The sequence below is a fragment of the Falco rusticolus genome, chromosome 7 (genome assembly GCF_015220075.1).
Source record: "Falco rusticolus isolate bFalRus1 chromosome 7, bFalRus1.pri, whole genome shotgun sequence".
In the NCBI taxonomy this organism is placed as follows: domain Eukaryota; kingdom Metazoa; phylum Chordata; class Aves; order Falconiformes; family Falconidae; genus Falco; species Falco rusticolus.
Genome location: NC_051193.1, coordinates 40,129,560 through 40,399,676, shown reverse-complemented (window position 1 = coordinate 40,399,676; position 270,117 = coordinate 40,129,560). Strand labels below are relative to the sequence as shown.

At 38.4% G+C, this 270,117-nt stretch overlaps 6 protein-coding genes across 9 annotated transcripts; 5 read left to right on the top strand and 1 right to left on the bottom strand.

Moving 5' to 3' along the window:
• Positions 1-30,501: 30,501 nt before the first annotated feature.
• BDKRB2 (bradykinin receptor B2) lies at positions 30,502-56,464 on the top strand. Its single transcript, XM_037393297.1, has 2 exons — positions 30,502-30,593; positions 53,899-56,464. Exon 2 carries the CDS (start codon positions 53,901-53,903, stop codon positions 55,044-55,046), a length of 1,146 nt encoding a protein of 381 aa, XP_037249194.1. The 5' UTR covers positions 30,502-30,593; positions 53,899-53,900; the 3' UTR covers positions 55,047-56,464.
• A 7,152-nt stretch (positions 56,465-63,616) lies between these two features.
• Positions 63,617-65,109, top strand: BDKRB1 (bradykinin receptor B1). Its single transcript, XM_037395927.1, has one exon. The coding sequence runs from the start codon at positions 63,617-63,619 to the stop codon at positions 64,700-64,702; it is 1,086 nt and encodes a 361-aa protein (XP_037251824.1). The 3' UTR covers positions 64,703-65,109.
• Positions 65,110-93,469: 28,360 nt separating this feature from the next.
• Positions 93,470-141,636, bottom strand: ATG2B (autophagy related 2B). Its single transcript, XM_037395966.1, has 42 exons — positions 141,322-141,636; positions 137,552-137,714; positions 135,576-135,728; positions 134,489-134,591; positions 133,286-133,448; positions 132,629-132,808; positions 130,117-130,213; positions 128,864-129,046; positions 128,034-128,188; positions 127,181-127,292; positions 126,765-127,026; positions 125,740-125,890; positions 125,149-125,241; positions 124,793-124,981; positions 123,221-123,494; positions 122,520-122,622; positions 121,291-121,483; positions 120,995-121,137; positions 119,683-119,840; positions 119,266-119,438; positions 118,819-118,969; positions 117,756-117,955; positions 116,781-116,861; positions 114,968-115,074; positions 114,602-114,705; positions 113,742-113,801; positions 112,685-112,761; positions 112,275-112,445; positions 111,659-111,800; positions 110,483-110,685; positions 109,280-109,506; positions 108,464-108,572; positions 106,504-106,689; positions 105,815-105,916; positions 104,047-104,125; positions 102,964-103,168; positions 101,926-101,995; positions 100,857-100,939; positions 100,254-100,375; positions 99,907-100,061; positions 98,724-98,873; positions 93,470-97,913 (listed from the first exon to the last, which is right to left on the bottom strand). The coding sequence occupies exons 1-42, from the start codon at positions 141,481-141,483 to the stop codon at positions 97,683-97,685; spliced, it is 6,225 nt and encodes a 2,074-aa protein (XP_037251863.1). The 5' UTR covers positions 141,484-141,636; the 3' UTR covers positions 93,470-97,682.
• A 17-nt stretch (positions 141,637-141,653) lies between these two features.
• On the top strand, positions 141,654-146,105 carry LOC119151724 (GSK3B interacting protein). 4 transcript variants are annotated; one of them, XM_037395964.1, is made up of 3 exons: positions 141,654-142,023; positions 143,305-143,563; positions 144,201-146,105. In XM_037395964.1, the coding sequence occupies exons 2-3, from the start codon at positions 143,306-143,308 to the stop codon at positions 144,360-144,362; spliced, it is 420 nt and encodes a 139-aa protein (XP_037251861.1). In that variant the 5' UTR covers positions 141,654-142,023; position 143,305; the 3' UTR covers positions 144,363-146,105. The 4 variants fall into 4 exon arrangements, with proteins under 4 accessions (XP_037251861.1, XP_037251858.1, XP_037251860.1 ...); XM_037395961.1 differs by lacking the exon at positions 141,654-142,023 and adding an exon at positions 142,042-142,267; XM_037395963.1 differs by lacking the exon at positions 141,654-142,023 and adding an exon at positions 142,299-142,383.
• Positions 146,106-147,004: 899 nt separating this feature from the next.
• AK7 (adenylate kinase 7) lies at positions 147,005-175,148 on the top strand. The gene is given in 26 exon segments (XM_037393256.1): positions 147,005-147,082; positions 147,673-147,855; positions 148,969-149,077; positions 150,065-150,159; positions 150,902-151,012; positions 154,775-154,858; positions 155,419-155,507; positions 156,043-156,133; positions 158,825-158,867; positions 158,870-158,901; positions 159,622-159,639; positions 159,641-159,692; positions 159,695-159,771; positions 161,265-161,395; positions 161,697-161,732; positions 161,734-161,834; positions 163,338-163,367; positions 163,370-163,403; positions 163,405-163,466; positions 164,484-164,510; positions 164,513-164,539; positions 166,418-166,615; positions 169,917-170,137; positions 172,303-172,461; positions 173,628-173,639; positions 173,641-175,148. Coding segments are annotated over 26 exon segments (2,127 nt in total). The 3' UTR covers positions 173,668-175,148.
• A 536-nt stretch (positions 175,149-175,684) lies between these two features.
• PAPOLA (poly(A) polymerase alpha) lies at positions 175,685-220,300 on the top strand. The gene is given in 24 exon segments (XM_037393365.1): positions 175,685-176,023; positions 184,617-184,787; positions 185,383-185,449; positions 186,848-186,929; positions 187,486-187,595; positions 189,577-189,630; positions 192,654-192,765; positions 193,984-194,073; positions 194,164-194,302; positions 195,956-196,004; positions 196,006-196,029; positions 197,458-197,578; positions 198,475-198,559; positions 203,204-203,257; positions 204,025-204,144; positions 205,857-205,966; positions 208,628-208,749; positions 210,385-210,527; positions 211,906-212,006; positions 213,588-213,808; positions 214,220-214,282; positions 215,924-215,998; positions 216,192-216,260; positions 218,118-220,300. Coding segments are annotated over 24 exon segments (2,286 nt in total). The 5' UTR covers positions 175,685-176,015; the 3' UTR covers positions 218,214-220,300.
• Positions 220,301-270,117: the final 49,817 nt, after the last annotated feature.

Below are 270,117 nucleotides of genomic sequence, written 5' to 3'. Positions count from 1 at the left end.
GTCAGAGAAGGCTCATTTCCATCTAGCAACATATAGGCACTGTATAACATCTAGAAGATTGAATGACTTACCCATATTTTCATATTTACATATAGTAATGAGAACAGAGATGCAATGACGGTGTCAGGTAACCTCAGAATTGCACAGCATAGGAAAAGGAGATGTCTGCACTGGTTTGGAAATTACTGTCACTGATTTAGGTGCAGAAGTAACTGTCTTGACTCTGATGTAACCGTTTGTGTGTGAAAAGCAAGACAGGGCTCAGGAACAAAGAACAGGTGACTATCCAGATGCTTCCTGAAACAAGTTTTATTTTTATTACTGCTATTAATTTCCTGAGTTTCATTAAGTGGCACTTAGAAAAATAACACAGTTTTAATATATTAAAATAAAGTATATTCAGCTGCTATTATTTATGCACTTTCTTTAGATAGTACTAAAATAGCTAAGAAATTAGTACAGTAACTTATCACTTGTTCTGAAATCTCATTTACTACATTCAGGGCATTTATTTATCTTGGTCACTTAGCAGCAAGTGTTTCTAGGTCTCATGGTTGTCTAAATGGAAGCAAGAAGCTTCTAGGAACTTATAGAACTGTGAGGCAGAGCTGCCTGTTAACCCAGTCTCACGAAAATAAAATCAATCCTTTAAAAGCAGTGATTAAGAGGCTGCTAAAAATTAGCATAACTCACAAGTTGCTTTACCCCAAATGGAACGTACCCTTGTACACTCAGAGACAGCACATGGACAGAACTCTTGCCCAGCCTTCTTGTTTGCAGTGACTGCAGGAACGTGTTTCCCTAGCCAGGGCTAGGGAAAAAAAGCGTTTAAGTTTTCACAGTGAGCAGAGAAATTGACTGGGATTAACACCCCAAGTGCCAATTCAGGAGACAGGCTAAGTGTTAACTGCACGACTGTTCCAAAGCATGGGGACTTTGGCACGATTGTTATGGTCTTCAAGAGAGAAGATAATTCCTTAGCCAAATGCTTTCCATGGGTAAGTATACAGCATGCAACTATTTGCCTAAGAAATATTTATTTCTTTTTCTGTGTAAGAAGTCAAGGAAAAAAAGGCTGCATCCTTTAAACCTACACTTCTCTCCATAATCAAAGGTCAGAGCTGATGTCCTTCTAACAACTCAGGAACTTTTGAATCATACCTTAGGGATCCGTTTGCCATCATTCCTGTGATATACCTCAAATTCAATGCTCTCTGCTAATATACTAACACTTCCATTATAGTGGTTTATATAAATAAGTCAAGTAATTAACTGTAAAAAACCCAAGAAGATCCATTAATACCAATTTCTTGTTTGCTGTTCTCTAGAGCATTTTCAAACCAGTTTGCCTTTTTGCTGTATTTCCCCCTTGGCCAAGGCCCATGTGCGAAAGCATTGGGACAATGTGTTCTCTTTCATGTTGGCAAATTTAAAAGCTTGTGATGTTTTCACATATTTATATGGCAAATGGATTTCCATTTTGCTTTCAGCAAACAACTTGCTTCTCTAATAGAAATAAGCAAACATTTGTTTAGATTTTGAATAGATTTGAAAAGAGTTCATTATAAGCATGTTTTTAGTGGAAAGTTAATGGAAGTAAAATATATTTGCTATTCAAAGCTGTAGCAGGTTTCATGTTTCAGAGCTTAAGGCGAACAGTCTGAAATCCTTTCCAGCTGACCTCAACAACCTAAACCTTCATACACCTCAAAGCCTTGTGCTCTATGAACAAAGTGAAATTTTGCAGTAGATCTTCATATCTGATTAAAAAAAATTCCTGATAGTTTAGATGCAAACAGTGAGAGACTGAATTGCAAATCAGCTTTCCAAGCCTCAAAACACATCAGTGGATACTTATACAAGGAAAGAGTTAAGTGAACTCTCCCACCTACCTTCTACGTAAGCCCATGTGAGCTATCTGACGGTGCATACTAGACGGTGCTGTTAGCTACTAGTATCACTTAAATTAACAATTACTTAAAACCTTCCAGGAGATAAACCAGAAGAATAACCCCTTATTTTAATCAGCTCCTGCATCTTTCCACAATGTGTTTGTAAAGGTGATGGTTTTCCAGGAAAATTATGAAGAGCCTGTGACAATATTTCATGTTGTTAGTAATGTGAGTAGTCTATATACCACCTACTCTCACCAAGTCAGCAACAATAAGGCCCATTTCCTAGTTATGCTTGGATGGGTCAAGTATTCCCAGTGCATCCAGAGAGACCATCCTCAGATACTGGTTCAAATTAATGCTTCACAGAGAACTTTCCACATTTGATGTGTAAACTGAGCTTGTTTTGCCCATAACATTGGTCATAAACTGCAAAAGCAGCCCTAATCTCAGAGGATCTATAGGCTGTTCTCCTGCCCTTGTCCTTCCTCCAGCCTTTCAGAGTTTATTGCATGGAGCAGCCTACACATGTGACAGTTATCTGATAGCAAGAAAGAGTTAATATCATAAATCCAACCAAACAACCAGAACTCTCCTACTCTGTATTCCTGCTACAATGTAGGGGAAATCAAGGCAAGAAGGGTCCATCAGCAGCTGTGGAATGGCGATGCACAGTAACCCTTGGTAAACAAAATCCTGCACTTTATGCCTGACTTGTGAGAACTCCAGAACCTGCTGATATTACCAAAAAGCCTGCTTACCACCACATAAATATATGACACGCTTCCACTTCTATCCAATTTGCTTTTTTATTAAAAAAAACCACAACAAAAAACCAAAACCCAACAAACAACAAACCAACAACACAAACCCAACCAATATGTTGAAAGCATTTACACTGTAATCCTGGGATATATACACTTTACTCACAGTTTATACCCAATAATAATAATAATAATAAAAAAATAGTCCTTTAGCCTTTAGTTGGAGAGTATGAGCTATTTGGATGTCAGTTCATCCTACCTACTTAAAGTAAGTTTATCTTCTGCATTGCTATAGCTATGTGTTCTGCACAGCATTGAACACTATTACTTCCACCATTTCCCTCAAAGGCAGAGCCAAGCGCAGTGATGGCAATTATCCAAACTTCAGCTTTAAGCAGCCAAGGTAGCCTTGCATTCTGGTTATAATCTAGCACATGCAGTTGTCACATTTTTGCTTCCACTGTTCTACAGGCAGCATCTTATCTGAAGGTTTGATTGCAGCCCTGATGAAACTTTAATTTACAAGCTCTTCTGCTGTAGATCATTCCATCTCAATTAGTTACCATCCAGTTATTTACTCTACTAAATTCATTGGTATGAAACATGGAAGATAAACTTAAGCAACCATATATTCACTGTTTAAATTTCAGATCAGGACTTTACCTTATAAATACACAGTAGTATAAAAGTATTTTACTGAGTATCATGTACCACCAGAGTAGTGCTAAAAGCCAGTTCTTTAAGGTCATTTTAATGATTTGCCTCATTGTCATATAAATTAATCGGGTCAAATCACATTTTCAAACACAAGCCACAAAAATAAAGATCATATGTTGAAAGGAGGTGGCTAAAAGACTCACTCACACTGTCTAGTGGTCAATCTGGTACACAGGCTACTTTAAGCAGTATGTCACATGGATTTTTATTTTAGATATGAAAATAAGGCAGGGCTAAACTGTGTCCCATCAGGTTACATTGGCTTAAATCCAGGGTTGCCTGCAGGGGGATGTAAACAAAGAAAAAGGGGTTTTGTAAGAGCCTATTTCCTCTGTCTGCCCAAGTGAGACACTTGCTTAGACATCAGTGATTCATCATGGTTTCTTCATATTTATGTAAAGTACTACCCCATTCACATCTAATATGTTATTTGCTTAAATGAAAGTTGTACTTAATGGATTTTGGATTACTTGACAAAAGAATCTCAATGCGAAGCCCTCTTTCACGTGGAGAGAATCATCCTCTCACAAGTAGCTTCACTGACTTTAATTGTGACTGCCATCACAAAAAAGTTTCCACCACTTGGCCTTGGTCTACAATCACCCATAGACCATCACTTCAGCAGCATCTTCCTAGGTTGTGTGACCAAATGGACCAGCAGCTCTAGCCCAGCTTCCTGTGTACTAGTTGCTGTAGAGTTACACCCTTCTTAGTCCATATTTCTACCCTCCCTGGATGAACATAAGTGACTGAGTTTACTAGCACAACTAATCCGAATGGATCAGTGCAGTAAATGATGCCTTTCTTCCTGTTCCTCAGAGGAGGAAATTTGTGTAGAAAAGCAGAGAAGTGACAGATTTATTGTTTTAAGAGATGGAGATGCCACATGCTAAGGGTCCCAATAGTAATGTCAGAGTCCAGTGGATTTTTTTAGAGAAATGCTCTCATCATTGCACTTTCCTTTGTCCCCTAAAAGCTGTATGAACAGTATGAAGGAGGGAGGTGGATACAGCGTCCCTCGGAACCTGAGCTCACACAAGCTTGGGACAATCCATTCAGGGCAGGTGGACCGTGACCAGCATCAGCATTTCCCTCGCCTCTCCAGCAGCAGTGTCATGTGCGAGCTCTCTCACCCCTCATGGCACACAACACAAGAGCAATTGTTGTGACAGTGCATGTAAATGCTTTGGCTGTTGCTATAGGAACAAGTACTCTGATGAACAACTCAAGGTGTACGTTCCTCAGTGGCCAAACTGACAAGCAAACTGCTGTAACAGAACATAAATAGGTCTTACTTTATGTTTTCAGCAGAAAATCCTGCCTTTTTGTAATGTATCAGAGAACAGCTAAACAGCAACACTAATTGAAGTATTAGCAAACCATATTTATCTGACCCATCTGCAAATCGATCGTTACTACTTTGCATTACAGTCACACTGTACTTAGCTGCTAAAGAAGAAACTAGTCTGTCATGACAGCCCCCTGTCATGTGTACAGGTTTTGTCAACTAATGAGCCCCTGTTCAAAGAGCCTATAGGCTGAGAGAATATAAGTGTTGCGTAAGGAAGGAGTGGAATAAAAGAATCCAGACTTTCAAATGCATCAATTGATCAGTATTTACAATGCCTGCAAAGCCAGACAAGTACCTTTCTTTCCGGTAAACTATGGTCTTAATTTGTTTCCCCTCCTTCCCAATGAATTCAGCATCACTAAATTAATCTAATCCCATCTTTCTAGAAAGAAACTTTCTATGTTTCCTGTCTGAACAGAGAATTAACACCAGACTTGTGCTTTTTAACCAAGAACTTTAGAACATATTTTGTTCAGAGTCTGAAATCTGTTTCCCTGATGTGTTTCTCTTTCCTCTCACTCTTCACAAGAAGAGAGAAATAGCCCTGTAGTAAATCTTAACACACACACACACTCACACAGAGGCTAGCTCAGTATGTAAACAAACATGCTTTTCTAGTATATGGCCATGTGAGTTCAACTTTATTTACTGCAACTTTAAACACAAGTCCAGAAAAAGAGAGAGAGACACACACACACAAGAGCAGGTTTTACATTATTCACTGAAAGAAAATCCCGAGTCAAAAAACCATAAGCCTTAGTCAGAACTCCCACATGCAGACTCTTTAAACTGTAGTTACAAATATTGAGTAACAAACATCCTTGAGCAGTCCTGGGTAGGAGGAAATTTTGGATTCAGTTGGTAAGTCTGTATGAACCGGTTCCACCTTATGCTTCAAACAAGCAATCTGGTATAAAATAAAAAAGAAATCCAAACCAAAAAATCCCAATCGGGGAAAAATTCACCCACCCTCCAACACACATACACACACACTTCCCAGTCTCCTCTCATAGTCTGCCTTCTAAAACCAGTTTTAAGACAGCCCTCTTACCTTCCCACCTCGCATTCATAACCTCCCAAATTAGTTAAGTGGGGTATAGTCTAGCTCCACTCCCCATCCCAAGATTACATAGAACAAAAGTAGAATGTACTGCTACTCCAGCCTGCAGGTCCTGCCTCTTCTTATACAATACTTCACTCATCAATAGCCCTTGAGCTATTTGGGGTGGGAACCGTGCTGGTCCCCATTTCTTCCAAACCCCCACCTTTCTGTGGACAAATATTTTCCCAATATTATTTCCCCTTAAATATAACACTGTGAAAGGTGATGGCTACTACGTACTGCAAGTGGCAACAGTTGTCCTGTGAATGAAAGACCACAACCATTTCTCTTGGCACAGAACAATATGTGAAGTAGGGCTGGTATAGGCTTGAAGATCCATTTACCTGTAGACCCTGACAGATTGTGGTACGGTTATGACAGCAGTTTCCTGCTGTGTATGTTGAGTATAGCTTGCTTGCTTCCTTCATTTATTTATTTCAAGCCACTCATGTTTGCGAGTACTGGATAAAACAGTATGTTTCTCAGCAAACCCTAATTAAAGCTCTAGCTCGGAAACAGTGGCAATTTGGATGAAGTTCAAGCACGTAGAAGCAACTGATGAGATACTTATTCACTGATCACCAAAGAGATATGTGTTTGGGACTTCTGTTCTCTTTTCCAGTTCATTCTACAGTTAGCTACATCTTTGCAACGAATTGCCTGTCTTGATCCTCCATGCCACTACACCAAGCATGGATGCTACTCCACAGAACTTAGCAGCTCTAACACATACTGTTTGGAAACACTGGAGAAAGATAATTACCTTTTATTAAATATATATGTATATATTTAGATAGCCCTCACTTCCACTTACTTTTAGGAAAGTCAGTAGAAACCTCAGCAATCCCAGAACAGCACCACGAACTCCAGTATTCAGAACTGCTTCTTCTAGTGACCCACCAAGGACTATCATTACAAGTCAAGGCTTGGGAGGTCTAAGTTGTTATGATTCCATCAAGACATTAGATGCCAGGCTCTGAAAGCCTTTCTGAAATTCCAACCACCATGCTGGGTGTGAAGCAGACACCCAATTCATAGGTGTGATGAAACTCTTCTTTTGTATCCCACCATACCAGTGAAGCAAATACAACAGACATATTCACTATACAAGTGACTTTCAAATCACTAAAAGTCCAAAGACAACTATTATTTTACTACTATGATGCTATGTGATCTTGCTCTATAATCTAAAACATCTCCCCTCCACCCCTTAATCAGATGTCAGTACATTGCCTCCTTACAAAACTGTTTTTAGTCTGTAAAGTTCTACTCACCTGCCTTTCTCCGCCCGGTTATTCTCAATGACTGTCAGCTTAACTGCTGTGCCTTCACCCCATTTTCAGAGAGGCATTCAACTTTCCTCTCCCTCCTCCCCGTAACAAAACAATAACAAAAGCCCAAGATGCAATGTAAAATTTTAGTCACTTAATTTCCAGTACTAGGTCTTATGTTCAAAGGAACACCAAGGAAAACTGAGTAGTTAGCTAGTCTAATTAAACACACTTTGCTCCGATTAACTGCAATTGTATTTCACAGTTGCTTTGTGCTCTCTGTTAACCTCCATTTTCAGTTCCATATCCCTGCTCAGTGTGATGAGAATTTCACTCCACTGACCCATTAGGAGCAGCTCTCTTTTACCCTCTAGGCTTAATACTATTCATTGCCTTTTCAAATTTGACTAGTTCAACTGCAATCATCTTTCTTGCTTATGCCCAAGTAGCACTAACTCTCATCTTTTGCCCATCACAGCATTTTCAACCATAGCACTTGTAACGTGATAGGACATCTGAAGCTTCCCTTATTTAACTAGTTACCACACATGGGGTGAAGCAGGCAAATGGAGAGGCAGGATTTTACCTTCACACTTCAGCTGGCTTTCCCTGGGCACAAAGCTACTCGGTGACTTTGGTCTTCAGAGAGAATTAAGCACATAAATCAGCACAGTACAGCAAACAGCCACCCTTACAGCCTTTCTGGTTAAACTAATCGTACGATGTTACCATTTATGACTGCTAAGGGTCCACCCAGGAGCCCTGTTAAAGACTGTCATTTTGGCAGTTGCTATTAAGAACTATTAGGTAGCTACAGTATCTTAATGCAGCAATGTAGTTATGTATTAATGAGCATTTAAGAGCCGTAGTTACAAGATCTTAAAAGGTTAATACTGAGTTTGGCTGGACACCTATTCTTCTCGGTCACCCTAGTCTTGATAAAATTTATAAATTCATGGCCAAAGCCACTGTTCCCAGCTGACACAAAACCAGATCTCCATTTTTGCCTTCACAGAAACACTGTCAACTTAAATAGAAATAACTCAGTCCCTTTGTCCACTGGAAAACCAGCAAACCCATCTGAAAGTAATTCAATTACAGGCTGCAAGAGGGACTCTAGGTCAACTGTGGATGGTCAGCACAAGTCCCACAGGCTGCAGCTGGCACAAAAGGCAGTTCAGGTAGCCTCCAGGGGCATACAACAGACTGTTTACTGCTTAATCTGCTCTGTGTAGATGGAAGAGAATTTTGCCAGCTCTTTAATTCAAGTAAACATGATGTCAAAGAGCTTGCTAGCAAGTCTCAGACATCTTCCAGATCCAGCATCATATCAGCTGAGGGGTTTGTGATTTGTTTCTTGCTTTGGGTAGGCATGTCTAGTTAATTAATGTTGTGTCCGCTGTTTATAGCCATAGCATTATTTAAAGCTCCAAGATTTATGGAGGGATCAGAAGTCTTTGTAGTGGGAAGATTTAACATAAATTCTTAATTCTATTCCTACTCACATTCTTCCTGATTTCTTAATTTCTCACTTAACTTTTCAATTGGTGAATAAGATAGGTATTCACACTAACTTGCTAAATAGCCTCCCCTTTTTTCTACAGTGAGTAACAGATGTGCAATCCTACAGATAGAACAATATTATTACAGCAAGATAAAGCAGTTTATTTGAATATGTAAATTTATTGCCTTCCCATCAGATGTTCAAAGGAAAAAGGATGCATTTAAACTGTTTTCCTGGTGGCACCATAAAAGCTCTGAGGCAAGAGAGGCATTTGAGGGGCAAAGGTTACTTACAGCTGTATTTTCAACATACATGAGCCATTGTGCCCAATCTGAGCAGAGGTTTGGGAGCCTGAGCATTACACTCAGTCGTTCCCAGTGATTTCTGCTGTGATCTCATGCTAATCTGGACCTTTGTTTTCACAGCTAATCTGCTAACACCAAAACAGTCACCCTACACCCACTGATGCTGAGGGTGCAGCTGAAGTTCCAGGCAGGTGCCATCCACCCCACATCACAAGCAGCCAGAGCTAAAAGAAAGCTTCTATGTTTGTGAGAAAGAAAATAATTCAGCTCAGCTTAATTCTTTTTTCTATACCTGGATGATGATTTCTTGCTTGCAGCACTAGAACATTTTATATATTTTACATTGAGGTTATGATTAAGCTAAAAAATAGTATTGACTTTATCAAAGTCAGTGCTGTAGACATTAACAGGAGTGCATGGTCACATTCCGTCTTGGTTTCACGGATCTTGTATTTGTGAAAACTTCTTTCACAGGAAGGACTATAAGTGCATCCAAATACTGATGTTCAGGGAACACTACCAGGAAGGGGCAGATACAGCTTTTAGTTTCTGAGTGGGAGAACTACACTTTGGAAACCTGCTCGTTTCCTAGGGCAATATGTTAGAGGCAAGTCCTTCTTAAAAATTCCCTTGTATCCTTCTGGTAGTATAATTCTAAGAGTAAAATTAACTTAGTTTATTTTACCAGGAGTCTCTAGGATGGGAGGATGTGAAAACACCCAGAGGAAGCCTACCAGGTCAGGCTCTACAATGATCTCCCTTAGACAGTTTTAAAATTTTAGTTGGGCTTTGATGGAAGAAAGGCATTCAGCTGTTCAGGCTGGGCCACAGCTGCTCCTGCAAACAGCTGATGGGTGTTTGGTGTCAACCACTGACAACCTCTGCAAACTCTCAGATGCCTTCTGTGAAAAAGCGTGGGATGAGGAGCTACAGTGTGCAGGTTTTGCTCATGTCATGATCTCAGCCTCTGTGTTGTCTCTCCGTAAGTGTATTCTGGTAATATTATCTTCCCCTACTTCAGAATAGTTCCAGATCAAATATTTGACTGCTTACCGACACAATAAATCTCAGTTTTGGTACTTCTGTATATCCAAAATACCTGTGTGACTCCCTTACTTCACCTTTTTTTTTAGATCATCCTAAATTGTCTTTTCTTCTCTGTGTTTATGCTTTTTGAATAAATTGCCTAGAACTATATTTGGCTGCTGTATAGCCAAACTATCCACTGTTAGTTTTTCTTTTAGATTAGCGAGGCCTTCCAGACCCTGCATCTCTCTTCCAGGAATGCCTATAACTTTATTCACAGACAAAAATCACACTAGACTAAGACTTGCAGTAACATATGGTATAGAGAGGCATCATTTCTTTCTGATCTGGCATACTGGTATGTAAGGGGGGAGAAGTCAAGTGAAAACTCATATGAAGGAGCTGCACAGCAGATGTTCTAGTTGTATGTAAGGCCAATTAGCTATAACAACAGATCATCAGCTTTCCCTTTTCATTTCCATTTTATTTCTAGTCACTATTACTGGTATGGACAACCCAAATCCTAAGGTGTGTCTTTGCCCCGCGTCTCCTTTCACTGCCCTCATTCCTGTGCAGTCTCAAAAGGTAAGTCAGTAGCACAAAAACAGAGCATGAGACATTTAAAGGTAATAAGAACTGCAGTTCTGACTGCATCAGCTAGTGAGCAATTCTGCACCTTCATTTCATTAAACGCTTTCCACAAGTTTCCAGGAGCTGAGATCCTACTTTCCAGTGTGTAATCAGAGATGTCTTGGCCTGAAAACCAGCAAATTTCTTTAAAGAGTGTTTAGAAGAGAGATTCAGATCAGAATTGAAATGGAAGCAAAAAATGCCGCTTCTCAGCTCTGATTTCAGAAGGCAGAGAGTGCATTCACCTCCCATGTTTCCTGGCTCCTGCCCAGCACCAGTTAGCTCAGACTTTTTTAAGTAAAAAATTGTGCCACTGGAAAAGAATGGGGTCTATCCTTTTGGTCTGCAGGAGTTCAGAATTTCATCTACTTCTTTTGCGGAGATACAGTGGATTAGTTCCGTGGGTAAAGGCCCTTGCTTGAAAAAAGAAAACATACTTCTACAAAGCCTGAAACTACGGCACTAACAGTAGAAAAGAGAGTTTTCCCCCCACTGCTGTTGCTAGTAAACTGTGTCTTTGAAATTCTGGTTGAAACTTAGGGTACCCCCTTCCCAGCTTGCTGCATCTAGCCTGAAGCTTGTGCAGCCACTGAAATAAGAAATAACAGACTACACTGGTAAACAGCTTTAGGCTGATGGAAGTATTTTGACCTCTCTATGAGCAATTTGCTCATTTCTTAGGTTTACTTCTCCCAGGTGCACCTAAGAAATATTAAGATGGCATTAGGGATCCGGTTTATATGCTGTCTCTTAGCCATTCCATCACTATAGTTGCACCGCCCATGAAACAACACACAGATTCAAGAAATCCCAGCCTCACTCTTACTCATTTAAACTAGGGGGGGTTTGTTATTGTTTTCCTTTTTTTTGCCCCTTTTTTATCTTTCTGTGGGTTGGGGTGGTTTTATTTTTTTTAAATTTGACAGATTGTTGTCTCAACTACAAACATCTTAGGCTCCAGGCAACTTTAAGAACAGACAGCAAACTAATGAACAAGTCTAAATAAGGAAACCCGTGTGGTTCTCCAATATGACTACAAACAAATCCAACATGAGAGGGGAAAAAAAAAAAAAATAAAAAATCAACCAGCCTGTTTATGCACCATAAACTGAATAGGGGATTCCACTTTCCCCCTCCCTAAGGGCTCTAAATGAGTCATGTTAAGCAACTTACCGTAAAGTAGGCTGACATTTTATATCATTCTAGGTTATTTTTTCCCCAGTTCAAAGCTTTATCTGTTGATCTGAATGAATATAAGGCTAAGCTAACTTTGTATTTCCTTGGCATGCTGAGCTCTTTCTGCTTTGGTATCCTGATCCTCAAATCAGCTATGGTACTTTCTTGCTTTACTAAGATTTATTTGAAAGAGCTGCTGCATTAATCCATAATACTGATGAACTAATTCATTTGACTTAGAACTTATCAGCACGATCTCCTTATGGTAGCATTGTTCTGACTGCTGTTTAAGGCAGCAAGAAGAATGAAGACATCCAAAATGGAAGCAGAGTCAATATTAATATAAAATGGTCATGCTGATGATGTGTCCTGTTCCCTATGGCACAGAGGCCATGTGTCTGTGATGGCTTATCCCCACACAAAAATGGTGCTATTAAATGTGTGTCACACATCTGGCTTAAATAGCTACTCCTTTTCTGTTTGTCACCAGGTTTTTCACTTTTGAAGTTAAAATCTTAAAATACAGCCTAGATATAATCTGTCTCCATGGGAGCTAGAAACCTTTTTTCCTTATGAAATTTAAGGTTTGCATATATTTTTGTTTTATTTCCAGGACGTGAGGTTTTCAGGAAAACACTAGTAATTAGGAAACTAAGGAAAGAGTTGTCAACACAACAACAATTATAATGTTTCACATTTCTCCCTCTCTCCCAGCTCAGGTCCATCCATATGCCACCTTGGACAGCTGCTTTACATGCTTGCACTCTCTACATTTGCAGGAGAACAGAAAAAGCTAATTCACCTTACACTAAACTCTGTTATTTGCTGTTCTTTGTGTACATATCTGCTTTTATACACGTGTGTTTGTACTAAGTGCATAAGCAATAGGTGTTTTGTGAAAGTGAAAGAAAGAACTGCCTTCGGTTCTTTGGGCAGGAGGCACCAAGTGCTGTGGTACTTCCCCAGCCCTTCAGAAACAAGACATTGCCACAGATACATTACAAGGATAACTGTGAAGCGACTGCAGTTTTTTTGTTCTCCATGCCAAGGGGGCCACTGGAGAGAGTTTGCTAGCAAGTAGACAGCACTGGACACAAAGCCTGCAATCAGCTGCAAAGAGACTTCAGAGTGCCTGCCTTATTTCTAAAGAGATGACAAAAATCTTGTCAAAAAAACCTTGATGGCTGGGATAACGTTGACCCAAGACTGAAAATAACAAAGTCTAGGTTATACCCTAACTTAAGAAAAAAAGTCTTCTTTTTAAATCTACCATAAGTTGTTTTTTTTAAAAAAAAAAATATAAAATCAATACATTTTTAGCTTATGCAAGACATTTGTCCCCAGATGGAGTTGTAAAATAAAATTAATCTGGAAGCGTCACTAAAAATGTTGCTTTCATCTCTAATATTTTTTGGGAAGTTTAAAGCGGGTTTGTTTTCCTTTCCTCTGTCAAACAGAACTTGTAGAAGGCAGTGCATATCCACTGGAAGAACAGAGAATAAAAATACAAAGTACGCATTTATAAAAAGCGATTATCTTTCCACGTTTCATTATCACTTTTTTTATACAGGTCTCACTGTGCACTCCTTCCCTCCCTTCTCTCGGAAGCTAAACCAGACAAAAGAGGGACCTCAGCACCTGGCTTGCATTTACAAGCCATGCAATCCCACCTCCTCTAGCAACAACACTTATAGCAAGGATATATACATTGACAGTGGGCGCAGTGTTCAAGTACGGCAGGGAAAGCCCTCCGGGGGAAGGCAAAACAAAAAACCCAAACAGTAGTTGTATTAATTAGTTTAAGAAGTTGCAGAACAGAGACTCCTGATCTGCTCTGTACAACTACATGCGAGTTAAGGACTACCTGCCATTCAAAGTACTAAAAACTAACTGCAAACAGGGCGAGCAATGAAGCAGCTAAAACTCTGCCAACGGAGCGCTCATGAATTTAAATGCCGTTCTCGCCTCTCCCCTTCTCCTTGGCTTACTAAGCAGTTCCTCAAGGCCTTGCCACAGGGGAGACATCTAGCAGTCAGGGACAGAGCCGTACAGGTACGGCAGCCATTCGCAGCCCCAGGCGTCACTGTAAGCTGGCACTGGCATTACCTTGGCACTGCCCCACAACAGTCACAACTGCCCCAGGAAGGCAATCACGTCTAAATGCTGCTACTTTGATTTGTTGAACGGGAAGGTAGTTCCTGTTGCTTTGCTTTAAGTCTTCACATCCTCTTAATTTAAGTTAGATAATTTCTACTTTTACTTGTATCAGTTATCCGACTGGCATGTCACATAAATCACATTCAGCTCTAAGCCATGTTACAGATGTCTTTTATAGACTTGGACAAATTGCCTAATTGGAATTCTGTTTCACTTACTTGTAAAATGCAGACAGTAAGATTTTTTTTTTTTACAAATTTTTGGCTACACTGTTTATGTGTATTATAAATCCTCTGAACATGGATCATAAAAATTGCACATACTTATAATAAAAGTCTCTTAAATTCTACTGTCCCTAAATGCTACCAGTGTGAAATAGGAATATTACTACAAGTAATATTATTACTACAAGTCTCATTTCTGATGAGTGAACATTAGTGTGAGAGAAAGGATGTCTTAAACTCATGTGTTTTCTATAGCAACCACTATACTTTGCATTATTTAGTGCCTGCCAATGGACTAGTACATTCCATTACTAGACATTGTCATTATGTCTCTGAAGACAGAAGTTTATACAATACTGTTTAATGATATCCAGGTGTATGACTAATACACACTTCCATCTGTGACTTAGCATTAAGCACGCAAACACTGCTTCAGCAACGAAGGAGCTAATTACGTCCCCTTATAAAATCTACTTTGTGTTTATTCTGTAATACACAAGTAATAATTTCTGGGATAGATAAATGTTTTGCTATATCTGAGTGCCTCAGAGTTTTAGCCTGAAAAACAACAGTGGTGGGACAGAATTTATTGCTTTGGCTTGTTTCAGATTGTAACTACTTGCAGGGAGGTCAGATGGAAAAGGACAGATGATGAAAGGCAAGTCCTCGACATGTTTGAAGAGTGCAGAACACAAGCAATTAACATGGGCACTATCACAGATTTCATTTGGGATTAGATTTTAATTAAGAGCATGTTACTGGTTCACATTCCAGCCTGCATTACCTATGCCTGTGTTGGACATGTAACTCATTCTACAGGGGGGCAACCTCCCTTTGGCTTCTCTTAAGCCCTTGCATTTTCTTCAGTGCAGCCCCTCCATACCACCTCAGTTTTTCCTCACATGAGAAACAGTCAGGTACACTTAGCTCCTTAGCTGAAGAAGTATATGACGTAAAATTTAAGTGAGGCCCAGGTGTTATTTAAAAAAATTCTTCTCCAAAATAAAAGGGCATATAATAATTTAATGGACTTCTGATAATCATGTTTTATTCCTTGAGACCCTAAGCTGTCTTTTGTGATGGGAAAGATGCAAGAGAACCTTAAAAGGCCCTTTTCCCACCAGCATTGTTCAGACATCTGGTGAACATAAAAATTACTTTAGCAGAGCTCTCTCAACAGAGCCATCATTGGTTTACTAAAATCCAATTCCTCAACTGGAACTGAGAAAAACTGTGGAACTTCTGCCAAGAACATACAACAGATAACTGGGGTAAAATTGTCCAAATGTCCATCCACCTGGTGGATGTTGCTTACTCCTTTCAACACATGAAAGATGGTCCTATGAGTATTAACATTATTACAAGTGGCACATCTAGCATCTGAGACCGCACCAACAGTAGAATCGTGTAAGAAGTCACCCCCCAATTTCCTTTTGGAGTGCTCATCAGTGGGTGATGAATTATTGTTGTCTGCCTCTACCTTCTTTAACACTGGAGGAGCAAAGGTTAAATTAACATCTGACCACAATGAATTATGCAGTAGTCAGTACATTATTAGTGCAATTTCTTTACTGTCAGCTTTAAGAGGGTTACCAAGAACTAACAGAACTTTTCTCTTTCCAGCTACTGATGCAAAGGGTTTGAGAGAGAGAACTACAGAAAATCATATCATCTGGGTATTATAAGCAGTGTATCCTTAAAATAATGCCTGCGGAGATAGATAATGTGAGGGACTAGCACATCAACCTATCTTGCAAAATTTTAGGCAGAAAGTCAGAAAGCAGACAGGAGTAGCTCATTCTAACTCACCCCATATTTCTACAATATATCCTCCAGCCCAAAGATTTGGGTTTTTACACAGAAGATTGATGGATAACAAAATAACTTTAACAGAACTCTTAATGACATATTTAATTCCTTTCAATTAATGATTATACTTTTAAAAAAAAAAGTTAATTTTCATATCCCTAAGATGATCTGACCTCCTTTCTTGGACACAGATCACAACAGCTCAGCCATGAGCCGGAGCTATCTTGCAGCTTTGATATTATAATTCACTCACCCGTAAAAACCCTTACTTAGGAGCAATTAGTTGTGTTTATTACATCTGTATTACAGAATAATTTCAATAATCTTTTCTCTTGCAACTGCTTAATTTATTTTTTTTTTGATAAATTAGTCTTTTCCATCTAGTTTCACAGTGAATATTTACTAATATAAATTAGAGAAGTAATATACTGACATGACACAACCTAGGCTTAAAATGGCCAGTATATCAAAATATTATTACCTTAGCATTTCTTTATCTAATTCAAAGGATCCACAATCACTTATTCCAAAGCAGAACTTGCCGTTGTTTTGCCACAAATACATTCAAAATTCTAAATCAAAAATAAACTTAATAATTAGATTTGAGGTGAAATATTCTACTCAGTATTTTCCACATTAATTTTGATTCAAAGCAAATTAGAGCTGTCTCAAGAGCTTGTTTAAAAGACAGATTCAAGTCACTTTGAATATGCCCACCCTGATGCTTCTCTGATATTAGAGCTTTGCCCATTCATACTCATTATCATCTTTTCCCAAAAATGTTTTGCAATAGCAATTCACATCACAAAACTTTTCCTTAGGTAGAATATATGCACAACTTCTTTTTATGCTTCAGGCTACAACCAACGTGGAAGGCAACAGTCTGGGAAAATTAACAAGGTTGCCACATCAGCTCTGCCCATGGTGCACAGATGTACGAGCTGCTCAGGCACGAGCCACACAGCCTTTGCAGCTCTATCCTGCCAGACAAAGCCATCACTGATTTTATTTTGCTTAAACTCTGGAGCTGTGAGCTGCAGCACTTCCAGCTGTGAATGACAAGCAGCTCAAATATTCCTGCGGGATGGGCAGGACAGAACCAGTACACAGCAACCTGTTCCTGACTCAAACTAATCCAATTCTCAATCGGAGACTTAGGATGAAAAATACCAGATATTCTTTTTCATTAACCCCATCTCTTGGTAAAGAAGAGGTATTTTGATTCACTGTTGAATTTGTTCTCTTTACCCATTGTATAATTTTCAAATGGAAGCCAGAAAGAACAATTATCTAGTTGTCTATACGTGAAACAAATGTATTCCCAGCAGGAGCAGATCTCGTGAATTTAAAAAAAAAAAAAAAGTGATAGCATTATAAATAACACTTGCTTTCACTTTGAGACTTGTGAACTCATTCCAAGGAAAGTGTGAGTTAACTGCCTCTGCCAAAGGGCAAGGGGAAGCTCTAATTGTAATTCACTGTCTGAGAGAGATGAAAATGGTTGCATCCATTCTAACCATGCAAAAGCCAGTTAGAAATCCACCCTGTGCATTCAGGACTCTGACTTGAACCTCTGATGGTCAGCTACTGCTCTGTAGAGCAAGGATACCAGCTCCTACTGCTTCCAAGCCTCATTCTCATTATCCCAGAACAGCAGTACTGGATTAATGTTTGGAGAGAGATTAAAACCTTTATACACATACATAAGCTACATTAATGCTCTCTTTAGATTTCAGGAGAAGGTTACGTCATCTGTATAAATATGATCAACATAAACGAAAACAAAAGAAATCCTTCTCAGTCCTTTTCACTCAAACATTCATCTTCATCCACCTCTGACCCCCTTCTCAAGAAAATTACAAGGAAGCCAACAGAACTCTCTACTCTCAAAGAAAGCCAAGGCAAACACTCCCTGCCCACTCAGCTTAATGAAGACACACGCAGGCAAACTAGTAACTCAGATGCAGTTACCATCATAGCAGGACTCAGCAGTCTGAAGGTAGCACTTCTTGAACCAGTTTAAGCATCTCTGTTGGGCTGAGAGCTGGGTTAGGAAGTACAGATTCAACTGCAGACTCAGCTATACTCTAGACTTGCCGCCAAACCAAAGATCTCCAAATTGAGAGCAGAAATATTACTTTTCATGTAAACTCAGAGGCTGAAGTCTGATCTGGTTCTTAAAGATGTTCAGCACTGCTATTCCAGTAGCAGGTCCGCCTCCCAGTGTTGACTTTTATTTGATTTCATAGTTTATTCCTTTGCAGGAATTCCCACATCCTCAGCGAATACCAAGGATCACTGGAAAAATGTCAGATCTCCAGTTTTAGCAGAAAGAATTCCTTATTTCATACATAAGTGACAAAGATACACCTGGACAAATTACAACAGTGTTCTAGGAAAGAACAGCAAAACATTATTCCTAAAGGCTTTCCTTACCCCTACTAAAATGCTGACAGTCTGGTTAACATGTACCACCCATATTCAGGTCCTTTTCACAGCTTACAAAAAAGTTTCCGGGTGTCCCCTGTGTACACTTTTATCTAAGTGCTTGTGCTTCCCTCCAAAGCTGGTACAACAGGCTAGATTCTATTTTTGCCTTACAGGGAAGTTACTGTGCAAGATGACAAAATTAGTCTAGTTGGAGGAGATGCTCGTATTTTAACAATGCTGAAAGATGCTTGAGAATGAGTGTATTGCAGCCCTAGCAATTGTCAGGCCACATCTCTCAGTCATAGCTCCAGCCCTGCTAGAACAGACAGGAGCTAAAGTGGGAAATGCAGTCTCAGAATAAAATTGTTTTCTACTTGAAAGAGAATGCTGAAGAATTCACTTACAATATATAGATTAAAAGATATTGTAACAGAAATACTGATTTTCTTTTCCTTTGAGCAAAGGCTGAAAATTAGCTAGTGAATTCTCCACACGTTCCTCCTGTCACCTCAAACAATGAAACACATGCTTTATTACCACTGCCCTTAATTCCAGCATTATAAAGTAATGGAGGCATAGCACTCTAGGATCAGCTCAAAGTGTTTAGAGGATGGTTCTGATTTTAGGTCAAGTAGCCCACATCCTCTTCATTGTTATAAAGCCAAAAAAACCCAAAATGTCTTTGAAGAGCCATGTCCACAGGACTGGAGGGAACCTCCAGAGACCATCTAGACAATCCTTTCCTTTCAACCAGACACAGCTGGTCCTAAATGACAAAGACTTCCTATGAAAAACATGCCAGCCTTTCACTCTTTTTAGTATTAGAAGGATTTTTCTAACATTCAGCCTGGATCTTCCTAGCCACAATTTAAATCCATGACTTCTTGATAGCCTAAAATTGGAAGAATCTCCTCTGCCTTTTTGCAACACCGTTTACTTATTGGAGAGCTCCAGCTTCTCTTCCTAAAACTGAAGAACACACATTCCTTCAGTTTTCCTGTATAGGCCACTTTTATTTATTTTTTTTAAGACCTGTGATTCTTGTCACTGTTTTCCTCTTGCTAGTTATTCATTTGATCCACACTTCTCTTGAAACAGAGCACCCAAAACTTGACAATACTCTGCTTCAAGCTTTACCACTGCTTGAATGATGAACAATTCTTTTGTACATGTCTTGCTAGATACATTTCTTTAATATACCCCAGGATTTTCATGTTTTCATACAGTGTGGTTGTCTTATGTTTCTCTTGTAAATCACTATACTCCCTGCCTTCTATTTTTTCACATTGGGCTGCTGGCTAGATGGGAATAATTGGCTGATCAGCTGTAGCTCCCAACTCTTGTCCTTGCTGAAGTGAAAAGCTGAGCTCCAATTCGGTTGTAATAAGCTGCCTTACTTCCAACATACTGAGGGGTCCTCCCCTGTTTTTGGGGTTTTTTTTGTAACATATATGCATATATATATATAGTGCCTTCCAGCACCAATGTTATTACAAAACACAGATCAGAACTGACTGTAGAGCAGAGACCTGGAGAACCCCACTCAGCTCATCCAACCATTCTGAATGTGCTCCGTTGATAACGCTTCAAAGTACATTACAAGAGTTTTATTCAGCCAGATCATACTCTTCTTGCTTGCTTTTGAGCAAACAGGATATAAGACTTTGCCCGACACCCCATAGTTAAAATATAGTACTACATCATTGCTTCTGTCTGCAAGTTGTGCTAGAGGGAAATGAGTTCAGGATAATTTGCTCTTGATAAATTGACATGGACCATTCTTTTCAGTAGATTGTTAAAAAGGCGGTCCTGTTAAGCAAGCAACACACCAATTTACAGGCAAGGGGGATCTCTTGATCTTCCAGAGGGTCTTTACTTGAGCCTGTCTTCCTTGCCCCTAACAAAGAATGCTACTTCTAAACCAGGAATAAATCTAACCTTTAAATTTAGACTTTAACATCAGACTTAAAAACAAACACCAAAAAAAAAGCAAGCTGGGAAACAGAGCATCACTCAGTAAAATGGCATGTCTCTGTGTACTGCACTCAGCTGACACTACTCTTAGACAACTCAGTGGAAATGGATAACAGTGGTATTACCTTGATTTAGACTCAGAGAGAAAAAGATACAACTCAGGCAATACTTCCCTGATCCAGTATAATACATTTTGGTTTCCCCCCCTCCCCTTAGTTCACACACAATTCACTCACAAGAGAAACAATGCAATCTCTGTATCCCATAGTTACCAGCAGACTTTTTACTGGGTCAGAGAAGGCTACTGTGGAAATCTTTAGGAAGTATTGAGGGTTTACTTTTATTCGATAGAACTATCTGAATGCTGAAACAGGGACACAATAAACAGATGGGAGCGGGATACATTCAGGAAGTGCATGGAAATCATTAGGGAAACTAAGTCCTCAGAGCAAAGGCTGAACTGGAGATGCCATCACACAGGGCTGAAGAGAAATCGTATTTCAGAGAGGAGCTTTGAGAAGTGCAACTCTGGTAAAATCAGCGTAATGCCAGAAAAACGGGTAGAGAAACTGCAACATTTAAAGTCATAGAAAGTTGAGAAGATAATGCATGCCAGCATTTTATTTTTACACTTGTGCAGAATCAGCTAAAGATTCTTCAGACATGCACAGATAGAGGCACACTAGATATTCAAGGATTTTGTGCAAGGCATTCAAGTTCCTTGTAAAAAGCAAAAGGCACAAGCAAAACACTGCAGATATTCCCCCATAGGTAAAAGTTTTTTAGAGTCTCTACTGTTGGACAGAGAAGATGCAAGTAATTGTCCTTTATCTTCTATACATTTGTTGAGCAGGTCATTAAGATTCTCAGCTATCACAGAATTAGGGTGATGCTGCTGTCTTTGTCTATGAAGACCACAAAATCTAAAGGGTAAATATGTTATTTTAAGGAAAACCCCATCCTCCCCAGGGATGCAATATAGCATTGCACTCATTGCTTTTGCAGCATGTAGTATTCCTGCATCCACATGTCAGCATGTCTCTTCAGAGCCAAAGTCCCCTTATATCAGAGAAAAGGAAAAGGAATGGACCCTGCGCTCCCTCCATACAGACATAAGGCAAAGCAGCGTAGGTGTATAAATATCAGCATGCAGCAGGACACCAGGGAGAGACTGCAGCCAGCATACTTATTCCTTCTAAGGGTACATCTCATACCATAGTTGAAAGGCCTCAACTTTGAACTCTGTAGAATCCAAGTGTCATTATAACAACTCAAGCAGCTTTTGTTCCAACAACACATATAAAGGGAAAAGATACACAGATATATTAATCTTCAAATCCTTGTCCTTAAGCTATTAGCAAAATTAGTTTTGCAGGCACCTGATCTTTCTACAGTTTGATTGTGATTTTCTTGCACACGTTTAAGTTTTATTTTTCTCATTGTAGCTGATTACCAAGGTAATAAATCTTTCCTATTTCATTAAGTAAGGGAGGAGTGATCAGAAAGAACTGGTGGAAGTGCTGCAAAGCTGATAACCAATTTTTAAAAAGGGAAAAAATAGCCAGATTGATTTTTTAAAATGGCAGTTTTTCACTTTGCTACTTATACAGATTAAATCATGAAGCAAGGAGAGCTTTATTTTTAACACAAGTACGTGTCTTCCAACAATGGGTTTGTATTTCTTCTTCAAATGCATTTCCATTTAAAAACCTCATTTGGCAGAAAGTATGTATCATTTCAGTTTATACTGAATAGATGGTGATGAATACTACATTTATTGCATGTACCAGAATTCTTGCCACGGCCCTCCAAAAATTGTTCCTCAGTTGTGAAGGGTGGCCTAGAGCTAAGCTGGGAAAAGGGAAAATGTTAGGACAGAAAGAGAGCCTGTGGCTACTTTTTCCCGTGAACTTTAGAAACCTCTCCCTCTTCTGACTTGTGCCAGTATCCTCAAAGAAGTGTGGAGTGCTCTATTCCTCTGAAGTTTGCCTCTGAAAGAAAACAACAGCTTATACCAACAGGATCGTCAGCATGGAAAAGCCTGTTTACAAATAATGGAATGGCTCATTTTTACTGATGATCTTTATCAGCAGAGGTTTATGGAAAACTGATCTTTCTAAATGAAGAGGCTTGGAGGGGAGGGTGAAGGAGTTAGTTCAATTTCTGGAGGGAATCCAAAAGCAGAGTTCTACAAGCTATTAAATCTGATCTTGTGCAAGATCATCTTTAACTGACTCAAACAATACCAAAAGGTAGCAATGTGTCACATCTACAGTTGCTTAAAAGCTGGCTGGCAGATCTCCAGGATTGCTGTAAATGAGAAAACTCTACCAGGCATTTATACTTCTACTGAGGTTTCTCACATGCTCTCAGATCACTGACAGAGAAAATAAAGAAAAACTCTTGCTGATAGATTTGTGAAAAGGGATCAAAAGTTATCTAGATATTTTTCCTTTTTTTTTTTTTTTTGTTATAAGCAAGGCAAAAAGAAATTATGAGCTTATATTGGTCACATGTATAACAAAAAAATGGGATGAAAGTTCTGCCCGCATAACGGCTCCTCTCCTGAATAGCCTTAATGATGAAAAAGATTTTGGGGGGAACTGTAAAAGAGGCCTTTTACAGATTCATTTAGTACTCCCTTCACAATGTGATGATCCAACTGTTTAATACAATCTGTATATAGAGTGTTTAATACACTCTGTAGCCTGCTCATCTAGTCTGTATCTCCCCAGCTCAGACATAAGAATTAGGAGTTTGTATCAAATACTCTGCTAAAGTCAAGCTAAGCGACATCCACTACTCTTCCTTGTGCACCCAGCCAGCTGCCATTTCATCAGAGAAGGCAATTCAGATCATCAGACCTTATTTACCCTCGGTATATCTGTGCTGAGTATTCCCAACCACCTTCTTATTCTTCATGTGCTCAGAAACGGCTGGACTTGCTCTGCAGGACTGAAGCGAAGCAGCACGCAATTTCTCAGTCTCTGGCTTTCCTTTTCAGTTCTTCTGCTACAATAAACATAACTGGTGCACCCAACAAGCATTTAGCTAGAAGCATTAAAAAAGTATGTTGAAACAATAAACAGTTTTAATCAGGTTTTGTGGCCTTACATAAGATCCAGATGGGTAAGGAAAAATACTATCCTTGATTTTCCCGATTCTAGTCATGTTGGGTACCAATCAAAAAGGAAACAGACAATACATGATGTATCATTTTACTGTGGGCAAGTTTTATCTTGGCTGCTGTGACATCCAGACCATGGATAGACTGGGGAAAACCAGAAAAATAGTATGAAGGTAAATTTGCTTATTTTCTCTTGTTCCTACAATCCCTTTAACCTCACAACTGGACTGTTTCTTCCAGACTTCTTTGCTGTTCCCTCTGCTATTAGCACCTACTGCTTGGTGGGGGAAAATACACAAATGCAACTGTTTGTGTATCCAGTTAATTCCCTTAAATAAATAAATAAAGAAAAAACAAAAAACGTGGTATTATAGTAATGAGTGGGAACATGTTTGTCTACAACTGTTTACAAAGAATATTTGATAAATCACTTTTTCAAGATCAATTAGAGTACAGATCTTTAGGATAGAGGACTACACCATCTTGTTTTAGTTGTATGTGAAGGGCACAGCTTCAAGGTCCTACTCTACTGGTTCGGTCTTATTCTGAAGGCAGCCTAGCCCTGGAGATATTTGTAACAGCAATATTAAGGCTGGAACAAATGCAGTATAAATGCAAAGGCATGTTTGTAAAAGGAGGACAAGAAACAACAGAGCAGGGATTAAGCATGACATCTAACAATAGACAGGGCAAAATTAATAGTCATAAAACCGGTCAACACTGAAGAATGCGCTGCTCACAGCAAGATCATGGCAGGGATGACTCACTAGCTGAAGACCTGTACCCTGGTAGCAGGGTGGTGACAACAAGTTTATAGCCATTTCTCTTCCTGTTATTCAAACAAGAATACACTCTGTAGCCAGAAGATGCCCAAAACAAGAAAATAAAACAGGCGGAGACCAAGCCTAAGATTTCTGAAAGGTAAAACAAACAGAACTCGGAGATGAAAGAACATTCCACAATAACTGTTGACGATTATGGGTATAAAAATACATGTTCAAAAACCAGATTGTCTTTGTCAGTCAGAAGGAACCTGCATGATGTAGCAGAAGCTCAGTAGCCAGCGCTCATCATCTTCTATGTCACACATAAGTAATCCAAATCAGACTATTCAGACACAGGTATCTAGGAGTTCATGAATATGGAAGGAAAAGCAGACTCCTCTTTCAGTTTTCTGGCTCAAGAAAGTACCCACGCGAATCTCCCATTTTCCACACTTGATTTTAGCACCATTTGGTAAGTAATTTCCAGGACAGCCCCTTTGGATCCATTTTAAAATCCTCTACTAAGCAAACTGCATTGAAAGTGTTATAAAAGTTAAACCCTTCCCTTCCCCTATAATTCATGTGTTGTATTAATACTTGGTAGTTGTGTGGATAAAACCAACACAAACAGTACACATCACCTTGTGGAAAAAAACATAAAGGAGAAGCCCAACAGCACATTTGGTTCTGTAATTTCTCTCCATACAGGAAATAAAAATGTCTCTCCTTTTATGATAGGAAGTTGACAGCATCATGAGTTATCCTTTTCCCAGTAAAAGGTACCATGTTTTTTAAACTAAAATAAAAATGTAAGTAGTTCACACTTATAAAAGCCCAAAGGAACACATTCAGAGGCTAATGCTAACAGCTCCTGTGCATAGACAGTTTGTCTAGAACTGTAGCATATCTTAAAATTTTAACTTTTGACCATGCCACTTAAATGCAGCTCATAAAAAAGAGACAGTAACAAGAGCTGTATCCTTTCATCATCTGATGGATCAGTGCAACCATTAGCTATTGCATTTTGTAGCTGTTACAGTGCTATTTCATTCCACATAGTTGCAAAAATTTGTGTTGATGGAAAATTTGCTGCCAGGAATCTCACAAAACAAGGCTAGAAGAAGGCAACAGCACGTACATACTGATGAGAGCAAAAAAACCCCATCAAAATAAAGACACGTGGAAAGTTTTACAAAAACAAGTTGCCAGCTATCTTACAGCGTTTACCACAAACAACTACAAAACTACATCAACAGCCTTCAAAGCGCAGATAAACTTGTATTACAATATTTGTACCCAAACCTTAATTTCCCTTAAGTTCAGCATGTATGGACCTGAAGGGCTACAAAGACTGCCTTGGGAATCTGCATTATCTTACTAGGCTGTAGTTCACCAAATCTGGGAAGTCAGCAGAGTTTTTATATAAACAATGCAAAACCCAGACATAAACAGAATATACTGTTCCCAGAGGTATATGGTTTTTGACTGAAAACCCATTAAATTTTTAATATAAAAATACTAAATAAAATAAAACAAAACCAGTCTAATCACTACAGCATCCCAATGGGAATCACAGCAGCCTTTGTTTTGGCAGATTTTCACAACAATTTTTTTTTTTTTTTAATTTGTGCAGGACTTGCACGACACTGACATTTAAGTATATGAGAAAAAGACTCTTGTCCATCCATCACCACCTGCAGGGAAGGAAGGCTACAAAGAATCACAGGGGTTATCACTCTCTTCTCATCCTCCCCCTACTAAATTGCCAGATATTATGACACTCCCTCCTGTGCCACATCCCTTCACCTTCCCCTAACAAAGGGCTGATCATACCGCTACCCTCCCTGCCCTCATATTTGGGGCATAAGTAACCCATGCTGTTATCACAGCCATTCTTATCAGCAATCTGAAACAGATATTGATGCACTGAGCAAACCATGGCTCCTGTGTTTACATTACGTCTCTGTTAGTAGAACTTAACAGACAAGCACTAAAGAGTTAAAAAATGAACCAACTGGCAAAATTTCACCTGGGGAGCTCAGGAAGAGAGCAGTGTGCACCGGCAGTTTTCAACAAAGCCCAGTGCAACTGAGGTGGCTCATGGTGATTAAAAGTCTCCTTAATCTCTAGTTGATAAGTGATGTAGTGTTAATTTGCGGGTGTTCAACCCAAAGAATATTAGAAAAAGGATATTTGCTTAGCTTGTACAACATATGTTTTAACTTGTACACTTGCAGTGCTGGATACAGACAGCAGAATGCATCCTTTGCAGTTCTCTCAGGATACAGAGGAACCCCTGTATCTTAGCATTTCCAATAAGAGCAAAAAAAAGAATCTGATTTTAATGAGGAGAAGCAGCAGTTTCCTTCCTGAGTGGAAGAGCTTAATTTGAGGCACATCTGTAGCACTGTTTACAGGAAAATTTCAGTAACTGTGAGGATAGGTACACTACCCGGTACTTAAGTTCAGGGTTATTTTTGTTATGTGGTTTTGGTTTTTCTGATCTTCTTCCCGGTGCTAAGCAGTTATAACCACTCTCACCTAATGTCTACAAAGGAAAGAGAGAAAAACATTTGCCACAAAACAGCAGAAAAGCAATAACCTAAGCCATAACGTCCTGCAGAGCTGTATGTCAGACCTAGTCCCATGCACTAGCATGCAAGTGGCACCGTGGTGAGAAGCTTGGTCAGAGGCAGCCGTTTAGGAAGCAGGAAAGACACACAATCCTAATGCTGTTTGTAAATGAAATGACAAGTTACAGAGTTACCAGGCAGTAGCAGAGATAGGCCAGACATTATCATGGGGATAAACCTATATAACATTAGACTGCCAGCTCCTTGCGAAGGTCATAACCCCTACCTTGGAGCTGTGGCTAAGGCGTGATTAATTTAGAGAAGGAAGAGGGGCAAGAGTTGCAGTCACGATGATAATCCCTCCCATACTTTTGGACACACAGATAAAAAAAAAATAAAAAATCACTGTTTCCACGTCTTGCAGAGGGACATCCTCATGTCAATAGCATTGCCTGCTACAGTATGAACGGACCTATAAAAGGTGAGGAAAAGCAGGGTCCCTTGCCTGCTCTGTTCATTCCAGTGTCATTTCCTTGGTCTCGTTCAGTGCAGATTCAACTTCTGGCTACTCAGCTGAAGATGGTTTTACTGCTAAGAGAGCACCACTGCACTCAGTGCTTTCTGTATATGCTTGCAAAGGGATAACTTGAGATCCACCCTGCTACTTCTGAAGATGAATGATGCCCCTTTCACAGAATTGAAGAAGTTCAATTCCGACCATGTACCCGTATGATACCATGTGCAGAGGATCTGGATTTCAAATAAAAGGGTTTGTTTTGCTCTGGTAAGTAAGCTGCAGATGTTTCCATCAGCATTGTCTTTGCTTCTCTAGTGATACTCTGTGCATCTGTAGTCAACCTTTGTCTCCTTCAAGGGTTTTCAGGACTAAACCCATTGTACAGTCCTCAGTAGCTCACACACCTTCTAAATTCTGATTAATTCCACCCCCCTTACAATGAGAAAAAGAAAGCACTAAAATTCTTTAATTGTAGGAAGGAAATAGCACATCTTTATGAATTGGAGAAATAAGGTTTTGAAATAAATGCAACTCATTTTGTTCTGGATAGCCAGAAACAGGCAGAAGAAGAAAAAAAAAACCAACCAACCAACACAAACCACTATTCTTATTCCAGAAAAATGTAACTGACCAAAATAGATGATTGTTTAAACCACAACACATGTCAAGCAGCTAGGGCTCTGTGATGATACAAAAACCTCACAGATGACAGAAAACTGTCCAGATACAATAGGAGGATCAGACTCAGTCCAGGGCAAGGAAAAGAAAATTAATCAACATCCTATGTAAAGAAAGTACCTAAATCTCTTCAGTCACTGATTTTTGTCAGTGAGTCTTGGGAAAACACAAAGTTTGTAGGGGAAGTACATACACAGACTTAGCTGCAAGAAAAGCTTCTTCTAGGACCTGGCCAGCACGCACATACACAGTCAGACTTTAAGAGCAGGTCTTCATCTGAACACAGCTCCTCTCACTCGCATGGTCCATAGTGCAAGTCACCTGTACACATGGGGACTCCTGCTCAAACACTAACACTCAAAGTTGTAGGTCCCTGTCAGAAAGCCAAGGACTACTGCACTCTTCCAAATCCAGGAACACAAAGTCAGCCATAGCTTTGCAAGTAGGGTGGGAAATAGTAAAACACACTTGACACAGTTCAGCAATTAATCATTAAAGTCACAAGGTAAGGTCTTTCTCCCCCAGAAAGTGCTGACAACAGTCCTGATCAACCACCAAGGCAACCAATACTCCCGTTGCATTTACTTTTTACTCACTGTTTGTTGTCTTGAATTAAGAGAATCCAAAATTCAGGTATGTTCTCCTAGCTTCATAGAGAAATACTAACCGAGCAGGAATGCTCCCAAGTAACCCAGTTCGAAGTGATTAAAGCTTTCACAATTACAGGTTATGACTCTCAGCTGTGGCATCTTGCAGCTGTCCAGACCATTATTTTATCCAAAGCCAGAAGATGATGGGGAGAGAAAAGGGGAAATTTCTCTCACTCACTTCAGCTCAGACTGTTCTAGCTTTATGCAAAGATATTGAAGCTTCCGCATTTTATCTCCTTGATACATTTGAAGTGAATATTAACTGAAGTATTACAAATGGCTAACTGAACAGCACATGAAGCCTGGCTCATGTGTTTGTTACCTCCCCCACACCCCCGAACCACTAATGCTTCCTTCTTTGCTGAGCATTGCCTTTCTGAAACTTTTGAGATGATTACAGGCACTTGTTTCCCCTTTCAGCAAGTCTCCATAGCAGACTGGTTGCTGGAAACACCTGCCTCAGCCTCCTAAAAAGGCGGTAGAACACTCCTCACCTGCTCTTCCAGAAGTTGTCCACATTCCTCAGGTGTAACTGAGTAGATCTGGCTGTAGCTGGGTTTTATTACTACAAATAAGCCAGCAAAGTCGCTCCTATGAACACATGAAAGATATCTCAGAATCAAAGCAGAATTTTGCTGTGCTGTATTTGCAAAATTATGTAAAGTTTTATACTAAATCCCTGTCCAACCAAAATCTAGAGGTAATCCTAAAATGTTTATTCAGGTATAGAAGGACTTAAAAGAACCAAAAGAAAAATGCATAATGATGATCTTTGAGATTTTGAGTCCTGAGATTACACAATGGAACTAGAACTAATGCAGGGGAAGCAGGGACAGACCAGGGGAAGAAACTGCTGATAGGAAAGCATGACTCAACTAGTGGCAATAAAGAAAGAAAATTTACTGAGCAGCTATTATGACAGATTCCAAGAAAGAAAAGGAAAATGATCAGAAAGCAAAGCAGGTATTCCTGGTGGGAAAAGTGCAAGTGAGAGTATTGCCCTAGAACTATGAGGGCCAAATATTTCCCCTGGTGGATACCATGGGTCACAGCATAGACATTTTCCTGAATCCTTATCTTTCAGAATTAGTATTTTGTGGGAATCGGAGAGTGGACTGTTCTTTTCTCTGTTCATTTCTTTGTGTGGAATTCTGCAACTGTGGTTCCTATTTCAGATTTCAATTTAACTGCATAAATATTAGCAGAAAAACAGCTATGCCTTTTACAAACACTCTAAAATTAGTTCTCTGTTAATTATCTCAGTTCCAGAATAAAAGTCAATAAGCTTGAAGCAATTTGGTATAAAGTAGATCTTTAAGTGTTATTTGGAACCTGTATTAATTCTCAGCAGACCAAGTAGCCAGAGACTTACTTCTGCTGAGGAAGAACGGTGTCTTCCAGAAACATAAACAGTGAATTTCTTCCCATGAAAAAAAAAGTATGTTAGATTGTAAATGAGGTATTTGATATTTTCTGGTTTAAAGATCCAAATCCTCCAGAGAGCTGACTTGTTTAGCTCTTGATTGAATCCAACATCAGTAAAAAGAAATGCATTCACCATCCAGCAAAATCAGGATCAGATCTGTGTGTGTGTGTGTGTGTGTGTGTGGTCACACATAATTCTGGCAGCTGCTGTGCAAACAAATGATTGTTTTACATGCATACTGTGGCACATCAGTATTTTACCTGGATTTGTGTTGTTTACCACTCATATTCAAAAATATCAGCTGTCTCATACTGGCTACATTAGACAAATGTTGCTTTTAAAATATAGTATGGGAGAAAATCCAGGAATATGATGTCATCAACAGAGGGATGAGTCTGTTCGGTTCAGGGAGGGGCAGAAAACTAGAAGTTAGACTCATTCAAACAACAGAAGGAGCTTGGCTGTTCCCAGAGACGTGTTGCACTTCACTCGTTTGTACCTGCTCAGTGGTGAATTTGCAGTCAAGGTATGTGTTCCCACTTCAATATAAAATGTTCTCATTAATTACATTCGGTATTGTTTGTTGCTTCTTGGAAACCACTTCTTGAATTCTTAATATATTTCTGGTTCAGTGAAAAAGAGCTGATGTAATTAGTGTTCCAGGAACACAGAGGAGAAAAGTAATTATTCCTAATGTGATTTTGTAACTTGTCAGGTTTTACAGAGCTGTAACGTTTACAGAAAAATGCTTTATTTCAAAGTACCCAGCATATCAAGGGCACAGGGCTTTTCACCTGCCACAGATAATATTCAGTGTATGAGCTACTGGAGGGTAAGGATTTTTTCTCTCCAGAAGACATTCCACGTCTCTAGTCACACCATGGGCACGCGTTCTTTCATCTCACAAAAACAACAACAGAAAGTGCAAGCAGCTAACTTTGTTTTTAGCTGAGAAATTGCCTACAAAATAGTAGGGAGATACTAAAGGCAATTCTTTTCTGTACGTACTGATCGTTTTCTCTGTGTTTATTATTTTGATTGTAAACTTTGTGGGGCAGGAAGTGTGTGCATGCGTGTCCCATACACTGCTAACCTGCCCTGTCTTCACTGATTGAACGGCAAAGACTCAACCTTTAAAGATTTTTCATATCTTACTAAGAAGAAAACAAAGAAAATCTTAGACCTGGGATTCTAACTATGATCATATAATGAAAAGACCGAAGGTTGAAATATATGCTATACTTTCAGCTCTTCATTTTCCATTTACTTGGTATCCTAAGCAGCCATCTTAGCATAATAATAACAAAATAGTCATAAAACCAAAGGAGTTCAAATAGTTTGTCGTTAAAAGCCTTATTTTAATGCACTGTATGTAATCTTTCAGATGCTATCTCCTAAGATAAAAATATACTTTTATCTTGAACAGTTGTGCATATTTCCTTAAAGAAGCTAGAAGACAGTTATCTAGGAAAAAAAAATATCTATTTTTACAGCAGAGTCTCTAAGATTAAAGTATCAGGATATTGGGTAATATCAGTCATATGGTTACTATACTGTTCTCTGAGAATATGCAATTGTTAAGAAAAAAATTAAGAGAAACATCTTCACACTTCAGAATCATTTACAGATTTCCAAATATACTTGTTGTGTTTTCAGTGTGAATACTGAAAACACAGAGAAGAGATAAACATACCCAAGTTAATAAAGAATTTGGAACAGCCAGAGCAGAGCCAGCTCCAGAAAATCTTTGTCATTGGGCCCCATACGTGCTAGAACAAGATTAACTGTGTTACTCAGAGTTACCTGAACGTTTTGTACCAACAATCCAACAAAAAAACCTGCCTTTCCTACTGGGTTAGAGCTTCCTGAAATAAGAATCTCATCACTGCACTGGAACACAGCTGTAAAAAATTCTCACAGGTATGTAATAGTTGAAGTCTTTTCTCAGAGAGAAAATGAGGAATTTGGGAGAATTTTAGCACATTCAGTATGAAGACCCTAAAATTCACTGCTTAAGAATAGTCAGTGTTTGAAAGTCTGTTTTTCATGAAAAGAAGGGGGTAAAAAGCTCTTAGACACCTAAATCCCACTTGTTTTCAAAGCCACAGCAGGAAAAAATGTAATATTGCAAATCCAGGTAAACTCAGCAGAGAATCGTGTTTTGCTTTCAAAACAAATTCCCTCATAGCAATCAAGTCAACAGCAAAAGTACACCAGAACTCATTAGCAATGCTAACCAATATAAAATTAAGACAACCCTGAGAATTAATGTCATTAGCTAAAAACTCGACTTCTCTAAAAGTTACGCACAAGCCAGGCTTCTTCTAATGCCACTGACATTTTCTTAAACTCTCTCCCAGTATTCCGTATGTTTCAGTTGTTCTCCCCCCCCCTTATCTAAAGGTTTATATTTCTTTCTGGTGTTTATGACACTTCATGCATTGAGCTGAGAAGTTGTGCCTCTGCCTGGCTGACACACAGCTGTGGGTACTTTAAAGTGGAGACAGAAGCTCCCCTTAGTCGGAGGACTCCGTGTGGATGGGCAGGGGGAGGGAATGGCACCCTGCAGTGCAGGCTTTGGGTGCTGGCTCACAGACCCAGCAGCTGGCAGGCAGGTGCTGGACCAGCTACACCCCTCAGCCGGGTGTCCCCGCGCAGGGATGGAAGGAGGCGAGAGCGCCTCTGCACCTTGACAGCCCCAAGGCAGGTAGGCTCAGCCACAATGGGAAGGCGCAGAGGATGAGAGCACTACAGCAACACTTTAAACTTGGGCTCTGCAGGCTGCTGTCGTCACGCAGACAAAGTTGCACCTGCTAGTGACCACCACAGCAGTGATGCTTCATTTACTTGGGAGTAATGCTAGTGCATTGGGACGGAGGGACCGTGGTCATGGTTGAGTACCCCACTAAGGAGTTAAATATTGGGGGAGAGGCACAAATGGGACACAGACCAGAAAACGATGAAGAGCAAAGTTACCTGCTGGAAGCATGCTGCCTTCAGTCCAATGATAAGCAAATCCAGCACATTCAGACATGGTGGCTTCAGGACTCTTGATGTTCCCCGAAGGGGTGGACTTGACTTACTTTTGCTGCTTTTCTGTATTTACCTCCCCTACATGTTTAACTCCTCATCTCGATTCAGCAGGGCTGGGCTGGTTTTTGTGATCCCTGCAAACAAATCTGATCACCGGGTCTGCAGATCCACTAGTGCTGAGCTTTGCACACGAAGGTACACCAGAGTGCTGATAGTGCTGCAAAGACAGACTTCAGACTATGGCTGATTTGCAGAGAATGGAGCTGTCAAAATGCAGAAATCCATTTCTCCCACTCACGTTATCTGAGATTACAGGTAAATGACGTAAAAAAAGAATGAGCTATGGATAGGGGTCCAGGTCTTTTTAATATTAACAGGACTTATACATGCATGCCCAGAGGCAGAACTGGCCGTAGATGGTTTTCCTCCTGCAGTGTTGCTGTTGGGACCCACACCCCTGTGCCTCTGGAGGTGCTCTGTCCCTTTGCTGTGGCTGTATGATTTCCTATGCGCTGTCTGACTGACTGAAAGGCTGCTGCTCTCAAGTGTCATGGGGTACGAGGGAAAGGCAGCAGGTTCCCCTCCAGAAGGGCCATGTGAGCCCCTTGCCCACACACACAGAGCAGAGCAATAACCCAAGCCACTTTCCTAATGTGAAGGGTAAACTGCCTGCAGGTAGTGGGCAAGCCAGTAAACTGGAAGTGTTTAATCAGGTCCTCTGAGCATTTTTACAAAAACCAGCTGTGAAGTCTTTATAATTCAAAGGTGGGACCTGATCCTTAAACAAGCAAGTAGGAAGACAGAAATATTGCAGTCTATGTCACTAGGTTTTAGCCCAGGTCTGCATGCATCTCTCATCTCCTTCTCCAGCAGTCTTTTCCCGTAACAAGCTATATTCTACACTCTGTATTATAGCTGGCTTCTGCCTAGATTACAAGCTCCTTAAGGCAAAGCCTGTCCCTGTGCCTGCACCGCGCTTTTGCACATTGATTATCACCAAAGCCTCCGGTCATCAGCAGAACACAGACACTATGGCAATATCTTCAGAGCTGTGCTCCGGGTCTTACCTGCTAGACCGGGGCAAACAGCACGCCGAGCAACCAACCAGATGAAGGGACATAAAATATGGTACAATTAGCCACACAGGATAGGTCCTCAGCTGGATAGAATTCTCCTGGTGCCGTCCACATCAGCAGAGTGAGGACAATTTATAGCAGATGAGGTCTTACAGATCTATGAGAAGAGATGAGTGATATCCTCACCAGTAACCTGCTTACCAAACATGATAGCACAGCCACGTGCTTTTTCTGGCTTTTTTTGCCAGAGGGAAGGTCTGTGAAATGCTTATGTTTCCCGGCTGTGAAGTCAGGAGACAAGAAAGAAACCTGTGCAGTGGGTGTTCCTTTATCTATCACAACAGGTGAACTTTGCTGTGGGACACAAAATACACTCCAAGTCAGATTTCAGCCTTTGTAACTGTACAGCTTGAGCTCGATGCTGAACTTCTGCCAGTGAATCTTACAACCTGTCTAGTGTCATCAGGTTCTTTGTTATGATGGTCTCACTCAGTTTGTGATGTCTGAGCTCAAAGATGGATTTCTTATTTCTTTATTTCCTTAGACCGAGTCATCTAAATCAAACCCTCCACACACGGTGTTTGTACCCTGGAGAGCCCTGCCACATGCTACTCGTACAGAATCCCACTTTACCTGCTCAAGACCAGCTCACAGGTGGCTGTTCTCCTTGGCATCACCCAGAAAGTTCTGCTGTGCCTGGTGCTTCCAGTGCCCAGCATGGGGAACTCACAAACCACTTTCTCCCACAGTAAACAGCAAAACAGCAGGCAAATTAGTTTTGGCAATAAAGGTGATCAGGAAATGTTTGCTTTGCGGAAATTCTCTCTCCTTTCTCTCTGCATACATAGATGTATATATAGACACAGATATATACACCTATATAGACAAACACAGAGATTTATTAGCTTCTTGTCAGAGAAGTAAAATACATGTTCTGCATAACCATGCTATCCATGCAACCCTGTCCTACCCATTACTGGGGGACAATCCTACAAGGAGCCTCCACCACTTTTTTCCTCATTCTCAGATTTTTATTTTGTTCAAAATGCTAAACAAATATTTTCATCAGACATTTCTGATGTGTCCATCTATTAGGATGAAGACCGTTGTGTTTGTTTATTTCTTCTTTGCTTGGGCAAGGCTCTTGCTTTTTTTCTCCTAGTTAATGCCAAAATTTCCAAGTCATAAGAATCTGAGCTTTCTCAATAGTTCTTTTCTTTTTTCCTCTGTGAGTTGCAAGTTAATTTTCAAGTTGTTACTATTCCAACCTGGTTAAAGTAGTCATAATGAATCAGACATCAATGCAATTCAGGAATGGCTGGGGTATTGTTCACAGAAGTTTTAATTTATAACATAGGTATTTTTTTATAAAGAGCATGTACAGGCATGTTGCATAAGACAGCTGTGGGCTCTCACCTTCTGCTTACATCATTCCTCTGAGAAACCTTTTTTTTCCCCATTAAAAGAGTCACATTATAACCAAGAAATTGCAGCCAGACAGCTCAGCAAAAGGGACATTTTCCAGAAGCAGAAGGAAGTAGAAGTAACAAAGTGGAGTCAGTTTTGTGTAGGTGTTTCCTGCGACACTTTGGAACGTTAGGTTTTTTTGGAATGTAAGAAGACAGCAATTTGTTTTCTTCCACAATAGACATAATCTACAAATTGGCACTCAAATCATGATTACAGCTCATATCTTTACAGTATGAGACATCTGGAGTTCCATTCTGCTACACTTTGTGTCATGTACCACTATAGACAGGTTTACTGTAGAAGTAGTTTCCACTGCACATTTGTGTCTGTTTTTAAAAAAGGGTTAAATAGAACACATTTAATAAGGTATGATTTAGGACAAATGGACTCTGGTCAAATAACCTTAAAAAAATCAAAGAAAAGTTTGAGCATAAATACAAGAATCAAATCACTTCAAATTTTGGACTATTTTGAAGACAGGTAAAATAAGGATCCAAACTGTGTAACTATATAGGTTTTATAACATTCTAAATCAAAATTGCAGATAAAACTCTCATAACTTTGGTATATACTTGACTCAGGCAGGAATCCCTATTCATTATTTGTTTCGGAACCCTTTCCCCTTTTGGGAAATTAAACCCTTTTTTCCCCCTTTTTTTCCTTCCTTCCATTTCTTCTTGCTTCCTTCTGAGCAGCAGCATTTCTCCTCTGTTTGTTTTCCTTAGCAGTGTTACGTTTTCTTCCAGAACTCACATCTGCTCATTTCCTCTTCACTTCTTCCTGCCCTGACACCCCGCCACAAGCCTTTGCTGCCTGCTGCAGAAAACTGTCAAGTGCGATTCTACACAGCGCTTTCTGGTCTACAGCAGCTGCAAAAGTGATGGTACAGAAGTTCAAAGGTGACATGATTAACTGAAATCAGAACCTTTTTCAAAATTAACAAAGCTGGTCAGAAGACAAAATATCTGTTTCACTGAAAAATCGGGAAAGGCAGAAGGAAGAAGTGAAATTCCCATCCAGAATTAAAGAATCTTGACATTTTTAACAAAAGCAAGGAACCAAAACACAGAACACATGCACATGCACATGCACAGGAGAAAGCTGCCTGGGAATGGGTAGCGCAGATCAGGGATTTTGAGCAAGGCATCCTCTTTCTTATGCAAGTGCCTGGCAGATAAGCTGGGCAAGTTGGGCTCTTTTATGCTCTTTTTCAAAGCTGCTACACTTTGTAAAAATAATAAACTGGCTGGTTGGCCAGACAGGGCAAGAGTGAATCTGGGGCTCCTGCTAAGCTATTAGCATTCAGGATGTCTCCTTCTTTGTTCAAGATCAGAAATGACAACTTCAAAATATTTTCTGTTAAATTCCCCCAATTTTTTGTGAAAAATCTTCCTTTTAAAATCAGTTTCTCCAGACACTTTCTGGTTTGATAGTCATTTTAATACAAAAAGAAATTTCCCCTCCTCCAACATTTTATAAAATATCTCCTCCAGAGCTGTAATAACATGTGAGTGTGAGGTACCAGAAAGTGTGATCTATCATTTGCTACCGTTGTGCAGACAGGAAAAGGTTTCCGATCTTGTGTCAGCCTGCAGAGCCACCCGATGACAACCCAACACCATGTGACTGCCCAATCTTTGAAGGATCTTTGGGTTTTGTTAGCTTTGGGTGCAATAGTTCTTTGAAGGAGCTGTGGCACATACTAAGGGAATATGTCTATCTAACTAAATTCTCACCATGTTTGTTTTTTTTTTTTTGTTGGCTCTGACATTCTGGAAAGAGCAGATGGGCATATCGTGGTGAACACCGGGGCTCAAAACCCATGTATATAGAGTGAAATACATATTGGCTGCACCAGATTCCAGTAAGGCTCAGATGTCATCCCTTTGTTAGCAACAGGAGACAATAAATTAATACACACGTTAATTTCAGAACACTGGCAAAGCATGAAAAGGCAAAAATAAAATTGTAATCCAAACACTGACTATTGCGAATATGTGCTGTGCATTACCCCACTTCTCAAATGAAGAAGTGTCCTGAACTTCCTAGACCTCTGAGTGTTGAAAGCCACATGCACTTTTGTACAATCACCAAATCCCTATCATCATGTATCTGAATTCTTAATTCTTCCAATAGAAATACGGTGTATTAGGAACTGTTGACATTAGAGTCCCCCTGGGTTTTCAGCAGAAAAAACAGGCTACATTTGGATGTACATCCAATTTTTATCTACTGTGACTGCCAAGGAAATTGCAATACAGTCTGAAGTTCACTATAGTTGCTCACACACACACACACACATACCCTGTTTCCAATTTGTACATCTGGTTTTTGAGCTTTCCTTTGCAAAATACAAACTGTGGTGATTTTTAACCATGATATCTGGAAACTGACCTCTTTCCAATTGCAAATGCTTCGTGCACTGGCTAAGTCAGGAGCAGATACATTAAAATAATATGAAATGACTGTCCCAGCTGCTCAAGCAACAGCATAGCAGGACATGTGTGACCTAGGAAGGGCAAGGCAAGATGGCTCTCTGAAGTTTATCATTTAGGAAGTGAAGCACCTTCCAAACTAGACTTCTCCTTGAGAAGGGAGCTCACCAGTGCTTGCACTGCTGCACTCTGCTTTTACAAGTTCTTAAAAGTATGAAATTAAAAACAAAAACAAAAACAAAATGAACAACAACCAAACAAAAAACTCAAAAAAAATCAAAAACCACACCAATTCTTTTAGCAAAGACAACCTGCCATTTAGGCAATGAGTATCATGTCATGCTTGTATTGCCTTCTTTGACACAAACCAGTGATGCTGGGGATCATTCACTGGGATGGTCCATGAGAAAAGCTTTTCAGAAGATTGAAATCTGAGGTTATAGTTTAATGTAGGTTTGGAGATACACAGCTGTTGTCAGAGGTCCTAAATTAAACTGAGACTGTCTTAAGAAGCCCATGTGACAGAGGTGCTAACTTGAACAACCTGGATAAATATCAACTCCTCTCAGTTCTACCCGCTTGAAATTAAGGCTGTAATTTCACTTGAATGTTATATAGTTAATCACACTTTCTAGCCTGTTCTGTTGTCAGAGCCCAACATGACATTTGAAAACTGCACTATTATTCAGTGAAGCCGTCCGTACATCCCTTTGGTGGAAGGCATTAAGAGAACACAAGGCATTATTACTAATTTATAGAGAGGAGAGATGCTGCCTGCAATGTCCTCTGCACTACAGACTCCTCTGCTTGCACACAGCCATCAGCATGGGGCTCAGCAATAGAAAAAGTCATAGTGACTGAAACATGGCCAGCTGCTGGTGGGGGTGACTTTGTATTTGCAAATTTGTTTTGCAGCCATAATATGACAGTATAGAACATCTTTTATGGTTCCATAAAATGCAACAGAGACTTAATCACCTCCAGAGTAAAATAATCAGTTACCTGTATGATGAGAAATGAGGAAAGCAGTAGCTGTCAAAGAAATAACTACTAGATTTTGGAACAGCAACCATTCAGCCACACATACTATGAACTTCCAATCTTTGCTATCGGAGACAGTCAGGCTTTTCTCTAAGGCCATACTGGTGAAAGCCAGTGGTGAAAATTCACAGGCAATGTTGCATTATTGCAAATACCCTTGACAACAGCAATTGGAGGCACTGGAGATGTCAAATCTCTGCCTTTTTTCTAAATGGCTGCCACAATGTTCTCAAGGTGTTAGAAGCAAAGTGGTTTCAGGGCACAGAGCCAGTCCATCTGAAATTCAGATCTCTCCATTAAGTATTTAATGTGCAAAGGGAGCAATATTGGCAAATAGTTTGGCCATTAGACCCTCACGTTTTGCCTAATCATGAGAACTTAGAGCTGCGACCCAGGGAAAAGAGCAGTATTTCTGTTCCTAAGAGAAAGGAGTGGGTAAACTGAGCTGAAGAGGTCTGCTAGGAGTAACACAGCAAACAAAAAAGCTTTAGAGGACATCCACGTGCATATCAGCGAGAGAGCCTTAAGTGGAGGTTTGTGCACTGTTGAAGAGCTCTTCTGTGCCTCTGCTATAGCAAGGCAAATAAAGGAGCACCAGTTACTACATCTTGGGGAACAGAAGTGCTTTACAGTTTTCTCCTCTTATTATTCCACTTCTGTTGCTCTATTATTGTCCAGTGTTTTCTGCAGAATATTCCCATTGTTGTCTGTAATGAAGATATCAAGCAATTTATGTCACTGGCACACTTCATCACTACTCATCTGTCTTTCATACTGAGAGTAATTTATAACTACCCAATTAGTTGAACCCCAAGACCTGTTCTGAGAACCTATCCTAAGAACAGTTCCTCCAGCCCACATCTCAAAAAATGTCATCACTGGTTTAAAATTCACCTATTTCTTTTCTAACTTAGCTGGTTTCAGCATAGTAGTTGCAGTAGTTTCGATCTATCTGGGTGTCAGGAAAGGTTGTTTTCTAAAGCAGGAAATTCTTTCTTTAACGAAGAAATACAATCTAGCTGCACGAGCCAGTTTTGATAAAATCACTAGCATTTTATTTCTTTATCAGTGGATACAGGTTACCTTAGCTATTCACTGGGCTCAAGGTGTTGTCTGCCACTTGATAGATACATTGTAGTGTTTGATACCATCAGACCTGCTGTTTCACATGACATCAGATTCCTGCAATGGATATTAAACTGGCCTCACATCATTAGTGCTTAAAGATCTTTGAATTTTGCAGCGCTGGTGGGGTACAGCAGTCCCTTGTCTACAACAGAGAATTCCTGTGGTGCCTGCAGTGCTCAAGGGAGGGGACACTACTTCCTTTGACCCTATTCCAACCTAGTAAATCTACGTGTCATATCATAAAAGTCAGGAAGTTTACAGTGTCTCATTTGTCTTTGTACTTCAGTTAAACTGCATGAGTTGTGATCATTCAGCTTTGTAGACAGACACCATGAGCGCAGGAGGGTTAAGGGACAAGCAAAATTTCAGCCCTGGGACAAGGCTTGGTCTTTCCCAGCAGCCGCAGCCACTCGACAGTGAGCCCTGCGTGGTTCCTGGTGCCAAAGCATGTTACTCTCACTCCAAGCAGTGCTTTTGCTGCTTCTCCCTCTACAAATGTGCAGTTAGGCTTGCTCCCATCCATCATTGTTTGCAAAACAGTGCAAAGGGGGAGATATTATCAAGCTAGGCAGCAAGCCAGCTAGGATCAGGAATAAATTATGTTAATAGATGATCACCTTCTCAGCAACAGGTCCAATGTTGAGTGCAAACCCTGCAAAGATGAAAAATGTGAGCAAAACATTATCTGATCACTGCACCTGTTGGGCAGAGGCCTTTTGGCTAATGATAGAAGCTAGTGAGCTAGTGACTCAGCAAGTAAGACCAAACTTTGGGTTTCTTCCACCCATACTACAAAGCAAGTGTATTGTCCCTTACTTATTTCTACCTAGCAATAATCAGGGCCCCAGACAGCACTGTCTTCATCAGGTACATTTCTCTTTGCCTCCACCTGTGAGACCTGCAAATTTGCCAGGGCCCCTCCCCTGATTTACATCTGCCATCTTCATTTCTCCATTTTCCTCAGCACCTCCTCCGTCTGTGCCTTTGAGAAAGGGAGCCACTCAGCCTGAAAGCTGAGCTGAGTGGGAATCTTAAACCAGCGCTTTCAGGGATGTGTCCTACTCTGGCATTATTTAAAATGCCTTCCTAGGGAAGTAGCAGCTACTAGGGAAGTAGCAACATTCCTGCTTATGTTATTGCTGTAAAGTAGTGCTTGCCCTCAAAGGCAGCAAGGAACCTGAGAAAAAGAAGAGAAAAGCTTGATGCTGTTTGCAAAGTTTGACGCACTACCCCTTACCTTACCAAGACTGAAATACAAAACATCATTTTGGGCCAAATATGAAGATCAAGTAGATAAACCCCAAAAGAACAAAGTCGGTTATGGTAGCAGATGGACCCTAAGCTCAGTGATACGCTCACAGCTTTCTGAAAGCAAATGCTGTCAACAAAACCCAAGATACCAGTGTGCAAAAGTAGGCTGCTCCAGTGTCATACACACAGGAAAACACAGAGCACTGATAAGACAGTGCCAAAAGTGTGACAAACACATGTATAGGCATGATAGGGCTCACCCTACCTCTGAAAGAGCAGGCATAGTCTGTGAGTTTCCTAGCCCAAACCTGAACCCTCGGCATGGACTGAGTCTCAGACCATGACAACCAGCCATGGTTCCCATTAAAAAGTTCTCAGGGAAGAACTCATTTGGGCGACTGTTCACTTCTGCAGTGTTTTTGCAGTTCCACTCCTACTGAAGCTCCTAGATTTCTCTCTCTCCTGACCCTAACCCTAACTTAAATGTTGGTTGTTGGCTGAACTTTGGGCAACAAGTGCTCATGGTTAACCTCATCTGTTCTCATATGGGGAAATGCCAAAAAGAACAGAACCAAATATCCTGCCAGCCTTGCAGAGTGAGTTTGTGGTCAGTTTTCTACTGTTTGAATATTACCTTTCTCAACTGCCAAAAAGTTTGGAGCAAACAAACTACAATATACACAGAAAAAGTATAGATTCAGCTGTGACGAGTGCATTGTGTAAGAGTAATTTGCCTTGCTGGGAAAGAATTAGAAACTTACCAGCTTGGTTCAGGGAGACAAAGCTACTGAGGACTCCAGACACCAGGTTCTGGAGCAGAGTCACACTAAATCTAAGGGGTTAGGAGGGGGCAGTCCATGAAGATTAAGCTGCTGGAGAATTAAAGGTTAGAGAGACTTGAGAACAGCAGCAAGTAATTTAATATTCACGAGGAGAGAGAGAAGGAGTTGTGAGATTTATATTATAACGAAATTTATATTATAAATTAGATTTTTCCAAAGATGGAAGAATCACATTCATGTCCCTGCTTCAACAATTATTTAAGTATTTATACTAATTTGAAATATCTTCATGAAGAAAAATAGTCTTAATCAACATTAATCAATAAGCTTGTGGCCTTTTAGCATACAGGCATGTGGATCACCTGAGTTCCAGATTTCGTTCCAAGTTAAAAGAATGGAGACTTGGAAATAGGTCTCTCACCTGCCCAATGACCACAAAAAGAAGAACAAATTGGTTTATGCTTGATTAACACTTAGACTTAAGAGCATCTTATACTTCATTTCTTCACAGACATATACCATGTTGAGAAAGCTGGTAACTCAGTAAATCAAAACAACTTAAATTTTATCAGAGTTGTTTGAACAGCAGAAATTGAAGTGTGTGCTGGGAGCTCAGAGAAAAACAGTGATTTATGTTTTCAGAGTAGTTTAATAGTTTTTTAATTGATCTTCTTTCTCTGCTTGTGAACTGCAATGGTAAAAGTTGCTGAACAAGTACAGAAAGTTCTACTGCATTTACTAATCCATCATGTACAAAATAAAGGGAAAAGCTGCACAGCATTAACATAATAGAAATCTCCAGGAAAACAAAACATTAAACCAGTTATTCAGGTCTAAACTTAACTTAGGGAATTGTTGTTCTGAGTACACCACTACGTGCAGGTCTTGTATGTATCAAATTTTCAGTTCTTGTTGGTCCCACGATTACAGACCTCATTTACTCTTATTGCCAAACCCTTTCAAATATTATCAGAAGGTTTATTGGGGGTGGGGTGAGGGGGTGGGTAAGAAAAGAAAAGTAAAAAAAAAACAGCTGAAGGATTTACCCTCTTATTTCACTCCTTTGTCCAACCTGCACCTTGCTATGATATGTCTCAAAACAACCCTAGAATAGTATTCAAGGTATTTGGCATTTTCTATTATTTACTTGCCTATACCTTTCCCTTTTTAATTTAATGAAGCTTTGATGCAGCCTTTCTCTGCAAAAGGAATGTTCTGTGTATCACCAGTGGCAATTCTTTTTGGGGATACTTTCTGAAACCCAGGATCTATGAAAGGTTTTCATACAAGAGAAATTACACAACTCCAAACAACAGCTAAGTGAGCTAACACATGCAACAGAACTGTAACTAAATCTTCATTGCACTTTGTTTTAAGAAGTGCCTGATAAGTGTGCCCAAGCTCTCCGTCTGGCCCTTGTGCTCACCACTCACTGGGATAAAGTCATGTAGCCTGATAGCAGCTCATCTGAGAAATTTTCACGGGAAAAGGATTTCTGAGTGACTGAATCCACTCACATTTGTAAATTACTCTCAGTAAAATTACTGTTAATAAACAATAAAATAATACATGGTATTTATAGATACCACAATAGGAATGACAGATGATCAGAGCTGTATGGCATTACATTTCTGACTAAACGTGTATTTTCTCTCTTCCATACTTCAGAGAAGGAAGAAGAAATATTTCTCCAAGGAAAGTGGTTAATTCAAAGTTATTTCTTGCTGAACTTTTCTAGCTTATGTTGCCTTTGAGATAGTTAGCAAAGGCTAAATAATGGATAAGCTTTAAATCAACTGAGGAATACAGAGTTCTCAGGAATGAGGAAGGTGTTATGGACATGCAGATTTTTGAAAGGTCAGAAAGTCAGCAAAAATTAGTATATGGAGGAAGGTTTGGTTTTTTCCCCTGCTATTTCACCCATGGATAATACCTTTTTCAGAAGAAACCCAAAGAGTAAAAACAAAAACCTTTGCTTGTATCTCATCTGCTTTAGCTGTTGCCAAGGTACCACCAACTTTACACAGCATTCCTATTCTCCCAAAAGACAAGGAGCAGGAATTTTCCTTAAAAACAGCACTAAGCCAAGGTCCGGTACATTGAGCACTACATCAGACTCCCACTCATTTCAAATATAGACTCAAGCCTCCTTTATTCTATTTTTCAATTACTTAAAAATCAGAAACTTTTATTTTAATGATTTCTTCTGGAAGAAGAGTCTTTTTCTTATCTTCCTTTGTGATAATTCTATGTTTCATTTTAGAACTATAATGCTCTATTTTATAGTCCATGTAATGCTCTGTGAAGCCCAAAGATTTGCTGGCTTCACAGTGGAGTTATGTCTCCCTCCCTCTAATCTTAACGCTAACATCAAGGGGTAAAGGAGCCCCTGCAGGGTCTAGGCGTGCTTCAGAAACTCCAGGGTGTCTTATTTGTCTCCAGAAGACCACTTGGAGGTTCCGTATCACATACCAATCCCATGCAGACATCCCAGACAGCCTGCGCTTTCCAAAATGCCCGTATTCAAGCACCTGATTTGCTTCCCAAACACCTGGCTGCTGCTTTCCCTCAAAATAACATTTTTTTTCATCTCCTCCATACACACTGAATACAGTCCCTCAAGTTTTCTGTAGAAAAGAGGCAAAACTCTCCATTGCTATGCCAGACCAAGTTGCCAATAAAAATGGATTTCTATTTTAATTTCCTGTGCGTCCCTCCTGTTTCACTGACTTAATGCCTCCGGGTAAGTCTTCCAGGTCTCTCACTCACTCTTTTTCTAGGCTTTTCTTTCTTTTCTAGCCACCTAAGGAGATAACTGAAGCAACATAAAGATTAGAAAAGTAAACAGAACGGTACATGTTGAAACATGGCTCCAACAGCCCGGTGCATCACAAGCCAGCCTGATGCAGAAGACTAACTTGGCAGGCTTATCACCAGCGTTGGTCGCTCAGCTCCTGGCTGTGCAGGCTCTGCTTTCTTGGCACTCGGGCTGCTTCCTGCCCCTGGCTGAGAATCTCTACCAACACCAAAAAAAAACTTTCCTCTGGTTCCTTCTGTGACTTGGATGAGCCAATTTTGTGTCCCAATATATATGAAAACAAACAAGCAAACAAAAAAAATAAAAACACCAAAAAACTTTAGCAAAAGCCAGTTCCCACAGTGCTTTCAACAGAACATCCTTAGCCTCCAAAGGACCTGCAGGGAACAAGGGCACCTTGGTGAGCCAGGACACTCCAGTGAGCTCAGGCATGCGCTGCTGAAATTCAGCTGTTGTTTGTCAGCCTGAATACAACTGGAAGTTTCAGGTATTAGAACAAGAAGCGCAAATTAAGTAAATCAGGATAATCCAGATTGGAAGGGACCTTGAAGGTCTCTAGCCCAACCTTGTCAAAGCTGGGTCAGCTATGAAATCAGACCATGCTGCTCTGGCCTTTATCCAGCTGGGTCTTTAAAACTTCTGAGGCTGACAAGGTCGAAATTGAATGATTTAGTGGCTGGAGAAGCTTGAAGATCCTGGTTTTTTGATCCTGGAACAGCCTCTAATGTTAAAAACAATTATTTCTTGGTTCAGTTTAAATAAAATTATTTTACTAAAACTGCTCTTTCAGAATGGCACCAACATCAAGATTTGGTGACATTTGCAATATTCTGGAGGGCATTGTTAGAAAAGTTTCTAAAATATTGAGGGCATCAAGTCACAGGTCAAATATGGACTGGGACTCCAACACCATCACCAAATCTGGACTAAATCAAAACAGTGTTCATAATGAAATTGGCCTTTTTTCCATATACAAATACCCTGTGTTCAGTAATTCTCTCCAAACCAGTTCATATTTTCCTCCTCCTACCAGCTTTCAACTCACAGCAGTCCAGCCATTCTGTCCCTCTCCATCTCATTATAATTATCTTACACATAAATAATACCTTTGTCAGAATCATCACAGTTATTGAATGGGATATATAAACAGCATTGAAAAATAACATCGCAAGTTATTTGGGGCTAAAAATTATGGGATGTTTTAGGAAAAGTATAACACTGGAGAGTCTAAAGTGAGCACATTTAAGATTTCCACATGGAAAAAAAATGTTATGCAAAGTGCTTCACTGCACTTGATTGGGCTTGTGCTCTTGCCACATCTTTCTTTAGTTGATTGCAATAGACAGTATTGGGAGTGGTTTAATCTCTCACCCAGGAGGGAAAATTAATAGTATCTTCTCACCTTAGGCTCATTGGTATCGAAATAGCTACGTTAACAGAACAACTTCTGTTTCCATTTTCCCTGACATAATTGATGTAAACACCCTTAGTGAGAACTGCAGAGCAATGGCTGTCCTTCCACATGTGCTTCAAGGTTACACACCAAAGGGTCTCTAAAAATTCCACTTTTGAGAGGTAGCTCCTCTGTATCTTTTCTTTATTGCCTTAATTTTCAGACAGATTAAGGAGTCTGTTTGCATTAAAAGTAACTTTTTCTTTCGCAAGGTTATTTTTGTCCCAGTCAAATTCCTCAATCTGGTTCAACATGAAGCCTTATGAACTGTGAGGGCAGCCGCAGGGTGGAAAGGGAGAGTGAAGGGTGAACGAAGAACATCAAATGTTTAAGCTAACATTGCCGCAAAAAGCATCCACTAACCTGCAACCTCACATGTGCTAAAGCCCATTAAAGATTCATTATACAAAGACTGGAAATTAAAAATTAGTCACGGGGTCAGTAATAGCAGAACATTTTAGACATGTCTGACACTTCTACCTCTCCAAAATAAAGAATGCTTCCTCAGTAAAACAGAAATAAAAGGACACTGAGTAACTTTCAGAGCACGCTTCAGAGATGCCACAAAAGCCACATAATTACCTTTTGATATTCAGTCAAATGGAGACACAAATGAAACTCCTACTAAGGCCAAAGAGGGCTACAAGCAGTCCCACTGGGTTTGGATTAGATGGAAACAAGAGACAGTGCACTGGGGATAGATAACTTCTTGGGGGATAGATGCTTTTTTGCAGCAGTAAAGGTTGAAAGAGGAGCAGGTTGAAATACCAACTTTGAAAATAAGCCTTACAGAGAAGGTATAGAATTTATAAGGAGGATGTCTTGCCTATATTTTTGTTGATACTAAATTCTGACAATAAAAACCCATCACAGATGACCTCAGTCTTCCAGCATACCTTTGGGCTCTTGCTGAGCCATGCCTCTGCTAACGCTATCCCATCACATGTGCTTCAGGCCTGCTAGACTTGTAGGTGTGGAGCTAAAGGAGAAAATATGCATTGAGATAGTTTTGTTACAACTCTTACTAAATAAAAAAATCTTTTCCTTGCAAACAGACATTGTCCTGGAACCAAATCCTCCAAAGCTGTTCAAATGAAACCTACCCCTCCTTGGCCAGAAAATACCTGTCAGACGGTCACAAATGAGGCAGTTTAGAGGCAGATCTACAGCCTCTTAACAACTTACTGGGTGAATCAGGTTTACACTCCGAGCTCCTGAGAAAGCAGCAGCAGTGCTTACATAGTCAGCAGGACAAGGCTTCCTTGTATGCAGCATGCTGTGGACGACAGCCCTTACCTATGGCAGCTTTTAAACTCCTGCTATTTCTTATTTTAGTCACATCAGATCTGTTGGGCAGATAACTTTTTTCTTCTTAATGGCTCTGACAGCTCCTCTGTTGCATATACTGTAGCTTTTACACTAACGTGAAGAAGCAAGGCTGCCAGACTAATAGGCACCATGGGGGGACACAGCTGCCCAAGCTGGGCTCAGAGATGGTCAGGAGGACAAACCCCCACAAAAAATACATAGCATCACAGCAGGCTTGGCTCTGCATAGAAACAGAGGTTTAGAGGAGAGGCTGTGGCAGTGCTTGGGTGTTTTCTTATTGCTTTCTGTAGCTGACTGGTCTTCTAAAAAAGCACCATGTCAGAAGTGAGCCAGTACCCCTGTCAGTTTGTAGCCACTCACTCAAAATGATGTTTGTCCTCCCAGCTTTTCTACTCCTCAATGCCATCAAAGCCCAGCTGTATATGGAGCTGTACGTATGTATGGCAAGCCAGCTCTATGTATCCAAAAAAAAATTTTGGCCACTGTCGACACTTAAACCAGATAATTATAAAATACTGTTAAGGATGCTACAGACTGGGTGTCATACCTCTCCTTCCAAGGCCCATCCCTCGTTAAGAAATCCCTGAAATAAACGGAAAATTAAGCTGCTCTTGAGACAACCTTCATCGTGAATGGACATATATCACAGAAATCCCTCATTTGGAGTAGAACATTAGCGGGGCCTTGGGCCTGCTCTGTCTTTTGTCCTTGCAGATTAGACTATACAGGTTAATATCATGACTGTGTACTTACACTTTTTAATATTTCACCATTTGCTCCAGCAAACCACATTACAGGGTTTAACATCGTAACAGCCTGAACATTTATCTGTTATATGCTCCATCTCTTGTCCCTGAGGACTAAATTAACAAGTTAATGTTATGGCAATCTCAGTATATGCTAATTACAAATTTCACACCTTGTTTCTTCAAAACAGGTAACCAGAAAAGTCACAACAACTTGAATATGTGCATTAGAAAGTCCCTCCCTTGCTCCCTTAGAGTAGATTACTGGAGATAACACTGCAATAATCTGAATATTTATTACACATTTCAGGCCTTGTCCTTGCAAAACACATAACTGAGGCCATCATAATATTTTATCTGCTATATCTTGTCATACAAGCAAATGTTTAGCATAGTACAAGCAAAGATTAACAGCACTAGTGGAGGTACTAACAGATTCATGAGTCCAGTAGCTGTAGAGCTTCATCCAGATCCAAAATGGGTTACGGAAGAAGTTCAACTGAGGTATCATGGGCATTTCCCCATTTGGAGATTAAAGCAATGCATCACACTGCTTAGCTGTCCTGGAGCTTGCTCGCAGTGTAGCGGCATTAACCGAGCTCTGACCATTTTTTCCCTGCCCTTCCATGCTTAGCTCACAGCTCTTGATCCTTAAAGGGCTTTTTGTCCCACTTCATCATATCCTGCTGCTTTTCTTTCAAGAACGTCCATAGGACCCAGCACGTATGGCTGTAGCATGAAGACTTTCCCTCCACACAGGACACTTACTCCAATATTAACTGCACTCCTGGACTCTACATGCTAACCCTGGCTTGCTGACAATCTCACATCTGTCTTCAGGCATAATGCCCTCAGTACAACACATACAGGTCAGTCCTTGACCAGCAGGACATCCCACTAGGTTACAAGGTGATACCAAGGTGTGCTAGTGACTGTGACCAGCCCTCAGAACTTTCTGGTCATGGCACCAGTGAGCACCACCTTTTTGGGGTCCCTCTCCACTTGCCTGTAAAGACAATACAACAGCCCAGCAACTACAGCTGATTAACCCCTTCTTCCTAGTCCCTCTGCAAGAATTCTCCATTTGCAGCATTGGCAGGATCAAGCTGTTGCTCAATGCATCCCTGCACCAGCAGACCCCAAAGCCCCCCTCCCTCGGTCAAGGCAGTGTCGACAGGGGGCACAGGGCTGGCTGCCACCAGTACTGGGCAGGTCATCACCACCTCCCACACAGGGCACCCTGCAACCCCTCCACTATCGAAACCTTGCTATTTGTGCCCAGTGCTATTGGAAAAAAATATTCTAGAACAACGTGAGACAATAACAATGTTTTTAGTGACTGTCGAGGAGAAGGTGGTAGCTAACAGTAAGAGGTGAACTTCAGCAGGGACAAATTCAGCCCCCACAGAAGTCCCTTATAATCAATAAAGATAGATTGCTTCAGCTGAGCAGTTTCAATCAAAACTGTCAAACAAACTCGTTTTGAGAGTTCCAGCTGAGACATTAGGCCTGTCTTGCATTGCACAGAAAGTATTTGTGTAGAGTGTGTGAAGGGGTCACATTTATTTTCACTGTGATAGCAAATGGCAGATCACTCCTTGTCCTAAATTGTAGCTGTGTTAGTCATAATTTATACAGTAAGTACATACTTTAAATGAGTTTCCTGTCCTATGGAAAATAGCAGGAAGCACATAATTTTAATATGATTTGTGAACTGATCATTAGCACATTTTACCTTGTTCACTCCCGCATTTCCACCAATGCTTTATGGAAGGGCTTGAGCTAAGGACCAAGGAGGCAGGTCTCTAGAAGCCAAATGTCAGGGACTTGGTCACATCCTAACTAGCCCCTGCACACTGTTGCTGCATCACAGTTTTTCTATTAGTCATACAATGAGGGAAAGACACAGAAATTTCCAACATAGCCTTTATGACCACTCTCTGAATTACTAATGAACATCTTATTAAACATGTGTGCACACCCAACCTCAAAGCACAAAATAATGCACTTCCAATTATTTCTGTGGGTTCACAGCCTGCTACCAGCAGAAGAAATAGCTTCTGCTAATTGCATTGCCCAACAGAACTTCTCTTTTCTCAGATGACCTTTTGTGGATCATCCATTAGTGTTTCACTTTCTATGTGTTTTTACAGCGTAAAGTGCCAGCATACACAGAAATGGAGACTTGAAACTGCTCTTTGCAATTTGTTAGTAGCATCTCTCACAGCCACAAAGTTGGGCTTTGAGATATTTAAGTGCTTATGAATATAAACACCTAGATGTCAGGCTTCTCTATAGGGAGATTAATTAGAGAAAAACATGACTATCTACCTGAGGTGTTATTTCAGAACTTAGAACATTGGAGATACCAAAAACATCAGGACAAAAATGAGTTGCAGTTAATAGGGGACACAGGAGGTAACGTAAAATGTTTCTATAAATATATCAAAAGCAAAAGGATAATGGAAGGAAGTCTAGGCTTGTTACCGAAAGGAATCAGTAACTCAGAGAATTATAAGTTCAATATCTCTGTGTTAGTCCTCTCAGAAATGAAGATTGTGATCTGATATGTAAGATCATTGATTTGAACAATTCGATTTATGGGAATTGGGAAAGAACAAATTAAAGAATATATAGTATTACGCAAAATGGCAGAATCTTATATAACACACCCCGACATGGTCCAGGAGTTAGGAGAGGGAATCTTTGCTATCAGCTTTTACGTCTGTGAAACCAAGAGAACAGGAATATTCCAGAAGACAAGAGAGGGCAAAACTAACACCTACCTTTAAAAGGCACAGATGGCAGGACCCAGAGGTTTACAAACCTGTCATTCTCATTTAAATATCCAGAAAACATGACAGCAAAATATTAAATAATCAGTCTATCCACATATGGAAGATAATAAAGAATAACTAAGTGATAAGGAGCTGCCAATATAAACTTGTCAAGAATAAAGTTGTGTTGGACTAATCCAGTCTGGCCTAATGGATAAAGCAGAAGCAACAGATCAAGCATGTATGTGTTTCAATGAGGCTTCTAGTGTTGTCCTTTATTCCATTATGCTGAAATACGAACACATAAAGTTACAGAAAAATGTACTATAGGTGCAGGTGCTTTGCTATGTCTGGAAGGGCTCAAACAAAAATAAGATTTCCAATGAAAGCATTTACAACCTGCAGTAGCTGCTTGCACCTGGAAGACGAAGGGGACATAAATTAGAATATTGGCAATTTTGAATAGTGGGCTTTGCAGATGGTGTTTGCTTTCAGTATGGAACAAATAAATCCATATCCACTAGACCTAAAAGCCCCAGATAACTAGTGTCACCAAAAGCACAGGTCACTGGACAGTTGTCTAAAACATGTAATGCTGTGTAATAAGGAGGGTCCACCAACCCATCCTCCAGACACTAGTCGAAAACATACAGAAATCAAAAGGATATAGGTGTCTCAAGGTTAAGGTGGTTCTCACAGTATCAAGGCTAGTGAACAGGCAGGACAGAGGATGCAGATATGTTCCTGCAGTTAGACATGGGCTTGAAAAGTTGAGGATTTGGAAGGATGAACTTGGAGAATGAGAATATTTATGCTGTTACCCAGTTTATGCAAGTACTGTCCTTTGCTCAAGTTACGAAGGATTGGAAATGTGTGTTGCTGACATTTTGTTTTGTGCTAATTAATCCATTTTAGGTTACCTTGTCTTTCAAGGATCTCAGTCCCACTTGCCTGTTTTATTCAGTTGACCTGTCCTGCCTGACACCCGTACTATAAATTTTATGGTCTAGAAACTCTTCTTTGTTGCTGCCATTACTGTACTTACTAAAATACGGTCTTTGCTTTTGTTTCTCAGGTACTACAGTGCTTAATTAAAACTAAGTACAAAAAAATATGACCACCATTTTTCAGTAATTCTGCATCCAACAGCCAAACATTTATATGCATATTGAGCACTGACACTCATCAACCAAAAATATCTGGTAACCAGAGTACAAATGAACACCCCATCCTTTCAGGAATTACAAATGCATCCCCTTTTTACTGCCAGAGTACTGGCTGAATTAGACAAATACCTTGATTAAAAATACATCTGAAAAGCTTCCAATCAAACCATAATGTAAACAGTGGTATTTTAAAGACCTGGAAAAAGACAAACAGTATTTCTGCCACCCAGTCCGGAGAACTATATGTGCAGATCTGGGAAGGCAATCTTGCATTTGAATGATGTCTCAGCATTCATTATGTGAGAGCACAATAAAACACACAATTAACGTTTTAGCAGTACTGAGTGGATGCTGCACACTCCCATTTGGTTTTAGTAACATTTAAGGGCACATCTGCATTTATGCCCACAAATACCTCCCTATAAGCCCCCAAACTGTTTTGACCCATAGAATATTTACAGTACAGCACCTGGTTTTTCAGACCACGGTCTTGCACCCAAACTGGCTCACTGCAGCCTGATGGCTTACATGATGGCCACCATCTTTGCCAACCTGCCAACCCACCCACTGCAGAACTGTTAAAACCAAGTTCCTCCACAAAGGTTGTACCATTTATCTCTTCTGTGACTTGTTTGCAGAAAGAGAGTGTACCACAGAGACAGAAATAGACAGGTGATCCCAGTGAGAAGCTGAGAAAGGCACACTGCTTGCACCGATTCTTGCTCTTACAGCTTTCTCAGTGCAAACTACATTTCTGCTGTGATAGTCATAACATTTGGGGAAAAAATACAGTGGTGTTTGGGGAGGAAGCACCACTGAATTCCACCCAATTCTTGCTTTACAGGAAAGGATGTAAAATGTTGAGGGACATGCCACAAAACTAGCAGCTTAACAACAAGCAGCACAGGACCCACAAGGTACATCTGTCCTTTAGGAGACTATGGCTATAAATACACAAAGATAAGAAGACAAAGTAATGATGAGCCTCCTCAAAGAATTAAAAAAACTTGCTACAGCTTGGTTCTAGTGCATAAATACTGGTAAGTGTTCTCTTCAGTTAACCTGTTGGTTACAATGTCTGCTATTGCTTTATCCCCTCTGTTTCACCCATTTGAAATTGTTTCACACAGTCCATAGCAGTTTGGTCTGTGAAACTGTGCAGGCATGTGGGGTGTCTATGAGAACACAACCCAGAGAATTGTCAGCCTTTTGGGGCTGACTTTTTGGGACAGTAGGAAAAGCAGAGCCAGCTTTTTTTATTGTGTCTTTTGCAGCAATAAGCTAGATGTAGCAATCTCATGTCACCCTTTTCTTTTCTCTGTACAGAAATGGTTTCCATCACAACTGAAAATGTTACACAAATTTACAACACCGTGGCCACTAAAGAGCTCACAGTCAGTCCGGCAAATTTCTACAATAATTCAGGAGTGCATCAGCTGAATCCATATGCATGTATTAATCCAGATGTGTGGAAGTGGCTACAGGATTTTCAGCCTGGATTCCTCTGGTTCATATTTATTCTGGGAGCAATAGAAAATTCCTTTGTTCTCATCATCCTGTGTTTCCACAAGAGTCGCTGCACAGTGGCTGAAGTTTACCTAGCAAACACGGCACTTGCGGACCTAATGTTAGTCTGTGCTTTACCTTTCTGGGCTATTAATATTTCTAATAACTTTCAATGGCCTTTTGGCCTGTTCCTCTGTAAAGCTGTCAACATAATGAGTTACATGAACCTTTATTCTAGCATTTATTTCCTGACACTAGTGAGCATCGACCGCTATCTGGCCTTGGTGAAAACCATGTCTCTTGGACGGATGCGACGAACTGTCTGTGCCAAATGGAACAGCTTTGTGATCTGGGTGTGTGCATTGCTCATATGTTCACCTACAATGCTGTTCAGAAATTTACAGTATTTCAAAGAATACAACATCACAGCCTGCACTCTTGTTTACCCAGCCAGTTACTGGGAGCCGGCAAACAACTGCTTGCTGAATGTTGTGGGCTTTGTGATCCCACTGTGTGTAATTACCTATTGCACTACGCAAATCATCAAAGCCTTACGAAGTAGTGAGCTACAAAAACTGAAGTTAGTCCAGACAGAGAGGAAAGCCACCATGCTGGTCCTTGCCGTGCTCTTGCTGTTCATTGTTTGCTGGCTTCCGTTCCAGATCAGCACGTTCATCGACACAATCCGTTACCTCACACCCACCTCCAAATGCCTGGGAGAAATCAATGACATAGTGACCCAGGTAGCAGTGTACTGTGCCTTCAGCAACAGCTGCCTGAACCCAGTCCTATATGTAATCGTCGGGAAGCATTTCCAGAAGAAGGCTGTGGAATTCTACAATGACTTATTCCCAAAGAGGTGCAGAAAATCACAGTCTGTGCAGATGGAAAACTCCCTGGACACTTTAAGAACTTCCATTTCAAGTGAATACCCAAGGAAAAAGTCTGTTTTCCCACTACCATCGTAGCACAATTTGTTCATTACAGGAAAAAAAAACCTCTAACATACCAGTCTCCACCAACATCCGTCTGTTACTGGTCCACAGCATAAACATGTGGCAGTATTCATTATTTGTGGGAAAACAACAGTCTGATCTTAGTGGAAACTACAGAGACATGCTTCTAATGTTATCAGACATTTTTCATTATTGAATCCCACTTTGTAGCATACTTACATTTTCATGGCTGAATAATGAATATTGATGCATGTATCATTTGAAATGTTTGCATGTCTAAGCTGTACATACAGTTGTCTGAATAGAGCCCCAGTACAGAAGCTACTGTCAGGATTGTGCAACTACTCATGGTACCCATACAGTTTGTTAGACTAGATTTTTGATAGGAGGGGCTTGTATTTGAGTAAATTCTAGTAAATGAATCCTGTAAGACTATTATTCAAATGGGGGTTTAGGCGTGGCCATCTTCTGGGCTTTTACTTTTTTCTGTTTAGTCATCCAAAATTATTTTTGTTGATTGACAAGCTGTGCCTTTTGGCAACTGCTCTGCCCCTGCTAGTTTATATCAGCTTGTATGTATGGAAAGTAACTCAAAAAAGGTGAAGCAGTAGCAGAAGGAAGGCTGCAGTCAGCTGCATGAAAGCTGAGTTTTCTTTGTAGCAAGAGATTCTTTACTCCTTCTGCATTGGGGTAAAAGCATTCATTCACCCTCTTTGAGTGAATGTTATTTACATTCCTACCTACACTGAAGCTCAGAGACTTAGTTTTTAATATTCACAAAGCATAATTAATAGTTTCCATGTTATTTAATGGAAATATGAAAGATCCGCACAACTGGTATAATCATAGAATAAAATAGAAGTGGAAGAAACTGAGAATATGAAGAAGAGCATCACCTAACTGCCTTAGAAATCTAATTGAAGCCAATAGGAGTCTTGAAAGTTCCAAGTAATTAAGAATGGCCTTTTCAGACTCTAATAATACCTACTTTCTATTTTGTAGATTTTATATGGGCGATTTTAATAAAAGATAGCTTTTCCCTAATTGGACTGGATTTATGATCCGAGTTACACAGATGATAAACTCATAGTGTACTGAATTGTCAGTAGGCACTTTTACCTCTTGGAACCTTGACTGAAAACCGAGTTGGAGATGATCTAAAAATCTTCTGAAAACACCAAATCCTTTGTTCTTTCCAAAGCACTTAAGGTCACAGCCTTAAGATCACCAAGGAAAATGGAGTTTGGTGACGTAAGTGAACGCATACTGCAACTGTGTGGTCTCTATTCATCAGAGCTTGAATGGAGCAATAAAGTTACATTTAAGATGGGAAATTTGTATTAAACCTTCAAATAATTAAATCCAAAAAATGCACTAGAAGTGTGCAGATGAGCTATAAAAACTATGGGATTTAAATCACTGAAGATGATTTGTAGACAGTTTCCATAGGTTTTCTTCAATAACACCATATAATCCTAATGTTATTAAAACTTCTATTGTTCATTCTTTATATTGTCCAAGATACCTATGATGAAACACTGCAAGGCTTTCTGTTATGGCCGGTGTCATCAACACTGTCTTGTTCACAAGCATGCTGTTCAAGTAACTGTTAAAAAAAAGGAAACCCATACAGAGGTTATTGAGGCAATGGAAGAGATTTTTGAGTATTTGGTACTGAGAAGTAAAAAACATTAAAATATTGTTATATTAATATGGCATTAATTTAAATAATGTAAATATATAGACATTATTTTGCTATGCAGTAAGCATGTACAACAGAAAATAAACTACTTTAAGAAGTGAGATTTGGTGGTGTTTTCTTCTCTAGCCTGTAGCCTGTTACTCAGGAATGACTTGTCAGAAGTGCAATTGTTGCAGGTACTTTCTTCCACTTCCCATCAAAGCAAAGGAAAGTGAGCTGAAACCACAGGATTTTAGCCGTTTTCAAAGCTTTGGGTCAGCTTTCTTTTCAGGGCCCATTTTGCTGTGGCATTGACCACCCTTTGGAAATTAAAATCTGAATTAAGGTAGCTGGGGATACTGCAATCTTGTCAGTAGCTTTTCTCTGCCTGCTGGTAGCTCAAGGACCCATGATACAGCAAAAACAACTTTTCTTTGTGAGGACCCAGGTACACAAGAGCTATAGGTGTTTGCAGGACAGACCCTCTGCCTAAAGCCTTTACTCTTCTCCGAAAGCACGCAGACACCAGCAGCAATGGAAAGCCTCAGCAGCCCACAGAACGCACAATGTTGGCTCACAGCCTGTTTAATCCACATTCTTGCCCACTTTCCAGCACAATCACACAGTGTGAAGTATTCACATGTACTGTTTCTGTAGGTAACAAAAAACCCCAGGAAATAAGGTGCCACATCCAAGTTACATCTTCCCTACTGGCAGCTTAGTCACACTCAGATGCTTGGCTCTGTCCTGTTCTCACAGAAACAAGGCAAAACGTGAGAAAGGTTCTTGGTAAAATCAGAGCAGACTTTGTCCTGAGGACCTCAGAGCTGGAGAAGTTAACATGTAATCACATCAGCTTTTTATTCCTCTTTATCCTGCCCCCCTCCCACAGACGGTCCCACCTTCCCTTTTACCTGAGGCTACTGCATCTTTACAGAAGCTTTGGCCGCACAAAGGGCTGACTCCACATCCAGCTAAACAGAGATGACTGGGGAACCATCAGCAGAGAAACAGCAAGTGTATCAACAGTCCGTTGATATCTCTGGCCCACATTAGAAATGGGCAGGAATAATTCTTGTCTTTTCACTGTTTGTTCTTTCAGGTTGATTATTGGCTTCACCTGAAAGGCAAAATTAATGCTCTTAAAAGCTGTTAGCACAAACAGCTGGTGCTTGCTGCAGACAGGACAAGGTAGATTTTTTTTAGGTAGGGTTTCTGTGGAGAAGTCAGGGTCTTGATTCAGGTCTCTCAAATCCCCAAGCAATACTTTAGCCCCTAAATAACCCTGTCATGCTGTTTTTCTATCAGCGCATTGTGGGATTCCAGCCTATATTGGCTCCTTCCCTATTTTGTTGTTTCAGTCTCTGTAAACTGTAGTAAATGGAGCTTGATTATTACTGCACTGTGATGCTACCAGGGTCATTTATTAGGAATTGCAAATCATTGTACCAGAGTTTAAGCTCTCCTTAGAAATACCATCTATAGTGTATGTAAAGAAATCTACCTAAGCTGAATGAACAATTTTGCATCACAAGGCTGCATCAAAAAACTTTTCTCCTCTTCCAGAATAGGTGAACAGTTATAGCCAATAACTGTGTTGATTTGCAAATCATTTCAATAAAGAAAATCAAACTGTTAAATCATACTGTTCCAAAAAGATAATTCATTCACGCTCCACCTATGTTAAGAGGAAGACTTTTAATGGCTGAACTGTTGGACCAAGAGAAAGAACCCTGGATTTGTGCCATTTGTCTACCATGTAATGTGTGTAATAATTGAGCAAAAATACCTCTGCCTTCATCAACATATTTGTTTAATCTTTCTGATCAGAGAGGCCCAGTTAGCATTCCTATGCAGCTCGAGAGAATGCACTTTTTGCAGGGAAATCAACATAGACAGGGTGGCTGAAGATCATCTAAGCTTAAAACATACTAATGCGCTGTGAGTATCCTGAGCTGAAGGCACCAACAGACAGATGTTTCAATTGTGTATACACAGCAAAAACTTTTTAACTGTTGACTCTTACACAGATCTTTTTAAACTAGTCCTTCTTTAATTTGTGGTCCATCACATCTGTGCAATCTGTAAAATGTTACCAAATCATTATATGCTTTCTACAGGTTGAAATGAAGACCCAAGTTACAAAGAAGTAATAAATTAAAACTCCTTTTCATATAAAGTTACAGCTTCTTATGTGGACTTGTTCTCAATTGTTTAAGAGCTGGAGCTACAGCAGTGCCTATTCATTTCACTATTTCCACCAAATGTATACACTCCCAATTCTGCATCTCTCTCCTCTACTGAAAAAAGTTCTAATGATGGAAGTGAAAACCAGCAGAAAATAAGAAACTAGATTTGCAAAGAGGAGTTGGATTTGCAAATCAATATTTTGATCCCATTTTGAAGAGATGAATTTTCTAAGACTATGTTATTTATCATACAAATCTTAGGTACAGCTGCAGTTTTCTGTTCGGAGTCTGTGAGTAAATGTGAATGCTGGCGGCTTCTAGAGGTTCATGTCAAAGCAATGATGAATTCCAAACTTCTGGTTATTGCTCAAATGTTCTTCTTTATGGAAAAAATAACTTAAACACAGAAATTCACTAGCGTAAGCAAAGGGCAAGTTTTAGAAAGCCTGTGACGATCGTCTCTGGTTGTATTGCAATTACCTTAATGAGTCAGTGTGGGATGTGTTGTTCCAAGATTTATCTCCTGTAGGTTACTAGGATTCCTTAGGTAACATATAATTCAAAAAATGTTGTGTAACAGGTCTTCACCAAAATAAAAGTTTTGATCAAGATATTAAATAAAAATCATTTTGACAGAAGTGAAGCATATAGCTTCATTTGAGATGTATTTTTAAATGCTGTTTCATTTATTTAATAAAATAAGTATATGTTTAAATGGGATGCTGTTTAAATAAAAGAAGTATTTATACATTTTAAATCTTCAAATTAAATATTGTGTTCTTTCAAGAATTCTCCAGTGTGATGGTGTTAACTGGAACAATTTTTTTAATTTGTCTATTTTACCAGTGTTTGCATAACTCTAACTTAGTATCTTTTTAATGAATAAAAAGTTGGAATAAAAGTATTTATCATTATGATAGGGAAGTTGATAATAAAATACCACTGTGCAGCCCCACATGGCTTTTCATTAACGCACTTTCCAAACAGCAATGGACATGGTCAAATAAGAATTCAGAGAGATGGTGCATGTGTTCGGTAGGTAGCCAATGGGAAGAATTTTTTCATATACGTAAATAACATTCCAGTCCCTTGACAATTTTTCACTGTGTTTTCAAAAGTTGAAACCCCCTATTGTTTACACAGGTATATTTAAGAGAGATTTGTATTTAAAATCTGAGTTGCATCAGATATGATTTTATTTTTAATATTGCTCTAATCAAAAGACGATTGGAATGAAAAAGAGAAAAATAATTCATAAACAAACAGTCTCGGGCTACAAGGTCCCAGGAGGTAATGAAGTAAAAAGGGGATTATTTATGGATGTAAGCCTGAGAAAGTACAGCAGTCATCATGAGCTACTGAGAAGTAATGTTCACAGAGACTCATGTCCTAGAGCTCTATTGTGGGATGCAAAAGACTGTGCTTTCCACAAACGGTGGAAACGAAGTTTAGTGGGTCCACGCTTCAGCAGCCCTGCCCATGTGTCTATTCTGCTTTAACCCCAGCTCCTTGGCATGGTCCTCCCCCAGGCTGGCAGAGGAAGGAGCTCCCACCACAACAAAAACCTAGTTCAAAGTTTGTCTTTGTGTGCATTGGCACTGAGAGGGCACTTCAGAGCTGTTGTAAAATTGCTATTGTTACAGACCTCGTTAATCATACAAAGGAACTTTTAACTGCACAGGACCTGTACTTGAGAGCTTTATTTAGCTGTCACAGGAGGACAGGAGTCACGCCATATGGCTTGTATGATTTCACAATGAGAACGAAATATTTCACATGCCTTGAAAATTACTACAGCTGACATTTGGAGAGGTTAAAAAAAAAAAAAAAAAAAGTATCCTGGGGCTTTCTTCCAAAATGTAACATCACACACATTGTACATGGCCAGCAAAGCACTCAGACAGCACTCAGTTGCTCAGTCGTGCCTCAAGATGCATCTTTGAATTATCTCAATAACATCTGCACCAACTGTTTTTTAATGTGAAACTTTGCCTAAACTGCCAGGAAAGACAAGGAGTAGGTATGTCTATATGGTTTTAATGTTTTACCTTTATTAAAATTATTTCACATACCTTTTATATTTAAAAAAAAAAATATTTTGTGCTCTCAGTTCTAGTAAGAGTTTCCCTTTCTGTTTTACCATGAAACTAACTTTGAAGGTCGGGTCTAGTTCTCTTTATGTGTAAAAATGTGATTCATTTTATTCGATTTCTTTATAGCTGAAATGCTTAGATGTTTGCAGAATTTTCTCTTTCAAAGTAATCTTTACTTTTAAGATTCTTCCTAAAGCTCAGGTTGTATCTATTTAGTGTTTTCAGAGCACATGATCCTAGCTGGGTAATATGTATTAATAGTAATAATGGTGATAGATTCACTACATGGAAATTAATTTGAAATGAGTTCAAAGTAGGAAAAATATGTCATCATTTGCATAAAAGATGACTGGAATGTGTTACATACATAAATTTAAAAAACCATTCATGTGGCTAATTGTCCATTAGCACTAAATACTTAAAAATACAGTCTTAAAATTTGTCTTTGAAGAAGAAATTAAATTAAGCAACTGAAAATTAATTACATTTTCTGTCAAGACCTCTGGAGCTGTAAGTTATAAAAGGATTCTGGCTTGTGGTAGCGCTCAGGCACTGGCTAGTAGCCTCTGAAGAAATTCTCCCGATGACAAACTCTGCAAAAATTTCACGTACAATTGCTAGCTGAACAAGAAGTAAGATTGAGCTGTGGCTCAAATCTAAGTTGCAATGGAAACTAAATGTTTCTGAAGTTTCTAGTTTAGCCCACCATGAATATAAAATTTGTGTCTCCAGCCCAGAGATCACATCCAAAGTGTGCAAAATGACTCAGAAAATGAGCAAGCAAGGAAAAAAAGAACTTTTTCCTCTATATTTAGTAAAAATAATAATTTTGTTTACAAAAGGAAATGTTTAACAGTTATCTTATTTCTATGTTATTTTTGACATATAATGTTACAGATTTTCTTCCATTACTCTCACATCTTAGCCAACCTCCTGCTATAAAAAGGTTAGATTCCTGCTATCTCACAAAGAGCTTCTTGCTGTCTCAGAAATAGACTCTTTGATGTTAATCAGCCATTTATTTGCTCTATATATCTTCTCTCCAGCTTTAGATCCTCTCAAGTTATCTTAGTTTGCATGAGACTGTCAGTGAAATAGATGACATTCAGACTGTTGTGAGGGAAGATGTTCAAAGCCAGAGAGCCCAGTTCCTGCCAAGACTGCCAGCCTGAGTGAGTTTATGAACTCAAGATTAAACTTTGCTGCTCACTTAATTCTGCAATGATGAAAAATGTTCGGTGCATCAACTACCAAATTGCATGATGTGGAATATTAGTACTTAACTAATTGCTAGAGGCATCACAGAAACAGGTATTGCAAGCTGCTCAGATACAGACATCACTAAAGCTGTACATATATGTAAAAGAGCTAAACGATAGTTCTAAATGCTTTCTTCAGAAACTCCATCCTTAGCTATCCCCTTGGTGTAGAAATACAGAAGCTGAAAGAGCAGAGTAAAACAGCTGTAGAAGAAAGTTAACATTCAGGGTGGCTGACTGCAAAACACTGATTTTTTAAAAAATATTTTCTTTTTTATGATTGACACGCTCCGCTTGGATATGAAATACTGAAATGTTAGATGTCACCACAGGCTCAGTAATGCCTTGCCTACCATAATGATTCTGAGACTGAATACCTGTAAAAAACCAAGATCCAGGCACTATGGTCAAGCATGACAACACGAGAAGAATAAAGTCACCACAGGAGGCAGCTCACAACCCAGTGGATTTTCATGGGAGGATAATGTTTTATCTGTGCTCTCATTCCTGCAGTGTCTCGCACAGAGTTACCAGAGAGAAATAAATGTATTGCCAATGCTATACGTGCCTAAACGTTTTGGACGCTGGGGCTGCCTCTCTGCAGCTGAACTCAGCTGAAATTTTTGAACTGGAGGAGAGTGCTGTGAATTTGCAGCTGCAGAGGCCTTCCCTCCAGGCAAGATCTTGAGCTTAAGACTTTGGATGAGTCAGTGTTTTATTATTACAACCGCTGACATTTAAGGGCAATAAGCTGTCTAATCTAACGGTGATTTTGAACCCTAAGTTCAGGACGGGAGGAACTGAGAGGGAACAAAAGAATGCAAAGTTAAGCAAACAAGTGATGCACACAGAGGGTGAGTAGCATTTCCAGCTCTGGGGAAACGGGCATTACCCTGCTAAAGTTATACATAGCATGGAAAATAAGACCGAGGGCAGGGCAGGGTGCAAAGCTAGCTTTGTGTCACCAGCATGACTCCCGCTACTCTCAGAGAGCTAGAATTCGGCTATATATGTTTCTGTCATTAGTCTGGAGGAGTCATACAGAACTACTTAGACAAAATGGGCACTTCCCTTCCTCTGTGCTACTTCAAACAATGGCAGCAAAGAGAGGAAATTTCATAGAATGTAGAGGAAGTTCCATCCTTGCCAATTCTGGGAACATTTCTCACCATTGCACATATGAAGCATGGATTGATCTGGCCTGTAATAATCAGTGAGCACTAATAAAGGATTTCCACCAGTTAAATGTTTGTTACACCTCTGATGGGAGACAACTGTTGGAATTTTATGCTTCTTTTTCACAGCCCCTTTCTCTCATTTCAAAGACGTCTCCTGTTCACTACTTCAGAATTTTTAAAAAATGACTGAAACTCCTCTACTGAATGTTCTCTCCTCAAACCGGAGTGAAAACAAGAGCAATGAAACTATTTGCCCGGACTTGGAGGAATGGTGGGAAATTGTGTACTATATAGTACCCAATTATATCAACATCATCTGCCTTATTGGAATGCTTGGAAATTTGTTTGTTCTCTTCACATACTTACTGCACAAGGGGTCCCTGAAGACAGCTGAAATCTACCTTACGAACTTAGCTGTTGCTGATCTTATCTTCCTCACATGCCTTCCTTTCTGGGCAGAGAACATCAGGAATGAATTTGACTGGCCATTTGGCAAGTTCCTTTGTCGCAGCACCAGCATGTCCATCACCCTAAACATGTACACCAGCATCTATTTGCTAGTGGCAGTCAGCGTGGATCGCTATTTGAGTTTTGTTCATACCTTGAACCACAGAGGGATACGGAGGAAAGCTATGGCCAAAGGGATCTGCTTGCTCACCTGGTTCTTCAGCATCCTTCTCAGCATCCCAACCTTTATGTTTCGGACTGTGAAATACTTTCCTCTGTGGAATATTTCAGCATGCACTTTAGACTTCCCCACCCCAATGTGGATAACAGCTGAAAACCTGGTATTCAACTTAGTGGGGTTTGGGTTGCCATCTACAGCAATCATCTTCCTTAATTTGTCTACCTTTCGCTCCCTACAAAAAAAAGCAAGAGAAGGAAGAGCACTCAGAACAAAGAGTTGCAAGGAGCACAAAGGCACAAAGGCCACCAGGTTGATCTTCACAGTGGTACTGATGTTTCTCTTGTGTTGGACTCCTTACCATTTTTTTGTATTCCTTGATACATTATACCAGACAGAAGTGATCAAAGGCTGCTTCTGGGGGGAACTAGTCAACTTTGGTGAGCAGTTCAGTTATACTCTGGCTACCACCAGCAGTTGCATTAACCCTGTGATTTATGTCTTTGTTGGGAAATACTTCAGGCAAAAGGCTTTAGAAGTTTTTTCACAGTTTATTCCCTGTGGATTTCCTTTGAGCTGGGTATCGTTCAAAGAAAAGTCTTCATATTTCAACATGTTTCCAATTAGAAGTAGTTTAACCTGATTGTTCTAGGTCCCATCTTCATTTTGATATTACAACTTAATTCAAATGGCATTAAAAATGAATATGAATTGCACTGATCTAGCATTCACAGACTAAGCAAATTATTTATTCAAGTAAATCACTTGACTGCTTATTTGTCCTCAGGTTTGCTTTTCTTTGTGTTATCCATCCAAACACCTAACGTGATATCAGAATTTTATACCAAATTATTTAACCTGTCTTAACAATTGTCAGTGACTTGAAGGAAACCTCTTTGACAAGATACCAGAAGTCTGGTTTCTTTACAGAAAGCCATAAGCTGGAGGAACATTCTACTGCATTATACCTGTGATGACAACTACTATACCACCAATAACACTATACATAAAATTAAAATGTGTATTACAGAGCAAATATGAGTATAATCTTCAGGTGATAGCTGCATTTGAGCAATTATAGAATATCTCCGGTTATTTTTAACAATATTTTAAATGTTTTGCATTTTCACAGTAACATATGGAAACTCTGAATATTTTTTGTGCACTTCAAATATATTCAGGGCATTAATATTGTACAAAACAATGTACCATAAAGAAAGTGTACATAAGTTGTAAAAAAAGTGAAGCAACCTGGCACCCTCCACAAAATCTGACTTTTTTTTTGTCCAGTAAAATGTTACACAATTATTTCTCAAGTACGTAAAGATTCTTTTTATTTTTTTATATATGAAAATATCAGTGATGGCCATTGAGACTCTATTATCTTGGAATGTCTTTCATCTGAAGCTAATCCTTAGATACATATTTATATTTTTATGAATCAAAACTAATAAAGTGCAGAGAGTGTCCCATTTTACACCATAGTCTTGTTCCTTCTTGCATTTATTTTGCATTTTGTCTCTCTCTGTGTTCCTTTGGGGAAAAGCAAATATATAGTTTTGTAATTAAAAATCCTTGCTGTTACCAGAATATAAACTCTAGCGGTAGTAGTGGTAGCAGTAGCAGCAGTAGTAATAATAAAAATAATAATAATAATAATGATGTAACAATAAAATACCAGACAGGAGACAAGAAGAAGGAAACTTCCATCACAGCCATAATTGCACAATAGACTTAAGACAACCTAGATACCTGTTCCCATAGCTCTAACAGCATGTGTATGTATGGGTATGGAAGAAGACAGGAGATAGAGTGCAGCCTGTTCAGCCAGAAGGATACTGAGTGCAGGAAGGGACATACAAGCGCATCGTTTGTTTAATCAGTTATTATACAGCTGTTTGGTCTTGTACTCCCTGTGTTGTATTTTCCACAGTTCTTAGTGTCACCATTTTGAATATGGAATTAATATCTTAATTATAGAAATCTGCCCATTCAACTTCATTGCAATAAGAGTAGTGTTCATTTTTAACGATTTCCCCAAACTTTTTGAATCTTAACAGTAGAAGCCTTTTGAAGAGTTAAAAAACTTGGTACCACGATGCTTTAAGAATTAGGGGTGGATTAAGGGAGCAGGAATCAGTCATAGCTTTATTAGTGACACTCCTTCTGTGACAGGCTTTTTTAAAATAAATGTCAGGGTTCGACATTAGCAGTAACAACAGCATGTGAAACCCACTGAGTCATCTGAGATCAAACACTCAATTCCAGTCTATAGTAACACACACAGCATTTATTTAACACATACTCGGCTGAATCCTTAATTCAAAAAACTTCCAAGCAGAGATATTTCCTGGGGAAAAAAAAAATTGAAATCATGATAAAAAATGTATAAACAGAACCGCCATTTTCCCACTACACATGGGGACCTTAAAAGGGAAAAATATTTTGTCTGACTAATGCTTGTCCATGTTTTGTAGCATACACAAATAAAGGGAAAAACACTTCTTGAGCACTGTGGCATATTTAGGGTATGAGTTAATAGGCTGAAAATCGGTCTGAAATCCAAAATCGATGGAAAGCCTCCTGTTTATCTCAATGGGCAAGTGACCAGGGCTTTCATGAAAGTGCTTCTATTTCACATGTGCACAATTCTCAGGAATCACAGAATGGTCAGGGTTAGAAGAGACCTCTGGAGATCATCTAGACTAACCCCCTGCTAGAGCAGGTTCACCTCAGGCAGGTTGTACAGTCACATCCAGGTGGGTTTTTAATATCTCCGCAGTAACAGGCTCCACAGCCTCTCTGGGCAGCCTGTTCCAGTGCTCTGGCACCCTCAAGGTAATGAAGTTATTCCTGATATTCAGAAGGAACTTCTGTTTCAGATTGTGCCTGTTGCCCCTTGACCTGTCACTGACCACTGAAAAGTGCCCAGCCCCATCCTCTTGACAGTCACCTTTACGGTATTGGTAGACATTCATGAGGCCCCCTCTCAGTCTTCTCTTCTCCAGGCTGGACAGTCCCAGATCTCAGCCTTTCCTCACAAGGGAGATGCTCCAGTCCACTCATAATCTTTGTAGCCCTCCGCTGGACCCTCCCCAGTAGTTCCCTGTCTCTTTGGAACTAAGGACCCCAGAACTGGACACAGTGCTCCAGATGCAGCCTCACCAGGGCAAAGCAGAGGGGGAGGATCACCTCCCTTGACCTGCTGGCCACGCTTCTCCCAGTGCCCCCCAGGATCCCACTGGCCTTCTTGGCCACCAGGGCACACACTGGCTCATGGGCAACTTGCTGGCCACCAGAACCCCTTCCCCGCAGAGCTGCCTCCCAGCAGGCCAGCCTGTGCTGGTGCTGGGGTTGTTCCTCCCCAGGTGCAGGACCTTACACTTCCCTCTGCTGAACTTCATTATGTTCCTCTCCACCCAGCCTCTGGCCTGCCCAGGTCCCGCTGAATGGCAGCCCAGCCTGCTGGTGAATCAGCCACTCCTCCCAATTTTGTGTCATCAGCAAACTGGCTGAGGGTACCCTCAGTCCCTTCATCCAGGTCACCGATGGATAAGTTGAACAGGACTGGACCCAGCACTGAGCCCTGGGGAACACCACAAGCTACAGGCCTCCAGCCGGGCTCTGTGCCACTGACCACAACCCTCTGAGCTCCACCATTCGGCCAGTTCTCAGTCCACCTCACTGTCAACTCATCTAACTCGCTTTCTGAGTTTACTTATGAGGATGTTATTGGGAGACAGTGTCAAAAACCTTGCTGAGGTCAAGGTAGACAACATCCACTGCTCTCCCCTCATCTACCTGGCTAGCTATTCCATCATAGAAGGCTATCAGGTTGGGCAGGAGTGATCTCCCCTTGGTGAATCCATGTTGACAACTCTTGATAGCTGCCTTTTCCTCCACATGCTTAGAGATGACCAGGATGAGCTGTTCCATAACCTTTCCAGGGATGGAGGTGGAGTTGACTGGCCTGCAGTTGCCTGGGTCCTCCTTCTTGCCCTTTCTGAAGACTGGAGTGACATTGTCTTTCCTCCAGTCCTCAGGCACCTCGCCTGTCCTCCATAGTCCTGTTTCAAAGATGACGGAGAGTGGCTTGGCAGTAACATCTGCCAGCTCCCTCAGCACTCAGAGGTGCATCTCATTAGGGCCCATGGATTTGTGGGTGTCAAGTTTGCTTAAGTGATCTCTAACGTGACCCTCCTCAACCAATTGAAAGTCTGCCTTTCTCCAGACTCTCTCTTGCCTCCAGGGTCTGGAAAACCTGAAGGGTGGCCTTGGCAGTAAAGACTGAAGCACAGAAGGCATTCAGTAACTCCACCTTCTCTGTGACCTTCGTCACCAGGGCACCCACCTCATTCAGTAGTGGGTCCACATTTTCCCTAGTCATGCTTTTCCTACTGATGTACTTGAAGAAGCCCTCCTTGTTCTCAATGTCCCTCACCTGATTTAATTCCAAACAGACCTTAGCTTTCCTTATCTCCTCCCTGCATGTTCTGACAACATCCCTATATCACTCCCAAGTGGCCTGTCCCTTTTTCCACACCCCATAAACTACCTTCTTCTGTCTGAGTTTTGTCAGAAGCTCCTTGCTCACCCAGGCAGGTTGCCTGCCTCCTTTTCTTGATTTCTTACTCATCGAGATGAACCTATCTTAAGCTCAGAGAAATTGATGCTTGAATATTAGCCAGCTCTCTTGGACCCACCCTACCTTCCAGAGCCCTAACCCATGGGATTCCTCCAAGTAGAAAATTGAAGAAGCCAAAGTTAGTTCTCCTGAAGTCCAGGGTTGCAGTCCTACTTATTGCTCTGCTCCCTCCATGCAGGGTCCTGAAATCCACTATCCCATGGTCACTGCATTCAAGGTTGCCCCCAGCCTTCACATCTCTAACCAGTCCTTTTTGTGAGTACAAGGTCCAGTACAACTTGCCTTGTTGGCTTCTCCACAACCTGCATCAAAAAGTTACCATCAATGCTCTGCAGGACTCTCCTGGACTGCGTGTGCCTAGCTGTTTTGTCTTTTCCAGCAGATATCAGGGTGGTGAAGTAAAAAAAGGAAAAAGCATCTGTAGGTTAAATACTGCTTTAAACCATTTAACAGGGTCTTGCGAATCAATTGCTTTACTCTCTTATACAAATGTATGTAAATGAAATTATTTTTCATCCATAAAGTAAAAATTGATCAGCTTCTCTCATTACTGATTCTGTGACCAATACTAACGTAGAAAAATATGAAGAGTAAATGCAATTTACTCCACAGCAAATGCAAAATTCTATATTTAATCAGAAATAATCCACTGCATAGATACAGGGTGAAAAGTGAGAGACTAACATCAGTTTAGCAGAAAAGGATCCATAGACTGAAAATCGAACATGATCCAGGAGTGCCATGCTGGTTTTGCCTCAAAGGTGTCTATGACAGCATGTAATGAACTTAAATTGTAGTAAGGGAGGCTCAGGATAAGCATTAATAAAACCTTCTCCTAGTAAAGGTAGTGATAAGCTGCCTTGGAGAGAATCCACCACAGCAGCAAGGGAAGCATCCAAGACCACTTTAGACAGACATTGTTGGGGACAATATGAATTAGTTCTGCCCCAGCACAGGGAGTATTTTTAATGATGTGTATCTCTCCACTGACTCTTTGTCTTGTGCTCAATAAATAAAGTTTCCTTGTTTGCATTTTGAGGGTTCTTCACCTATTACCTTTCAATTAATACTGAAATGTCACGTCTGATAGCCAGTTAAACAATACTGCCAGACTCCACTGCCCATGGGCTGCTCTTTTGAATAAACTCTCTTTTCCCCTTCTCGGATGTTACTTCTCACAGTCCCAATAAATATTGTCAAGCGTTAATAATTAAAAAATTTCTGTGCTGCAATGCTAATCTTTTATAGCCAAGACCCTAAAAGCCTGCAAGTATAATTTAACTTGTTCACCCCATCCATCTACATTGAAATAGTATATTTTATTTTTTAATCATAAGTTCCATAGGGCAAGGACTACCTTTTTGTTATCTGTTTAGGCTAGCATAGTCTGTTTACAATATGGCTCTGCTAGCACTAGTGCAGTGAAGTGACATTTAGGATTCACTGAAACCTATCTGAAGGAATAATACAGCCTGGAGTTGCATTGGCACTATCAAAACATTTTGACAAGCTGTTTCAGTTTTACAAGCTTTAACTGTAGATGTAGACAGTTGTCATATCAGATTCTGCCTGTAACAAGATAACACACACACACACCCCCAAAAAAAAAACCAAACAAAAAAACCCCAACAAACTACCCACACCAAAACTGGCTGATCCATTTCTATAACTGAAGCTAGAAGAGAAGACATTGATCACTAAAAATAAAGACAGATGCATTTTCAGAGCTTTAGAGCCACATGGGCTTCTAGCCTGCCAGGATTCATCTTCCTGGGAAGAGCGCTCTTTGTCATCCCTGTGAAAATCATACCGAACCAAGTGAAAATGTTGACTCTTAGGTGGAAGAAAGCAGTCTGCATACAGTACGGATGTGCTGGAGCTTTCAACAGCTAGATCCCATTCTCACAGAGATGCTTAAACCCTCTGCAGCTGCCTGTGACAGGGTTCCAGAGAGACCTACCAGGTCACAGAGCAACAGGACCCATTTCACTGCCTGCAGGTGCTGTGGGCCAAGGGCAGTGGGTGTTAAGGAAGCTGCTTGCTCATGGTCCTAGCGAGCCTGTTGGTGCACTCCCAGCATCAGGAAAGGAACAAGTGACAAAAGATCTGCTAGACCACAGGACCAGAATTAGACTGGGGAAACAGGGCTGTGGCTGGAGGTTAATGGTGAACAGAGAAAGATCTGGCTGGAGACCACGAGTCGAGAAATGCAGGACAAGAGTGAGGGGAGAGAAGAAAGCAATTGCCAGTGTCTCTGCCAGCCACTTCCCAATGCAGCAGTGTGTGGAGGAGCAGGGAGGTCACACTGACCAAAGGAAAGCACTGAGGGAGGAGAGGAGACAGGCCCTGGCGATATCAGGAGACACAGCAGGAACCAGTGTGCATGTGAAGGGAAAAAGGCTTTGACAAGGAACTGGGAAAGAGCTGGGACCTGCTGTGCAATGAGGTCAGAGCAAAGGATAAAAAAAGGAAGAAGTAGCAGACACCTCAGGATGGGACTTGGAATATTTTGTTCACTTTAGAACTAAAGTTTGCCAAAATTAAAAACATCAAAAGAAATTTGAGTTTACCAAATTAAGCATGCAAGGGCCCGGAAATGTTTGATCTAATACTGTCCCTGGAATCTCAGTGTGTCCTCCTTCAGTGTATGAGTTGTAATGCAGTCTTATCTGACTAAACTTTGAATTTCCAGCACCGCAACCTAACCACTTCTGATTTAGCTTTGTGTCATTCTGCCTTATGTGGGAGATAGACACACATAAACCAAACAGTACCCTCAAGAAACTAAATCATCCATCCTGCATGTCAAATAAAAACAACAGTATAGATAATACACATCCTGCCTTGATTTTTACAAAAAGAAATCTTTGAAACAACGTAGAATTAAACTGAAAAATTTGCTGCAGTGAGATTATATAGACGCAAACGAGTCTAATAATCATATCTGAAAAGATTAGAAGAAATTCTAAAGTAAGAGCGATTATGAAGAACGTTGTCATCAGCACAAATGTAGGAAGGAACATTCCCCTTTCTTTGTAGCTCAGCAGGCTGCCTGACAAACAGCAGACACCACCTTTGGTCACTGGAAAGGAGTCGTCAAAACAACTTCATGGTAGAAGAATAAGGCAGGGCTTTGGGTCTATCAGGAGGGCAGGAGGAGGACAGAACTGGGGATTCAAAAATATACTACTGTGTCAGCTCAGGGCACAGAGAATAGCTGGAAACACAGATCCCCTGGCTGGACCATACAAGAACAGGGTTTTTTTTATTTTTCTAAGGCAAGCTGAAGCTCAAAAGCAAAACAAGCCCAAGTGAAGAGCATGCCAGCTTATCTTAGTTACTCTGGTGTTTTTCTGTTTTCTTCAGGTTTTCAGTAGTTGCTGTTTATTGCCAAGCCTGTTATTTCACACGTGAGTGAAAGTAAAATCCTGAGTATCTTCACCAGCCTACTGAACTAGATGAGAGACCTGCTCCTTCTTTCCCTAGCCCCAAACAATAAAGAGCCCTTGTGACTAGCATGTTCCTCCCTGGCGGAGAATGGTCGTGGACCCATTTAGTCACAGGTATCACGCCCTACTTTAATTCTCCAGCACACACCACATTGCAAATACCCATCCGACTGAGCAAGAGAAAATGTTAGCAAAGCTTTACTCCAAAGGAAGAGTGGACACCCTCTCCTTTCTTTCCTTTTTTGTTGTTGTTGCAAAACAGGCACAGTCTTGCTGGACGAGTTCACTCTGCAGCTGCCCACAAAGAAGCAGGACTTGACCCATTCTTCAGTTCCACCTTGATTATTAAGCATGGCTTGAACAGATCCAGCTGCCTCTCAGGGTCAATCCATGGGCAACAATGCATCATAGGACCTCATCTGAATGGTAAGAGGGGAAAATCCTGCTTTAGCATTCTGCTCCTCAGTTTCTGGCAGGAGAACCTTGTCCACACAACCTACTTAGGTCATGCTGTTGCCACAAATACAGTAAGTCTTTTGTGACATCAACCAGTGATCATGGGGGGGGGTTACTAAATGACATGACACAGTAAAAAGGGATCAATTAACTCAAAACTTCCTACTTCTAAAGCATACATGTGGCTGGCTGCAGTGCATTGTACAGGAAAATGCCTTAGGAAGCAATTGCTCAAGAAAACAGGGCTCTGCCATCTTACTGTTGTGCACCGCAGGTTTGTTTCTGCAAAATCTTTGCTGTCTGCTAGTGATATTTTCTTTCAGGAGCTGAGGCTTATTCTCCATCATCGCTCTAATCTACAGCTACAGCTGGAAGACACGTTCTCCTCTGGGAAGTAATTCACACACAGGAAAGTTCACATTTGGTTTCATGCATTGATATTTATCTAGTTCAAGTCCTGCACGGCAAATCCCCAGCCACACATCAGGAACGAAACTAGCCACCACCATTTCCATCACACAAGACTAACTCAACAGATAAATTACAAGGTCCAAATACTGAAAAAAACTTTTCGAATTTTCCTAGTATTTTTTTGATGTATGGACAAATGCACGTGTCAGGTAGCTACAGAATAAGATAGGCTCATCATTCAACACTGGGAGGCAGGATAAGTAAAAATATTTAATCTGCAGTCTCAAGCACTCATCTGAGTGACAGAACCGTTCTATGAAAACCAGGTTAGAGGCCAAAACCTCACCCCATATACATCACAGTACACTGAAATTAATGGAGCTATACCTATCTGCACCAGCCAAAGGGCTAGTCCTGAACAGAGATAGTGACTCTGAGTGCCTGTCATTACACCATTTTAAAGTTACTACAGTTTTTTCAGAGTCCAAAGTGTATATAACCATCAGTGTATAGCCAGCGTAATAAGCAAGAGCCTTCATCTCTTTAGTTGTTTTTTTTTTCTGCTATGCTTTTCAGGTACAAAGCTTTTGTCACATGACAAAACTGCTGGCGCACACTGTAAAAGTTATTGGGGGGGTGGGGATTTGCTCATTTGCAGGACAAAACAAAGAGACAGAACCTGTCATCAGCCTCTAGTGATAATGTGAGACACTCACTAAGCTCAGTTTCGGATAAAGACTGGTAAATGGCAAAAGTCAGTCAAAACTTGACACTAAATTTAATAAATTTTCAAAAAGGAGAAACCCAAGAAAAATTAAAGATCAGGTTGCCTATTCCGCAAAACTTCAGTCCGTCCTCAAGAACCACGAGAAGCACTAAGCCTCTGAGTGAGGCCTCTTGCCAGCATTGCTTAACTCTTATCTGCTGATTGCGTGCCAGCTTCCCGGCGTGGATGCCAGTAATTCATAAGCCAAATCATACACAGCCAGAACATAAAATCTCTCTGACGTAGCAAGGGGTAGTCAGACAATGGGTGACGATACATCTGGTGGGATTTAACGCCCAACTAATATCCTTATATTCCCTAGTGAAATATTAGCCAAATAAAAGCATTTTTGTTTGTTTTACCATGAAATTAACCATTTATTTAGAAAAGCAGGACAAAAAACTAGCTTCATTCGAATTATTCATATCTCATCTTTTGTGCTATGGCAAAACTCAAATATGCTTCAAGTACACTGCACATTATCCAAACAGTAAGTCTGCGAAAGAATACAAGATGTCCCTGAGAAACTACACAGAAGCACCACTGATTGATCACTTTAAAAGGAGTGCTCCACAGAGAAAGCCTGTAGACCAAGGGCATGGTTTCAGTAGAATAAAATTAGATGTGTGATGTTAGACCTGTATTGTTCTTCCCGCCCTGCTCTGCTTCACTTCCAGGCATTCTACAGGACCCATCCTGTTTATTCAGATGAGCTGTGAAGAGTCTGGAAGAGTTATTTTGGGATACTGTCCCAGACTTTGGGGATACTGATGTGAAACACAACTCCCTTCATGCACTGGATTCTTTGTCTGCTCTTTTTTCAAATTCTCGCTATTCAGACTAATATTAGTGGCCTGATTTTAGGGAAAGGCTTCCTTTTCCAGTTCAGTATATCATTCTCTGATGGGCTGGACAATGCCATATCCAGTCATGCTGTGGGAGACCTATCTGAAGTCCCTGGTCACCGGTGGAGAAAGCCTGCAGTAGCAGATAATGGCAGATGATGCCCTTTAGCAAAGCTCCAGCCCCACAGCCTCTCTTCTACCCCACCATCAGGAGCACCAGGCACAGCCAGCCGTGTTAGCACATGCTGGCCTGAAGCAGGAAAGCCCCTGCAACTCTGCAGTAAGGTACTAGTCTGGTGGCACAGAACCAGGAAGCAGGAGCCCACAGTACAAGACAAAAGTGATGGACTAGTCACGTCATCTTCCATTCAAGGAAACACCAGCAGTATCTTCCTAGATGCCCAAAATATCTTTTTTTTTTGTCACCGAAGCCAATTGGGAAATAGCTTTCTTTGCCCAAGGTTATTGCTATATGAAGTGACAACTGCAGTACACCTTTCAGGAGCAAACAAGACAGCAAGGTGCACTCAGGTCTCTGAACTGAGATGCACCCAGTTCCTTGAACATTCTCCTATGTTATGAGGAGAAAGAACAGCTCTGATGCTATTAGTCCAACTTAGAGTAAGGTTAACAACACTTACTGAGCATTAGCAATGAACTCATCCCACAACACTATTTTACAGGAAAAATACCTTCTATTTTGAGAAATATGAGTGTATGTTATCAGAAGCTGTTGGCAAAAGAACCAGTTTGTCTTAGAAAACCAGCAATAGAAATATAAGAATGTCTTAGTCACTCTAACTGAAAGCAGTTTTTGTACTCATGAAAAAATTCTGGTGTGACAATTTTAAAATATAGACACATAGTTTCACAGAATCATTATTTTTTACTGTCTTCTCCTGTAAGTTTTACTGAGTTACATGCTATACCTTAATAACGCACTCTATAAAGAGTCAAATAATTGTTATCCTTTTCCTAGACATTCTCTTATTTGTACATTTTAAGTATTATTAACATAAAGGTTATTTCTGAGAGATACTTTTTAGTATTCAGCTTATTCAGTACACTTCTATACTTCTTAGGTGATAGAAAAAGTGGTGGCATAAGAAAAACTCTGGCACAGCGTAGAATTTAGACAACCAGCTACATCCAAAAAGCAGCAGTAAAGGTATGGAACACATTAATGAAATTCTCTATCCTATGCTGCTACCACACATGTGATCCAAAAGTGGTGTTTCTTGTAAGTAAAGCACTTGGGAAGGTCATATTTGGCAATGTCATCAAAGGTGAAGGACAACAAAACAGTTCAATGTTTGGGAAATGATGTGTATCATATAAAGGAAGGTTAAAGGAGTCATAGCTTGCCTGTGAGACCAGGGGCTGTTGGTGGTGGGCAAATTACTCCTGTCAGTATGGGCTACTCCGTCTGACGTTGGATCAATGACTGTGTTTCCTTGGTGAAACAAGCTAGGGAAGTAAACAGCAAGAGCCAGAAAATTAGGAGTTCTCCCCTCTTGTCATTCTAAGCACTGAAAGAGGCAGCAGGAAAAAGACTGTGTAGCAATAATTCTATACAGTCATGTAATCAGAAATTATCCTCACAACACAAACCCGTTAAGGGAGGTAAATGGAGGTAGGGCAAACAATAGAGGTTGTTGCATTTGGTTGCTTTCTGCCATCTGATATTTCAGTGTTATTTCCATTATTTTGCTATAAATAGTTTCTGTATACATGTATACATATGGAACTAAGACTAAAATAACTTTTAGTACTTAATAATCCATCTATTTTTCTAAAGGAAAACGGGGAAAAGCTACAGTTCTCTGCAAGGCAAATATTTTCTAATTCATGAGGTCTGAAAAACATTAAACTACCATTTGCAATATTCTAGGACATTAACTCTTCCTCCCTCCACATACACGTTACAATAAATACACTAAATTTCTCTTTCAGCAAATTTATTTGTAGTAACTTCTAACATAACTGACCGCAATTATTGTCTGATCCTGAGTTATAGCAAGATTGATGGGTTTGATTAGAGTTGGTAAACTGTTTCTGGACAGGCATTTTATTTGAAAAATACAGCCTCTGTTTTTCCTTATCAAATATCTACAGAATTAATGTGTTTTATGTGTTTCAAATGCTCATTGTTTGAATTATGCAGCAGATGGTATATATTGCAGCATACTAAAGAATGATTAACCCTTTAATCTTGCTTCCAGCAGTTTCAGTTGCTGATTTTCAGTGTGGTTTGCCATCCAAGGCTCCTGCTTTCATTTGTCGTCCGTCACTCGGGATACTTTCAGACCCACTAAGACCTCACATACTCTTTTGACAAGAGCAGCTTCTCACAGGAGCGAGTAATCAGGTCACTTCTTTCAAACTGGTTTGCGATCAAAGTTTTGCTGCCGGAAGTGTTGGGGAGTTGGGGGGAGGAATATGGGAAAGAAAAGGTGTCTCCTTTGCTTCGCTGATGGATTTTAATTTTAATTGATGGATTAGTAGCAGCCTGAAGCTGCTCTGCCAGCATGGTTCAGCTGGACACTTCTGCTTGACCTCATTCAATGACCTTCTCTATCTCCACTGGGGCTACAGACATGGAAATGAATTCAGAGTCTAAGTCTGGTTTTGCAGCAGCACTTACCAAGCTGGAGACCTTCCCAACAGATTGGTAAAGGAAGTGGCAAGCTGCACACGTGGTGCAGCACTGTATCCCACAGCACCTTCAGCATATTTTCACCAGCAGCTGCTAGCTGAGCTGTTAGAACACCGACATTGATTAGGGGCTCTTGTTGAAATGCATCTCTCTCCAGTCTCAAGGAAAGGTCGTGCCTCATATTCCGCTTGCTGCTATATGCAGCTTACAGTGCTGTTTGCCAAGTGTGTCTCAGAAAGACTAATGATGTTTATAGCGCTTCATACACATTTGGACACAGTATTTTCATGATAATCACGTCAAGAATTCAGACCACCCTGTGAGATGGCCTTCTCTGAGCAGGAAAAGAAATACTTACTAGTGAAAATGATTGGTGAAGCCATATAGAGCTTCATGAACGGCTAATTTCTCTACACCTTTTAAAATTGCAGTTGTAACTTATATGATTACAATTATACAATCACAATTTATAACACATATAACAGCGTTTTAAATATATCACAGCAGGTCTCTTGTGATGGAGCCTAGATCATTGCTGCAGAACTCTGTGCAAGGAGCACTGATTCTTATCAATTTTTGACATGTGTGAACTGACAAGATAGAGACTTACTGTGTGCGTCACCACTGCGTGCATGCTCTTACTGGGAAGTCTATACGAGCTGTATCATGCCTCTCCCTCCTGCCCAGTCCCACACATTAGCACTGCCTAGTGTAGCACGTGTTCACTGAATGAAAGGGTGCAGCAATGCTGACATAACCGGCTTGTCCAATCCCGGTTCTTTTGCACACCTTCATACAAATCACAACACACACAGGCTGTCACCACAGCAGCTCTGCCAGCTTAGATTAGCTGCTACTGATATAACGCATGATAACACCACAGGGCAAGCCAGGTCCCTGGATACATACGCACTGATGAAACCATCACCAGAACTGCCTAACTCAGCAGTGAAACCGCCAACAGATTATATATGGAGCATACCATTAGAGTTAATGCACCTGAAAGAAAAGTGAAGGGAAATTGTACTTGAACAGCAAAATGGAGGGACCAGAAATGGGTTTCAGTAACGGCCAGACAAAGCTGAAACTCCCTGACCCATCTAAACCATTAAACTGCTTTGCTCTCTTTGATGACCTGTATTAGGGAAAAACACTGAAGCATCAGAGAGGTCCCAACGTGACCTGCTTTGTTAGATGGCCCTTGTCTGAGAGATCAACAGACCTGCTTGCTCACCCATCCCTACTTTGGATTAAAGGAGGATTGAAGGGCAAGATAAAGAAGCTTTCCTGAAAGGTAAGAGTTAAAGTACAGAGGCAGCTGTTGGGGATGGGTATAAACATATTGGGAAGTACAAAGTTCATATTTTTCTTTAAAATTAGATGAAAATTTGTACTCCTCCTTTTCTCAGATATTGTAATCCCTTTCCAGTTACAATCTACTTCGGTTGCTTTAATTATTCTGGAGGACTTAACTTAGTAGCCAGGCAGTGAAAACCTGCACTACATCTCTGTCCTCTGAAAATTGCCCCCTATAACTCTCTCTCTACTTCCTGGAAAACTTCTGGCATCATTACTTCGGTCCACAAATGGAGAGCAGAGCCCAGTTAAAACACAGAAATTAAAATTCAAAGCAAGAGCTTGTGATTCAAAGCAAGGTGTGCTATCTCACAGGTACTCATTTACCAGCCCTAGCCCTTTCAAAGGCATGTTAGTGTTTTACCTATCACATACTGTCTAGTAAACACTTACCTAAGACTTGTGGATGTCAAGAGAACCTCAGCATGCCTATTTCCACCGATGAAGTGGAATATCACATTGATCTATGCCAACAAGGTATTGTGCCACATTGTGCTGAAATTCGAACAACTAGTGCAAGATGACTTGAATGAACTCCACGTAACTGAGGATATTATTGCCTTCCCGAGGGTGAAGCGGCAATGTTGTCAGCTCCTCAGAAAAGGAGGAATATGTATCAGTCATCAGCAACATTCGAGCTGCTTCAGGGACATCAGTGTACCACAAACGAACCACAGCAGAAAGCCTGTCTTTTATATGAAGTGTGCACCTGAGGTCTCAAGAGATGGGACAGAGGGGAGTAGAAAGACTGAGTGCATGAGCATACATGAGAGAAGCCAGGGGACTGAGAACTGCTAAGGATATATGCTAGTTTACATGCTAACAGGAAAGGATTAACGTCCATCCTGCAGGAACACATTGAGAAATGCTGTTGCCAGGAGAGAGAGGTAGGAGGATGTGTCAACAGCTGAAGAAACCCTAAGGATACTTACTGCAGAATTTTGCAGTAACCTAAACTGTTTTGCATGACTTCCGCTAAGTGCATAATTTGTATGAAGCAAATACTTCCAATTGTTTAGTTTAAATATTTCAAAGTATTCTCTCCCTGTTCACAGATAAAAGATGAGGAAATTACACTGCCAAATGCAATGTTAGTTATCTTCTGAGATCTCAGCAGCCCGCTTTATAAATATTCTGTAACTGGAGGCAGATTGCTTCCAAGCAGTGTGCACCTAGGACTAAAGTTCACATTACAGAATCACAGAATCATTTATACCAGAAGGAACCTCCTGAAATCACCTAGTCCAACCCCCACAGCTCAGAGTCAGCTACAGCAGTTTTCCCAAGGCCACGTCATCAAGTTTTTAATAGCTCCAGAGATGGAGACCCCAAAACCTTTCTGGGCAACCTATGCCAGTGCTTGACCACCCTCTGTCCTGGTTTCAGCTGAGACAGAGTTAGTTTTCTTTTCAGTAGCTTGCACAATGCTGTGTTTTGGATTTAGTATAAGAACAATATTGATAACATTGATGGGTTTAGTTCTTGTTAAGTAATGTTTATACTAAGTCAAGGACTTTTCAGATCCTAAGACCCTGCCAGCGAGGCTGGAGGGGCATGAGAAATTGGGAGGAGTCACAGCCAAAGGGATATTCCGTAGCATAAAAAAGTCATGGTCAGTACATAAACTGGTGGGAACTGGCCAGGGCCTTGCGATTGCTGCTCAGGGACTGGCTGGGCATCGGGCAGCAGGTGGTGAGCAATTTTACTGTGCATCACTTCGTTTCGGTTTTTTTCCTTTTGGGTCTTATCCCTCTCTCCCTCTCTCATTTTCATTAAAATTATTATTAGTGATGTTATTATTATTATATTTCATTATATTTCAGTTATTAAATTGTTCTTATCTCAACACATGAGTTTTATCTTTTTCCCCGATTCTCTTCCCCGTCCCACCAGGGGAGGGGCAGAGCAAGAGAGCAGCTGTGTGGTGCTTAGTTGCCGCTGGGGTTAAATCCCAACACCCTCACAATTAAAAAAAAAAATGGTTTATTACATTCAGATGGAATTCCCTGTGTTTTAATTTGTGTTCCTTGCTTCTTGTCCTGTCACTGGGCACCACCGAGAAGGGTCTGTCACTCTCTTCTTTATTACCTGCTGTTAGGTGCTTATACACGTAGATAAAATCCCCCTTGCGCCTGCTCTTCTGCAGGCTGAACAGTCTCAGCTCTCTCAGCCTTCCCTCACGGAAGAGATGCTCCAGTCCCTTAATCCTCTTAGAAAACGTGTGCTGGACTCACTCTAGTTCGTCCGTACTTTCTTGTACTAGAGTGAGTCCAGAGCTGGCTGCAGCACTCCAGGTGTGGCCTCATCAGTGCTGAGAAGAAAGGAAGGATCACTTGCCTTAGCCTAAGAATTTAAACCATCTTTATACGTGCACTTGGTCACAAATAGAGAAAAAAAAGGAAAAAAATATAAATCAATAGATATGGCATTGTAACAGGGGAGCAGAGCACCAACAGTCCTCAGAGATTTTAGTTATCATACACGAAACAACAGCTCCAAGGCGGAGAAAGGCACGCCGCCAAACGAGAGCACAGCTTTTCATTAGGGTGCTCTCCTGGAACCTGGAGAAGAGTGTTTAGGTCTCCACTGTATCTCAGGTGAAGGAGAAGACATGTGAACATGTGCCACACCTAACTTGAGAGCCAGCAGGTAGCAGGGCCCTTTTCTTGCACTCTTCCACCCGGGTTTCTCTGTCTCTGGGGAGATCTCTGTGATACGAACACGTTACCCTGGGCGGTCCAGGTGGGGGACTCCGGGCCTGTGACTCCCAGCAGAATTTAGGATTGAGATATCTACCCAAAATTTTGGCTCTGCCAAGGGATGTGTGATGCTGCCAGTTCACTGACAGGGTTGCAGATGTCCATGTGATTTTTAACAACAGAAATTTGAGAACCTTTACAATTAGATAGCAAAGCACTATCAATGACAGTGGTGAATGTACAGTGATGTCATGAACAGAAATGCCAAATTATCCCCATCGTTAGTCTGTTCTCTAGCCAATACAGTTGCTTTAATCTTGTATGTCTTTTCCCTCTCAATGGTAAATGGTGCATTTAAGACAACCAGACCAGACCTCAGGTGATGGCAAACACCTTTGCTTATGTTACTTAACTGGAATGTGGATTGCACCTTTGCAGGAGTTTTTATTCAGTTATAGGAAGACCCTGGGGCTGAATATCATGCCATTTTTAAAGTTCTCTTGGCAGAAGCACAGATCCTTCAAATAGCAGTACAGTATCACAAAAACACTTCTTGGAAAGCACCCTTGTCCATTAACTGTCTTCTCCAAGGGACGATCTCATACAGACTCATCTCTAACTACAGACACTGCAATATGTGACCATGGAGGACTACAAGGCTACAGAGGCAGTCTCCAACACCACAGATCCTCTATCTGCAATGAGGCTAGTTTGGATTTACACTTCTGTGAGGGTGCACAGAATGAATCCTATAACTTGAATACTAGTGGAAGAATTCTTGCTGCCTTGTCTTTTTGTATAACACATTTTTAATACATGTAACCGCTGTCGCACCATCACTCTCAAAACTTCCAACATGGTTTTTAAAGACACATTAACTGCCTTGCCTATGCAGTCTCTACTCAAAAAGAAGCAATCAAGGGAGCACTGCTTGGCAACGCAGAGCTGGATGATGGCTGCTTTAAACACCATGCAGAACTCACTGATCTGCTCATCACTCCCCAAGCCCTTAGCTGCTGTTTCTCCTATGCAAGAACAGTCTCGTGGCAGAGATTACTCTATTGTACCTAAAACTGCCCCAGAATTATTCCAGAGTGTGTCTGATGAGGAAGGACCAGTTATGCCTTCAGAATTGCCTATGTTTACATGAATAGATACATAAAGCATGGATTAAGAGCTCTGGAGTTAAACACCATGAAACAGGGGCTGTACAACACTAACAACTTATTTTCCTTCTATTTCCACTGCATGTTGCTGGCAAAGTCATCCAAATAGAAATACATATGCAAATACATGTCAATGATCGCAAATTAATCATGTATGTAAAGCTCAGAGCTACAAGATAGATGCAAAACATTAATTTACTTGGTGTGAAACTGCTCCCAACAAGCATTTTCACTCTGTCTGCGAGATGGAGGATGCTGGTAGCTATTTAACTGATTTTTGTGTGAATCAAGTGTGCTCAGGAGATTCCCCCAGACCAGCATCCTGGCTAATTTTCACATCCACACAATGTATGGATTGCAAGCCCTGATCTCAACACTGACCTGGTACTCTTGGGTGACCAGAAACTGAGTATTGGACTCACACTTTAAGAAAGTTTGAAGTTCTTACAGGTGACTTAGAGATCAAGGCACCATCTGGAATTGAAGAGCAAAACTGTTGTGTAGACAGAGCCTTCGCCTCATCTTTGCACCTGAAGGGAAATGAGAGGTCTTGGGCTGGTGAAGATGCTCATCTTTAACACACTAACGAAATGTGAGCTCATAAACAAAAGCACTGATTTTCTGTGGAAGATGTTTGAGAGTAAAAATTTGAAGCTTAGACTTCTTTATTATGTGCTTAGCCTTGACTCAAGTGGGGGCAATCAGAGAGCGATAAACAGAACAATATGGCCTGGAAAGAAAAGGTCCGGAGGGGGATGGTGAGGGGGAACCAAAACCCAAAAAGTCGTAACAGAGACCGTAGCTAAAAAAAGAGAATAGGAAAGGATGAAAGCCGCACCATTGCTCTATTGAGCCAGAGTGATGTACATTTTATGCTCAGGAGTTTTGAAACGAGCCAGGCCCAGATCCCTGGTGGCACAAATAGCAGTTTTTTCACTACTGTGTTCTTCTGTCTGGCATTCATTAAAGACAGTGAATGAACAGAACTGTCTCATTTATAACTTGTAGCATGTGGACACCCAGGACTCCTCTACCTTATATGCTTTGTCAGTGTAAATCAAAATCATCTCTTCTCAAGAGCATGTTCATCAGTTTAATACTTTGGGCAGTCAGACTCCTTCCTGCTGCAAACCACTAAACCTGCACATACTCAGTTTGGGGTTGTTACTACTATTTTTTTTTTTCTGATGTTTTAGCACCTCTGACTCCAACAAGCAGGATCCAATTCTCAGTCATAAATCTCATCTGTAGCCTTGACAAGACTATCAGCCTCAAAACGGCTGTCATAATCCCCTCTGGACCAGTCCGCTCACAGCAGGATGCCTCCTCTCCTGCGCTCCAGAGCCTGGGCACAGACACTTCCCATCTCTGCTGCTTGATGAAGGGCCTCCCTTGGTGGGAGCCTAAGGCTCCAGCAGAGATCCACAGACCTGAGAGTCATCCAAGGATGCAAGAGGCAAGAGCGGCTGAGGAGTGATTTGTGCTGGGCACAGCCGCAGCAGAGTAGGACAAACTGGAGAACTATGGCCCTACTCTGAGCTGCAAGTGAAGACACAGGTCACCAAGTGACACAGGCTTTGCTCAGCAGATGCCAAAAATCACTGTTGACATGCATTCCCTCCTCCTAGCTCCCCCACGAAACACCACCACCTCTCTTCCATTCACCTAGTCTTTGAGTATGGATCAGATATGCCCATGGCGTGCCCAGGGACCAGCTTTCCCCATCTCCATTAGCCCCCCAAAAGCTATGTGTCCTTCTCCAGCTGACCAGACACATCAAAGAGAGCCATGGCCAAAGAGTACCTAACAAAGACACCATCCAAGACAATTGTGCAGGAATAGTCAAATTATTCTGCCTTGAAAAGCACAGCTAGAAACTCTTTACCAGAGAAGTTCCTGGATAAAGATGATGCTCAACTCCACCCATGTACTAGGGAATCTGCTTCTCAGTGGCTGAGGAAGGTGCATGCCTCACTTGGAGCTGGCTGTAGGTACCTTCAGCAGCTTTGGAGGGCAAATGCCCATGCAGTGAGCTCAGCTGCTGTGGTCCAGGATCTAGCGTGGCTAGTGGTCGAGGAGGCTCAGGCTGCTTGGGAGCTCAAAAAAAACGTCAGAGCAGAGGCTGTGAGCAAACCTAAGAAAGCCAAGAAGCCCAACAACATTTCAAAGACCACTGTTACGGTTGTCCAAGGCAGTTTTGCCTTCATAGTTTCAATAGTAATGCAAGGTCCGGTGCTTGGGTAGGGAGAAAACAGCACGGGATTTTTCTGAAGGACTACAATCCTTTAGAGTCTCACATTCTCTTATCTGCCAAAACTGGAAGTCACTCAGTGTAGTAAGGAGAGCCTTAATGGTGTGAAAAGTTTTTTTTATTACTGCCATATTAATATTTATTATTATTATAATAATGTAAAATATTACTTTACTATTTAATATTATTATTTAGTTTAAAGGAAGCTGGGGCACAAACACATGAAGAACTAAATCCTTCAAGCTCCTCAGGCCCACTGCCAGTACTGAGTGAAAGACTCTGCCCTGTGACTGACGTTTCAGGGTGTCATAAAAGGCCCAGCGCGGGTGCGCGCACACACACACGGGGAAGGAACCTTTCCAACAAGCTCTCTGAAATTAGGGGGGCACGTGAACATCTGACCTAGGCAGAGCTGCAGCCCAGCTAGGTTTTATTTCTTGGCATGGCTGTTATGGCCAACAAACAGTTGCTGAGCAGCCTCTCCTGGTAGAAACTGATTACTGCTTTTCCTGAAGAATTAGGGTTCGAAGTGTTTCATTTCAGCTACAGTCCCTGCAGCAGTTTTTCTCTATCACTTCACCATGCTGCTGGTGAAAATCTGAATGATTTACAAACAGGCTCTAGCAAATCATCTGGTAAGTTGAATGACAGTTAAGATCCAAGAGTGTTTTTCCCCGAGAAAATGAATTATCCCATAGCTTGAAACAGTTCACGACCTATGTGCCACCACTCCACACACTTCTGTGAATCATTAGCTGTTTGTACAGAATTTAGAATCCCTTTTCAAGCAAACACTTAAGGACGTTTTCCATTCTTAAGAAAAAACACTTAAGCATGTGTATTACTTTGACTTCTGTTTAATTGTTCTACTGGATTTGTCATGCAAGTCAAGCCTAATGGACACTTAAAAGTTTGATTTTTTTTAACCACGCAGAAATAAACATAGCATATAAAATGCACTTTTTAAGTTACCTGCAGTGTAGGTAAAGCAAGTTAAGGCCAGCTCTGTACATATTTTAATGTTATTGAGTCTTTCCCAGGTTCCACACTATCCCCTGAGCTACTGGCAGAATCTGACATTTACACCAATTAAACTAGTATCACAATTGGCATAAAAACTGCACTGGTATTATCTCCCTGAGACAGTACAGTATTATTTATCCCAGCAGAAATGGAGATGTAGGCAGAATAGAAAGCATTATTTCAAGATGCTGACTATCAAGGGTTTTTTTCTTCTAAATTAATGCTGAAAAAAACCTAGAGATCAAGTCTTGCAACATTGTTGTCAAGGCCCGCTCACCTAGTGTAACACACGGTAAGTTAACACATTATGCATATCAGTGTTGACTTAGTAAACCTCACAATTTTTTGTGTTTTATGTTTTTACACAAACATAAAGGAGTTTAAACACAAACTCCTCCCTCCCTGAGTATCCTCTGCAGGGAATTGAATTTCTTAAGGGAAATCATGTCCTGAACTGTCCAAATGGCACACAAACTTTTTAGCAGCATCAGACCATACGAGTGGGAGTCATGCAGCTAAAATGCACCATGTTGATGCCTTCCACTAACAGAAAGAATAAGGTCTCAAAAAGTTAACAGCAAAAAAAAAAGTGAGATAATGAGAGCTCTTCCGTTACTTAAAAAGAGAAGAAGAAAACAAAGAAGAGAGATTTCTTAATTGTGCTTTGGTTAGCAGAGAACACACCTTTGAGAGTGAGTTTGATAAGCAAATATCAAACTATATTTCCAAAAGCAGTAATAGGTCAAATCTTACTATGACAGATAACAACAGTTACAAGTGCTCATAGGCATTATACTTATGAGTTGGTGAATTGTCTTTAATTTCTCCCAGAGAGCAAATGAAGAGGTAAGGGTAACTGATCTTTGCTGAGGCCAGTTTCCCACATATATTTCTTTCAAGGACTATGCTGGTTTGTCCTGCCCCAGCTGGACTTCTCCACTCCTTTGTTCTTTCTCCTTTAGCCAAGTCAGGAAAGCTGGATCTGTAGAGGTGTGATGAACTGAATCAGAAAAGTGATCCAGATTAAAAACCAGTAAACCATTAATTATCCAGATCCTGTTCTAATTGACTATGTAGCTGCTGGAAAGAAGGGCCAAGGACAGTTTAAGCCACTCCCGTGACCAAAATGTAAATGCATACAAAAGCACCAAACCAACCACCAGTATAATTTCATAGAAAATACATAGATTCAAGGATTCTTTTTCCTAGGTAAAACCATGACTCCCGGCTGTTCAGCAGAGATTATATTTTTCTGGAGATAACCACTCTGTCATCAATTCCAAGTATTTTAATACCTCATTGAGATTATTAACAGGGTTTTGCAGGTTATAGACATGGAGAACACCACTTGATTCTAGCAGAACAGCATTCCAACAAAAATATTACATTTGTCAAAAAAATCCCCACCATTTCTTCAGTTGCTGGGTAAAAGTAAATTACAATATTTTCCAAATTAAGAATGGAAAAATGTCCAGAGAAACCACAAACTCGCTGCAATGTTGTCTTTTTAGGGAAAGCATTTCAGTGCTGGACTCAACTTTGACAGCAAGGCCACACCAGACGGTTATTTGGCTAGACTGAAACCTGGTAAGCAGGAGAGATATTTCCTCATCCCATTTCCACCATCCTCCCTCCCTGAGTATCCTCTGCAGGGAATTGAATTTCTTAAGGGAAATCATGTCCTGAACTGTCCAAATGGCACACAAACTTTTTAGCAGCATCAGACCATATGAGTGGGAGTCATGCAGCTAAAATGCACCTTCCACTAACAGAAAGAATAAGGTCTCATAAAGTTAACATGGCTCTACACTGTCATGATTCAAGTTATTTGACTGTAATATGATTTTTTAATTTTCAAATATTCTTAACGCTGTTTTGAGTCTTACCATTCTAAACTATGCATGTAACCATTTTTAACATTGCAATACAAAGCAATTATCACTATTCTTTGAGAGCCCATGTAGATACATATGTATTTTCTCAATAAGCATTTAATCATTTTCTCTGAAATGAGCTAATCCTTAGCTCATTCAGGAGCTAATGTACTGCCAGCAATTAATGTGGCCTTGTTTATATTAAGATGCATCAGTTATGGATGGCTTGGAAAACAGCACTACTAATTTGTTGTGACTTTCCCTGGTCTCTGTGAATGACTATGGCTAATACTGAGACACTTAATTTTCTTCTGTAGCAGCCACTCTGTTGTTAGCATTTCCCATCAGTATGATCAGTTTCTACAGAAGGCTTAACCCCAGCATTTCATTAGGAACAACCAGGAAATTCCTCTCTGAAAATGAGAATGTTTGGGGAAATTATTGGTAAGCCTCATAAAACATTTCCTTTAGACGTTGCAGAAAGTGCAATGTCTAGTGCTCTTTCACACTTGACTTCCTAGAATATAACTATCATAGCCACAATTAGAATCTATATAAGGATGTAAATTTGCCCAGCTAGAAGTATTTACGATAACATTTAAGACTGCCCTCAGCATCAACCATAGATCTCGATGGTGATTGCCCAGCCCCTTCTGTGTCCTGAGCCAGTAGAGCTTACATGCTGTCCTCCAGATCGTTCCTATCCCACAATTAATAAATACATGGGATGAAGCCTGATTTATAGCAGACAGTTGCCAGTTTTTATGTAAACAAGAGCTATCCTGAAAAGACATTTTTGCATTATAGTGACAGCTGATATTTCTGGAAACACCTTGTAAAGAAATTCAAGATTTTGAGATATCTGAGGAATGTAAATTCTTGTTGCTTTGAACCTAACACAGTGGACTTGATCTTAAACAGAAAACTCATCTGAAGAAGGAAACGCTTTCAGCAAAGCGGGCTCAGTCATGTGGAAGTTCCCCTGGCAACAAACAAAATTCTTGTCAAAACACTTTCAGTTCTTTGCCTTACTCTAAGCAGGTCCTTGCATTTTCAAATAGTAAAAAAAATTGAAGGAGCCTTTCAGTTCTCCTCAAACTCTTCACTTTACCTTGCTATAAACAGGCAGGGATAGTTTGATTTTTTCAGTTCTGCTGTAGCTTCTAGAGTTTTTCAGCAGCTGAGAACACAGGAGAAGGTAGGAGCAGCCTGCCACCTGCCTCCCAGGCACAGCTGGGCAAAATCAAGAGTCCCAGCATCACCACATGTTGCAGTAGGCTAAGCCCAGAGAGTTTATTTTCCTATGCAATGCAGCACGCATACAAAATGCAAGAAGATAAAAGAAAATATTATTTTTTAAAAACAATAGGACAAAACCAGGAGAAAACGTTTCTTCAGTTGGGATTTTACAGTAAAAAAAAAAAAAAAAATGTATACTGAGCTGCTGTTCTGCTTAGCTTTCTCTGGGAGTTTAGACCTTCCCTGATGCACATCACAAACTGGCTGAAATAATTTTTCCTTAGAAAAGGAAAGAGGGCAATACTAGTAATGTTACAAGTAGGAAGGAACCTGTGTGCTCATCAGTCCCTGCACCTGATGGCCCTGGCCCAGGACCCGCTGCAGGGAATGGTCAGTGCTGGTTCCCTGAACCACAGGGGAAGCTCAGAAAGGCCCCATTTTCCTACCAACAGAAAAAGACACTGTGTTTTGGAAGCAAACATCTCCATCCTTCCTCAGAAGGGCTGGGTGCTTATACCCCATAGCTTCCTCCTCAGCTCTGCGTCTCTGCTCAGGCAGATGAACTCACTTTACCGTCTTTTCCCTGTATTAACTTCACTGCAGAGAAGAGTATTGCAAAAGCAGCAAGTATTAAGAGCTATTGGTCAGCAACATAAAGAGGGGTCCAGCACACCTGTTTGGATAGCTACTCCTAAAATGTGTAGCGAGTGGAAAAAAACCAAACCCCAAACATTTTTAGAGTCTTTGGTATTAATCTGAAAAATCTACTTTTTCTTTCTTCTGTTTGCATGGCAAGTTTAAATTCAAGCAATTGCCCCCGGGAGAGTGGTATTGATCTAGTAATTCAGACACAAGAACACTTACCAGCAAAGCTCAGGGGTGGCAGAAATAAAAACACTGTTCATCTTTATTCATTGTCCTTACTGGCCTGTTCTGCAACTTTACAAGTATCTGTTCAAAACTATTCTTGGGGCTTCACGCTTAACAGGAAGCAGCATCAATAAAAAAATCAGGCTGAGGATAACGAGGAAAGATGGTTATGATGCAAATTGCATTTGAAAACCTCTCAACATCAGTGCAGCTCTTTGCGTTAGGTTATACGACAGGCTTGGGGCAATGATGTAGAGGCATTAATAGTTAATGTAGTGGGACACTGACAGTCACACTCCTTCGTAATTGCCTTCTGTCATTTCTGCAGTGTCTGTGGGATACTGCGAAGAGACAGGGCCCAGCTACAACACTGTATCGACAGCTCTTCTCAAATCCGGAGGTCATTTTTCTTTTTGAACAAATTGTCAAAGTCCATTGCATTAATAAATTTATCTAGAGGAGCACCACCACTGACAAGGGAAAGGAAAAAGGGGCTACACAGTGTAAAGCTACAGCTCTTAGGAAAAAAAAAATATAATAAAGTAAAACTAAAGACCCATGCTCCAGGACAATACACTTGGCTGGTGTAAATGAGATTCAGCTCTCAAGTAAGAGGGTTTGCCTCCACTGGAACGGGTATAATTGCTCCCCCTCATTTACATCTGCTGAGTTTGCCCTCCTGACTGTTCTGAGGAAAATAGGTACTCAGAGGCAGAAACGACATGGAAAAGAAAAAAAGAAAAAAAAAAAAGATCAAACACCATTACAAGTACTAAAGAGCGCTGAAAGGCCAAGAGAAACTGAACTCAAGAACATCACTGAAAGCCTCATGCTTAAAATAGGTACCTTTAGTGTGCTAAAAGACACTTTCGGCACTGAGTACACAGGGGCAGGCCTGTGATAGTGAAGCATTTTATTTTATTGAATAATTCCAGGAAGCCTTTCAAATCTGCTAAATATTACTAAAGAGATAAATGATACCAGGAGCTGTATTTCCTAAAAACCTGTACCTGCATGAAAAACCTGTTTATACAACTGAGCACTGTTATTTCCATCCTTTCATGTCATACTTCGCTTTTCTATTACCTTTCCATTCACAGTACCAAGTGCCTGCACATACGTCTGCCACGCACATATACCCACGTGTACGTACGTATCTGTCACTGCTAGGCCCATGCACTGTCTGGCATTCCATCAGCTGCAACAGGATCCTGATCTGTAAAATAACGTGGTCATAGCAAAAACCTGGTCATAGCAAAACGCACACGTAGCTACACGACCATGGCACGGCTGTTAACATTCCCACGGCACACCGCGCGCTGTTTCTCCTGCTGTGGTTCGGCACGCCATGCCTGCACCCACCGTTTGGTGAAGCGGCAGCGCAACGATAAATGACGAAGGGCAAAGTGCTGCCACCACCCTCAGCCTCACAACTCCTCGCGCTTACAATTAGCCATAAGCCTCCCGCAGACCGTGTTGTACACACAGTAGGAAGCATTTTCAAACTAAATGGACGGAAGAGTTGAAAGGAAGAAAGGAAAGCAGCGCTGTGAGATTCACGGAGTCGTCAGAGCCACCAGCACATCTGCAGCACCGAACAGCCACTGGGTGTTAAAAAGTTAAAGCTTTCCGAGACAGCTGTTACTTGCTTCACTTTCGTGTTTGTGAGCTACAAGGGACCAAGACCCATTTTACGGAGTTCTGTGCTGAGGCGCAGGTAGTCCATATCCCCAAAACCAAAGTAACTTTCCTCCTGCTTATACAGGTACACATCTCTACTCCTCCCTGCAGGCTCCCATCCATTCTCGGCCTGCAAGAATGAAATTTAACACTCATGCTCCTAGAACAGAATGAAGTCAACCACAAAGCAAATAATTAGATACGCAAATGAGAGCCTGAGAACAGAATCCCACTACATAGAACGGTCTCACAAACCCTCATAACAACCATCTAAGGAGCTCAAACTGTTTCCTTGCCTGTGGGGCCATTAAATACTTCCTTGCCTGCCCTTCAGTAAATCCTGCTTTCATCTGACCACCCTGCTTCAGAACAAAACAGCTTCCAAACCTCAGTTCACCTGCCACAAAAAGGCAGCTTTATGAAGTCTTTCATAATCTCTGATAATACCAGATGGCTTAAAACACCATTTGCTAAAATATGAATGGGCAGGAAAAAAACATCACTATATATAATATTTGAAAGGTTGTTAACAAAAAACACTGACAAGTAAGAAAAAAAAATAATCCTCAATTACGAATGCATTTCAAGGCCACCAGCCAACGTTGCTGCGGGTTGGTAGGTCGTACTGGTGGCTTTCCATAGATTCCCAATTAGTTGGAGTGTCATAGGCCGTGGAATCTTAGTCTCCTCTGCTCTTGGGACTAACCTGGAAACGTCAGGAGTATCCTTGGTACACCTTAGTATCACAAAGGGAAACAGAACTTCTTTCACACTGCTTGGGCTGCGATTCCAGCTTGTGCCATCCTGTATCGTCTCCCTGGGGCTCATCTGAGCAAAACGAAGCCTGGTATTCCAGCCATGCAGATACAAGCTTGAGTTACAAATTTGAGCAGACAAATTCAGAGAACCACAAACACTTATGGTAGCTTTTATGTAACTTTTCTTACAAGTGACAGATGACTCAAAAATCCAGGGAAGCACAGACAGCAAATCAGAGTTTGCAACTTTATCACTTTCGATCCATGAAAGAAAACACATGGAACAAGTGAAATAAACTCCTCTCATTTTTCATACTTTCCTGGGTTGATCAATGACTAATTCCAAGCTATTCCCTATTTATCCTCTGTGATTCACATTTCCCTCAGCACAGCATTTGTTCAAATATCCATGATCACTTTTACAGGTAATGTTTAGAAAACCTGAGAAGAAACTTGTCCACTTTACTTGCAAAGAAAAAAAGTCTCGCTCGTTCTCATTCTGCTTATACAGAACTTTCTTAAATAAAAGAAAAAAAGAGGTTTTCAACAAAAATACTGACACTGGAAGTTAATCTACATGAGGTCTTGCTTACAAAAAGAGGGAGGACGAGTTGCACTGGGTGGAAGTCAGCTTCTTTCTTGAATGAAGGGTTACTGTTTGACAGAAGAGTTACCCAGGCATTATATAGTGACATTTTTGTTTTTCCCTAAGCTATAAGAACATTACAAAATACAGTAAAACATTATTTACACCTGTCACATTGTGTATCATTTTTATCTGGCACTACCGCCACTGTTTAATACTACTCAGTACTCAGCCTTCTAAGATCTCTTTTCAGATGCTTGTAACTAAGTGCCTGTGAAGGTGGACATCATACAAGCATCCTGAAAGGAATTAATCATTTTGCATTCTTCACAGGTTTTGGAAGCTAATAAAGCTTTAAAATCTCCACTGAATGCGGAGGTAAGACATACACACTCAGTAAACGTGGCAATGGGCCTGTGGGAGACAGTACATCATACAGTTAAAACACCACTTTGTGGATGCACAGCAGAGGTGGGTTAAAGTTCTATCAGCCAGGTTAATTTATTTGCTAGCTTTTGACCTTCATGCAATTTTAAAGTGTTCTTTTTCATTACTGTTATTTTTTATTTTTGAGGTACAGCTGTATAGCCAGGTAGGTAAAAATCTTTTAACAGTTAACTCTTATTTTGGGAGACTATTTTCTACGTTAGTTATATCCATAGGTAGAGAAAACCAACTCGAGGAACAAATTAAGATATTTATTTATGTATTGTTACAAATTTATGTTTTTTCCATTAAACATATTTAACAGGACAACCTATTTGCACTCGGGCCTTTCAGCATTTTAATAAGCTAAAATATACACTTTTGGTGCCATATAAATTATGGTCAAAAATAATTCTCAAAGACATACTGAGGGGACAAGAACTTTAAGCAAAATAACTCAAGTTGAAATAGTCAATTCCCTTACAGTGGTTTCTATTTCATGAGATTATATTCTTTACACTAGCAAACTATATACAAACATTACCACAAACCTACTATAAATGCAAAAATGTAAAAAATACACAAACATATACACAAATTGCTGTGTTTCTGTCTGAGCTAACTTACTATTAAGAAATCCAGTACAAATGCATGATTTGTATTTATGTACTTAATTTGTAGTATCTAAATTTTTAACTGTAAACAAGATTCAGCATGTAGAGCAACTTAAAACAGTTGTCAAAAGCTTAAATCATGAGGCCTGGAGACCAAGAGAACTATGCACGCTAGGGAACCAAACTGACAATGCTTATATTGCCATGAGATTTCGAATATTTAAGAGATTTAGAAGTATTTAACTACTCTAAACAAATTCTTTGATTTCACTGTTTTACAAAATGCATACATGTCAATATTTAAAGTAAAATCAGTATCACATTTGCAGGTATATGGATCATGTTCAGTAAGAGTGTCTCGTTCATAACCATTTAACAGCTTTTTGGTTTAGTAGAAACCTTTCTTGGCAACTCAATCAAGCAACTGCAAGTGACAGCAAGCAATGGATATTCATAATCGACCACTTAATGAGAAAACAAAAACAGACCCATCCCTTAAGCACATACGAAATCACTGGTGACTAACCTAATGCTCATCATTAGCCAGTACGCATAGGGTACACTACATTGCTAAAAAGCTGCAGTATTAAGGAACTGTCAACAGATATTGGAAAGAAAACTGAAGCTGCCTTTGCACGGATGTGATGATTTGTTCTTTCAGTCGCTGCCCAGATTCTTACGAAGCATGATTTTTGTTTGTTGTTTTTTTTTAACAGATGGCTGTCTTTTGTCAGGTATTTCCCAGGCACTCATCAAGGTATTATTTGAAGTGCTACGATACTTAAGAACACCCAGGGTGACAGTTCTATCAGGACAGTATCGGACTAGCTAACAGTAGCAGTGTTTGTCAGTTGAACGTTAAAGAATTTGAACATTAAACATGGACCGTGCCAGTTTCAACCCACTACAACTATGGTAAGTGTCAGTGTCCACAGCAACTGATCTCAGTGGAAAATTCAAGCACAACATTTTTTGCAGATCTCCTCGTGCTAACAGAGAATACAGTAATGTATCCATAGGCTTCCATTTCCAGGAAATACATCCAGAGTCAAATCTCATTTCGTATACTTTTCTAAGTGCTTGAAAACGCTTACAGTATTGAGCAGAGCATTTGATGAATTGCTTCTCATAGACAATATATACTTTTTGATTTAAAACACAAGCCACACTATACAAGACATTTTGAAAACAACGTCCTAATGTAAAGACTAGTTTGGCAAGTTTTGTGGTTTGGGGCTTGTTTTGGGTGGGTTTTTTGTGTTTTTCTTTTAACCATTTCAAACACTACAAGATCACATTACAACTAAAAAACAACGCAGAATATACATTCAAAAATTAAGAAACTGCTTGTAAAAATAAAATGTTGGAAAAAAAAATTAAATCAATTTCAATGAAAGGGCTCAGTAAAGTGCAAGCAGTAAACGCAAGGGTTTACATAGTGAAAAGTGAATTTTAATAAATTTGTACAACATGTATAGCTGACAGTGAGAGAGACACTATAAACGTGTTTTACCTTGACAGCATGCCCTCAATATAAAAATATATTCTAATTGCATTGCAATACAACCAGATCACGACAGGACTGAAAGTGAAATGAAAACTGAAATGCCACTCCTCCTTTTCACCAATGTCAAAAAGAAAACATGTAGATTTATACTACTACAGTATACTCCAGTTAAATGAAGGAACTGGACCAGCTGAAATTACATAGCATGGTAATTGCAAATGAAAATAATACATTGCTACTTACTTGCATCGACTCACCACCACTTCTTGAGAAGGCATTCAGGAGGTGCCAAATTACAAATATGGAACTCATTCCTGTGCAAAATGCTCAAGCTTTGAGCTCTCACTAAGGTAGAGCTCCCCAATTACTGGACACAAGTATGAACTGCAGCAAGTATTCATGTCATTAAATCTGCAGGTATTTGTCCTCTCAAAAGCTTCTCTCTTCTGCTTACAGAAAGTCATTTAACTGAAGTAACCAGGTCTTCAAAGCGTACCACAACTTAGAAAATTCCAGCGAATGAAAACAAAACTTTGTCATATCACCTGTCCCCAATGCAAGAATCTGTTTGTAAATGGAGTTTTGTTTTAGGCAAAATAAAGCAGATATGACATAAGTCTTCCCAGCAGAGGGGACATTTTCAAATAATTTACCTTTCAGTCAGATTCTCTGATGTTCAGGAATAGCTAATATATTATCAGGATGAAGACACAGTAACTGTTTTCCTTCATACACTCCTATTTGTCCTGTAAGGCCCATAAGCAAAGTTTTTGCTAGGGGCAGGTATTAAATACAAGAGAGGGAAACTACTTCCTCATCACCCCTTAAAGACTGAAGTCTGACTGATAGCATCTGATGTCCCTTTTTCAGTGGAGATTCTCCACGTTGCATATTTGCAAGATTTCCACTTACAACAAGCATATGACTATAACAAACTTATGCTCGGGCTAGTCATCCAAAGTGTTAAGGTGTTGAAATTCAAAATAAGTGTTTTCCCTATTCAGAGTAGTCTTTTTATCATCCAGCTCTTGCTAATACAAGGGAAAAAAGTTTATTCCTGCACAGTCAGTGCCAAGCCTTTTAACTGCCCAGAAATGGCACAACGCCACAGAGTTTTATTAAGCAACTGGAGACCCTAGTTACCTATTAAACTGTAAATAATGTCAGTACCAACTTTGATTTTTCAGTATTTTTTTTAAATACTCTCACCCATCCCCAGTTCAAATTAAATGACCCCAAATACTCATTGTCAACTAACTGATGTCACACAATTTAAATTAAAAATACCCTGCGAGAGCAGCAAATCTGCAACAATATGAACTTAAAATAAAAGCGGATTATTAAAATAAAGTCTGTATAGAATTTTAACTACAAAATTATGAAGCAATTTGGTTTTACTTAGGATTTATCACTCTTACAAAGAACTGTTGGCCACCATAGTATTTAACTGATGTTTTTCTGAAGAATATTTTTAGCATTGTAATTAGTGTAACAGAAGACAAAAGTGTTTGTACATATGAGTTTAAACAAATTTAAGACACTTTTCTGTAGGATCATCATCAAATGATGCTCTTTTCAATAATTTGTGTAAGCTTCTAAACCACATAAAGGATAATGCACATTACATTTTATTCACACTATAAAAAAAGCACAATATACAGGCCATATCCTTTAAAGTGCAACACAACAGAACATTTCTGCAACATTCAGGTTCTTCAATGACCCACAAAAGTAGGTATTTAATATTTAGGAACAAATCCTGTTCACAGGTGTATCAACACTGAATCAAAATTCTGAATGGTTATCAAGCTTGCCCTTGCTGTAAGTGCCACACTAAAAGCGATGCTTATGACCACTTAAAAGATATTATCTTATGTGTTTCCATATTACATAGCCTTCATGTCTCATGTCCAGAATGAAAGCTTTTATCCTTTAGTCAGTGAAGAGCATCTGCAGAGCCCTTTATTCAAGACAGTTCTTTGACTATGGTCAGGAAACATCTTTAAAGTATACTTAGTTTCACCATACAGGCTACTGCTTCAGGTGTTAAATCTACCAAGAAAAATATGGTAAACTGAACAGAGCAAGCATGTCTCTGAGTTGGCAGCGCATGCTTCGCTATGTTTGGCACTATCTACCAAATATATTGGTAACACACAGTATAAGCAAGTACCAATTTGCTTTTCACTTCATAAATATTTTTGGTTGGATGTTTTGTTAATTATAGTTGCAAATCTCATTTGTTCCTGAGATGAGCATGACAACATAAGTGAGCTCCCCCCAACAGGGGGACAGTCTTCTGCATTTCCAGCCTTGCTACCTGCCTGCTGAGCCAGATTTATAATCTCAATCCTCCCCAAGGCGCCACTTCTGAGACTCTTCTTGACGCACATCTGGCCTGATCTGGTTTCTCATTCCACCTAGAACATTTGAGGTTGCCTCTGTTGCAACAATGAAAGGTTTCACCACAGTTGGTGGAATTTGGCGGAGGACGCCTCCTACTGCTCCCGTTACTCCTCTGTTTTCATGCTCACGAGCAGCAGTCTCATAGATGGTTTGGGCTGTGTCCGTAATCCCCTTTGAGAAATGAACAGAAATTAGTTACACTGAAAAAGAAAAAGCAACCTCTCCTAACTTTAAAGGGAAAATTAAACTGCCCAGCATTTGTCATCTTTGTGACTTGTATTATAGCTGTAGTACAACTATACTGATATAAATACGATTTAGTTCTCCTCGTGAAGATTAAAATAACACTACAATGAACTTAAAGATGAAAAAGTTTCATGTAACTTCCGGTGGCATTTCTTGTGCCTAAAGGAAGAAGCTGTGTGGTACTGTGAGCTATTCAAAACGACAGAATTCACTGAAAGCTTGCCAGCTGAGGCCCAACTTCCTAGACATGGTATCAGGTGCAACTAATGGAAAGTACAAGCAGTACAGTAAAAGCAAGTTAGCACTCTAATTTTTGATACCTTGTCATGGTAAAAAGAGCCTTCACTTCTTGTAAATCCAGTATTATGCTTAAATTCTAACCACCTCAGAACTGACAGTAACAGGGCGTTGGAGGGGACGGGGATGACAACACACAACAGATGATCTGGGGTGGGAAATCAAGTTTACATGTCTCAGAACAACTGTAAACCCTCACAACTGCAGAGCACTGAAGTCCTATTCACACTTATCTGCATAACATCTTCGTTATTTCTGCTTCTTTGATTTTTCCAGGCAACGTTTCTGTCTTCAATGGTGATCTTAAACCCACAGTCACGTTCAAAATTTAAACCCCCTTCTTCATTTGGTCTTCTTAAACTAAACATCTGATATTTTATTTGCTGTCTTAGGAAATAATTCTGAAGTTTGGTTAAGCACGATTACTTTTGCACTCACCTCTTTTACTACACTGTAAGCTTTAGCTACACCTTCCCGTAGGTCTACTGGCTGATGAGCTAAACGATGGCGTGGGAATCGTTTGATCTTTTTTGCTTCAATAAAAGTAGGCCCTGGCGATACCATGTCATATGCAGTTTCTGCAGCTGCCTGAAGATTAGGAGTGAATACAAAAATACTTCAGAAGTCTTACAGTATTCTGATCACAATTAAACTGCTAACAGAGTGACATAACTGAAAGAAAAGAATTCTAATTCCACAAATAATATTCGCTTACATCAGATTAAGATTTTGTACAAGAACTTCTGGAATGGGTGCAGCTATAACTATACATTAAATTCCATAATAAACGCGGTAGGTTTTGGCAGGGTTTTTCCCCCCTCTGATTGCATTGCTTCAAGGGCACCCTCTAATCTGTACAAAATGCTAAATATAGAAACCAAAACATTTGATCAACAGTATGTTTTTCTTGCAAACACACAAGCATACACATAATTCAATTTATGTGGTTAATACCACTGTTTTATTACTATATATGTTCATGTTTAGGCATATATACAGTTCAGGGGCAGAAGTGTATTTTCATTATGTATTTTACATTAAGGAACGTAAATTTATTAATGGTTTAGTCCAAGATTACTTTAGGGTTAAATCCAAAAAAGCTTTAGACTTCATGTACATCAACACAATTAGTATTGTTCTGGATGCATTTTTATTGTTTGGTTTTGTGTTTCTGGGTTTTTTTTCTTAAATCAACGCTGATAAGCTAACATTTGAAAAAAAGAATCTAATACTAGAAAATACGCATGCACAAAACCCACTTCTTTCTTAGTATCAGTGATTTTTTAGTGCAGCTGAATATTTCGGTGTTAAACTAATATATTGACGACATTAAGAAACAGTAACAGCTTGGGTGCTCAGCAGTATTTTAATACAATTTTTAACTATTGTGATTGATGCCATAGCTCTCACCTCACAGACTGCTGCAAGCTTTGCTTAGTCTCCGCTTTCCTATATGAACAGCTGCTTTGTCTTTTTTCTTTTTTTTTTTTCTTTTTTTTTTTTTTTTTTTAAGACATGCTCCCAACCTTAAATATGTAGCATTAAGATATTAGCTTAATATAGAGCACTTACTGGCAACACTTCTCATTATATGTCTGACTCCAGAAGTAATACACTATACCTGTATAGTCTGAACCATTCTGTTAGTTAGCTCCAGTGCTGCCATTGCAGTGGAAGTACCAAAAGAAGCTGCTCCTCTTTGAAAGCCTCTTACAATACGGCCATCCTTTCGGTACTGCTCTATTGGTAACCACACCAAGTCTTTCAGACCTTGGACTGAAAAAGAAGACAGAACACCTTAGTTAGAAAGTTCTCCAAGATAAGCAGAATGCCTTGAGAGGAACTGTAAACAAGTGTCAACATTGCGGGGATTTTCTTGTCGTGGGGGGGTTTCTTGTTGGGTTTTGCTTTAAAAAAGCAAACAAATAAATGCCATATGTGTCTAAATAGAAATAAGAATGAACTTACCTAACTGCACTAGCGAATGCATAGGCCCTACTCCTCCCAAAATTCCTGGTAGCTGGTTTTTCTTTATATCATTAAGCCATTCACTGATGGCATAGGAGAACAATTTATCCACACCTAATAAACTAAAATAAATAAAGTTGTTATTATTATTTTTCTAACATACAATTCCTAATAAGACAAATGCATTATTCACTGAAGTAAACACAGATACCATTTAAACAAAAGTAAAGCTGTTCCCAAGTGTCATCTTTTGTTGCTGTTGGCTAACCCAAGTGTTTCATGCATATGTGCTTAATAAAACAGAAGTTCAAGACTGCATAATTACATCCAGTTCAATAGGGAGTAAACATACAACTAAAACTAAAGGAGTTTAGCACCAAGATTAGCACATATATGAAACACTGTCCTGAAAATAGACGTTTTCTTGAACACTATATATTTGACAAAAACTAAAATAGAGAAATATTTGTAAAGTTAAAGAGTGTCTTCGATTTTAGAAGTGCATCTTATCAGAGAATTTGCTTTTTGCTTGCTATGATCAGTTATTCACCATAAACTTGTTCAAATTGCAGTATCAACATTAATCCAATACAATAAACTCACCCATGTCTGTAACAAAGTCTCTTCAGCTTTAATTCTGAGCAGTTTAACTGAGCAAGCCCAATGAGAATCCCAGCTAGTGTCCCCTGTAAATGAAATATTTTGTTATCACGTGAGTTTAGTCCTTCTGGATAGTATGTAGGTGAGAAAATTTTAACATCTCATCTCATATTGCAGGTATTTCTGTCTAAACTGACACTCCCTCAGTCTCCACAATGCTACTTGTTGCAGTGCTATGAGTTGTCACATGAAAACTTGCAAAAGATGAATCTGGCTTAACTGCCTACTCTAAGAAAAACACGTGGATACAAAAGGGCTTCTTCAGAAGTATTAATACATTAAAAAAATTATGTAAACATAGGTTTGGCATTAGGCATGTTCCAGGCATTCTAAAGCTGCTATTTCATGTCTGCATTTCTTTGGCAGCAGTGCAAATTCAAGAAGTTGCTGCTTCTACTTGTTTGTGTTTTCTTACTGACTTGCCATGACAAGAGTAGAAACCAGATTTTTTGAGGTCTGCTCTGTAAACTCAGTATGATAACCAATACATATTTTTAGAAGAACTATGAACTTTTTTTTTTTTTAATCTGTATTAGATTCTGCCATTGCTACTGACACCCATACCTTATTATTAGACTGCAAGGGAAGTACACAAGGAGAAAAATGACAATACTTTATTCTGGCATTAATGAGGAAGAAAATAAAATGCACAAGTCCGGCATCAGATAGTGGTATCATCCTTTGAGGGGCATCACAACTGTATACAAAGATCTCCAGCCACTCAGCTGATTAATGGGACTTTCAAGTCTCATTCCGAGTTAATCATACCCAGAGGATCCAGCCTCTAGTTTTCAAATTAAGAGTGAAACACTGTGAAGCTTCACTGAAACTAAGGAGAAGAAAAAAAAGAAAAAAAAATTCTACAGTTCTCAAGATCACATCAATAACGAGCAGGGAGCATAAAAATATACCCTGACTCATGGTGGGGCAGGGGGGGGTGGGGAGGAACAACACAATGGACAGACAACACCCTCGATTTTTTTGTTCTGTATCATCAACATTATACACAAACCTGATCCATTGATACATGTTTGCCATGGTAATCAAGCCGTATTGGAACTTCTGATGTAAAACGAAATTCTCTGGGATACATAAAGGAAATTTTATAGTGAGAAATATGAAAAAGGAAAGAAAATTATCTTTCAAAAAAAAACCCCCATGGTTTCCTATCCTCCTGGAATAGGATGCCATACCCTTTTCTATAAACCATAAATCCTCCAGTTACTGTGTTAGTACTTCAAAGTGTACAAAATACAGTGACAAATTTGGCTTTTCTTGGTTTATTAAGATCTAGTTGAGGTTAGCATTTATAGTAAATTTAACAGCCCTGCAAAAGTGCTACTAATCCTGCAGATGACATCTTCCCTCAGTTTTCACAGCATGAATTTCAGTTATTAAAAAAGAAGGGTATGGCTAATGATGGTTCTGTGCACACAATTTAGCCCTGCAGCTGGAACTTATTAAAAAATTCTGTTAGTGATGTATGTGATGAAATAGAACCACAGTCCTTCTCTCATAATTGGGCGCTGTGCTGCTTCCTAAAGCACAAATCTGTTAGAGGCACTTATGATCTGAATACACAAGACAAAACTTCTACATAACAATTTTTATAATCACTTCCCAATCAAGACTACATTAAGAGTTTCTCTTGTGATATTTTAATCTCATACCTCTCCCATGATACCCTTTTCCTTTATATACTCTCACCTCTGGTTATATTAGATCTAATTTACATTGTTAGACATAACAGTACAAACACTGGTGTTTTTATTCATTTGTAAAACATCTAATTACTGGTTCTGTAGAAGGCAGAGCTTTGATTTTTTTTCTTGTGCACAGCAGTGTGTAAAAGTTAATAAAGAAAATCCTGTTACCCTCCAGTGACAGAAAAAAAATCTCATTACCACAATCAGTCAAAAGACAAAAAAAAACCCCCAAACACCAAAAAAATGCACCTTGTCATAAGGTCAGAATGCTTTATCATTACACTTCCTTAAAACATTGAGCAGAACAGCTCTGTGTCACTGGAAATTCTGTAACAGAAGTTTACCTGAAAAATACTGGCTGATCACTGTACGATGTCACTTCTTGTGAGAAATGATGATCATCTCCATTAACCACGTCCATAGAATCAATGCTACCATTTTCATTTGCTTGTTTGTGTGATGAGAAAGAAATGACTGGACTTGGGTCCTTAAGGCTGCTGACATGCCTGGGCAAACTACACGTAACTTCAGCACCAGGAGACTTTTTAACTAAGATAAGAAGTCATACACAGTAAACTGACTCATATTTTCCACAGTGATTACAAAAAGATTGCATTTATACAATTATTGTGTCCTTAGTAAGCAATAATTCTTATTAATAGGAATTACTAGCCAGACAATATTTAGATTCTCTTCTCTTAGTAAGATCGTATCGTAGTTATCAATAGAAATTATTACAAGAAGCCTAAGTTGAGGTTTATGAATAAGCATAAATAATTCATCTAGTTTTACAGGCAGTATTGCAAAGTATTTCATTATCTATGCATTTCAGTGAGACATCTCAACAGAAATAGGGAAAGTGTAACTGCTAACAAACTCACAAATATAGTTAATAGAGGAAATTGCTTTTCAACATATACTGATTTTTTACATCAGATGGTGTAGTTGAAGTGCTGCTTTAACTGTACACATACATTGTACTGCTTATTTACAATCCTGAACTCTGTTCCTTTCTTTAGGGCTTACACAACTTCAAGCTATTAGACAGACATACTCCTTTATGCAGGTATAAAATAGAGGTAAATATTCTAGAGGTATTAAATAATTTGTTTTACCAGTAATAATTCCTAATATTATATACACAGTCCTCAATTTTTTCAGACGTTATAATTAAATATGATCTGATTTTGATGAAACCTTTCATACAGTGGAGATCCCAGGTGTTGAAGCTCTTTGATGGTATTTACAAAATACAATAACAAAATACCTAAAGTTTCCGTGTTCTAACAAATTAGTTACTGATGCTGCGGTTTGGTCACTAACATAAGTTTTTACACACACAGAATTCACATGTGAATTTATAGACACATACACACATTAAAGGAGAAAGAAGCAGCACTTTCATGTAAGATTTTTGAACAGTGTACCTTCAGGATCTGGAGTAACTAAGAGTTCTACTTCTGTAGAAAGGCTAGTGAAAAAATCCTTCAGGAAAAACAAGGCATCCTAATGTCAAAAATAAAATACAGCCAGGTTAAAAAAACAAAAAACAACAACAAAACCCCCACAAAACAAAACCAATTCTCAAAAAAATATTATCTACAATGCCAGCTCTTTATTTCTATACAGATAGGAATCAAAACACACTACTTCTTTTCAGCCTCTAACATGTGCAGAAGCCACACAGAATTCTAGGACAGAAACCAGGAAGATCCCCTTGGTTACTGCCCCCTGCTACATACAATATGATTTCATAATCTATCTAGCTCTGTCTTAAAATTCCAGGGTTGTTTTCATCATCTCTGCTCTCATTTTGGAGACTGTTCCAGAACTCAAGTGTTTTAATGGCTATACATTTTTCTCTGATTTCTAATAAAAAGCTATTCAAGTATAGTTTATATTAGTCTGCCAATGTCAGACAAATTATTCCACATCAGATCTCACCACTGCTTCATTATAAGTCATTAATCTCTCTGCTGCTAATGTCTTGTTAACATCTGAAAAGTTATTACATCCCATTTTCTTCTTTTGACAGATGCATCACACTGGTGTCTTGTTCATCCTTATCATTAATGACATCTGGACTATTTTTTTTTTCCTTTTTTTTTCCAACTGATAAGCAGACAACTTTAGTAGTAATAACAAGAAATTCTAACGTTACTGCATGCAGCCCTGTGCTTCCAAGAAAGCTGTAGTTAACCGTGCAGAAGATGTAAAGGTGAATTTTGTTTATGATACAAAAGAGAAAAGATTTAGGAAAGTAATCAAAAAGGAATGCATTTCCTCACTAGATGGCAGTATTTCTATGCTTTTTTCCTATATGAAATTATTACAACCTTCCTGTATGAAATTATTACAACCTATACAGTGTTCAATTTTTCTAACAGTAAAATGAAAACCTGGTCTCTAACGTGTACTGAGGGAACCAGAAGGTAGGTATGGAACTCCTCATTATGCTCTTGGGGGGAAAAAAAACCCACCATAACCAAAATCCACATCTCTCCGCAGATGACAAATTAAGCAAGAAATGCCTCAACAAAGAATAACTGCACTTTAAATTGGAATGCACAAACACGTGTAGCTTCCTTACTGGTGCAGAAAAAACACCCAACTTTTTCTTGAGTATATGAAAAATACTTCGCACAAAGGCTCGCTAAAGAAAGTAAAACAATTTCTCCCACTTCTGTTCTTCATGCCACTGCAGTTGATAGCAAGACCAAAGCCTTCAGAGTCTAGAGGTAGTCCCAAAGCATCAAGTGCCCTTGACTAAAATGCTGTGTACAGCTTCTAGATTAATGATTAACCTTTTTCAATTAAAAACACCAAAGTCACTTCATGAACAAAGCAAGATCATTCAAGAATATGCTTTTTACAAGCCATAATTCCAAAACATTTGAGATGATCAAAAATCTCAGGAGGTAAGCTGTTACTGAGTAAACAGCCAGGTCTGCAGATATTCTTAGTTTTTAGACTAAAAAAAGGCTAGTCTCTGTAAAGCTGGAGCAGAAGGCAATTTCTAACGTGCATATAAACAGAGTGGCACAGATCCAAAAGGTATGTGTGATTTTTCATAAATAAAAAAAGGTTTCAAACCAAGAAAACATCCCCATAAAATGTCTATAAGTATCTGGTAAAAAAGCCCAGTAGCATTAAATAAACCTAAAATTATTTTGTTTTCGCATTGGCACAACCAACCTGGTCAATATTGAGGCGAAGTGGCATTAGTGAAACACGTAAACAACATTCCTGCGGGGATCTGCCAGACTCTGGGCGGACATGTAATGCTTTAACTGTTAACTGAAAAAAAGCAGGATAAATAGAAGTAATAACATTCACAATTATTGCATCTCAGAACACGAGTTAGCAAAAACCTTTACTGCAAAACCTCTGTACTAATCTGACAATACTAGCTTTATAATTGGTAAGTAGAAAGAAAAAAAAAAGCCTACTACGGATATTATAAAAAAGGAAAGTAAAATAGGAAACCCCCAAATTCGTAAATCCTTTATACAACCAGTAAAACTACAGTATATCATAAAACTACAAGTCTGCATGTGTAGTGAGAAGTGTAATCATACTCACACAAGCAGATGGTTGTTCAAAACAAAATGCAAAAGCTACCAAAGCAGTCCTGCACATCTACTTTTTTTAAAACGGCAGAATCTCAAAACCATTAATACCTGCCATACTAATATTCAAACTGATTTTTTAATTAGTTTTCATATCCACAAGGAGCAAAGCAAGTAGCTACAAACAAGTTATATTACTTCAGTGTTCCATGACCTCATATTCCTCCTTGTGCAAGATTAAAAAATGTATACAATCCCCACAATGACAGTTCAACCACTATAATTATAATGAATTAACATATTTCATAATGATACCATGTTTGAATGTGCTTTTCTGGGCATCTCCTTACTGCAGTAGAGATAGAGAAATTTATTCATCTGTGATGTAGCTAAACGATCTCTGATCTCCAGGTCTTGAACAACAAAAACCTGTCGCGACACTGGCTGCTCCAACAGACTAGATTCACCTCCTGAAGGGTATACCTCATGCTGGAATTTCACCTTGTAAACAGGGAAGAAAACCAGCATAATCAGCTTCAATGAAAAACAGTCTTTAACAATTGAATACTTTAATAAAACCAACCAACCAAAACAAAAAAAACACACCACCATACAAGAACTTTAAAACCTATCTACTACCTTAAAGGAATAATATTAGGATTTCAGAAAACTATTCAGATTTTTGCATATCTACCAGCAGAAATCTTCCAATTCCTAATTGTGTACATGTTCATATTTTAGGACACCAAATTTAAGCCAAAACAGAGCCAGTGTGAAACCAAACAAGGTTTGCTTTTCATTTTAATATCAGCTCTGCTTTTTCCTCTCAATCCTGACATCTCTCTTACATCATGTTGAAGACTGTACTAGGCAATCTTGCAGTTCTTGAATCCTGCACTTTTTATGCTTAGTAAAGTAAGGTTTCTTCCCTACTGACAGGCTTCTCAAGTAGCTTCTTCCAATCTCAGATTCTTTTTTCTTTACTCACTTCAGTCCATATAAATTCTGATCCATTACCTTCCTCAAATTCTAAAGTATTCTGAATTCTCTCCTTTTCCTCATCTCTTGATGGAGTCCTCATTTTCAAAGACTGTGGTTACCTACAAGTCATTCCCTGCCTCGATAACCCCCATAGCATCCGTGCCCGCAACGTAACGCGGCAGAGCACGCACGGCAAGGAGAGCAGTGCCCTCTACTGGCCAGATACTGAGAAACACTAAGTGCCCTGTACTCAAGGTACATGTGGTAACGAACATCTGAAGTGTTGAAAAGAAAAATGGGTGTTTATCATAAACACTGCTCAGAAAATTCACGTTTCCGACATCTTCTCCTTAATTTCTTGTTTAAATATTATTATTAGTCATTCAACCAAGTTACGGGTACAAGTAGGGAAAGACAGGCTTTATGCCTCAGCACTAACACCAACTCTAAATACCTGCAAATTGAGAGAAATCATTATTACACTTCTATAAAGACGTTTTCTACGTGGACTATTAAACGCTTCCTTTTTTCCTCTTTTTTATTGCAATGTTATTGTTTTTCCAGGAAAGGCTAAAATAAGTATCAAACATTTCTGGCAAGCTTGACAGAGCTTCTGAGCTTTAGAAACTATGTGGACTATAAAAGGCATTTGATTTTATGTAGTGCCTTTCATGTTTATGGAAAGGTTTGAAAAAACCTTAAAAGGTTTTGTTATCCATTTAACATGAAATCTGGTTAATTCCTTGCCAACATTCTTCACAGGGCCAGAATCAACCACCTAGTTTCTGTGTACACAGGCTCAAAAACCCAAAACATACTTATGCCTAGAAAGTGCTAAATACGTTGAGAGAAATACATGATATTATATCAGGATGTTATTTAATATCCAGTTATCATCAAGTGATACACTGAGCGTCTCAACTCATCTACATCCCTATTTTGCTAGAAAATTTAATTTCCTAATAGGTGTATCAATTAAGAGAACTGAAAACAGAAAAAAGTAACAGCAGTTGCAAAACATAGTTATAATAAACAAAAACTTAAGGAATATCATAATACACTTTATCTTTAGAAACATCTTTATTCAGCAAGTAAACAATACTATGCTAGAAGAACAAACATATTTTTTGTCAAACAAATTCTAAACTCGTCACCTTCAAAGTGACTGCTTAGATGTAGATACTAATGGAAGAAAACCTGCTGAATTCTAATGGAAAGCTGTTATCAAATACATGCAACATGCAAAGATAGTCACACACAGATAGTCATGGCTGAAGATGTTTCTGTCATTCACCTTGCTTAACTGTATTTCCATCAGAAAGTCTGGGTTTCTTCCTCTTCCCCCACATGCTGTACTCCGTCCATGCCTCGTTGGTGTATGAGAAGGCGAACTATGGGGACTTCTGGAGAAATAAGAAAAATATACTCTCACAGACTAAACTTAAAGCTATCTCATTGTTAATCTAACACTAAAAGCATATATGTTTCACCATATATAAATTATTAGCATTTTAATGTTTACAAAAGAAAAACATACTAGAAAATACAAAAAAAAAAATATACTGGAAGCTGTATTACTGTTAACCAAGTATTTTCTTTTTGTTGTTCAAGGAATGCATACTTAGGCAAAATGCTAGGTGTATGCTTCCCACCAAATTATCGTTCATAAAACATTTCCTTAATTTTGACTCTTTATCTTATATGACATCCTAAAAACCAGACTCCAGCTACCATAAGACAGTCTCTTATACTCCTTTAGCCTTAATCTCTTCAGGAACATTTAACTTATAATACAACCCTTAAAACCAAGCCCATCCCGCCATCCCCAAAAAAACCACCAGAACCAAACACAGCTTGTCTAAATTAAAACACAGGAAAAAACACAATCTGGTGTGCAGAGCTAAACTGAGTAAGAAGGTTCCACACGATCTTTAAAAGTTCCTTCCAACCCGTAACATTCTATGATATATTTCCTGTAACACAGAGCGAAGAAGCAAGTGACAGAGACTTGAGATTGCATAGCAAGATTACTTAATTTTCCTTTGATTTGAGGTTATTTTTAAATGTTCTAATCTACACAGTTACATACAACACTTACACAAACACTTACACAAAACTTTTTGCTGGAGATGGTGGTGGTGCAGTCCCAAAATCCCTTCCACCATAAAGGTGCCAAATAAGAGAAATTTCCTTTACAACGTAGCGTACCAGTGGAACAGGAAAATGAAGGGGAGCTTTGCTTGTATCTGTTTTTTTTATAGGTTGGCTGAAATGATTTTCTTTTATGATAATTGCATCATCAACCATTTTTTTTATTACTGGCTCTTCTTCTTTTTCCTAATTAAAAAAAAAAATATATCCCATTGAGAGGGTGAAATCTGCTTTCTTTCTTTATGGACATTTTTGTTTAATTCTTTCTTATGGAAGGAAAAGAAACTATAAAAAAAGCTTATACAACAAAGGCTTGGTTTAGGAATGATTCTTAATCAAGTAACTTAAAGGCACAAGCATGTAAGAATACACTAGAAGCTGAGAAGTACTTAAAAAAAAAAACACGAACAAAACAAACCTCAAACCGTAAACAAAATAAAGAAGTGAAAACAAACAAAAAGCATTGGAAAAGCCTAAGCTACCATATTAGCCCTTTTGGAAACAAACAAGCTCAAAGATAACTGGAAAAATACAGCTTCTAATCAGGGATTCAGAACTAGTTCTGTTGATTAAGTAGAATACAACCAGAGATACTATGAAAAATATGAACACAAGCTGTCTTCAGCAAGTTCAGCAGTTTCCCAAATCTTTTAATGCAGTAGACAGACAATGATGTAAAGGCACACACACGAGCTTTTTTTTTTTTTGAGGTTTTGCAAGGAATATAGGCCTATAAAAGCATTGAAAGCTTAGACTATGAGAGAAATTAATAAATAATTAGAAGATGTGCAAAGCTGCTATTTTGCTAAATACTGTATTTTCCTTAAAAATTTTTTTTGACTATGCCATTAATGTAAGTCAAAATGGCAATGATAAAACATGACTAAAATGTAGAGAAACTACCAATACAGTTTACTGTAATATTCAGATCCAAAAACATACTGCTGAGATATAGAAAAATCATACATATTTGAAAATATTTGCAATCCTTCCTAACAGTAACTACACGTGCAGTTCAACAGAAAGATTATTTTCCTATTGCTCTGCTCACTGATAAAAATACCACAAAAGCATATGAAGTGTAATTTGTCCAGATTCTACATAGGCTTTCCTCTAATTCAGTTTATATATGGATTTTTTAGTAACACTGAAATCTTCTTACAGCAACAGCAACTTTGGGTGCAAAAAGAATGCAGAAGTCATCACTTTCTGCAGGAACATCTCCCATGGCCTCATTTATCAGGTGATGAGTGAATGAAGCATAAGTGGGACTTGGATCTTGTGAGACGTTTCCACTTTCGTCTGGAAACAGGAAGAGATCTGAGCAAGATGGCTCCTGAGTTTGAGATCTGTCATCCAGAACTCCTGGGAGTTGAAGGAGGGTGGAGAAAAAACACATTTCAGTGGAACAATCTTTACAAAATATGACAATATGAACAAAATGGCCTAACGGTTAACTAAAATTTGTTACTTCAATTACATCAAGGGAATTTGTTTACTACATCTTGAATCAATTCCTCCCACAAATAAATTTTTGAAAAATTTTAACTTGTCTACCGTAAACTGCAAGTGATTACAACAATCACAACTAGTTACTAGTAGACATGAACTGACACAATACAGAAAAGCTATTTGTAAAAAGCCCATGGATTAAAATAAAAAAAAAAAAAAGAAGAAACACTCACCTTTTTGTGTCCAAGTTTCTTATTCTGGTAGTAAGACCACAGAATCAATAGCTTTCAGTACTACACTGACTGCTCACCTTCCAACATCAAAAAGAGGGCCAGATATCATGGAAATAGTGAAATGCTCTACTTGCAGTAAAAAATCCTTAGCCAATTTAAAACCGGGATTTAACTCTAGCCATGATGCAGAAGCCATAGTCCTGTGATAAAAATCAGTTATCTTGCTCTATCTGCTAACTGAAAGATTTCCTCACAGCTGAAGTTCTTTCTGTGACTCAGAACTCTACCATCCTTCTGGACTGCTTTCATACATGGAACAGAGGTGTCCGATTCCTCCATACTGCAGCATGCCATACAAAACTTACACCCATGCTAACTTACACTCCTTGAGAATCTGGGGTTTTGATTAAGTCCCACAAAGATTCCTTCCTTGCCGTTTTCAGTATCTCAGTAATATGTATTTGGCTCAAATGTTAAATTACTTTTACATTACTGTTAATACAAGCAAAATTTGTTTGATACTTTGAAGACTTCAGACAAAGGTACACGCCCGTTCTTGTTGCATCATCTCTACATACACAAAACTTCCAATCCCATTTTCGCTCCAAAAAAGTTGTCCTTTTTGTGTACTTATGCCTCCAGAGGATTCTTACCATTAGACTCTGGCTTCATGGCAGCAGCAGTCTGTTGAGTCTCAATTTCCTCCATTGCATCACTCATCAAATCCCGTAAAATCTGTTGCTCTGATTCTGCAAGGCCTGGTCCGTGGGAAGATGGCTGGCTAAATGTCTCTACCTGTAGGAGAGGAACACACTTACATCGTAGGCAATTGCAATATTGTGCTGAGTAACATTTTGCTAGAACGGCTTGATATGCAGCTCAAATTTTAAGAAGTAACACCTTAACTTTATAAATAACCAAGTGAGCTGGAAGTCCAAGCTCGATGATTCATAAGGTAGGTTAGAACATTATGGTTCAGGGTATTTGGATCCTCAGAGTACCTGGGACAGCTCGTGTATGTCCTGGAATTTCCTTCTTTAGACAAGAATAAAATACAATAGGTAAGCAGCACAAAATATTTTAGAATATTAAGAAGTGACAAAAGCAGAAAAAAAGGCACTGTTTTACTCTTAAAATATATTTAAGTTTAAAGCAATCTATTAATTTCTTTGCAGGAAATCTCACATTCTTTGGAAATAGAATGGGGATACCAAAATTAAAACATACTGCCAGGAAGCATAAAGTATATATTATGTTACCATTTTATACCTTCATTTTTGGCTTGCTAACTCCACGTTTAATCTCTGTTTTAACAGGTGGATGCAAATCACCATAGCTTGCAATATATTGTATGAGATTCATTAGTGCAGCACATGAATCGGAGCAAGTACGAATATGGATTACATCACTGGAACAGTGCAGTTCAAAGCGTGGTTTAGTCTAGATAGCAACAATAGAAAGGTAAGAATACACTTCAAATTAGCCCAAGGTGCATAAAAATAGCATCTATACACAGTTGCTTTTAAATTAATTTACTAATTTAATTAACAGGTCAAAAAGGACGTTAAAAATAGTACACAAATTGAAAAAACTTCCTTGATTCTCAAGTATAATAAAGTACTTTTCCAATCACAATCTGTCATGGACATTTTATATTTTATTTGTGATTAAATACTTACTCTTTCCTCATCAGAATCAGATTTTACTGCTGTAATGGTTAGTTCCAGCAGACCCATATCCATAACACGAACATAATCTGAATGACAATTAATTAAAAAAGAGAGAGAGTAAGAGAGAGAGATAAGATTTCATAACAAACATCATCCTTACTATGCATTTTTGGTTATTACACCATTAGAAATAGCATAAGCAGGGATCTTTTTTATTAAAACGTTTATATCTTGTTTCTCCTTCTTTTATGAGGATTACTCTCAGAGTTCAATTTTCAGCCACTCAAATCAAGAACTCAAATCTTTTCAATCCAATATATCACTCCCACTACCACCATCTGTGTGCAGTGTAATCTTTTAAGATATTTATCTTCATCCCATCTGGCTGAGTTAGAGAAACAGAGGCACAGAGAAGCTGGGTGACTAAGCATCCTAGCAGGTTTTTTAGTTGAAGTGAGAGAGGACATTTTCACATTGTACTAATCTTTCAGTACCATTAATAATTTATTTCTTATATATATGACACGGGTATATCTTTACTCTGCCCTTCAGTAGATATTCTCTTACCTAAACTAAACACACATATTTTTGGGCACTGGGTTTCAGTTTCTCCAGTTCATCTGTTAAATATTGATTCAAGTTCCTCAGTCCTTAAAGGTTGTTGTACTATATGAAAGGGAGAAAACCAGCGAATAACATTCTTTTCAGAACCTAGAACTCTGTGCTGTGTAATGTCTTTCAAGTTCAACTATACCTCTCTCATAAAATGAGATCTCTTTTCTATGAGGATTTATTTCTGTGCCAACTCCAAATTTATAAAAATACTCTTTTTTCAAATACCCATTATGGAAATCTAACACGAAAATTATGAACTTGCAAGTTACTGTTCTCTGACACACAAATCTAGAGCACTCAGATTTTCAGCAACACTGTATTACACATTCATATTCAACCTGCTGCTTTTTATCTCCTCAGACTCATCTTCAATAACCTTTATATATGCTGAATATGCCTGTAGTTTTGTTTCTTTACACTTGTAATTCACTCACTTCTGAAACATCCTTACCTCTATGAAGGTTCACCGTAACAGTGTTGCACTTGTCAGACAAATGCAAGGCAGCTTCATCTAAATTATCCTAAAGATGGGGAAAAAAAAGAAATGAAATAAACATACCAGAGAAGTGCTGTGCAATTCACCAGACAAAAGAAATTCCTACAGAAAAAAATATTTAAAACCATAAATATATCTAGCATATCTTAAATCCAAACACTTCATTCTTTCATCATCTCCAGATCCACTAGTAATTAACCACTGTAAAATATTTTCACCATCACCGATTATTTTATCTGCATTTTAATTTATATATTTGATTCTTCCAAGAATAAAAAGCAATGCTTTTGGCATACAGATTTATCACTTATTTCCTTTTTTGCCTTTTTTCTTTTTAATAATGTAATAAACAGTATTTGAAACAAACTTGTCTATAAGGTTTTATCAATAGAAACAAGTAACTTGGCAGATGTTTTGCATCAGAACAGGTGTAAGAGAATGAATATTCAACTACAATTGCAAGAAAAAAATCATTAAGAAGTTAAGAGAAGTTCAGTAATCACTAAATATTTCCTCAATATACCATCTCCAAATAACACAACTTTAAGAAATCTTAAGGTGCTGCTAATTAACAAAATAGACTCACTTCAGGACATCTTTCAACTGCATTAAAAATTGGAAAGTTTCTAGTTGTTAAAGAAAGCAAACCTAAAAAAATATATTTCACCTAATACAACAGAGGAATTACACATGAGCGAAGTATATTTCAAAAGATGTAAACCAGTGTGATAATTTACACAACATGAATGCTTTGTAGGTCAAAAAGTCAGACTGGCACTACAATTTTTACAGGAGCTTCCATGTTTCACAATTGCTTAAATTATACCTGAGAGTAGAAGAGGATTTATCTACCGCAACACTGCTGGAAATGCTGAAAGTTTCAACAGTAAGTAGCGATCTGACTGGCAAAAACAAGGGCCTAACAAGAAACAGAAGGAAAAAAAAAATTAATACTCTGTACCTATTTAGAAGTCTTATAGGTTACCTAAATAGGTCTCCCCAGGCCTAGGCAAGCGTTTAGCCTACTTCATATTGCTTACGGTTTTAGGGATTTCTGTTAAGTACTTTTTCCAAACAAACCTAAAGAAATAATTCTTAACAATACACAAACTCCAACATTCCTAGAGAATTAATACATAGCTGCAGTGCCACCAAGTGACATACACTTGCATTTTATTTACCTGTAATCAAGAGCACAACTCCACAGATGTACATGAAAAGTTGTAATTGTAGCTGGAGGATTATATCCCAGAACAGGCTCATCAGAAATATTCAGAAAATTTAAAATCTAAAAATCACAAACATATTATAATACTTTTAATATCTGTTAAATTAATAAACCATTATGTATTAGAAAGGAGAAAATCTGTAACAAGTATGACAATAAAATGTTTGATTAGTAGAAGGAAAAGAGTGAACAAATCTCAGATATTTAAAGGTACTTAACCAGTACCTGAATATGGAAAAGCATGGAACATAAACAGGGTAAAATATAAAGCACCCAAACTGCTGCCTTAAAAGGTACAGAAAAGATCAATCCACAGACACCTAAGTGGCTCTGTGCACAATGTCTCACAATCCATTTTTAAAGCATTGCCCAAATACAGTTTCATTCATCTTTCTTTGTAGTTGTTACTGTAGTGCTAGTTAGTATTTTCTTTGTTCTCTATCTGAAAAGTCAACTTTTCTTGCAATACTGTACATTGTTACAGGGATCTTCAAGTTATCTTTCTTCCTCTTGGGGCAAGGAAAGGGGGGGGAAATATGCTCAGAATCAGAAATACGTGCACATGCTCTGTATATGCTGCTTTCTCATGTATCACTGCATAAAATAAACTCCTATCCTCCTCTAAGATCCGTCATAGTTCTATAGTGTAACGGATTTGGGAGAAAAGTTCTTTTCAAATTATTCCAAGCCTGGAGCATATGAACACTGCTAGCCTCCTCTACCTACTTCTTTGGTTGTCTTTTTTTATTTCCCCCTTCCCCCTCCAAAAAAGATTCCTAAGTACATTACAGGCAATATTAATTGAGCAAAAATTCACAGAGCAAAAAAGCAATACGGTGTAAAGCAGACTACATGATCACATGTATCTACAGGAACACCGTGCTGAGAAGAAAGTAATGACAGCAGAGTCCAAAGCACCAAGTTCAGCTCCATGCTGCTATACAATAAAAACACACATAAAAATAAACAATAAATATTTAAATATATAAAAATAAATATAAAAATAAAATACAAAAGAAATAGAAATTAATTAAAAGAAAGTAAAAAAAATTTAAAACCCCATACATACTGGAGGATAAGCAGGATAAACTTCAATGTCAGGCTTTACTATCTGTAATCCAGTATGGTGTCAGTACATGCAACTATACTGCTACATAGCATGTCCTAGCTCATGCGTGTTTACACACAGCTTCTGGATCAAGGGTCTCTAGTCCTGTTTGCTAAGCTATACCTCTGCATGCATGCATATCAGTACAACCCTTCTAATTCAGAAGTTTGAATTCAAAGCATTTATGTAAACTGCTGCTCACTACTTCCCCAAAGTCTCCTTCTTCATTACTGCTATTGAATGTAAAACAGGAAACTGACAAGGGAGAGATGGGACTTGAGGAATGCAGTGAGCAGAAGGGAGAAATACATAAACGCTTTCAGTGCTGCAAGTAGGATGTTGGGGGGTTTTTTTTAGGTTTGTGGGGTTTTTTTTAAGTCAAGGATTATCCAATACTTGAATAGCATTGGACTGCTGAGATTTTCCCTCTGAACTATAGCAAACGAATACACAAGTAAGATTTAAGAGGAAGACTACAGTCTGTCCAAGGTCTCAAAGAGACACAATAAAGAATAACACTTTCAAGAGCAGAGTAAAATATTAAGACACAGCCGAATGCAAAGATTTTCCATTGAGGTTTAGTTTGATATTTAAAGCAGTTGTTAAAGCAATGAGACTCAAAGTGAAGGTGTAATCGAGAAAACTGTAGCAACCTGACCTGTTCATGCCAGCTTAAACCTGAAGGCAGTACTCTGTGTTGAAGGGTGGCTCCTCTTAGTCCAACAGCAACTAGAAATTCCTGCAAAAGAAAGCTGCACAAGTTAGTTTACATGAAATACATGTAACTATTTGGCAACTGGATTATTAAACACAGTCATCCTTCTGCTCCCAGAATCTCCAATTGTCTAGAAATGAAGAAAGGACTGGGCCAGGATTAAACATTCAAAAAACCTTGCTTCCTACTACAGAAACCCTAGATAATACAGTCTTAATACTTTTTGCAAAAGGATAGTATAGAAATTACAATTTTGTGGTGGTGATAGGAAGGCTACCTGTTCATATATTCTGATATTCACCAGAAACTGCCAGAAGCATCAACCACATGTAGTGCTTTCATACAATGTTCAAATTTGAGTCAATTGAGCCCCCATGACATTGCACTGGTCTGCAGAGTCCTTCTTCTCTAGATAATTCTACCAACCTGTTTGTAACAACTATGCCAGCTAAGAGGTCATCTTCTAGCCATGCTAGTAAACGCTACTGTCAAAGCCAAACATACCACTCATTTACCAGAGACACTCCAAAAAGGTAAGCCAAGTCTGCCTATTAGGCGACACTGTTAGTAAGCTGAGCAAAAAGCTTTTAACTCTTTATACTTGTTCTTGCTTGGTTTCACACCAGATTAAAACTCAACCAAAGAAAAAGAAGGAAAAGAGTCAACTGGCCAAGAAATACATTCGGTAAAGAAATACAGTGGGATCAGCAGAGGGGAGCATTACAAGAATTAGTATATTATGCTGATACTAAATTTTACAATCCACCCAAAAGATTCTAACAAAAAAATTATAAATTGAAGATGAACGACTCAAAGTTTTATGTTTTCTTCATCTATAACCCTTGTAACCCCACATCTAAATACTTCCATATAAACAAATAACTCAATTTATAAAAACACAAATATAAAACCGCAAACCTTTGTATTGCTCTCCATTTTATCAGATTGGATTTTGACTGCAACAGTCAGCATACTTGGACAATCCACTCCTACACCATCTGAAGTAGTCCTACTAAGACCATCTTCTTCAGAAAAACAAATAGTAGGTTCCAACCAATGGGGACGTATTGTGCTGGGCAGTCGTACTTCAGAGGAAGGGACAACCCCATCTACCATGCCTGCAAAGAGATTTTAGAATGAGTCACCTCATGCTTCAAAGCTGTTACTAGTGAAGAGTTAAGGAAAAACCTTTTTATGGTAATTAAAATAATTTAAAAGGCATTAACAAAGTTACTCATGCACACTGACAACCAAAAATTGTGAACGAGAGATTACAGGTGACCCAATATTTAAAGCCATGGTTCTAGCTAAAATCTTCAATGTGACTATAGGGTTTGATTGATTATTTGCCCAACAAAATGGCAAAGCTGAAATAAAGGACAGAAATCTATAGGTTATGTGGAAAGACAGGAATAGGTCTCTCCTTTTAATTTTATGAGATGGTGCCACGTTAACCCTTAAACACACTACAATTAAGCCTTGCACTGAAAATCCATTCACTTGACTACCACTGATTCTGAGACATTTGAGGGGAAAACCTTAAAAGGTTTTACTATATGGGGGTTACCACCCATACAAACTACCGTCACCTTAGAATTCTTCACCTGCTGACCCAGGAAAGATACAGCAGCCACTGGTAACCTGTACCTTTTTAAACTAAAAAAAAACAACAATGTGTAGGAAGTGTGCACTGCAGAATAAAAAACACACTGTACAGCTACTTTGCCAGAAGGCCGTAATATCTTTAAAGACCAGCACTTGCCAAGGAAAGTTTGAGCTGAATTGTAACTAAATACAGTCATTATGAAGTTGCATTACTGTAGTACTTAGGAGCATTAGCCACGGCCTAAATCTAATGTGCCAAGTGATACACTATCAGATGATGGGGGGGAGGCAGGAGGAGAACAGCATTTTCTCCTAAAAAGATTCAAGCTTCTCATTTCAAATTGAGTCCCAAAAGCTACCTCAATCCCACTCCTACCTTGATGATATAAATTGAGGCTGCTAGAATGGAGACAAACATAGTGTCTGTCCTCAAAGCCTTCATATTTAGTCACGCTGAAAAGTGAACCACTGTTGAACTCAAACCAGAACTCGCCATATTTTCCTTCCACTGTACTTCCATCATCCTGCTGAAGGGAGAACAGAAATGATAAAATGATTACTTGCCAAGTTTGCTGCAGTTAGTCTGAGCTAACATAACGCTTGCTACCAATACATATTTCCCTGCTTGCATTTAGTTATTCTCATGTAAAGCAAACAGAATCACTATAATACTATGCTGCATTATTGTCTAATTATAGTACAACAGCATGAAGATTACAGAATTACTGTTACAAACACTTGTTCCTTCCAAAACCAGTACACATCACATGAAGGCGACCTCACAGTCAAAACAACAGAACAACTTGCAGCCCCTGTGTCTCACCTTTACATCTGTGAATACTGACACTAATCCATGTGTCACGTTTAGCAGAACAGACAGAAAGCTTTGCGAGTTCTTATTCTGACAGTCAAGCTTCTTCCTTCTGCGTGAACGGTAGTTTGGATCAACAGTGGAATAATACTGTAGTGTTTCTTCCTCAGATCCACTCTCATCATCTAATAGAGAAAATGAAAAATAAATAACTCTCTGGCTAGTACACATATCAATAACTCATTGTTTTTCCATCAGTAATGTGATTCAATTTCACACTTATTTATTTAAACAGTAATCTATGCTTTTCTTCTTGGTTTAAGTAAATCCTTTCTTATAAATTTACAGATTCTCTCCACTACCAGCTTAATGACTTCAGCCAATTATGCTTTTGAATCACTATAGTTCTAGATGTTTTAAGTGTATTACCATAATGAACTGCAGATTTAAATTGACTAAAGCTGTCTTTACTGAAAGTGTTGATGAGCTGGCTGGCCACAGATAATCCAACACCGTAAGAAAGGTTTTCAAATGTTTCTACAGGAGATGGAGCAGTGGGTTCCCACAATAATAAATCATTGCTGATCCTAGGAAGAAATACTTTATCATTATACAAAACATATGACTATATTCCCCTTTAATATAAGGTCAGTCAAGCAATATTTTCTTTGCAGACTTCATATAACAAATTTCAGATTTCATAAACAAAGAAGAGGAAAAAGTTCAAGAACACAAGAAAGAATAACATATTCATGAGTAAAAGCAATGAGTAACAAAAAGTAACTTTCTTCTGTAATTACGGTATGTGCATATCAAAGTCTAACACTTGACAATGACACAAAAGCCTCTTCTTAGTAGGTGTATGTTAGCTCAGTAGGTTGGAAGCAGGGTGACAAAACCCTATTTTGATCACATCAATTTTCAACCACGTTGCAGGAAACATTAGTTCCTTTGATTTCAAGTGAGTCTGTCCGTCAGGGTAAAGACGCATGTGACATTTAGTACAGAAGTACACCAACAAAATATTCAATGAAAGGTACAGCTTTACCACTTTGCAAGTGAAAAAATGCTTTGGAAGTAAAGTAATGCCTATCAGAGGCTAAAACAGATCAGCATCTCTACGTAGGTATTATGCTAAACATTAGCTATTTTTTTAGTTGATTTAATCTAGTTGTATTTCTTGTTTTTCAGACAGAACACTAAGAAATAAATGCTAAAACATATATTTCTAACTTGGGTTCACTTTATTTTTCATAAGCCTTTGTAAGGCTTACAAGACTGGGTGGTTAGGGCTCCTTCCCCTGCTTGCCTTGTGGACTCTTAATTTTTAGATGGAGAACCACTGAATAAATAGGAAAGAATAAAATGGAATTCAATAGGGTTTGAACTACAATGATCTATTATAAAGGAGAATTTAGAAAGATTAGAGCAAAATGAAACATTGAGAATGAATCTGAACAAAGTATTCACTGAAAGCAAAAGACTATTTAACTTTGCCCTTTGTTCACAAAATCTGTCAAACAATTTTTAGCAGATGGCTGCTATAGCACTGATCAGATATACAACATAGTGACAGCTCTGGTGATAACTTGGAAGAATAATTATATAGCATTTTATGTTCTTAGAAAGCTATACAAATGAATTCCTGCTATAGCTGCTCATTCGATTGCTTTTATCAACAATGAATACAGAATTAAAAGTACAGGTCATGATAGCCAAGCAAAACAATTATCATACTTACCTATTGTAAAGTTTTTCATAAAAACTTTTGTTTGGTAATGTTAAGTGAATGTTTGGTAACATGAGTTCCAGTACATAATGAGAATTGCTAATTGTTTTATCCTGAAACTCAGTCATTTCAACTACATCTCCTGGCATCACCATCTGAAAGAAAAAAAAAAAAACAAAACACAAAACCCCACAGTAAACTCTCAAGTAAAAAACCAAAACTGCAAGTCAGAAGATGCATATAAAGTAGTAAGAATATACTAATTCTGTCTACCACAAGCACAAAGCAACAACAAAATTTTATAGTACCTCTTCATTTTCAAACATGACCCTACGAGAAGAAAAAGGAGAAGGCTCTGGTCTTCTAATATCACAGACATCCTTCAAAGAATGAGACCCTCCTTCTTCTTCCTCTTGAAAGTTATTATCACCTTCTTCCTCCTCAGCTGCTATCCTTTCCAGAATAGAGTGCACAGCCAGAGGGTTTATTCTCAATACAATCCTAACATTGGAAAAGTTATGCAGAATAAGCCATTAGAGATGCTTGGAATTTTCATATTGATGCACAGTCACATGTCCCCTAGCTCCACTACCTAGCCATTAAATACACACAGACTAACAGCTCAAAAACCAGGGATGCCTTCATTAAATAACATTTTATTAGACAAAGCAATACCATTATGAAAAACACCAAACTTAGAGGCACAAAGGGACATGGAAAAAGAACCATCAGGCAAATTCTCAACTTCATCAGGTGACCATTAGGTGACTTAAGAAAAAAACTAGTGCTCTCCCAAATTGTATCATTAGACCACCAACAGTTATTAAAAAACACTCTGCTACATAACAAAATGTATTACTTGTACACACTGCTATAGAAAAATTGATTTGTAGCATTATAAAACCTCACAGAAAAAATGTCCATACGAATGTGCCATCAGAAAGCCACAGATTTTGTGGCAAAAAACATGTGGCAAATCCTGCAGCAAATCTAAAATATCCTCTTCAAAACCGTTCAATATCTCTGAAGTATTTTAATGCCTTAGATATGATATAAGCTGCAATAATTCAGTAACAATACAATTATATTTACTATTGTCACTGCTTTATATGAGCTTATGTTAATATTTTGAGGCAAAATTTGATGGAGGTTTTTATTTTTTTGTTTGGTATTCTATCTTCAATGTAGAAGTAGGAGAAAAGGTAAATGGACAAAAAGAGGGGAAGTTACAAGTTTCTAATCATTCACCTAACTTTCACTGAAATTTACTCAAGCCTATGCAGAAACCATTATACATTAAAACAGTCTTGCATTATTATAAATAATACATATAATGCATTATATAAATAATCTAAATAAGAAGTCTGGGTGGGGGGGTTTTATAAATTCTTTGGCTCTTTTCAATAGCTACATGTTCTTTCTTTGCAAATTATTTTCAGGCATTTACTACACAAGCAGCCTGTCTAATTTTAGATTAGAAAGCAGCACTTCATAAAAATCCAAGCCACCCACATTAAAAAATAAAACATTATTTTACCGAGGCCAGTCAAAATTATCTGATGATGTTATATCTCCATCTATGCCACCAGACACTTGAAAAAATTTTATTGGCGCTTCTGCATTATCTTCTTCAAATGAACCTGAATAGAAAAATTAAAATTAATATAGGAATGACAACTCCTAACTTCAGTTTCCTACTCCTCAAGCTGGAGTCCAACAGATTAACTCATTGATGCTATTACTAAGGTATTTTGCAAATTTTTTTGTCTTTTCCTCCAAACATTTTTAGAAACTAAAACTATTTTACATTATATTCTAGCCAGCAGCAGTTAGAAAACCAGATGCTTCTAATGCATAGATAGCCGTATTTCATTTATAGCATCACTACATTATGTCACAGCCTTGAAAAGTACACAGAACAACGAATCAGCAAAGAAGGTTGCAAATATAAACCAGTCTCACAGATGCATTATTCTGAAACATATTAGAGGCATATAAGTATTAAACTTTTCTCAGTGACAGTTATTCAGGACATCATTCACCCCATTTCTAGACTATAGTTGAGATTCTTAATTTGCATAGCTGCAGTATCCCCCTACAAATCTACAAAACTTACCCTAACACCAAGATAAAAATCCCAGACAAAACCTAAATTGAAACAAAGTGGTATAACAATATAACAGAAAGTAACAGAAATACTGGCTCAGATCTCAAAAACAAGAATGTTAACATTCTTACCAGTTAGCTCTTTAAAAGTAAGCTCTAATTTAACTTGTTCTGGAGTTGACCCTCCTATAAACTCAGTTTTAAATTCCATATCTGTAAATTCAAGATGAAGAATCTCCTTCTGAAGTGATTTCTTAAACCATGGTCCTCTTTCCTGATCTGACCGTAGGTCAGGTATTGGGAAGCGAACAGAGAGATTTAATGCTGGGGCAGTGACTTGAACTGAAACTCTACAGTTTGCAGGAGTATGTGAATCATCCAGAAAAACTTCAGTAAATGCTTTATGCTAAAAAACAAAGTAAAGGAAATAAATTATCTAAATTAGAGAAAATAGCACTGAAAATTACTATGGTCATTTTGATGACGTAATACCTAAAAATGAAAAAGGTTAGTTTTTCATAGATTACACATATTAGGACCAATTATTATGCCTCTTAGGATATTATTCTATTATTGGTGGTGTTAAAATTCTACTTAGTTCGGTGTCAAGTATTTTGCAGATGTTTGCAAAAATGGCTAGGTTACAATTATTTTTTTTTAAATTAAGAGTGAGAGTACTGAACAATACTTAGCTGCAGTTAGGAAATATCATGTCTCCGATTTTATTTTTTTAATTTGTTTTTAAATGCTATTGTTGAGAAGCCAAGAACTACCATCATGCATATTTGGCCCTTTCAGTAAGTAATGGCTTCCAGTTCCCATCACTAATGTGTCATTCAAAACCTCCCTGAGCACAGCTTATTGCTGACCATCATTGAAAAGAACCACACTTTCAGAACATGACCACATTGATAGAAATTATTGATGTCTTACTAATTTTAAAAATGAGGATTCTCCATTTTTGAAGACTAATTTTTCAGTAAAGAATCAATGCAGCAATATAATTACATGAAGGTATTCGTTGCTGTGTAGAAAATCAGTTAATTGCATTAATCCTTCCTCATGTTATTTCAAGAAAAGCCTTCAATTTTAATGTTATTGTGCTAAAGGTACCAACACTGAAATCCTACTGACAACCTGAACCAAGACAAACAAGCTCCAATTTCTGTTGGAAATTGTCCTCAGTCACTAGAATGTAATGCATATGATCCCCATCCTTTCTATTACCTACCCCAAAAACAGCTAAGGCACAGCACAGGCAACTAGACTGACTGTGACACCTAAAGATTTCAATACAGAAGTAGAATTGTCAGCAACAGTTTAATCAACTGCTGGAGAACATGGTCGGACAGATTAGGGATTAGAAATCAGTCAAAATTCCTCTTTTTTGCCCAGTTCTGCTTGCTTCAAGCTGGGATCTGACAGTTTGTGAAGCAGCTACCATTGCCTTTAGGTTTGTTATCAAGCGTGCAACCACTGAACCTAAAGTGAGTACCTATGTCAAATGGCTACTGTTTTGTACTCAAAGTAAAAAAAAAAACCAAACCAAAACCACATAAACACACACCAAAACAAAAAAAAACAAAAGCAAAAAAACAAACCACCACAAATCAATCAGAATTAGCTATCTTAGGCTTAGTGCCGTCCTGCCTTCTCCCTGCAAAAAATCAGCAAGTTTATTAATCAATTTCACTTTTAACTTACCAGACTTATGTGCTTGTTGTAAGAAGCATACATGTGAGACGCCATCATCTCCACTGTAGTTAGTTTTTGTGGCTGAAGTAAGGAATTTAATCTGTCTACAATACTAATATCCAGCTCACAAAACACTGGACTTAACTTTATTTGTAACTCTGCCTTCTGTGGAACCGAACTGAGTCTCCCTTGACTAGCCTGAAAACAAAGAGAAAAAGCACTAAAATCCTTAACAATATAGTGAATCAAATTACAGCAACAAACTCATGGACCCTCTGTTTTACAAGATACCTTTCTGTTAAAATGAACAAAATTAGACAAAGGCTATTATATAGAAACTTGGGGGTTTTAATCTCCCACCTTACCTGAGGTCCTCTATTATCTGAATGCTTATAATGAAGCTGAAGGCATGGCATAGCATGAGAATCACTTCCTTCTTCAGAATGAAATGTCAGCAGCTTTAGAATAAAACAAGAATTAAAAATAATTAATAGATAAGGAGGAAAGAGTTGCCATAGGAAAACACGTTTATGACATTTCACCTACAACAAAGCGTAGGTGACCCTACATTTAAGTCAGCAAACAGAGCCTCAACTCAAATGCTTACTCAGTCCATTTATTCAACCACTTTATCGGATGTCTGATCCTTAAAAGAGCTGAAAAAATAATCATCACCCAGAGAAACCTTCTCATTGTTCAACTACAGCAGTTTTTGGAAAACATTTACTCTAATTCCCATATTGTGCTAAGCATATTTAAATATTTAACTCTATTCCTGCCAGGTATGACAGCAGTCTGGTTCCTTGTTTGAGCTTACAATTAAAATAGAAGTTGCATCTTAAAACCATAACATGTTAAAAAAATAATAAAAAAATTACAAGCATTTTAAAATCTAGCATTCTCAGTTATACAATTAACATTTATTTTCTATGGAACTACCTGTATTTTTTACATACCTCTGTATAATGAGGTTGAATGGAATGAGAGTCAGTAGAAAAAAGGCATTCAAGGAACTCCATATCCCCAATACATAAATCAGTACTAAAACTTCGAGAGGCAGTCCTTTGCCTTTGTTCATAGGACACTTTGATGCCAGTACCTATAAATCTGAATTATGAAAATTATTAATTATAATGAGTAACACAGAACAATAAAAATTACAGAAAGTCAAGACTTGATTTAAAAAAGGATCACTACAGTCCTTTTAAAAAAAATTATTAAAACTGCCATAATTTCATCGAAAATAAGAAAAAAATCTAATGTATTATAGCTTTAGCAACAAAGACAATGAAACTCTTTTACATTAAACATTCAACAATGGTCAGTGTAGAGAAATTTGTAAAGCACACTTCTGACATCTAACCCAAGATGCAATTCACAAAGCTGGGAATTAACATCCTTATATAAACAATGAAATAGTCAAATGCCTCAAAAAGTCTAAGTTACATGCATAAGGTAAAAAAAGATATATACACCCCTAAATATTTTACTTCATACACTATACTGGGACATTAAAAACTTCCAAAAAACCCAATTGTTGACTAACTTTACAATTTTGCTCATGCTAACTTTTTATCCCTGTTAATATACTATTTTACACTAAATAAAACCCTAAGCTTCTTCAAGCAGAAATCCTTATACTGGAATAAAGGTGGTCCTGTAAAATACAGCTATTTCTAAAGAAATAATTCACTTAATGATTCTTGACTGTCTAGATTTTTGTGGTAGAAATCGTACCTAGTTTAATTCATCTATTGTTGAAAAGAGTTAGGTCGATTTTAATGTTTATGCACTTTTCTTTTTTTATTTTTAAAAAAACCACAAAAAAGTCTCAGACAACAGATGTCAAAATTTGAGGCCATTTTGAAATCAACAAAGTTGAATACAATTAAGTGAATACAATTCTTATGGAAATAAACTTATTCAAACTTACTTAAAAGATATTTCTGTTATCTATATTTATTAATAAGCAAAGTTATACCTAAGGTGATCATGAGAACAAGCTTCTGCAAACACTTCTCGGAAGGACAGAAAATCTTCTGTTGAAAACTTAACTGGCTCAATCTTTTCTATTCGGGTAAAGAAATCCCGAGCCATTGGTGTCAATGGGTTAAGGTTCAGTGAACTTTCAGGTGGGGGTAAAGGGTCAATATGAAGTACAGACACTGAGAAAGTTCCAACTGCCAGTCTAAAAAGAAGCTCAGGTCTGGATTCATCCACAGAAACAGATCTGGATGGAATAGCTGAAATACAAAATTAAGTTCACGTAATTTTTCAGCAATAACACATTTATAAAATCATCTTACTTTTGATTTTCATTTCTTTTTATCAACTTGCTGCATAACAATTGATTTCCAGAATTATCGAGGGAGCAGAATGCAAAACAATTTTACTTACACGTCCTTCTTAAGGAAGTCTGGTGAACCACATTGGCTGTAAGCGTAGAACTTCTTGGAGGTTGTAGTTCTTGTTTGTTACGATCAAGAAAATCACCCCAAGTTGGTTGAAGCTTAAAAAAACCAAAAACAAAACAAAACAAAAAAAAAATCTTAAATTTGACAATTAGATGGTAAGACATTAGATCAAACAAATAAGGTAAAGGAACAAAAAGAAGATACATGCATAAACAAACAACAGGACGCCATTTCATGGCATATTGGTGCTCAACTGAACAATTTAAATATGCTTTACTTCAGGCTACATTTTCTAAATACTATCATCACATACTCCCACATATATTTTAAAGCTAAAGCTGCTCTATCCATAAGCGTATATTCTCCCGTTTCTCTGTAAAAAGCACAACTGTGCTCCATAGCTTTCACTAAGCAAAACATTAGCCATATAACAGATTCAGGAAAGATGGCGATATCAACACTGCAATTTTTATGTTGCTTGAGTAATAACGTAACACAACAATTTTGTACTTTTTACTGTCATTGCCTGTGTAGTTCTTTCTAAAAGAAAACCCAGATGGCAAACATGCAGTTATTGAAAAAGAAAATAAATCATAAAACATCCTGTATAAGCTACACAGCATTTGAAAAAAATATATTAAATTTCCTGTTTTGGTACCCAAACAGATGAGAAACTTTCCAATACCAGTTCCATAGCAGAAAAGGAATACTATCAGCTCTAAACATTTTCAGTTGTCCTAGAATCTTGCAATAGTTCTTGATATTATAAAGAATATATATGCAAGTTTTAGACAGAAGTGTTAATTTCAAAAAGATTTTAGATTTAGATACTATACCACTGTTGTGCTCAGTGGAGATCCTGCTGGTGTAGTTGTATATGTACTAGTTAAAGACAAGTCTAGATCCATGGTTGGAGGGTCTCCAAGAGGTGGAAGGGAGGAAAGGCTGTGAGACATGTCCATTTCAGCCATTGAAAAGAAAACTTCTTCTTCTAATAAGAAACACAGATAGCAAAGAGTTATTTTCTAATTGGGAAAAAAAAAAAACCAACCCAAACTTAAAGTGGAAATGTATTCTTAAGTTTAGAAATCTAACTGCTAGACAGAATAACCAGCTAAATATATTATTTACAAAAGTTCCAAGTTCTCTTGAGACTAGTATCATCTATGGACAGGGATTACTAAAAAAAAGACAAAACCCCGAATACATACAAAAACAGTTCAACGTTGAATTTTCATATTCTAGTTGGCATAATATCTAAAAATTCATACACTCTCCTTCTGACAATTCAAAGTTCGTATTTTTACATTTTAAAAATCATAAAAAATTATTCAAATAAAAATATAAATATCAGGGCAGGCAATGCAATTATTATTCTGTTTTTAATTTTGTCAAACATGCAATTGAAGTGTTATACTGCATGTGTATTTACTGTGTTGCACAGTAACATACAGATTACTGAACAGTTTTAATGAAATACTGAATCAAGTCTAGCCCGATAGCTAAACTAGGTGTTATTTTTTTATTCAACAGTACAATTAATAGTACACAATTGTTCTTAGTCAAAGTTCTTTTGATATTAAAGTTAGTAAGATAAAAGACAAACAGTCCATTTATATAATTTAACAACAGTTATTTGCTATGCGGGATCATCTTTTATACTTGCCACGACTAGAAGGCGTTCTGGCGCTCTCCGTCTCATAGAAGCTTTGTTCAGATGATGCTCCTGCAGATAAAGACTCTTTTCTTAAATAACGTTTCAACTCCATCTGAATCCGATACTCATCCTCTTGCTGCATTGGCCGGTTCTTCCTATCTTTGTTTGACAATTCTATCCTGCTTAGACTCTCTGAGAAATTCAGAAAAAGGACAGAAAGCGCACTGTAATTTCATTACCAGGGTCTCAAAGAAAATTCAAAAATTAATCTGAAAATTAGCCAGCTGGTGTTGTTGTATATATGTGTACATCTCTGTATATACAGATCTGTTGTATATCAGATATGTATATACATGCAGTTTGTTGTTTTGAAGATTTTACTTGCCCAAAAAAATTACCCCCTCCCTCACATTCATTAATTTCAAGTCTGAAAAAAATATTTTCAGCTCATATACATAAATGTGTTCACATATAATATCAGTACATATTTCTCTTCTCAGTCAGCTTTCGGGACTAAAGATACAACCTCTTAAGAGTTTAACTATTAAGGATTATTAAAATTTCAGGTTTGAAGATGACACATATGGGAAACTATATGTAATGCTTTTCCAGTTAATCCAAAAACAATGAACAAGTCCAGTACAACATATGTAGCAGTATCATTAGAAGAATATTAAGCATCTACCTAGGACATGATAAATCTTTTCAAAAAGAAGATTAAATATCTAGCCTAATAACTGCTGTTACATTAGGTAGGTGCGTTGGGAAGGAACACACAAACAAAAACACCCTCATCCTACTACTGCAGTAATGGAAACACTGCTGTTTATTGCTTAGCAGCTATGGACAAATGACCTCAATTACTGTCTGTTCTACATTTTCTGTGCCTGCCGCTAAAGCAGAGGACAGAGAAGGAACCAGGCTGCTAAGCCCCTCTCATGAAACAGAAGCTACAAGAACCAAAACTGTTTTGGCCTCCTGATTTTCTCCATTTACCATTTCCCCATCTCTTGTTCTATTACACAGTTACTTGTCAAGCCTAGGTTTTCATTAGCTACATGTACAATTTGCAACTTAAGCCAATAAATTGATCATCGACCTACTCAGGGCAGCTACAAAACATTTTGCTAATATCGGATTGAAATTAATAATATTCTACCATCACAAATATTTAATTCCCACTGAGCAAACTTGTTTATCTTGCAAAGTTTATTTTTTGTCCACCGTAATACACATTTAACATTTACAGAATGTTCACTTGCCTGGTCCAGCAATAGCTGCTAGCATGTCCAACAGAAGATGAACCTGCCTTGGTGACAGAAATAGATGTACAGAGTCTATTTGTCCATCTACATCCAACTACAAAGAAAAAAAAACAAAAAAAAAACCACTTTCAAGAGCAGTTAAGGAATTTTTCTTTCGAAGTCTTCAATCATCTATTGTGATAATAGATTTTGATGCTGTAAGGAATACAACCATTCCAGCAGTGTCTTCATCTTCACATCTCTAGCGGTGTCATCATCTACAAAATGACAGCTAGAAATTTAATTGTGTATTGCTTCCAATCTGTAGCCTGTCAGGACAAACACAGGTGTATCACTGACAATTCAGTAGTTTAAAGTAAATACACAGTCACCTAACAGGAAAATTCAAGAATACTATCAACCTGCTATTTCTTTTTGCTGCTTTAATAATTCCTGAGACAATCAACAATATAGTTAGTATTGTGTACTGATAATAAAATACTGAAGTCAGCACCTTCTGAAGTAGACCTTAAAAACTGTACAGGTTTTCTTCAGGACTTCTCTTTAGTATACAGATGAATAAAGTCAATTTCTTCATAAAGAGTGGGATGTTTGTAGAAGTCTAATTGGTTTGAGATAGTACACAACAAAGCAAGCCACTTAGAAGCTCAAGCTAAAATTATCTTAAAGACTTGTATAGATCTATTTTCAATTGTAGAATCCTGTACTCCCAGACATTGGTCCATTCATGATTATACCTTTCTAGTGGGTGTAGGTGGCAAGGTGTTGGCAGCTGGACATGCAGGGGGAGCCTCCCTGCTAAGAGGTCAGGCAGGGTCTGCCCGGTGCTAGGCAGAGCTGCTGCCAGCCAGCCCTGTAAGGGCCCACCTCAGGACACAGCTGAGCCCATCAGCAAAGCTGGTGGTGCCTCTGTGAAAACATATTTAAGGAAGTGCAAAATGCTGTGTTGGCAGTGAGATAAAAACAGCAAAAGGAACAGTCCAGCAGACACCAAGGTCAGAGAAGGAGGAGTGGAGCAAATGTGACCCAGTGGATGCAATGGAATGCATTTATATGAAAATACACTTTTGTTTATAAATAACTTAGGGGAATATTTATCTAAGCGGAGAAAATAAACAATGAATTTGTTTTATATACTGTTTCCTACTATTTTTTTTCCATCCTTTGCAAAGAGTTGAAAGAAAATGAAATCATAGAAGCGTGTTATACCTGACGTGAACTTACACAGTATATTTTGTAGTTTACATGCTTGAAACACCTATTCTAATCAAAGATGTTCTAACGTAATTCAGTTTCCAGAGTTTAAAGTTTAACACAGATGCAGTTCATTGCTTAGTCTAGGGTCTTTCCAATCTGCGTTAACTCTACCTGATAAACCAGAAAACACCTTCTCCTTCGATTTTGTCATGCAATATTGCAAACATTCACTAGTTCAGATGTTGCTGTTACTTAACATACAAAAAGTGTTTTGCCTGTACTCAAGCCCAACTTGCAGAGACTACTACTCTGCATTCTATTATACTGAACATCTACAGAACAAAAATGACTCTCAAGGCTGCCCTTGACATTTTTCTTCTGGCTACCCTAAAATACATCTAATGATACAAAAGTGGGGAATTTTTGATCTTTAGAAACATCTGGACATCACTTAATTTAAAGGTTGTTAACTGCATTAACTATTCATACTTTTGAAACAGCCAGCATATCTATTTCACACCAAACAAAATATGCTATTTCACTTTTCAAGGCCTATTCTTAACTGAAGAAACAAGAAAAGTTAAAGATTGACTACAAACTGCTGAGCAAATTTTTCAGCTGTAGTAGACTATACAAGACAGGTCAATAGCCAACTTTAAAACTGCAGGCAAGGGGAATATATTTACAGTACTTTTCTTACAGAACTTCATTTCAACTGCTTTGCTTCCTGTATCTTAATGTAAATGTCAAATAATTTATTATTTTAACTAGTAGCATTGAAAGATGGCATTATTATTTGATTTACTACAAATCTATACAAAAGTAAAATTTACTACAAAAATTTGGCAGTAGTTGATATTAGTTTTACAATGCTGCAATCTAATCAATCATTTAAGGTTTACTTGCAGCTGTTGAAGTAAATTGTACCCTTTTAAAACCAAAGTTATTTTAATCACCCAGTTAAACATTTCACACATAGGTAGGCAAAGTCAGTCACAGTACTACAAGTAAAAAAGAATAAACAAACAGCAGCAGGAGTTTCATGAAAGCAAAACAACTTTCTCAGGAGTTACTCCAATACATAAATTCAGTTTCTCTAACATACAGGAATTCTTCTTTAACAGACTTCAGTGTGCCATTGGCTTGCCTGGCCACTGTAAAGGTGTTTAATTGGTTTTGCATGCAGACAATCTACAACAAAACTAAGGGGATTCTTCCTCCTTGAGAACCTCACCATTTTTTTTCATGCAGTAAAAAAATAAAATCCTACATAACTATTAATTTAGTTAAAGACCAGAAAAGCATGACTAACCTTAGCTCCAGGAAGTACTTCATTTTGTTTTAATGTTAGGCTTAACTCCATTCTACCAATCAGCTTACTGATCTGTACAGGGTCAGAAGGAGTAATTTCCGGCAAGTTTCTTGTTAATTGTGGATGTGGCTCATAAATGATTTTTGGATTCCAGCTAGGGGAAAGCTTTGGTTCAGTTGCCTTAAAACATTACAGAGAAAGGAGTGAGTGTATCCCATTTCTTACAATTAAAAAAAAAGGCATTTCAAATAAGGTTATCACACAAATTATCATTTTACACAAATATAAATTTGACAATGGCCTTAAAAACATGTATTGATAACTGTGAAAGAAACAAGGCATGTACAATGTGAAATGTTAGGCCTTTGCAAAAAGAAGTGGAGCAACCTTCCACAGAACAGCATATTGCAGAGGACTTCTACACATTCAAGTTGCAACCACATTCCAGTACAATACATCCTAAATTTTAGCAAGTCCTACAATCTCCCTTTCTTTCCTCCTTCTCAAAATCAACAGGAAGTGATTATGAAACTTACTGAACACAGATGCAAGTAAAAGTTAACTTGTATCTCCTTCAGAAGGAATCTAATATATTAGTGTAACAATATAGTCTATCCTTTGTCAATATACATTCTTATATAATGTATTTAATTTTACCAGCTGTGTAGCTGAACACACTGGAGAGGACTTTGCTGATGCAGGAAACTCATCCCAGAAGAAAGAGACACCTGAGAGCTGCAGTAACTTGTGAGCAAAAGCTGTGGGCTGATGTACATTAATCCCAGAGCACTCATCTGCAGTTTCATCACAGTACATAGTTCTAGGAGGCAAAAGGAAATAAAGATGGTAGGTGCATGCAAATTGTTACCTTTTTTGTGCCATTTAGCTTTTAAGTTTGTACATGCTCTCACTCTCTCTCTTTATGCTATTTACAATGCCACTGACTGTCATCAAAGGAGAAACCACCACTCTCTGGAAACGGGTAGAAATATTATCTACAGGACACCACAGGACTACCTGCTTCCAGTGTGAACATATCCTAGTGTATTACCCTAGTACTTATGTCTAATCTGAACACAAAACAAAGGAGTCTGCCCAACACCTCTATACATACGTTTCCATTGGGTCACTGGCAATTCTTGCTTTAGAAACTGCATTTTAAAAAAAATCTGGTATCTAGTATTTTTCTGTTGTCTGAAAGTATTACTTGAAAGTAACATTCTGTTAAAATGAAAGTTGAAAATTTCCTGCAAAATTTCTGTGAAATCAAATTTTTTACATTACAATACTGTAACCAGGTTTTTTTTAGTAATGATTTCAATACTTTGCAAGAAAGTAAAATTACACTATCCCAAAGGTCAAAACAAATATTTTAATAACATGCACAGTATTCAAGTTCACAGCCAGAGAATACATGTGGGCTCTTCCGAAAGCTCACAGAGGACCTAAAATCTTCAGGTTTTGGTTTTTTTTCAGGACTGTGCCTTTCCGAAAATATTTACAAGTGTCTTACTCAAAAAGGTCAGTTCCTTTTGTGTATCGAAGAGATGGCCTGATTTGCCCACAATATCCACTGACTGGTAAACACATGAGAAATGGTATTCATTAACTGCAGAAGTGGTGATTCACTTATCTTTGGGAAATCCCGAGTCTTCTAATTTGATGGTTAAATATCTTTAGCTTAAACATGTTAAGTTGATAACATGCTCACTGGCATTATAAGAAGAGGTGCCCAAAAATCTAGTGTGTAACTGTATACTAAGAATGTGTGTGCCTGGGTAAAATGTATTGTACAGGAAATGGCAAAGAGTGACTTAAGGAAAAAAACCACAAGAGATTTAAAAAAAAAAAAGTCTTTACCTTTCAATTCTAATTTCAAGTGCAGTTCCACTTTTAGAGTTTTCCGGCACATGTTCTATTCTCAAAACAGTATCTAAAAAGGTAACTTTCACTCTTCTTAGAACTTAAGTGAGAAAACAAAAAGATACCATGCAAGCATTTAAGCCAAGTTACTTGACAATTACTTTTGTAACCAATTTAAAATGGTCTTTCATTTTATTTAAGTTGTCAGTATTTATTTCACTGGAAATGATCAACCGAGTTTAATAATGTAACAAGACATCAAGTGACAATGTAAACTCCTATTAAACGTCCAAGATGTACATCCATACCATGCAACAGACCTTTAACGCAAGGATATTTAAGCAAGTGACAACTCAAACCGAGTTTTCTATGGCTCAGTGTGGATGATCCTCAAAGGAAGTACCTGCTTTACTGTGCACCATGTCTGAACTCCCAAAGATTTCTATAGCATCACACTACTTTGGCTAAATACTTCTATTTCTAGATCTGATTTTAAACATTTCCCTTAACTTGTACATTTTAGCACTAGGCTCTCCACCATGTAATGTGGTCATCAGCCCTTAGTTTCTGCCACTTAAAAAAACCCACCACCAATAAAAAACAGAGTTTCGAAAGTACTTCTAACAACATGGTGTTATTATTGATACACGTATGTCGTAACAGGTCAGCTTTGTGTAAAAACAGCTCAAAAGCCATTCTCTGTTTCTCCTTCAACAATATTAATACTAAAAATCTAAAGTTTGTGTGATGAACTAAACTAACACCTCCAAAACCAAGGAATCTCACCAATCACTCAGGCACAGATTTAGCTGGATTTGCTCTGGTGTAAACTCCAATTTGCCCTGAAGTAGGGTTCATTCTGTCCACTAAGGGAAGTAAACATATATTTTAGTAATTAACTGAGCTCCCCCCCTGCTTTGAAAACAAGATCAATTGTCCTGCCTTCCTGTTTAAACTTTACAAGCAATGATAACAAGTGAAATTTTGTGAAATAAGTTTTGACAAATGTGATGCCATTTTGTAAAACTGAGACACAACAAACTAATCTCAGATGATTATTCACATCTCAATAATTAATTCATACCTGTTTCAATAGTTTCTGCAAATTTCTCAAGTCCTTCAAAAGGCTGGGACCCTTCTCCTTGTTCATCTGTCAATTTTTGGCTAAGACACTCTTTTGCGAGCTGCATACTACTGGTCATAAAACTTGACCAATACATAGGCTCAGACCCAGATGCTGTGGAGTTAAAGAAGTCTTAATAAATTTGACTGCGAACATTTTGAAACAATACAGACAAAACAAAATAATACATTTGGCACATCCAGAGAAGAATTTCAACAGCTTAGTAAGAAGTCATATTTAAAAACAAGTTTAGTTATAATCTCTCTATACACTTCACTACTTCAAAATTATTTGAATCTATTTAGATTGCATTGCTAAGATTCTGGTGTTTTAAAATTCAATATAAACAAGATGAAAGCACGATTTAACGTAACTGATCTGCAGCACTGGTTTAAGAGAGTAATTTCTGAAGAAATTATATTGGTATGACTTGACAGGCATAATTGGCAAAGAGAAATCAAGCAAATAAGAATTTTGTTTTGTTGTTTGTTTTTTTAAGAATTTTTTTAAGGTTTCTTACTCCATTTGAAACATATACTAGATAGGGAAAGACTAAAAGTGTAAGATGTTATTTTAGCACACTAGAACACATTTTAAATATCTATCACAGCCCTGACATAGTAAGTAGAATATAATGAAATCCAAGAGCACAGCACATATTAAGCTGAACAAGTTTTTCAGGAGCCAGAATAACTTAATTGATAGTGCATTCCTATCAGCTAATGCCAAGCCCTTTGTGAGCAAATACTGTAAAACCAGATTAGACAAGTTAACCAAACTGTAAGAGTCTAGTATAGGCAAAGAAAAGTGAAATTAGCACAAATAAAAACATGTTAAACAGGCATAACACTCCAGTTTAGCATTCAGGTCTGGAAACATCCATGTGGCTACAGAAGTGCGATAAAAACAGCATTGTCGGGGGTTTTCCACTGTATTATAAAGCACTGTACATCAAAGAACTGAATGCATGCAAGTAAATAAATAAAGCTTCCTCCTAATACTACCATTCTTTCAAAGCAATAATCTTACATAACAAGATTGCTCAAAATTTAGTGCCAGTTAAACAAATAAGAATGAAATGCAGAGCGTAGATAAGCAAGTTACTCAAGGTGACTTGCAAAAGGTGGAAAATAGGTTTTCTGCATTTTTTCTCTTCTTCATGGTTCATTTAAAGAAATATTTTCTTCTAACGTCTCTACATTATAAAAAGGAAAACAAATAAAAATTCTTCAGACATTCAATCAAAATTTTCCAGATGCTGAAAATGCACTAGATGTCCCACACACACTATAACAACGCATCTTAACAGAATGTATGGAAGTTTGACAATCAGCACCGGGACAGTCTAACTAGATCAGTTAGATTCATATGGATACAGACAAGCTAGAGGAGCTCAGACAACCCTCTCAGCATTATAACCAAAACTCATTATCTCAGACTGTGATAGCAATTAAATTGTTAGTTGTTCTCCAAATATACAAGATGATTTACCCTCAATTTGCCAAACAAAGCCAGAACCTCACTGTAATCCCCCCTCACAGTCTTACACTATTGCTACTCTACTGCCAGCTAACAGACAGCTACTAACGCTGACTTAACAGCACTTGACATACAGCACCCTAAAAACCTAACCAAAACTCCTTTGCACAGAGTATTATTTTCATTTCAATACATCTCAAAGACTTTGGACGAAGAGATACAACAGTAGGAACATTATAAACATTTTAAGTTATTTAACAGAACAACAACCAACTGAGAAACACTTGCCAATCAACTGATAAACACTTGACAGTTCCTTTATTGCATTAATAACAAAGTATGTATGTAAATTAAATGGCACTTTAAAAAGGCTAAGAACTGACTAAATCAAGTGTAGCCTTATGCCTCTGAAAAAAATATAAAGAATCTCCTTTCTGAAAATTAAAAAATAAGCCTACCAAGCCTTGGTCTTGGCCTGAAGACCATCTCTAATCCTTTTACTTCCAATGCACAGTTATCCTGTAGCAATGACCCCCATGGAACAGATAAAGAAATTGATTGGATAAATCCATCTGTGACTTCCAGAGGTGCATCTGCAGACTCCAGGATCTCATTAAGACACTAAAAGAAAAGAATAAAATATAAAAAAAAAACCCCAAAACACATGCATAATTTTGCATATAATAAATAAAATAAATTGAGGCTACCAGAAAATTAATTTTATTCAAAAAGACAATAAACTGGCCACTTTCAAGTATTTTATTTCTATTGTAATTTGTTTCACATTAATTACTTTGCTTTTAGCATAATACAGATTTCTCTGTAGCAGCTGCATAACCTGTATTTTTGGACTATACCAAAAAAATTCTGCTACTTTACTGTTATAAATACTACAGTACTGACACAAGTTAATTTATTCTTTCTCCAGCAATACTTGAAGAAAGCTGAAAACAGGCTGACAGTAAAAATGCAAAAAGTACAGAGCATTTCACTACCCTATAATTTTTGTGTAATGCTCATGTCACATTTCTCTGTGACACTGAACAAGGGAACCAAATAATGACCTCTTGCTGTAACATACTTGCAACATACAAATAACAAACTTGCCATTTCTAAAGTATATTTTAATGTGTTCAATGTTCAGCACTAATTTCGAAATTGAAGCTCAATGGACAGACCAATATTCTACAGAAACTGTTTGGCTAACCCAGTCCTTTATAGTGACATCATAAACAAAACTACAGTCAAGTTGCCTTCAGTATCACACAGTAAACAAAACTGATGAGAAAATAGAACACCAGCTCTGAAGTCGCAATTTAGGATTTTGACATTTTCCATAATCCTCAGAAAAGACTCACTTGTTGCACTATATAGCTTTCATTACATTCATGCACAGGAAACATATTCTTCACATATATGTTAAAAAAACCCATTCAAATCCCTATTTGTGCCTTGATTCAAAAATTTAGTTAAAAACCACAGTTATTGAACAAGAACTATTTAGGCTGCTTTAACAATAGAAAAAACAATATAAATCACATACCAAATTCAGTCAGAGCAACTTTCTAATATAAAGACCCTACTAAAGACCATGGTTGTAATACTAGGGCACAATCTCCAACACAAAGAATGTGGTTTTGACCTTCCTGTATTGAACAGGGCCACCGCTTTTAAAATACATAAATTAAAAAAATTAGGGGTTTTTTTTTCAATAAGAATTTAAAAGCGTGGTTTGTTTTTTTTAATTCTAGTAAAAATTTTATTCTAATTATAAAGAATAATTTTAAAGTAAAAATTAACAAAAAAAGTCTTCAGAAAACAACGTTTTTCATCCTTAAGTCTCTAGGTGTGACTTTTCCATTATGTTAACTTACTGCTCTGCTTATGCTCTTAATAACTTTGCATTTAGAACTTTGTTTGTTTGCATGTTCAGCTTTTCTAGCTTCTGTACCAAAGTCCATTCAAGCAGCTGAAAAAGACACCAATTTTAAAGAAACAGAGCCTGAAACAATTTTATCAGGAAATTAACAATCAAATAAGATTCAGTGACATTGAAACTTCATTTTGAACTAAATATAAGAATTATAGACGTGGCAATAGCATAAGACTGTAAGATTATAAATATACTAAAATAATTATTTGGCACGAAAGCTATATTTGGAAATACCACAGATTCATTTAAATTACATAAACCTTTACAAAATAGTTTTCTACAGCAGGAAGTAAGCTAGTTACCATATTTTTAATAAATCTGACTCAAATATCTTTTTGCTACCAACATACATGGCAATAAAAATGAGTGTATTGCAGTACATTCCTCATTATTTTGAAATAAACATTTGCTATCTAAAAGTAAAAAAAAAACCAAACAACCAAGACACCAAAAACAAGTACTCTTATAGCTACATTAGTTCATAAACAAGCCAGTTGTTCCTAGAAAGCAGCAATTAGACCATTCCAAGTGAAACTGACATCAGGACTTGTTCCAACATTATCAACTGAAAGCCTCCAGCTGGAAGTCATAGTAATACTAGTAACAAAAGCACTATTCTGTGTTTATTAAAATTCAACTACAAACACTATGGGTCACATTTTTCTAAACAGCTCAAGTCCCAAGAATCAAAGGGGTTAAACAGCCCCAGGTATTCCTACATATCTCAATAAACACATGTTGGCTAAAATATCTACAGTGATGAACAGAAGTATCTACAAAAACGGGTAAGATAATATGTAAAAATACAGTCATCCTGGTGATTCATAAAGAACAAGCTTACAATGACTAGGGGGAAAAAACCCAACCCTGTAGTACTTCCGCGGCATCTGTTTTTGCAATCTGTCATACATGAGAAAGTCACGTGCAGAGAGAACCTCAAACGTGTCATTGTTTACTAGTGAAAAAAAAAAAAAATGCCAATCTACAAATGGGGACGATAACTGAAGCACTAGCGCATATACCTGTAATCAGTACGTATACGTAATTAACTGTTCATTTAGTACTGGTCCATAACTGCTGATTTACATTTTAAATAATGTCACTTTGACCAGTGAAGAGCGCTGAGATACCCACTAGAGGGCATAATAATTAAATTAAACCGAGCCAGCCTTACTGCTGGCCGCAGAAAACAAGCTGCAAACACAGCCAGAAAAGAAAACTAACATGCAAACAACAAAACCCCTCACACTAAAACACTGCTAATATTGAACATTTCTGCAAAGTCTGTCTCCTGCCACTTTCAAACGTATTTTCACACAAACAACTGGAAAAGCATTATTTGAAAACATCACATATTCACAAGTATTTTCAAATGTACCCAGCATGGGCCCGATACCAGAACGCAGTACAGTAAAAATGTGTTTTGAAAGTACTTTACAAAGCAATAAGCCTGCACACCTAGGTCATCATCTGCGCTACCCTGGCATTCAATGACTGACTCACAGCAGTGCTTAAGGTTCCTCATGACAGTCACTTGACTGGCAGGTAGAATTCAGTAACGTTGGTAATTAACCCAAGAAAATTTAAGAAACATTACAAACACGGACACAGGCCTTTGGATTACTACAGTAGGCTGCAAGTATGCATACCTGTGTGTGCATAGACACAACCAAGACTGAAAAAGCTCCAGCTGGTTCAAAGCGTGACACTCCACCTGCTAAGCAAACCCCAGCTAAAAACAGCTTGCCATTTAATGTCAACAAGTACCTTCGCTATTGCAAGACTAGGGGACAATTTTTAGAGCTCTACACGGACTAAGCTCAGCATAACGCTGTCAACAAGAACCCACATGCCTCCAAGATGGAAGACAAAACACAGATATCACATGGATTACTTCATGTTTTTATAATCTCCAGTAACAGCCAGTGAACATGCTCCTTGGTAACTACAGCAGCATTTTCTAGTAGTTTGGGCTACACTAGTTCCTTCTCCCTGAAATATCAGCAGCTATTCCTTTCTTCTAAACTTTGTTTCTTTTCTTACAGTTTAAAATAACAAAATCGAAGGGTAGCTAGAAAAACGTATCTGTAATAAAAGCTCAGTTTGGGTTGTTTTTTTTAAGTGCTAGCGTACCAGAAAAAGAGTTCCCTGGAAAATATGCGAATTATGGCTGTAACTTTCTACACAAAGGAGGCTGGGTACTGAAAACAAAGTGGGTGGCAGCCGGGGGCAGGGAATCAGCTGGTCCCTCAGACACGGCAGCAGCCGAGGGGGCGAAGCGCCGGCATCTCTTACCCACTTATCCAGAGGGACTTGCGTCAAGGAGCCGGTGCCCTGGTAGAGATCCAGGCTGAGCTGCTCCAGGCTGAGCTTCTCCTGCAAGAAGTGGCCCAGGTACCTCTGCAGCAGGTACCTGCAGGCCCTCTTCTTGATGGACTCCGAGAAAGGCCACGGCATGGCGGCTGCGGGACGGGGGCCGCGGGGCCAGGCGGCGGGACGGGGACGGGGACGGGGCTGACCCCTCCGGCGGGCGGCGAAAGGGAGGCGAGAGGGAGGTGAGGAGCCGCCGGGCCCTGCCTCGCCCCTCAGCGCGGGCGACCGCAGGGGCTTCCCGCTGCCAGGCGGCGCCGCCCCCGCCCCTCACACCGCCGGCGGGGTGGCACTGCCTCCCCTCAGGGCGAAGCGGCGCCGACAGGTAGCCCCATCCTCACTCGGACACCGTCGCCGCCATCTTCCCGGCGGCCCGCAAGCGCGGAGGGGGCCGCCGCAGCCGCGCTGCGCAGCAGAACGGTGCGCGGAGCGGGGCACGGGGCCGGGGGCCGGCGTGTCGCCCCCCCGCGTCAGCTCTCCGGCGAGGGCGGCCGGGCCGAGCCGGGCTGGTTGTCGCCTTCCTCCCCGCGCGCCCCCCGCCGCCGAACCCCGTCACCGGCACCGTGACGTCCGCGCGGAAGTGGCGTCGCCGAGCGGAGGAGGCGGGGGCGGAAGCGGCCGCCGGAGGTGGGTGAGGGGGCGGTGTCGCGCCGGAGGGGCCTCCGCTGCCGGGCGGCGCCGGGGCCGCGCGCCGGGTGCTGGGGGCCGTCGCGCCGCTGGCGGCGTGTGGGGCCGCCTCTCTAGTGAACGGCCCCGGGGGAAGCAGCGGGGCGGGTCGCTCTCCGCCGGCAGGGCGGAGCGGCGGCTGCCGTTGTGTCCGGAGCCGCTGGGGGTCGGGCGGCGGGGCCTCGGCCCCCCGCCGCCGGGGCCGGTAGGTGGGCTGCCAGGGCGCGGCGCTGCCGGCGGGGATGGCGCCCTGCTGCCCCCGCGCTGCGCCGCCGGTGGAGCGGGTGCGAGCCGGGGCTGTTTCGCTGTCAGTAAATCGGAGTGAGTCAGTGCGAACGACAGGCTACGCAGCTCGGTAGCCGGCTCCCCTGCCGCCTTCGGCTGCTTTGGAATTTGTTTGTAGGTCCAAGGTGGGATTTGTTAGGAAGCGATGGATCTGACCGAACGGATGTCTTGCGCGTCGCCGAGCGGTGACTGCCAGCCCGCGTCCCCTCTCGGCAGCAGTGCTGGGCTCCCGGGGCAGTGTCCCAGGGGCTCTCCCCGCTGGCCCGGGCGGGGGGGTCCCTGGGCACTCGTTAGCTGTGGCCTCCTGGCGACACTGGTACCTGAGAGGCAGCTGCTGGAGCCGCTGTGGTGGTAACCCCCACAGAGCCCGTCCCGTTTTGGTGACAGTTGCTTACAGAGGCCAGCGATGTCTGTCTCTGAAATGTTTTGACAGTTGTGCATAAAAGCTAAGCAAGAGAATTGTTCTTTATTGACTGTAAACAAAAAGCTGCAGTTAATATGACTTTATAGTCTCTGGTGAACCATTTAGTTCACAGGCTTTTCTAAGTCTTTCTTAAATTTTCCAGCAATAGGTTTTCCTTTTCTTTTTCGTGGCGTGACTTGTCTTCCTACTGCATTCAGGATCAGCAAAATGCAGACTTAATTATTGCTGAATCATAACAGCATCTTATACAACAGAATGCAAGTTACTTGCATAAGAAGCAGCAGCTTCAGTGATAACTCCTTCTGTGTGCTGGCATAACCTCCTTCGGCACTTGTGCTCGACATCTTGAGTTTGAGTTCTCTGAACTGTCATGAGTTACAGAAGTCACTAGGTCTCATATTTTCCCTTTTTTTTTTTTTTTGACAACGTTAAATATGTCTGCTTGAGATGTATCTCATTTTACAATTTTATGGTATTAATATATATGGAGTGTAATGGTATAATAAATCTAAAATAAATGTTTCTATATGCAGAATGGAGACTGAATGCAATCCTATGGAGTTGCCCAATAATGCGGGGTTTGAAGAGGATTCTGATTATAGAGACTTTGAAGGAACAGATGTGAAAGATATGAGACTAGAAGCTGAAGCTGTTGTGAATGATGTTCTGTTTGCTGTCAGCAACATGTTTGTCTCAAAAACACTTCCCTGTGCAGTGGATGTGGCATATATCAATGTGGAAACCAGGGAAAGGAACAGATACTGCCTGGAGCTCACTGAAGCAGGACTCAGGGTAAACTAACTTTTTTGTCATTTCATAAGCCTCATTGTTTTGAACAATTGTTGTTTTCAAAAGGTACCTAGAAAAATTCTTCAGTGACACCAAAACTACATATTCCTCTTGTACTTTTATGAAAGCCTGTTCCTACATGTTTTCTCCTAGAAAGTGGAACTTTTAACTAGTTACTTCCAACAAAGCAAGAAAGGAAGTTGATGAAAAACCAGGCATTTATTTGAGACACAAAATGATGAAGATTGAAGCAGCAATTTGTTACAGGCGCGCCAGTCTTTGGGTTTCTCGGGTACCCAGATAAGTCAGTAAAACAGCATATATACAGCACTTTTTTTGCACCATTTGTATTTTTTGTGTGTGTGTGCAAACATGCAGATGTAAGACTTCATTGCAAAGGTCATAATGATACATTTTACTAATATTCTGAGTTTTGGACAAAAGGTATTTGAAATTGTCTAAATACTGTATTACCACTAAGCCCCATAGTAGGAAGCACAGACTGCAATTTAAATCCAGTACCTTTTATTCTCATATTACTGTACTTCCCTGACTGCCAAAGTTAAATGTTGTGATAGCTCTTTCCTATTGAAATGTGGACCTAACCACAGAAATTTAACCAGTCATTTCTTTGTTGCAGGTAGTAGCTTATGATTTTGATCAGACTGATGACAGACTGCAAACTCCGTACCATGAAACTGTCTACTCGTTATTGGACTCTCTCAGCCCTGCTTATCGAGAGGTCTTTGGAAATGCATTACTGCAAAGACTAGAAGCTTTGAAGAAAGATAGTCAGTCATGATTTACCCGGGTGTGAGGAAGATTTAATGCTAGAAGGAATTCTTAGTATGAGGCACAGAGATCTTTCTTACAAACATAATCATAAACATCTTAAGCTTAATTTCTTGCATTAGTATCTAATTCATGCTAGTACTACTCTATAGTATTTTGCTACAGTAGATTTGTGTATATTGCAACGCTATTAAAAGCCACTTCAATAAATAACAAAAAAGTTTCTTAATTTTACTTTCTTTTTTTGTTGTAGGTGAGCAAGTAAGTTGCTGCTTACAATGTTCAAAAAATTTGGTCTCTTTTCAAAGTGGTGTTATCCAAAACTCTAAAAAAATATAGAGACTAAATGTTACATGTACAAGTAGTGATTTTTTTTGTGCTTACTAGTAGTTTTCATACCTGCTTTTTAAAATAGAAGCTACTTGCTCTACCCAGTTAATGAAGAATAATTGGGAGAATACTTTTTGCAACGAACAGAATTTCAGCTTGATTTGCTATACATAAATCTGAAAATGCTCAGTTTTGGTAACAAGAAAGATGTTTCTTGAACAGTTGAGCATTGCTTATATAGTGACAGTATTTGAGTTAAAAGCAAGGCTCAGTATTATTTGATCTGTCCTTGTCTACGGCAACCAGCAAACTCGAACTAATAAATGAGAGGTACTGCTAATATATGAATGTATTGTCTGAATCGCAAATGAGTTAAGCACAGAATTAGGATGTAATAGGCTACATTTCCTAACGACTATGTTATATATGCTATATATATGTATAAGTATGCTATATTGTAACTGGGAGGCTTGGAAGACATTTTAGCCTGTTTACTATTCTGAATGTGTGTTTACATGATGTACAGGATATACCCAAGACTATTTTTGCTTCAGCCTTTACTTTCTATAGTACAGTACTTTGCTACACCCGTTTTTCACGTTTTCTCCCTCAATTGTACAGCATCCTCTCCTGATGAATACTAAGCAAGCACTGCAATGTCAATTGCATTGTATTGGTTTGAAACCAAAGGCTGTATGAAATTTGCTAAGACTAATACAAACTGCAAGATATAACTTGTATTTTCTACTTAATACCTGGTACAGATCTCTTTATACACCTGTTGTTGTGCTGTAACTTTTCAAGTACATACTGAATGGCTGACTTTTTTAAAATTACAGTTGGTTAGAAATACCAGTACTGTTGAGCTAACATTCTGTGATGTTCATACTTTTTGTATTCTTGGAGTATTAAATAATCGTGCATCTTTCTTTAAATAATCCTGCCATTATTCTGCCATGCTTTTGTGACAAGTACATGCAGTAGCTTTTTTGGGGCCATGCTTAGGAATACATCAGTTCTCATAAAGTCACAGATTCCAGTGACTTCAGTAGAGCTATATTGACTTCTACCTGCTAAGGGTTAGTTATATTAATTGGAGAAGCCTAGTAGAGCTTTTGTAATAGCTTTGGGGTAGTGATGTACAACTATGACAAGACAACTGTAGTTACTGCTTCTGTTTTCCAGAGCTTAATTTTGTGGTTATTATCTATTTAGGTTGAAACTTCTGATATTAATCTTCTACCTTAGGGTGTGCTTCCATGCTCTAAAAATTGTTCATAGGCTCTCTTTTTGCACACAGGTTTGTGGCACGTGGTTAGTCCTCTGTGAGGAGAATGTACTTTACCAAATTTATATTTGAATATTTTTCCTTGCGACTGGTTTACTTGCTCAATTTCAATGATTAAAGCATTAAATAAATGCACCAGTGTGTTGTAGTTTTCTTGGGGGGGGACCTGCTGGAAAGGGGGGAGTGAACAATTGAAGTTATCATGCCTATGAAAAGAACTTAAATATCAAATAGTTAACAAGTATTTTAAAACCTTTGCCTGCAATCTTGTATCTGCTGAAACTTTGTTGTGAAAAAACAAGGTAGGCAATTGTAAAGAGGGACTTGGAAAAGAAGCATTAGTAATACAAGTGGAAAAATGCCAAATTTAACATTACATTGCTAGGATGTTTTTTTTCTTGGACATCTTTACAATGCTTTGTCATTCTGCGTGCTTATTATAAACCTAAGCTGAGAAATACATTCAAAAGAGGTGTTTTGTAGGTGTTACCAGAAGAAACTGGTGTCATTTCTTACAATGTACTGCAGTGTGAACTCAGAAATGGGGAAAGCTATGTCATTCAGCTATGTCTGGATTACTTCTGGGTAATCCTTCGCCCCTCAGTTACTGTTTGCACTATCCAAACCCCTGAATAAGTGCTGCTTGGCCTACCGTTGCAGTTGATCTGTGAATTTCCTAAAAGCCTCAAAGCCTGCCCGCTAGCTGACACGATGCCCAACCGCCTCCTTACAGCTACTTTTGGTCTCGGCAGTACCACGTATATTTTGCACTGTGCGGCGTCTAGAAGTCAGGGAAAGTCCCTTATGTGCTGACTGGCGCTGTTTGTCCTAGAATACGTTGATTTAGGTATTAGAAAAGCGGCACAGCTACACACGCCGTGCCTGTTTACCCCGCCGACGGCCCGCAGCAGAGGAGCGGCCCCGGCCCGCCCGCAGCGCCCCGCGGCGGCTGCCAGGGGAGGGGAGGCCGCGCCGCCCACAGCGCCCGCTGCGTCGCGTAGCAACGGGCCGCGTCCCCGGTGCAGGCTGTGGCGATGGCGGCGGGACCGGCGCCGAACTGCCGGGTCTTCCTCAACCACCTCGACTCTTACTGCGGCCGCGGCATCGGCGAGGTGACGGCGAGGGGCGGCCCGCAGCTGCCCGCGGTCGCGGCTTCTTCCTCGGCGGTCGCGGCTTCTTCCTCGGCGGTCGCTGCCTGAGGCGCCACCGCCCGTCCGCCCGCCCTACCCGCGGCCGGCAGCGCGGCAGGGAGCCGGGTAGCTGAGGTGACCTAAGCTAGCTGCTGAGGAGACGGACTGAGGGCACGAAGGGGTTAAGATAAGACGGAATAAGAATGAGAGGAGCAGGAGGTGTGGATAAAGCCGGTCTGGAGACCTCGGGCCGCAGGTGATGAGTGTGGGGAGGTGTAACGTCTCTGTGACGTCTCTGTAACACCTGCCTGAGAGGGGCCCTTTTACATCGAGGTGGCCTCAGGGACTCACCGACACCTTCGGCTCTGAGGCACAGGCCAGAAGTCGAGACAAAACATTACAGCTAAGGTTGAGGAGTCTCTAACGTTTTCCCGTTGGAAAGCCGTGTTCTGAGCTACATTACCTATGGCAGGATCAGGGCTAGTCAGAGTTAGCGTCTTCCCAAGATCATGAGAAGCTGTGTAGCGTTCAATATATACTTGCATACAAATGTGTGTCTTTGTATATTGCAGTATTTATCCGGATGTGTTGTTGGGGCATCGCTTGAAAACATAGGAGAAAATGAGGAGGAGGAAGACGAAAATAATTCAGCTGCTGAAGTTTCTGTTAGGCCAAAGGAAGGAGTCTACCAAATAGTGGGTAGCCTTTCTAAACCAGGGAGTACTAAACCATATTTTGCAGAGGAAACTTATACAGTAAGTAAGAGTCTTATTTCAGATTGACATTAGAGAATATTGGTAATATTGCAAGTCATGTAAAATGGCCTGCGTTGATTAAGTAGTCTTTTCTTACTGCTGGAAGCTGTGTATGTATATTTTATTCCTCCTGCTTCTTGCACACTGCTGTGACCCTGCTAGGCCTGATACAGCAAACAGTAGAAGGAAGGAACTCAGACTCAAACTAGTTTTTTTTAAAAGGATGGTTATGGACAGGACATCATCTATCCTGATGTTCCACAGGACTGCTTTGGTTTTTCTCTCAAAACACACACCTCAAGAACCTCCCTTGTCTCCTCTGTGTCTTTTATCTGCATTTTAAAGATTGTGGTGCTGGAATCAAAGTCAGTGTACCCCTTATCAACGTATCACTGAAATCACAGCTTTCGCTAGCAGCCATTTGTTCTGAATACCTACTTTTTTGTATAATGTCCAGCGTTCAGTTAACTAAAGGAGGCTTGCTTTTAAGAATGACATTTCTTATAGCTTGATTTAGTTTTCTGAAACTAAAATTATCTTTGTCTCAAATTGATTATCCAGAATGTCTTCAAACATTTGAAAATTTTGATTTAAACATCTATACAGCTGAGCTGTTCAATCAGAAAATTATGGCTGGTGGTATTTAATCTTAACCACTGCTCTTGCCCAAAGTGTTTGTTGGACATGCTCAAGTGATGCAGACAAGCTGCATTTAAAAAAAATGACAGGATGCTATTTTGCAAGCCAATGGATCTTATTTTGTTTTCTCCATTCTTCCAACTGATCCTTGTTTGAAATACCTATAAAAGTCATATTTTTTGATACTCACAATTGCACTGAAAATATGAATCCTAAAATACCACTAAAAATTGTACATCTTTTTGAACTATATTAATGTGTACTGTAAATTAGAAGTTTCAGCATTTCATTTATATTTCATCACCTTACTTGTATCTGACAGATAAAGTTTGATATGTCTTATGAATTATTCTAACATCCTAGTGTTAGAAAACTACATTCTATCAGAAAGTTAAATCTTAAAATTAATTTTGGATATTTGTTTTCTTCTTTTTACTTTTTTAAATGACAGATTCTAACTTTTTTTTTTCTCAGGTTTATTCTCGAAAAGAGCTCTTAAGTCACTTGCTTGAGTGTGAGATAGTTTTATATAATATCACTGAAGATGCAAATCAAATTGAGGAAGCAACATGGGCTGCTTCTGGTTAGTATAGCTATCAACTGGACTGAAAAGTGGTTGCTATACATCCATCAAAATTTACCATAAATTCATAATGAAATTATCTGGGATTTATCATTTACTATGATACAAAACTAGGTTATTTAATGGAGAAATGTTGCAAGAATTGTTCAATTAATTAGCAAGGAACCATGGAATATACTTTAGCATTTATAAGGTAGAGGAGCTGTCATGGAATGGTCCAATACTTTAAATGACATATCTGTGTAGGCAGTTATTTCCCTAAATAACTATCAACCATCGTCTTATCTATTTGCATTAGGAAGTGGGTAGAAAATTTGCTCCTGTGATATTCAAACAATGTTTCAAAATTTTATATAATTATTTTAAATATCTTTTGACTAAAAAGTCCAATAAAAAGTACTGCGAACAGTCTTTCTGAAAGTTTCTCCTGACTGTTATATCCAAATTCTAATAGGAATCTGGAATCTTTTTATGTTGACAGTGCAATATTTTTCTTTATATGATAGTTGAACCAAATTATACTTTATAGTATAAATACTTGGACATCATAAGTTACATAACCCACATTTAGTTATTTTGCTCTAAATTAAAATAAGGAAGCTTTTGTGGATTGCTATAGATTTTGTTTAAATAATGAAAAAAAAACCCCACTCTTTTATTTTCTTTCAGTATCTCAGCAGTTTAAATAAAGATTAATCATTTCCTAGTATAGATTGTTACTTTTCTTCCCTCTATGATATGTAATTCTGTGAAGATTGTTGATTCCCAATAATCTGATTCTTTATTACTATTGTTTGTCTATTTGTTTTCTTTCCTGATTTATTATCTTTAATTTATAGCAACCTAAATAAAGACTTTTGCTTAAAAATACATATCACATAGAACATTATGGTGTAAATGGCTATATAGGACCTTTATATAAAAGCAAAAATACAGTTTGAGTAACACAGTTTAGAATAAATCAAATCCTTTGCTTTCATTTAACAGCTCTACATACAGAAATAGAGTATTTTGCAACACCAAAGATATTCATCCTCATTTCAACAATAATGAGCTGGGCAAAAAGCAAATCCCCTGACCCTGTAAGTAATACAAAAACATTAATTTCTTTTTAACTGAATATTTTCATTTAATGGAAAATACTCATTAAATTCAGTTAAAGTATTTCATGCTTCATATATACTTCAACAATAGCTAATAAAGTTAGTGTCAGAAGTGTGGTTTTTCTCATGATATTTTCACCATGGACCACTACTTACTGCCAATATTGTTAAATTTATTCCACTGGACAGAGAAGTTTAGGCACTGGGTTACAGTGATGTAGGCACTGCTTGGACAAGAAGACCTATGCTAACCACAATATGCGCTGTTCTTCAGTTACAAAAAAAAATCCACATTTACTACTTATTTAATGAAATACATATTTAAATCAGTGTATAGAAAGATAATAGATAGATCTTTATATGTGTTAAGTATTGTCAGGAACCAGGTGGGATGCTTTTTGTACATATGTGTATGATATTGCAGTTCTCAAATTTAGTGTTACAGAAATAGAGTTTTTCAAGATTCTGTAATACTATATATAAAAACTAATGGGTTTTTTAATGTAAAAAGTAGTTAAAATCTTTTACTGTGAAAACTGAACATTGACAGTTTCAAAATACTGAACCTCAAGTATCAGCATCAAAAATTTTAAGAATTTCAACTGAAAACAAAGTTAAAACAGATTAAAAAATATTTTTAAGAACTTATTTTAATCACCTAAGCCTTTAAAAATTGTTATGTTTTAAGATATGTATAACAGTCACATTTTTCCCTTCATAGGAAGATCCTAATATTCCTTTTACTGATGAAGATTATCGCAGAAGAAAATCTCATCCTAACTTTGTGGAACACATAAATGCTGAAAAACTCATTCTCAAACTTGGGAAAACTGTATGTAAAGAACTGTTTTATAAACATAGGTTGTTTGGTCTTCTTACTTAGAGCATCTCCTTAGTAATGGAAATTACCAACAATCTGAATAAATTTTAGGAGTGTGTTACTCTCTTGATAGATAGGGACAATATCAATTACTAATTATCAAGTATAGAGAAGACTATAATGCCTTTTGAAACATAAGTGTCTACATAATACAAATCCTAAAATCTATCCTTTTTCCTTAGGTAGTGAATAAGATAAATGCTTGTCTTATTGAAAAAATAATAATGTTTCATTGGTTGTATCAGAGAGAATTAAGCTGGGGCCTGTGTGGGGAGAAGCTTAAGGATGAAAGCCTGTAGGGGAAAGGGATATTAGTGTAGCTTTACAGTAAAGCAACATTTTTCAATTGTAGCAAGCTATGTTAATATTTTAAATACATAGATGTTCTGGCCACACCTAGCATGTTCCTGGATAGTTTGTACTTTTGAAGCAGAGGGCTTATTGACTTTCATTCCACACTATAATCCACTTTAAAATCATGGCCATAAAGCTGACCCAGAATAACTGGCCATAAAGCTGACCCAGAATAACTAGAATATGTTATCACTTTATCTGTGTTTTAAAATCACTTCCTTCAGCTTTGTTTGTTTCAACATGATTAGGCTATTAAATTTACTAGAGAATAGACCATGCGTGTCTTTGTATTTAAGAGCTATTACTAAATAAATACCAACAGTGTCTCAGATGTGTCTCAGTGTCTTCACAGCTCAGGAAGATTGATGCTCTTGTCATTAGTGATGGGGTACTGTGGTGGTTAGGAAAGAGAACTGGAGGACAAATACATTGTATGATGAAGGTGTCATTTGGTCATTCTTTGTGCATTAGCTGTCTCCCATAATAAATACAGTGTAATTGCAGAAATTTATCAGGCTAATTATGGAGGGGGAAAAACCTTTACACTTCTCATCTTATGCCTTGCTGAGAAAATAGTACTAGAAATTACATTCTATTCTAATATCGGTTTAATAGTACAGAATGCTAGTAAAATTTGGTTTACAGCTTGAAAAATCAGTGGTAATTGTTCTTACTTTTACTGTACTAACATGGAGCTATAAGACTATGGAATAACTTTCATACTTGTGATGTCAGAAACATGGAGACAGTAAACAGTGTCCACGAAACCTTGCAATAACTTCTGCTACTACTAACACCCAGACGAACTATTGACTCAATTTTTCTGACTAGTCCAAAGCACTGAGTCACTATGTAACAAAGGAATTAATATAATTAGCTTCTAAATGTTTGCCAGGCTTGAATGTCCAGCAGTACATGATAAAACAACTTGAGTATTTTCAACACATGCCTCTTGCAGGCCTTTCAAAAGGAGTCCTTTTCCTCCAGAACCCCAGGGGCAGCATCAACAGGGATTATTACCCCTGTCTAGTTCCTGTCAGCACTTTGGAACAGGAAGGATGCAAAGCATCTGTTCTTCCCAGCAGATACATTAACTTCCTGTGGTGGCTGGAGACTTCTGGATTACTGTTCTTACTCATTTTTAAATTCAGTGGCATCGAGGGAATGTGCTGTCTGTGAAAGAAATGACAGTGTTACCACTGCCTGCAAAGAGCTCAGCAGGGGCTATTAGGATTCAGCAGCTGTGTCAGTCACGCAGAGATCTTGCACCAAGAATAGGAGGGTCTCAGCCTTGGTAACTGTTCAGAGTGCAATTTAATGGCTGTTCTTGCTTAAAGCAAGATGTCACCTCCAAGTTAGTGTACCTGTCACCCATATTTTGCTTGAATTTCAACAAGCTGTGAGCTAGAAGTCTCTGCTTTTTACCACTAGCAGTTTTTTGCCTTTACCTTTGTGGCAGGGCATTCGGGTTGTGTAGCTTTTCTCAGAAGTTGCTCACTCTGAGGTCCTGCCAAATTCAGAATCCTTGGAGAAACATCTGTCTACTACAGACTCTTCACCTCCTAGCTCTGTTGCCAGTGGCATTACAATTCCTGAATAATTTAGACCTGTTTCCCACTTCAAGCATTTTATTAGAATTAAATTAAAAAAAACCAAAAAAAACCAAAAACCAAACAAGGAAGCAAGCAACAGAACAATCGAAGGCTAGAGCTGACTGCAACAGCTAGAACGTGACATCTAGTGGCTTTAATGAATATTACACAGGAACTTGAAGGTCTTTACCCGTGACTAAATATGCAGTGTGTAACTGGAGCTGGCCTAATACTTGCCTTACTTTTTGAATAAATTCTATCCAAGTCGTCTCAAGTAGTACCTTCTTACTAAATAGATATTTTTAGAGGTCTTGAACCTGTTTCAGAGGTTTGTATTTCAGTGAAGTGTAGCACTCAGTGCTGAACTGTAGTTTGTCTCCCCAAGTGGCTACTGCAGAAGCTATTGTAAAGTGAATGGAAGAAAATCCTGTTTGTTACATTCTTCTTAGGGAAAAGGAGAAATAGCACCTCCTGTGCTTTCACAAGAGCCGGGTTTTTCCTGCTGGGAGATGGAAATTACAGCATGTGTTCTCCTGCAGCATGTTTGCAGTCTGTCCAGCACAATCCCAGGAGCTGGCTGCTTTTAGGGTACAAGCAGTTTTTTATCATGGTACTTCCCAAGTCAGCCTAAGTGTGGGAGCTTTTCTGCTATCAGTAATGTCTTCTAATTTTAATGTTTCTCGTGATTACTAACAAGTTGTTGCATTCAACTGAGTTGCGATAGATTTTATTGCAAAATTTTATTTTGTAAACAGACATACAATACACTGATGTTGTAACTTGTCATCCCTTTATATGACGCTTTGATTATACAATCATTGGCTAACAGTGTTCTTCATTTTATGTTTCTGAAATATTGTAAAGATGATAACGAAAGATGCCTTCCCCATCCCTCCCCCTCCCCCCCCCCCAAAAAAAAAAGTAGATCCCAAATCTGGACATTTATTCCCTAAATGCAGGCTCATTTACATAGTATTAGTAGATATATAATGTCTACGATCTTTACAACATAAGAATTATTTCAAATATTTGTTTCACTTTAAAAAATTTCAAAGTGACTGGTCCTAATATAAAAGATTTTCTTGAAAGTTTTTCTCCTTAAAGATGGTTTTTGAAAAAATGTTTTTTTCTCTTTATAGCCGTCCTCAACACTGATACAAGCAGTGACATTATACATGAACAGGCAAGCAGGACAGGCAAATTTATGGCATTATGCAATAATGGTCAGCAAAAATATGGGTTGATCCTGGTGTGTGGTTAGGAAAACACTTAGATAGTTCACAGAGTTTTAATTTTTTTTAATTGTATATTAAAATGAAAGTAAAGCAACTGTAAAATCATTATACACAGCATTTCCCACTTCTTTAGGCAATCACATGCAAACATAGTGCAATTAAATGTAATAGCTTAAATGAATTTCAGAGTTATTTTTCTTGAAAACAGAACGCAGACACATGAGTTATCCTGTTCATTTAATTGATCTACATAACTTCCAAATTTTTTAACTCTTAATTTTTTTTTTTAGAATTTCAGTTCATATGTAGACATGTAATTCTGATTGACTGATGCTTTTTTGGAAGGAAATATTAGCAATATGACTTATGAAACTACAGGATATGCAACAATTGGTCTCACTACAAATGTGAAGTGATATAATTTACACACGTTGTATATTTAGTACACAAGTACTCAAGTTTCAGGGTAAGCTAGTATGCCATTTGCAGTACCATAGTTTTATAAAAACGTTCTTGTTGATTTTACTTCACAGAACAAACATAAATTTTCAACTTATGTTGTTGCCTCAGGACTTCAATATGGAGCTGAGGAAGGAGTCTTGCACTACTTTTTTAAGGTAGACATCCAACTATTTTTGAAGGGTCATTTCATTTCTAGGGGCAAACCACATGAAATCGAATGCATTTTTAGTAGATTTGGTGCCATAAGCTTAATGCTTTTGTGAACAAAACTGGTTATCTGATCCCTTCGAAATGTTTTAGCTACAGTGGAAGTGTTTTCCACTTTTTTGACTCTATGTGTATTTTATTTTTTTTCCATAGTTTTTGAGCAGTATTTCCATATGTACTTTACAGTGAGAACTTACCTGTCATATCAATGGAATCAGGAAAAATGTCGGTCTTCTCAACATTATGTTCCCTTTTTTCCCAAGCATTTCTTTTGCTTGGGATACAAAATAACATTTGTCAAGATCAAAGAATATTCTTTTTTTAAAAAAAAGTTTCTTGTTTTTAGTAGGCTGCAGTCAGTATTTCTCAAGAATTGTTTCCTTTATTGCAGTTCCATTAATCATCCAAGCAAATGAATATATAAATTTGCCTAGTAAACAAATGCACCATTTTTTAGCTCTAGTTAAAAGTAACCTTTTTCTCCTCACTTTATTCTCTGTATTTTCAGATAGGTTGGCTTAGTGAGAGTCCTGCAATACCTGTTTTTGGAGATGGAAACAATTTTATTCCAACCATTCATATTCTTGATTTAGCAGCGTAAGTAAAAAAATATATCCCCTGAACAATAATATATACCTAGCTAGATAACAAATCCATATCTACTAGCAAGTACTGAGGCTTTTAAATTTGGGTGGGTGGGGATGGGTGGGTTTAGGAACACTCTTTGACCCTTTTTACTGATTCAGAGACTTCCATTTCTTTAGTACTAGATATGCTTTCTGGAAACCTTATCTGACTGTTTCACTGGTGCTATGCTTTTAAGAAATGACTAGCAACGCTCAATCTAGAGTGTGATACCAGTTAACTTGCACAGAACTGGAAATGGATTGTGGACTCTACAGTAGGCTAAGTTAGTATCTTCTACAAGTGTTGCATTTTATCCTTTGAACTTCTTTCCAAATAAAACATCTAGCTGTGCTTCTTTATTAAGGAAAATATATATGAAAATGTCATGGTGTGAAAAGTTCTGTGAGATTTTACAAACTCTGTACTGTTTCTGAAATGCATTTGACAATGAAAGCCCAGTATGTTTATCTAACTACTGGCCCTGACTGTACTTGCCGTGTTTCAGAGTGTTACAAAATGTAGCAGACCATAGGCCAAGGACTCACTACATACTTGCAGTAGATGCATCTATGCACACTCTTCAAGAATTAATAAAGGTAAGAGATTTGATATTTTTTTTCCAGATATCTTTAAGGTTTTAAAAACTATAAGTTTTACTGAAGTAGAAGTTCATTGGTCTTTCTGAAGTGTCTTGTGTGCTAAATTACATAGAATTTTTTTTTTAAATCCTCCAAGAGTCCTGTCCTTTGAACAAAATACATTACTTGGACCTGATTTTGCAGAACCTTTGCAGTATTACCATTAACTTTAGAAATTTTACTTAAGAAGGTTCTGGTGAATTGTTATGGGGTTCAGAGTACTGTAATTAGACACTCAAAATCGTAAAGATATTTTTCCCTTCATTTTGTAGGAAGGTATCTCGTTTTTCCAAGCATTTTGAAATTAAGTCTAGAAATAGTCTGGATGACACTGTTGAACTGCACACTGGTAGAGTCAACAAATGTGATATAATAGGAGACTTGCTCATGTCGATTGAGCAGATGTTACTTAAGGACCAAACATAACAGCCCAATATTTTTTGGTTGTGTCAAAGAGTGTTTCATGGAAGAGTGTGTTAGGGAGCTCACAAGAAGATGCAGCCTTTGTTTTGGTTCAGGTAATTATACAGGGTCTCACTGAAAAGTTAATAGTTGAAGATCCATTGTATGTAAGTGACCATAATGCAATTAGTCAACATTCCTATGGAAAAACCAAAGGTCAAAATAACTTTTGCAGCCATGGTCAACCATAAGAAAGAGCGTTATATAAAAATGAACACAAAAGACATGTAAAATACTAAATACAGGAGAAGTGTAGAAACTATTGAAACTTACATTTTTAGCCATATAGGCCCTTGTGTGCTACTTATTAAGAAAAGTTTAGGAAAGAGAAAATTAAAATTAGCATGGTTAAACTGTAGGTTGAGGAAAATAAGATGACAGACTTCAAAAAGTTATGGTTATGTCCAGGTGAAGAAAATAGAATAGAAAAGATAATGAAATCTGGCAGTGTCAGTGTAAAATACTTGAAGATCAACTATTAGGAAAGACTTAGAATGAATATATTTTTTTCTAGAAATTAAAAAACAAAAAGCCTGACAGAAAATCTCTAAGTCAAATTGATGATTATGGTATAAAAGGAGCACTCAGAGCAGACAAGGCCATAGCAGAGATGCTTTGCATTAGTGGATGGGTAAGAACTTGGAGGCATCTTTATGCTTCAGGATCTCTTTGTGGATAACTTGTTAGAGGATCTGTATAAAACGAAAGTTACTGTAGAAAAGATTGTAGAATGAGCTGACCAAATGAACACTAAAAAACCACCAAAGTCTGATGGTATTTACTGAAGAGGACTGAAATAGCTCAAGGACGAAATAACTCTGAATTGCAAATTCATACACACAATCTGCTGTTTAGCGTTGTCCTGGCACTTGAAGACTGGAGGATGATAGATGTGGTGCAGATGTAAAAAGAGATGTTCCTGAAATGTTTTGGGAATTACAGGCCAATATGCCTAATAACATTGGCTAATAACTAGGTACATTATTGGACATTATAATAAATTAGATGCATTAAAGTACATCCAGATACATATGGTCCATTTGGGAAGAGTCAATGTGACTTTGTAAAATATTTTCCCAATAAATACTTTACAAAAAAGTACTTTCAGATACTTTGGAAACCTCCTGAAGTTCTTTAATGTGACCAGCGAATGTGGGTAAGGCTGAACAAACTGATGTAGTCTACTTGAAATTCCCAGAGGCTTTCAAAGAAGCACATCATGAAAAGCTGTTTAGAAGCAGCTAGGCACCCTAAGAAAAGTGGTTGGGTCCTTTTGTGGGTACGGTCTTGTTTAGAAATGAGAAATAGAGGGCAGGAATAAGTGAACAGTTCTTGGGGAGATGGGAAGTTGCCAGTGGGGGACTGCTGGAGAGGGCACTACAGGGAGCTGTACCAGCCCAGGGGAAGACTGGAGAGGTACATGGGAGAGAAATACCTTGAAAGTTACTTAAATATATAGCAGCTATTTCTAGTTTAGGAAATCTTTGACTTGAAAGTAGTTGAAGATTAGAAAAATATTTTGAAGGAGTATCATATGCTTTTCCCATTCTTACTTTCATTTAGGTGTCCACCAATTGACATTGTTGGAGACAGAATGCTGGAATATATGTAGATTTGATCTGATGCTCTATATCAAATGTTTATGATTTTATGGAATCTAGCAGAGGTTTTAATTATTTCACAGTGCTATAGGAGTAAATAACAATTTCTGTCTAACAATGAAATGAAAATGTTATATGGAGAGTTATTGGTGGTGTTGATCTAAAACCCCTTCCTGATTATTAACAGAATCAAATACATCAAGAACCTGAAGAGAAAGTGCTGGCGAATAAAATAGGTCTCCAAATAGGTCTTGAGCAGTAGGAAGCTGTATGTACATTTAAGAGCTTTGGAATACTTTTCTTTGGTTTTGGGTTGTCTGTTTCTTGGGGTTTTTTTGTGTGTGTGTTTTGTTTGGTTTTTTTTTAATTTCAAGTGCTAGAGGGGAAGTGGTATATAGCAAAACAAAGCCATTGAATACTAACATTAAAGTTAATATATTGTGCTTTGATCTGTCCATTTCAAATCAGAATACTGATTTTTCAGGTGAAGTGTAACATAAAATGTAAAGCATATATTTTATCCAGAGAAATCCTGTTCAATTTTTTCTAAGTATCTTATTTGGTAAGTGCATTTTTTTCTTGATAGTGTATCAGTAAAAATATTGGACCAGGAAAAATTGAGAAGATTCCAAAGAAAATGCATTCCTGAGCAAAGAATTAACGGTCAGTACTTTTCTTCCTTTTATTACTTAAGAAAAGAATGTAAACTGAAAAGTATAATATCATTAAAATAGATGATTATTTTTTTTCATTTAATCAGAAAACTATAGCTCTAAAAACATGTCTAAAAATATGTACCATGAGTTTAAGTTTAGAAAATAACAAACTGAAATTTAACCATCATAGAACAGACTATTTTAAGGAGTTACAGCCTGATTTAGAAAAGCACTGATGTCACTGTTGCACTTAGCATACTGGAGCACTCTACAGAACCTACACAAAACGATAAAAATAACAAAAAAATTTAATAATGAGGTGCTGCTAGGCTGATGTCATAGGATACATCAATTATGTTGTATCCAACTATTTATCTGGGAGAAACTGTTTATAGGAAAATAAACAAATTATAACCAGGTAAGGTTGTAAGATGGTACTTGATAAAATGTATGAGAAAGAGGTTATTCCCCAAACATTATATGAAACCTTTGCATTGTACAGAATAATTGTTTAACATTTCATGTTCTAATAGATCATGAGAATACTCAGATACAAATACACATTGAAACAGGCTCATAGTTTTAAAAAGCTTAAAAGGTCTGTTTTGCTTTTTTGCACAAACCTTCCTTTCCCTATGCCTTAATTCTTTCTATTCTCATCCCTCCATTCTAGCCTAAGTTTAAGCTAACATATTCACATGCCATAACTTAAGCCTTTGCCCTTCAGCAAATGCATTTGGATATGTTTGTTTGTGAACCTGCGAATGGAATCTATGTTTCTAAAGAGAACTTTCAACATTAGTGGGTCGCTCAGGCAGGACTGGTGGAGAACATTGAACAAATCATCAAGGAATACAAGCAAAGTCGAGGATTACTGGTAATGGTTTGGTCTACGCTATTTTAAGTGCACCTTTCTTTTGCTTTTCCCAATAGAAATGGTTATATAAACATAAGCTTTAATTTCTTTGAGTAAAAATCCATGAAAGACTGATATAGATGCAAAATAAAATGAACACGAAACCTGAAAATCAAATGAAGAAGTTAAAAAAGAGGGGATATTAATTAAACAAAAATCATTAAATTGTATTTCTTTTATGCATAAACCTGAAACCCTGTAAATGCAAATAAGCTTCCTGAAGGAGAAGCTGCTGTTCTGAAAGTAATTTCTGTATACCAGATACAGCATTCCTGGTATATTTTGCTGCAAGAACACAGTAAGTGTATCTTTTGTTTAAGCTTTTTTATAATAGTCGCTAGTTAGGCAAGTATTTTGTGTCCTTCGTTATATTTAGTGAGCCAGGATGTTCAGTTGCAACGTAGATTTCATTTTACCCTGCTCTGTTTTGTAATGAAGCGAGTAACTTTGCTGTTTCCTATGTTAGTTTAATATTTAGAACTTCTGTATTCAAATGTATGAGCAAGGTTAGTGAAAGGTGCAGAAAAATGGTTGCACACATTGAAGTATTTGTTGGCATGATAAAGCTGTTCAGCATGTTTAAATCTTGTTCAGACTTTGAACAAGAGTTCAGGAGGTATAAAACAAAATACAACTACTATCATTCAAGATTGTTTGTTAAAAGTCCCTGTGTACCTCTGAAAGGATTATCATATCTGTGTTTGGGTTAAACTCCTGTGTCTGAGTACATATGCATCTAGTTCAAAAAATTCGGTACAAAATATAGACATACCATGTGGCAAGGAGAGTGAAGGCTGGCTAGAACTCTGTCCCTGTCACTATTAAATTTGTAGTTTGCATCATCAGATTTACTGAATTAAGATAGGCATTTAATGATGTATGATTTTGAGTTTGTTGTATAACATATTTAATAAGCATATACTGGAATATTAATTACATTTACTCACCCACAGGCTAAGTAGGCTGAAATGAGAAACGGCTAATATCTTGCAATTGTAATGGAGCTGAAATTTTTTAGGTCAAAATAACCATTGTGATGATAGCAACTCTACCTTAGTTGGGAAATAGAGCTTTGGCATGTGTATAGTAGAATATCTACCACCTCATTCCAAAATTCACTGTGTCCTATCTATAGGATTGTGTTTCATCTCTTTTGATCATTCAAACACTAATAGTGCCGCTATAAGTTGGTTTGCAGGTCTATTAAATAGAAGCGTGCTTTTTCTCCAGTGGTAAAGTTGTACATTTAAATTAAGTAACTGTGTTACTCAAAGCTTGTGGATGATATAGGAAATATTCAGTGAGAATTAAATGAATAAAACAAAAATATATTTTAAGTTTTAATGATTTTTGTTATTTCCTGTTAGTTACGGTAAAAAGATCGTTCCTTTTACATAAAACCATCTGTATTATTTGAATGATGTTACATTTTTATCTTTTTTTTATTCCCCTAGCCTCTCAAAGTTTGTATTCATGGTCCTCCTGGCGTTGGCAAATCTACCATTGCTGAACAGCTCTGCAAATACTACAAGCTACATCACATTAAGATAAATGATGTGATTTCTGAAACAATAGCAAATCTGGTGTGTTGCTGTTTTCTAATATTGCTATTATTTTAATTTCTGTGGGTTTATAATGTTTGGCACAATTTAAAAATTAGTCTGAATTCCATTATTTTAGAATGGAAATATCTTTTGACTTACTGATCACCTCTGGGGGATGCACTGAACTGATTTTAGAGATTAAAGGTGGTTGCTTAGTATCTCACTGTCCAGGAGCATATGTAAAATGAGTTGTTGAATTATTTTTTTTTATTACATCTGTGTATAAAGGAATTTGGCTATGGAATTTCTGAGCCTATTTATATTTTGGTTGTTGTGGTCTAGAGAAAGTGTGGCTCCTAAAGAACAGGACTCTGACAGTGGGAGAAGAGGGAGAAGACACACAAAGAGGACCAGGGTAGAAAATGTAGAAGCAGCACCAAGTTATTAGCTGGAATAAGAAAAGCATGGAGCAGAATGCAGGTAGGAAATACAAAGTACTATGATGGGATTTAGGTAACTAGTGTGACCCTATGCAAATGGAAAATCAAGAATAAATCTGTGCTTTAGACCTTTTACTTCCTATTAAAAGCAAGAATCATGCCCTGTCCATTTGTATATACCTTCTTTAAAAATCGAATACATGTTTACAATATACATTATATACCTTGTATATTAAGTGTGATCTGTTTTTTAAATAATTGTGATACTTTTTTAGTTGTAGAAGTTCCATCTTCCTACTTCTCATACATTTTCTATAATTCTTTTAGTGAATTAAGTTGATATTTAAATAGCAACGATATACTCAGAAGCACAAGAATCTTGGCCAGATTTTTTTAAAAACAACATGTTTTCTTCTCAGAAACAGGGAGCATAATTTATCTAATATTAAAGTAAAAAGTGGGTGAAAGCATATCTTTATCAAATTTGCAAAGTAGAAAAGTATTCTAGTAAGAAAAAGAATTAGTGCATTGTCATATGAGATTGTGGGTTTTTTTAAAGTACTTTATACCTCATTTTGGCCATCGCTAAAAAGTGAATAGTATTTACTGAAGCCTGTAAAGAATTTTAAAGTTTGGAGATTGAAAAAGGTCCAATAAATTGCTGTTAACTGAAAAGTACTAATTATCATCTATATATGATTAAAGTCATGTCGGTTTTGACTTAGTGCTTAAAATTTTCCATGCGGTATGAACCCCTTTTAAACTGCATTCTGTCACTAAATATTTACCTAATTTGGATCTTGTGTATCTACAAAGCAATGGACTTGTAACGCAGCCAGAAGCTTCCGTAATGAGATCTATAGCAGCATCTCTTCTGCATGCCTTGATTTGTTGTTTTAAATAATAAAGCCTTTTAAATTAGTAACATACCTTTATGATTACAACAGTTTATAAATATTCAAGACTTTTTAAAAAGCCAAAGCAAACTAAAGTAGGAAACTGGAGTCAATGGTTTGTCCTGGCAAAAGGATTAAAAAATCAGGTCAAACCAACTTTTTATTCTCACATGTTTGCTCAACAATGTTGGACAATATAATAACCCTACTTCATATCTCAATCTATTAATCTTAAAATAAAACTAGTAAACCTATCTCATGTTGTTCTGCCAGACTATCTTTAGTCTTACTGTTAGCTGTAAATAGAAAATGATTGCTTGTCTCATGTTTTTTTCTATAATATTTCTTGCTGCTTCTATTAACACCTGATGCATTTAAAAAAAAAACCCCACTAATTTCATGTTTACTATCTTTGAAGTTCTAATTTATATCCTTGTAAGCGCAAATGTCATCTTATTTTATAGCTACACATTTAGATTCCATAGATCACTGACAACATGTAATTGTACACAATAGTAACTCAAAATACATAAATTTTTTAGAGTCTAAAAGAAGTTTCACTGATAATCGAATGAAGATGTTAGTAAAATAATTCAAGTGTCTATTTTCCATAAACTAGGTACCTATTAACCTTCTTTGTGTCTTAGGCCATCTAGATGATCAGTATGTTGTTAAATTTGTGAGGATAAACTCAAATCTATGCCTTGTAGAACCAGGGATATGTTTTGATGGGTTCCCAGAGACATATGACCAGGCAGAAGATCTTTATAGTGTAAGTACCGCTGCCTCTGTTTTTATTGCTGCTTTTGTTTTATTATCGCTGCTAATACTGTCATGATCATTACTATTATCAGCACCGTATTAGTTGAAGTGCTCAGCGCTGTAATGACTGCAGTGCAGGAGTGAAACAAAGATGTTTTCACATGATGCTTAAATGTAAGAAGGATATAATGCACCTTATTTAATTTAAGCACAAGTCCAGTTTTCAGACTACCTTTCCTGGCAAAGTACTGAGTAAATGCACAAATATGGAGGATGCTTGTTCTGTGTCAGTCACTCTAACCCAAGAAAGCCTCTAAGAATTTCTTCATAATATTTAGGGGCTGCTTAATAAGGGGATCCACCCAGTGCACCAACATGTTTATGAGCCAGGTGGAGTGGGTTATTAGATCAGCTACATAGCTACGACTCCAGAGGAACTCTGTGACATACATTTCAAATTGTGAGCAAGGACTGTCAATGCATTAAGACCATCTCCAAATGTAAATTACATCATGAGTTTTGAAGGAAAACAGTCTTCTTCAGTTTAATAAACTGAGCTGTAAATTAATCATGCTCAGTTGATGCTCTTCAGGCAGTTTTACTGACTATTCAGAACAGCAGTCACTTAGCAGCAGAAACCATTTTAACCGTAATACTGTAAAAAATTTCTACTCAGTGTTCCAAGCCTTGCCTCTGTTTTTGGTAGAATGATGTACTTGGCAGGAGGAGAGGCCAGGGTCAGGACAGCAGTTTTAGAATTGGACACATCTTAAAATTGTGTGTGCATGCACATACTTCTGCTGTATAGGCTAACAACTATTAGTGTCCCAAGGCAGGATTCTGTGATGGCTGGCAGCATGAATTACTTACTGAATTCTCTAAATTGTGTCCAGGTTAGATTAATTTCCAACAACTAGTATAATTGGAATAGATAAACCTGTGTTTGTACTGGGCACATTTTTGGCAAATATAATTATATTGTTGCTTCAAATGAAAATGCCAATAATATTTTTTTGTAGTGGAAAGTGAAGATGAAGAGGAAGAAGTAAAAGGCAAAATAATAAATGTGATAAATTAATCACACCTGGTAAGTTTGATAGATTTCTCTTTATATAAACTGGGGAGTTTTCAAGTACTGCTGCCACCAACGAGAAGTTGAAAATATCATTCCATCTGTTCATATTTAATTTAACATAAAATAAATATCTAATTCACATAATGCTGCTGCCTTCTTATTTTAAAGTGAGCAGTAATCAAAAGGAAGGTTTTGGTTTGGTTTGTGGGTATTTATTCTGTCTCTTTTTTTTTTATTTTGTGAAAATGCCATCAATTGCTGGCTAATAACATAGTAGTGGCTGCCTTTGTTGTGATTACAGCAGCTATTAATGGAATAAAATGACCTCTTGAACTTGGGCATATTAAAACCCCATAGTTTATCCTAGTATGATCACTGAAAGATCTTACCAAACTCACTTTAATACATCAGTTAGTTGGGAATTAAAATAGAGTGGTTTCCCTCCATGCAGAAATGGCCTCAACCTGGTGTTTTCACTATTTTTATTTCTTGGAAGTTTTGATTACATTCAAACAATACATTTGGCATATTTTGCATTACAAGATGTGTATGGTTAGATAGTTATAAAGGTGACTATCTCAAACGATTGGTGTTTCAGTAAATTATAATTTGCTGGCTTCAGTGGAAGTGAAGAAAATTCAGAACTTTCTGAAAAATTCCTCAGTCCTTGCACTTACGTGAAGGGGACAGATGTTTGATTTAAAAAGCAGGCTTCTACAAGTTTGTAACCACTTATGATGATTTCTGAAGTAAATAATTTCTGTTATTCATAAACAAAACCACTTTTACCCACCATGTCAAAAGAGGAAAATGTGAATGAATTATTATGATGGGCTGGAGAAGTACCACTTTTTCCCCCATAACAAGGACTTCAGGCATGGGATCCTCTTTTAAAATACCTTCTCAACCTTGGAGAAAACTTGTTTTAGAAAACAGAATGGTTCAGGAAGGATTTATGTTAATTTGGGAAGGCTTTCTTGTGTTTGTTTTGGGTTATTTGAGGTTTGTTGGGTGGGGAGTGGTGGTGTCTGTGCTTGATTCTACAGATTTCTCTGTCTGGAAATTTGCTTCCTGGCTTTGTTAAATTAATGGGTTTCAGTAGTACTGAGTAATGTTATTAGTAGAAATATCAGCATATATTGTGATAAATTGTATAAATCATATATAATAAATACAAATTGATTGCTGAATTAATAAAATACTGCAAGATTCAACTTAATGAAAATACACATGTAGATTTTGATGCAAAGAAAGGAGATGGGTTTTTTATGGATCTTTGAAAGATTTCTGGTGTTACTGTGTACCGATAGCACTAAAATAACATTGGCACTAATTTTTGTGGCATGTGGTGACATAGTATTTTTAATGTACTATTTGATTATTTAAAAAAAAAATAATTCAGCAGATACACCTTTGTGAGATTAAAAATCACAATACAGAGTGATAACTTTTGATGATTTGACAAACAAGTGAGTTGTTAAATTTTTCCAGCGTTACTTGCTGCTTTGGCTGCATTCATAGATTTTTTTTTTCCTCCTATACTTATTACATGTGATGGTTGTACGATAGCTTTGTCAGAAAATTTGGACTATGCTGCATTGCTGCTGTTAGGTTTTTGTGCTGCTTACTGCAGGAATAGTCTTGTTGATAGTGCTATGAAGAATTTGGCAAATTTGAATATGTAGCTTCTTTACAGATATGTCTCAATATTATTGGACTGCTCCATCTGGAGAAGTTGAATATAGGCATTTGCTAATTAAATTCGCTGTGAAGATATATAACAATTCACATCTATTTATGTTCACGTTGTGGTTTAAAAGTTATTATTAATGCAAAATAGGTAAGAGGAAAAACAATAGATCAGTGCTGATAATGTGTTCTTCTTCACAGAATTTATTATTTCATTGACTGCATCTGATGAATTCCTTATAAACAGAATAATAAATCTGCCAGCGAGAATTGTTGCTGGCACTCATTATACCCAGGACCGGTTCCTGCAGTCTCTGAATCTCTTCAGAGAGTTAAACACAGATGATCAGACAGTTCTCAACTATTGTGATGAGCTTGAAATATATCCTCAGTTTATTGGTATGAAATAATACATTAGTATATAAAATGATGAATTAAAAATTGTTGTTATTACAAATGTAACATTTGCGCATATCATATAGTAAGTGTACATATATAAATATTTTAATTAATGTTGAAGGACACATATACAACAAACATTTAATTGTATCCCTGCAAAATATCTGTATAGTCATAAGGATTCTGAATTGTTGTCATACAGTTAGCTGTTTTTAAAAAACAGGGGGGTTAATTGTTCATTGTATAGGCTAAATGTTCGAAACCAATTTTCTGATTCAGGTTACAGACCTCTGCACTGGCATCCTTCCAGATTGGTGTAATAGTATATTTTCATGGACTTTCAATATTAGATTTGCTTATATTTTTTCTTCAGACTTATCCTCAGATACCATAATATATATAGGTCATCTGTAAATGATGAAGCATGAAAGAAAATTATTAGATCTTAAAGGTGGAAGGCTAGGACTGAATCTGTTTTGCCGTATACCTGTATGTGAGAAAATTTGTCTGCCTACTATCTAGGAAAACTGCGATCACTGGAAAATCTTGAGAAGGTTATAGTAATCTGATTATTCAAAACAGTGAGATCAAGTTGACAGCATTCTTAAGAAAAACGAGGGAGGGTGTATCTTCTTAGGGAGGGGGAGAAAAGGCAGATCAAAGGGAAAACCCTGCAGCTAAAATCAAACTGCTGATATTTGGAATGTCCATTTGAGATGAGTTATGAGAAGTTAATTGTTAAAACAGTCTCAGTTGTAACTGATTTCCTAAGTTGTTGGGTTTTTTATTTAATATCAGTCATGGAGATTATCTTGAGAATAATACCACACAAGTTTGTTAGTAAGTGTAGCAGTGGAAAAAACAGTGTTTTAGTATAATCATTTTAGAATTGAGGTAATTCTGCTACAGGATGTAAATGTAAGAAACATTAAGTATTAAGATCTGATGCCATCAATTGGTTATTTTCCTTACCTTGCACACTTCTGGATACACAAGTAGTAGCACCGTGCAAGAACAAGTTTTATTTTGCTGGGGACTATGAAGTGTTACTGCTTGATAGAATATTGCTAGGAATTATTCCCAAAGATTACTCTTAAACTCTAGTCCATTCCAAATAAGGAAATTCACTGGCCTAGTAATTTAATTATTGAGGTATCACAACTATGACCTTCAGTGACATCCAGATGATTTAACATTCCGTTTATAGTGTTGATTTTCATTTTCAGAGGAGCTTTGTCTTTTATTCCTGTTTATCTCAGGAACAGCCTCTTTACCGATATTCACATCGCTGATTGTACCCTGCAAAGTATGCAACCATACCTCTTTCAGTTGTAAAATGGCAAGGACAGATAAAAAGATAACTTCTGTGAGCAACCTTCAGCTCTTGCCAATACGCCTTCATTCTAGTTGATGTTCCATTGGTTTATCAGATCCATAGAATTAAATAATGTCAGATTTAAGCAGAGTGCCAACTGCTTTCTCAGTCACATTCTGAAGGAATTTAGTGGGGAATGGTTAAAAAATGGTGCTTGATTTGTTTAAATATTGACTGAAATTATCCTATCTTCCACCTTAATTTAGAAAATTGTAACATATGGCCTTATGGATTGCTTTTATGATAATTATTTTTTCTGAGTCTGAAGTACGATCATACAAAGGAGTGGGCTTCAAGATTCTGGAAACCCTATTTGCTACAATGACTCACTGCATGAAGTCTGCAAGTCAGATTATATTGTTTCTTGTTTTCTCATCTGCAAATTGGAGTGGTGACACAGGCATATTAGATCATCCACAAAAAGGCATGTTAAAGTGATAACAGCAATTCCTTCAAAGGACCTTAATTTATGAACTCCTTTTCTGTGATCTTTCCTTTCAATTAGCAACAGTGATAACCTAATTTTATATTTAAAAGTTATTTATTTTTGAGGATAAATGTAGATAATTATGATTTCCTTAATATTTGCACTGTAATATCCCTTGGCCATCAGAAAAAAATAAGTCTTTGAGACCTCAAATTCAGTGTTGTTAGAGTTCTTAGCAGTACTTTAAATGACTAGAGAAGTGGGTTTGCCCTGTATTTTGTATATACAGGTGCAGCTAAAATTGCAGAAACAAAGGACTCCTTGAAGTAGAAAATGTATTATTCCTTTAATATGGAATACCTGATTTTTCTTTTTGAAGGAGAAGCTGTAAAAGAAACTTTATCATGTAGAATTATGGTAGGTTCTCCTCAACTTATTAGCAGAGTTTGGACTTCAAGACCAAGTCACAAACATTTAAACTCTTGAAGTAATGGTGTTAGTATTGGACAGCTGTCTTCTGTCTGAATTAGTGATTAGAAAGACATGGGAAGCATGCTTTGCCAATGGCTTTCAAAATAACTCCATAAAGCAGACTGTGGAGTCAGACTATTGGAGTCTCATCCAGATTCTCTGTTCTAGTTGTTCTGCGTTTTCCCCTTCCTCTGCTTGGTCTCCTTATCCATTTCTGTAACCTTTAATTTCCAGTCCCTTACACTGAACAAGCCCTTTACCCCTGTATTTTCTGAATACCTGAATACTCACTTTTACTCTTTTCTGTGTATAGTTCTATACCCTTTCTGCCAGATGCCTCCCACACTGATGCATATAAGCCCAGAAAAGCCCTGAGGACAGTCCCCATGTTCTGTGTTTTTCGTTTTCCTGCCTTTTTGCAAGTTTAAATAACCCAACTAGCCTCCAGCAATTAAAATGGAGAAGGAATGAAAGAGAAGTTCGTGCTCAGTCTTTATGGTCTGTAGATATACACAGTAAGAGTTCAACTAGATAGGTCCTGGGGATTGGTAAATGTGTGCAAGTGAAAACTGCAGTTTGTTGCCAAATCCTAGCAACTTATTGTGTAACCTGCAGGGGAGACGGGGTCAAAAGCTGATGGGTTTATGCACCTGGATAAGTTGACAAGTTGATTACATTGGTGGCAGGAACATCTCTGATAGCTGAATAACCTAATTTAAAGTTTTGAAATCCAGGCAAGCTGAAATGGATAAATAGAATCATTGTAAAAATTATTTTAATAATTTTCCTCCCTTACATCATCTTAAAAAGACAGACTATTTTAGCTGAAACTAGTAAAGAAAATCAGATATATAAAGCTTAATTTCGTGTAGCAAAAGTTAGCATCTATAAGCAACTGAAAACAACATTTTATACTTGAAATGTAAACAACATGAACACTATATATTTTTTAGGTCTTGCAGGTTATTTACTAATGTCCATTGATAACTGATAAAGTCATGCAAAGTCTCTCTTGTATTGTTTAAAAGATGTAGCAAAATTTGAAGATCCTGAGAACAGATTTATCATAAAAGAGATCATCAAAGAAATTGGGGAACCTCGGAATTATGGTTTAACAGATGCAGAAAGGAGAAATTGGAACCGCAAAGCAGCTGAAGAATGCCTTGTCAGAGAAGCTCAAGAAAAAGCTGAACGAAAGCGTAAACAAGCTGAGGAGAGGGCTGAAAGGATGGCAAATTGGGAAGAGTGGGTAGGTTAATACATATTTTGGGGAATCCATTATTTATGTGTTTTATATGTCTTCCAGCAATCTGCTATGTAAATACACTTGGAAAGTGCGGCATAAATTCTCTAGTTCCTTATATCCTATTTAGATCTTATTTAGAGTATCTTCACAGTGCTTTTTGAGGCTGAACCTAAAGAATAGTCTCTATTTGATTACAGACATAACTTTTCTTTTTTTTTTTTATGTTGGTATCACTATGTCTTTCAAATACTTTCATGATACTCTTCTTGTTCTTGCTGCACCATAGCTCTTTTATTTTACCATTCCTAAATATGTACTATGATCAATGGTGATTTTCCATAACCATTTTTCTAGGACTTTTGCATTTCGCTCACTTTACTTCTAAGCAGCTCACCAAGTCTTAATTATCATGCCTTTCAAACAAGATTTTTAACTCAACACTGGTCTATATTCCAGTATGCATCGCAGAAAGGTTTCTGAGCCTGCAAGAGAAACACCTTTGAGAGCTGAGTCCTCACTGCAGAGAACTATTTGATGCAGTCTGAAGGATGCTTTTTGAGTGCTAATACTCGAAAAAGTACTTGGTATTTAGGCTACTCGACATCACAGGATTTGCACAAGTTGCTTTTTCCCTATTTACTTTGCCACACCTAAGAACATTTTAAGGAAAGAAGGTGAAATGCATACTGTAATAATGTTCTTGTTCACACCCAAAGTCAGGTTATTTCACCAGAAGGCAGTTCCATTGTCTTTAGAGCTATTTAAACCCAAACTAATCGTTTCACAGTGAAATTCCTTTCTTACATTTGAAGGCCCATAAACATCTTTGGGGAAATAATACACAGAAATTACTGACTTTTAATGAAGCATTTGCGTTGCTCTGATGTTGGATCGTAAATATGTTTTGTTATCTCTATGCTTATTTACAGCCTCATTCAACATTAAATAGCATTTTGTACTCACTGTAAGCTTGTCTAAAATATCAGTAAGGGTAGTTAACACATTTTTAGCTATATTCAATCCAAGACCATCTAACTTCCAAGAGCAAATTGCATTATTTAAAGCTAAAGAAGGTGTTTAAATAAAATGTGTACTTAAGTTTATCCTTTTAAATAAGCAGACATGTAGGAAATCTAAGCAACTATTCATTTGCCCTTGAGACTGTAGATTAGCTGCTGTCTCTGAGTAGTGACCAAAGACCACTTACTTGCAGGATTTATTAGCACTCCTGAATTAAGTGAATAAGGTAAGTATATTTTCCAGATTTTGGTATGTTGTTTTTACCTGAACATTGTTTTTGTGTTGAGTTTAGAAAAGCAGTCTCAGACTATCACTGGCTTTCTGTATCTATATATGACTCATGCTACTGATGAATAAAATGAGAGAAGAGAGGACAATAAAAATGGTTTTGAGTAAGGTCTGGCTAAAACTACTGAAAATATGCATGCTATTAAGTGCTATTAACTGGAAGAAAGAAAAACGTGCAGCAGTTTTATTTCCCCACCCCTCCTACTTTTTGAGTGTAATCATTGTAATTGATTTAACCTGAATCCAGGAATAAATTTAGATGGTGTATAGAGATTTTATTTACGGTGGTTTTAGTCTGTTTAACTCTCATCCCCCTCAAAAACTAGCATACATGAAATAAAAACAAAACACAGCAAAGAAACCAAATCCAAAACAAATAAACAAAAAAACCCGCAACACAATTTAGTTATTTAGAAACTTGGGTTTGTCTTCTGAGTAAAAATATTCTCCTCACTCCCCAGTTCGAAGAACTCTCAAGAAACTGTCTGCATTCGCAATAGTACTAATTTTTTAAGTAATACAGTGTATTCCAAGCATTTCACCAAGTATCTTGTGGAAGCAGGAGCCCCGGAACACTTCAGAATAAGCCCCCTTTTAGGAGTTAAACAGAAATCTTTTTTTTTTACTAAGGAGATTATTTCAGTTGTCATTGTGTTCAATTCTTTGTCCTCAGTGTGTCGTGTGCTTGAAATGTAATAAATAGTACATAGTTTTTCCTGCAGAGTTGTGAGTTTTAAAGTTCTGTCCACAGCTTCTAACACTATTTTTTTTTTAATTCAGAGTACCATTATTATTTAGTCATGTGCTATTTGGTAGACATTATAAACCTTATTCTTTGTGATTTTGTTCATTATTTATAGAATAAACATATGGAGGAAGTGAAAAGACAAGAACAAGAGTTATTGGAGGCTCAGTCCATGCCACTACGAAACTATTTAATGAAGAATGTCATGCCAACACTTATGCAAGGGATAACTGAATGCTGTAGGATCAGGCCAGATGATCCAGTTGATTTTCTGGTAAGGTGATTACAATATTTTTTTTCTTAAATATATTTGAGTACACCCAAGGAATCTCTGTTAACATAAGGATTTAAATTCTTTTTTGTCACTGTCATGGTAACAATTAATTAATGGTTAGATCTGCAATTCTAGTGAGCATTAATGAATGTGAAAATTAAAAACCTACTGAGTACTCTTCAAGATCAATTGATACTGTGTATCAAGTAAGGGCATAATCCAGCTTTGCTAAACAGTAATAGGACAAAAAATCAGTAGTAGAATCTGTTTCTCTTTGGTACATGCACCCTGCACATCTTACCGACCCTACCATTCTGCTGTGACACAGAAGCCTGCAGAAAGGGGGGGACATCACTCTCCACCCTGCTTATGCCCCTCTAGGCACAGCAGAACACATTTTTGTAACAATGACTGAAAGCAAGCTCTTGGTAATCCCCTCACAATACACAGATAAATTGAGTAAATCCTGTAAGATATTCATAGGGCAATTACAGTTGCAAAGGACCTCAAAAAGTTATCTACTTCAACTTTTGGCTGAAAGCAGGGACAGCATTGCATTCAGACAAGGATTCAGATGCTGTGAAGTTATTGTTGTACCGCTGTTCTTCCTGCACATCCTAAGAAAATTAACAAGCTACCACAGTTTTAATGAAAAGAAATATTTCATAGCCAAGAAAAAGCTTAAAATAATAGCATCAGTATTGGGTCCCACTTTAGGCACTAAGGAACGTTTAATTGTTTTAACCTTTTTGCTTACTGATGTGTGACAACTACCTGTAGCTGCAGGAGCATGATATCTTCCCTACTAAGTGCCTAATTTTTAAAGATCGGTATTATCTACTTTTCTGGGTCCAGAAATCAGGCCCTAGCATATCGTCTACAATTTTCCATGGAGTGACAAATACTTTCATAAATGGCTCACTTCCTTCTCTTGCCACAACACAGAGATGGGGTGACTGCTACCAAGAGGGAGAATGATGTGGATGGTATTTGGATGTATTTGTGTGGAAGAGGTTTCTCTGACATATCTGTCAGAAATTACATTTTAGATCCACTTAGTTTCTGCAATTTAGTTTAAAGCAAAATTATCCACTGTATTTTGTTATTTTGTATAAATTTTAAAACGGAGACTTGAAATAACTAACTCTGAAACTTTCTATTTATAGGCAGAATATCTCTTTCAAGAACAGTCCTGATATCGAATAGGATAAACATTAAATCATAATAGCGTAGAAATTGTGAAATGGAAAGGGGAGAACATTCATTCCTAATGTTATTTTAAACAAATACTTAGGTTCTGAAATTATTTTTGTTTAGAATTATTATGTAATCTCCATTTTGTTTCTCATACTTCATTACTATATTGTATTGGGGTTTTAATTATCCTTCTACAAAAGTAACATTTACTGCACAGATTAATACATTTACACATCTGTATTTCATATGTCTGTTGAAACTGTGAACCATAGGAATCTTCTCTCTCCAAAATTTTCTTCCCGGATTTTTTTTCAGTTACACTTTCTATTTAAGCAATATATTCTTGTTCTGATCTGTAGCAGATGTAGGCAGCTAGCCTGAGAATTTTTTTTTTTAAAAAAGTGTGTTAACTGAAAATGGAAATAAGTAGAAGCAGCAAGCTCTCTTATTTCCCCTCCCAGCTACCAAGATGCAGAAAGTCATGCAACATAGTCTTCTTGTGCTGCACTGAAGACTAACTAATAAAGTTTTCCAGCATAGGTATGTCATAAAACCTGTTTTTTTCTTTGCTGTCAAACAAATGGGTGTAGTTCTCATTTAATTCTCTTCATTCAATATTGATACGTTTTTCCCAGATTCTTGAAGAATCTATACTTTCCAGCATGTGGCTGTCATTCCTTTTTTTTTTTTTATTGACTTCATATACCTCTCACAGAACTGTCAAGATTTATGCTCACCGAGCTGAAACTGATAGCGTATTTGGTGTAAAAGAATACTGGATTTTGTCAAAACAGAAAGCAAGGGCCATTTGTGAGAAGGGGGGGGGGGGGAAGAGAAAGAACTGAAAGAATGTTTATATAAGCATTTCACAATTATTTCATCTATTACTTTTAGTAGTAGAATTTTAGATGTGTTAAGCTCAATGTTCTTATTCAGATACATTAATATAGTTTTAGAGAAACAGTCTTATTTCATCTTTTCTCACAGAGTCACACAGCTGAGTCAGTGATGATAGCCAGGAGCAGAGTTCAGAACCATCATCTGCTCTAAGAAACAGATTTCTATGGGATCTAGGCTTCCTATATGCTGCCTGTCCAAGTTACTGTTTATCACGTAAGGCAGTTAAAGATGAAATAATCGCTAATTTTAGATAAATTCTTAGTTTGAGAGGCCTATATTTCAGACTAAAGATGAAACTAGGACCTATAAAATGATAAAACAGGGTGGGTTTTGTTCTTTTAGTTGCTGTAATACGTTTACCTTTTCTAAGAATAAAGTTTTGAGCTGATCTGCAAAGAGTGCTTTTTGTGAAACTTAGGCAGCCCGATTAGAGGCAGAGCTTCCAAAAACCAGTAACAGAAAAGGTTCTTCTTGCTCTGTGTGAGGAATGAAACCACGATAAGCCCGACGCAGGGAGCGAGGCAAAGCACAGAGATGGCTTCGAGCCCACAGCCTCCATGTCCCAGAGCCGCAGGCAGGGACGCAGTCGGGCCGCGCTCGGCCCCTGTGAGCCGGTGACGACAGTCCCGCCGTGCCCCCGCGGGGCGCCGCCGGTGGGGGGCCGGGGCAGGGCCGGCCGCGGCCGCCCCGCTTCCCGGCGCCTCGCCGCAGGCAGCCAGCCGTTGGCCCCGGCCGCCAGCCGGCCGCAGCGGGGCCCGCCTCAGGACCCTTGGGGCGGCGTGTTGGGTGACGGCCCCGCGGTCTCACCGCCTCAGTTCCCACCGTAAGGAAAGCCCGCGTCCCCCCCTCGCCCGGAGCCCGCCGCGGCGCGGGCACGCCGCCAGCTGCGCCCAACCCTTCCCGGCGGTGCGGCCGCCCCTCCCGCACTCCCTCCCCGGCCGGGACGTCCCGGTCGCCTCCGGCCTCGCCCGGCGCGAACCCGCGCCGCGCTGCGCGCACGCGCCGCCTCGCAGCCGTTAGCGCTTTGTTTTCAAACCGGGGCTGGCGGCCGCGCCGGAACTACAGCCCCCAGGGTGCCCCTCGGCCGCCCGCCCGCCGGGCACGCGGGGGCCAGCCAGCGTGCGCCGCGTGCGGGGGTGGCCGCGGCGCTGCGTCAGGCCCCCCCCGCTCTAGAACGTTGCTGTGGTAGCGTCTGGGCGCCATGTTAGAAGGCCGGAGGGGAAGAGGAAAGTGAAGCGGCGGCGGCCGGGCCTAGCGAGTGGCTTTCTCCTCCCTCTGCGGCCTGACCCCGGCCCGTGCGATGGTCACGATTCCCGCTTCCTGGCGGGACGAGTGACCGGTCCGGAGGCGGCAGTGGTGGGGGAGGACGAAGAGAAGAGGAGGAGGGAGAAGGGGACGACGCGGTGGGTGGTGGCGGCGGCGGCGGCGGAGGAGGAGGAGGAGGGGCCGGAGAGACGATGCCGTTGTAAGTTGGAAAGCTCGCGGAGTGTCTGAAAGGCCTGTGTTTTGCCGGCCCTTACTCAGCGCTGTCCCCGTAGCGCCCCGTGCTCCCTGTCCGCTCGGGCCCTTCCTGCTGGCTCTCGCCCTTCCCCCCTCTCGCTGTCCCCCCGCCGGTGCCGGGCTCTTCCGGTGCCGCAGTGTGCGGGGCTGTGGATCCGCTGCTCTCCGCCCAGACCGCGAGGAGCTGCTTGCTCGTGTAGCCGCCTCCCCGCCCCCCATCGCCGTGAGTCCCTAAGAGATGCTGATGTGGCTTTTACGTTGTTGTTGTTGTCGTCTTCTCCTTCGCGATTTCGCAGCGGCAAGTGCGAGGCACCGGGCGGCCACGAGGCGAACGCCTGCCGTGGCCCCCCTCGACCCACTGTTGAGAGGCCGCACGAAGTGGCACAGTGCCGCGCGTTTGTCCCTTTCTGGCCCCGGCCGCCAAAGATGAAGCTCTTTTTCTCTCAGGAGTCCGGGTAGTGCCTCTCCCCCAGAGGCCGCGCGAAGGGTTTTGCCTCGTTGCGGGGGCCGGAGGGACGCAGGCCCTGGTTCTAGCAGGAGACCCGAGCGGAGCCCGCGGTCCTTGCGAAATTCACTGGGGCCTCGGTGGCCCCGAGGTGCCGAGCCGCTGAGGGGAGCTGGCTGCCGGCCGTGCGGGCAGCGCCCCCTGACGGCAGTGGCGGGCGGCGGCCCCGCGCCCCCCCGCGCCATTCCGCTGCCGGGAAGCCGGGGGCTCTCACTGAAACAGCAGGCCTTGTGCTTTGGACCTGCCGCGCTGTAACCCTGCTGGTGGCCGTGAAGAACGAAGTGGGGCATAAATTCATCCCAATTTCTTCGCCGTTTCCTTCACCCCACCCCCTGTTATTTTTTTGTTGTTGTTTTTGTTTCTTTTTTTTGTTTTCTTTCCCCTCGTTGACATTTTGACGGCTCCGGGTTGAGACGACAAAACTTCCTGCTCGTCAGTTCCGTAGCCCATATTGTTATTATATTATTGTCCTATATAAGTTCACGGAACCAGTGGATGAGTAGGTGTTCAAGTGGCTTTTAAGAATAAGGCATGTTTATATGCAGGCTTCTGTTTGTTTTTTGTTGCTTGGGGATTTTTTTTTGCCAATGAAGGAGAAATGTAAAGAATTCGATATTATTTATTATTGTTTCACTGTTATTATTTGAGGTTATTCACTGTTGTTTTAAATGTGTATACTTTATGTTAAGAATAACTATGCTTGCCTGTTGTGCTTGTTTTATTCAGTCTAAAATGTGGCTAAGTTAGTTGTGTGGTAGATAATACCAGGCAAACCTACCTGAAAGAGTTTATGGCAGGAAAAACACAGTGGGTGAGTGCAGAAAGGAAATGGTTATGCCATGCAGTTTTAACGCTTGTATAGTGAGACTGCGATGTCTTTATAGTTAAGTTTTGCACATGTTCATTAAGGCAGTGAAAAACTACCAGAAACCAGCTTTGAAGTTGGCTAGGCTTTTGGCCTCCAGAAAATGGGAGGGTGCGTATTCTGACTGCTTTTATTCTTAGTTTATTTTGTTGTGACTACATAAATTCCAAATGCTTAATAACAGCATTTGAAAGTTGGGCTACTTCAGTGAGTTGTAGTAATAGTGATCTTCAACTTGGACAAGTTTGGAATGGACTTGGTCGTTTTTCTTAATGTAGGTGTTTATGGTACTTGAACTAGAAACTCTTAAATAACATTGCATAGTTATATTTGCAGTAATAGATTGCTATTTTCAGTATAAATGTTACTGGCAACTTCACTAATACAGAGGTTTATTTGGGAAAATCAAAGCTTTCTCAGATTCTGCATTTGTTCATTACTTGCGATTTTGGAATGATTGACTTTTAAGTCTTGACTAAATAATACAAAGTGAACATTTTAACGCTAGTAAGTTGCAATGCTTTTAATGTTAATTCTTGAGTTATGAAGTGATACCTATCTCTGACAAGTTTAGAGAAAAAGGCGAGCTTAGGAAGTTCCTTTTCTGTATAATGCTTTCCTGTATAATTATTTCCAGTTGATGCTTTCATACTTTTGAATGATAATATTTTTGAGTGAGACTAGAACAGCCCTATGTCACTGCCAGGTTTTCAAGATGACCAACAAAATACACACACACACACGCACCCCCCCCCTCCTTCCCTTTCAATACATCCTTTAAACTTCATTTTTTAGGGTGGTGGTTATAATTGACAGGCCTAGTCAGAGCTGATCTCCCATACAACCAGAGGTTGTCATTCTTTACTTGAAAAGCGTTAGTTCAGAGTTCTCAAGAGGTGTACAGCACTGTTGATTCTGCAGTATGGTACAAAACTATGAAAACAAGAAAATTATTTATATACAAACACAGCTGTTACAAGAGTAAACTGCTGTTCTGCTGATAGATGGCATTTGCAAAAGCCTTTTTAATATTGAAAAAAACCAGATTTTTTTTCCTGGAAACTTACATGACTTCTTGTTACGATTTTCATTAATGTGTTGTGTGAAGAGATAGCAGCCCTATAAGGGATATCTCTTTAATTTTCAATTATTCAGAACTGATTAGGTCAAAGATATTTCTGCTATTATGAAGCTACATTTTAGTGAACTGTTAGATGTGGAATGTTCCCGTGCCTTATCAGAAACATAAGAAGTCAGGGAGAAATGAAGCTCTTTAAGCTGTTCATATGTTTCAGTTAAGGCTAGATTTTACGTGGAAGGGCTACTGACTCGGTGAAGCAGCAGCTATGTTTATGTGAATTGATGATCTAGTCTTTTTGTGTAACCTGGGCCTTTCTGACCCTCCAAATAGAGAAACAGGACCATGAATTTGTTTCCTGTTAAGCTATGGATATTATTGCACTTCCAGCATCTTTGCTGAACTTCTGTGTCTGCTAAAATCATTGAAAAAGCCTTTTTATGTTTGTTTTTTAACCAGAAGTGGAGAAGTGCATTGAGTCATACATCTGAATACTTAAAAGTGCCATAATCACTGTAAGTTTTAACTATTGTTGGTATTGGTAACTTCCATATTAGAGTTTTGGAATACCTTTTTTTTTTTTTATCTTTATTGTAGACAGTCAAGCTTATTCCCACTTCTGAAGTAAGACTTTTTGTATGTTTTCTTTCACTGAACTTAGCTTTAGACATATGCAAAGTCATTGTTTTTTTGACTTTTAATTAGTGTCTGTCAACTTGTATGCCAGGTGATGTACAGCAGCATATTTAAAATGGCTTGTACTGTTTGGGAGTCGATAAATATGTTTTTGAACACGGAGTGCTCAGATTTTTATAAACTGTTATGGAAGGAATTAAATTTTTTCTGATCTTTTAAAGCACAGGACCTACTTCAGACGAACAGTTGCCTTAAAGTGATAGCTTTATTACTCAAGAAGAAATTAATATAAAAATCTGTACTGAGGGTTACACTGTTAGATGCAGTACAGAAGAACTGGGTGGCAAGTATATGTAGTTTTGCAACAGCTTTCAGTCTTCTAATGTCATGCCAAAAAAGACTGAGCTTATACCCATTATCATGGAGTTGTACTGCACAGAACTTGGAAACCTAATTATTTTTGGGCTGAGCAGATCTCACCGCTGAGACAAATGCACCTCTTAGTGAAATGCTTCTTGGTATTCCTAGTTCTTGGTTTGATACTCCCTGATATCTTTTGATCCATCCTTACTGAATTACTTAAATTGCTGCATCTGGAGTTTTTTGTCTCTAGAATAGCTATAAACCTCATTTGTGGTTCAAGTGCTGCCTGCAGACTTCAGTAGAAATTTCTTTTGTTTGAACTTGAGAAACTTATGAGACTCTTGTTGGCAAGAATGTTGTGGATGGGTGTGCATTTGTGCCTTCACTATTCTTCCGTGCAAATGCAAGAGCCAGTGAGAACTCAGGATTGAGTCAAAGGTTAGCTGAGTGTGTATGAATGTTTTTCTTTTGCCATAGGTGAGTCTCTTTTTCCATAGGTCCATTGCCTGTCATTGCTCCAATACCCATGTTCATATCTCTTTTGGGAATCTTGAACATCTCATACTGACAGTTGAAAACTAATTAATGGTCTAAATGATCCAGCAATTTTCTGCTAGACCTTAAAACTTTTGGTCAGGAAGGACAGCTGGATTGTCTTAACCATTTGAAACATACTGTCCCTGGTAAATGATATGCACAGATTTCATTAAGATTTCCTGCTTAGATTTCTGAAATTCAGTGTGGAATGATGGTGTTAGCATGAAGCCAGAAACTTTAATCTGAAATTGCCAGTCAGTCCTTGCTGGAGGAGGTTTTGAAACAAGCAAATGAGACTCTTCAAAACACTTCCTCTGAAATCTATCACAGTTGGAGCTTGAATTTTGAGTTTAACTCCAGTTGATTGACCAGATGATGTGATGACCATTATTGCTTCAAGTATCTGACTTGGGTGGCTAACAACAGTAAATAAGACTGAATATTACTGAGGTAATCAGTAGAGCCAAATGGAGAAGAGAGGATAGTCATTGAGATTCCTTAAGCTGTGTTTTTTGTCTTGGTATCTGGAGGTAAGACTGAATGAGCCAAAGGTCCTGACAGAAGTTTAAAGTTAACATTCAGTGGGTTGTTGGCACTGTTTTAGGACACTGTGCACAGCCCACGGTTTGCCTTACTTCACCATTGCTGGCCTTAGTGTGCACGCCTGTCTGGACAGACTTAATCCCCAGCTGAGGTTTAGTGATAGGTGAAAGGGCTTGTATGACTTGTAGCAAAAGCAAGGCAGGAAGGGATTTTTGCATGCACTGAACATGCATTTAGATGAGTTAGATCTTGGGTAGTTAAGGTCTTTTTCAGGGTGGATCGGAGACAAGTTTCAAATTTATGTGGGAATCAGAACTGTTGCCATTTGTTAAATACTATGGCATGTGTTTTAAAGATTTCAATTGTTCATATTATCTTTTATTTCTGTGAAGCATCCCAGATTTCTGGAGTATGATGTTTAGATAATGTGGTGCTGATTGCAGCTGTATTTTGTTTGTTGATAAGAATTCTAAAACCTTAACATGATAAAAACATTACTAGTAGAACTGAGGTAGAATACTGGGAGTGAAGAGGAAGAAGTGCTTAGAACCTCAGGGCTGGCTAAAATGTTGCATTTACATGTAACATTAAAGCTGGAAAAATGAGCATGTAATGTTAAGGTTTTTCTCAGTGATAACTTCTCATTTAAAAAGCAGCTGGCAAATGTTTTACTTGAAGTTTCTTGGCTTTGTGGTAGGTAGAGGGGTGGGGAGAGGATACACCTTTACTTGTTTGTTTTTATAGTAACTTTGGTGACTTGCCCTTATTTAAATGAATGAACATGGGTAGCCTAGCACTAGTTAGTTTATTGCATCCTTGAATGGATTTAACTTTCTTCCCAAATGTCATCTTTTCTGCCACTTTACAAAGGCAGTTTTATGATATCTGTTGATATGCTACAAAAACTTTAGAATAGCAGGTGTAAACAGTTGAGCTTCATTTTAAATGGTTTTAGCTGGAAATAACCTATAGTCTCTTCAACACTAATACGTGTTAAAATGTAAGCTTCATTGTATCTTTTGGGGTTGTAAAATCTAGAAGGCAGCTGTGCTTAGAATCATTAGGTACCATCCCAGTGAAAGTGTTGTTAACTCCTCAACCTTCAAACACAGGCACAACACAAATGTGGTAAGGTCCTGTGCTGTTTTCATTCTTATAAAATACATGAATATTCAAGCAGTAGCTGTAACAATTCCTAAAGGTGTATATTAGGTGATTGATTCAATAGATTCTTTAAAGCTGTTGTTTTAGTGAACAATTTCAGAGCTTATTTTGTGCCCTGTGACCATGCTCTGATGGTCCTGCAGGGGCTGAAGTCATGTCAATGTGGTGTTCTGTGAAGACAGACCTGCACGGGGCACTGGCAGGATTATGCTGTAAACCAGATATGGGAAGTGATCAGACATTTGGTTGTCTTTTATGTGTTATAATTTTGGGAGCAAGGTGAAGGATTATTTTTAATGTACTAGTTCTCAGATTGGTGAAGCGTGGCCCTTATACAAGCAGGTAGAAGACGGGGGGTTCCATCAGCGTTACTGGCTTGGGAGTCTGCTTCACAGAATCTGGGCCTGAGTGACATTGAGTGGTGGGTTGTTTTTTTTTTTTTTGAAACCTAGTAAGTGTCTGACAGGCTGTGTTTTGCCTGTCCTGTCAATGAAGTCTTAATAACTGTTGAATAAAGTTTCTATTTCTGGATGGGTGGAAATTACGATCAGGACATTTAAGTTACACAAAACTAAAATATTGACTGCTTTATATTACTGCTTTAAAAACCTGTAAAAATGAACTGTAAAATCTTAAATTAAAAAGCAAATTATTTTTTTCAAATTAATAGTTGGTAAAAAGGGAGAAATTGTAGTTCAAATTTAACTACTTGCTTTGTGGTATAAGTAAAAATGTTCATAATATACAAAGGATGTTTATGTATTGAGACCTTTTGTTTTCTGACTGCTTTGCATTGTGACTGAACTGTTGATTTCAAACATTCAAAAATTATGGTACTTAAAATAGTTCTAAAATGGGTTTAACTTGTGGAAAAATATTAAGTTTTGTTGATTCCCATCAATTTTAAGTTAAGATGTTCTTTTTAACACTTAGTCTTGATGGAAATGAAGAATGAAACCCTGAGATGATGACAACAGTATGTAAATACAAATGAAATTGTTCTGTAGCTTTCCCACCCAGAATACGTAGTTAGCCTGAAAAATTGTTTCTTGTTTTGTATTACAGAAATAGTATATAACATGTCTAAACATGAAGCAATATACAGGGGAATGTTGTACACTTTTTTTTTTTCACAGAGGATTCTCTTTTCTCTAGACTTTATCTCTCTGAAAGTTGAAGGAGACCAAACTGACGATAAAACTTTTGCCCAAGTAGAGTGAATAAGTGAATTTCGGGGGGGCAGGAGGGGAAGCTAATGCATAATCTGAATTAAAAATATTAGTTATACATTTTGTATTAAGCAAAACATTATTTTATACCTTTGAAAGGGAGTAATCTTATATAGTATGAGTATAAATTAAGTAATGCAGATGTAACGCTTCTACATAATTGCTTTAATTGTTGGTAAGGCTTTTTGAACATCTGTTGATGCAATAGCTAAATTTTCTGAAACGTGTATTTTGATGAGAGATCATAATGTTTCTGTTAGATCTCTGAAGGGTTGACTAAGTTGCAAGTTGGTTTCAGAAAAGCTTTTCAGTATGCTTAAAAACAATGATTTGTCACTTAGAAAAATCAAAGGTGGTGGAGTAATGCTTGTGGCTTAGAGGAAAGTTACCTATGTGTCAATGTAAAACTAGTATTTAATGCTGCAAGTAACACTTAGATCTTTTTAAATACAGATTTAAGTAGTGTATTGTTTTTTAAACTTGTGATAATGTTCAAGATTTAAGTGTTTTTAAGTTTAGAATTTGGCTATCTTAAATCTTTAGTATATAATTCTACAATACTGAATATATTTAAGATTTTTTTTTAATGGCTGCCTGTTGATAGCATCGGTTCAAAGAAGTTTTAACTATGTGGTATAGCATGCAGTAATCACTGAATCCAAACAGCTGTATGTTATGCAGGACCAAGTTTAGTTTTGAAACACTTCGAATTACTAGCCTTAAAGCTCAAACTGTTCTGAAAGTAAGGCTGTGTTTAAATGAGAATGTCACAATCAAATATATGCCTGTTATGAAAAACTGCATAGGTGCTTTTCATCCAGAATGCTCATCTAGGAAAGCTGTTAGTTTTCACAACATAATGATAACTTTGCTGTTGTGTTTCTGCTGAAGTTCTTTTGTATCGTCTCTTCTCCCTTCTTGCAACATTTAAATATGGGGGATTGACTTTAAGAATATCATCCTTGTACTTGAGGTTTTGCTCCATACCTGTCTGTGTATCTTGAAAAGTGCAAGGCAAGGATGCGATGAGGGCTTGGAATGGAGCAGTTTACTAATGAACTAGGCCCTTGTACATTTAACCCACTGTGGTAGGTTAGGTTTACTTTAGGCTTGCTTCCCTATTTAGAGAAATACTTAAAGTAAAATGTCATGTTAAGGAAACACGGGTCTGGAGAGATTACTGCTTACATCCTTGGTACTTGTGCTAGGCAGAGTCTAGCACAAACCTGGTATTCTCCCCCCTCATGCAGCAAGATGACATGTAATATTGCCAACATAGACTGAGCTGGCACTGTTCATCTAACTGTCCTGTTATGCTAGCCAGCACAGAAATCAGCTTAAAAGTAACTGTTATGCTGCTGATGGGCTCAAAATATACTAAAGCCTCCTTATGTGAGCATTTTGAGTGTGTGAAGTCAGCTGATGTAAAAGGTCGTGCATCATAGCAACTTGTAACCCTGCAAGGTAATTCTGTTGTTGTCCTTAATACAGATTGATCTGGGATGTAAAGTGCTAACAGGAGGCTTAACTTTTCATTTTCTTGATACATCTCTCTTCTCTGCTACTCTGATGAGAAAAAGTATTTTAGTATTTTTTGTGTTGTTTCTGTCAGTAACTTTATCTAATTGCCTTTATTAGTCCCGTTACAACCCAGGGATCACAAACACAGCAACTACAGAAGCATTATGGCATTACCTCACCTATCAGTTTAGCTGCCCCCAAGGAGTCTGACTGCATGCTTACCCAGAAATTAATTGAAACCCTAAAACCTTACGGTGTATTTGAAGAGGAAGAAGAACTGCAACGCAGGTGAGTAAACACTCTAGCAGTGGTTTTCACCTGTTTTGAGGTTCATGTAGTTGACTATTGAACCCCAAGCATGTTTATGTTCTTTCAGATGCTTTCTTAAAAGCCTAGTGGAATATTAAGCTTGATTTTTCTCACCTTAAGAGAAATACCTCAGAACACATAAAGGAATAAAAATTATCTTTAAATTTTGATGGCAGGCTTACATATCTTTTTTTCCCCTTCATAACTGTTTTGTTGTAGTGGCCTATACTTTTTTTTATTAAGCTTTCTATAGAGTTTTTTTCTCACTATTTTTAGGTTCATGTGTTTTATGAATTGAGGCTGTATTTTGGAAGAGTAGAATTCATACACCTGAAATATATACAGGGCTGGCTTGCTTGCATTTTTTCTGTGCTTAAATCACTTGAATTAATGGAGAAAAATAGTGGGAGTGTTGTAAGAGTGGCTTTATTTCAGTGTGTATATATATAACGAAATCTGTAATTAGATCGGCAATGTTACTGTAGCTGACTTACTGTGTAATCATGTTCAGGGTCTTAAAAAATACTAGTTTGATCTGAGTTCATGACCTGTGATTCTGCTGTTTTATCAATAGGATTCTAATATTGGGAAAATTAAATAACCTGGTAAAGGAGTGGATACGGGAAATCAGTGAAAGCAAGGTATGGTTATATTTTACATGGAACTGATCATACTAAGACTTCTGTAGGAAGAAAATTACAAAATATACTCCCAGTCTAAACAGAGTGAATCTTTAATTTGGGGATCAAATTTGAAAAAACAAACTACCTTTGTATAGCTGCTTTTGTTTCCAGGCAGCATTACCACTTAAAGTAAAACTGTGTCAAAGAAGGAAACTCATAAATAATGGAAAAAGTCATGGTAGTAATATTAATTTTCAATTGTTCCTGTTTTTCCCTAGGTAGAAATACAGCTTGACTTCTTGTCAAAATACATTTGTATAGTACTATGTTAACTATATACTTATGTCGTTTAGCTTTTTGAAGCAGTGCTAGATCTTAAAATGGATTCTTTGTAGCTTTATGATCTGTGGCCTTTTTCTCTCTGATGTTACTTTTGTAGACTCGTAATAATAATAGTAGTGTTTTTGCCAGGTTGTAGTCCTCCCCACCCCTACACACACCTTTTTTTGAATGATTATAGACTTGTATAAATGTAAAGCTATAAGTGGGTTTTTTTAGGGGTAAATCCCTGAATTATTTTTTTTAAAGCTGTTTTGCTTGGAGTATGTTTAGGATTGTATTTCTTCTGTACACTTCTCTTTTGAAATGGGAATTTATATGTGACCAAGATTATATGCAGGGGTGACCCTACTGTCATTTGAATATTTATATTTGAAAACAGAATAGTAATGGTATCTTGACTGGTGTAAGAGTGGAAACTGCTTAAGTTAATTCAATATACATATAATTAATTTTCAATTTGTTTTTATCTTTTGTTGTGTAACCATGAATGTAGGGCTTCAGGTTTTAACATTGCATCCCATTATGAAAGGGAACTGTCTTTGCCCATGGTACTTGGATTCAAGAGTTTTTTGAAAGTACAAGTCTAGGAACTTTGACAGATGTTCCTCAACAGTTTTGACATAAAAGAAATACCTCTCCCAAACCCAGTCTTTTATTTAAATAATGTAGTATGGGTGTCTCTGTAAGTAACTTAATAAACACTGATAAACACTGTAAATAGTATTATTCTGTGGTTCTAAATTGGATTCCATCATCGATTTCTAAGTCAGTCTGATAAAGCAACACATTTTTAATGTCTGTAATATTTTAAAGCTGTTGCACCAGAAGTGTAGAACTGCTGGAACAATTACCAGGTTTGAGGCAGTAATGTATAATGTAGTTGAAATGTTGCAAATAGTTCTCAAGTGGCAAACGTACCTCTGTTTTCTGTAAATACTAAGATTATTATTTCAGTAGTAACTACATCTTAAACAACAACAATTTTGTGGAATACTTTTCCGTTTGTTTTAAAATAAATTTTGTGCTGTTATAACTTTGAAAAGTAAAATAACCAATTTTATTTGCTCCATTTAGAATCTTCCACAGTCTGTAATAGAAAATGTTGGAGGAAAAATTTTTACATTTGGATCCTATAGATTAGGGGTTCATACAAAAGGTAACACTTTTATTATAAAACTCATGTGTTTGAGCTAGTGATGTATCTGTAAATGTCACACTTAAATAACAAAACATTCCTGACTTTTGAGGTGATGTTAGGATTTTATGTGTTTGATTTTGGGGTTGGTTTTGTTTTTTGTTTGGGTATTGTGGTTTATTTAATTATTTTTTTCTTAGTTGTTTTGGTTGGCCATCTCCAGTCTTCATTATAAATAAGAAATATGTTCCTATATTACGTTTTTGTCATGGGTTGGGAAACAAACAAAAAAGTTGTAAAATACTGAAAAATAGAGAAAGTTGTATACTTGGATTCTCATGGTTTGTTCTTTGAATATTACTACAAGTCTTCCACAATTGAAAGAAGGATGTATGTATTCAGTATGCTTAATGGCCATTAACGTTTTTTTTGTATTTGGGTTGACTTAGTATTCCCAAAGAAAAGTCATTCTATGGGAAGAGAAATTAAATTTTCCTGTTCGGTTTCAAAAAAAATTCTAGCTATTGCTGGCATTTCACGCTTGTGAAGTGTAACTTGTGTTAATAAACAATTTCAGGTGCTGATATTGATGCCCTCTGTGTTGCACCAAGACATGTGGAAAGAAGTGATTTTTTCACATCATTCTATGAAAAACTGAAACAACAAGAAGAAGTCAAAGATCTGAGGGTATGTGAACTACCTGATACAGCTAGCTGAACTGATGATGCTGAAAAATCAATAGGGAAAGATGATGCATCAAACAAGTAAATATAATTTTACTGTTAAAGCTTGCAGTGGATTTTCAGTTAACCTGCAGCAAACCTATCACCATAACTGAAATAAATAGAGATTCTTCCAAGTTTTCACTGTTTCCTCTTGAGACAGTAGTTTAAGCACCTGGATGGCAGAATGATCTCCTAGCAATGTATGTTAGTATTGCAAATTTCTGCTTGCTGTCTAGCAGCAGGCAGATGCAAATGTGGTTAGCTTGAAAAAGATCAGGACTGAACTTATGTGTTCTTAATGAAGACTTTAAAGCATACTGTTATGTTGCTATTTTTATAATTTCATGTTTATAGAAACAGTTAGTGGTTGATATTAACTAAACTTTATATATTGGCTGTCAACTGTGCATTTTCAATGGAAGTTGTTTTTAGTATGTCTCAGTGTTAGATGCTTGTGCAAGATTTTTAGTATGTTGACATGAAGATTTCCCTTGTAGGAATGGAAGACACACTGGTATACAGTATTTTGTTTCTATTTTTTTATACCTGAATGATATCATACCTAAATGACAAGCCCACTAGGTCAGCTGCTGGGAGCTTTAATCTTCTCGCTGTTGGCTCAGAGTAAATTTTTTCTGCTGCAAGTCTTTTTTAGATTAAGATAGTTGGCTGGCAAACTTAAACTTTGTTTAGTTTAGTCCTGCTCCCATAAAAAAAGTACAACTGCAACTCTTCCACTCTGTGCATCCTTGTAGTTGGTAACTACCAGTGTAGTGCAAACATCTGGTGGTAATACTGTATGTACTGAAACAACTGTTTTGAATGCTTTATTATCTGAACACTTCTAGTAATGTTTATATCCACATGCTATAATTGTGAGCATTCTGATTTTCAGATTTCCAGTTAACTTTGATGTAAACTGTAGCTAACTCAAGCTAATGTAGTTCATTTAGCAGCAAGGTAGATAAATGTACGCTGTTTGGTGTAGCTCTGCAGTGGTGCAAATAACCTTTAGATCAGGGTGTCATAACACTTCATTCCAGCTAGATCTAAGGAAATTTGTACTTCTCCCGTGTTTAGGGAACCTAGGTTGGCTCTAGTGAGTGACTCTGAGAGATTTGTGAGCTTCTGATTTTGCTTAGGATCCATCCTACCAACCCGTAACATTAAGGTAACCTTAACTAAGGTTAAGTGCACGAAGTAGTGGTGTTGTCTCCTCCTCTTAAGAACTAGAATATTCTTAGAACAGTGTTTGGCTTGTGGCAGTTCCTGTTTCTTATTGAGAGGTATGCAGTAGTCTCTGCTTCTGTGAAAGAAGTGCTCTGCAAATCTGCATTTAGTTCAGATGCCAGTTCAGGAAGGTGGTATTCCTAGCTGATTGCATAGTAGACATCAAGTTTTGTGGTTTTGTTGTGGATGTTGTTTGTCAAAGTACCTTAATAATAACCACATTTAGAAAAGATGCTTGAGCTCTGGAGACTGGTGACTTGCAACTGGTTTAGGTGAAGTCAGACTGCATAGGTGCACAGTTGTCATATTGTAATTTCTCATAAAAATACTCACAGAAACAATAGAAGAGACCTCTTGGAGTAAGAATACCCATAGGCTGACCTTAAAATACTGAGATGCTGTGAGGAGTAAAAGATGCTGGGTCATGTTCTGCTTGTATTGAGAGAAAGAGTTGGACATGGAGGTAATATCAGAGCTGGTTGGTATGCGTTTGGGTTCTAGTTAACATCTAGACAGCTCTAGCACTTGGTGGATCAGTGCTTACTGCATAAATTCTCAATGGTGGAGAAAGACATCACTGACAAAAATCGAACTGAAAACAGAAAATCATCTCTGCATAAATAGCGTTTCATCATGATTGTTTAGACCTGCTAGCTATTGCTTGTAAATGTTCTTCTCTACACTGAAAAATTATTATTTTTTTTTCCCCCCAGGCTGTTGAAGAAGCTTTTGTCCCTGTTATTAAACTTTGTTTTGATGGAATAGAGGTAAAGATCACATTTTATTTTGTTTTGGTAGAACATGATTAAAACAGTTTTCAAGATCTCCATATCTTTTGTAGTATCTATTAACATGAATGCTATTAAAGTGACTCCTAAGTTCACACCCAAGTCTTTGAGAACAGTCCTCAGTTGTGTAATTTAAAGTAGGCCTTTAAGACTGAACCACGTCTTTCTTGATGTACTTAAAAGCTGTGTGTAGAATACCTTCCTGTTTTTCTTTAGGCGCTGCTACCCACTGGTGTTGATGAGCTCACTGACCTGTAGAGTGCCAGTATTGGCATTATTAAGACTTAACATTTAATAGAAATTCATAAGTAATGTGGCTTCAGTAATTTTTTGGCTGCTAATGGTTAACTGTCCAAACCTTAAATTCATGTTTGCTTCAGTATCTTATACTATAGGAAGTTTTGCCATCTTTGATCTGTTCTCAAAAAGGCATTGTGGAAGGCAAACTGGGTATCCCCTTTGTCCTCATCTCTTCAGATGTCTGTAAACGCTTGACTAAAACAGTGGCTTGGGTGCCTGTAGCCTGATGGATCGATCGGCTGCCTTGGAGTGATGAACTGGCTTAACTTGATATTGACCATTTTGTGAAAAGTTGCTGAGAAAACAGGAACACTGCTTTCAAAAGATACTCTGTTACAATCTTCCTTGGACTGTTTTGTAGTCAACCTGTCATGTTTTCTTAGTGACAAGACAAAACATAGGAAACTGTTCATACACAAAGTTTAACAGACGTGTAGCTGGATTATGTCAGCCAGTAACTGGTGGGTATAAGAAGGGTACCTGCAGTGGGGGAAGAGTTCCCATGCTAATCTTTTTGACATATGACATGATTTGAAGAGCTATAGTATTGTACACAAGACTGGACAGTTCCTTCTTTCCCAGTTTGAGTTAAATCTCTGCCTTGTAATTATAATGGTCATTTGTTAGGGTACTGGCAGTTTTTGAGTCTCAGGAAAATGAACCACACACTTTGCTGTCATCCATCCAGCTTTACTTATTTGTAGTTTCACTGATGTTTGTGTCAGTTGACACTAGGAACGTTTCTCTTGAGAATCTGTTCACATAGCTTAGGTATTCATTGCAAATACTAAAACTTGCCATAGGCATCCTCTGGTTAGTCTGGTTTTTGTATGTTTTTCTCAATTGTTTACATTCAAGCCAGTGTTGTCTCTCCTTTTTTTAAAATTAAATTCAAAATGCAAGTCTAAATAGGGAAATAAAATGATTCTCTGCTGAAGGGATAGTATTTTCTTGCTCTAATACAGTAATTTATGATGGGTGCTGATGGTTTAGGTTTATGAGCAAGACCTGACCCATGTTGTTGGCAGTACATGAGAGTTCTTTTGTCTGGAACACTAACTTACCGTAAGCACTCTTTTTATATATACAGGTGTTGTTAGGCCACAATCTCTGATGACTCTGATTGTGCCAAGTATGTGAGCATCAGAAAACTTTAATATTTCTTTTCCTAATCCAGGCAAGAGGTGTCAGAAGTTATTCCCTCTGTAAAGAAAACCTTAGAACTGAGGAAGAGGACTTTAGTTTTGTGGTGATCCTGTCAGTTAAACTTCAGAAGTTTCTGCCAATACCATTTTTTTCATATGTGTTTTATGTTCTTGCTTAAAATAAACAAGAACCTTCTTGATACTGCTTTTGTTCTTCCCTCCCCCCTTCCCCCCTAGAAAAAGTATATATGTGATATAGCACAGGCTATTCATTTCTTGATTTGAAAAATCCTTTTATTGTCAATGAACTTTGAATTTTTAGAGGTGCTAGAGTTTCTGGAGATCAGAATAGAACTGCAAGCTGAAGTTAATTTTGAACTTGTTTTACACTGAACATTGAAGGGTAGCACTTCTATCTTAAGTAGAAGCTTGTTGGACAAAATGTTGTTAAGACCAGTTATTAAAGACTTTAAAATCAAAAGTCCATTGGATACTTCAGAAATTACTTTTTTTTTTTGGAGAAGTGCTTCATAGTTTAAAACAGATGTTTTAAGTTTTGAGCACCTACAAATAGTTCTTCATTTTAAGATACCTTCAGCATTGTTTTATCTGCAAGAGAATTTTAATGTAACCAAACCTGTTTTGTTATTGGTGCAATACCACCAGGTATTTCATAGTCTTGTATGTGAAGCATTTGTTAGTTTGTCATGATTAAAAGTCTCATCTCATGAAGGGGGCTTGTTGTGCAGACCAGCTGTGGATGTGCACTTGATACTCTCATCATGACTGACTGATGCCTAATCTAAGACTAGAAAGGCAAACTGACTTCTCTGCTCTGTGTAATGTCCTTGGCTGTGGGTGGGACAATGTAAAATTCTAGTTCAGTGTTGAGTAGTATCTGAGATGTTCTTGACCTAGAAAAACTATGACAATAAATTATTGCAGAAGTAATAGCAAAGAAATTTGACATGATTTCAAAATTTACATAAGTTCGTACACTTGCTCAGTAGCTTGCTGAATTTTTGTAGCTTCCTGTTTTCTGTCATCAAATATGTAGACTTTTCATAAATACTGGCCCTATACTGATGCAGCTAGTTGCATGTGTGCGTTACATTGCTAGATGGGAAAGGTCTCCTACTTTTTGTGTAATTCAGTGATAATTTTGAGACTGCTTAGGTTAAAACTAGATTACGTTTTGACCCCTTGCCCTGACATAATAAAATCGTGTATTCCAGACCTAGAAGTGGTGCTCGTTCCCAAATGATTTTTATTTACACTGACAGTTGACAATAGCTTTTATGTGTGTGCTGGTATTGATCGTAATGTGTGTTTTATCCTCTTGGAATAGGAGCCATAAGATTGATGAAGCATCTGAAAGGGTTTCTTTTAATGTCTGTGCAGGGTGTTATTATGTACTGTTTAAAGATAGTCTTTGTACTAGAAAGACTACTGTTTTTATTAGTAAATGTGATGAAAATGGGTTGCGGACTTAACTGTACAGAAGCAAGAACAATTTTCTAATACCATGCCTCTCTTTTTTTTTTTTTTTTTTTTAAGATTGACATTTTGTTTGCAAGATTAGCACTGCAAACTATTCCTGAGGACTTAGACCTACGAGATGATAGCCTACTTAAAAATTTAGACATTAGATGCATACGAAGTCTTAATGGTATGTATATACACGTTTGCATATGAAGGTCTTGTCTAATCTTTCAATAAATATTTTTGTTTGATACAGTAGTTTAGTTGTGGACTTGACTGAAAATACAGCAACTCCTAATCTGGAAATGAAGTCATAGCCAGTTTTATATACCTTGTTTGGAGGGAAGGGTTGTTTCTTGTTAACCAAAGTTCTGTAAAATTTTTTCTTTTCTTTGGATTGTAAATGGTGCTGTCTAGAAATTAATGGGACTTGCAAGACTTTTGTATTGAGCACTATCTGTTCCTATAAATAAAATGTGTGCGTGTTTTTTAATTTGTATGTGTTCTAATATCTATAAATGTACACAAAATTGCTTCAGTGATAAAATTGGGATGTTAAAATACTGTCAGTTTGAGGTTAGGTCTTCAGTAGCTTGTGTAAGCCTTAACTTTTCTATAATACCACAGCTTAAAAAATTGTTATTTATGTACAGGATGGTAGGGGATTTAGCTGCCTGTATGTAACTTAGCAGGGAAGAGAACATACGAGATATCACCAATTTTGGTTATGAGCTGAAAATGTGATAACTTGAGATTGCCACAGTGACTTGCACTGTTTTGTGAAACTCAGATTTGTGTAGTCTCAAATTCATACTTGTCTCTTACTTGCTTTGAAAAGAACTCCTGGTCTTAGATAATGATTGTCTTGCAGCCAGCTCTCTCAAACAATTCAGTGACAATGAACAACTACTTATTCTTGATTAAAAAAAAAATAAAGCAAGCAGTTTATCTTGTCATTTGTAATGTCATTCTTAAGCCTGAAAATACCCCATCAAAGTAATGATACAACTTTGTGTTTTAAAACTATTCTTTCTAGCCTGTTCTCATAAATTCAATCAAAGCTTTTACATAAAATTTTCAGGGTTTTTAGTTTGTAGTTCCATGAAGGCTCCTTTTTTAATTTTTCTGTGTGTTCTGTCCTGTAACAGCAGAACTTAAAACTTGTTCTTAAACAACATGCATGAGTTGTCTGCCTGAGTGCTGCTGTAAAACAGTAAAAAGGGGCGGGGGGAAATTAAGCTTTCTAATCCAAAACAAGTGATCAAAATAAGGAATTAGTTTCTAGTGTGCTCATCTAAAAAGCTGGTGCTTTGAAGCTGGGGGAGGGTAAGCAAGCAGAAAAACTTTGGAGGCAGCAAGTGTAATGGACTCTTTTTCTTTTTTTTTTCTTTTTTTTCTTTGGCAGGTTGCCGGGTAACCGATGAAATTCTGCATCTAGTACCAAACATTGACAACTTCAGGTTAACACTGAGAGCTATCAAACTGTGGGCAAAACGTAAGCAGTTTTATTCCAAAATTTGTGAAGTTTTCATTAACTCACATGCTTACTGATAACTCTTTTGTCTCTTTCCTTCTCAATCCACAGGCCACAACATCTATTCCAATATACTAGGTTTCCTTGGCGGTGTTTCCTGGGCTATGCTAGTAGCAAGAACTTGCCAGCTTTATCCAAATGCAATAGCATCAACTCTTGTACATAAATTTTTCTTGGTATTTTCTAAATGGTATGTGTTTTTTTAAAATTTAGATTACACTAAAATAAAATCGTTTGTAGACACTGAATTTTAGTCCTGTTTTTATGGTATCATTTTCAGCTGTTACCAGATTAAGATGGTAGTTATGGGCTTTGTTTTTGCTGCCAGAAAATTGTTACCTTGAGGTTTCCAGTAAGTCATCCAACATATCTTGCTCTTAAAGTATCCAAAACAAAACCACCCATGTTTTATTTAAAATTTTCTTAAGTATTTGTTGTAACTCAACATTACTTTTCAGTTAAAATACTTATATAGCGCAAAATAAGAGCAGACACCCCAAAACTTAGTCTGTGAACCTTCAAATACTGAGATAATGGGAAAAGGAGGTATGTCAGTATGTGGTTGAGGCACATAGCCTAAATGCAGTTTAGGAGAATCAGTGACAAAAGTGGGAGTTTTAATCTTGTCAGTGTGGAGAGGTAGGTGTTTTCAGATTAAATATGATTTCATATTCCTGAGCTGGTTACCTCAGAAAGGTGGTTTGAATAAAACTGATGAGAACAACGGGAGCATTCCAAGTAAACTTAGAATGAATGGGACAAAAGCGTATTTTGCAGCTTACAAGTGAATACTGTTTTTCTTGAAAGAAAGCATATCTGGATACCTGTAGTCTTCGTGAAACATTGACAGGTTTTAAGAGTAATTTTACCAAGCTGTTGCTTTACTTCCAGTGTAGTGCCGCCTTAACATGAAGGTAACTTCCACAGTTTCACTCTCTTGAATCCATAGGCTTTATAGCAGGGGTCCTCAAACTACGGCCGGTGGGCCGGATATGGCCCCCCAGGGTCCTCAATCTGGCCCCGGGTATTTGCAGACCCCCCCGCCGGGGGTTGAGGGGGAAACCAAGCAGCCGCAGATGGCTGCCTGCCACTGCATCCGCGTGCCGGCCCCCTGGTTACAAAGTTTGAGGACCCCTGTGTTACAGCCTCTGAGGTACCTAGTGTTTAGTAATATTTTACCATGCTAAGCTAATAGAGGAAAACTGGTTGCAAGCTCTGTTTAATGTGTTCCTCATACTGCTGTCCATTTTATACGTGCATAGTACAGGAGCATTAATCTGCAAATACGAAGAGATGAAATGACTTTTACTCTTTGTAGGAAGATAACTTTACTCATGGAAGTAGAGACGGCTTGACGAACAGAAGTGTTACTTTTTTTTAGTGTTTCATTCATGGGTTTATTTAATCTTGATTTGGATTTTTTTTTAATACATATGCTTTTAGTGATGCTATAATGTTGTAATCATGCTGGCTGTTCTTCTTTAGTTTGTCCATGAAACGGCTAGCTCGAAGATGGACCCAGTGTCAATCTTCATAGAAGAATTTCTGTTTTGATAGGTATATTTTTAAGAAGAATTTAGAGGAGATTAGTAATCTAAACCAGTGGTTATAAAGCTCAAGACTACAGAAAATTCACTGTTCTGATGCTCTGGAGGAGCTAATTACAGCTGTATTGTAGTTCAGCAATACAGCTATTTAAACAACCCCAGTTAGACCAGCTTAATCTTGAGGAAATGATGCTTACCTTGAGAGCAGAGTAAGGATCGCATTCAGAAGTATTGTTTGTTGAACGTACATGGTTGTATCCAATAGTCTTATTCAGTGCTACAATCTTTTTGAACAGGGAATGGCCAAATCCAGTGCTATTGAAACAGCCAGAAGAATGCAATCTTTAATTTGCCTGTATGGGACCCAAGGGTTAGTGTATTATTTTTCCCCTATAAGTCACTTTGTACAATAAATTCAGTTGCTCTAAAGAATCCTAGGTGAGCTCATTTTGGGTTATTAAACTTAATATTTTGGTATTATGTCTTCTTTATAAGTAACCTTTAGGTGTGGAACAAAGTTTCATTTTCTAAACTGACTGCTTGAAGCACACTTGCTGAACAATGTACTTTTTCTCCCAAGTTTTGCAATACATGATATTAATAAATATTCAGCATAATTAGATATAGACAGTAAAGCAATGCCTTTTTAAAAAACTGCTTAGCTTAAAATGGTTTGCATCTGACTTAAGACGAGTTACTTTTGCAAGTATATTAAATTCAATTTGGTGCAACAGTCAGAGCTGGATGGGTTTGGGTCCATATAGTTGTAGTTGTGTTTTCGTCTTGGATAAAAGAAGATCGTAACTTGAAGTCTTTAAGTTCTTTTATAATATTTGATCTCCACTTGTAGCAATTAAATTAAGGACACTGAACATCATTGCCCTTCAGGCAGTCAGTAAAGCAGCTTGCACAACTCTCATTCTGAGGTTTCAGTAGGGCGTAAGGTGAAGATGTTCGACGCTGCTTGGTCAATCTTAGAATAGTTGGTGTTCAACTAACCTTTTTTTGGTGAATAGTGTAAGCACCAGAGGTTGAGTTGTACCTACTTTTGTACTTAAAATCTGGTTTTTTGGGCAAAAGTCCACATTTAAATAATGTGAGACAGTTGAAAAAGTGTTCTCGAGTCTTAATTGTTATTCGTGGGGTAGGGCATTTGAGGTCAGTGTGTGATGGGAACTGTCTGTTGTAGTAGCCAAACAAAGTGGGGTAAGGGTTTATCTTTAATTTACAGTCTACAAGTTTTTTTACGCTGATCCTATTTTAAATGTATTTTTGCGCATGTGTGTTTTGTCCCTTCTCTTTTGTTTCCCTGTGTGCGGTTTAATAAAAGATACGTTAATGCAAGTGATGCTTCTGTCAGGTGGTTTAGAGCCTCTTGTCTTAAGCTGGCTCTTTATTTTCAGTAGTGTTACAGAAATAAAGTATAAAATATTTTTTGCAAGGTCTGAAGACAGTCATTCTTCTGAAGGTGCTCATGTGGTGTGATGTAATCACAAGCTCATTTCTATTGAAGAGAGAAACTGTTCTATTCAGTTGGTATTTCTGGACTTAGAAATGCCTGCAACTTGACCATGATGTGCTGACAGGTTACAGCCCTCCCACATCACTGTGGTTCAGAATGGTGTCCTTTGTGAAGGCGTTATCCTTGTTTTCTAAACTTTGTCTGAACTGTTGGTAATTTATTTGGCCTGATATCTAAGGTCTCTTAGAACTTAACTGTTGTAGTAAAGGGAGAAATCCAAATTTGTTAACTCATGTGTATGCTTGAAGAAAACTGATTGGCTGTTGTTATATATAGGTAAACCCCAGTGATAGGTACCATCTTATGCCTATAATTACACCAGCATACCCACAGCAGAACTCTACCTACAATGTGTCCGTTTCTACACGGATGGTCATGGTTGAGGAATTTAAACAAGGTAAGTATTATCTTACGCTCTCTCTCTAAATGTTTGCAAACAGATTTAAAATAGTTCCATCATGGGTATGCTTTGTGAGGGGGAGGTGGGAGGGTGTTAAATAGCCTCTTGACATGACGCTCTTCTGAGGGAGGTGGAACTTGGCCTGTTAGCTTATGTGGCTTAAAGTTCTATATTAAGTAGAAACTTCTGGAGGTCTGTCCTTCACTCCTGGAAACTGGGTAATTAATAAGAGTGCCTTATGCTCTGAAAATGAGAACTAATGGTACAATATCTTTTTTGTTTATTTTAGTGGTTTTAGATCGTGTCATGCCACGTGGAAGAATAGCGTAGTAGTCCCACTGTACGGCCATTTCTAGGCCTAATATAAAACAATATACTTGCTCAGAGATGAGTCCTCTAGATTTATCCTAGTAATCTACTTAGGTAATTATAGTAGATAAGAGAAGATGTTATCAAAGCAAGGAGTAGACTTGACACGGAGAGCCACTGCCAGTAGCACTCGGACAGAGCAGTAGCTTATTGTCTCCCTGTTTCTTTGCCTTGTACAATGTCTTGCACAAGAGATGATTCAATTACTGTAAAGAAGTAGTTCTCTTATCTTCGCACTGAGTAGTTACTGTGGCATACACAAAAGATTAAACTGAGCTATGTTACGCTGCAAAGCAAAATACCATTAGTCTGATCGTTTAACATACATTTCTAAATGTGTTTTATTGATGTTCTTTTTAATAATATGATTTGGTATGACTGGAATATAAAGCTTGTTGATAAATTCCTTTAAAGGGGGGAAATAATTTGTAGTAACCTTTGCTAAGTTAATAAGCTGTTTTTACTCTGGGTATTAAACTGTATTTTTTTTAAAAAAAAAAGTTTAAATTTTTTTTATAATTTAGGTCTTGCTATCACAGATGAAATTTTGCTGAGTAAGGCAGAGTGGTCCAAACTTTTTGAAGCTCCAAACTTCTTTCAAAAGTACAAGTATGTATTTTATAGCATGGCAGAATATTTTAAGTTTTATCAGTTAAAATATCTAATGATGCTCTGTAGCACAGGATCTTAAATATGCATACGTTAAACTTCCTGGAAGTGTTTTGTTAGGATCTTTTAATATAGAGGGGGAGTAAATGCACTATTGTCCTTTCTCTTAGAGAATTAATAATTTTGTCAGATACCTTTTTTTTTTTGTCTTTAGCATGCATTTCAGAAACCTTTTAGTCCCAGACCATATACTTAGAATGTCACCAGTTAGTATGCTAATGTCACAATTAGTATGCTACTAGTAAAATTGAAGACATTTCTGTTGGTCAAACCAGCTGATATGTTCTTTAGTGGTGTCAGTAAGCATTCTAAAAATGGGTCTTGCCTCCCAGGAAACAAGATATTAAAAGAACCAGTTCTGAAGGTCAACATTTAAGATGAATACGTACTTGAAACTGTATGTTTTCTTCTGTCAATATAGTCAACAGTTCACTGATAATAAAAGATATTTTTGCAATTGTGTTGACTAACTGCCAGATGTACTAGTTATTACTAGATCTTTTTCCATTAAAGCTTAAGGCTTTTGGCTCTTTATTAATACTCTTTCACACTGAGCTTCTCTAATTTTGTGATGTCTCTAAGGGAAATACTGAAGTTCACACTTCACATATTTAGGGTTTCTAGTAATATGCTTGTGGGGCAGAAGCTTGTTAAATGTATATGAACTTGCTGAAAGTTGTATTTTTACAATAAATATGGATTATTAAAATACGGACTACATCTTCTTTGCCCTCAGTTGAAATTGGAGACCCATTTTTCTTGAATCAAGATCAAATATATTTTACACTTGTTTCTGTGTTGGGTGGTTGGTTGGTTATGTACTAATCTAAACAAGACTGAAATATACAGTTCCCCCATTAAAAGAGACTGATGACCTTCATAATGTGTCTGTGTTTTGTTTCTATACCTTTTGCATGATAAAAGCTTTAAAACATTTGGATGGCTTTTATGTTGTACCTTGGAGGTTAAGTTTGAAAACACGTAAGAGCACTGTAAAGTTATGTTTTTTTTGAAGTTAAAAATGGGTGGCAGACAAATCAGTTTCTGCTCAAGAGGTTGCTAATAAGTTCCCTAGTACATTTCCTTTGTTTCTTTAAAAACTAGGAAAATATAGGAAACACTAAATGTCATTTGAAATAATCTCCATTTTAATACAGCCTTTTGTGTTATCAGCTTTCGCCATTTTATCAGTTTTAATAATAAAAGCTTCTCTTGCCAACATTAAATATCCAGATTTTGTATGTTTTGCACAAAATGTCTTTGCTTGAATTATTTTTTTAAAACTATGGTATAATATTATGGAGCCTGCTTTAAATTACCCAAGGTTTTCTATGTTTTAGGTTAGTAAGTTCATTTAAAGCTTTGGTTAGTAACCTCTACAAAATAAAATCATTGTATTGCAGTCATCAGTATGCAATAAATGTACCTCTTGGTCAGATCATTGTCTGAAAGCTAGATGTTTTGGATTCCCCCCCCCTCCCTGCACTGTCCTTTAAATTGTAGATGCCTTGACTTGTTCCTGCTGAAAATCAAAGCAATGTGTAGTTCTCTGCCAGTTAAGAGAAGATCTAATCCTTGCTATGAGACGTACTTTTAAAAAGTTTTCTTTTCTGAAAGCATAGCTTTTGGTAATCTGTATTGCTCTCAGTGGCAATTAGTTTCTAAACATCTGTGTTGATTGTAAACACTTTTGACTTGTAAGCAATGTTTAAAATAAACTTTAGTGATGTGTGACTAAGGAAATCTTGAGACTACTGCATACCTGCATGGCAGGAGCAGGTTAGAAATTGGGAGAATGGAGAAATCTCTTTTTATTTATTTTCGTTACTTTTACAATGTCAACAATTACTTGGAGTTAGGGAGTTGTGTTACCTGCCCTTCATATAGGTTTAATTTTTTCAGATTGGGGAAAAACAGCAACAAAGAACATACACTTGCTGGATATGGCGTTTTACAGGGAAATGACAAGAATAATTTCAAATAGATATAACATGAATATGAATTGTTAGATGAGAATGAAATTACTAGAGCTTAAAACCAAAGGAGAAGTATGGTGATGCGGGAAATAACACTCATTTAATGACTTTTAGGATTTTGGTTCTCTGTTATAAAGATAAATATCCTGCTAAATAAGTAGAATTAAACATACCTTTTAAAAAGGTACTTTGAACTCTTGGCTTTGGTAGGACTTTATCGAAATCACTGGACAATTTGAAGTGTAAATCCTGGACAACTTAATAGAGAAAACCTGAAAGGCACATGTTCAGGTGTTCTCAGTTTTTTCAGAAATTAGTATGACTCTTAAAAATAATTCGTTTTTTTGTAGGTAAAGATGTTGATGGTGTAAGACAATTCCATAATATCTACATTAGGTTATTTTTATGAAAACATAGTGATGACAGGGAGACAGTGGGAGAGAAACAGCACCAGTTTCTAAAAGAAAAAAAACCAAACCACCAAAAACCGACCCCCCCCCCCCCCCCAAAAAAAAAAAAGAAAAAACCCAACAAAAAAACCCCAAACACCCTGCATCAAAAAATCACCATTGAGAAATAGAAGCTTAACTTCGGATTTATTTTTTTTTTTATCGTGAAGTAATGGATACTTCTGAATTAGTTGTATTCTTTGTGGTAGAATTATGAATGAAGAACCGATCACAAATCTTTGTAAAATTTAGCAGCCAGACCTTAGACTCTTAAGTTAATGTCTTAAAATAGCACAAGCTGTTAAAAATTTTTACTGAACATGGCAATAACAGATTTCCAGTGATTAATTCCCTCTCCACACTGTTTAACAGTTGGGGGTGGCAGGAGAAATTGCACCTTTCCCTTTTCTTTCAGCTAGTGCTATCTGAGCAAAAATAGCTAATCATTATACTTATTTTCATAAATAAGGCTTAGGGTTTTCTTCTGTGTGCCCACCAGCTAGTTGAGACTTCTAGACATAGCCAAATTAATTATCTTTTTCAGTTGTTCTTCAGAAGCTTGTTTCAAAGAGCTGTTTTTAATAAGTAGCTGGAAAATTCATTTCTCCAAATACTTCCAGATTTGAGATTTGTCTCTTTCAGTTTTATATGGTTAAAAACAACAAAAAGCTTGAATTGTCTTCCCTACTAAATGAACCATTCTGCAAGTGTGTGTGATATGTATGATGTAGGGATATTAAGGGCAATGGTGCTCCCTGGTAGAAGTTCATATCCGAAATTGGTAACTTCGCATGCAGAATTTGAGTAAAGAACCCTTCCTTTTTTTTTTTTTTTTTTTTTTTTGTAATATAATTGATTGAGTCATGGTATCCTGCAAGTATCTAAAACGAGTATTTCAATAAGATCACAGGAAAAACACCATTACATTTTGTACGAAGCAGTTATTACTGCCAAAATGCAAAAAATAAGTAAATGCCCTGTTCAGAAGGGGGAAGAATTTTTCCAAATATCTTTTCTAGTCCTCTCACTTCATTGACATTCTCTGACTGAATTCAGAAGACTCTAGTATTTACCTATTTTTTTTCCCCTCTGTCACCTAAAGATAAGTAGAGACATGAAGTTATGGATTTCATCTGTTTCTTTTGGTTTAAGTTTGTGATTTGAAGGCCTTATAGCATCAGAGGACTTTTTTTTTTTTTTTTTTTTTTTTTTTTTACACCATAGTTACCATCATTGACCTTGCATTGCTTTCTATGAGGTACATGTACTAGGGTCTAATCCTTCACGTTATTACTGTTGTTTAAATCCTGCTCTGAAGATACCCAAGAATACCATATCAGTATAAAGTAATGCCAAGTTGAATGACTTGGGATGTTAAAGTAGACTTCCCAGCTAAAATTCTGAAAAACCTGATGGTAGACATGTCAGGTTCCCCTACCACCTTTATGAACTCAAGTTGAAAGTAATCTTCTCCTGTTCCACTGTCTTTGGGCTTGTTTAAAATACATCTTTGCTTTGTATACTGTTTCTTTGAAATTTACTTACAGTGGGTATACACTGATTATCCTGGAATATAATTGAGAGCTTAAGAATTATCATCAGAGGAAACATTCCTTGTGAAGTTTCAGATAAGTGTCTTCAGACAATTCTAAAATGCAGATACAGTTGTTTTTTTTTTAAACCACACTTGATGGTGTTATTTTTGACTTTGAACAAACGTATATGTGATAACCACTTAACTATTCAGAAATAATGTGACAAAGACAACTGACAAATTTATAGATGGTTGTGAACAACTGGTTTTACTTGCAAGGAATATTTAGTAGTCAGTTAAATCCTTCATCTTATTAGGTATTGAAATACCTGTACTGTCTTTCAACTAGTGCTATGTTCCTAGCCTTTTGTTAAGGTTACTGGTATGGAAGTATAGTTGCAAATGTCCCTAAAATCCAAAATGTTTTGATAAGTCCATTAGTCACATGCTTGGGGAACATATCCCCTTTGTCTAATGAACAATACTTAATTTTATTATAGGGTATATACTTAAGCTAATAATCTGTAGTTGCAATGTGGAATTTACTGCAAAGTTTTAATGTTAAGGTTTGAATGTCTAGTTTTAGAAGTATAAATAGAATAGCATATTGTCTTTATCTCCAAAGGCATTATATTGTACTTCTAGCAAGCGCACCGACAGAAAAACAGCGACTAGAATGGTGAGTATAATGCTTGGTATTTAAAGAAAAACAAAAATCACCAAACAACAAAACCAAAAACCCTTACAGCCTTGGACACAAGGGAATATCTGATATGTATAGTATCTTTTTAATGAAATAGAGTTTCAGTGTTTCAAAAATAAATGGATGAAGATGTTACACTTCTGAAAAAAACAGTAAAAATGAAGAGCCAGGGAGTGAAGACTGTTGCTTGAATTTTGCTACTTTACAACGCTGTGAGGTTAACTTTACAAATTTATTTTTTTAAGCCTCTTGTGCTTTTCTAATAAGCAGTGTGAGGAGGTATGTTCTCAATCTCTTGAAGTACTGTTTCTCAAGAGAAAAATGCCTCTCCCTTGTTTTTGCTCTCTTTTGTTAGAGAAGTTTTAAGATTGTCAGATATTGGGTTTTTCTTCAATGTTTAAAATTCATCATCTGAAGCCAAAAGCATATTGGAGAAATACGTACTAGTTTCTTGCTGACTGCCTTTTAATTGATGTGTAATGTCTTGCTATTTAATTCCATTTGTAAAATTGGGTTATAATGAGAGCTTCAGGGCATTCTTACGCTTCCCTTGCATTAGTTTTTGCAACGCATTCACTTGGTTCATTGATCTAAATTAATGTCATGTATAGTGCGCTAGTTACATCTGTAGTGTCAAGTATTAGTATAAGGAGTATGTTGAGGATTTTGTCCTGGTATGTGATGATAGATAATTCTGTTATTTCATATTAATGAGAACTTGTTAATAAATGACATTTATGCAGGGTGGGCTTGGTGGAATCAAAAATCCGTATTCTAGTTGGAAACCTGGAGAAGAATGAATTCATTACACTGGCTCATGTGAATCCACAGTCATTCCCAGCACCCAAGGAGAATCCTGACAAGTAAGCAAAAGTGTTCTTTCATGTGATAGTCAGGAACTAACTTAGCTAAAATACCGGTTCATTAACAAATAAACTAGCATTTTTTATAGAGTCTTAAATGGCTTAATTTTTAATGACAGCATCTAAAGGCAAACAGTTTTAAGCTCTTCTCAAGTACTATTTGTAAAACTAGATATTTATTCTGTATAAGAATGTTTCTGAGCCAGAAAATAACTTCAAGGAAATAATATATTTTTGCTAATAACTATATTAATTGCATAATTTCTTGCCACTAATCCATGTCAGCTACTGCTCCTTAGCTGCTGTTGTTGTTTGAGCATCTAGCATCACTTGGTAAGACAGTTTTAATTATGAAGCATCATGAGCATTGGGTAGAACATCAGGCACAGTAGAACCAAAATCTTGAGTAATTAAGTACATTAAAGTTATTAAATTTAGCAGTTGAGATGCATGTAATTTAATCTTGGTGATGGCTGATGTTAGAATTCCTCAAGATGTGGAAACAGTGGAGAAAATACCAAGCACTTCAAATTGTTTAGGATTATCTATTTTTCAGCTCCTTCCACCCTTTCCTCTGCCACTCAAAAAATGATTGCAAGTGTGTAGGCTCAAAACGCTTTTTAAGACTTTATTTCTAGGCAGTGTTGTGATTAATTTGTAAGGAATCGTATTTTTTTTGTGAAGTGAAAAAGTGAATGAAGTGTGAAAATGGGGAAGAAATTGTGGTTTTCACTGGGAGTATATGAAAAGCCTTGTTTACCTTCCACCCAGCCTTTTCCAGACTTAAGTGCTTCAAGTGACAGTATGGTGCTCCCTTTTTAAAAACTTATATATGCAAATTACGTGCATGTTCCAGGTGAAATTGGACAAAAGCAGGCAGTACCTCTTCAGCACCATTTAAGTGGGTAAATACAGCTACAACTGCCTGCATAATCACAGGCTCTCATTAGCTCTTATTTCAGAGGACTTGATGTGGGCAACTTTTCTAGGCAAGGTTATTTTCCCAATGTAAACTATGCGTGTTCTTTCACCTGCCTGCCCAATTTTTTTTCATTGATTGATTGGAAAGCAGTGTTTTTCTGAAATGGTCTTGCAGGGAAAAGACATTTGAATTAAAACATTAAATTTCTTGAGCTGCTGTAGAAGTGTTACGCTATATTCTGTGCTAGACTATAATAGTTCCTCTTTCATGTATATTATGTGAAGGTGAGCTGTCAAAGGGAGGCTCATCTTACCTGAAAACTGCACTTTGTGGTCAGTTACAGCTAAGAAATTTGAGAGTTGGAAGACGTTTAGCAAAATGGAAGCTGTCTAATCAAGGAGTAGATTCTAACTACTTCAAGCATCACGTGCTGGAAATCTGTCTTCTCCTTTCAAATCTGTCCTTTACAGTTGTGATGGCTAGTTATAACTCCTAAAAATGAGACAATCTATATATAGAAGCACAGTTGAATGAATTAATCTACTCATGATCTTAGTTCATGAAGTTTGCTGGAGGTAGATGGGTCAGTGTTTCGTGACACTTTTTTTTTTTTTTTTTTTTTTTGGTATTGTGGGTGCAAAGGGAATGTCATTAAGTCAGCTTTGTTTTTGGTCTTTGTATGGCTAGCTCCACTAAAATGTTCAACTGTTGTCTATTGCAGCAGATAACTTAGTAAATTATTCAGTTCTTCTGTCAGTATTATATGACTCTTTTATGTAAATTTTTCCAGGGAAGAATACCGTACAATGTGGGTGATTGGGTTGGTGTTTAAGAAAACAGAAAATTCTGAAAATTTAAGTGTCGATCTTACCTACGACATTCAGTCTTTTACAGACACAGGTGAGTGTTGCTTTCCAGATGTTCTGGTATTTATGAACTTGTTGAAGTTACTGTTTCTGTTCATTAGGTAGTCTGTTTCAGTAGTAGAATCTAGACTTAGGCTAAGGAGTTAGGGTGTTTAATGAAATACAGTTTTAATGAGTTTTAATGCTTCTAGACACTTCAGACATTGTTTTCAGTTTGTTTTCATTAAAACTGATTAAAATGATGCACACATCTTTTAATGTCACTAAAAATGGTACATTACATTGTGATCTTTACTGAAGAAAATTGGTTATCATGTAACCATGATGCAACCTAACCTCTTTTTGACAATATGTGTATAGTTTAAATATTCTTATTACTTGTGAAACTGAATTCATCATTGGATTAAAGCGGATTATATAGTAGACTCTAGAACAAAATGCTTTTTATTCCATGGTGTTACGTAGTAGCTAGTTGATTCAGTAACTTTTACTTTCATGTCCAACACTTGATGCAAGAAACCTGTTTGACTTTCCAATGTTCTCTTTTTTGATTCATGAATGAGAAATTTTAAGGAAAGAATTGATAACAGCTGCAGAGTGTGACTCTCTAGTCTAAGCCTAAGAAAGGAGCAATACCTTTGAGAAGATTAACTAAAAAATTTGCAGTTCTTGTTTTAAACAAATGACAGTTAAGGCTCAAGTATTACATGTTTACAGAGTTAAAGGAATAGGTTCAAATGCTAGTTAATGCAATGCTGGTCTTTGGATTCTGAGACTCGGTAAGACTGGAAGCAAGGAAATAGTACACCTCCACCCCCTGGTATGGATGTATGAGTGAATATAATAAAATAATAATGTATATTTATAAGTAAACTATGCCAAGGCTTGAAAGTTCTTTATTGTCATTTATAGCTGCAGTGAGGGGTCTCTGTGTGTGTGTCTGTGTCAGTCGAAGGGATTTCTATTTTCTTGAGAGGGGTGGAATATTCCCTTTGATTATAAGTGGTGAAGGTGAAACTATAGGCGCATCATTCTAATTTTTGAGAACTTGGAAAAGCTTGGTTGCTGCTTTGAAGGAGTGAAGGAATTAATGAATTAGTGTCTTAGGTCTTTTGTTGTTTATAAAAAATGAATTTCAATAGTGTACTTAGGTTTTTTTCTATATGAAAGTACTAAAAGTTGCACATAGGATTTTGAATCTGGTGTACTTGCACTACATTCAAATCTGAAATTTGGCTAAATACATGGAACTTTAAATGAAGTAGCATTTAATCAAAATTTAGAGACTGTGATGCGCAGTTTTCTGTTCAGTTTCTAAATACACTTTCCAAGGTAGTCAACTAACAAAAATTTCTGTTTTGTGAGTTTTTGTCACCTCAAATCAATGTGAGTGTGTCTCCATCATTTTTAATCCATCCTGAAAACCTCTGTTTGTCCTATATTTTGGAATAGATCCTAAGATTTTATTGAAACTACTGAAGTATTTTCAAGAATGAAATTAGGGAATAGCTTGCTTTATAGTAGGAGCAGGGGGAGGAGGAGAGCCATGAAGAGTGGCCTAGGTTTTCCTTGAAAATTTTCCATTGAGACTTTGGTAACACCTAATGTCAGGAATATGGAATGCTTTAACCATGTCTAGCTTGCTTGAGCATGCCCCTACCCTACCTTAACTATAACTTGTATAAGCCTCACACAGAGGTTTTATGAGCTTCTTCAATACCAAGAATTAGTCTAGTAGGCACTTTAATATGCAGTAGTCATTGAGCTTTTTGTGTGTCTGTCTCTTAACAGCTTTTTTTATTACATGTTCACAGCCTATTCAATGAGAATAGACAGTGAATAAGCGAGATACCTCCTAAGTTTTGTATTTAAGATCTACAGAATGATTTTTTTATTCATTCGTCTGCCACAGCTTTATTCAACATTTTATAGAAAGCTGATGTGAAAGAACAACAGATTTTTCATTTTTATCTGGCTTTACTTGAACCCAAGATGTTGGGTTGCGGTGTAGTTCCTTTACTAGCACTAACTGTGTTGAATCACCAGAAGTAAATGTTCTGAGGTGAAGAGAAACAGCTCATTATAGTAGACATAATTACAAAAAGAAACAAAGCCAACAACAAAAAAAGCCCAAAGCAAACCAACAAAAAAAACCCCCAAAACATAGCAGAAAAAAACCAAACACAAATCACTTCTGTATAAAAATGTGGTGGTATCTGGTGTTGCCAGAATGATTTGTAATATAATAGCTGACACAAGCATTAAACTCCAGAATTAGAACCTGTTTGTAGGAGCTGCATAAATAAAAGCTGGATCAATTGAAGGGAATAGTTTTATGTAAATACTGTAATTCTTATGAGGAAATCTTATTTCTGTCTTTAGTTCATTTGAGCTGAACTGAAGAATTCACTTTAGTGCTGTTACTATTAAAACTTGTAAACAATATAGTTTAGAGAACGGCATGCTTGCAAGATACTGTTCTTGGACAACAGGTCCCCTACCAAAGTAACATTTTAGTGTTTGCACTGTCAGTGCTGGCATAGTTGGCGGTTTACTTTCTTCCTCCAGAAAAGGGAATGCTGAATTTGTTCTTGAGGGTAATAAATGTTCTGAAATGCAAATTGTTTCTGCCTGGGCAAGTAAGTGGACTTTGCAAAATACTTCAGTGTATCTTAATGTTATTCTAATTGTGTAGTTTATAGGCAAGCAATAAATAGCAAGATGTTTGAGATGGATATGAAGATTGCTGCAAGGCATGTGAAACGTAAGCAACTTCACCAACTGCTACCTAATCATGTGCTTCAGAAAAAGAAAAAGGTAAACTGGACTAATATTTGAGAGCAATAAAAATGCTATTGAGAAATGATACCTCAGGTTTTTAGATTTAGTAATCAAAGAAATAGAATCACATTTTGAATGCTTAGTTTTACCTGTATAAACAATGTGATCTCATCTGACACTAGCAGTATTACTACATGCATGAAATACAATTCTAGATTCTCTGAACATCAAGAACAGGAATAGTATCTTTGGGTCTGGCTGAAATACCGCGTTGTTTTGGCCTTCCTAAACTAAACAGATTTAAAAAAGCGTAATCTAAGATTTTAAAGCTCTCTTAGTACTCTAATGATGCTTCCTTTAAGTGACCTGCACATTAACAATACCAATAAAACAATCAGTCAAGCAATTCTTGCTACCGCCAGCTTTTTCCTCTTAAAGTTGTTATTAGACTTTCCTGTAAGTCTCCTAAACATAAAATTGCAACTCTTCACATAGAAGGAGAGTAGAATGTTGAACTTGTTGCTGGTTTTTTGTACCTAATGGTAGTCAGTTGCTGTAACTGAGATTGAATACTTTGAGGATACATTTCAGGGAAGTATTCTTCAGCCTGCAACTTGGCAGCTTTTGATATTGTATGTTCTTAATGAAAAGATTTAAATGACAGTTTTGACACCAGAAAGTTGCCCGTTGCCTAGCCAGGGTAGGTATTTTCTCCCTCAGTGTATAGTTTACCTGTGTGGCCATACATGAGAATGGTAACACTTTTAATTGTGTTGGATGTGATTTACTTTCAGTGGAGGCAAAACAAAGGAAGTGGAACATGGAATTTAACAATTTAGGCTGTATTTCAAAATTCCTGTTTCTTTGTGTTAGCTTAATCTGAGAGCAATACGAGTTTGCTTGTATTTGTGAATAACTACACCACTGTTATATACTCGGGTATATAAAAATAACTTGCTTTGTTACTATAGCTGTTTTATGTTAACTGCTTTTTTAATGAACAGGAAATCTTGTATTGATACTAAGTGTAAATCTGTTTGTAATACATTCCAGACGACAATGTAAATATTAAGTGATGCATCTCCTAAGTAGTAATGTGTCAGAGGAGGGTGTTTCTTCTCCACTGACTGTTTTAAATTCTAATCAGTCTCTAAATTCTTTGTATTAATTGTGGGTTTGGTGTACATTGGTATTACTTGGAAGTTAATGAAAGCAGTATCTATAAGCCCACAAAACCAAAGACATTTGAAATAAACTGTTACTATATTTAGCGATTGTATTTTCATCTTTATCTTATGTTTTTGAACATCGTTGGTTCAGACAAATCTGTACCTGAATTGCGAATGTGAAAATGTAAATGCTTGTAGTGACAGTATAGTGGTTTATTTACATGTAAAAGGATTAATCGTCCATTAATGTTTTGCATTTTTAAATGCTTCTACTTCCAGGTTGTTTTTTTCTGAAAACATGCTTAAATTTACCTGCATTTAAGGCATGCATACTTGCTTCGTTTGTGGTGGAAGCTCATTGCTGTTAAATCATCTCTTGTTTTTTCTTCACAAATGTAACAGCTAACATTTTGCATAACTGAAATATTACATCATTTGAATCTTCATTGATTTTTAAGCCTTTAAGACTAATGTAATTGTCTTTTTGTCTTGTGGATTGCAGCATTCAACAGAAGGAATCCGGTTGACAGCTCTGAATGACAGCAGCCTAGACTTGTCTATGGACAGTGATAACAGCACGTCTGTGCCTTCGCCTACTAGTGCTATGAAGACGAGTCCATTGAACAGTTCTGGAAGTTCTCAGGGGTAATGAAGACTTTCAGTCTTGTGGCTGCTCTCTGTTCCTGAATTACTTGCATTTAAAAGCATAGCAGATACTGCATCCGTGAGATACTACGGTTATCAAGGTGTGACTGTTCCAAACTGGAACTTGCAGACAATCTTTATTTCCAGTTTGAGCACTAGAGCAGGGCTAAATTTGGGGGATAGGGAGCATGGCATTGGACTTCAGATAAGGAATTATAAAGTTGGGTAGAAATCCTTAGAACAACAAGGTGATATAAAAACTTGGGGACACTGCAGTAGGAGGCTGTGAGAGGTAGTAAGCAGGAAATTGAAGTGTGAGAATAAGGGTTGTGTGAGTTTTGGTCAAAATGAGAGACAGTACAGGAGTTTAGGCTTTCTGTCTGGGAAATCAGTAGTGCTACTCCTATTACTGATGATATCTATGCAAATTAAGCTTATGAACATAATTTTCTATTGTATTTTCAAAGTGTACATATTAATGTTTATCTTAAGCCTGTCTTTCTGTATTGTCTTTTCATAGAATCACAGAATGGTTTGGGTTGGAAATGACCTTAAAGATCACCAAGTTCCAACCCCCACCATGGGCAGGGACACCTTCCACCAGACCCAGTTGCTCAAAGCCACATCTGACCTGGCCTATCTAAATTTGTTTGCCCAAGTAAATGGGATTCTGCTCTTTCTTCTTTCAAGAGTCCCGTGTTTGTCTGTTTGATGCAGAGACAAGTTAACATCAGTTGCCTACAATTGTGCAGGATTAGATGTATATTACAGGATGTTGTATAGGATAAAATACTTAAGTTCACTAAACTTATTCCTTTTGACAAGTATTCTTTAAGTTGGTCTTCTGTGGTAAATGATTTCCAATAGTTGATGCCGCTAACCGTGATATTAAAACAAGTCTATGATATCTAGGAAGTCACACTTGTAGTGGAAATTGCCCCATTATGATTTTTGGGCATAGTCATAACGGTGTGTGTAAATGGAAAACAAACTTTCTATTCTATTTTGGTCCTTCTGTACTGGTTTTGTTCCGTTCTTCAGGGAAGTAGTTGCTGCATTTTCCCCTGCACCTTATTTGGGCAGACATTGCTTCAATTGTTGCCCTTTTTTAGTGCAACTCCTTACTGGTCTAAAAAACTGTCTCTGAAGTGATTCAGATTAAATATTTGAAATAGCTTCCATTGCTCAAGTTTGACAGTAGATTACCAATGCTCATTTCTGTCTTCCTGCTGTGACATAGTATTGTAAGTTCTGCTCTGTAATGTAGGTAAAATCTATCATCTATGGTTACTGGCCATGCATGTGATGTGATGAAAGGCGGGACATACAGCACCATAGCTTTACTAATGTTCAGCATTTCGTCATTTTTCCCTTTTAGCAGAAGCAGTCCTGCGCCAGCTGTAACAGCAGCATCTGTGACCAACATACAGGCTTCTGAAGTCACTGTGCCACAAATAAATTCCAGTGAAAGCTCAGGGGGTAAGGAAAGTGGCACAGTATATTGTTTCTATTGATTTTGTTTGTTTGTTTTTTGTGATGTCTGTGAAACAGTTTTTCTTCCAGTTTGAGGTCTTTACTTAACACATGCTCTAACATGTTCTCCTTGATGTACAGATTTAACTAATTTCTTTAGGACTCAAGAAACCATGGCAGAATACTTTGTGCCGTGATGTTTGTTTATTCTTTTACTCTTAGAGATTTATATTTTACATTCACAATAGCCATAGTTTTCCAGTGGCTTTATGTAGGTCTGTAGTTCAGTTGATCAAATAAGGAAAAACTATCTAAAGATGGAAGAGCAATTTTTGTATTTATCCTAATCCATTTTGTAGTTAAACCCAAGAGCTGATTCTGTACTGTCTGTGATCTGTGCTTCCATGTTACTGTTCGTGTTGTTCATGAAATTGTTTCTAATAATGAAAAAGACTCAGGTGTCAATAAGGAGCATGTGTTCTGCTTACATCTTTTCAGATATGTCCTACTGTGTGTGCTGACGTTACCCTCCATATTTTCTACAATAAAAGCTACGCTTCACTTAATACTTAAGAAAAATTGACTTTTTAGTGCAAGAACAAAAGCACCTGGTGAAAATACTCACTTGGCAGTGTCAGCTGCTGCTCTTTTTGATGGCACTTTAGCTGTATACAAGGAGCAAGTCAGAAACAGATTGAAAAGGGGACCAACTGGTTAGCCTTTCAAGATGAGAGCTCTATTATTTCACTCCTTCACATGTGGCACGGTGGAGTCTTTAACTGTTCTCTGATTTTTATTGTAAGTCACAGATGCATCAATGTGAGTGAGTTAGTCCATGAGCACTAAATGGAGCTTAAATGGAATGACTGTTTTTTGGATTTGTAGACATATCAGAAGTTGTTCATTCTTGTATTTTAGTTAATCAAAAAGCAGTCACCTGATAGTTATTAATGAAAAAAGTTCCTCAATGTAATTTTTCTTATCCTGGAGCATCTCCCTATGTGTGCTTGTTGGTTTGAGGTAGGCAATTGATGAGGTAGAGCTTTTTCAAATGGAGCATTTTTCCAAAAGATGTTTGGAATGTCAGATCTTTTTTTGATGCTCTGTGATGACTTCATATCTGTCATTGTGTACTCTGAGCCTGAGAAGTGGTAAATTTCATGTTTGAGTGACAAAAGTGGTATCAAATTGGTCTTGAATTTTATTTCAGGCAGTCTTTGGCAATGCATTTATATGGCTGAGTACAGAAACAGTAAAACTTCTTTTGGGTACCAAAAATAATAGCTGTATTAGCACAGAGCTTTGTCTGGGTTAGTGTACCTAGCTGTTAAGCAGGGTTATTTAGACCAGGCAGTGTCACTGACATGGCTACCCTGTATCTGGTACAGGAATTCTCTCTTGGAACAAGCCTGAAACTAAACTGCGCTGTGTCATTCCAAACATGATGCTTATAACACTAACTGTACCACTGCTGTCATGCCTGCTTGGTTTCTGTGGGTTTGAGTAGAGACCAAAAATACCAGTGAGTGAACTGAAATGGTGGTGTCATCTCATCTTGTTGAAGCTTTTTTATTTATTTATCCACAGGTACTTCAAATGAAAGCATTCCTCAAACTGCCACACAACCAGCCATTTCTCCACCACCAAAGCCTACCATCTCTAGAATTGTTTCCTCAGCATATCTATTAAATCCATCACCAAGAACTTCAGGAAATGTTGCAACAAAAATGCCTAGCCCTGTCACAGCAGTGAAAAGGACATCTTCTCCCCATAAAGAAGAGTCTCCCAAGAAAATGAAAATCGAAGAGGTATTTTGGATTTTGGGGTCATACATAGCAATGTCCAAAACTTTGAATATTCATTTCAGCTGCAGAGTGCTGATTCTTGTGTTTCAAATATTTTGTTAAACGGGGTGTATATTTCCTATTCTGATTGCATTGCTGCTTTATGTATTCAGCTTGCTTAGGTGTTAGTGTTTTTTTTCTTAGGCTGATGTTTGTCACGTGACACACGTGCTGCATTTCTGAGAATTCTCAGACATGCTTAGATTCTAAATTCTTGTCTTAAAAGCAGGTTTTTTTGTTTGAGTACAACATGTTAAGTCTCAGAAGTAATTCTGTTTTCAAAACCGCTTTATGACCTTATTTTCTTGTTGATTTTTTAAAAAATGTTTTTATGATTTTTTTAATAGTTTCTGGGTTTGTTTTCATTTTCAGCAGGATGAAATGAGTGAAGATACTAGCTGTATAGATTTGAATGAGCATGAAAAAATGGAAACTAAGGTATCTATGCCTACACCATAGAATTTTGTGTATATTAATCAGGACTCTTCCTTGTGAAAATTACTGTGTTTGCCTCTAGGAATGACTGAGAGTGTTCATAGATACAATATAGACTCTCCAGTAAAGATAGCAAAATGATACATAATTTTATCAATGTATATGTCAAGATTAATGAATTGCAGTACATTATCTGTTGCCAGGCTAAGCTGAGCCTGAGTCCATGGTCGCATAGGACAGCGATTTCTTTGCTGGTCATTCACACAGTGTTATGCATGGCAAAAAAAATTAATGATGATATTTATATTGCATCAGATCAGGCATGTGTCTATATGCCTTGCTTTGCCGGCATGCCAAACTTGATGTATATTACTTAAAGAACAGTTGTCCTATGTATTCCATAGGGATTTTTTCATGTTGGGCTGAGAATCCTGAAGCCAGGTGCTACCTTGTTCACTGTTGAGGTAAAACAAAGTTTCAAATGATGGTAAATAAATACTTTCTGATAGTGAAATTATTCTATGAAATTGCAGCATGCCTTTTGGGGACTTCCAAAGATTCAAGCATGCCTCTCCTGTATCTTGTAATTTAGCAGACAATTTTTCTGCTTACTGATTGGCCAGAAAGGGTGACAGTCTATCTTAAGCCATATGATAGCAGCTCTCCACTTGGGTGCATACAGTTTTTGTAGGGCGTGTTCTGTTGTCTTTGGAATCTCTGGAAAACATATCAAGAAATTAAAATAGCTAATAAAATGCTTGAAGTGCTTTGGTTTATAGTTTACACACCCGTAAGTGAGGAATTGTATCTTGTTATGTAGTCACATTGAAATCTCTTCGAATTCAAGACAGGTGAAGTCAGAAATGCAAGTAAGCATTTAATTCTAATGTTGAAAATAGATCCTCTGGGTGCAGATCATTGTAAAAGATAAAGGTACTCCTGTTAGCTTTTATTGTTAGTCTCCTCTAAATCTTATATCCTTAATAGGCACAGAAGGAAATGGTGGAATGAGCTTTAACATAAACATAAGTATTTTTCCATTGAAATGAATGCCTTTTTGTTAGGGTATGGTTTACTAAATGATAGTTTTAACTAACAGGCTGTCTTCATTAAAATGAATGTGCTACTACCCTGCTTTAGCTGTGCAGTCCCACTGTTGTACCTGAAAAACTGGCTTTGATGTTAAATCTGTTCATCCACAAAGCTGATTCAACAACCTGTTGAAGTAGTAGGAAAACTTTTTCTGCTGGAATGGTGAAAGCAGTGGAAAAGCAGTTGAATTTGCAACAAATTCAATAGCTTTTCACATGGTCTTTCTTGATACTATACCTTTTGTCTTTCGTGAGTTGAATGACATGTAATGTTTTCATATAGGATTCTGTATAAAAGGTGTTAAGTGGTTAAACAAGTGACAGTTGAGAAGTGATTTAGCTTGTATTGATGTCAGATTTCTAATCAGCAAAACATAATACAGAAATCCCACACTAGAGAACAAAAGGATGGGTATCAACGCAGCAAGTACCAATATTTGCCTCTTTTCTTTTGCTGTATATGCTTAACTTAAAGGCATTCGGTTTAATGGAGTTCGATATTGCTTTTATAATTGGAAGTGGTATAACTGTGTCGATGTTTTTGTGTCTTTAGGAGCAACTTGAGACAGAAGTGAATGTTAATTCTCAAACAGAAACTCTTCAGACAACTTCTCTGCAAGCTCCTCAGGTACTGTTTTTGAGAACACCTCCATGCGTGTGTGCTAATCTGTGGTGAAAACACTGACATTAAAATGAGTCCAGACATTAAAAATAAATGTGTATTTTTTAATATAAATCCATTGTGTGGAAAGCTGCTTGTTGTTACTGTTGCAATTTTTGTGTTTTAGATGGTCATTGATCTTATTGAATGTGCATTGTAGCTAAACATGTATGGCTTGCCATACAAACTGACCGAAGCTGGATTCGCTCTTCTGAATTGTGCCTTCAAAGTAAGGGGCTCAGTTTATTCCTTTGTGCTTTGCACATCACAGAATAATCCTTTCTAACAAGGAAACAAATGCTTTAAATAGCTGCTGCTCAAAGATACCCTGGTAGAGGTTGAGAATGTCTGAACTGTAACCAGATTCTGCTGTTTGGTGTGACAGAGAGATAAATTGTAATCTTATAATTTCTTAGCCAGCTGTGTTGCTTCCCTGAAGGTATTAGAAGTGTGAGGAGCATTGGAAAAATAGACAAAGTTAATTTTCTGGAATTCACTCAAATTTTTGTTCCTAATACTGTAACAACTTGTAGAGAACACATCTTTGTCCTTACTAGCATTTTTAAGTTACTCTTCATGCTCTACTGATTAAAGTTTCACTATCACAAAGTATTTTATGCACACTTCACTCATTAAATGTGTAGTAAATGTATTGATTGAAAATGGAGATATATTACAATAGTATTAAAAGTATTTGTTATCAGACTTTTTGAGCTATACGAGCAGTATGAATAAAGGTAACAAAATTGTTTGGCCAAAACTCCAGATGTTACTTCGGCACTCTAAACTGCTTCAGGGAAAATTTTAGATCATTTAGTACACTAAGTTCATTTTACCTTTTGTTGAGGGAGGATTATATGAAGCTTTGTAGCTTTTACAAAATTATGTAGTTGTTACTTTAGGAAAAGTAATCTGGAAACTGCAGAAGAATGGTGGGCCTCTTCTGTCATTTTTCAGTATTCTGGCAGGCTTTGTTTAAAACACTGCTCGTGTTGTAGAAAATAGAAACATGTTAAACGGCAGGTCAGCACCAAGCAGAGTGGGCTGCTGGGGGCAGGGGGGAGGCAGGCAGGCAGAGCTTTTGTGCCCTGAGTCCTTCTTGCACTGTGCTTTGCTACTGTCAGTCAGTGCTAACTCAATTGACTTTTTAATAAAACAACAATTAAGAGCAGTCATTTTAATGCAGCTTTTCCCATGTATCAAATGTACCTTATATTAATTTTGAATGCTTATAACACAAGAAAACATTTGATGATGAATCATGGGAAGTAATGCATAATAACTGGGGTACTGGGATAGCAAATAATCTGGTGCAGGAGAAAAGAAGCCCTTCGAAGTTTAAAACGCACATGCACCCACCCCGCACCCCCCCCCAAAAACCAACTCAACCCAACAATAAAGGCTTGTTAAGCCTGTGAGAAATTAATGAATCGCACTGAATCTTGAGTATTCCTTTTCTGTGCTTTCCTTTATTTGGCTTCAGATACAATTTTACTGAATGGGATTTAAGTCTTTTAAGTGGGCACTGTTTCAGAGTTTGTCTTACCTTTTCCATATAAATCTAAACCAATATCAAAAGTTGAAAATTTGTCTGTACAGAGCTTTTAAACAGTCTGAAATGTGAATGTGTGAAGACACATACTTTGCACTGGGGACAGTTTATCATCCTTCATCTGTAAGGGGCTGAGGCTTAACACTGAACTGTTCAAAGGAATTTCGAAATACTAAACATCTAGGTCAGGTAGTAGATGTCACTGATCAAGCACCCTTATTATATGAATATTATGTTTTATTGTATTACAGGTTACCAGTAGGCTCAGCTTTATCTGCAGATTTATCTTCCTAATTTCTTTCAGTTGTTGAAAAAGGAAATGTACATCATGAAAGACTCTTGTACAAATTTTTCTTAATGACTGTGTAGGCAAAGGAAATACCTGCTTCTATATTTATAATTATCCTTATCTTGGTGTATTCCTAAAAACTCTTTTAAAGATCTTGGTTTTGAAAGTTAGTGCCATTACTATAATATTTTTCTTCTGATATTTACAAAGTTAAAATACAACCAAACTTCTTCTTTTCTTTTCAGAAAACACCCAGTACAGACCTTTCAGATATCCCTGCTCTCCCTGCAAATCCTATTCCTGTTATCAAGAATTCAATAAAATTGAGATTGAACCGGTAAAAACAACCTCAGGGGTCCATAAACAGTATCTGCCAACTCAACCTGTTGTCTTCTAATGCTAGAAAAAAAAAGGAGAACGGAGGGTGCAAGACTAGAACATAATTGCAAATGGATTTAGGTATATTTTGTGCACTTCCCTTTCTGGGCTAAAATCACCACTTGATTGGAAGTCCAGGTTAGTATGTGAAGCCAGGAGTACAATTAATGTGTTAGCAACAGTTGCATTAAATATTTCGAAGGATTACTGCCTTTAAAAACATGAACACTATTTGTAGCCATATTTGACATTCTGATTGAATTTCTTTGCATTGTTTCAAAATTGAGATAAAACTGGCATAAGAATCCCTTAAATGCACTTTTATGTACTTTTTTTATTGGAGTATGACTAATTTTAGATTGTCAGCTGATACATTTTCGTTTTATTGAAGGATCTCTTCAATAGTAGTAATCTGCAAATTGGGTGATGTTCTATGATGTACTATACATTGAAACCAAAGTGTATAGCATATCTAGTTCAACTGCCATCAAGCAGCAGTAAAACTTTAAAGTGAAATGTCAGATCTTGAGGTTATATGACAAGTTTGAGGAAGTAATTGGGAAGTTTTGGTGTTGATGGGACATGATTAAGATGTGGTCTACTTTTTATTTATAGGATTGTTTTAAGGTGCATACAGATCAGCAGTCAAACAGCAAATAAACTTTCCTTTGAGCTAATCAAACTCCTTATTCCCTTTTTGATCCCTTTACTTCTTGGGAAAGGCTTTGCATTTTATGTTGGTGGGGGGGTTGGTGGGGGGTTTTTTTTTGGTGTTTTTTTCCAGCTTGTATGCACCATATAGGACAATAGTTATTTATACAAAATAAAAACAAGCTATGTACTCATTTGGATTTCCCCCTGCCACTTATCTAATTGTAATACCTTCTGGCCTGTAGGCACAAATTCAGAATTTTGTCCCATGACTAAAGTGTTTAAGTAAATATTGCGTGCCTGTGAAATAAAACACCTGTCTTGATGGCCTTTGAATTGCTAAATATGAGATGATTTTTGTACACTCCATAAAAGTCCTGTATGCATTTAAAAGCTTCAAATTTTAAATAAAGGCAAAAAGATTTTTCCCTAAGTATTTTAACCTTTTTATTTTTAGATGGCTCATCAGAAATAGTTTTACATACTGAACAACACTGAATTTTTAAAAATCATATTTCTAGTAAGCACTTGACATCTAGTAAGCTCTTTTACTCTTATTTTTTGTTCTTGTAGTCCTATCAAAAAAGTAACAACTTTTTCTTTTGAAAGAACTGAATCTCTTGTGGCAAAGGACATCAGTATTTGAGGAACATGAGGAATACCAACAGTAATACCAGATGTAGATAAGAAACTTCATGTTACTATTACTTAAGTCTGAAATATGTGGGATGTCAAATCATACTTCCCATACTTTGATTAGCATGTTTTATGAACTCCCTTCTCCCGTTGTGCTCCATCCTATTACACGTGCATCTTTCATGTTAAAATTAAATTACTTACACTCTTCCCCTTATCCTTCTAAATTAATTCTCCAAAGTCAGAGTGTAGCTTATCTTTTACTTAGGCTGTGCAGTAACTGAAGGGGTTTTTTTTTGCCATTTGTCTAAGATGTCTAGTATACAATATTTCTTTTCCTTGCCCTGTGCAGCCTGCTGTCGTCCACCCCCCAAAGAAGGTTATATTAACAGTTGAAGTGTACAAGGTGTCTGTGTATTTTGTGTAGCTATGGAGTTTAGATCGAAATTGCCAGGCACAAATTTAGTCTTGTCATTTTGTTTACACATCAGAAAATCTTTTTCATTTTATTAAACGTTTCATGTAACTGCACCCAAGTTTTGCCAAGCTGGAAACTTGGAACTTTTCTGTATAGTGACTTTTTAATTCTAGTTTTCATAACCTGGAGATCAGACTGTTGCTTTCGCATGATGTACGTAGTGTCTCATGACTGGAGTTTGCTTTGTTTTATAGTATCTGTACTCCTTGTATTTTTCAAGAGCTATTTTGTAAACAGATGATGTATTTCTCCATTGAAAACACAATAAAAAACAGCACAATCCCATAGTTGTCTGATTTTTCTGAATGCATAAAATGGATTTTACTCTCTTAATTCATGCTTGGCTCTTAAATTTTCTGCGAAGACAAAATATGATGTGGCCTAAAAGACATGAATGTTCTCTACATAAGCATCATGATGGATATAGGAAGTGGAAGTAGCATTCAGGGAGGATGTTGAGTTCTAGTCTGTTAAAGGGAAAGGTTGTGGATTGTGCAGTGACTTGGCAGGGGCAGAGTGTATTGCCAGAAAAAAAAACAAATCCATTTTAAGAGCATCCATTCCTTGTTTCCTGATCAGGAGTCTATCTCAAAGTCTTGAATTCTTAAAAGCTGATGAAACTAGAAGAAATGTGTGCATAAACAATTTGGGGCTGTACTATTTTCTTGAAAGTTGGAATTCCGTTTTTTGAAAACTTTCAGCTGTAACAGTTTTGGCATCTTACACTTGCTTTTCTTGCAAGTGACTATTTCTTGTGTCAGCAGATGGCACTATTTCTCTTCTTGTCATAGTTTAAGCTTGCCCTGAAATAAAAAGTAAAAATTACAAGTAACTGTGCATCATTGATCTTTGTATCAGCATGAACCCAATCCTCCAAATGCTTGATGTGAGTAACTTTAATAAGTAGTCTCCTTTTGACTAAAATTTCTTTAACTGCTAAAACCACTGATGATTACGGTCTTCATATTATAATTACCCTGCCTAAAACAATAAACCTTTGTGTTGTATATATTTTTCACAGCATGCAATTGCATGTCTTGTCTAGAAAAGATTCATCATCTTTATATCTTGCCCACCCTGTCTCCCTTTCATCACAGCTGATGTTATTTATGGCTTTAATTCCTCTTTTATTTTCGCTGACCAATAAAAATCTGCTAGTAGATACACAAATTTCTGTTCAGTGCTTCTCAATCTACTGGCAATAGGCTTGTTTTTCCAAGTTACCAGTCATGAACCTCCAGAAGTAAGTTCATGGACTCAAAAGGATCTGCAAACAAGAAGCTGAAAATTACTGTTGTAGCCAAAATAATTAACACTAATAAGCCATGGTTCTAACAGATGGCTTTAGATGTACTGATTTGAATCAGACATTTGAGTTGATGAGTTCTCGCTAAAGTTGTGCTTCCTTGCTGTAGGTAGTATGTGTGCATGCCATTTCTTGGTTTCTTTCTTTTTTCTTAACTGCAAAATCTTTACACTTGTAGCTACAAGTAGTAGTAGGTAGCAACAAATACCAGTTGATAGTAAATTTACCTTAAACAACCGATTTTAATCGAACAATAAAAGTTAAAACTCAGTTCTTCAGTTTGTAGAATAGCAAAAAATAATTCAGTAATTACTGAGCCAGAATCTGTACTGAAATGAATGCTGTGATAGCTACTGAGGAAGTAAATGCGTTTATTTTCTCATATTACGTATTTTTTTGGAAGTTGGGTGCATTTGTACAGAAGGCATTTGACGTTTTGAAGTGCATCATTTATGTAACTATAAACACACCAGTTACATAGCTTTGCTGTGCTTAGTCTCTCTTTGACATCGTTGTGGCTGAGCCATACTTACCAAAATTTTGTCGCGTAAAAATGCACAGGTCTTAATAGTGCACTCACAAATATCTGTATGCACGTAGATTAGCCAAGTACTGGGTAGAGTCACTTTTTCAAAGATCCAGTGTTTGTATTAGGAAAACATCAGCAGTAAACCATTTTTAATTTACTTTAATAATCTTGGTAAAATTAAGGATCTGTTCCATAGAAACAAACCATCTTGGATTTGTTGATAGAGGCAGATGCAGTTTGATACGCCTACAAAGTTCAAACTAATAATTTGAGATATCTACAAACATCAGACATCTGCTGCTATTATCACCAAAAGAATGCAAACTTTGATATCAAACTTCAGAGGGCATGTTTTATTATGAAAAAGATAATATGATGAACCACTGCTGGATGTCCCATCTGCTTTTTGGATATTTAAACTCTAATGGTTTTTTAATAAAGTTTAGGCATATTTGTATTGTTCTGACTAAATTCTGGAATGCTATCTTTAGGTAACTTTTTTTTCTTCCTCCCATGCTTAATGAATTAACCAAATCACACTTCCTATTCAGCATGTCTGTTTTTTTAATGACCTAAGTATTTTTATGACCTCTGTATTCTAGTAGAATGTTTAAAATAAAGAATGACAATGTCGTACAGAATTTATTAAATTTTTACCTTATTAACTCCAAAGATACTGAATTTAGAAAAAGTCAAATTTAACAGCATACTAATAGTTGGAAAAAAACCTACTTAATGGTATATGCAGATATTACCAAGCTTGATTTTTTTGGTAGCAAATTAGTCTTTAAGTAAGAGCCAGAACCCAGGCAAGTAATAGGAAAGGATAAAGAGGAAAATTACTGTTGATGTAAGGTGATAAAAACTACAACTTGTTGGGTAGGGAAAGCTGCCTTTATTTATTTAACTTAAGAAAATAGCCAATGCATTTAAACTGCCCCATAATAACTGTGGCCCGCACAGATACCGGACAGCTTACAAGTGTAAATGTCTTTTTGTCCATCTTCTTTGCAACCTAGCACATCTCCTTTATGGACACATTTTATGTTTGTATTTTTAGAAGTAGATTTCCTCAATAAGGCTTCTTAAGTGAATGTTTTGCATGCTTAATATCTACGTATCGGTTCAAACTTTTCAGTTAATCTACGATTATTTCTGTGGTGTTTGCTTCAGTTAGGGAAATACGTTAACCTAAAGCAGATAAAATTATTAGAAGTGAATGGAGTGCTAGGTCACATATCCTTTATTGATCAGGCATTTCAAATGTTAAAATAAAACTAGAGGCAGGGGGGATATTTGAGAAACGACTCCTCTTCCCCCTCCCCTGCCTCTCCCCAGGTAGAAGTTTGATTCTAAGTAAACATAATAAACATGATAGTTCTTAAAATGGCATGTAAGATTTTTGTGCTGCAGCTTCTGCTTCAGCTTTGCGGAAGCCTTGCCCTGGATGGTGTCTGAGGCTGTGTGTTTCCAGAAATCTGGCATGCGCACTGTCCTTGTTTGCGTTCTCAGTCTGCAGTGGAGCTGTTAATAAAGAGATTGATGATAAAGTTGTTGAAAAGAGACAGTTGGACAGGACTGCTCGCCATGAGTGACAGAGGGCATGCTCTGCCTTCACAGCCAAGAACGTTGCCCCCAGCAGAGAGCTGGCCATGCCTGGACGCTGTGCCAAGACTGTTCAGTGCGTGGGGAGAGGAGTCTGCAGCTTATAGGAAGGATTTCTGTTAGATTTTTAGCTTGTGTTCTTAAAGTGAGATTTCCTTTATTTAGGATCGTCATAAAATTTCTGAAAAACTTTATGCCCTCTTGAATACAAATGCAGTTTCAGCAGCACTGTAGAGGCTACCGTAGATACATTCTGAAATTTTTGTGAACACAATGCTAGGACTTTTAAAGCATTTTATTGTGGTCTGGTTGAATGAAATGAAATAGAGATCCCTTGTTCTTAAAATTAACATTTTTTGCTTTTATGGGGAATAAATGCATTATTCATGTACTCAGTCGAGATATTAGCTTCTGTAGGAATTTCCCTGCCAAGATGTCATAAACTTGATTCAACTCAGTCACATCGTTGGAATAAGAGAAGCCCAAAATGATGGATGGAAGTATTCTTTGTCTCAGCCATGGCTTATCATGTATAATTTTTACCCATCACGATGTAAAAAACAGTAAGACTGATAAAACATTTGATAGTTTAGGCCATCTGCTCAAGCAGCATATTAGAATTATCAGTGATTATTCCTACTGTTTCTTATTTTCATCCAGAACAGTGTGTGGATTTTCTATACAGTAAGGATCACTGTGACCACTAAATGCAGTATCTCCTCTAGGAGAAGGTTTGGTTTGGTTTTTTTTCTCTTGTTGCATCTAGTCCTCATAGGTAGAGAGATAAAAAAGATCCTTGCAACCACAATTGAAATTAATGACTTAAAAAGCAGTTTCAATAGCTCACGCTTCAATGTTTTGCTTTTGAATATATTTACACGAGGAAGATCAATCTTTTTGGTCTCATCACAGTAAGTAGTGGTAGATCGTTTTCTGTAGACAAATTGTACAAATGCTAGTATAGACTTTTTCCTGCGTTATTTCCCACAGGACATGGTTTCTTAGGTGTTTCTTAATTGGATTGAAATATGTAGTAGTTCACCAATATATTAATGCATTTTTATATATACTTAAAAAAACAGTAAAACACTACAAAAAGGCCTTCTGTTCTATGTGCCTTTGACCTGGATAAGGATGAAATCTTGTTTTGTAGTAGTTGCTGTGAATAAAAAAAAAAAATGTTGAATTGTAGAAACATTTTTCCAGTAGTTGATACAGGTGGAAGGCATTTCTTTTCAGTTTTTAAATTTTGCTTCTTGACTGGCTTAAAACATTCAAACTTTGTTTTATAAAAATGTAGGTTTAATTCTGGAGAATCTCAAGTCTGTCAATTAATTGACTTGTGAGTACAGTAACCTAAGAAGATTTTTTTTTTCCTTTTTTAAATGTAGGGATATAAGCTAACACTACTTGTTTTGAAGGTGTAGGCATTGGTTCATAGCCTCACTAGTGTTGCTCTGAATAGGACCTGTCTGAGCCAGAAGTACGCCAGATGTTCTGTCTTGGCAGATAAAAATGGCAAGTTTGATCTAGTACCATTAGGACTCTTTTTTTAGCTTAAGGAATACTTCTACATTTCATTTATTATATGCTGTATTTTTAAAAATGCATGGAAGTCACGCTTTTGAGTTGTTGCAATCACCACAGTGTTGATTTTTCCTTTCTGGCCCATTAGTTTTTCAAGGATAATCTGAACATCCGTTACAGAAGTAGGTTTCTAGTTTTGTTTAAAATAGAGAGATTTTTGCTTTTTATTACTTATCACTATTTAATGTTCTAGTATGTTAAATTATTTATTACCTCAAATTATTAGTTTTTATTTCCAGCCCCCACTGTTATGAATCAAACTGAACGCAGCATGCCTTACCTGACAACAGACAAAAGTTTTCAAAGAACTGTGGGAATGAATTGTCCATTCCTCTGCATTCCACAGTCACATATCATCAGTGCCGCCTTCAGCTGTAACAGCTCGTTTTGGTGTCGTAGGATCTTTCCTGTTAGAATTCTAGTGTTTTAGTTTCTTCAAAATGAAAGGCGTCATAGTCGTATTATTTCAAAGGTGCTTTTATGTGGCTATAAGAGGAGAAATAATATGTAATGTGTAAGTAAACAAACAAACCCCAGCTATAACTCATCACTATCATATGAAGCAGTTTGTTAGAAAGACTGGCTCACAGCAAAGCCAAACCTGCATTCCATTCCTGACTTGTGTACATGTGACCTTGACAGGGCTATTGACTCTTTGCTTCAGCCTCGTATATGAAATGAGATTAGTGGTTATCAAATATTTCACAAATACTATCTTGGAATTTTCATATAGAAGATGCTTTAAAATTATTCCATTGGATTCTACTGTAAACATGAATCATACTCCACTTGAAACTCATACACTAGTTTTCCAGTCTGTGTTTTGTTTTATATCAGATACATCATCTTTATATCCTGCTGTAAATTAGTTCTAAGGGCATCACATGAAAAAGGAAAGGTTGCTGAACATGTTATTAAGACAGTCTTCCGGTAGAGGAAAACTACAAAATTGGCCTACTTGGTACTTCTTATTTGCTGTCCTATTTTGCCTTTTTTTTAAAAAAAATATTTTTATATAAACACACAGACCTGTGTGTGGTAGTTTTTCCCCAGGAAAAATACAGAGGGGTTTAGGTCCTGAAAGCTGTATACCTGTTTGCTATTCTGATCTTCAGCTGTTTAATCCTGTCTTCTTTCTGTTTGCTTATGTGTAGTCTGCAGGCTTTGTAGCTCACTAATACGTTGCTACAATGTCTATTACGTATAACATGAAAATAAAATTTGGCTACACCACTCTTCAGCTTCTGACAGTACAAATGAATGATGTAGATCTGCGGTCTCTCTCACCCTGTAAACAAAAACAATGGAGGTGTTGAGGACCTTGTTGGAAGACTGGCTTTTCCTCTGTTTACAATTTATGACATTTTCTAGTTGTCCAGGCTCCAGTTGCTTTCATATGGAAGCTTATCTGAAAATGGGGGAAGACACTTTTGTACGAGTCTGCTCATGGGTTGCATTTAGGTTCTTCAGAATGGTAAGTGTGGAGGGGTTTAATTTTAAGGGTTTTAATTTTTAAATTTATTTTTGAAGTACAATTTACATAGTAAATGCAAAAAAACCCCTACTGCTTCTTTTTCTGGTGATTTTTTTTTTAAAAGTCCTTTTTAATGTAGTATGTCTGACAGGTCTAGATGAAAGAAAAGCGCGATGGTTTTACAAAGCATTGTTACTCTGGTGCGCATGGCGTTGCACAGCAGCACTGCCTTGGCTTATGTAGAAGTCAGTTTTAGCACATAGTGGCAGTCCAAGTTCGCCACCTTTTGAGGACCAGCCTGTGCAACACTGCAGAATAAAAACTGGAAGTAACATGGACTGTGTAATGATCATTTTGACAACTGCTACCAGGCTGGCAGACTTAATCCAAAAAGCAAGTGTCTGCACCCCTGTTCTGGGGAATAGGACGTGCCCCATGGTGATCCCCTTTTCCCTCAGATCTTCTCAACACCTTCCAATTTTTTTGTTGTTTACTTCCAGTAGTCTAAGTAGTCCTAGTATTTTGAAATAACTCCTCCTACTTCATTCTACCTGGAGGACTGAACTGAGGCAGCAAAACCTAAAGCTATTTGGGAGTTATGTTAAAGTCTGCTATGCTGAACGCTTACCGATAATGCTTTGCTTGCTATCCACACATCTTACCCCGTTACCTGAGCCTGTCTCTATCAAAGGCCCCTCAAAGTATCTAAAGTGTCTTCATGTCTGCTGCTTTAGGTGTATTTTTGTTGGAGAGATCAATGCAGCGCTTTCCCTTCCCACACATGCATGTTTAAACCCTTTGTTTTTGGGAGACAGGTTGCAATTAAAAACCATGAATCAAAAAGGTGTGGATTATCTAGGCTGGGGGTCCTCAAACTTTGTAACCAGGGGGCCGGCGCGCGGATGCAGTGGCAGGCAGCCATCTGCGGCTGCTTGGTTTCCCCCCCCAACCCCCGGCGGGGGGAATGGGGGGAGTCTATAAATACCGGGGGCCGGATTGAGGACCCTGGGGGGGCCGTATCCAGCCCGCAGGCCGTAGTTTGAGGACCCCAGATCTAGGCTTTGGGGTGGGTGGAGGGGCTGTGCCATGGGACCAAGCAAATCCATCTTCGGCTGGCCTGGTCCTGCCTGAGGTAGGACAGTGTTGCAGTATCTTAGATCACTTCTGTGAGCAATTTTAAGCCAAGACTACTTATCACAGGTTATGAGGAAAATTATGAAAATGGTGCCTTCTGATGGGGATTCAGTCAGCCAAGGAATAGGAGTTTCCTTGGGATCTTGGAGTTATTTCTAATTCCTTAAGGAAGAGTTTCATAGTGGTGACCTAGATGCTATAGTATTGGGATCCCTGGGACGTGGGGAATCTCTTTATTTAGGCAGTGGTTGTGCACTTGCAAATACTAAATTCAAGCTCTTCCTCATAAAACAGTCAAGGGAAGATGCAAAGATGCTTCCTGGTGTCCACTGATCAAAAACTTCCAGTATATAAAAAAGTTGAATCAAATTCCGTGTATGTGCTGCTAACTGCTACTGGGAATTTTTCTATAGAGTATAGAATCACTCTGGAGAAGACTTGTTTTGTGTTGAAGTCAGATTATGTGTCTTCCTAAGAGTTCTTTTACATCTTTCTAACTGTTTTCAGATCTACAAACTGTGGTGACTGGTTCTGTACACAGTGGAAGACACATGAGACTTTATTTAAACAGCCGTGTATATTTCCACTAATAAACTAGAAACTGAAATGTGGGCAATACTGATAGGAGAAGCCATTTGTCCGATTGACTCTCTTGGCACCTATCCATTTTTTTTCCTCATTGACTTTATAATATTTTGGACTTACATAAGCACTTTTCATCTGATGATCTCAAAGCTTTTTGCAAACATTAATTAAGCCTCTTGATGCCCCTGTGAGCTAAAGAAATACAATAGGAGCAGTTTAGATGGGTGAATGAAGATACAGAGTAGTTGTCTTGCCCAAGGTCACCTAGTAATTCAGCAGTGGAGCTAACAGGTAGAAAACTAGCTGCCTGACTCCCTGTTCTAATCGCTAGGTTTAAATCGGATTCTCCCAGATAACTACAGATGACAACGAAACTTTTAATGCTGTGAAAGATGGATACAGCAAATAATTGCAGTTTGTGTTCTGACAATGACCAGAGCTTTTCTACAATCCTGAATTGTCTTTGCAAAAATAATTATCTGCTTCATGCAACCGGCCCAGTGAAAGAAATAATTTAAAAAAAAAAAAAAAGTAATGACTCAAACCTGTAGTTCTGTTTAATATTTAAGATGTGTGAACCGTGTTTCTTCATGGTTTACTTACCTGCATCCAAGAAGAGGCTATCCAGTATTTTAAAAATATTGCGTATGAGGAATGGGATTAACAGGAATATGGAGTAGGGAAGAGGGGGTAAAGAAGAGTGGAGATAGATGTCTGAGCACCTTAAGCTTAGTATTCATGATAGGATTTTGTTTCTCGTTAGAACTTTATTGGATCTATCCTGTCACCTGAATACAGAAGGCACATACCTACTCCTGCTGTTAGGTTGAAAAATGGAGAAATCTGGCTTCCTGCTTACGGTATGTGAAAAGTGTGTATGTGAAAAATGGTACATCATGTGAGAGCTTTACCTTCATGTAGGACATTGGTCTTGCCTTAAGCAGGGTGACTTCATTTCTGAGTTCTTTTAGGCCATGAAAAATTTCTGGAGGGCTTTTAGGCTGTGACTGTGTGAAACTCATTGCCCCTGGTGTTGATTCTTCTTGCTACTAGTAAAATAGTTGATGCTGCAAGTTAGTTCAATGATAATCAATCAATCAATAAATAAATTTTTGCTTTTTGCATCAAATGTCTTTATTAAGCTAAGAACTACTTAATCTCCTGCTGTGTTTCTGAGCTTCAGACTGCTGCAGGTGCTGTGTTGCTAAACTTGAATCTTGCAGTGCAAACTGCATCTTTCAGTGGGACATCTCCAAGAAGTTACAAATTAACTCCTGCAGGAAGACATATACTTTATATGCAGTATATTTGTCCAGGAATAAACACCTCTAATTTTTCTGGTACTTGATGGAAGTGGCAAAGCATTTGGTGGTAAGCATTTTGTAAGCTGCTGCAGGGAGTTGGGAAACAAAGGTAAATGCATGAACACGGTTTAGTTTAACAACTGTTTTGTTTTCCAGTTGATGGTTCTCTTGTTTTTTTGCTTCTTCCTATTCCTGATGCAGGAATAAGGACTTCGCTTAAGTCTGGAGTTGGGAAATGGAAGAAAGATTGTTGCTTTTTGAAGAACTGATCACAAATAAAATTCTGTTTCCATACATTTTAACTTTCTTGAAGGTTTGGTTAGGGGATTTGATGTAACATTGTGCATATGCTTGTTCTATTATTTCTATGTCACATCCATTACTGGACATTCTTTTTACATTTGGCAAAATATGTAGGTTGATAACGACTGAAATACAGCCATTTCTAGTCTGGCAAGCAAACGGCACATGAAATGCAGTGCTGTAATGATGGAAAGCTACCAGCTCAGTAACTTTCTGATCGAACTCAGGCTGATCTGACCTTACAGTACCTTGCTTACTTCAGAATTGCACACTTGTTTAGTCAGGGAAAAGAATTAATCCAAATCAGAACTGGAAAGCACGTTGCAGGAACAGTCTTGCAGAGTGTAGAAAAGTTGAATAAATTTAGTATAGGAAGATAGTAATACATTTTTTATCAACTCCAGTTCATAGGCTAGACCTGAATGTCCACATGCCCACATAATAAGTATACATCAGTCGAGTTTTAAAAATTTCTATTTGAAGTTCCAAGCATCTGCACAAATGTCCGTGAAATTAATCTGATGTTTGTTGTCCATATCTCATTTAGAAACAGTTTTTTCTTAAGTACATGTTTAATCAACTCTATGTTAAAGAAAAATCTTTCTCTTTCAAGGTGTCTCATGTATGTTGTTCTGATCTTTGGGGGGGAAATCGTGAGAGGTGAGTCTTGCATCATGATCTGAAGTTCAACGGGCACAGATCCTGTCACATTTGGATGGTAGACAAAGCAGCTTCTCAAGATGAGGAACCCTTTGAGTAGCTTGCCTTCTAAACCACTGAGATACAATGCATCCTTTTTTCTTTTTTTTTAAAAAAAAAAAAAAAAAAAAAAAAAAGAAATCCCACCACCTACAACTGGCCAGGGTACCTTTAATTAGTTTACCCAGTGCCCTGGCAGCCGCTGATCCTGAGCCCGGAGAGCCACCAGGAGTGGGAAGATGTTTGGCTATTGTGTCTATAGCAATGCTAGGAGGACTGGAAGATGTACATAATATACTGGACTTACTTACTAGATGGTACCAGGATGTCTGCAGTGCATCTGAGAGCACACGTACGTTGTAACAGCTCCGTGCAGTTAGTGCTGATGTGCACTCCCTCCTTCAGTACGTTGCATCTCATTAGCAGTCTCTTTCTGTGGAGTGTAAGAAACTCCTTTTGACCAGGGCATGTTGTTTACTTCCAAACCTGTGTACAGCTGGCATAAATCCCTCCAGGCTGTGGTCAGAGCTGGAAGTTGGCCATTAATACAGGCTGCTTCTTTGTCATGATATAGACTTAAAGAAAAGAAAGCAGGTGCCCTCCTGGCATTTTATAAAGAGTCATTCATGAATATAAGATACTGCATTTTGCATATTAGTGTGAGTGCCAATATAAACCCAGCTGTGTGCAAAATAAAGTGAAATATGTATTTCAAAAACTAGGCCACAGCTTTTCTATGGCGCAATCTGAACGCATTTGAATCAACTTTGCATATGCATAGCCTTTTCTTTTAAAATTATATTTTTCCTTGGGTTTTTTATTTTTTCTTTTCTCTTTTTTCTTTTTTTTTTAAAATGTGGTGATTTTACAACACTTCTCCCAAGGTAATAAGACAATAACACAAGCACAGGCTGAGGAAAACATAGGCAGATGCCACAAAATGCATTTTGAAAACGCACCTCTGTGGCAACTTTCCATCCTCTTCTCTGGTCCCAGACTGGAGCCCTCCTCTTGTATTGAGCTGGGATTCTCTTCTTCCATATGCAACTGTTTCTGAGAAGGCGGTCAACGATTTTGCTTGGGATTTTGTTATACTTTAGACCAAACTCTGCAAAGCTAAAAGTTCTTTAATGCTACTTTTAAATCCTAGAGGCTGAAAAAAATGGATTTTTAGGGTCTCTGGTATTCATCTTGCGCTATGTGATCTTCTTCATGCTGAGGGGAAGAGAAATAAGAGGGGGCAGGGGAGTGCAGGGAAAGTAGAAGAGAACCCTCTGGGCTACAGTGGAGTTATCCACCACAGCAGGTAACATCCACCATGCAGATAACATGAGGAGTCACTGGTTTTGTGAGCCTGTAACTTGCCTCGTCTTGATCCTTGTATACTTGCTTTTACTGCCTTCACAGATAGTCCACTATTTTAAGAAATACTTGTGTGGAAATAAAAAAGATGCATCCAGGTTTTTTTGATCAGGTAATTATTAAATGCAAGATGCATCTGGTGGCTGCAGTGAAGCCAATGTTTATTTTCTAGTAGTTGTAGGTGATGTGTGGTTGTGAGATGTTCCAAGCTTTTCCTTGCACCAAATTTCAGTGCTTTTTCCAAAGAAAAAATGAAATCAGCTTCTCATTGCTCTGGCCCTGTGGCACTCTGCTCCGGTGCACGTGAAAAAAGGTGAAAGGAGGAATACAGGGAAGGAAATCTACTCCCTAGGCTGTAGGAGTTTGCCTATAGATTAAACCCATAGATTAAACTGCCAGAGGTCATTTGTAGAGCAAATTTGGGTCTCTGCTGCCCAGCCCTGCTGTGGGAGTTACAGTTTCAGGACTGCAAAATCTTGCATCTAATCTAGCTCAAAGGATTCACCTGGCAGACTGCTCCAGTCCAGGGGGGCAGATGGGAAGGCAGTGGCCTGCAGCTGAGACTCTCAGGGACCTGCACCGGGGACAGCTGAGGGATGGTGAGGCCTGCCTCTGGATTGCCCCAAGCATCCTCTGCCTTCTCCTCTGCATGGTCCAGGGACAGGAGGGATCATTGCTGAGGAGCTGATGGGCCAGGCTTGAGGCTCTGGCCGTGGATGAAGGTGAGAGTGCTCTCATCTCATAGATGAAGGTATCCAGGTGCTGCATCAAACTGCATGCTGGGGTCACAAAGGAACTGGTGATGCACACCACAAGGTGTGCTTCCAGGTTCTGTAATCCAACCAGCAGATGACACTACCTTCTTTTTTTCTTTTTCTTTTTTCACTTCTCTTAAATCTCATAATGGATCCATCTGCATTTATATGCAGTTAAAAAGTCTGATCTGATGACAACTCATTTTTCTGCGGCGAATTGTGACTGACAGAGTGTGGCACTAACAAAACCAGAGGAGTTTAAAACTGCGTGTATGCGCTTGTGAAATGAAGACGTGGGGGTTCAAGATGCACTGATAATAGAAATTAATCTGTGTAGAACTATTATCTGATTTATTTTGATCTGTGGTTAGCAGTGTTTTGTTTTAGTAGGATTCTTTGTTTTTTGCTAACAGGTGCTTGGCTTTAACAATATTCTTTCACTGGTTCTGGTAGATTTAATAGCATAGTTGCTAAATTGAGTTTAGATAGCTTATCCTGTATATATTTAGAGATAAGAAGTTCATTTAGGGATTAGAGAATGCTTCTTGTATATGCACCATTAAGCATAGCACATCTGCTCCTGAACTAGCAATCAGTAGAATATTGACAAAAGTTATAAAGAAATCTTTTTGTTCATGTGAACACACATTTATATGTGAGGCTCTAGATGCTTACATGAAGAAAGAAGTAGCTCCAAGAGCTGTAAATTAAATCCAGATTCTTGGTTGAAATACAAGAACCGATCTTGGTTAGAAACTGTTGCAGTTGAAATGGGTCAAAAGAATTGGTGATAAAAAAAATCACCTTACAGCAAAGTAAGATTTACATTTTAGTTTCAGTTTCTGCTTTGAAGAGGGAAAGAGAAGCTTGTTTTCTGGTATATGGGACGAAGCTGAATAAACAGTAAGGTACAAAAAATGAAATACAGACTTTCACATATTATTTGCTTTAATTGGAAAGTCAGGCCTCTCTGAAGTAGCCTTCAGAGCAGTAATCAAAGCACAACATTGGTTTTTTATTTTAAAAAACCCAAACAACCAGCAAAACCCACACAACCAAACCTAAAAACCGGAGTGCTTTAAATAATGAGGAACCAGTGAAAACTCCTGGACCGTCTGGGAGAGAAGGGGAACAAAATGACCACGTTACTGACACTCCCCAGCTGGTAACCAAAACCAAAAAGGGAGCAGTGAAAACGGAGGGGATTCATCAGGTTATCTACTCTTTATTCATACCAAATGTAACACTTTATATCGCAATTAACAGAAATGTGATTAAATCTTTGAAACATGGAGATGAGCCTTTCAGACGTGCAGGTGGTTCTTCTGAAATGCCTGCTTGTGGAGGAGAGATCTGTGTGTATGTATATGCATGGGCAGCTCTACTCCCACCAAGCAGCTCAAGGAAGCTTTTCTGGGCTATTTATATACTTTATGGAAGGCTGTTTGCTTTATAAGAGGAAAAGCTGATTCATGCTGGTGTGGAAGCTGGTTCTGCTGCCAACGGGAGAGGCAAATTTGAGGTACACGAGGATAATTAAGCAGGAGATATGTACGATTCAAAAATATGGATATATTTTTCTAAATGAGATGTTTGCGTGTGAGTGTGCGGGGCTCAACTGCAGGTGTCACTGTTAGATCTGGAATAATGGTTTCCTCTTCGACTCCTGCTGTCACAATAGACTCTTCTTTTCCTACCAAAGTCACACTTGTGATAATAGCAATGTAAAATCTAGAAAACGTGTAGTAAACCGTAATCTATTCAAGCTCTGTGTGAGTGTGTCTTTGTGCATACATGCGCTTGTATGTGTACTGAGGGCATACCTATACTTTAGGTGTATATCTGTGCACATATGCACCCCACCAAGAGCTATCTCAGCATCTTTACAGTAAGCCTAAACATCTCTACAAATTAGACTTACAACTTTTAGTCTGAGTGTTTTGAAATCCTCCCGTGCTTTGGGATGGGTAAGTTAACTTCCACTGACCCTTAGCAAAGTGATGATGAAATCTTAAATACAGCTGTACGATGTGTCACTGTTAACGCAGGGATTTGATAGCGGGCATCTGAAATTGTTTACGGTGATTTGCAGTAGCTCAGTAATTCTGTTCTCTGCAAATGAATTTGCTTGCGTTTATTTGTGGTTATTTTTTTTTGGATTGTTTGTTTGTTTTAAATAGTCTCTGGCTTTTTGGGTAAATAGGCTTGATTCTTCCATGCTTATTATTCAGATAATGAATAAAGCGCTGCAAGTTTACTCTCTCTTTCACTTTTTTCTTTCCTCTTTCTCCCCGCCCCCCCCCCCGCTCTTTTTTGAAGAAAAAAAGGGAATGAGAAAGAACTTTAAAAAGGGGATTTAAAAAATCTCAGCAAAATCTTCCCCTGTGCCTAATTTGAAACTAAAACATCCTGTTTAGAAAACGAACAAAAGTATGATTCTGAGTATATTTTGGAGTAGCTCCCCAACAGCTTTTTAAACAAGAAATTTTAAGGGATACGCAATATTCTCAGTAAGTATCAATCTCCACTGCCTGTTCTTCCCCACCTGGATACCATGCCTTCAAAGCTGGTAGTCTGACACATGACACCGATTAGCTCACTATATTAATGTTATGAGGCTTTGTTGTTTTTTTTCTTGGCGGTATCTTTTCTTAAGTATTCATGCAATTCTATGAAGTATATCCCTAATCTAGAGCATATTATTTCTATTACGTTATTCTCAATTTTCACTGTTTAAAATGTTGTGTTATGCATATATATAGGATTTTTTTTGTTTCTTCTCAAATCCTGCCAAATGCTTTTGGTAGAGCAAGTGTGTTTGTGAGATCGAAAAATACTTTCCTCAAATCAGACAATGGAGTTTTTCACTTGCACAAATAAATGTATATATCCCAGAATAAGCTCACTCTAATTGAATCCTGAACGTTCTGGAGGGATTTAGCCCTCCCTTTTTAATTTTTCTCAAAACAAAACCTAGAAATGAGAAAATATTTTGAGGTGGGCAGGAAAGGGAGGGGGAATAGAAAAATAAAGCAAATAAATTTTTGAATAAGAATGACCCATGTACTGTGACCAGAGGGCAAATGCAAATGTCTGTTTTCAAACACAGACTCGTGAATTCTTATTAGGGGTTCGTGACTGTGCCTCCAAGCACATCATTACATATTCATAAGTGTGAGGAAAATACACTCCTTCCACATTCAGGTGTGTTCAACTAAATGCTGCCCCTTTAATCTTAAAGAACAGCTCATTTGGTCTATTTTCTTCAGTTCACAAAGTGTTAAGGGAATATGAGATAAAAGATGCACACACACAAAAAGAAAAAGAAGCAGCAATATTCCACAAAGATCTTTTTAGTGTCAACTTAAATGCACACAAATAGCAGATGATGATCTCTTTTATTGGACTAACATTTATCCAGTAATATCCACACACTTTTAAAACCATTGAGACCTCCTCTTCAGGTGTTCATTTGAATAGAAATAGCTGAATGAGTGTTTTTATAATTGATCCCCTGAGTACTGAATGTCTAGTGCAGCATAACCAACATTTTCCCATTGCTGTTTTTTTTTTCCAAATTGCTACTCTGCAAAATTAGGATTTTGTATAGTTTTGATAAGAAAATTAACCTTCCAAATGCCAGACAGCTCCCCTTAATGTTACTTACGAACCAGTGTGAAGGTACGACGGGAACTCTTGTTATCAAATGGATTATTTCTTGTATGTAAGAAAAAAGAATATATTTTCTTCCATAAAATTCCACAGAAACTAGAGCTCCCTCTCTAAAAAAACATTAAAAGTTGTCTGTTGAGTTTCTTATTGCTGTCCCTTAGATAAGAAGTTGGCATCTTTAGAGAGTGCTTAATGAAATACATTTGCTTTCAACAGCAGCACAGAAACTTTGTAGTATTTGTTTGCTATTGTTTGACTTTTAAGCTGGCTGAAAAATCTGATATATTTTCAACTTTTATTTTTATCTTTAAAGTCACCTTTGGAAGATTTTTTTCACAACATACATTGTGTGTCATAAGAACTAAATTTTCCAGAATGCAACCAGGTACAGTGTAGATTTCTTCTTATTATTATTTTTAATAGGAAAAAATTACCTAGGTAGAACTTGCAATTTTGGACGTGGATTTTAAAAAAACCCTGATCTTGTTGTGAAGACACAGAGCAGCTGAAGTTTAACAGCATGCATTACAGGTGGCTGTTCCTTCAGTAGCCCCTTGAAGGAAATGGAATTCCTAATTGATATGAAATCATTTTGTAGCAGCAACACCTGAATAGTAGAGAGAAAGAGAAGAAGATATGATAATGACTATGTGATAAAACCGGTTAGCATTTGTGTGCCATAGCAAACACTCATGAGTATAAAGAAAATACTAGCTAGCCACTAGAGATATCCACTTATGTTCATGATACAACCACTACAAACTCTAGTTCTATCAAACTAGCATCAAGCACAAGATCCATCTTTAATTAATTTAATCCTGTAGAGCTGAGACTCATTTTATTTGTGACTGTGCAGAGAGAAATTACACTTCCATACTTGCCTTGAACTTCAACCTTATCCTTCCCTATCAGTCATATTGAATAACACAAAAGCACATGCTCTGAATTTCATGTCTTGGTGGTTGTTTTTTTTTCTCCAAAGATTATTCAGATCTTCCTACATGTGGCTCACTCAATAAAAAGCACAGAAAATGCCTCCCCCCCACTCCTCCTTCTTTAGGAGAAAGAGTGATTTCTTCTGCAGAGGGGAAATAGCTTATTAAATCAAAAGTCTTTCTCATAATGAGTAAGCACCATGGAAATTCTAGAATAAGGCAGAAAGATTTTTTTTTCCCATCCTTGGTACAGGAATGAACGAACTACACCCCACTGAGGGCCATACCTAATGCATACAGGATAGTGTATTTTGCCTTCCTCCGCTCCCCGCCCCCCGCCCTTAAAAGTGTGCTTTGTGGAAATTACATATTCTGCATGTACTACTCCTGTGTGGGTAGTTTCTGTATCAGTAACCCATTCCAGATGCTATGCAGGTGTCACGATACAGTGTGTGACCAAAGAGACAACTGTGCACGCTCCTGGGATCAGCTTCGTGATGGATTCATTTCCCGAGTTCAGCTCGTACAAGGAACAATACAAAAGTTATTTTAGACTTTTTTCTTTTTTCAAAGAAACAAGGGCAGAACTATGGCCCACCCCAGGGGAAGCAGCCAGTGGCGAGTGCTTCATAAACCTTTAAAACAGCACAATTTCTAGGGCAGAAGTGCTGCTTCTCACCCTGGATGACCAGACTCAGTGTGAAGTTGTGGTGTCGCTGCATAAGGCATGTGTCAAAGTTTGTAGCATCTCTGATACAGCCATGAAAATATGTGGATTGGAGAAAACGCTGTGTGCGTCTTGGTGGCACATCTTCAGGGTGACAAAAGCTCCAGCTTTCGTGCAAGCCTCTAATTTTAGGCCCTAGCTGTGGTACTTCTCATGTACAAGGATGAAGGGAAGAAAGTTTCTCACCTGCCATTTCCAAACAAAACAGTATCTTTCATTTTTTCTGTTCATAAAATTAGGAGAAGCTAAAGGAGTGCAAGAGCTGAAGTCTAAGATCTAAAGGAAAAATCAGTGGGCTTCCTTCCCTTTAGCAGCAGACTGCTGGTTGGCTGTATGTGCCTTTGGTCCGAAACTGGCCTTTTGCTCTGGGATACCAGGGAGGGGTTTGCTTTCTCCCTAATTCTTAGGTCAGGTCTGTGTGCAGGAAGAAGTGTGGTGAGAAATAATTTTTGAATGTCAATTACATTTGCAGAAGATTTTCTTGGGGGGAAAAAGAAAGATTTTTTTTTTTCTTTTTTCAACCATGCTCTCAGAAAAGCAAATATAAGGCTTTAGCTAGGTTTAAAATGGGAAAAACATCAAAAGGATGTAGAAAAGTCAAGTCCTGATGTCTGTGTGGGGCAGAAAGTGACTCTCCCAGCTTTCCTCACCGTGGCCAGTCTTTTTTCCTGCACTGGTAGAAAAACTTCAGGAATAACATAGTTTCTTTTGACTTCCAGACTAAACACTGCCAAGCTTTGCAGAGGGCAGTTACTATCTCTTTAGATTTCCTCTCATCCTTATGGTCATCTATCAATCTTTAAGCCCTCTGGTTTGTTATTCATAATAGAAATCCTGGCAAACACTCATTTGTAAGTTTGAGAATCTCTGTATTTAAAAAAAAAAAACATGACTGGCAATTTTGCAGGCATACAGTAACACTGTAGTTACACGTAAAGTTAAATTTCATGTTAAAATTGGAACTATCTCCACTTTACTGGAGATGGGGAAGTACAGAAAATAAGATGGACAACCTCTTCAAATTGACTCAACAATTTTGTGACTTCTTTTTTAACTGCTAAATTTAGACAGATCTCAGGCAAAATTTCTGTGTGTTGCACAGTGTCATTATGCCAGCTGAATCTGTGCATGCTCTGACTTCTAAAATACAAGACCCTCCATGCAATACACAGAAATCAAGCCAACTCTCAAACAGTTTGATCTACGGCTCTTCCAGTCTTGCTCACATGAGTTCCAGCCTTCTTTGGAAGATTACTGTTATGCCTGCTTCCTATATTTTCCCCTTCAATATTTCTGTTTTCTCCCACATGTAAGAGAATAAGAGAATTAAATGTCAAGAATTATCTCATTCAAATAGGTGGGATTTCTGTGATTTCAGCTTGCTGCCAGTCTACCATCAGCGTAGCCAAGTTCCTGTGTTTTATTGCTAGCTTTATCAACAAGGCCTTTGCTAATTCTTCACCGTCTACAAACACAGTCATTATTATTATTTTTCCTACTCAAATGCAGTCCAATAGTTCAGTTCTAGCATGAAAAAGCACTGCTTTGACATTAGGTTTCAAAGTTTCATTATCTTGTTGCCCTTTGCCATTCTTGGCTTGCATTAATTCATTCTGCTGCCTTTTGACTCACCTTATTTTCCTTTTATGGATTTTACTCCACTGACTGAGTTCCTGTCTCATCTTTTGTGCTTTTTACTCTGGTGTGGAAGAAAGGATGGATATCCTATAAGAATATTTCCTGTGCCAGGGCATCTTCCTCTGGTAAAGGAATTGCCCCTTGCTGTGACTGGACAAGGGAGTTATTTTCCACCTTCATCCCTATTATAAAGTCACTTCTGGCTCTTAATTACACCTTCCTCTGCTTCTATTGTGGATTTATCTTTCTTATGGGCTAATAATAATAATACTTACCTGCCTCTCAGGGGTGTTGTGAAGATTAATTAGTTAATGAGCTCTAAAGATGAAAAGTGCTGCATCATTGCTAAATATTATTGTTATTCTTATCCTGTATAGATTGAACTCATCAATATCAGTATTTCAATTATAAATCTCACCCTACCATTTTTCAATTAGGCCCACTAGATCACATTATCCATCACCCTCTCTACCTTCTTGTTCCTCTGGTTTATTTCTACCTTTGTGCTTTTGAGAATAGACACATAATGAACATATGTTCCTGTAAATAAAAGATTCACCTTTTGTTTCAGAATGTTCCCATCTTTTTTTTCATATTAAAAATTAGAGTCCGCAGTGGACTCTGACTAAAGTCCTGCTCCTTTACCTGAAGTAAAATATCCTTTAAAGTCTGTTGCTTTATCTACTGAAAACAGTATCCCCAGAAGAAAGTCTGTAGGAAATCATATAACCAACTGGTCTCCAATACCTCTCTCCTGTTGGATTATCATTGTGAACTGTATTTTTTTTGCCTTCTTTTAGCGGTTATCTTTGAGTTTGTGAAACCTTCCTTTGCTCCTATGGATTGCAGTGGATCTGCTGAGTAAAACAAGAAGTTGGAATTCCCCAGAACTCCCCAACTCATCCAGAAACTCTTTGTGCAGTGCTGCTGTAGTGAAATTTGGAAGTACCATGCCTTGTTACTTCTTTCAACCAAACTGGAGATGTGCCTGACTGTACTCTTTGAGCTGAGTCATCAGTCAGCATCACTGCTTTTTTCCTTGTTTATCTTTTCCCCTTTCACCCATGGTTCATATTCTGTCTTTGGATGCTGCTCAGTCTCCTGTTCTCTAAAACGTACTGAAAAGATATCTCGGGAATGTAGATCTGCCTGGGACTCTGTGTCACTTAGTCCATCTTTTAATCTGTTCCTGTCTCTGTTTACACTATTAACTTTCAGAAAACATGAGGACTGTTGCATAAAAAATGATCTTCAGCCTTGATTCCTACAGCTTCCCTTGGTATAGAACACCTAAAGGGAGGGCTGCCCTACTGTAAACGTGGCAGGGAGGCCAGAGATGCTCTGGTTCGGGCACAGGGTTTCCCTTTGCTGCGGTGTGTGGTTTCTGGTGCGCCAGACAAGGATTGTTCGGGAGCAACTCCAAGATTTTAATTTCTGTGTTGAGGCAAACCTGTGTGCGTCTCAGTATCTGTAGAAGCAAAATAATTCCCACCACCCTGAATGCACATGTGGGAGAGGACACAAATTTGGAAGAATCAGAGGTAAACTGTCTACTTAGATCCTGGGTGAGCATCCTCAGCCCAGGACCGTGGTCAGTCTTGGCCACCCTCTCACTCCTCAGAGTCGTTACACTTTGTACAAATAATTAAACATTCGTTGGGCCTGAGAGAGGGCGGTGTCTGCAACACTGCTTGCTGTAAGGGAAGAACATGATCAGCCCAAACTGCTTGCAAAAGAGCTTCTAAATTCAACAAACCCTGTCATACATCTTAACTCTTCTGTCTCATGTCTAGATCCTAGGAAGCATAATCTTTCTTTGGAGAGGTGTTGTCAGATCAAGCAGAAATAATGCTGGCTGAGCTAAACAACAACCATATTTGATATTTTCTGCTGATTGAGCTGTCCAGTTGACTGGAAAGGGCTGACAGCAGAGAGAGCCCTGGTCTGAGCAGAGCAGCTCCCAGGCCAGCTGGCGAGGGAATGGGTCTGCGCCAGGTAATTATTGCCTAGTGCAGAGGTCGAAAGCCTCAGAGAGGCTGATGTACTAATGAAACACAAATGGGACATCTGTGTTCAGGAGTTCAGCAAAGCACAGAAAACAGAGCTTTGCCAGGAATATATGTACTACTGCAAACTCACTTTCTTGAGCTAAGGGAAACCCACTGAAGAGTAAAGGCACAAGAAAGCTTTCTGCAGTGGACTTCTTTTTGTTTGCACAACTTAAAGGTTTCTAGTGATTGCTCTAGACGTCACAACCTTATGGGAGGAAAGTGAGTGCATCTGAACAGCATGGTGCAAGGTCACATGTGGATACTGAGGAGGGTTGAGAGGGGTAGTAAAAGAAAACACAATGTAAATGAGGTTACTGGGAGCCTTTACTGACATGAAAAACCAGCATGGTACTGGGTGGGTGGGTTGTCACTTCTAGGTGGCTGTAGTGTCAGATACAAATGTTAGCGTGTGAATCCAGGGTCTGATTTTTTTTGTGCCTTGTATGGTCGTGTCACTTCAGCTGTGTTTCAAAAGTTTCTGTTTTGTGATGGGACAAAATGGACATATTATATGTATACATATATATATATATTTGCAAGAGTATAAGAAGGCACTTTCTGAAGAATAACTATCAGAAGGCTCAGGGCACTGACATCATGGAAATAACACTGTCGTAGTCACATTTAAGTGGAGACTTAGGACACATATCAGGTAAAAGGATTTTGAGTTAAAGCCTGCATGTCAAGAACAGACTCACACTGGCCAGGACTGATTTGAGCAGTTCCTTAGGGTCTCCTTATCAATTTAACTTAGCTTGTGTTAGGGTACGTTAGTTACGCATTCTAGAGGTGCAGGATAGTTGGGTGAAGGGGGAGAGGTTGTGGGGCAGAGAGATGAAATTCACCTTTTTGACTGGGAAACAGAGTTTAATTGTGATATCCTTCAAGTCTCTGCAAGCTTCACCAAAGTGGGGAGGGAAGGAGGTGTGCTGAGGTCTGTGCAGGTGCTTCTGTGTCCTTGGCACAGCCAAAGGCATGTGGGCACCTGTCCTGCTTCTCCCAGCAGTGTCCAGCTGGGTGGGAAGCACCACGGCCCAGGGCAGGTCTGTGCTGGTCACCATGAAGCTTGGGAGATAAAAGGCCCCAGGTGCTGCTCTGCCTCACTGGGAGCTGGGTTTCAAGGGAAGGGAGCTAGCTGGCCTTCAGGCACTGGTCCCCATGTGAGCAGCTGGTCAGCAACTCTTATTGTTGCTTTTCCCCAGTGCTGTTCTCCTCCACTAAGTGGGCAGTGATGAAGGAAAAAAATTAACTTATCTGGAGCTGCTATACCTGGATCTCTACTAGCCACAAAGAGCCTTGCTCTGTTCTACCCAAAGTTATTAAGGTGCCCTCAGAGCAGCAGGACTTGGAGTTAGGTGTCCTTTCCTGCAGAGAAAAAGTCATTGTTTCTGATGTTTGGGGGAGGTTTAGTGTGCCCTCAGGTTGTCCCTGTGAAGGTGAGTACAGCTATTCTCTAATATTTTACTGCAGTGTCAGTGCTGGGTGTGAGCCGACATCTGATGCAAGATGAATCTAGGACCTTCTGGCTTGGGGCAAGAGTGTGAATGCTGGCAAAGAGGTCTAGGCTATGAAATGTCATGAGTGAACTTTACTCAAAAGTAGTCTCTAAAAATAAATCATAACAAGAGTAGCACTGGGGTTTCTTTTACACGTTCAGAGCCAGCAACCCAGAAGATTTTCCTTTTGCCCATAAGGTATTTGATGACTTATTTTAGAATTAATGCCTCCAAATATGAAGAATGTATGCATACTTCATCCATGATACAAAGATTATAATCAACGAAGGCAGAGTAGAGCATTTGTAGCACAGAAAATCTGAGCTGGAATTGTCTGGTGCCATAACACCGCCTCAGGCTGTGACCTGGTCACATCCCTATAGCCAGACAGAAGGAGGCTCCCAGAGAAAACACACACTGGTTTTGGTGCTTAACAAAGGCATTCTTCCCATCCAGAACTGCTAATTCTCCCCCATCACAGAACAGATTCTTTGGCTGGCTTCAGTGTCTTTAGCACTGACCTCTTATGGTATTACTTGTAAGAATGAGGGCATTTGTTGTGTTCTCCTACTAACCACCAATTTAGATAATTATGTTCAGCATATCTTAAAAAGTGTCCTCTTTTCCTAACTGCATGTCGTATTCCTTGTCTTCTGTGGTATGTTGCTATATCATGTTAATTTGCTTTCTTTGTTGCGGATCTTTGATGGCATTTCACTCCATTTCAGTGATGGGTGAATCATAGATATTTAAAACTAAACATCAGTTTACTAAACATGGTTTGGGATCTGTGGCTAAAGGTGCAATTTTTATGTCATCTGTTACTGTAAAAAACCCCACATACACTTGGAAAACATAATGGGGCAAGTGGCACAACGCTGCATTCTGACGTTGCTTTTAGATCCTGCTTGGATTCCTTTCCCATGATGCTCACATTACTAGTCATTGTCATTCAAGACTTCAGGATATGATCACTTTTGCTAGTGATGTACTTTGATCAGCTGCCCTAGCCTGCTTCTTGCACACTGTGAATGCTGACTGCTATAGCAAGCTTTTGGTTGCTACATTTATGCTTACTTGCAGATAGGTATGACTTGTCTGAAGAGGCAGCTTGATAGTGATGAGCCAGTGGCTACTGGATCAGCTGGGACCTTGTCCAAGTGAACGTGGAATTAATTGCTGAATCTGAGAAAAAAGCATTTGGCAGAGGTGAAAATGAATTCATTTTTACTGATGGGAAGGAGCTGCTTTGTTGCTTCTGGCTCTAGAGTAAACTTGCAGTATAAATCCATAAATATACTTGTTTACTGCTGTGATTAAATCCACTTGTTTGAACTACCTGTGTAGAAAAGAAATGGTCTCTTTTTAGACTTGTCCTAGTCTTGGTGAAGGATGCCTAGCCTTTGTGATTGTAGGAAACAGAAATCTAGACTGGGGAGCCCTAAGTGATAAAGCCCCGGATGAGAGGGAGAGCTGAGGGTGCAGCATTATGTAGCTGAGCTCTGGAACCAGCCGTCAGTGGAAATAAAATCAAACCGAATTAAACAAATTCCTCTAGAAAAGCGTGAAATATTCAGTGTAGCTGAGAAAGAAGGCCACATGGTCTTCTGTTTCACTACTTTATTAATGGAATGAAAGGTAGGAAGCTGAAAATGAGCTGGGTTCAATTGCCTTAGCAACTTAGAATTTTGTTCAGATACTGTTCCTCATGTCCTGCCTTCTCACTGATGAAGTCGGCTTCTGGTTACCTGACTTTAAACCACATTCCAAACGCAGCCAGGGCAGCCGGTGCTGACACACTTACAAGCAGCTACTACCTAGATACTAATTCCTCCCTGTTAAGATTTGCTGGGCTCTGTGAACACAAGTGAAAGAAGAGCAACATGTGCTCTGTAGTGAGGGACTGTGCTGGTCATTTGGCCAAGACAGAGAATGGTTGGACACAGCCAGGTGAATCAGTGAGGTAACACTGGAAGTATGGGGTCAGCCCCAGGAAAGAGCTACAGCAAACAAACCGACCTGGGATGTGTACTGCAGCCCTGGAAAAGGTCATTGTTGCTCCTGACCATTAGAAAGGTGGAATTTGAAATCTGCTACTTACTGAGCACTGTGGAGTGTATCACTCCCTTAGCCAAGGTTTATGCTGCTAACTGTACTCCCAGCTAAGTATGAAGCTGGTGTAGAGACCAGCAGGCAGAAGCTAAAATACTCCTTTTGCCTGCCCTGTGTTGCTTTTCCCTCTGTGTACTATATCTGGGGTCATAATTTTCTTACATCTTATTTCTAACACACTCTTTTTCTTATACCTGAAGAGAAAAGGAAAAGTCCCAGCCAGCCTCTGGGAGACAGAATTATCTTAATTCAGTTAATCCAGATCTCAATCCATATCCTTTTGAATTATTTTTCAGAAGAAATGTTTACCCTGAAAGATCTGGAGTACTGGTCTACATCTCCAGCTGGGTGGCTTTGTTTAATCTACTCAGTTGACCCTACAACACACAAATTAGCTCATTTAATATGAGGGAATGTAGATGAAGCTGGAATCATTTGTCCTAACAGCTTTGAGGAAGAGTATTGAAAGGAGCTAGAACTGCAGCCTGGAGAGAAGAGAGGGGAAATCTGTCCAAGTTCTCCAGACTATAACTGTCAGTGGAGATTACTGACAATGGTAACCAGATAGGAGGTTTCCTTTTGGAAAAGAAGGGTTGAGAAGTGGTGTCCCTTCTTTGGGCTATTCTTCCAAGTACAGTTCCTGCTGTGCCAGAAAAATGATGTGTTAAAGATGAAAATTTATCGCTTGGCAAGAAAAAGGTGCCCCTAATGACCCTTGAAAAAAGCAGTTTGGAGGTGTGAGAGGTCAGCTTGTATGAGGGGGTGACTTTCCATAGGATTTCAGACAGTAGTTGCACCACTGGGTGAGGAGGACTTGGTCTAAGCTTGTCCTGTCCTCATTGCCCAACCATTTAGTGTTCTTCCGTACAGTACCACAGAAAATCCTGACCTGCATTCCTGAGAAAAGGACAACAACTGAGTTTTGGAAGCCACCAAAATCCACTGTGCTCATGTCCCTGGACCATTCTTAAAATGGCTTCTGGCTTGGACTTGCATGCAGTTTGTCAGAGGCTTTTCTTTGTTTTCATTGTGCTGTGTGAAGGCTCCATCCACACCTCAGAGGACAACATGCAGGAGACAACCATGTTTTAAGTTCAGCTGTAGATTTTCAGAATGGCCTTACAGTGGGCCTCTTCCTCCATTACCTCCACATGTCTATGAGAGAAGTAATGGCCCGGCTGTCTCTGCAGAGCAGAACCTCACTGCCAGCAGGCGCATGCCCTCCTCTGGTGACCATTTAACTCCCCAGTGTTTGCTTCTCAGAGCTGCTCTAGTCCCACCACCGCCCACTGGCTCTGCAATCCACCTGGGGTCTGTGGAGCACACCAGATTACTTCCCTGTGACTTCCCTGCCGGAGTGTTTCAGGGGTTAGGCTGCCCTGCCACCGGGCATGCCTCAGGACAGGCAATGGACAGCCACAGCCCTACCCTGGAAGTTTCCAGCTGGAGAAAGCCCTGAGCAACCTGGTCTGGGCTCAAGGCTGACCTTGCTTTGAGGATGGGCTTGAGCTTGAGGACTTGAGCCCTCCTGAGGTCCCTCTGCCAGCTTGACTTATCCTCTAAGCCAAAGGCATCAGGCAAACTGGTGAGTCGCTGCTTTCCTTGGCTGGAAGTGATGGTGGTGGCAGCTGGCAAGGCCTCAGTGTGTTTCTTGGTGGCACTGTGGAAGCACCTTGCTGTCCTGGCTGTGCTCTTGCCTTTCAGAGATTCAAGATGTGACTGAATTTGGGGTTTCCTAAAGAACAGGACCAGTGGAAGTACTGGAGATGTTAACAACCACAGGACTGTTTCATAAATGCCTGTAAATTTAGGCATGATTGGATTCTTCAAAGCACTCCACTTGCCTTGAATCACCCAGGAAAGTTCTCGTTTTGACACTACGATGGGATGTCACTGAGCTTCTTTGAAACTCTGGCTGCAAACATGGTTGCGGTGCTCTCAGAAACCACAGCCTGAAGTGTGTGAGTTGGACCTGAGCGCTGCTGAAGGGAAGTCTGATGTGGTATTGGGTGCCGAGACCTCAAAAATGTGACTCAGAGCTGTACTTCAGCTTTGGCTCAGAGCTGTGAAAATGGGTATCAAAGGACACTGTCCTGTCTGAGCTGTCTTTCACACGCCCATGATGCTGGCATGAGTGATCATTTAACATGCAGCACAAGGGAGAGGTGGGCGATACCATGTGAATGCAGCCAGGGGCCAGGGTAGTGCTGACAGAGATGTCAAGAGTGTTGAGGATGAGGGAGATGCAGCCTAAGCCCAGTTTTGTGCTCTGAGTAAACAGTACTATACAGGGAAAGGCAAAAAAATCATTCTGTATTCTTCAAATAAATTCTATGCTTTCACTTAAAAGAAAAGCGGAAAAAACAAACAAACAGACAAAAATTCCCAAATAGGCTTTTAATCTTCATAAGTGCAGATGATCTGTTCATTCCACAAAAAAGAGATGTAGAAAACACACACAACCTTTTAACTAGTGAGCAATTTAAAGACTAATAGGATTCATCCATATTACATAGTTAAGTAAAATTTATGTATGAAAGAATTAACTGATTTCCCTGAGGGCAATATAAACCATAGAGACAGTGCTCTCATTTAAAAGTACCATCTCAATGTTAAAATACTTTGTCATTCTTCTGTAGTGATGGTTAGGTGCTGTGAGAGCCACATGGAAGTTTATTTACTGATCCACAGACAACTGATAACAGATCTCTGCTTTGTTTGGAATAGAAAACTTGAACAGCTTGTCTGCACCTCTCCACTCGGACATTAAATCAACATGGCTCTATTAGTGGCCCTAGGATTGCCAGCTGAGCCATCTCTAAGCCTGTCACCGTGATGTCTTCATCTGTAACCAGAGCAGACGTGAGCTCCTGGCAGCTTCGGGAGGTGACAACAAATCCAATTAGCTCCTCTCCATGGCGCCACAATACTACTGTGAAACGGCCTGACAGGGAGGGTGGCTGCAATACCCTGCACAGTGGGCCATATCCTTCGTATTTAAAAAAAAAAAAAAAATAAAAAATCTACCAACACTTAATTGCTGGAGTGACTTTCCAGGCGGCTGCTGGAACCTCGTACACAATCTGGTCAGAAATGTGAGCTGTCCTGGAGGGCTGGATCATGCACAGCTTGGGGAGGGCTTTGCGAAAGGGTAAAACGCTCCAAGAGGATAAACCTGTGCCAGCACTGTTGCCCTCCTCCCTCACAAGGAAAATTTGGTCTGGAAATCATGCAAAAGCCAGTGCCTTCCTGCTCCAGTCCTATGCTGTGTAGGGACAGGGACTTCTGGTGCCCAGAGGTGGTATGTGCTCTGTACTGTCTCTTTTGGCTACCGTGTAAGCCAAAAGATGGAAACTAACTCCCCACTCCAGGCTTTGTCTGCTGGAAGGAAAGTGGGGGGGCCGTAGGATGTAGGATTGGAAGTAGACAATCTAACAAAACTCTTTGAGCATTGAATGGGAGGGTGGATAACACTGCTCAGAAGTTGAGGCTGGGCTGACTGAACTTGGCAGTTGTACTTAAATCCAGCTTCCTCCCTCCCAGACTGGTTAGCTAGTGTGAAGAAGTATTTCACGGACTGATTAAAAGTTGCTGATATCCCAATGGGCATAATGCATTAAGTATTTAATTCTTTTAGGCTCTATCACTAATGTGATAATTTTGCATTTTCTGACTAATGCTTGTATCTAATAGTGCAAGGTGAAGTAGGCTGGGGAAAAATGGAAGCTGAAGTTAGGGTCCTCTTGAGTAAGAAACTAAATCTAGTTTCTTCTATTATGTTCTCAATGTCATAGAGGCCATCACTGAAACCTGAGCATCCCTGCTGCTGAAACGTAGTATACTTGAGGTGGAAGAATGCTTCCCAGTGTTCGTGTTCAGGTACTCTCCAATGCCATTCACGTAGGTAAATTCTGTCTCTTCCAGCGCTGGAGACTATTAGAAATCATTGTAACCGTATGCTGCTCTTTGAAATATCACTGAAGTTAGTAACTAGCTTGATTTCTCTGCTTTCTGTGGAGTTGCATCAGGGTAACTGTGTTACCCACAGTTTAGTGACTGTGGTCACTAGATTAAATCACACACCTCTAACAATATAAATTCTATTTTCCGAGCTAGAAAGGATGGGCATTCTTGCACGTTATGAGTCCGTGTAATGCTGACAGAACTGGTTTATAGGTGGCAACGCAGGGGAGGGGAGTATCCAGCAAAGCAACAGTAAAACGGTTGCATTGCTGCATGTCTGCAAACTTGTTTGAATGGAGAATCTTCATTCCTCCAAGGAGAGTGTGTCTTAAACCCAGACAGGAGACAGCATTCCTCTGGAGCCTGGTTCCACCTTGTCTGTGTGGTTACTGCTGATGGAGAGTCGATGCAGTGAAAAACAACTCAAAAAACTGCAGAAATGGTGTTGGGAGGAAGCACAGCGTTACTATTTCCAGCAAGTTAAATGCATATTTTTCAACTGGTTTCCCTGATGTGCAACTTCCATGCTTTAAAAGTGCAGTGAGATCTGGGAACATTTCAGCACTAGTCATGATTTCTGAGGATGGATTTCTCAAGGGAGAGCATATTGCAGCAGTGTTTGCCTCCCAGAGCCAAGCACACACTCCAGTCAATGGGTAGCAGTTGGCAGGCCACCCCTCCCTTGTCAAGAAGCCAGTTGTTCTGTTGTCTCCTACCACATCCCTGAGGAATACCTGTGGGCACTGGCAGCCACACAGCTGATGAAAGGGAAAAAGGTATAACTGGGATAAAACAAAGATATTTTTCCCCCTGTTTTCTTCTTTCTTTTTTTTTTTTTTTAAACAGAAGCAGCTTGTTGCAAATCTACATTATTAAATCAAACTCATTCCAGATTAACTGGGCACAATATCTAGGCATGTGGCTGGTTTACAGAGCAACCAAACACTCAGTGAGCCTTGGAACTAATGGACTGGTTTTGGAAACCAACCGAGTGCTGCCAGGCCCAATTATTTTCAGCAACGTCTTTCTGTTACCAAAATGTGGCACTGTGGACCTTGGCCTGCTTGGTAAGAGCTACCCTGCTAGCTCACTGATGAGCACAATCCAGACTGCAGACCTCAAAATGAGCCTGCACAGCATGGAGAAAAGGATAGCCTGGTCATCAGCACAAGGCTTTGTCTTAACCAGCAATTAGCAGCTGCAGTGGTTAAGCCTGAGGGTTTTTTTAAGCTGGTCACACGTATGCTGGGTGTAACGTGCAGTAGGCAGTTGAAGGAAAGCCTTGGATTCTTCAGGATGAGAATGCAAACAGGTGATGGGAGTTAATGTCTTAGTTACCCTAACTGTGGATGCACATGGACTGCCATTCATACAGTAAAGAGAAAGTTTCAGGGAGAAATAGTTCTAAAGCAGGATGTTGAGACCATAGAGCTGATTTGTTGGGGAAATATTCCCACCATAGCTCGCATCACAGGCTGCTCAGCTTGTCTTATTTGACCACAAACTTCACAGTCATGCCAGCTCTGCCAAGGCAGTGGTGGCTGATGTAGACAATTTGCAGTGAGACTGATCGGTACAGTTCGTGAGTCAACTGAGAATTTGCATTATTGTGTGGCTTTGCTGGTGGCAACTGAGTTTTGCTTTGCCATTTTAAGGAGACTGAAGGGATGGCTATAAAATGAAACTTGATGACTGCTACTTCTGCACTGGGCATCACGGAAGCTTTTAATAAGCCTTTGTCCCCTGCCCCTCTCAAAGTTACACACTCCAAATGTGCTTACAGACAACAGTACTGAGTATGATGACTTGCTGCCCCAGCATGCAAGGAGAGCTTGCTGTGACACGTTGGTAGTGGGAAGTAGAACATGCTTTTCTGTTAAGCTCTTAGTCTATCATCTCCTAAATTTCAGCTTTTATGATGATTGCGATAAAAGGCTGGGCCTAAACTGCTGAGTATCACTAAGGTGACTGGACACTGAAAATAGCACTGAGATTGCAGAGCCCTGAAATACAGGAACAAGAGGATGTCCAGATATATTCTATCTGGGAAATGAGAGAGAAGAAGAGAAGACATTGGTAGAGTGACAGCAGAAAGATTTAAAGAGCAGAAAGGAAGGGGAGAAGTTATTTGAGTGGGTAAGAACAGAGGAGATCTCTCATTTGACATCTGAAGGTGATAAGGCACAAAGAGGAAGAGAGGAAGGAAGAAGCATGAAGCCATGTGCTTCTAAGGCAGGCACATCGGCAAGCACAAAGGTGTTTTGTTTCCTGGAGGTTTTGCACCAGCTAATAACATTGGTTATATGGAGCCCTCCAACCTACTTCTCTAGTAGGTCATCCCAAACCAAAAGCTCGTATTAAAACTCTTAACTTTTTGCTATTCTTTATTTAGTAGTAAATACTGGCTACAATTATGTTTCCTCCCAAATCTTTTAATTCAATAGAACCTGTATCAAAACAAAACATATGGCTTTGGTTTTGGGAATTTTGGGGGAAATTAGCTACCTGGATTATCACAGGATTTGACAAACAAGTCTTGAGACACACTCTTTAAAAGGAAATTTGTATAAGAAACGATGCCCTTTATTTGAGGACTGAAGGTCTTCTCTCCTCTGGAGGTCTCTGAGATAATGCTTTACAAAAAATTGACAGAAAAACTGTAGGTTTTTCTTGGAAATCTTCATCAGCTTTCATCAATTCAAGACAAGTTTTGCCCTGTCTTGAAGGAGGAGTTCCTAAATACAGTCATTCTCTTCCTTTTTGTGGGATCTGGCTAGCTATGCTGGGACTTTCTTACTGAAATCACTGACACACACACTGTGGATGATGGTGTTTGCGTAGTCAAGCCTCAGCTGCAATTTCAAAGGCACCAGTCAGAATAATATGTCTGTTGAGCATTCCCGACCCATTTAAAGGTTGGAGAGGCATCTCACAAGAGCTGGCATTAGTCAAACAGCTCCCTCGGTAGACAGAGGGTCTGTTCTGATAGCCTCAGGGAGCCTATAGTTTAAATCAAATGGATTTTGTTGACATATTTTCTTTGCGTGAAGTTTTTAAATATGTCAGAGGTATCTGCCTCTGTTGGAAGCAGAGGGTGGTTTACACAGTTGTGTCACCAGTCCTACATCCCACTATATGATTTCCTCACTTTCACTTGAAGAGAAGTCAACAGTTTTAGAAGCTATGGTTTATACAGTCTCTTGGGCTGTCTTGCAGCTTTGGCTCCTGGTAACACCGGAATCCAAGCTTTTTAAAAAAAAACCTATTCTGAAATGGGACTCTTGGAAAAGTATAGTGCTGTTATGAAGAAAATAGCAAGCAAAGATGGTGGCACAGCCAAGACAATTTCCCCTTGGTTTTGGCCAAACCCTCTGGTGCTTACGTAGGTGCCATCTGCTCTTTCCTCTACTGGTATTGCAACTCCTCATAGGCTTTAGGGCTCCTCTAGGCAAAGAAACATAATTGCACCAAAAATCGTTATTTAAATCAAAATGCTACGTTTCACTCAGCTCACAACTTCAAGAAATACTCATTTTTCCTGCTCTCTTTTACCCAGGCTTGTTTTTATCTACCTAAATGCCACGTTTCCCTGGCTTGTAATATTGCTGTGCTGAGTACTTGCATTACTTTGGTGCCCAGGAGTCCCAGTCGTACACTGTTTTAGGGGTTAATCACAACATTAAGGGTAGTTTTCCTTGGCCAGGTAGCAATTAGAGCAAAGAGAATACTACTCAGTAATCATTTTCCTAGTGTTAGGGCTTACTCAAACTGATGTTCAAGACAAGTTCCCACTCTGAAAACCATTTGCCTGGCAGGTGATAGAGTTAGGATATTCACGCAAGATTATTTAAGATGCATGAGTGGAGCGATGGGGAGAACTTTATTTGCTCTTGAGGCCCTTGGCACTAATTTGGATGGTTTGTTCTTGCTTTCTCCCTAGCTTTGGCTCAAAACCCTTAAAAACCTCCTTTGCCTCATGGCACAGCTTCTTCAGAAGAGGGGGAAGCGTTGCTGCCTGGTGCCCAGTTGCTCTGTTGTGTTTTCCAAAGGAACATACTGATGAAATATGGTGCAAATATCCCTCCAAGGGGGCTGGTGCCACGAGGCAATGCAGCTCAATGCCATGTGGTGATACCAGCTCCCATTGCCCAAGCAAAAAGTGTCATGTTCATGTGGCAGCATTGCATGTGAGGAAACAAGCCCTGTACCTTTTCCAAGCCTGGACCTTCTGCGTCTTCTAAAATCAGGGAGTATTCACAGTGATTGCTGGGGAAGGGGTGCTTGTCTTGCTTTTACATATTTCCAGGAAGGAGCTGAGTATCAAACCCCTGCTAGTTGGGTTTAGAGAGTGTTTCTTCCCACCCTGGAGGTTTCACAGCTCCTGGCAGCTTTGGAAACAAGCTCAATCAGGATTCAGACTCAGGCCTCTCACCTGGGGCTATGCAACATTGCTTCCAGACCAATGAGCCATTTTGTAGGTGACTTCTAAACATGCAAAGAAAATTAAACAATTCCTTTGAATATCCTTAGCCAGAAGAACAGCTCAGAGGGTTATTGAATTTTTTTTTTCTTTTGAGTGCACAGTTCTTGTTTATTTGAATGCTGCATCAAAGCTGAGAGAAAAGGCCATTGTGTCTTTGATTGGATTGGAATTTTCTGCACCAGCATTGGCCAAAGGCAGTCAGTCCATCCTCTCGCAGGCTCTCACACGTGACGCAATGGGGAATGGGGGAGGGGGAAAAACCTGACAGACAAGCAGACAGATCAAACACAACACTTCAAAGAGAAGAAAAAATGCAAGAATGAAGCAATCCGGCACTACAGTCCCTCAATGCTATGAAACAAAGCAGACAACCCTCTACACAATGGCCATTCCTGCCATCCAGAGACTGAGGCTGTATACATGAGATCTTACCAAAAGCACTAGGGAGTGGTCTCCAGTGACTACATGACCAGTTATTGCACTATCCGTGCTCAGGACACTCAGAGGGGCTAATTAGTGCTTTTAATATGTAAATCAGAGCCTGAACAGATTAAATCTAGGGAAAAAAATAACCCAGCTGGTGAATATGTTGTTTTAATTATTGCTCTGAAGAAAATATGGACATGACTGAAGATGATGGCAGAGAAGAACCTCTAATACTGCCTTACAGAAGTTGTCCTTGTTCATATAAAGTAGTAGGAGAAGCTTGGTGCTGAGCTGGAGCAGAGGAGGAGCAGCAGGGGCACATGCAGGGCTAGCAGAGCCCTGCTGGCTGCACGCTCAGTCTCAGCCTCAGATACTCCAGTCCAGCCAACGAAGATTTCAAAATCAGTGTTACTGCTAAGTATGCATACGTCCAAAGGCTCAGTCAGGATTTCACCTTGCTGGGTATTGTTGAAACATGGCAAAAGAGCTATTCCCTGGCCCATGGAGAGATCTGGGGAAGGTGGGCAGGGGGATTAATACCACGTGTTACACTGGAGAGATGAAAGTCTGTAATCTGTTCACCTCCAGATGTGCTTGAATCCTTTATGTTTACAAGGGCACAGGGCTTGGAAAGGACCAAATATTGCATTTCCCCAGGCTGGGCTTGTCTGAAAGCAGAGGGGAGAAGCAGAACTTAGCTAGGATGGGTAGGGAAGAGGAAAGAGGGAAGGGGGAGGTTGGGTGATTGTTTGTGTTTGATATAGAAAACTGTAAGCAGGAAAGAGGCTATTAACTTTTGTTGAGCTGTGTCCACTGATACTGGATTGAAATAATTTGCACAGCAAGCCTGGACTGCAATCCCCTCTGCCAAGCATGAGCTGAGAGGAGGAAGTTTGCTTTCCAAGAAAAACTTTTTAGAAAGGAGGGCATCTGTATGCCTCAAAGGCCTCTTGCGTTATTCAAGTCAGAGCTGCCTTCCAACCTGCCTGAAGGAATTCAGAACAACTTTCCTCTGTGTCAGTTGCTGAGGCTCTTTTGCAGCCTCTAGTGAAGTGAACATTTTTCTATGGATCAATTTTTAGCTTCTGTCAGTATTGAAAGTCTGAACTTTTTTCCATAGAGCAAGGGAATAGCAGGTAATTATGTTTTCTTTGAACATACACGCCCTTTTATCTGTGCCCTTCTGCCTACCTGTCTGCCTGTCTCCTTATTTATTTGTGTATTGTAATTAAGAATTGGGAGTTGCAGGAGAGACAAATTCCTTTTCCCATTCTTTTTCTCTCTCCCCTTCATTTTTCTAGTGTCTAGTTAAAGTGCACTGCTTGAAATAGGCAGTTAAAAATGTCTTTTGTTATTCTCCCAATATACATAAAGATGTACATGCACACATATATCTCTACATATTCAGCCATAAGATTATACATAACTGGATCTGTTAAGTCATGTAACAGACTCATTCAATAGAAGATTTCATCATATGCTCCTGATCAGCTATAAGAATTAGGTTGACTGGCCTGGGTTGCCTGGGATGTAGATATTCCTTCATGATAATTTTAGTAATGCTGTTTAATAGAGTACAATTTACCCTTCTTCTCTAACTCCAGTCTTTCCTTCTGTTCTTTCTGTCCTCTCCTCCCTGTTGCTGCACTGTGGATGCCCTGGAAGGCAAATGTGACCCTCCAAAAACTCTCTTCCTTTAACCCTTATAACACAGTGGCTGTGGGATGTGATCTTCTCAGTGTTAGCTCCTCCTTCGTAAATCAAGAATGACTTCAATGGAGCAAATCTGCATGAACATCACCCCACATTAACCTGTCCCATTAAATTCTTGAACTCCTTGGAGGGACAGAGGGATTAAACACAGGATGAGAATTTAGGAAATCTATGTCTCCCATCCTGGCTTTGTCACTTTTATCCTCCATGACCTTGGATTAATCCTTTGAGTCATTTTAATGCTGTGCAATGACACATGGTGCTGGTATCTCCAGGCATGCTCCTGTATCTACTTTGTGAAGTGCAGCGCCTTGCAAAAGTCTAGGTCTATCAGCACTGTGCCACTGAGAGCTAATTAGTTCAGGTGCTGATGCCATCGATGTGTAGCTTCTGATCACTGAGTGAGCAAGAGTCACAACTGGTGAAGGTACATCTCCAGTGTGACCGCTGTCAGTGTAAAAAATGTACGATGGGTTTCTTATGCCATTTGTGGCTAAAAAGCCTGTCACTTTTGCTGCTTTTAAGACCTGATGTTTTAGACACAGACACTTCCACTTAGTGTGGACTTTGGACTTTCAGTACATTATATATATACAAAAATAATTTTCCTCTTCTAGGAAAAAAAGTGAGTGCTAGATATTTAAATACTGTGTTCATTTGAGTGTTGTTGCTGTCCTTTTAGCCCTGAAACAGACTCTTCATGTGTGCCCAGCACTTCCTAGACACACCAAAGACAACCTGGCTGTCCTAAGGAGCTTTTGTTATAGGTGTCAAAGAGCTGACAACACTTAGTAACAAAACACCAGACAGGCCAGAGACTTAAAACAAACAAGGCTTCTTGTTTCCTCAATAAGTTTGCCACATTTTTAGGTTTAATAACATTTACTTTGTCATAAACACAGGCACACTGCTGTGGGAGGAGGACAGCAGACAGGACATATGAGCCTTGGAAGAGGATTTTCTTTCTGATGCAGAAGGTGTGAATGTCAAGGAATGGGCATGAATGGGAGAAGAAGGGGTGAAAGAAATGAATTTGTAAAGGATGGGCTGGATAAATGTGACAGCAGTGCCTCTGCATAGTTGTCAGTCACTGCAGTAATGCCCAGGCAGTGAGAACTTGTGATGTGGAGGCTTTGCTGGTTCCATCAGTTAAAAATAAAGACTGAAACTGAGCCTACAAAAATAGTTAGTTTTATATGTATTTGAACAACTCTTTAACCGGACCCTAAATGCAGGAAGCTGGGTGCCTGGCTTTACTATTACTTGCCAAAGAGAGATGAAATCATGGATGCATGATGTATCATGCCTGACACCATGACTTGCCATCCTGCAGCAGAAAATTTCCTTCAGATGCAGTCTGTGCACCTTGCACTTCCACCAACCTCCACCTTCTGCCTTTCCTACAGAGGGTTGAATGCAGTGTAATTAATTGTAAAAGGAATTTTATAAGCAGTTTTTAGCAACACAAGCTGTTGTCCAAATGTCTTTGTCACTGTGCTCTGGCCCTTGAGGCAGAGCTTCCTATTGTGGGGACCAGTTCCACATTTCTAATGAAAGCAAAACCACTCACGTTTTCTTTCAGCGACTTTCCCAGCACAGACAATTATTTTGTTTGAGCTTTAGCAATTACCTGCTAAAGGCAGGTACTTCAGCTCCTATGGAATATTGGAGGTCTTCCTGTTCTACAAATGCAAGGCTTCTATTTTGGGTGTTCAGTAATGGTTAAACCAAGAAAAAAAAACAACCACCAATCCCAAAAATCTCACTGCCGTGGACCTAGTAAAATGCATGCTGAAGTCACCATAACGGCTGTGTGTGTCTTTCTCTTAATTTAAAACTTGGATAATAGCATGAGATTTTTTTGCTACCTTGTCTGGGAAACTGCCAAGATGGACCTTGCTGATGCCATGCTTGGGTGACCCCTTAGTTAGCATTTACTCTCCCACATATCAATATTCTGATACTCCCAGTTCCCCTCAAGTCCTCTCATATGCTGTGTAGACTCTAACCTGTCTTGAGCTGAATGTCAATAAGGGAACTCAGTGCCCATCTGTACAGACCAAGGGTAGTGTATTATTACCAAAGCCCATCCTTTCTTCAAGGAGACCTAGAAATACTGGTGGAAATGGCTCCTTGCCTTGGGCTGAACTTGTTGGGACTTTGGAGTGAGAGCTACCATGTCAAGAAGCTAAGGTGTAACTTTTGGGAAATCACTGGATATAACTTCTCTGGCCAAAGCTATAGCCTGGTAAATCCCATCTCTTCAGTATTGCTCTGAGTACAGCAACTGATTATCTCCATATAAGCCAACTTTGAACTTCGGATAGCGCGTTTCTTCCAGCAAAATCAACAGCTCTATTTCATCAGGCAATTTTTCTTGCTAGGCCTTGCAGAGTAGGACAGTTCCTGATTTTTCTAACCATTAAGCAAGACAGAGATTCCCCATCAGCCTGTTATTTTGTGTCTTCCTGCAATGACAAACCAGAACAGAATGCTGCAGATGCATCCATTGCAGCTGATTTTTGTCGGGTTTCTTGTGGACTATGTCCAAGTGGAGAATTAATGGCCAATTCTGCAGGAGATTGTCCTGAGATTCACAATGCCATGAAAGAAATCTCAATTGTCTTTGTCAAATTTTTGCATTCTTGTAATTAATAAATAGATACAAGCTGCTGAAGCAGTCAGTCCTCTATCATTTACCTGTAGCTAAAAATAATTGCTAGAAATGGTATTTTGCTGATATTTCAAATCCACAAATGCAACCAAATTAATTTGCTCTAGACATTTTCCATTTTAGTGTCTGTATACACATATATAAAATATAACCACATCCATATTTATAAGTATGAAAATGAATATATTTTGTACCTAGAAATATTCCCATGTACCTCTTGGCTTGTCATTGGGAAATACACACAGGACCCAACAGTAAGTAATAAAAGCATCAGAGGTGATATCCTAAGGTTTGCTATCCCCGCAGATTCGTTATGTGGTGGAAAAGAGCCCTGACAGGGTGAATGTCCTTGAATATTGCAGCTCAGGGTTTTTGGCTACACTAAGGGGTATTCCTGCTCCGTTTCCTGACCAAATTCCTGTGTGAGCACGTGAGGATGCTGTTCCCATCCTACATGGCAAGCATGACCCAAATCCCATAACTAGACTTAGAATTCAGTCTGACAAGCTGTTTAGCTCTCAGGATCTGATTCTGTAAAAAATAATTAAAACACGTTTAACTGTAAGCACATAAGTCATTGTTTCAAAGCCACATTGCCCAGTGTCTGACCAAGTGGTCTGGGCAAGCTTGCCCCCTCAGTAATTTACGGTGCCCCTCCTTTTCTCCCTTAGGAGAAAAGTACATCTCTCTGCTTGCCAGCTAGAATTATGCCCCAAAGGATTAAAACTGTAGTCTATTGAAAGCTAGGGACATCTTGACAAATAATACTATCACAGAAAAATTGTGTCTAAGCACTTGCTTTCTTCCTGAAAATATTTTCACTACAAAGCTAGTCATTTCATTATATATAAACATAATTTTAATGAATGAGCAGATGCATTCAACTGTCTGGGGCAATGTGATGTGTATCTATATGTTTGGATAAATCTGTGTGCACACACACTCACTGATAAAATGTGTCTTTTCTCTTACACTGAGGGATGTATAATACTTCCTGGGAATTGTATTTCTTCCCCTGTATTACAAAACTATGGAAAGCATTACTGTATCTCTAACTGAGAACTATTTCATGCTCTGGCATAGCCAAGTGTCTGCAGGCAGAGATAAGCTATGATTTCCCATTTTCCTCTACAAAATTAGTGATCTAAAAGCACAATAAAACCATCACCTTGTGTCGCCAGTGCGGATGGTGGAAAGCATTAAGTTAACACAATAATAATATAACAAGTATTAATGGGGAAAAAATTGAATAATGTGTTTGTGGGGGGGTTCTCCATGTTTTTTTTTTAAACTTGAAAATAGTTTTGAGAGAAAGATAAATTTCTGAAATCATGTGGAAGGATTTGCAGAAAATTAATTCAATGGAAAAAGGGATGGTCAGTAGTTGGCAACAATTTGAAGTTGATACTGCAACAAAACTAAAAAAAAAAAAAAGTAGTTTAGGGGAATCTCTCTGGTCCTTTTCATTTCATATTTTTAGATGACTCTTCACTGTCTGGAAAAATGCCCTCAGTAACACAACTCTTTCACAGGTAATAATTTGCAGGGGTTCTTTTAGTGCTGTTTTTCTGTTAAACAGATTTTAAAGCAAAAGCATACCCAGTTAAATAGTTATCTTTTTTTACAAATGTTAATACCTGTTTTTTTTAAACTCAGAACAGAACTGATTTTCTCCCCTGCTGGTGAGTTTTCCAGAATAATTAGGAGAAAAAAAAAACCTTCCACTGACACAGAACATTGGAGGGAAACGTGGGGCTCCCCCTGCTTCTTCTCAGCTTTTTAGAGGCTCAATATGCTCCTAACTTTGCACAAAGCCCAGCCTGAGGAACAAAGCCTGAGGACCACCACCGGGAAGTGGTATTAGCCCTTTCCACAGCCTTCCCACTGTGGATGCATGCTCAATTCCCGGATAAATGCACCTTTTAAACTATATTAATGTAAAAGTTTTATTTGAAAGATGCCAGCTGTGGTCCTAGCCCAGGTTTATTCATGTGGGACATTTACTGGGTCAACTTAATACTTGACTACTGCTTATTATCCCATCAGTCTTCAGGGACAACCCATGATCTAATTGCCCAGCATTTATGTTGCCCTGGCAACTATAAATACAGAGTAATAATCCTTAAAGGGGCAGTGTAGAATTTCATGCCCCTGCAGTGAACTACACTTCATTTCCCAGAGCACCCTGTGTTTTTTAATTCAGTGAATAAAAATGTGTAATGAATAATTAATTATGTGCTTGGAGGCACAATAGCTGCCTACTTTTGAATATTCATCAGTGACATTATTAATTCACTAGAAATCCCAAGGAGCAGTGGGATAGGCTTTTAGCCTAGCTGGAGGACTTACAGATAATACTCTGCAACATGAACAAACTTTTTCAAGCAGACTTTTCTTTCACAGAGTTTTTTAAATTTAATTTACATCTTAATAAAATAATAATAATAAAAGTTCTGTACTGGATATAGCCAAGCATCAGTGAGCAATATCTGACTGCAGTAAGAAATCCAGCAGTCTGGAACCTATTCCTCCCTGACCCACTGCCATGCCTGACCTTTGCTTCAGGACCCAGTGTGCACCACCGCAGAGAGGGTAAACCTTAACAGCTCTTTGAGTAAGATCGTAGAGAAAAAGCAGATGGCCAGTCATAATTTCTAGTAACGTGTCAGGTTCTCTGATGAAAACCTATCTTATTTGTGCGTCAAAACAATAAACATTAAAAAAAACCCTGCCTACGGTAAATAACTTGTCAGGCTACAGAGAGGATTATTCTACTGTTGAATAAACGTGCAAGTCTTTTCCAGAGAGAAAAGTGTGACTTTCTGCGTCATCCTGTTAATTTAATGATGCCATTCCATTTAAAGGAGGGGATTTATGCTGGGTGAAAGCTGATGCTGAAGTGCAGAGACAAACCCAATCAGTTTCTTGGCAGAGAAGACATGAAATGATCAGAAAGAAATCTAAGGTCTTTCTGTGGAGTTTTCCTTCTTTCCCCACCTGATTTGCAATGCCAATGTGGTTGCGATGCAGTCTCTTTTCACCACTGATACCTAAGGCCAGATTCTATGCTGATGCAATTTCTTTGACTTGAGAGAGAATCTGATCTTCAGCGCTTTGGGCCAAACCTTGCAGAGGCCCTCTTCTCACAAATAGCCCACCTTAGGGTCTTGTTGGGAATTTTTCTTCAGAGGAACTTTTAGATGAAAATGTTGTTTCTGCAAAGATCAAAATTCATGGTTACAGTCACCTACTCTCCTATAAGGCAGTTCACTATCAGAAGAAAATATAGTTTAACCCTTGAGCCAGTCCAACAAACCTAGAATATCTGTAAAAATCCTTCTTTTCCTCTAGGGTTTGTTACTCAACTGGTATTCCTATTGGAATATTTGCAGGCCTAGCTCTTTATTCGTAAAGGAATAAAACTTTTGAATCCTTCAAAAGGCAATTGAATTGCTAAATCACAGACACATTTTTAAAAACAAGACCTGTAATCCACTGAGGTTCTTAATGGGAAGAAATCATTATGCCTAATTAAATTGAAAGTAGCTCCATTTGTGTAAAGCTGGCAAAAATGGAGCTTATTTGGAGCATATGCTTGTAATAAGTTATATTTAAACTACCTGTGATGTGCTAGAGTCTTCTTTATATAGGACTGAAACCTAACATTGAATTATTTTCAGAATCTTATTCTCCCTTGCCTTTCCTTTGTCTTTGACCTTCTCCTGCCATGTGATGACCTGTGCCTGCTCTGCTGCCCTGATGTTGCATCTCCCTCATTTTTCTGTCTTTTATTCCAACAGAGATCTCCAGCAACAGCAACCAGAACAGTGCACCCAGGTTTGATCAGTCTTGATTCTCTGCTGCAGAATTTATTAACCACATAGTGACAGAAAAAAAGTAATTACATACATTGGCTAATGCAACGTAAAACTGGCCAGCAATTTTAGCTGCTTGCTTTCCTGTAGGAAAAAAAAGAAAAATATTTATATATTTTTTCCCTTTTAACCAGAAACCCTATTACCAACAGTTTTAGATATCTGAAACATTTGGGTTTATTTCCTGTGCAGTCATGGTGTGTACACCTTTAACAACACAACTGATACCATCCAGCTTGGTCACAGGTTAAACAACAGTCATTTTGCTCAGCAATTCAAACTTTCATTACAATTTGTAATGCAGTAGAGCACTTGGGCTATGTAGTCATTTATTGCAGTGATTTGCATTAAAGAGAGTGTCATTGTATTACCTCTTAGCTTTGGTTGAGATTAGAAGTAATATCTACATTTATCTTTCACTCCTAGGAGTATAAAATTGTGCTAATAATAACAATAATAAAGCTAGTTCCTAAAAGCAAGTGAACTCTACACAGCTTTTTTCCCTCTTTTTTTTTTCATCACTCAAGTGGGGGAGTAGAAGAATCATGAATAATAAATATGGAGATAAGAGAACTGAAACTGGGAAATCAATTTACTGCAAAATATTTGCATATTTTATTAAAAGAAACTGTGCATAAACCCCACAACAGGGTGGAATGATTTATATTTTGATTTGATTTGTATACGTTATACCTCTGGGAGAACTGATGCAACTTAGTCATCCCTGCAGGACTTTTTTTGGGTAGGGTTTTGTTGTTGTTGATGATGTTGTTTTGTTACAAATATCTTAGCCAAGGGAGCAGTAGGTACCCAATGGAAATTTTAAGTCAGTTTGATGCTACATGATATTTTTGGAATCTCACACAGTTAAGTGTCCAGGACTGTTCTTAGCAAATACGCAAGTCCCTTGGGAGTCTGTCTATCCTGACTAACCCCATGGTTTCTCCAAAACTGTAATTCAGGTCAGAAGGCTTTCAGCTCTAGCTTTGTTAGAAAGCTACCTCAAATGACCCAGGCAGTACTTATAGGCTGTTATCAGAAATGCAAATCGTTAACATAAAGGAGAGCATTTATACTCTCCACTATATATTAGCAAATATATCTCCTATATAGATTTGCAAAATCCTGTCTAATATCACAACATCTAACTGCTGAACACATGTCCAAGGTGTCCTGTTAAGAGTGTGTTGGGTGTGAAAACAGGTTATGGGCACTGGAACAGCTGTGCAGCCCGGGGTGTCAGGATTTCTGCTGGGCTGGAGGTCAGTCGTCTTATCAGTGACGTCTGGCCTTAACGTTGGCAAGCTCAACAGTCATGAGCAATTATACTGGTTTTTGCAACAGTACAATTTTTTAAAAAAATTCGTTGGAGTTCACAGAAGGAAGTTGTAAAAATTAGGCTTGCTTTTTGTGCTGGCTTTGTCTGCGGTAGCATTAATTTTCTTCATAGTGGCAGGGATGTTTTTGTTACCACTGAGCAGTGCTTACCCAGAGCCAAGGCCTTTTCTGCTTCTCACAGCACCCCAGCAGTGAGCAGGCTGGGGGTGCACAAGATGTTGGGAGGGGACAGAGCTGGGACAGCTGACCCCAGTTGACCAAAGGGACATTCCATATCATATGATGTCATGCTTAGCAATAAAACTAGGGGAAAGCTGGCAGGAGGGCAGCTGCTTGAGGTCTCTCGGGGCATCAGTGGGTTGGTGGTGAGCAATAGTTTTCACTTGCATCATTTGTCTTTCTTGGGTTTTATTTCTCCTCTTCGTTATTTTAATTCAATTACATTTACTATTACTATTACTATTACTATTACTATTACTATTACTATTACTATTACTATTACTATTACTATTACTATTACTATTACTACTACTACTACTACTACTACAATTATTATTATTATTATTATTATTACTATTATTCAGATTATTCAACTGTTCTTATCTCAACCCACAAACTTTCTTACTTTTAACCTTCCAATTCTCTTTCCCCATCCTGGTGTGGGGGGGAGAGAGCAAGTGGCTGGGTGGTGCATAGCTGCTGGCTGGAGTTACACCATGACACTTTGCTAGCAAGAAAATACTGCCCAAATTATTTTATGTGTCAGGTACATGCTTCAAAAATAAAAGTGCCCATGTGGTTATTTGGATCTCCAGGTATTAAACTTTTGGCATTGAACAACACAAAACTTTTCCACTAAGAGTGGAAATCCTACGTTACAGCTGTCTTTCCAAGAATAATGTCCACGACACATACTTTTAGGGGTTGAAATTCGACCTGAGGGGTAGCGAAGAATAGGGAAGGCTGCTGTTCCGTTCCATTTCCTGCCCAGGGAAAAAACCTCTACATTTTCTTGGAAATGCCACATCCTGACATAAACTGATATATTTTATATGGACATTTTAGCATTTGAGGACGGAGACAGAAAAGTCTCACCATGTTGAACTTGTGCCAAAAAAGCAAAATTTTACATTACTAATTGAGATATATACCCATATCTATATGTATATGTATTGTTTTTCAAATATGTCTCAGATTTAGAAATTTCAAAAAGCAGCTTAAACACACATGGCCAAATTCCATCCATATCTGTGAAGTCAGGGAGTTCACATCAGGAAATCAGTGGTAATATTTCAAGAGCAGCTTGAGGTCTTCTCATGTTTCAGTACCGGCAGTGACAGTATTTCTAGCAGCTTCCAGGGGGTCAGAATTCAGACCAGTGAGAACATGAAAATAATTCCAGACTAATTTCTACTCTTTGTTGCTCAGGCTTTGCTTTTTATGCAGCTGCCTAAAGTTTCTATACGTGCTCTTAGAAGTTTCTTAACTGGATATTGGATGTTTCACTCTTGGAGATCAAAGCAGCTTCTGTGTGCTTATGGTATCAGTGAAAAGCAATGTGTTCTTTGTCAAATATGAAAAAATGCTTTGTCAGACATCTCATGGGTGCATGAGCAGTGAAATTCAGAAAAGCTCTGTAATTAATCCTTGCCATATATCCAGTTTGCTCAGCTTACTTCAGTTGGCTCCTGAATGCAATTTGTATTGTCTGAAAGCTATGTGTGAAACACCTCTGGAAACAGGCAGTAATGATTCGGTGAGGGGCAGTTCATAAGTACATAATATGATCTTCACCATCATTATGTATTTGAAAAAAAAATTATATGTATGTGTGTTTGATAAACTGTGTTATTCATCATTTTCCTCAACCATGATGAATCCTATAGCACCCCTTGTTTCTGCGGGACCTTTAAAGGTTAATATAGTCCTCTCCCCTGCATCGTAATAGCATTAATTTAATGATTTACTAACCCACTCATCCAAATGACTGTTCCAATCTATAGTCATCTCTGCATTTTCAGATCTTGCTATTTTTACCTGCTTCATCCTCATTTCATGTATAAATTACAGGGAAGTGTCTAAGGCCCTGGGCAGTAGCAGCGAGCTGATTTAATGAGACCAGCTCACCTACCTGAGAATTGAGTGTGTTAGAGACTCCCACATGGCACCATGGAGTAACCCAAACCGGTGAGGGGAACTCAAAAGTACATGGCAGTAGAAATTATCTGTCCTCTGGTGGGACAAGTATTCTATTGTGTCCTATTGGGATATATATGGGGCTGGACTGTGGCTGTTGGGCAAGTAAGCAAGGGACTAGGCTGGAGAAGTATTAACAATAACCAAGCTTGGGACAAAAGCTTCATAATTTTTGTTGTTGTTGTTGTTTTGTTTTGTTTTGTTTGTTTTTACTGTTTTCAGAGTTGCCAGTGAAGCATGACACAAAGGGATTTGTGCAAGGTATGATTACATTGTGTTCAAAGCAAGGTATCATTTGCTTGTACTTGGTTATATTTTGTTGTGACTTCATGGATTACTGGTCTTTTCACTATCTCTTCCCATGTCTAGAAACTGCTCTTCTATCTCCCTTCCACTCTCTAAGCAAGGTCAAATTCCTTAACTTTTCACCACAAACATTGGTTGCCAAATCTTGTGCCATTTTTTCATTTTTTGTTTTCCCCATGTTTTCCTCTGTTTCAGTTTTTTAAAAGGTAGGCTATAGCCCTGTTTTCATAAGTCAACATTGTTTTTACCTGAGTTTCCCTCTGTGCCTTAAGGTATACGCATCTTTAACTTAAATCTGTAAAAAAAGAGGAAACCCAGAAAATTCACACAATTTCTTTGCATGGCTGTGGTGCTTTACCAGCAGAGTGTGGCCAGCTTTAAGTGCTGAACCTCAGCAGTTGCCAGCCACCTCTAATGACTACTTATAATTCTGAAAATTTCCTTCTAAACTCAAGAAACCTAGAAACTTCTGGTTGACAAATGCCAAGCAGTCCAGAGAGCAGCAGAAGTTGAATGCTGCTGCCCTGGCCCTGTGTCTTCAACTTGGGTTGTCCCAAGCTGATGAGAAATAAGCTTTGATTGTAGCTTCTCTTCCAATGACATTTGAAATGTTGCTAACCAATTTGTTTTTTCTTGTGTCAAATGATGCTGGTGAGATCAGTTTGCATCCCTTTCCATAGCAGGACACTAATGTGAGTTTCACTCTTCCATCTGATCAACTACTTCCACAAAACTGACCAAAAGTTAGTATATTTGGTAGGATCTCTAGGTAATTTTGCTTGAAACTGGGCACTGAGCTCCAGCGTTACAAAGAGAAATGAGCACACACGCACAAATTTGGAGAACACCACAACTCTAATTTCCTTGGCAAATCAGACTAAGATAAAACCTGCAATGCTGTGACCCCAGAGCTGGAGCTAAACTGGGGTTTAAGAACTTAGTGCATCAAAAAAAAAAATATCACAAAATAAATGTAGCCTTATCAGGGCCTGCCTGAGATTTCTAGTACTTCCTACTCAAAGTTATTACAGTCACGCGATTTCCTTGAATTACAATAGCTTTTCTAAATCTACTCCGAAAGCAAGGAACAGTGGAAGTCAGTAGGAATTAAAAACAAAGCAATGAACATTTTCTCTTCTGCATTGATTCATTTAAATGCATCTGAGGGTAGGAAGGCAAAATTCCTTAATCCTGATACCTTTGCTTTCAATGTAATACAGAAGAGGATGCAGCATGGAGGACAATTCATAACTTTAAATGAAGTAGGATTCATGTCTACACAAAGGAGCTTTGCTTTACATTCTCAGCTCTATGGATGTAAAACCCCCTATGGTTCAGAAATTGCATAGCTCTCTTCCTAAGTCAGCATGCTCAAGGGAAAAATAAGCTGTTCCTGTCAGCTTAATGCTCAGGTGAGTTTACTAGTCTGGACACTGTGTCATACACACTATTTGGTCCATGTGGACTTGGGCTTATATTTGACAGCTTGGACTGGGAAGGATGAAGTCTAGCCTGTCTACATGCTTCTGGCTGAATCAGAGGATCCTAAGTCCTCTTTTTGAACAAACTCAGATGTGTGAACCAAAATTTAATGGAAAGGCAGCTTTTTCTGCAGACAGAACACAAAGTGAACTTTTACTTTCAGTTTACAAACAGCCCACATCAACAGGGATTGTTTATGAGCCGAAGGAAGATGATTCTTTACCCCTAAGACAGTTCTGAACATCCAGGTGAAATCTGCTTCAAGCTTGTGACAGCATTCACTTCAAATGGCTTTTGACATCAAGTCAGTGAAACACGTGAAGTACATTAATATGAATCTTGAGGCTGACAGGGATGGACTCCTGCTATGCTTCTGCACAGTCAGGTTCAGATACTAATGTGTCAGCTGGGTTTAAATTTTCTTCCTATTAGGACAAAAGTTTTATGGGACCATGGATATTTGGGGCACCCTTACAGACTGAACATGGGAATGGTGGTTTCAGTCCTCTCTACCCGCAGACACTTAATGCAAAATTGCTTTTCCTTTGTGCCTACGCAGCTACTCTCTCCTGCAGAGAGTGTCAGGCCCTGCTCTGCTAGTTAAAGAACATTTTGCTGCCTCTGCTATTTGCTCCTTTCAGCAGCTATTGTGGACTGAACTCTCAGCTCCTTTCACAGAGAAGTTGTGATGCCAAAGTACATGGTTCCCAGGGTGGCACGGATGAAAGCAGCAGGTTTCTTTCTTATGCCCTGAGTTTGGCTAACAGGCCCTTATTCCAGTAACAGTTATTTTGATGCATCTCTGTATGCAATGCAGAAAGTGAGTAACTTGAGATATGATAGTGAACTGGGAGAAATAAGAGTTGGGAAAACAGTGAAAAATCAGGAAAACTCTTGTCAAAAGAGGTTTGAACCCAATAGCTGTACCCATTAGCTGCGTGATCTGCCCAAAGACTGGCAGTTTTGGGTGTAAATGGTCTGAGTTTCAACTTTAAGAATGAAGTTAGGGCATTGGTGACAGCAGCTTGGAAACAGTCTATTTAGAATTTGTTCTTGAACTCACAGTAACAAGTTCCATATTTTTACTTCTGATCTGGTGCCTTGCAGCAGCACATCCATTTTCTGCTATTAATGAGTTGACGGCTTGAAAACTTAACTCTCAGTTGCAGTACAGCCTTTGATTTCACAAAACTCCTCCAAATGCCTCAAGCTAATTGTGTTTTCAATAATAAAGTGTTGAAGAAATCTTGGCTTAGCTGAATTTACTTCAATTTGATTTAATTAATGTGTTTAAAAAACTCCATCCTGAGAAGCTTGGACTACTGGATTGCTTGTGCTATTTGCAGGACACTGCAGAGAGGACTGACCCAGAATTTACAGCCTTCTTTCACACCATCTATTACATTGCAACGCCATCATTTAAAATAACGGCATCTTCTCGCCTTCATACAAAATCATTTTTGCAGCTGTGAAGACTCTGACTAATAGGGACGTTTTTATCATACAAAAAGCAGAACTGAACGTCAGTGGCATGTTTGCAAGCTTGACTGATTTACAGAAGCCAGCCTCTATTACAGGTGGATTACAAAGCTCCAGAGCCAGCTCTCCTTTTTTCAGTCACAGGAACCTTTAAGGTGATTTGTACCAATATTATCTATTCACTGTACTCACATGTTCTGCTTTGTCTCATGTTTAGACTCCTGGAATTTACCCATTCTTGCTTCTTTTACTAGGAAAGCTGATGCCATCACAGCCAATCCTTTCTGCCTTCCCCAACCTAATTACTCAGACCTTCTACACCAAGTAATTCTGGTAAGATCTAAAATAGCGGTTCAGTATTTATGATCAATCGTGTATGGTCTGTAATTCTCCACAGGCACAGAGATGTCATAACGTGGAATTCACAGATTAGAGTTATCTGATAATGTATGTGATCTGCCGGACAACGTGGCATCACACTTTAGAGACATGAAATTTGCTTGCTAGCAGTAAAAAAGTCTTTGGTCTGGGGCATGGAGCTGATATTTATTGCCTAATTTAAACAGGGAAGCACTGTTGTCTGTTTTCTGAATTACCGAGAGTTGCAGAAATCTTAGCAAAACAGTCTTTCTAAGACTACCCAGATGTTTGATATTAAACAAACATCTGTTTTGAATAGAAAATATTTCACTCCCCTTTGCAAGTCCTCTTTAATATAGCAGAGAATGGCTGGAAAGAACTGTCACAGCCATAGTTTTATTTAGTTCTCTGAACACTGCTGTCCCTAGTGTCAAAAACACACCATAAAATAACTCTTGGAAAGGTTAATAGTGGCCTTTCCAGTGTCATATTCTACACTTTATGTGTTGTGGTAATTATTATCATTATAGCTG

Coding starts and splice junctions, on each gene's coding strand:
- BDKRB2 (XM_037393297.1), top strand. CDS start 53,901: ATGGTTTCCATCACAACTGAAAATGTTACACAAATTTACAACACCGTG.
- BDKRB1 (XM_037395927.1), top strand. CDS start 63,617: ATGACTGAAACTCCTCTACTGAATGTTCTCTCCTCAAACCGGAGTGAA.
- ATG2B (XM_037395966.1), bottom strand. CDS start 141,483: ATGCCGTGGCCTTTCTCGGAGTCCATCAAGAAGAGGGCCTGCAGGTAC. Junction 109,507..110,482: donor CACCCAAAGTTGCTGTTGCT/GTAAGAAGATTT, acceptor TTTTTTAATTAG/GAAAAAGAAGAAGAGCCAGT. Junction 97,914..98,723: donor CTTACAGTGTAGTAAAAGAG/GTGAGTGCAAAA, acceptor CATTTCTCAAAG/GGGATTACGGACACAGCCCA.
- LOC119151724 (XM_037395964.1), top strand. CDS start 143,306: ATGGAGACTGAATGCAATCCTATGGAGTTGCCCAATAATGCGGGGTTT. Junction 143,564..144,200: donor TCACTGAAGCAGGACTCAGG/GTAAACTAACTT, acceptor TCTTTGTTGCAG/GTAGTAGCTTATGATTTTGA.